Raw genomic sequence first — 227,440 nt, forward strand, 5'->3', positions numbered from 1 at the left:
AAATGGTTCGGTTATAAAATGTTGTAATACGGTTAAATAAAGGGGGCTGCTATGGCCAACTTTTACCAACAAGAATGGTGTGTGTATTTTTTTTGTTGGGGTACCGAAAGGGTAAAGGAAAAAATTGGTCAAGTTATATAGCAGCTATGGATTCATCTGAAGTACCCTAGTCATGATAATAGCTTTCTTGATTATTATTTTATGAAGTCAATAGCTAATTTAGCCAATGTATGGGTTTAGCAGAAAGACATATGCTCAGCTTATAAAACATAAAGATAAATCACAACCATGTTATTTGAAAATAAAAAGTTTTGTCAAATAAAACCCAATCCAAAAGTAAACCAGGTACTTATTTACCTAAGAATAGAATTAATCTGCTTTGACTTGAGTAAAAACCTAGGACACAAAATGTGCCCATCATAGCTAACAAAACAGTAATGTCAATAAAATTTCAATGAATAAATAAATTCATGGTATGTTGTGTTTAAACCATTTATCTAAAAAGAAGTTTAAAAATAAAACCACATGTTCTCAGTCTGTATATTTGTTTTCTCTATTATAGGTTATATATTTTGTACTTTTGAAATGTATTTAAATGATCTTTTATACATTGTTATTGCCAACCCTGGTCAAATGTCACCACGTTAAGTGTGTAAGGCTTAGTCTACACGGACTGTTTCCCCAGCGTTTAACCTGAGGCTTTTAAAGCCCTTGTTTGAAGTCCCCATGCATTCCAATGGGCTAATCTACACCAGGACGTTTCCTTCAGGCATGTTTTTGAGCTTTATTTTAAACGTTGCTTGCAACGTTTAAAAAATTAAAACGCTGGTAAATCGCGGGAAATCGCGGGAAAACGCGGGAAATCGCGGGAAAACGCGTCCATTGATTTTAATGGGAGCGTTTTCCTGCGTTTATGCATGCTAGAAATTGTCAATAAAAAAGCTTCCATTGATTTCAATGGAGGCTTTTACAAACATTTTAACAATAGCCTGTGTCCTGTGTCACTATTCTATGTGTCATGCATGAATAATTACATGTACTATGCTGTTAAAAATTAACACCTATGCCTGGCACGTGTGAAATTGTCTGCCATTGTGTTTGCTTTTGGTGCTTTTCACACTTGCAAATGATGTCATTCGTTATCACTTGTGTGTAGTCATTGTCTTTAATTGTGCTTCACTTTGCACTCTTTTCAGTCTATTCTGTGTATACTGTTACATTTATCACTGTACTGTTGCATGATCACATTATCACATGTATGCAGGGATGTATGTACTTCCTGTACTTGCAGAAATCACTGCCCAGGGTTACAGTTTGCATTTCTACCAAGTGCTAAAACGCTTGTAGAATCGCGGTAAAACGCGGATAAACGCGGCATAGACGTTTTTCAGCTTTTTCCAGCATTTTTAAAAAAGTTTTAAAACGTTAGAATAAGTGCATAAAAACGCTTATAAACGCAGTAGGAACGTTTACATGCCTTTTTACAAAACGTCCATGTAGACCCAGCCTAACAAACTCTTTAATATGAATGGCAAACGTTTGTTACACATGTTATATGAGGACACAGCACCATCTTCTGGTGTGAGAATATACCAAGATTTTTTTTAGGTAGCTAAAAGATAGTTGGGGAAGTAGTATCAAAATATACAAGCATATTAGGAGACAATTTAACAAGAATGGTGGGGGAAATGGCCAAAGACTGAACCTAGGGGTAATCTAACAAAGTGTCGTTAGAAATGCATGGCAAGAATCCACTGAAGTAGACCTTATAGAACTGCTCCTATAGGTTTGACGAAAACAAAAAAAAGACTAGATTTCAAAATACTAGCTAGAGAAAAATGAAGGGTTCTCCACTTACAGCAGACACATGTTGGATACGTGTCACTTCCTTAGTCAGGTACTCACATGCCTCTGAGACTTCTGTGCCAGACAGGTTAGGGTACTTAGGTTATTGTACCTAGGTTTATTGATTTTAAGAGATGCGAAAGGTTAACTTAGAACCCAGGGTTCAAGCATAAACTTACTAAAGATACTATAGAGACTCCTGACAGTCAGGAGTCATGTCAGGAGCAGGTAAGGTCCTGCAGGTAGAGTTTTTATTAGGTCAGGAGAAGTGGGATCAGTAACTAGGTCAAGAAAACAGCAGAGTCACTCCAATGGCAGGTTAATATTAGTTTGTATTTATATAACACTTACCTATTACACAGCATTTTACAAAGTTCATATTCATGTCACTAGCTGTCTGTCAGAGGGGCTCATAATCTATTCTCCTTACAATAATCCTATATGCTAGCCACTGAGCCATTGTGCCAATGACAGCAGGACACAAGTGAACCAGCATATGCAATAGCAGATAAAGTAGCAGGAAAGACCATGCCATAGTTGAACACCAACCTAAAAAACCCACTGCAGATAAATCTGCAGTACAAAGTGTGGAGGTAAGATCAGTGGCACTTTACTAGGCAAAGCTGACTGCACGTAATCCACAAAGCGTGCTATGTGTTGTCAGCCTACAATAGTGCTTTGGAACTGAGTGCATTTTTGGCAGACCAACAGGTACTTTTCTGCAGGTTTTTTAAAGTCATAAAATACAGGGGAAATTTGCATGTATTTAGGAGATGTACTGCATATGTTTGTTTTTTTCTGGCCTATCCTTCATTTAAAGTTATCTGAAATCTATATCAATGGACAGAAAGTATCTTATCGTAGTGTATTTATGACGATGTCTAAACACAGTTCAGAAGCATACAGAAGAAGTAAGGGTCATTAAAAAAATAAAGGAGGATTAGAAGATGGTATCTTCCAAATATAATGCAAATATTTGTGTACAGCTGAGACACAAAGTAGATTGGGGAGTGATCTTAAATTGACAAAAGCCGGGAATGAATTATTGGGAAGACTGATGTGAATTTATTGAATTAAATGTATTAACTCCTATTACTATTAATATAATTTACATTTCTGCCTGTGCGTGTAATTCCAGTACAATCACAACTTATAGTATAAGGAAAGCACAAACATAAAAGACAAAAGACATAAAAATAATATCCTACAGTAACACACAGTGAAACAAAAGCAGAGAAATTGCCAAAATCTAAAGCAGACTATTTTCTTCGTTTTTTTTTTAAACCCGTTTTTTTTTTAAACCGTTGAAAAACCTTTCAGGTCTTCGGGGAATACCTGCTATAATTACTATATCCACAGCTCACAGTACTTTAGTGTGGTGGTCAGTGGGAAAAATGCCTCTTACATTGGGAAGAATGTCACCCTTACAGATAGCCACAAAGATCATTGGTAGCACTTACTGACCTGAGAGGAACAATTTGCTCATTGCTCAAGGAACCCCTAGCATGGAACTTTGGATGAGAAACACTGATATAAAGTTAGAAGTGTGAAAGGCTCCTTGTTCTTGTTACACATAACCATTTATTACCTAATACACATTTTATATTAAATATTATAATAATTGTTTTAATTAGATTCTATTAAACAATAAAAAATGTATGTATTGATAAAGGAACATTGCTAAAAGCAATGGTGACTAAAGATTAAAATAAAATGTGGTTAGATACCATGTTATTGTAACTTTGCAATGATGCACAGTTAATGGGAACCCAAGGACTCTGCTAATATCCTTTTTTAATTGTACTGCAGGGGATGAAAGTGAGCTTAACAAAAAAAAAATGTGTTCACTTGCCAAGGATTTTTCAATATATTTAGTGTTATTCAGGTCTGCTGAATCCAGAAATGACATCAGTTTCATTAAATTGGCTCTAGATCTTGTGATACAGAAATTGGAATAGACAATTTTACTAACAACAAATGTTAACACAGCATATTATTATCAATCTTTATTTACACCGATTTTATATATTAAATGTAGCATTATTTTCATGAAACTTTCATTTGCCTTCTTTTTATTCATATATTTTCTTTTTTTACAGAAATATGAGTTCTTCAAGAAGTTATTTAAATTACCCTAATGTATTTGACTACATTTGTGGTTAATATTTTCAGCAAAAGCAGAGAGGAAACATTACAGAATTTGTGAAACAAGCATATCTTGCATATTTTGGTATTAAACTGGGGGATTAGGATAAGTATTGGGCTTCCCATATGGTATGCAAAACTTGTGTAGCGTGTCTACGTCAGTGCAAAAATGGAACACTGAAAAGATTGAAATTTGGTGTACCTATGGTATGGCGAGAGCCCAAAAGCATCATAATGATTGTTATTTTTGTGCTGTGAATGTAAAAGGTTTCAATAGTTACAAGAAAAACAAGTGGGAGTACCCTGATTTGGATTTAGCAAGATGACCTGTTAGCATGTGAATATGAAGGAAGTGTTTCATCAGTGTTTCATCAGAACCAGCAGTTCTCCCAAGAAGAGCTCAATGATTTAATATGTGACCTGTCATACCAAGTCTGTCATACCAAGCATCTGCACTTTTAGCATCCAGGCTAAAAGAAAAAGAACTGCCTGAGACCAGTAGGTAAAATAACGGTTTATAGGACAAGAAAGGTGACACTCCTACCATATTTCAGTGAATATGGAGACTTTGTAGCCCTGGACTACTAGCCCATATGTGAGTACCAGAATACCGAGCAGAAGACTGGCGGCTTTTCATAGACAGTTCCACTCGAAGTTTGAAATCTGTTTTACTGCATAATGGCTACTGCTATGCATCAATTCCAATCGGTCACTCAACAAAACTTAAAGAATATCCAAATGGCCTTACAAAAGCTTTGCTATCATGAACACCAGTGGTCCATACGAAAAGTTGCAGCGAACATCATTAACGAGTTGACAAAGAAAAAATCATTCTTCCTCCACTATACAAAGTTGGGATTATTGAAGCAATTTGTTAGAGCTCTGAACAAGGATGGTGATTACTTCAAATACATTTGTAGATTCTTCCCTGGATTGAGTACTGAAAAATTAAAAGCAGGAATCTTTGATGGACCCTAGATTCGGAAACATATAAATAAATATGTTGATATCATGATAAATGATTCAAATTTCAAAGGTTACATGACTGATACTAAAGCTTCTGCCTGGCAGAGCTATGTCATGGTTGTCAAATACTTCTAGGGTAACCATAAATCACAAAGTTATAAAGAATTACTTTAATTTGTTTGGAAAGAAAATGTTTGTTGACCAGTGTTATAGAGTGATCCAATCCAAGTGAGACCATCCAAGCAAGTTCCAAATTGCATAAAAATGTTGCTAAATGAATTTTATTTATTTCCCTTTTTCTTTATTTCTAAAATACTATGCGCCCGATTTATTAAAGCTCTCCAAGCCTGGAGAAGATACACATTCATCAGTGAATCTGTTTGAATCAGCAAAGGATTTCTTCAAAGGCATTTGCTATTTTCCAGCAAATGTTTTGAATCCTGGATCAGATCCATTCCAATTGTTCACTGACGAAATTGATAAATAAGGCCCTATGTGTCTTTAGCCATTTGAGGTCTCTTACATTAGACATTTGACGTCTCTTACTAGTTTACACTCCTCTTCCTCCCTCGCCAACCAACTTATACTTACCTTCCCTAAGCTTCTGTATCTCGGTAGTAAAACCGTGTGTAAGCTCAGCTGCTGCCGGGCTTGATGGTTCACTCCAGTGATTCATCCTGGGTGGTGGTCACATGCTCCATATACTAAGATGCACTGGTACAAAGCATTGGAGTGCATGGAATGCAAATGTTCTTTACAGAAACATAAAGTGAAAAAAAAAAAGACGTTGAGATCTTTAGTAGTGAAATGTGGTGGAAACCTATAGTGGATGAAATGACCACATCCCTACAACTTGTCCCACTAATGGTTGTAGAGAACTGCATATTGGTGCCTATTTGGAACCTGAAAACATCCTTTAATGACAGGGCCACCAAATATTCGATCCTTGGCCCAGAGAAATATATACGTAAGTACAATACAGTCCAGTACGTGTATGTTTACATTGTAGAATCTGTAGAATGAATGTAGAATCTGTCAATTACTTATCTCTTATCTTATTTAGGAAATCATGAATCAGTGATAAGTCATCAATACCCTTTCCATGCACTTAGCGATCCAGTAACAAATTCTCAAATGTAAAAATTTGGACACAGCAAATTAGGTTCAGCGGTTGGGGCTTGATTGACATGGATCTACAAAACAAGACTATGTGATTTAAAATACATTTACATGCGAGGATAACATTAGTTATGTTTTCTGTAAATCAGTAAGTAAGTGTTGTGTTTTTATTCAAATATTCTCTGTATCTGTGTCATTATTTTTAGGTATTTTTAACAATTTTTTAGGAATAGGCAAGGGGCACTATGTATCCATACTTACCCAAAAGAAAGAGGCAACTAACTGGGTTCCCCTTAATAAAGAGGGTTTCTAGATTCTAAATGAGCCCCCAGCTGTAGACCCATTGAAAAACATTCCTAGGCTTTACCAGAAGCATAAGGGTTGTACATTTGGGGCATCTTACATGTGTTTGCGTTTTATTGGGCTACATTGGTATGTATAAAGCAAATCATTGGTAAAAATATAGCAAACTAAATAAGATGATTATTTAGTTTGCACACAATAGATAAATGAGTAATATTTCTGTTTGCTTGCTTAACATTCATCAAAGCTATCTTATTTGTACTGGAATGCATCCTACATAGTTAGCACTGCTCTATGTACCTGCTGTGCTTACCGAGTACTGCATTCAGTGATCCTCAAAGCAAACAAAGACACAAGTCTGCCAAAGACCCTTGTCAGGTGTCACTGCTAGCCTAAGATAAGACCTCATTATTTGATAATGTTATGTGACTAAAATATAAAACAGAAAAAGGCATAGCAATTGTAAATATGTAGCATCATTTTCTTTCTAAATAAAAATGTATAATAAGGACAGTACATTGTTCAAGACTAGACATCAACCCTCCCCATGCAAAAATCTTTAAACATGCTAGAGCTGTCCCTACTAGTTGTATAAAGGAACAAGGTGGAACAAGATAATCAGCATCACAATCCTTTTCCAGTCAGCCACACAATTATTTACCTATATATCTTACACAGTTCACTTGCTTCTTAGATCCCTGAGGTGACTCAGATTTATCCGACTTTCATTCCTCATTAATGTTGGGATTCTGTGGGTTTTCATGATGTTCTGGCTGCATGCTCTGCTTCTAGGTGTTTGTAAAGTCCAATGAGCACTTCGCCTGTTCCCTGCCTTAGCATCACTCATGGAGTTGTCATTTTTTATGGCATCCTGTAGCTCATTATGTTGTATGCGGAAAGGAAGCAGAATTTTTCAGAAGGCATGAAAGTCAAAAGGAACAAATTGTAAAAGTTTTGCTGAACATTTTCCTTTGTAAAACTTTGAAAAATTGCAGCATTGACAGTATTGTGTGACATGGGCAGACTAGTTTGAATATAAAGGGGCTAAAAGATACTTGATCCCCTATTTTCTTCATGCAGCAAGGAAAGATCAGAATAAAGACATTAGCAGGGCACAGTAAAATATTTTAGCAAGACACTGGATATAATCTTAGAAAAGGAAAACGAAATTCAGAAAAATGTCTTACAAAAAGATATTAGAAAGGTTTTTAACCAAAAAGGTGGACTTCTTTAAAAATATATATTTGTGGATTCATTTCAACAACTTTTTCAAGCTGATTAACAGCTGGGAACGATTGGGGCATCATCATGTATATAATTAGTTCTAAGAACTAGAAATAGCAGGCCACTGAATAAATGTGAGGAAGATAAACTAGTACAACGACAGTAACATTGGGGTACTGCCATGTTTAAAGTGTAATTATCCATTGTGCTATCTAAAAGTTGTCACAATCACCTCCTCCTCCTCATTAAAGCACAGACACCTCTCTCCCGCGCATGTGGGCAGTTTTGACGCAGGGCGTGCCTCTGTTTCTAAGCTTTATCAATTCCGTCCAATCTGATGGCCAATCAGAAAATAGCCTCTTTATCATCCCTGGCTATTTAGCTAGCTCACACACTGCACTCAGTGTTCGTGCAACGTGTCTCCATTGTGCCGAGCCCCTAGTTCTGTTGAGCTAGTTCCTGTTCACCTGGTGCTTAATTCAGTGTTTCCTGTGTCCAGCTCCTGCGTTAACCCCTCGTTGTCCAGTCTGTTGGTTCGCAGCCAACTTCCTGTGCTGTTCCAATGTTCCTGTCAGTCTGTGGATATCCCTGTGTCTCCTGCTGTTTACAGTGTCCCCTGTTATCCCTGTGCCCGCAGTGGCCCCTGTGTCACTGGTGTCTGTCTCCTGGATCCCTGGCGTGTGACTTGACCTCTCTTGCTTGTTGCCTAACTCGTCCCCGGCTTTCTTTGACAATCCTTCTGCTTTGTGATTTGGTACCGTGTTTTGCACATCTTGGTGTGCCTAAGGACCGCAACCTGGCAGTAACCAGCGGCACTGGAAAACCTGGTTACTGCCCAGACTCTGCGTCTTGGCCCTTCTCATGGCTCACACCACCTCCGTGCAAGCCATAGCACCCCCTAGTGGGCCTGTCAAAAGTCACTGCAGTCATGTATATCGTCTTTTCCCAAAAGTCATCCAACCGAGATGAAAAATTCATCATTCGAATAGAGGCACTGGGCCTGATTTATTTAACTAAACGTAAACTGATGTATATGATGCATAATGTAAAAAGTTATATGGATAAATATGTTTGTCAGAAAATTAACTACCAATTTCCTATACTACCTCTTTCTAGGTTTGGATGTCCAATTCACTTCAGTTACAAGCAAAACTATCCTTATAACAACAAAAAATAAACAAAATAACACTCTGAACTTTACTTTCACAGAGTCCCCAATCCCTCCGGAGCTTTCCTCGCTGTCTTTAAATCCTCCTTTGTTCTAGCGCGAAGGAAGTGCCGGGTGCTGCAATCTTCGTTTGTCTTCTTTTTTCTTCTGGCTTTGTCACCCAAGCTCGCACTTTTCAGGCGCTAGATGGGGTGATGTAGCCTGCTGTAAATGGGAAAGGGGAGGGGCTTTGTCCTTTTTAAAAAAAAAATGTTTTAAAGAAAAAAAAAAATTACTTTATATAAAAGAATTTTCCATCCTTTTATGTAAAGTAAAAAGTTTGGTGATAGATCCGCTTTAAGAGTTTAACTGAAGAAGGATATGCTCTTCTTGTCCTTTAAAATAGAAATAGGGGAGTGTCTATTTGATCTCTGTCATTCTTGAAGAAGTAGCCATTTTGCTGCGAAATGCATCAAATGAAGTTTCCTTCTCCCTTCTTTGTAGAAAATAGCCCTTTAAAGTCAATATCCAGAGCAGAGTTATCTACCTTTAAATAGTACTGTACTATAGTGTTTGTGTTCAAATTTGGGATGTCCGTATATTCGACCCGAATATGGCTGTTCGAATATAGATAGACCCGAACCGAAAAACAAGGGATTCAACGGCGCAAATTCATGTGTTAAAAAATGTGTTAAAAAAATGAATGTTAAAGTAATTTATTGAATGTGTGTGATTTGTTTAACTAACTTTTATTTTTTTACAGGTTATCCCACAATGACAGGATAACTGTGCAGCCCTGGGAATCCTCCTGTCAGTGTGGGATCCCCGGGCACTAGAGGGTAAATGGGGACAAGTCTCCCCATTCATCACCTCTAGTGCCCTGTGATTGGTTGAGGAAAGGTAAACCCTGATGACAGCTCAAGCGTCATCAGGATTTTCCTTTCCCCAGCCAATCACAGAGCACTAGAGGTGAATAAATGGGGAGACCTGTCCCCATTTAACCTCTAGGGCCGGGGGTCTTCTCAATGAGAACAGTGTGCGATCCACGGCCCTAGAGGTTAATTAACATCTAGTGCCGGGGATCTTCCCTGAACATTCACCAGTTTGCAGGTAATACAACCATCTAAAAAAATATGGACATCCCATTGAACTTTTAACTTCTTCAAAATATTCAAACAGGGATCCAACATATATTCATTAAATTATTATATCTATTCAGATAAAAGTGAAATACTTGAGTAAAAGCACAAGGGAAATTTGCCTTTTTATATCAATGGATTTAATATTGCACTGTGGAAAAGTTATCCATCAACTTCTCAATAATGCTTGACATTGCTGACATTTTTGTCCACATATATCATTTCTTCATTAATGGAAGTTTCTGAGTTTCCATGAGCAGCCTATTTCACATGCCCTAAACATTTCAATGGGATTTAATTCAGAGCTTTGAATAGGTCAATCCAAAGCCCTCTATTTTCTGTTTTTGAGCCATTCCTTGATGGATTTGCTAATGTCCTTCAGATCCTGATTATGTTAAAAGATTTTTTATCTTGATCTTTTATCTTTAACAGATGACTTCACTTTCTCATCAACTTTCGTTGAAGTAATGTAGAATTCATGGGTGACTCAAAGACTGCAAACTGTCAAACACTGAAGCAGCAAAGAAACCCCAAAAAATAATATATACATTACAATACTTCAACATTGGTGTGGAGGTTTTTAATTCCTACTGTTACTGTTGTCCAACAAATTTATCGGTCCACAGTACATTGTTGCAAAGGGCTTTGACTTTGCAAAGGTGAGATGTACTTGCTTTGACCAGTAAAGTTTCAAGGGTTATTGATCATGCAGGGAATTTTTGGAGACTTTGGTTTGCATCAAACATTCAGCTATTGACCCAGACTGAGGATTCAACGGCCCATAATGCTCCCCTTTCTCAAAGGCATTGGTCTTATGTTCAATTTGCAGCTAGGTGAAAAAAGGGTTTAGGAAGAGACTATGGCACCCATTAACACAAAAAGCAGTTGGGCTGTTCTTGTAGCATCCTGACCCTACCTACAAATAGTAAAAAAAACAGTTATGATTTGGTTTTAAAATTAAGAATGTGGAGGTACAAATGGTTTACCTAACCTAGGACACCAATATAGTCTAAAATTGTCCATCTAGATCCTCACCTGTTTTAAATACTGATAAAAAATATTCCATTCCATGGGCAGCAAGTTGTGTAAGGAAGTTAAACAAGGAAAAAATTCAATTATGGCTTTACAGGCAAGAACACATTTGTTCCCCATCTAAAGCAAACCTAAAAATTGCTTTAGTCAGTAGTTTCTCTGCCATTCAGAATAAAGAGCTGAACTTTGTGCACTTATGTCTTTTTCCAACCTCAGTAACTTGATAGTTCAAATGCACAGCAATTCTTCTCTTTCAGCCTTTTAAGTCTATTTTAGATTTCAAACAACACAGGATGTGGTAACCTAATGTGCCAGAGAAAATGCAGTTCTATAGACATAGAAAAATATCAAAAAGGTAATTGAATTATTATGGCAGGTAATTTGGAAAACTAGTGCAAGTTCAGTAATTTAGTCAAATAAAATACCTGTGAAATGATAACAGCAGGCCTAAGAGGTAGATGAATCCAGCTGCTTTTAACTTAATCTGCCCAGTGGAGTAATAAATTAGAGGTAATACAGATGGATCCTTACTCCTAGAAATTAGGTAGAACCTAAGTTTCTACCATTAACACCACTGTATTGAGCGATGGTTGTCAGTTTAATTCATTGAGGGTATTTTGTGTGTGTGGCCTGATTTCACCAAAGGGCCGTTCAATATGCCTAGTGAATGTAGTGCTACACTAGTACTCATAATTTGAAAGTCTAAAAAGTCTCTTAAGCAAATAATAAACTTTCTTGATCAGATTATTGTTATGAGCACTATTCAAATTAAAAAAGTTATTGCGCTCACCAGAGTAAAGTCTCACTTCAACGAATGGTCCCTATGAGCTGGATTGGAGGCACGTTTGCACCACTGTCATCCACTGGCATTTAACCTCTCTGGCAGTATGATTATTTTAGTACTTTTAAAAGTCAAAGCAGCATCTGCATCCCTTGGCCTCACGTCCCCAATGTTCACACTCCAAGGATGTGAGGCCAGGGAACGCAGATGCCGGGCATCTCCATCCCCGTAGGACAACCCGCCGACTGCTTTGAGCCGATGTCTCCGGGAGACATGGTCTGCAGCTTTGGCCGGTAAACCCCCCCAGACTCCGCTGGACTATAAAAAAAAAGCAACTAAAAACAAATCTATGGAGTTATTTACCTTTATTAGCCTGAGTAAGAACCAAAAAAAGAACTGGGTGCAGGGACCCTAAATAGCTGCACAGTAAGGACCAAATTTAGTGTGTGCTAGTGCTGAATTTGTCCAAATGTTGGAATTGCTCCACAAAGAACTACACTTTTTCTTTATAGCACTTTATTTGATGGTATTAAAGACTTAAAAGAACACTGGGAAAATAATGGATTTTGGAACCCTATAACTTCTGGTAAAGGTTTAATTACTGAAACCTGTGTGTACATAGCATGCCTCGGCTGCCTGAATACATGGAATTTCAGCATGGATACACTTGCTCCAATCACAGTACATATGTGCCTGTAATCTGGAAGAACATTCCCTACTCCACACTTTTCAACATTTTTCATCTATGAACTATGCTCTCTATGAACCATGCCTGTCACCTAACATTCTGTTGTGGTCTCACAGTATTCCCTGAAGAAGCACTCCGGCCAAACGCCCTGGGATTGGGACATATTGCTTTGCTCACAGTTACTATTGAGCCGTCTAGTTGACAGGAAGCTTCCCCAGTGTTGATGGGGTCGTCTTTTATATGTATGTTGATTTGATTATCACAAAGTTGTTAAACTGTGATTTATATACTATGAATGAAGTAAAATTTCATATACAATTTACCTTTTGCCCTTAAAAAAAAACCTATTTTCTTATTCTTTTTAATAACTGAATTACTTAAAAGAACACATCATATCTGGCCTGGTTTTAACCCTACCACTCAAGTTACTGGTGAATTCAGGAGCCTAAAGCTTGACAGGAGCCTCCTGGTGACAGTGAGCCAATATTTCTAAACCCAATCAGAAATCCTACTATTTACTGATCCACCTCCCAATAAAATCACATTTCATAAATCATGGCTTGATTTCAACAGTCAAGCCATGTAAACATAAACATATTAAAAATAAAAGAAAACTTTCAAAAGCTATAAGTTTCCATAAACAAAATCTTGCTTGTCAACTCCTTCCAATCCACTTTATGGGAGTCGGACTATTTAGCTATTTAGGAGACTTTGAATGTTTGTCAAAGACATGTTTTGCATGGCCAGTCATAAAACTGTATCATGAAAGACTAAAATAGTTTTCTAATTAACAAACAGCAAGTCCCAGCTATTATTTTAATCTTTTCCAGCCAAACCCTGTTATTTTGTAATTATAACTGTTATTTCATTGCATGAGTAAGTGTTAAAAACTCTACATTTAAATAACTGATACTGCTGGGAAACATTAATATTCCAACAGCTCACATTTTATTTCTGTTCCACTAATTATATTATTAATAATAAAAATACAAGTATGTCACTTGTTTTTGTGCTAGAGGTCGATTGCAAAAGATTAAATGACTTATTTTCTTCTTTGATTCTTACATGTATAACAGCCTGAAAAACAAAACTGTCACTTCCATGGGACTGTTAGAACATCCAAACCAAATCTGAGCCTTTTTAAAAATCAAGAATGAACCCTTTAAATAACTTACATCTGTCATTGTGTCTCTTCATCTAAGTATTATATGTACAGATCATGGGGATATTATCATGGACCGTTGTTACACCCAGAGCTGCTCTATACAACAATACTTTTTTATGTAATAGTAAAAGGGTTTAACAAATGAATAAATGGCTAGAATTTATAAAACAGTGATGCTGACATTACCTTAAACGTTGGTAATCAAATACTGCAATTGAAATACATCAACCTGAAAGATTTCCACCAGGGAATATTTTAGGAAATGTCTGATTCCCTGTTTAATATATAGAGCCCATAGTGTTACCTGACATTGGTAGTAAATGGAAATGTGGTGGTCACTATAGTTCCTATTTACACTGGAGTCAGAAAAAAATATACATTGCTCTTGGAACCCCTTGAAAATCCAAAATAAACCCTAGATTTCTACAGAACTATTTTGCAACTCTGGTTGCAAAAAGCTAATGTACACAAACAGAAATCAGGGTACAGTGACAGGTACTCCTGATAGGGCACTGCCCTACCCCCTATACTTTTGCTGCAGGGGGTGTAAACACAGTGCCCCTGATTCATCAATGAAATCCGCGCTCGCTGGAAGCGCGAAAGTACGCGCGGCCATCGATCGCGGATTACCAGATCGCCAGTAAAAAGCTGTCGGATAAGCGCGGCTCCGTGCGCGAGCTTTTTCAGTTGCTGAATAGCGCGACCGCGTACGATTCCGGATCGCTAATACGAATGCGCGAGCGATAATCCAATTCTGCTTGATGAATCAGGGGCAGTGTAATCTTCATTGCTCTCTATGTCCAGGCTTATGCAGTTTGGACTTTAATATACGGTAGTAATCAAACTATATGGGTACTCTGAAGGCCGAGTATATGCGTGACTGGTGACCCAGCTCTATAACTTTCATATATTTTAAAAAAGAAATAACACAATCTTTACTTTAACTTCGATTTCAGAGAACAGATAATTGCTTTTAGAACTCTAATCTCCAGGACACTTTTAATAAAACCGTAGTCCAAACAAGAAGTTACCATTTTGTAGAGGTTACTAGGTTGTACTTCTAAGAAGTGTTAAATAGTCATTTTGTGTAGGGTTCTAGTAAAAATCACTTTAACTTTTCATTCCTTTGTTGTAGGTTGTGGCCCTTGGTGTCCTTATTTACAATGCAGGAGTAATGGTCCTGCATTGTAGTTATGTTGCTATTCTGGTGATGGATAGGCACAACTTATTAAAGAAAAGTCTTTGGGAAAAACGGTCACACAGAAGGAGGAAGCCTAAGGAAGTGATAGATAAAGTAAATAAAAGTTCTTTTTATGGGTACCCTAGGCTAATATTAAGCATTTACCCTCGTGGTGAGGCAGTGTCCCACCACAGGGGTAGTTTTATTATGTACCAGGACTTTGTTTAAGGTATTTAAACTCCTAACATATATTAAACCTAAATTCAAATAATTAAAAAGGCAAATCCCGACTCTTTTGTTCAATGAAAGCTGTTTATGTGGCACCGAAATTCCTTAGTGTTATTGTCTTTTCTTCCAGAATAGGATGTTCTGTTAAAGACCCATCTGTTCAGGCCATAAACACAAACAAATCTTTATCAGTACTGCCATTTTGAACCAGTGAGAAAGAGTGAGTCATAATTTACCATCTGCTTGTGAGGAAATAAACAAACTGAATAATATACTTGCGCTTCAAAATTAAAAAGAGTTCATTTCTTGTAGCAAATATGAGTCAATAGGTCCTTTATTTAAGGTCTCCCAATCAGATCTATGATCCTACTTCTACTTATGGTCCCCCCATGCCATGGCATTTGGAGAACACATTTGCATAATTTTAAATTTTAAAAAGTATGGAATAGTCTACTGGAAAAAGGCAAGCTAATTTAATGTAGCATGATAGTTGGTATTCAATGCCAAAGTCAGTTAGGTAGGTCCAAAAATGATAGTCATGGAACATAGTTATATAATTTTAACAGGGCTATTCCTGAAAATGTTGGGCCTGACTTCATAAAGCTTCCCAAGACTGGAGAATATGGACTATCATGAAAAAACCTGGATGATCCGGCAAACCTGAAATACCGTATTTTTCGGACCATAAGACGCACTTTTTTCCCCCCAGAAGTGGGGGGGGAAAGTCCCTGCGTCTTATGGTCCAAATGTAGCCTAAACATGTTTCCTTCTTACCTCTCATCTGTTCCTCTGTGCCCGGGCCATCTTCTCCACAGTTTCCTCCTCTGCTTGAGCATGGGTATCCTCCCCAGGTGCTGTCCCGTCCCCCCTGTATAGCCCCCCCCTCCGCCTTTTCTCCTGTCTCCTGTTCAGCGCGGCCAGAGTGACTGTGACTCCTGTCACTCTTGTATCTTGCTCCCGGCGTCCTCCCACTCTCAGCATGATTGGCTGACAAAGTCATGCTGGTTCTAAATGCTGCTGTTTACTTTACAGGGTTTATTACATGTGTTTATGACTGTGCTGTTGGTTTTTAATGCACATAAAATATTTTAGGACACTATTTGTTTCAGAATCTTGTTTTTCTTCATTTCCCTTCTCTAAAAACTGGTGCGTCTTATAGTCCAGTGCGTCTTATGGTCCGAAAAATGCGGTAGATCTGGTCCAGTATTGAAAATACTTCTCCAGTCTTGGAGACCTTTATTAGGTTTTCTAACACAATGGACAACAGAAGCTAGAACTTTAACTTACACTTTCTGGTCTCCAATCACTTCCTGGTAATGGTAAAAAAAACCTTAGATTTCAATACAAAGGTATGAATAATAAATACAATTTTTTTCCATAAAAATTAGGTTGAATTAAGAAGCAACTCAGAACGAGATGCTTAAATGAAAGTGAAAACTCAGAAGCACCTGGAAGCAGACTGCATGTATTTTTTAAAGTTTATGCCAGTTTGTGTAAGCCTTTTTAGTGATGTAGAAGCTGTAGTAATAGGTAGTAGTAGTTAGACTTATTAATTAATATGCTGTATTCTTCTATGTTTGTAATGAGGTCTAATAGCAGATGATTTCAAGATAAACATTGCAAATGAATGAACTGAAATGAAGGCTCTGTAATCACTAATACGTCATTACTTGTATTGTTAGCATGCTATTTATACAGACATAGGTGCAACAACTAATCTTACATATTATACTGAGATTCTGCCACTGGGGGATAGTGGTATGTTGAGTACTTGTATCATGTATTATTCTTTCTAGTGTAAATAAATGGTTATGATCCAATTTTTCTCTATGTTCCTGATGCTTCCCAATCCCACAAGTGTGCTTTAAATGATGCTGGCTATTAGAATTGGAATATTTAGCAAAATAGAATAGGAAATCTCTGGATTGAAGGAGCAAAGACTGGTTTAGTAATATGATATTTTAATGTCCTGTTTTGGTGGATATAAGTTGTTTTTTTAGCTCAACTGTCAGCCTTGCCATTTATTTAAATAGATGTGTATTTTTTCAGTTCGACCTACTGAGTTTGGTAATTACCAATAGGTGATCAAAATCTTGATTTTCCATATCTCTGCTGAAGGACTTGAAATTGAAATAGTATATGTTTATATGTATTTTTATTTTTACTTACAAATGTTGTTTAAAACATTTTGTTTCAGTCCTAACCCTTAAACATTCTCTTTAAAAATAGTAAAATGTACATTTACCATAAATAAACGTTCCTTGTGCGCAATTTAGGTTGTCTCATTGAACCAGAAAATATGCGAAGTATGTAGCTACGTGGAAATATTTCATATGGAAGAAAAATATATTAAATGGTGTTGTGCACAGCAATTATATAGCTCCCCAGTCCAGAGCAGCAGCATACCAATTACAAGTAAAATCCAATTATATTTTAAAGTTCACATATGAAAATGCAATACCGTGTCACATCCTCACAGCACAAGCCAGGAAACGATAATCAGAAAACATAAGGTACATCCAGAAATGAATAAGCTCTTGTTATAGGGGCCATGCAAAACAAATCTGAAGTCAGATAGTCCAATATATGTACTGTAAGGTAAGTGAAAGAAATAAAAATGCTTACTGATAATTTTATATATAATCTTTTCTCTTTCATTGGAGAAATCCAAAGCAATCTCAACAGAAATATATCTCATCAAAGTTATTTTATGTGGACATGTATCTAAACCAAATCACTTAAACTAAACATGTTGTTGTACATATTCTTGTAATGCCAAATGTCATTTGCTTTGACTTGGACTAAGCTTGGTTGCTTGCTGCCTGCCCTAACCTGTGCCTGGACCCCAACTATGATTGACTTCATCTGTTCATGCCACCTGCCTGCTGGACTTGGACTACGCTTGTGTGCCGTATGCCCTGATTCCCCTGGTGCCACATAGACTCCATGCCTCAGGTGTTCCTGTGCTATCTGCCTGTGGAGAATCTGACTCCCTCACAGCAAGGGCTGGACCAGCAGCAATAAGTGATGATAAATGGCTGGGACATGAGGTGGACGTGGATGTTGGGATGGGCAGGGCAAGGGTGTGGACAGCAAGCATGCTCCACATCAGTTCTGCACAGCGGCCCACTTTTGGCTGCGTCCACCACTGCCTTTACCCTTTGTGACAGAGTGTCCCTAAAAAGTCAGGAAAGTGTATAAAGGCTGCAGGGAAAGAGTGTGTTTGGATAGGTTTTTGGAAGAAAACAGGTTCTTTAGGGCCCTGGAGCCGGCCAAGGGAGTGAAAGGGTGGGTTCCTTGGCCCAACCCAATCCTGATTTATATGCACCTTCACTAAGGTGCAAGGAGAGAGGGAATTGATCAGCAAGAGGCTAAGGGAAGTGATCAGCAAGAGGCTGAGAGATGTGATCAGCCAGAGGGTTCCAGGCTAAGAGAGAGAGCCAGAGGGTTCCAGGCTGAGAGAACCAGAGGGTTCCAGGCTGTGACAGAGCCAGAGGGTTCCAGGCTGGGAGAGAGCCAGAGTGTTCCAGGCTGAAGAGAGAGCCAGAGTGTTCCAGGCTGAACAGAGAGCCAGAGTGTTCCAGGCTGAGAGAGAGACAGAGTCTTCCAGGCTGAGAGAGAGCCAGAGTGTTCCAGGCTGAGAGAGAGCCAGGGGATTCCAGGAAAACCAGCGGCCAAAAAGTACTACAAAGTTGTGAGTTAACAGTACTGATATAGTGTGTGTTAGTAAGAGAGGGCACCTAAGTGAGGTAGCCAGATGACCAGCTGGGCTACTGTTTATTGTTTTGTTGTGAAGTGCTGGAGTGTGTGCGTAACACTTGCCTAAACAAAATAAAATTGCTGTTATTTTGGACTGCTGCCTCCAATCTGCCCTGTAAGCATCCCGTTATCATGAGCAACCCTCTGTGAGAACACCTTCCATACTTCCATCTAAAACCAAAAAAAAAATAAAGCTATGCTTTTTCCTAAATTTTAAAGCATATCTAAATTCAAAAAAAAATATGTATTAAATTGCAGCTTGTAAGTACTTGGATGTGGTGACCTTATTATTTTACGTCCTGCATTTGACAGAGCTGACCTACTGGACTGTATTAATAGAAGTCATTCTGTTCTCCTGTAAACTTCTCTCTTTCTACCCATTTAGGGAGGGAGGATGGATTTTCTAGTTCAACGAGGATAGCTGTAAAGACCAATAACATTGCTTAAGATACCATTCAGTGAACAGAAAGGTACAAGGACACTAGAACAACAATATAAAAACATATAGGAGGAACATGGGAATTTTTTGGCAGTATTCAATAGAAAATGAAACATAAATGTATTTTTTAAAATTTTATTTAAAAAAACAGTTTTAAGTATAAAACCATATCACAATATTAGGTGTTAAACTTGTTTGAAGTTTGGGGAAAAGTTGGGGAAAACCAGTCCGCTTCCTCAGGAGTCAAGAGAACCCATACTTTACATTTGAATAAATATCTAATGTTTTTCCATTCAGTATTCCAATTTTCAAACACTGTACATATTCAATTGATGACGTATTATTATACACTTACATTTTACCTGTAGCTCTCCCCCCTCTACATGTAATGAGACATACCCACAATGTTTTAGTGGCCACAAGGCAGAGTGAAAAAAAAATGTGGATTCAATCACCTTTGCTTATCAAGTTCGGCAATCATTTTTTCCCCATAATTGTAATGCCAATTTAAATTATTACCAAATCTATAAACAAAATTTCAATTCAAACAAATTAACCACCATACATTTATTCAGTTCATTCCAGAACAATTCTATCCTCATTTTAGTTGTTTGAATCCACATTTCTTACCTTTGCCTAGATTTCCTGAGGAAGCAGACTGTTTTCCTCGAAACGCGTAGAAAATGTTTCAGATAGAGTCCCCAACTTGTTTGGAATTTCACACCTAACATGGGGATATGGTTTTATACTGTGATTTTGAAAGGAACTAAGAAAATAAATGTCATGGTCTTATAAATGTTTGTTTTAATAGAATTTCAAATAGTACATTTATGTTTCATTTTTTATTGAATACTGCCAAAAAAGTCCCATGTTCCTCCTATATGATTGTATATTGTCTTATGAGGACACAAAGGTCAAGTTGGATTTTTCTTTATCTGTGCATTTAAATTATTTTGTTTGCTTTATGTTGTGATGCACCTGAATTATAATTATAAAGATTTGTAAAGTTACTGAAAAAAGAGGGCAATTTAAGATCAAAAAAGCCCTTATGTGTTTGTGGACAAAGGTACTGTCAGATGTACAAACCCTCCTGGTATTTGTTAGATGGCTTATTGTATAGTAATTTTACCAGCCAGATATAGTGAGATCATTTTACCATCCAGATAGAATGAAAAACTTTGCTTGATGACGATGATCATTATGATGCCTGGTTGGTAAGGTACACTACTGCTTATCATTTTGCAGAATTCTCATCCTACCATTTCCTGTCACAATTAGTTAAGGCTATGTACCACTAACCCAACCTATCTACAGTTTTCTGGTGTAGAAAACGTGCTACTTCAGTGTATTTTGGCGAACTGGATAAAGCTATTGCTATAAGATTTATTAGGTTTTGTTTGCCATTAACTTCTTTGCACCTCTCTGGTTTGATGCATTTCATGCTGCATGCTTCCAGCTTCTTTGAAGATTATATTGCCCTTTGCAGATTGCCAAAAACAATACATAACATCTTAAAAGCACTTCTGGAAGTGACCTTTGTTGATTCAAGCTGCTGGTGCTGTCGTCAGCATTGCATAATTTGGTCTAGACATTTTCTCCCATCGCTTTCAATCTCATTAGTCTATATTTCTGTATGGGTAAGCATAGGAATAGATTAAATGGATTCACTTTGAATCTTCAGAATATTATATCACTAAAAAACATGCTAGAAAATGCTACTAAATATTAGTCGAAAAATAACATTGAAAAAACTCTGTAGCCTAACTGCATAATAATATTAAAATGACAAACATTGTACAATGTAAATCAATGATCGAAAATTTGATTGGAAAAAACTAAGTTCTTTTCTTCTACATTTATTTAATTAGACCCATTCATTACTTGCATTAAACCATTAGAAGTATTCTGAATATCCAAAAGAAAATCCATGTTTTACCTATGCAGAGCAAAGCAACAAATTGTCACGGTCCCTCCCGTGACTGAGGTTAGAAGATCTGAGAGACTGGCTACACGTGAGGTTATCTGACAGTCCCTTTGTTTTCACTTGTTTCTGTGTTGTTGTTTGTAATGACCACACCTCTTGTCCCAGCTTCAGCTTGTGGTCATTACTCCTCCTCTATTTAGTCTGGCCTCACACTTTATGCTATGCGATTTATACTCTCCGCTTGGATGTGGAAGAGCTGGTGTGTAGTCTTCTCCTGAGTTTTTGCTCATCTATTTTCTATTGAAGATAAGTTGTACTGCTCTTGGTATTTTGTTGTTCACTTGTGCTCATGGTTACTGGGCCTCAGGGATATGCTAGTTCGTTCATCTGGAAATGAACCAGTAGTCTCAAACCCTGCCACTACTCCTAGGGCAATTCAGGGCAACTAGGGCCTAGTTTCCGTTGTATGAGTATTCCCACTTTCAGGGTCTATTCAAACTGACAGGAGTCAGGGCTAGGTTTAGGGTTTTCGTAGGTGGTGACTGTTTCCCTCTCCCTTCCCTTTGAAGCCTAGTTCCTTGTCTTCATTCCTCTATTTTTATTCAGGTGTTCCTCTTACCTCCACACATCGTGACACAAATTCACATAATTGTCACTCCCCCCAGTTGTATATATTCACCTACCTCTAACCTCCCTATTCTATTTGGCTGTTGGAAGAGCAGAAAGAAAGCCAACTATATTCTATGCAACTTGGGGTTTACACTAGACTAAAGATGAAGATATCTTGATTTTGTAATTTATAAATATATATTTTTTCCAGAATTGTAAAATTCAGGTTAAACTTTATGCCCCAAAAGTTTTGTTAATATTGGACAGAGTGGGTAGGGAAACTGTCCTTCTGGTCAGAGTATGTAAATACTGTTCAGAAGTATTCAGAGATACAAAGTAACATTATAGCTTTTTGTATTAATTCTGCTTCATTTATCTGCATATCAGAGAGGTGAACTTCAAATCTGATGTCCGGTGAAGCAACCTCACAAGTGGAAAGAAAATTATTCTGTATTTATTAGTATTTGTTTCCATATACAGGTAGTCCCTGGGCTACATAGGAGATAGGGACTGTAGGTTGGTTCTTAAGTTTGTAAGATGTAAGATGTTTGTCTCAACATATTATTGGACAGAAAGGTGTCAGTTACTGTAAAAAATCCTCACTGTAAATGATTCAAAAACAAAGCAAAAAAAAAAAACTTCATGGAGCCTAGACATTTATTAACGTTTGGAGCAAGCTGTGCTTTTATATGCAAAAAGAAACAACTGCAGACTTTGTCTTGGTCATTAAAGAGTTACAAGAGGTTGAAAAAACAGCAAAAGACTTCTGCAAGTCATGCGATCCGACCCCTCTCCCATGAAGCCTTCGTCCTACACACAAGAGAGCAGGGAATCTCCATTCGTATCTAGGAGTCTTTGATATGTTGGATGTCCTGAACTCGGGGACTACCTTTATATCTCTTTTTGTTTAATAATTTTGTTCATTATTATTTTTCAGTGTCACATTTAAAAAGGCACAAAAATAAATAAAAGACCCTAATTAATTTGCAAACATCTTTGCAATGCTTTGTACCAGAAACATTTTATAGCCATTATAGACAGAATGAATTAGGGAATACAAAATAACATTTTTATCTATACAAAAAACTCCTTTTATTTCAACAGAGAACAAAGACAGTAAATATGTATTTTATACCATGTTTTCTTTTATACATAAAAAGGCCCTTGGCTGAAATGTAAAAATTGTGATGGTTTATACAAGGCATGGAGGTGTGGGGGCTGAAATGGTTGAAATAAAAAATCGATAATGGAAAAACATATGTAGGCTGCCATTTCCAATCTCTCCTCCTTAGAATGTGGTGTCTTTAGCTTTAATATTTTATAGGAATTTGGACTGTATTTTTACTGGATGCATGCTTGTGACAGGTTATTGGCTCACAAATAACTACAGCTAGATATTTCCCTTTATCAATACCATCCATTTGTCTATCTATACAGGCTCCAAGTTGTCCATAACAGCAAGCTATAACCCAAATGAATGATCAAAAAATACCTGACAAGCAATACTGAATAATTAGGGAACATTTATTATTAAGTTCCAAATTACACTCCTAATTAGAATAGATGACAGCAACACCAAGTCACCTTTTTTAATTTTTTTACAAGCTGTTTTGAATAAAGAAAACCTGCTGTCCCCATGCATTCTCTAGTCATTGAAAGACTACACAAAAATGGATGGATCTTTTTCCAGGCTCATGATGGGCGTTCTTTTATCGTCAAAGAAAGTTTGGGATTTCTATGACATAACCAGGGATCAGGGAAGGTATATGTAATAGGTAATTCCCTTCTGCATATATAATTACATGCAATGATGGAAAACAAAATTTAAAATATTAACTCATGACAAATGTATTTACAATACCCTATCTGAATATCTGAATTAATCTTTGAATTTTGCTTATTTTGGACAGAATGATGTGTTCTCTTGATAATCCACACTCCCTTCCTGGTAATACATTTTTCAAGCTCCTGTTCACCTGCCACAGACTTGATTACAAAATCATGTGTAGTCTCGGTTGGAGATTACACAGGATTCTAATCACCTTCCCCTGCCCCAAGGTAACAGTATTTGTGCTTGGTGCTAAGCATTAAAGGAAGAAGGTTATTCCCACGTTCTCTGACAGGCAGAAGCAGCAATGGTTGTACAGCGGACGTGTCACCAGGTGGGTGTGGGGTCATGTATATATATAAATACAGTTCAGAATTAAAGTAAACCTAAACTGAAAAAACAAAAAAACATGAGATGGTAATAATAAATGACAAAAGAGACATGCAAAGTCTCTTTTGCCAAAAAACAAACTCCCTGGCTCCTGGTGGCTTTTTGTTTTAGCTCTAAACTTGATGGTGCATTCACTGTGTAGTACAGAGCTCAGCCCTATATGGGGGTTGCAACAAACAGGCCCTGATTTATGAAAACTCTCCAAGGCTGGAGAAGATACACTTTCTTTAGTGAACCTGGGTGATCCAGCAAACCTGGAAAGTCATATGCTATTTGTTAGAAAAAGTCTTCAGTCCTGGACCAGATTTATTCCAGGTTTACTGGATCACCCAGGTTCACTGATGTAAGTCTATCCTCTCCAGCCGTGGAGAGCTTTAATAAATCTGGCCCACGGAGTCAGCCACCAGAGATGCGCAGGGGTTAGGGCCACGGCACAGGGTTAGTATGTGCCATAATCAGCAAGTACGCTGTGCATATTTGATGATTATGGCAGAAGCTCCACACCCACCAATGACTTTAGTTCCCTTTTAGGAAGGCTGCTACTGAAACAGTTTAGGAACGTTATATTTAAACAGTAAACAAAAATCTTTATTATATAACATAAATAATTTTATAAACCAGATTTTATAGTCTGTTGAAGTCCTTTGTTTTTTGATAATTTAATCAATGATGCCTACATAATACAGATTTACTGTATGCCTCTATTAGGAAAAGTAAGAAACTGCATAAAAAATATCATCTTACTGTAACACAACACTGGTTTTTATTGTAACCCAGCTCTTGCATACTGATTTTTCAGCCTACTTTCTGTGAATATATCTATTTAAGGAGAAACTATATCATTGTTGTAAATGTATTTATCATTCTTAAGAGAGTAGCCTCCTTCCCTAATATGGTCATAAAATTCCTAATGACCGATAATAATCCTTAGCGTTTATTTAAGGGCGCTGAGTATTCTGTATATCATGTATACTCTCTGACAATGGTTATATGAACAAAAATCATAAAACACCTGTACTTTACACAGCTATGCAAGAAGTTGTAAAAAACACTTCTGTAGAATGTTCAGCAACATTAACCACACTCTGGGATGGGAAGTCTGTCTTTAATTACTAGGATTTCTACATTTTATGGCTTGCATGATTTAATACTAATATACTCCACTTTACATCTAAGAAAAACACCACAACAAATAACATGACTGTAACAGTAAAAAATGCAATTATTGTTTGACATTCATGGAGAAATAGAAACAAGCACACACTTTATCATAACATAGCTGTAGGAAGCCTTAGCTTGTGATATATTGCCTTATCTGCACAGATTATTGTGGTGAACCCTATAGTAAGATAAATGTGATGAGCCTACATTCTGAGAGGTGTGAAAAAAAAATCCTCAGCACCCAATGCAGCCCAGCAGATTGAACACATATATTTAGGAAAATGTAATATTAGTAACTGATACAGCTAATAGAATAAATGTTTCACTTTGTTTGACCACATATCCTGGCATAACCTTGTTTCAGTTTATGAGCAAATTTTAATGTGTGTAACGTGTGTGGATGTAAAATACAATGGTACCTTGTTATAAGTCCTTAATCTGTTCCAGATCCCTGGATTTATACTAAACAGGACTTAAACCAAACAAATTGTTCCCATAAGAAATAAAAGGAAAATGATTAATCTGTTCCCATGAAAAAAAAATCCTATTGTTATTGGCATAATATACATTGATGGGGTTGTATAAAATAATTGAAACACTGCTTAATAGTAAAAAACATAAATACAAAAGCAATTAGATGAAATAAATGAAAGAGAGAAGAGAGAGGAGTTGAGTGCCTATTAGGATGGTACTGAGAAGGGAGGAGGAGGAGATGTTATGTAATTCACAGAGAGTTATAGCGCTGGTTGTTCACTGAAAGGTAGCAACTGGCGTACTGACACTCGTGGGCAGTCGTGGCTTTGTCTCGAGACAAGTAAATAAGGGTAGTGCATGGTGGTATGACTCATTTTGACCCATACAAGTTCTAGCACAAAGGGTGTATACCAAGCAAAGGTTGTATAGCAAGCAAAATTTTTCGTGTTCAAACAGGACTATTACCAAGTTGGACTTATTCTAAAGCGAAATTATACCAAGGTACCACTGTATTTTACATCCACACACATTACACACATTCAAATTTGCTCATAAACTGAAACAAGGTTATGCCAGGATTTGTGGTCGAACAAAGTGAAACATTTATTCAAATTTACAAATTTATTAGTAGAAAAAAAAAAGTATACATACCATATGTATTTGAATATAAACTTGAAGTCTGAATATAAACTGAGATAACTATTTACCTGAATACTGAAACACTACTTTGACTTAAAGCGCACCTAAACTCAGAAATTTCACTTTACATAAAAGGGTAGACAACCCTTTTATGTAAAGTAAAAATTCTTTGTTTTTTTTTTTTGAATGAATGAGAGCGCAAAGCCTCCTGGGAGACCTACGTCAGGCATCCCAGGAGGCTCTTGGGTGCTCCGTCTGTGCATGCTCGAGCCTTTTCACTCAAGCCTTTTCGCTTTGCAGAGTGAGATTGGCAATTTTTTTTTCCTACGTCATCCTACGTCACCCGATCTCACGCCTGGGTGACATAGTATGAAGAACCAGAAAGAAGTGCAGAAAATGACGGCATCTGAAGTGCCGGCTCCAGGACGAATGCTTTCCAATTAAGTCAAATTTCTATTTTAGCACTGCTTTTGGTTTGTATATAAAGGAGGGTTGGGACACTCATTAAAATGAAGCTGACAGCATCAATGTAAATGGTTTGATGGTTAAATATAGTGTATTTAGTTGTAGCGTAGTATAATCAATTACAGCCATAACCCTGCAGGAATCATCTATCACAGCAGCGGGATTCTCTGCTTCCTCCATGTGATCTTACAATATACCGTTCTATGAATTCCTGACTGAGCTCACTGTGCTGTGCTAGGTCTGCTTTAATTTACTCTGTTTAAGTTGAATTCTTTGAAGATTTCCTATTTGTCATGAGTGTAAATGTATTAAAAACTGCACACTGTGGGGGTGGGCATATTTAATAAAATCTTTTTTAAGTGGGATAGTGATAAACTTTCAAAATGTTAATTCTGATGTAGTAGAAAAATTGTCAGGATTCATGTATATAAAAAAGATGTGTTATGTATATATATAAATCAGCCAAAACATTAAAACCACTTTCTTAAAATTGCATAAGCCCCCCTTGAGCTACCAAAACTGCTCTGACCCATCAAGGCATTGACTTCATATGACTTCTGAAGGCATCTCAATAGAATAGAGTGCTATGTAGCACATAAATACATGGCGAGTTTGGACCTGGCTATAATGAGAGCATTTTTTTTGGTATCTAACAATGAGTTGGAGATACTAATAAATTTTGTAAAGAGATTAAGTTTGCACTTTGGATCCATGCTGGTATACATTAGCATCAATCAATTCTTGAAAACACATTGATTGACAATAACCAAAAAAATTCAAAAAACTTTTACATATATATTTTTACCATATATCCCAGATACATTAATTTATTCCAGGTATGTTTATTTTAATGTACTTTTTTTCTCCTATTAATATCATAATGTAAAATGACACCAATTATCTGACCAACTGGATGATCATTGTGGCAATTTATGTCAATATAAATTATGTGTGTACCATTTCCTTCAGTTATAAAAATCCTATACAACCGGTTAACTAACAATTTTTACTAACTAGGAATGAAATTAGCTTGGAGCTTGGTAATATTTTACCAGTGGCATTCCTCGAAAAGGAATACTCGATTATTCGGATCAAGTTATAAAATAAATCAGCGCACGATGAGTGGAAAGTCTCATAATTCTTAGATTGATTGTCCTAAGAATCAGTTTACCTGCAGTCAAACATGAAGTAGATTGATTGATGTAGAAAACAGGTTAAGGGTTAATGACTTTTGGGCTTTGGAATGGGAGAAGCCATGATATAAGCACTGATTGAATATAGATGGCTTTTCATTGAAGTGCAGGCAATGCACGTTCTTATGAACAGTGGACATATGGTCGTATAATATCTATTTCAAACACAAAGAGGCCCTCTGCATGCAAGGATATTGTAAGGACATAGCTGCTCCATTTACAGGGATTACAGTGGTGTGATATAATTTCACTATAGTCCTTAAAAATAAACTTTTTACGTCTTGAGCTATTTTTCTCCTTTTTTTTACATGAATACTAAAATTTTTACATGGAAGTGCCCCTACAACCCCAACACAAAATATTATCTAAATGCAGAAACGTTGTGCATTGAAATGGTGGTAGTTTAGACATATTTTTATGTCACACACTATTAGCTCTAAAAAAAAAATCTATATTTGTAGCAACAATTAATTTAAATTATTTTTACTGTACACATACACAATATATTTCTTTTTTGGTTAAATATAAAAGAAGCAGTTCCATCAGGTTAACAAATTGCTTAAGCTTCGAAATTGCACGCATCCATGAAATGGTGAAAAAACGAGATGTCATTGATCAATGGGCATGCTTTGAAATCATTGTTTCATGTGTACACATGATACATACATTTTCATTTATTTGTGCATGTATGTGGGGCTGTTAGAATTGTTTTCTTTTGTTTTACTTTAATTTTCCTAAAATGTTTTTCTTTTTTTAACCTATGGAAATAACATTGAGGGCTGACAAGCAGTACGTGTCCATTTACAATACATGTAGACGTGATATGATGGCTTTATAGGTGTCTAAATCAAAATCTTAAGCCAATCCCAACCACTAAACTCTCAAATTACAGCGTATTTTCAAAATTCTTTCTTAGCTACTCTAAATCTGCAGATTTACTTTTAATTTGATCTGGTGATCCTACCTTGAGGTCCGTTCTGGGTACTTCCAATAATACTCCTCCTCTTTACATAAAGCCCTGCCACATGTATTTGCTACGGAGACTACAAATCGCCACTTCAATACACAATGGGTCTGATTTGTTAAAGCTTTCCAAGACTAGAGAAGATACACTTTCATCAGTTAAGCTGAATGGATCGGGTCAAGGACTGAAATCATTTACTAACAAAAAGCAATTATCAGGCCCATTGTGTAGGCATAGTCATCATTAGAAAACCCATTCTAAGAAAAACAAATAATTCAACTCTGTAATGCTTAAATGTAGACAGTCAGGGGCCGATTTATGTTTTGGCCATATAGGCCATGGCTATAGCAACATGGCCAATAAGTGCAACACCTCCAACTTCTGTATTGTTATTGGTCTGTTAACACATAGAGACAATTCTCCACCACCATTCTTACACTGCTGTTTCCTTATTGGTGATCTGCTGTATAGTGAGAAATGGGAGATATATTACGTGTAAAATTATTTTTGTTTTTGTCTAACCAGCCCTGAGATTTACGCTCTTAAAGTTAGAGCTCCACCAGACAGGAGATTGGCCTATCTTTCCCAGTCTGTTATTACAAGAGAGGTTGATACCAAGATAAAAACCGGATCCTATATTAGTTGTACCTAAACATACACCCAATAATTTTCAAATGAACACATATCTCCAACAACCAGTTTTTATATGCACTGTGAATTAAGCTTTACATAACAATAATTAAGAAATGTAGGAATAGGAAATGATAGGTATATCTAAGTAATAACATTTTCTGTTTTAGGAAGACGTATAATTCTTTGAAGTGCTTTAACGGAAAAAGATTGGTTCATTTCACCATACCCTGACTAGCTATTCAAGTTGGATACTAGTTATGTCTTAAACTTAAACCATCAAATCCTGAAGTTGAGCTGGTCGAATGGCACATATTGTTTTTAATCTGGAAGCGATAACATGTTTTTTTTGTTGCTTCAGATGAATGCTTTTGGGTTCCTTTTTTTCTTTATGTATGAGATATTGACGATGGCCTTTTTGGTTTCTCTTGGCAGCCCCTTAGGCAATATTGCTCTGGATCACAGAGCTTGTACAGGCTTGCAGTATTCAGACAGACCACAGGAGATGGTAAATGACCAATTCACAGTAAAAGAAGCTACAGACAAGAAGAACACCTACCAGGGATGAACTTGGGCCCTGGTTGATGAAGGAATGGTCCACCATGGTTCGACAGATTGCATTATTTGGGATACACAAATAAAATAAGCAACTTTGTTTGTGAGCAAAATTTGTCTGCTGGTCACCTATATTTTACAAGTGGTAGATCTGGGCCCATGCTAGGGCATGAGATCGTAGAGGTGTCTGCTATACTGGGTTAGAATCATCTGGGTGACACCTCCCAGCCTAAATTTGCCACACAAGCATTATTTAATAAAATAAATTTAAATACCAGGAGTTCCCATTTCTTTGAATTTGGTAGATTTGAAATTTCTATTACTCAGCCTTTTTTTTAAATTCTTTTACAACAATACATATTTTTCCATTATCAATAAACTTCCACAGTGCAGAATTAGTTACTATACTTGATCTGGCATTTAATTGATTTATGGTGTAGCATGGCAGTTTTACAGTAAACAGCTGCAACATACAATTTCCAGTTTTACTCTGGAAGAAATGAAACACCCCCACATTTCTGCTTGCTATTCAGTCCATTAATCTTCTGTATGTGTACGATCCTTCAAGTACATTAACTATTTATTGTTTACTGCAGAAAAATAAATTATTACAGATAAATTGATTGTAAACTGTGCATGAAACAAATGTAAAATATTGCTTTGAAATAAATATAAATAAAGAAAGTAGGAAAACACTTTCTTATGGTTCAAATGAAAATGCAATCTAAATCCAAAAATAAAAATGTAATATATTACAACTTCCTGGTCATTTGATGTGATGAGAACAGTAGTTTTCTTTTCTCAGACCTTTCTTTCTTTATTAACACACTTCCTAACCTAACTCATCCACTGTATCTATAGATTTATTGTCACCCTGGGCTGTTTTCTTGATTCAGATTGCAAACTGTAGGGCTGTAGTCCAGCATCAATGTTTACTAGATGCCAACCCCACCAATCTAAAGCCGTACTGTTCACTTATATCCAAGGTACCACTCAGAGACTACTTGTACCATCCCAAGACTTGTTTTACCCCAGGACCTTTGTACACAGGGGATGGCGTCTGCCGAACAAGGATCGATGGAGAACTAGAAGCCCAGGTGGGGCCAAGGGATAACCAACATCAACTAAAACAGAAATCATACATGATCAGAGCCAAAGGTCATACAATACAAAGGTAGAGGAGAATAAGGGTCATGGGTCAGGCAGGGTCAGCCAAGGCGGTAAGCAAGAAGAGGTCAGATAGGTCAGGGCAAGTAACATTGAAACAAGTAGTAAGTATATCCCACAAATATTAGCAGAACATTAAAAAAATATATAAACACACAAAAAAAAAAAATCCTCCCAAAAATATTTTATTGCATTTTGGGTAGAACATGGAAGGGTTTGAGTCAGTTTTTCATAGGATACATGCTATGTCGTTAGTACACCAGCTTGCTTGTCTAAAGCAATTTTAATGATCACTAATCTATATGCTCACATGTGGTCTTTAAAATTGCTTCAGACAAGCAACCTGATGTGCTGATGACCTACCACATTCTCAAGATTTCTATTGATGGTGCAATCCATCATAGTTATTCCAGCACCCTCTCCTGTGGTGATCCAATTGCTGTACGGGGAATGCATATGAAATTCTATTATTTAAAGGGCTTTAAAGAAGCCAAATCTTTACCACTTTGCCAAATTCTGAAATGGAGCACAATTTGCTATTCTCTGTACATACATTGTGCTACATCACTTTCTTCTTCACAATTCTAAACACATTTATTGATTTCCACACCTGTAGTATGTGCTGCTTATCTTTAATGACATACTTTTTTTTAAATGTCTATATCTCTTTTCCAAAATTGTAATAACTAGAAAGCAGTGATCTTCTGTAGAATCTTGGCAGATTCTTTCCCACTGCTTGTAGTGCTCTATTATTGACGAACTAATGAATTTTCTGTTTTTACAATGTTTTTTCAAAAGTCAACTCTAACATATCTTCTGTAATATATGGCCATGTTTAGAAGATATCACTTGCTTATTGCTGTTTTAATCAATATGAATTTCTTTTAAAAAACGAATTCTATATTTCCATGATATATTTCTTTAGCAGTAAGCTTTAAGCTGTCGTTTGCATGACATAAATAAAAATTGCCTTTTAAAGCTACTTTATTCAATTTGGTCTGTGTAAGTGCAGAAATGTCATTATGATTCTGATTAGGAACAAATCCTAACAAAACATAAAGTCAGGCAGCTGACAGGATAACACTGGACAGACTCCATGTAACCTCTGACACATCTCACAGTTAAGATATTTGATTAGGCACAGTAAGAAGTTATAATTACAGGGCAAAAATGTTAACCTTTCCTATTAAAAGTTTACATAATATATAATAATTTATATTTTATAGTAATAATTTAGGCATGAATATTGAGATTGTTATTTAAAATTAACCTGCAGGTCCAATGGAAATAGAAACAAAATTAAAAGCTGGAAAATCGAATTTGAAAAAGGCTTTAAAAAGGGGAAACAAATTCTCCTTAGCAAAACCGATGCAAATGTATTGCATGACTGTCCGGGTCTGAAGCTTTTCCTAACACAGGATTTGAAATTTCTACACAATGTAAGATTAAGTATACTTTCTATTTTAGTTTTGGATAAAGAGGGGAAGGATTGGATCTTCTGTCATTTTACATACTGTCTGTGTTCTTCCTGGGGGGATTTGCCTTCTCTATTTGTCCTCATATCTATTGTCACAAACAGACCAGGGAAATTAAAACATTTGTCAATTTTGAAATTAATAAAAAGTTATCACCAAAGCAAGAGGTATGGGAAAATGTCCAATACAGATACCAGTTGTATTCCTATTACAGGAAGTAATGAGAAAAGCCCAGGATACAGACAGCAAAATCTAACCTGACGGGGTTTTACCCATTCCATACTCTATCCAAAATAATATGTCAGTATATTTATATTAACAAAGCAGGTAATGTGTAAATATGGCTATTGAAAATTTACCCTCTCCATAATCAATACTCCACAAAATTATATTTTTATTTAATTACAAGTTAAATTTCTAAGTATAAGACAGTGTAAATTAAGACTTGACTATGCTTGTTCGAAACATTGCACCATTGATGGATTAAGGGCAAAGAAGGCCCTAGCCAAGGAGATCCATAGCCCAATCCATTTGACAGACATAATAAAATAAGATTAGCAAATAAGATTTGCTCAGAGGCGCCATATCAAATTGAAACATTTTTTTTTGCATTGCCTATAACTGGCATAGCCTGCCCAATCTGACAACTGGATCTTTTCTTGTGAAATACAGCTTTAACCAAATGCAATATCCATCTGGTCTACTGTAGGGGCATAAAGGTGTATGATCCGAATCTGCATTGCTCACTTTTAGGACTTGTGTTAAACCCATGGGTCATTTTTTGTTGGATAGATGCCAGCATCTCCCCGATTTTTATTAGATACAATACTGCATTGTCACACTTTACATTATATATATGATATGGAAAAAGCAACGGTTGGTTGTGTTCCTATTGTGGATAAACTTTGTCTAGCTGTATGCATAACAGCTAGGCAAATAGCACTTTCAAGGGGCACCAAATGCAATCCCTATATTTCATTACCTCTAAATGTTTTTTCATTAATGGGTATACTTTAATGTGAACCTGTGTCCAGACTATGGGCATTAAACTATTTGCAGATCCCTGTGCATATTGCATATTCAGTGCTTGTGGTGTAAACATTGACAACTAATTTCCACATCACAGTTATTGATAAAAAGATGAATGGGAGCTTTTTTTGAGTTCTTTACTGCTTGTTTAGAAAATATAAATGACTAGCTCTGCATGATCTGGATGAAGGTTCGCTCTAAACTATATATGACATTTAGAATAGCACATGTGTAATAAACTAAAAAAAACCCTGGTCACTAATTTTTTGGATTCTGTCAGCCAGTATAAGCAAAGTTTTTGACTTTCTATTGCTTTAAAGAAAACAACAGAAGTAAATAAGCACATTGGACCCTCTAAAACAATATTAAAGAACATCTGCATTTTCAGTTCAGATGATTTAATAGTCACTCTCCCTGAAGCTTGTGCAAAAAGTAAATGGGAGTCTGTATCTTATTTGAAGAGATGAATGTGTTCTCTCCTGTGGTCTGCAGGCCCGGAGTTCTGTATATATCCAGCTATGCTGTGGAAGAAGCAGCTCCAAAAAAGTGCTCTAGGCAAAACTAGAGACAGGCTGCCAAATTAACTTAATGCAGAGTGCATCTTTTATCTTCCCCAGAGCTTATTCTAATAATGTTTTCATTGTGGAGGAGGCTTTTCATGTCCCCATAGCTATACTGCAATCTTTCATGACATGGCAACACATTCCAAATACAAAAACTCCTGCACACTAATTGCTACTAGCACCTTTTCATTATTTACTATACAGATATGCAATGGGCACTTCCAAAACCTGTATGAACAGGATATTGATTTATTTCTACTAACAAATCATAAAATTTTATATTATTAAATCTGATACAAATAGTAAAGTTTTACTTTAAGGCATGTGTGTATTCACATTTGAATATGTGTATATTCCTATACTTTCTCATGGCCTCAATACTAGCTCTACAACTTTTGTCCTGTGAATATTTTAAAAATTCCTTTTTCTATTTATTATTTTTTTTTTTTACATTACTTACATGTTCCTCGGTGACCAGTGCAGCTTCTGCTTTGTCTGCTGCAGTCGATTACTTGTTGTCTGTGTCATTCACACCACCCTTATTCACAGTGAAGTCTGAACTGAAATCTGTAATGTCCACTGACATGCACAATAAAGCCATTTTAGAATCTATTGATGTGTACAATTGGAGCATAGCAGAGTGTATTGTCATGGACAGAGGTATACAAAAGGGTCATATTAGAATTTACTGATGAATGTACAATCAGGCCATAGCTACGGGTAACTGACATAAAATGATAGGTAATTTCAGTACCTACAAACGTACAATAAGGCATATAAGAATTCACTAACATGTACTATCAGGCAGTTGCAGAATCCACACAGGTCTATATTAAGTTTACTCATTTTGAGATCCAAAACTAAAACAGAGTCACTGTTTAGTAATTTCAGAGAAAGTTGCTATTGCTTTATATTCATTTGATTTTTATTAACACCTCCAATTTCTTATAAAAGATGAGCTGTAAATACTTTCTGAGTGTATTTTTATTGTGAACTTACAAAAATAATAACTGAAAAGTGCAATCTTTAATATATACTCAATCTTCATATATTTTATATGAACACTATGGACATGTGTGTTATTTCATGGCCCTTGATGCAAAATTCTATCACCCCAAGTTTACCAGGATGTAATGCATACTATTAATGTGTGAGATGGAATTTAAACATATAAAAGCATACAAAAAGCAAAACACAGAGAAAACCTTGACCACTGCAAATCATCTTCAGTTAAGTGTCCTTAATTGATTTCAGTGGCAGATATTTCAACAAAGCAAAAAATGTTATTGAGTGTTGTTGGAAAAAAATGACTGACTACAAAGTCATGTGAAATAGATTTGCAGGTTAACTCTCACCAGGTGATCAATACTGATAGTTTGGTGCAGAGATTTTCATGCTCTTACCCAGTGGTGCTATTTTCAAGGCTAACCCCAAAATTAGCTGAACATTTCAAAGGATGCCATGTATGTAGTAATCACATTTATCAAGACAATTTGTTATTTTTACACATAAATACATTTTTTTCCCAGAATCCCTTCTTTCTTTGTCACAAAAATTATTGATGTTTTTAAAACTCATTAGATGTATATACAGGAGAGAATTCTAGAGTCCTGGTATTACTGGGTCGGTATACAAGAGAAAGAGGGGTTTTGTGGCAAAGCAACATCAATGTATTCATACAATTGTACCCATGTACGGCTACCTCAGGGAAGATTATATTTGGAGACACATCACAAAGGAAGTTCACATTGATGGTTCTCAGAAGTGCTCAGACTTACAAACATTTTTTGCAGAGATGGGCTGTGTTGGGTGAAGACAAGCAGCCTTGGAAGGGATGAGTAATAGAGTTGATTGAGTTAAAAAGCTGTTGTTATAAGATTTGGATTGGTTAGCCTGCCTGCTTGCATTCATGTGAGGGCAGCGTCAGAACGCTTCACTATTGTCCTTTATCCAATCAGCAAGAAGGAACTAGGAAATAATGTCTAGATTCTAAGGGTGGCATTGCACTATGCACTCCAAACATCTATGTTGACCCCTTGTTTCAGTACACTGTTTTACAGAGCTAAAAGTTAAGTGCATTTGGGAAAGTTGGTGAGATGATGGGTGAAGAATGTATGTCAGTTGTAGTGGTGAAAACAAAAATGGGGGTGAGAAATGGGCACACTTCCCGGGTAAAGAGCTGAGCCAAATACTAGAACCAATCTCCACCTCCATTACTGCTAAAAACCCTTTCAATACGGCAGCCATTTTTTCAACATCCAAATCTAGTCTTTATTTTTTTTTTATTTAGTTTCATTTTTGTTTTGTTTTTTGAACTATAACAGAAATGTTTATCTCTCTTTTCTTCTAAAATATTGAACAATCTATATTAATATTTGTAACATGTAATCTTTACACTCACAGTAGCAACTCAATGCATTTAGGCATATAGACATTGTTAAAATGACCCACTAAAGTGCTGAAAAAAGGTAATTTAAGTGACTTTGAACAAAGCATGGTTGTTGCCAGGCAGGCTGGTCTGAGTATTTCAGAAACTAGCGATCTGCTGGGATTTTCTTGCACAACCAGAGGACAGAGGAAAATGACCAGACAGGCTTGAGCTTATAGAAAGGCAACACTAACTCAAATATCAGGCCTACAGAAGAGCATCTCTGAATGCACAATACATCGAACCTTGAAGCAAAACCAGAAGGAGACCTCTCCGAGTGACGCTATTATCAGTTGAGAACACACCGGAGACTACAATTCATAGGCACTCACTAAAATGGGAAAAGAGAAGATTGGAAAAACATTGCCTGGTCAGATGAGTTTTCGTTTCTGCTGCAAAATTTGGATGATTGGGTCAGAACTTGGCATCAACCACATGAAAGAAAGAATGGTTATCAATGGTTCAGGCTGATGGTGGTGAAGTAATCGTGTGAAGGATATTTTCTTTGTGTGCTTTGGGCTCCTTTGTACAAATTAGGCATCTTTTAAATGTCTACTTTAGCATTGTTGCCAGCCATGTCCATACCTTGATCGCAGTGTACTGATATTATGATGGCCACTTCCAGCAGGATAACATGCCTAGTCACTAAGCTCAAATCATCTCAAACTGGTTTCTTGAACATGACAATCAGTTATCTGTATTCAAATGGCCCCAACCGTCAGCAGAGAGAATAAGTGGATAACTGCAGCCTTTTGATTTCAGCTGGTAACGCCTTTCTCTATATGAAACAATCTCATGTAATTGCCATGATCAGCTGTCATGGTGATCACATGATTGGAAATCACATGAATTGTTGAAGGCATTGTCAAGATGAGTATGGTGATCTATGTGAGATGTAACGAATATCAATAAATGTTACTCACATTACTTAGCATGCATTCATTTAACATGAAATAATAATTCTGATGCTAGGTCCGCTTTAACATATAATGTACTAGAATAATAAATATTTACCCTAATATTGTACATTTGTTCATTATAAAGCTATTCCCTACTTAGTTCACATTTTAGGCTAAAATATTCTATACTTCTTTTATTGCAAGATAAAATAATTTTCTTATGCATTCTGATTACCATGCTGTTCTCCCTGGATCTGAACAATTTCTTCACAAACATTACAAGGAAAGGATAATGTTAAGGTGGCCAGAAAATGAGGAACCAGAGTAGTAAATGAGACTCCTACCTCCTTGGGAGCTATCAGATAATACATTGTCACTTGATTGGTGAACAGTAGCAGTGTATATTATGTTTTACAATATTTTCAGCCTTTTTTTTTTTTTTTTTTTAGAAACGGGTAAGGTTGCAGGAGGTGCATGTTGTTCAAGATGATTTTGTGCATTTTTTTCCTTAATAAATCCCTGCATTGCCTATTTCTGATATGATATTCTTGTGCTGTCTATCTGTGGGCTTCTGCTCTGCTGCCAGTTCATCCCCAGACACCATCCTTTGCGCAGTAAGTCCTGGGGGCAACCGAGTGCTGGGAGATGTAACCTGTCTCCCGTACCTGGGGGCTTACTAAAGGTTAAGACTAGTTTTAGATTGGGGGACTGGTGCTGACCAGGGCCTTACAAAACCACTATTTATTATATGATACCCCCTTTGAGATATACAGGTAGTCCCCAGGTTACATACAAGATAGGGACTGTGGATTTGTTCTTAAGTTGAATTTGTATGTAAGTCAGAACAGGTACTTTATTTTAAAAAATGCAATTAGGACAGATGTTTGTCTCAACAGATTATTAGGCAGTGTGGTGTCAGTTTCTGTATAAAATTCTCACTGTGAGTTAATCACAAATGAAGCAAAATAAAAAAAAAAAAATAACTTTAAGGAGCCTAGACATTCATTAACTTCTGAAGCAAGCTGTGCTTTGATATGCAAAAATAAACAACTGCAGAGTTTGTCTTGGTCAATAAAGAGTTACAAGAGGTTGCAGAAGAGCTCAGTCCTTAAGATCACCCACAACATCAGCTGTGTTTAGCAAAATATTTCTTCTGCAAGTCATGTAAACCTTAACCCCTATTGATTTCTTAACTATAGGTTCCATAGATTTGCCATGCTATTATAGCTTCTAGTAATAAAATACATTTATCATTTTTTTTCAATTTTTCATTGAAGCTGAGCCAGCAATTATCATGTACAAGATGTTTATTGAACCTTACTATAACAAAAATATTCCTTAGATGTAGAGAGAGAACAGTTAGGAGACTTTTAATTGCATGCTATGTTGGGGCTGTATTTTTGCTTTAAATTATATCTAAACCCACACAAAATATGTAATATAGTTTACCTTTCCAGCCTATGGATGGGGTACTTTTCAACTTTTATTTTCACCCAGTGTTCCTGCTACTAACACACTTTTTGCCCCAGCATGACAAACTTCTTGCAATGTTTATATATAGGAACAGTGTGATTCGACCCTAGAATGCTATCTAGGTAAGAAAGTAAACACCTTCAAAGTACTTGCAGTGTACTGAAAATAAAAAAGTGCATATCTAAGGACTATTAAGCTGATATAAAAGCTTAGAACATTTTTTAGATATATTCAGTTCTGGCACTTTATTTTTGCACCCATTTTTATTAATAAACTCTCTTTAGTACAGGTTATGTACATCTGGTTTCTTTTCCTAGTCATTTTAACATTGACTTTACATCCAGGGATTTTCTTGTAGACTTACGTACTTCTGGATTGTGTGCACAAGGATTCTTTTTACTATTTTCAGTAGCAGAAGTAAAAATATGTATCCACTGAAATAATATTACAACTTCCCTTTCACTATACAAATATTGTATTACCCCTATTTTTCAGACTATGTTAAATTAGCTTTGTGAGAAGACATTCTTTGTTATGAGGGGTGTCTAGATGACTGGTTGCATTGCTGAACACAGCAACAATGCATTGATGCAACTGCTTGTCCAAGTTACAATAGACATATGCTTGAATGAATAAATGAGTAAGCTGGAGATTTACTGGCATACATTTGCATGTTGCTTATGATTAATTCTGTTGGAAATCAATGAAAAAATATTCTTACACTATGACTAACATAATACCAACTGACAAGCTATAATTAGATTTTCAAAAAAGGTTCAGATAAGCCCTTTCTCTAAGGCTCTTTTTTAAATGAAGCGGTAATGGACCAGTAAGTACAATCCATTTATAGCAGTAGTTTAGGTATACAGCAGCAGTCCGCCCTACAAAGAATGGCATCTTGATGCATTATAGATGCAGCGTAAAAAGTTGGCTTTGGTGGAAATTAAATATTTTACATGTATTATCCTTTTGTTAGTGTATATGATTTATACTGCTCAGCACATATAATCTGAACAGCTCAGTCTGACATATGCAATCTTGCTTTGTCAAAGCTCTATTGAGAGAATGAAGTATAATGTGTTACATTGATTCTGGGACACAATAGATTGGTATTATGGGAAGAATTTACTTGTAGCCACAATGAGTGGCTTCATCTTTATCTTTTTCTTTTGGAAAGGCTTATTAGTTTTTCAAAACATGCAGATTTCATTGACTGTATTCATTACAGAATAATAGCTACTTATTGTTCACCATATACCTTGACAGATTGTCCATCTGCCCAAAGCAAACACACTCTATAAAGATTTGCCTGGCCATTGTGAAAGCAGGGACAAGCCATTGAACACAAAAGTAGCTCATCTGATAATGACAGAGATAGAGATGAAAAGTAACTCTAGTACAGACGCCTTTGTGAGATCGGAATGAATAATTGTACCTTTAATGATAACATGAGGTCTGGTGGCGCACAGAATGAGAACTTTAAAGGTATGAATAATACTGTTAAACAGTGAAAATGAACACCTCTCTAATCATAGTTTGCAATAATTCAGAAGTCTTATTTTAGCTGAAAAGTAAGACATCATTTTATAAAGCATATTGGCTTAAAAGAATTGCAATCAGGCAGGTAAGTTTATTTTTTGCATTACCTGTCCATTCTGTGATAAAAGACCCATCTATTTGGACTTTTTAAAAATTTTAACTTTAGTTCCACTTAAAAAACATTTAGACTCATTTTTGCTAAAATTGCTAATTATATGTTTAAACATCCATATATACCTGTCCTGTCTGCCAAAGAAATAAAAATTTTGGATGGGTAGTTTTATCATTTATACATCTCAGGGAGCTAAGCCGGGTTGGTGAGTAGATTTTTCTCTACTGAAGTAAGAACAATACAGATAAGCCACCTCCTTGCTAGGGACAAGTGAGTGAAAGTTTTAATTTTGATTTTGCGGCGAATTGGGCCTTTCTCGCTTACAGAACATGTAAGCGAGAACGGCCTTGTGATTCGCCATGAGGCCTTGTGATTCGCCATTCTCGAAGAACTCAGATGATCTATCAATGGAGAAACTCCATTGAGAGTTCATCTGAAGTTCGCCTGCAGTCGCAGCTGATTGGAAGTACTCGCTTGCCTCCAATCAGCTGTGACCGTAGGTTCCCACGGTCACTGGGCTGTACTTATTAATGGTACATCCTGATGACCGTGGGAACTGAATTTAGATGAACTCTCAATAGGATTATCTCCTTATATGGTATCTACCTTATATGTTGACATAACTTTATATATATATATATATATATATATATATATAAATATATATGATTTAAACCACTTTAAAAATATGCATTCAAAAAGACTTTCTATGCCATGACAAGAAACATGATCCTATTAACATAACCCTATCATGATGGGCTTAGCTCAGCAGTCAAGTGTCCGTGAATATAGTTTTAAATATTGACATCTATGTCTTTGGTGCTCATGATCTTTTTTTGAGTGATCACACCAAAGCTGATGGGCAGCCATATATCACGGTTATCTGTGGGACACACAGAGCTTTCACTGAATAGATCTAGGGATGCATAAAGCTATGAAGATAACCCTTTTTTAATCTTTTCATACTGTTCAAGGTTAACTTTATTTTTTATTTTAATGATTGTCTAGTATGCTAGTATGGTCTTTTAAATGCAACTTTAAATAGCAGCCTATGATACTTTCTGGTTTAAATGATATTCTTCATAGCCTTAGATAACATTGATGAATTTATACAGCAGTGAGCTCATGGTCTTTCCGATCATTTCTTATTTCACTGAGTTTTATGGTTATTCCTGTTCTGTGTACTGAAGTGTAGAGCCAGCAATAACTTATCCAGACACACAGTCATAATACTTTTTTTGTTATTGAACATCTATAAAGTCCTGCTCTGCAGCTAATGGGAAAGTGGACAAATGAATAAATTCTAATTGGTGACTGGTTGAGGGGTGTTTGTAAAGAACACAAGCAAAATGTTTGTTCTTTTCTATTTTTTTAATAAACTATGAGAAACAAATAGTAAAGTGATATGGTGATGCATTTAATGTACAGACATAGAATAGGAATACATAGGAATGAATGCTAAATGTAAATTAGATAATAAAGTGAATTAAAGACAAATCTATATTGCAGAAAGAGACAGCTGATATCTTTTGTGCAATAAAACACATCTACCTGCTTGTTCACTGTGTCAGGAGCGCATGAATTCCTGTGCGCATGTGCGCATATGTACTCAATCAGGCCAAAGATCAGTACAGCTATGACAGTGAATTTATTTAAAAAATTGTGAATGAGCAGGTAATTTATTGAGGAAGGGATTGTCTGTACCTTATGCAATACAGGTGTATAATTTGTATGTAAACCCTAACAATAGACTTCTCCTCTTTTTTTTTAATAATTTAATATAGGCTGAAAACTTAGCATTGTGGTGGCTACTCTGTAATGTTTTTGACATTGCAGCTTAAGGATGGCAGTGCTGATCTGTGGTCTAAAAAATGTATTTTTGCAATAAAGAGAGGCCCGTAGCTGTAAGAAATTAGGCGCAGGGCCTACATGACAGGGTGTGAGGCCTAGCCCAGGATTCTTAAGGGTTTATAAAAGGAAGTAACGTTAAGAGAGGCTGTCCTAGTGTGGAGTAGAAGGAGATTGGGCATAGGACGAGTTAAAAGAGGAAGACGGAATTGAGAAGCCGTCTTTTGAAAGAAAAAGTTGGAGTTTGATAAAATTATGGATATTGTCATTATGGTTAGGTATTAGTAAAAGGGGGGAATTAGGTTGTTGATTAATTAGGTTATATTCAATGTAATATGTTGGTGTTATATAATCCTGATTTAATAATATAAATATTAATAATAATAATATTAATAATATTAGAGTGTTACGCTATCTTATGTTAATGTATGCTTGCATATCAAATTGTAAAATGTATTTATTTATTTGTCATTTATTTATTATTGGATATTTTTTGTTATTTACTTTAATGGGTACTTTATTTAATGGTGGTTAAATAAACGGCTGCTTGCCAGCTAATTTAAATCCGAGATTGGTGTTTGGGTATTTAAAGGTGGGGGAGTGGTTGGTAAGCAGGTGGGGGGTCGGGAGGCAGAGGTTTTGATTGGGTTATAAAGAATGGGCTAGAAGGTCCAAGCTACCCTGGTCAAGCCTTCAGCCTGCATGCAATCATTTGTCATATCATGGTTGACACAGATATAGAGATCATATCACATAATATGATTGTTGTCAATGTTTCCAAAGATCCAGTGACAGTCAATATTGACAGCCAGCAGCCACACAAAGTGTTGGATGCTAGCTCTTCATGAGATAGAATTTATTCATATTAATAAAGCAATGGGAAGTGGGAACGTTGTAACCTGTTGTATATTTAAAGGTGTTTACATGTCCCTGCACGTGTGTTCAGCAGTATCTAGTATCCTTGCTTTTGCAGTCAGAAGCCAGGCCATGCTGACCTGCAAAGTTTTGACAGCTTCAGGTAACGTCAAAAGTAACTTGCTCCCCCAACTCTGCCTCACTGGCAACTAGGAATGTGCAGGATGGGCCGGGAGGGCCTTGTATGCTTTAGTAAAATTTTATAAAAATGGCAAAAAATAGGGTATTAAGCCAACTTCAGGTATACTTTATTCCTGCAGAATTTTTTATTGCTAAAGAGAACCAGTGTTGTGCATGTGCAATACAGGTAGTCCCTGTGTTAAAAGAAAACTCCTAGAAACAGGGCATCCCTGCTTGTTCGTGTGCAGGATGGAGGCTTGGTGAGGGGAGGGGGCGGTTTGAATGACTTGCAGAATAAAACTTTTGCTAAACACAGCTGAGGTTGTGGGTGATCTTAAGGGCTGGGCTGTTCTGCAGCCTCTTGTAACTCTTTAATGACCAAGACAAATTCTGCAGTTGTTTCTTTTTGCATATCAAAGCACGGCTTGCTCCAGAAGTTAATAAATATCTAGGCCCCATAAGGTTTTTTTTTTGCTTTATTATTAACTTACAGTGAGGATTTTTTCCAAAAACTGACACCATGAAGACTAATAATGTTGAGACAAACATTTCTCCTAATTGCATTTAATAAAAGAATGTACCTGTTACGACTTACATACAAATTCAACTTAAGAACAAACCTACAGTCCCTATCTCGTATGTAACCCGGGGACTACCTGTTAGTGATGTAAAACAGGAGTTCTACTAAGACAGAACCTTATGTTTTAGCTTTAGCATTAAAAATTGGCTAAAACCAGTGTCAGGTTTGGTACCTGTCTGTAAAATGGAAGTACCCCTTTAGACAATTGTCCTTGGAACTAATGTCCTCATCAAAGGATGTCCCCTCTATTCCTTTTCTGGTGACCAGTGTAACAATTGGATTTACTATCACGACACACAGTTGTATTCCAAATAAAAAAAAATGCTTCTGATATACTGAAGCATTTTTTGTTCTTTCTACTACTGGACCTCACCCTGTTCCCTGGTTCTGTGTGTAACAATATTCAATAAGAGAGCCCTGGTGTTATTTAGATTCCTTTAAACACTAGGTGACGTTATTCAGACGTGTATTGTGTTCTAGCCGTCAGATGTTACCATACTATGTATTGCTACTAACAGTTTCAACTGTCAAAAAAAGATCTTTGCCCTCTCTTTTATAGTGAGCACAAGCAGTACAATAAATAGAATTTGCATTTCAAATCTGTTTGCTTTTTTATATGTTTACATCCACTACAGCTGGAGCTATCAGTTGGGATCCAGCAAGTAGTATATTATTTTTTATTTGTCAGCTTTAGTTCCTAGCTGTCATGCATAGTCCTATGGACCATTAATCCTTTGGATTGGTGCATGGCGATGTTGCTGCTGAGTGAAATGTTGTCAGACTTTGTTTCCATGCCAGTGTCTAAAATCCTACATTGCATGGTTCATCTAAAGAAAGACCCACTAGCGACAGCAGAATATCCATCAGATAGATTTTAGTATTGCCAGGTTGGTATTAGGCTGAACTCTATTTGAATGCAATAATATATGAATGCATTATATTAATTCATTAATACATCATTAAATGTATTTTTAATTCAGCAATATAAATACCTAGGTTTGACCTGGCATTAGTTTTTTTTTAGTTTCCCTACAGTCGGACTAGAATGTGAAAGGAAGAAACAGTGACAAGAAGCATTCTGTTTGGAAAAGAAAGCATGATTCCTTTATTTTTCATAACAATTGAGTTGTCTAGGTTGTTTTATTATACTTTTATTACTATACTTTTAGAAATTTTATTAGTTTTATTCTACATGGGCCTATCAAAGCAGTCTCCAGGACGAAACAAAGATAAAGTTAAACAATGGATGTCCCACTCTATGTATAGGGTCCTTAAAAAGTCTTTATTATGGTTTGGCAAAAAAGCCATGGCTTGGGGGGCAGGCACAGCCCTATTTTTGTTTGTAGAGCGTTATATACCATATGGCAAATTTCAGGATCTTGCTACAATAGTGTGGAGGAAACATTAATCAGGAATCTGGGCTGCAGAGTCCTTCAGAGCTATAATGGAATGTAGGAAGGCATTGAGGTGTGAGCCTTACATCACTACATACCGTTAAACCAGGGAATGTAAAAATCTGGCCCCCAACGCCCTTTTTTGGCCCCCAAAGGAATCCTAAATATGAACTGCAGCTGCCCTGCCGCTGCATTGAAATAGCGCAGCTACTACAATTCCAGGCATCACTCATGTCTATAGACCAGCGGGCTCTCTGCCTATGCGTGGCCCTGCATTGGACTGTTTTATAGACGCAAGTAATGCCAGAAATTTTAGTAGCGGCGCTATTTCAATGAAGAGGGAGTTTCAGCAGCAGGACACTCAAAAGATTTAGCCCCGCTTTGGCCAAGTCTGGCATTTTTAGCACTCCATCTCAGCTGTACTTTTCTTTGCTACTCCACGGCATGGACATAAATAGTTGGATTTCATAGAGGCAAATTGTAATAATATTGTTACCCTGTGCAAAAAAGGTTACCATTGAACTTTAACTCAGAAGGCTACAAACAGAGAAAGAGGCATAAGATTTTTTCCTAAATAAAATTAATAAAAAATCTCTTAGGCCTCTTTTTCTATTGGCTTGTTCACGTCAAGCAAAACCTCTTTTTTTCCATATGAAAAGGTTTTATATCTAATGAGAAGGAAAAACTTCCTCAATGTTTTAAATAAATTTCAAGGTTGGCCCGCCACTTTGTCTAGGTGTTTAATTTTGGCCCACTGTGTATTTTAGTTTGACACCCCTGCGTTAAAGGAAGAAGTGTCAAACGGCTCTAATAAAGAATCCACAATCTATTGTCCAACAGCAACAAATACAGGTAATGTGTTTCGGGGCCAAAAGAACTCACTCTTATGATTATGCTTAGTTATAGAGGTACACCAATGTAGTTGTTGTTGGACAATAACATGGTGCTCATTTTTATATTTGTTGGAGTTTAGCCTGGGAATTTAAGTTAGGTTTCTCATGACATGAGCCACTTCACCAAAGGTAATAGTGCAAGGGTTGGTGGAAGTAACCATAGAATGCAGTAGGAAACCAGGGACGTTGGTGTATGTTTCTGAAGAAACCTCAGCATTTCTTTGAGTGTGTTTTGTCTATCAAATTGTTTTTAGGGACTGTTTGTCATTTAGGGTAAAAGTTTCTATGTTTTCAATTTCAATCAGATCAATTTCAATTTTTATAGATAACCCCAGTTCTCCCATGGTAAGTTTTGGAGAACTTGATCAAATCTGGCTCATTGTCTGTGATCCTTTAATTCATCCACAAATGACAATTATAACTCTACAATACGAAGGTGAAGCTATATATAAACATGATCCAGGAAGACTACTGTCTTCTGTTGCCTAATCTCAAAATAGACTGAGGAGAAGTGAAAAACTGTTCAGTCTGACGATGAACCAAAATGTTATCTTAAACATTGGATTCCATGTCCTCTGGGCCAGCAGTCGCAAACCAGTGGTCCGTGAAAAAATTTTGGTGGTCCACAGAAAAACACAGTTTTTATATTTTAATTTTATATTTAATATTAGTAAAACAAAAATAATAATCTAATAAATTCTTATATTCTGAATGACAATTTTCAGCTTTATATTGCACTAAATTCATGAACTGTGCAAGAGACGGAAAAACAAGGGTGGTGCAGCGTGATGTCTGTGTAATATTAAGTTGTATGAGCAAACCGCTGCCAAGCCATATACTTCAGTATTGTTTCCACCATTACAACAATCACCCCGCTCCGCAAATACCGATTCTCATCTGATTGTTTTATTTTATTTGTTTATTTCCCAGATGCTCTTTTAGGTAAGAATGACCTTAACTATGTATTTTCTTTAACTAAATTTATGGGCATCAAATAGTTTGACTTTGTTAACCTTCATTTCTTCAAAAGAAATAAACCCATAATGAGTGAAAAAAGCAAACAAATATTTTGAATTTCTTTAGTAATACCAAAGATATTGCCACAAGATGAATAAATCTAAAAACAAGATGATGCCACAAAGTGGTAAACATGCCTGTGTGCCAAATTATTCAGTTTTAACATTTGTTATGTTATTTTTGTACTTTTTCAATTAAATAAAAGGTATAAATGATATACAAATTACATTTTGTTTTTTGTTTACATTTTTCATAGTATTCCAACTTTTGTACAGACTGGGTTGTGGGTGAGGACTGTACTTTTAACTGAATAGCTCAATGAATTTATTTTCAGTTTAGTTCCTCTTTAAGAGGGGCATTGTGGAGATTTCTTACTTCCTGTATCACCAAGGTAAAAAGGAAATCCTGCCAAAAATCTCTTGAGCAGCCCTGTCTATTTAGCAATGTTATCAAAAGCAGTATTCTCAGCCTTGGCTAGTCACCTTTGCCTCTGTAATATAGATGAAGGGTTGAGGAGGAGGTCTATAGTCTTAACCTCCTGGGCGGTTCATTTCTGTCCGGTTTTATATGTCTAAAAGTGGTACATCATGAAAGTTTATTTTACAGAGTAGTATATTGGTATGAGTATAATAAAGTTTTGAAACACAAAATCATGTCTAAACCTTAAATTAAATAAGTTAAATAAGTTTAAAAATAAATAATATACTCATACTATTATATTATACTTTAAAATAAATGTTCATGAGAAACTGCTTTTATACATGAAAATCCACTGTATTGCATTCAATACAGTTATTTTTTATTGAATGCAATACAAATAGATTTGAATTTCCTCCCCCGCCCTGAACTGAAAGTCTGCAGAACTCCCCGGTGACTCATCGGGTACAGAGAACGCCAGACAGAGGAAGAAAGAAGACACAAAGGATGATGGAGGTGCCAGCGGATCGGGTAAACACTTAATTTACTATTATTTATCATAGGTTTACCTACCCCGAGTCACACTGGGGGTTACTGCTGGGGGGAGGTTAATAAACCTTGACCCAGGTAATTATGATGGAATATGTACTCCACAGATATAGTACAGTGAGTGAGGGATGTCACCCTGGGACAAGTAATGTATTACTGGCGGGACAATCAGAAGGACAAAAAAACAAAAAAAAAAAAAAAAAAAAAAAAAACGAAAGCAGCCTCCATATCTGGTATATACTGGTAAGGATTACATAAATATTTTAGTGTGCATGATATGGTTACAGGATCATTTTAAAGTCCACACACAGGCAAACCTATATTTTTAGTAATCTGTTGGTTGTGTTACTGATCCATATTGGCCAGATTTACCCTCATTTGCTGTCTCCATCATTAGCGCTAGACTTGAAATGAAGTCTTTGCATTACGATTAGAGTTATAGATAAAGAAAACACAGTTCTAAGAGAATGTATGTGTAGATAACCACAGTCCTTTATGGACCAACAATATCAAAAAGACTACAATTTCCCTTTAAGACTGCAAAAAAATATATATTTTTCAAGCAAATGTATCTCTGGATATGGCATGGAGCTTCACTGTAGACGAAACATATAAAAGAAAGTTCACATTTAGTCTGTTCTGCAAACAGAAATAGTGCAGATTTATTAGATAAATCTCAGTAATATCTTTTCTAAACAGAACTGTTCTGGAAAATAAAATACCTGAACTTCCCTTCAGTACACACACGGGAAATCTATTCTGTTTGTACTAATCTTTTATGTCCTCAATACAACATGTCAGATCTGTTAGAACATCTGTAATATTACAAATGTAAGTAGAAACAATACAATTACAAGTAAGATATTATCATGTGTATAGCAGGAAAAGTAAGGTATAATCTGAAAAGAGTTGTGATAGGTAACCTTTTGTCATTTCATGTTCCTCTTTCATGAAAAGGTTTTTATGTGTTTTTTTTACATTCTTTTTTTCTTTTTTTTACATTTTTTAAAAGTCATTTACTATTTGTTAGCAAATGTTTTGGATCCTGGACCAGGTCCATTGCAGGTTTGCTGGTTTACCCAGGTTCACTGATGAAAGTGTATCTTCTCCAGTCTTGGAGAGCTTTTATAAATCAGGCCCATTGTTCCAGATGGTTTCTGTCTATTCCCAAAATGGGAGCAAATGGAATAAAGCCTGGTAGGGGGCTACACTGGAGTAATAGAGATTGTATTAAATATACTTTTACTGCCAGGGAAGTATATGGTATTATATATTCTCACTATATCAGTGGTCGCCAAACTTTTGGAACTCACGGACCACTAAGTTTACAGACTCCAGATCACGCATGCGCGTGGAGCCGTGTGTCACTCAAGTGGAAGAAACTTCCCCTTTAGTGGCGTCATGATGCCAGAACCCACCCACTCTCCCAGACAAGTCTGCTTGTCTATTTGAAATAATTATCACACTTTTTTTGTAGTTCAATGATTTTTTTGGGGTTTTCCAGAAAGAGAATAGGCAGGATGAAATTTACAGGAATACAAAAATTACAAAATAAAAGGCACAACGAACAATGGGGTTAATAATCTGAATACTTGCAAACATATCATTAACCAGGGGCAGAAAGCCCATCTTTGGTAAAGTGAAATATTTTTATTTATTTTCAAAAGCAGCACGTCAACATATATAGCAGAACCTAGACTCTCTCATTTCTGCAAGTCTAACAGGTACCTGCCAGACCTTACATAAGAAGTATTTCCCACAAATTTAGGAGATGTGGTCTAGAAATAGAAAAAAAAACTACCTGGTAGTAATTTTAGCTTTCATTATTATGGCAGGTGCCTTACAGCAAACAATGCTTGCAGATGCAAAGATAATTGAGGACTTGTTTTAAAGAGGAATTTACTTTTATAGAACAGAATCCTGTTTCTGAAAAACCTGTCTTAGTTTTTCTTAGCTCTGCAGTATTTGCCAACAGGAAATGCACATCACCTAGATCTCCCTGAAGATATTTTTTATTTACAGATAGATGAAATTAAGTTTGGTATACAAATCAGAAAGCTTTTATGACAGCTGAACTAAAATAGGCAGCCATTTTTTTCTGACATGTTCACCTCCCTTCGAACAGGATATGACCTAGTTCTGCCTAATAATTTATACCAGCACCAACTTTACTGTGAAATCAGATAAATCGTGTTTTTATAAATATGTCATTAGTATGTGTATACACCCGCCTCACTACCAGCCGGATTCCAGCCTTCACAATAGGGAGCGCGAATCTGCCAATTAAGGCGATTAGATTTCAGCTGCGCGATCAGTTGTTGAATAGCGCGATCGCGCACGATTCCGGATCGCTAATACGAATGCGCGACCGATAATCCGATTTTGCTTGATGAATCAGGGGCTTTGTGTCAAATACAGATAGGAGAACTATATGGGGACTATGTAGTAGACATATATAAGACATTTTTTCTACCATTTTGCTTTTTATTCTTTGTATCTCTTATTCAGTAGTCCAAGATACAATCAAGGAGGATAATTAGACTTCTTGAAATAACAAGAATGAATTATGGCTGTGACTTTCCTTTAGTTTTTTATCCTGATTGAGAACCTAGCATTGAAAAAGAAAACATATGCTTTATACATGTATACCAAATACCATAGCATCTGAATTTTAAATTATTCTGCCAACTCATAATAAAATAAAATAGTATTAAAAAAAAAGTTTATCTACCCATGTGTGATCTGTGTAATAACCAATTCCCTACCATCCACTTTTACAGAGCCATAATGTTAGTCATCAGTGCATCATTATTTTAATAGCACTATAAAATGGCTTAGCAAAATATAATGATGTAATTGGGCAAAGGAAATAATTGTGCCTCCTAGAGAAATATACACTAGTATTTCTGACGGCAGAGGATTTTCAGTTTGCCCCTCTCTCTTTGGATGCATCATTTTGATCATTTCATTTGCGTATAAATCAAAGATAAAGAGCAGACATATTTTCCTGTTATTCCTTGCTTTTTTCATTTTGTCATTTGGCATTGAGGTGTTCTCTATTGCCATTTAGAAATGATATAGTTGTGTTGATACGTGGCAGATACATTTTACCCTGTGGTTAAAAAAAATTGAAATTTCTTGATTTTCTATCTCTAGATTTTTTTTAAGAGAACCAACAACGCTTTGTAATCCAATACAATGGCTGTGCTTCTTAGGAATGTTACTTGTCATGCATAATGGGCACCTGCAATCTGTGGTTTACTTAGATTACTCTGTGCAGCAAAATTGACATTTCATCTTAAAAATAGAAATCTATTCTGGAAGGAAAAGATAAAAGCACAAGATTCTCAAAGACAAGGAAAAATGTTGTAGCATCCCTGTGAGTTATTTTACATATACTGCAGAGATACGTGCCACACAAACAATATACAGTCCATATTAAGAACAAATGCGGATTTCCTTTTGTTTCCAGTTGCAATACATGACTCTTTTTCATCTCATTTTTTTTTTTTAATAATTTCAAACAGTGGTGGAACTATAAAAAGCAGTATGTACAGATGTGGCCAGGGTATAGTATGTGTATTTGAGGGTCTGGACACCTTTATTTTGGGTGATGAGGTCTAATATGAGCAGAGGTCATTAGAAGCTTCTCTATAAATGGGGGCATTGGGGAAAGGATCCCAAAAAGGGTCAAAACTTACAATAATATATTGTGTGGTATATCAGGGCAAATGAAAGCCAAAATCCCTTTTTACACAGCTTAGATGACCATAGGTAATATTTGGAAATGGATTTAAATCCAATTCAAATTATAATCAAACATCGTCAAGCTAAACTTTATGCAGCTATATAAAAAGTCATGTTATACAGGTATGCATTAAAAAAAAAAACATCATCAAATGTTTTTTTTTAAATCACTTAGTGTAAGTATCTAAACTACAGAGGCAAAATGACCTAATAAGATGTTGAAATACTGAAATGGAACAAACATAGGAGAGAGCATAGGGATGAGCTTTGCGAGAATCAAGCACACTGGGCGAAGAAATAAAATATAGCTAAATTACTTAAGTAGAATAAAGTGGGATGCCACTTGGGCTCCATAAATCTCAGAAATGAATACACAGAAATCAGAAACACAAAGTTAATATGTATATAAATAAATATATATATATATATATATATAAATATAAAGCACATAGTATAAAAAGCATAGTTTTTTTGTAAAGTCGATAAAACAATTTTTATTTTCATTTTTTTATTCACATGCAACTTGTTCCTATATCCCCCCTGAAGCTCCAGCAATTTTGGTGACCATATTATGATTATAACTGCGCAGATAACAAAATTTGCAGTTAACAGTTGCAAAGTTGCAAAATTTTACTTTCATTTATACCTTTTTCTTTTTTTCACTTGTAGCAAATTCCTACTCTGACCCTGATCACCCTCCAGCAAACTTGGTGAAAATATTATCTTCAGGGGTAATAATTTTTCAATTCTTGAAAAGTTGGCATGTGCCTTTAAAATCTGTTTACAGATTATTTAAAGAAAAAAACAGAAAACCAACATTTAAAAAAAAATCATTGCATTTGGGGCAAGTTCCTACCATTCTGACTAATTGAATGATTTAAAAAAGTTGCCCAAAACAGTTGCCTTTCTGTCCTACATGTGCTCAGTTGTACATCAGGGGTTCATGTTGGCTCCCCTGCTTTTTTGCCACTGGATGGGAGCACCACTACACTGGCAGCAGATTGATCAGATGATGCATCTGATGGTCACAAAGGACAGAGGTGCCTGGTGGTTATACAGCCATTTTTACCGATTTTAGCACAGCCACCGCTGGTCCTTCTAGCTGGTCTCAGAGAATTGTCTTCCACTGGTTCACTGTAACTGACTCACTGCTCTATGATATGGAAGGTGATGAGGCTTTAGCAACAGAACATACAGTATACCTATGCCAAAAACTGCAACCTAGATAATCTGAATTCAAACCTAGCTAAAAAAAAGGATAATTGTGAAATTAAATAAAAAAACTTTTCAAACTCTCTATGCGTGTGTTTCTTGCAGGTGAGCAGAGTCATCTTTCTCTCTATTTAGTGTCATTAAAAGTTCCTAATACAAGTATTTAATCAAGTAATAATCTAATTTATCCTTACAGAGTTGCAGAAGTAATGGTATGTATTAATACAAGATGAGGAGTTAGCTTTAGGGTAAACTATGCATTGCCTATTAGAAATTAAAGATTTACACTGTTACCCTAGTAAAACATCATGTACTGCATAGACTAAAAAATGTGAAAGGTTATCCGTTATTACTTTTCAGTTAAATAGTCAAGAAAGAAAAAGAGAAGGTAAAAATTGCACTTTTTTAATGTTTCTGTTGGAAATTTTCCTTTACTTACTGTCTCTTAAAATGGTTTTCTCCAAGACAGTACATGCAGATCTCAAGCAAATCCTTGGATCGCCAACAACAGAGGTTCTAATCTCTCCCCACTCAGCCTAAAACAGAAAAAAATGGTAATAGGTTAATTTAAAAGAAAAGGAATTGCTGAGTTTATATCTTAGTTATAGTCAATTGGACTACTGAAGGCAGAAGCTGGAACCCTGAGGAAAATGGCCAAACTGGTTCAAGCTTAATGAAAGACAACAGTAGTTCAAAAAACTAATCATCACAGCCGAGGTAAGCAGAAGAGCATCTCTGAATCCACAACACACTGAACCTTGAAGCAGATGGGCTACAGCGGGAGAAAGCCACACCATGTGCTACCTCTGTCAGCTAATAACAGGCACCTGAGGCAACAATTGCCATTGGCCTTTCCCAAACTAGACAAGAATTATGCGAATTATTGCATGAGTCTTGATTTTTGCTGCACTGTTTGGATGATGGGGTCTGAATTTGCCATTAACAGCATAAAAGCATGATTCTTGTATCTTGTATCAAAAGTTCACAATGGTGGTGATAGTTCAATGGTGTGGGGTATTTTCTTGGCACACTTTAGACTAGCAAATGCCAACTGGTGGCCTGGGGACCACTGGTGGTCTGTGAGAAAATTTTAATGATCCACAGCTCTGGCCAGTGCCCCACCCCGAGCAGGGTCAGGAGAAGGACCCCGTTTTGGGGGGCGCACGGGTTATGGATTTGGCAGGTTTCTCCCACTTTAAATGACACCCAGCTTCCCGCGCGGTCTGGAGCCGGTAATTGTAGAGGTCCGCGGGACTGAAAAGGTTTGCAACCACTGCTTTAGACCACTTAGTACCAGCTGAGAACCCTTCAAATGTTGCAGCTGACCTTAGTATTGTTGCAGACAGTTTTCTTTTGTTTCTTTGTTATGTCCAAAAGTCATGAGATAGATTATGAGACTAAATGGCCCTAGACACAGAAGTAGGTTTTTCATAACCACACACCCCAATCCACTTGATTGACTTTAATGAGGGTTGCAATAGGCACAGCAAAGCCTCCCCATTTCTATGGTCTATACTGGCATGGCCCATCAGGAACAAACTGCCTACAAGTAAATCTTACTGTGTGAATTGACAGACAGGTACCTGCTCCCTGATATCATTGCCTGACGTTCCATAAAGTTTATAATTATAGTTGTTACTCATGCCCCTTACTGTTTTCATTTGTAGGCTGTGCTTCCTGTACTTTATTCTTTCATTCTTCTGTGTCTTCTAAAGCCAGTCTGTCTAAATAGGTGGCAAACAGTGGACTTTTATTGTAGCTAATGGATTTTCAATTCAAGATGAAACACAAACCTACCCACATTTACTGTGTGTGGTTTGTTTAACTAAAAAAAAGATTCATTATAAGGAAGGCAGAACTTTGATGTTCTCACTGAACCCAGGATGGAGTGATTCTGTGTTATATCTATGGCAGAATTTGTTGTACTACCATATAGATTAGTTGCTACAACCCTATCAATTTTAATGTGTCATCGTACATTTGTTAAATGTGCTTAAATGAGAAAAAAAGAAAATTGCTTCCTACGTGCTATGAATTATGGGTCCATTGCCACTTTTTAATTGCTTTTGGTATGTAAATCTATTCACCTGACACTTTTCACATTCATAGATGAAAAGTATCAGTTTTAAAACACATTGCAAATGGATCAATAGCTAATTCGGTCTGAAGAAAAGCAGCTTTATTGCTCTGTAATGGGTTGATTTAGAAGTTAGGGTGTCATAAATTACCATCACATGCCATAAATTACCAAAACACATTGTGGTAGAAGTACTTAAATAAAAGCTTTTAATAAAATGTAACATTCATTGCATGGAATGAAGATATAACAGAATGACACATGGAAGGAAATTAGGTTAATGCAGTGTGAGTTTTGCTTTGCATGTCGTCTCTCTGAGAAATATTGCTGTAAAAAGTTGTATGGTAGCGGTAAAGAGCCATGGTGGACTGTAGGCATAGCCTATCAATAATGAAAAGCAAAAAGTTTAAAAGTAATACAGATCTAATAAAGAAACAATGTAATAAAACATGGCATAGAAGAAAAATGGAGAATAAACAGAATGAATACATGGAATGGAATGTTTTTGCCCGAAATACAATTTCCTGTTTTATTGTATTACATCTCCTATGCTTCCATGGTGTCTGCCCCTTTTCCTCCTGTCTACCCAATGTACCCAAAAACCCAATGTCCAGAAGTAACTTTACAGTACAGTATATCCGTAATACTATGACTTTAAATGGCAAATATGTCGGTCAACTATAAAAACTAATAAAAGTACAACAAGCATAGAACACATTTTGTGAATACTATGCAGCATCAGATTAAATTCTACTTATTTTTACCTGATACATATTGTAGAAAGTGAAGTTTAAATGTCTATTTAAACTCTATACAAAATGTCCTGTTAACATTGTCAATAATAGTCATCAGTCATAATGTTCATTGGATTTGACAACTTGTAACAGAGACGGAGAACATTGCCCATTACCATATTGCATTTTTGGTGGTAATCAACAACTAAACTGATAATGCCTATTAAAAACTCTCATTAGAGGTGTTGAGATCAATTTCTAGTTAGGATATATTAATGGTTTTTCCTGGCAATGTGCAGTGATGTAGTCTATAATGTGAAAACCCCAAAACACACATCAGGAGCTGGAACATTATCAGTATACAAGTTGATATTGGGATTAACTATTTCTAAATGCACTACAGCTGGTGTGCAAACAACATACATTAAAATAAGGAGTATTTTATATACAATAAGCGTAGTTTATTTATTCAATAAAACTCCTTGTTTATTTGTTCTTTGCAGAATTTAGGCTAATGTACTTGAAAGGTAACTAGATGGGAGAATGTACTTTGTATTTTAAGGCATTAAGGTATGAGGTAGACTTGAGCAGATGTAATTGATAGCAGCCAATATACAAAGTATTATGTGTTGTAATGTGCTTGAACATTTGTACTTTTTGTCTTTGTACATATATATAATATATATATATATATATATATATATATATATTCTCTCTCTCTCTCTCTCTCTCTCTATATATATATATATATATATATATATATATAAATATATATTATATATTAGGAAACAGTTACTTTATTCTTGCCAGTTTAAAATCTAAAACCATGTTTAGCATTGTTCTAAAAAAAGCAGTATCCGGAATCTTTTTGATATTTTGTTTATATTAGTACACTTGAGGCGTGACAAATTACCACCATATCTTAATTTTTGCTGTTAGACACATGCATCAGAAAGTCTGTTGGATTCATTTCACGGTCTAGTTGATCAGCTGTAGTTGCTGAGCTGAGTGAATAAACTGCTAATGCTTAGGGTGTGATGCATGCTCAGTTTGATGCAATGCTAAGAGTTTCATTATGTGACTTTGATAAAGCACACTAGTCATTTCATGCAGAACACAGCTTTGCTTCTGACGAGATTAGACAGCTCAGTCCATTGAAATACATGCTGCCAAATCCATCTTATACCAGAGTCAGTCACCAAACAGCTCACTTTCTGCAGCCAATAATCTGCAGCCTACCGTATATAACTAATAAAATTACCATTTACAGGGAAAAGGAGTCAGCGGATATATTTTGTTTTAAATAGACCTGGCATTTAAGTTGGGTATAAATTTGCTTATGTAGGAGACGATAGAGGTTGACGTAATGCACAGCACATTATTTTCATTTACATGAGTTTTGAACAGAAATCCTTTTATCTTGGTTTCTCAGATATATTTACATGGTGGGTGTACAAAAAAGAAAATGCTCTTCTAGTCTCAGTCGTAGCAGCCCTATAGCTACTTCTGGACTTCAGATTATACAGTTCATGGGGCAAACATCTACAGCAGGGGTTCCCAACCCTGCTGTAGAGCACGAAGCACAAGAGCACGGAAACCAGTGGTGGTCCACAGCTCTAGCCAGTGTACCCCCCAGTGGGATCAGAAAAAGGACCCCACTTGGGGGGAGGCGCACCGTCCAGAGCCACTGACTATGTCTTCTTTACGGATTGCAGGCTCTGGGCGGTCGGCAGGTCTCTGGACACTATGGCATCATGGCGTCAGGCGGAAATTTCCTGGCCTTTGACTGACACACGGCACCCCATGCATGTGCTGTCCGGAGTCCATAGAATTAGTGGTCCACAAGCTCCTAAAGGTTGGGGACCACTGATCTACAATATATGAAATATAGATGATGAGAACCCTGCAAACATTCCAGAACTGCACCATTTTAAGGGAAAACAATGATAATTATTAAGATAAACAGGCCAACCCCAGAAGATGTTCTTTTGCTTTGGTGTGTGTCCCTATGAGTGAAGCTTAGGGCGTATATTTTAACTCTCCTGATCAGCAATGCCACTGGGGCTAAAAGTAAGGTGACTTTCCACTAGAACAATATTAGAGAATAAATCTTCCAATGAGGGAGTTGTGCCTAAGACAAATGATCACCTAGGTGATCAAAAATGAATAGGAGCCAAGAGCCTCCGGGGATACCTACATCACGCTTCCTGGGAGGCTTTTGGCTGCTCCTTCTGTGTATCCCCGTGTATCTTGCGCATGCACAGAAGGAGCCCTTTCATCAATAGAAAAAAAATTGCGCAATGAGATTGTCAAGTTTTTCCCAATCTATGTCATCCGATCTCATTCCTGCGCAGTGCGAGATCGGGTGAAGCAGGAATAAGAACCCAGAAGAAGAGAGAAGATATTTGTGCCTGGCACTCCCTCTTCGCCGGGCTGAAGACACCAGGACAACGCGGGACCCGATGGAAGAAACTTTTGGACAGATAGACTGATCTGTGGGATTAAAGGTAAGTGTGATTTTTTTTGTTTTGGGTTTACTTCCGCTTTAAAGAAAATACACTTTTTTCAACTTGACATCATTACGATAATGTTTTCATTAGGCATTCATGTTTTTAGATTTTCCTGGATCTGAAAATTTGGCCCCTGTAGAAGCTGGGAATGGTATGGCACCCTTTAAATTGAGGGATCACTAATGCCCGGTGGGTTATTTTGAGCTTAGTTGGTCAACCCTAACATGGTGCTGCTAACGTCGTGTGCTGTAGCAGCATAGGTATCCCACAATATGGTACCATTACTGTCTATAGTCAGTGGGCAGTGTTCTCTGAAGGAACAAAGAGTGCTGTCCACTGATAAAAAAGCATTACTACAATTACCACATGTATCTGTATGACTTTTGAGAATATATATTGCATATATTGCATGTGCACAGTAGAAGCTTGGGAAGTAAAGAAAATTACACCGAAGAAGAGCCGTACTGGAACAGGAAAGGTCTTACCCAATATACCCTTATAGGGTAAAGATTGAACAACGTTCTAAAATACATTTGTATGCTACCTGTACTGCTACCTGGAGACGTGCACACATCTTATAACGTTCGTTCATTTAGATGCATACAGTTTATTGTTTCCACTTACTAAGTGCAATTACTGAGAAAAAAATAATAAAAAATATAAAATGAATGATATTAGTTGGAGCGTTTCAGAGCTTCTCAGATTAATGCCTTTTATTTTTAGTTTGGTGAATGATTATGTTGTGTTCAAACACAGTTCAGCATATGGGACCTTCTGACAAGGAGTATTGTTCAGATTTGTCACTCAGCTTTGTTTGACCTCAATATTGTATGAAATGAGATGTGTCCACAGTAGAAGAGGGTTGTTTTGAACAAAAATGCTTTCATATGGGATTAAGCACCATGCTAATTAAAAGCAATTATTACAGCACTTTGAAGTAGCAATTTCTTTTTTCTTTTTTTTTTGTGGAAGTCATTGTTTTTTTCCCCAATGTGTAAACATAATTAAGAATGTGAATAAATATTTCATATGCAATTTTATAATTAAAATAAAAAGTCTGAAAACATGAATAAAAATAATTGAAGAAGAAATGCAAATTTTGTTAAAGGTGCATACTCTTAGATTGTAAGCTCTTTTGGACAGAGTCCTCTCCTCCTCCTGTGTCACTGTCTGTATCTGTCTGTCACTTGCAACCCCTATTTATTGTACAGCACTGCATAATATGTTGGTGCTATATAAATACTGTATAATAATAATAATAATAATAATAATAAACAATCTACATGACCATATTAGAAATATGTAGGAATATAGTAAAATGTTTGTACTATGACATCATTGTTCTGGAGTGTAGAAATGTAGTTTTTGTATTACTCAGATCTGCCTTCAGAGAAGGAAAATGTAGAAACACATTATTGTCAGCCTGACTCTGAAAACCTTGTGAAACTTAGGGTTTTCTAAAGCTTTGTGGTGCATGAGCACACACAAAACTATAACACAAAGATTAAAAAAAGTGAGCACAAAAAAAAAGTGATAACAAAAAGGGTGTTATCATATTTTCCCATCTCCCAAGTAGATAAGAGCCCTTTGTCCTGAACCCCTGGGGCACGACACGGGACAAGGACACTGAATTGGTCCAACCAGCGGAAACTACATGGACCCCATTCTTCAGGGAACTGCCTGGAATCAGGTCTATGTAGGTGTTAGGGGGTCATCAAACTTTTTGGGCCACTAGGCCATTTTAGGGGTGGGCAGGAGCACACTAGGCCGGACTCTCTCGATTCCCAACCTAATGGCCCCGCCCCCACCAGGAACACCCCCTAAAGGGAAATCCCTATTAACCCCGGCCGGCGTTAACACGCCGCCAGGGTAAATAGGGAACATTCCCTCTCCTCCGTATGCATTGCGGAGGAGAGGGAATTCCCTTCAGGTAGCCACAGCAAGAGGAGGCTCAAGAGCTGCATGTGGCTCCGGTAGATTGTTCTGGCCTAATCCCGGACGGCATTAGGCCGGATGGGCCAGGGGGCATTAGGCCGAAACAAAAGGCCAGAGTTTGGGGACCTCTGATGTAGATCATGTTACACAGGCAATAAAAATAGAATGATATATATATATACATATATATATATATATATTCTTAAATCAAAAGCTAAGCTCATGAAATAAAAATTGAAGAACAAACAAAACATTGTCTTTATTACAACACATAACATACACTAAATGTACAATACATACAGATGCTAGGTATCCAATAACAGATACCACAGAATAAATTAACATTATATTACATGGGTTTCTTGAATTTGGTGAAACAGCTAAAGGAGGAGTCTTGTCATTTTGCATTACAATGGTCCACATTTACTTGAAACTGAAAATAAAAATTGCACATAAAAAGTGACATAGTGAGAAAAAAATGAGAAAAAATACAAATTGGCCTATTAAATTGTATGTTTGGCACATGAAAAAGGTTAAAGAACAGATAATATATTAAAGTAATGAAATTTTTTCTAGTTCTATATTTACATTGTTTGTTTCTTTCTTTACAAGTACTTATATCAAACACATTGTTGTTGAATTTTGTATGTAGAAAAAAACTTTTGCCATCTGTTTACAGTACTTGTACTTGGCATAGTAAATGAACAAATCTGATTGCACAAGTGACCATCAATTTAATAAATATATCAAAAGAGAGTTTCCAGTTTCCATTCTAAATGAAGGAAATTCTATTCAATCCATTAGGGGCAGGTTCTTCCTAACCTTGGCAAGGCTCAGCATAAATGAAGACCCCAGCAAAAACAAAGGGGCTCCACTGTCTAAATACACTTTAATGGCAGTACATGGCTCTGTAAAAGAAGGCAAATCTTTTTGGACCTACTTTAAATATCTTGAGTATAAACTGAGATTTTTTGCCCTCAAAATGCCATTAGAAAAAGAATCTCAGTTTATACTCAGGTGACACCAAGTGGCATGTCCTAGAACTGCATCTTCTATGGTTAGATCAGAATTGTCGAAGACAAATTGTAACATTACATGAGGACACTAGATTGTCTAGTTGCAAACAATAATGCAAAAAATAATTTAAGACCAAATGATTCATTATAACCAACTCAAAAATACAAAATACTTTACCCTGTAAAAAGAGAGAAACAAATATACAGGATAAATCCATATGTTTTTTTATTTTAACTCTTTTATATCAATGTTTAAAAATAACACACCATGAATGTATTTAATCCAAAATGTTTTATTGGCAGTTTTATTAATTACTGATTGTTAGCAGTGATGGCCATGTTTTGTGTCCTAGGTTTATTCTCGAGTCAAAGTATTTTACCTGGTTTTTTCATGTAAAAGAAGGTACTTTGGTTTATATTCAGATTGGCTTATATTCACGCATACCTGAAAATTACTCTCTTTTTTGAAAATAAGTATCTTTATCCCAATGAGTTAGCTAAGTGTTTTGAGCCAAAATATTTAAAATAGCATAATATATATTTCTACATATTTTATGAAATATATATTGGAACCAGTCATCTGGATGGACACTGCAGGATGTTTGTGTGTAATATTGAGCCCTTTAGCCACTCAGAGATGCCACATGTGTTTTTATTGCCCAAGGATAGCCTACATAGCTTACCAATTTACACCCTTTGTTTCTGAATGATAAATGGATATGATAGCACCAGCAGCCTTCAAGGAAAATTTCATGTTAACTACAACAATAAACGTATAATCACTACACCATTTTCAGTTTATTATTGTAAAAAAATATTTTTCCATTTTATTCTGCATCCACTATGTAGATGTTTTCTTGTGATATGGCAACTTGAGTGTAGTGTGTACATTTTATGCAGAATCTAATTTCCTGCTCATCTGACTAGCTCACAGCTTTTTCCAAAAGCCAGCATAGAGATTGAAGTTAAATTAGTGGCAGCTGCAATAGGATCATAAAGGAAACCTAAACTGAGAAAAAATATGGTGACAGAAATAAATGCCATTGCTCATGTTCTTTTTTACTTTAGCACCAAGACTGCTTGGATAGTGGTATCAAACACGCAGAAATTCCAGGATATAGTAATTCATCAGAAGAATCCACAATACAATATGCTAAAATGCTTGCAATATTCATTACAAAGCTATAACATATTCTGTAATAAGGACAGGGAAGGATTCCCTTTCAGTGAGCAGTGCGCCAGATTCTTGTAAGCTACCTGCTACACTCAGCTCTGAAACAGATATTTGACTGACACAGTGTTCTCCCCAGCCCCTTTTAGCAGGGCGCACCACCCAGCACTTTTCAGCAACCACCCGGCTGTTTTTGGGTGGTTACTGAAAAGTGACCCACCTACAGCTTCTTACCACCCAGCTTAAAAAAAATCCCGGGAGAACACTACTGACAGCTGGTAAAAGCTATACAATGCATAATTAATGATTTGATAGGCAGTGGGAGGGAATCTGATATCTACATACTAGTTTTGCATTATTGTAGCAAGGGATTGTATCCAGAAAGAAAATAGGGGAGCAAATGTAGGGATAATGCATAATTAATGATTGATAGGCAGTGGGAGGGAATCTGATATCTACATACTAGTTTTGCATTATTGTAGCAAGGGATTGTATCCAGAAAGAAAATAGGGGAGCAAATGTAGGGATGGTAATAATCCCCTGAACTACTTCTTTTAAGGGGGTGTGGGGTAGTGGGTCTTGAGTCTTGGGCAATAGCTTGGTTTGACCCATCAACATGAAGCTGGCTGTGTATTTTATGGCTAATTATATTTCGTATCATGAGCGAGTGGAAATTATTTAAGGGCATCTAATGTCAAAACCAGCACTGTAGGATTTAATAAAGGGTACTTGATCTTGATTCTCCTCCTAGTATTGTTACTTTTTGGAATAAATACTTGTGATGAACCTGTTGGAACCACTTATGATCAATGTCAGAATGTTCTGAAAGAGCTGATTTGTCAACCTTGACAAAGCCAATAGACATTTTTCCGCCAAAATGACTGGTTCGAAGGACAAATAATATATTTGTTATTATTAGTTTATAATACAAATAATAGATGAATGCTTAGAAAGCAAAATCCATTGCTTCATTTGCGCAATAAAACAAAACCAGGACCTGATCTGAACAGTTAAGTAAATAATAATGACTTATTAAATATGCCTTGTAATACAATGCTCTTGGAAATATGTTTCTTTGACCATAGTAGGGTGTCCCAGTTCTGCTTCTGTAATATATTTTGAAAAGGCTGTGTAGCTAGTCATTTCTGTTTGACAAACAATCATTTTGTTAGTACATGTGTGATAAAACTATTTCTGGAAATTTTTGCAATACACTAAAACTCTGTTGCAAAAACTGCAGGTCCCTGCCTATGTATTTAATTTCAAAATATATAGTTTATAATATAGCACTGAAAAATTGTTTGCTTCTGAACATGCTCAATATCATTTCAACTCAATTAACAATCAAAGTCAACAGAGCTTATACAGTTGAGATTAAGTCAAAAAAGGCCAGAGTTTTTCATGCTGATTTACTGAATGAAAGGTTGCTTCATAACTTGCCCAGGGCCAGACGCTAATGGATTTCATCAGCCCATGAGAATGAATTATGAAGTCTAGTATTTATATATTGCTCTTTTTTTTTTTAAATTACAAGGCAAAAACGCTGGTTTACACAGAAATGCATGAAGTCATACTTGCAGTCATAGCCAAGAAGCGAGTCTACACTTTAATGGTTGTCATTTGACATTTTATAAGTAAAAAAAAAAAAAAAGTCTAGGCAATTTTTAAATTATTTGATTGCTTAGCATGATTGCAAGACATATGAAGAAGGAACAAAGAAAACTCATGATGAAAACAGAAAATACATCCAAACAGAAGGTACATCCAAGGAAACTTTGATTCCAGACTGTAGGACATCTTTCCTTGGTAGTCCAATACTAGGAGACTCCATGTCTTGACTGTATTGACTTTCTATGTCTAGTCTTGTGCCTTTCCATCATTTATACCTTGTTTTGTGAGTCATATGTTTTGATGTGTTCATAAATGGTTGTTTTTGGAAAGATAGGCTATAAGAGCTACAGCTACTCCAACATATATTCCTGTTCCTATAGTGATGGATAGTACCGCTAAGAAGAGTGCTCGTCGGGAGCTGGAACTTGCTTGATGAAAGTCACCTTTGGCTACTGCTTTGTTTGTCTGTAATTAAGAAAAAAAAAACAGAAAAAATATTAAAAAGTGCAGAATAGCAGAATAATAACATTTCCAAGCCAAGATTATTTTATTGTTGGCTACAAAATATTAGAAGATCATAAACAGGTTCTAACAAACATGAATATTCATCAGGACACATCACAGAGAATATACAGTCCATAGCAATAATGTTCACAATATATGTAAGCCTAACGTAAAAACAATCAACTTCGGTGCATGGAAAGGATTTATTGTGTCCGTCAGGTATATCAAGTATGAAAACCTCGGAATTAAAGCGGTTCATTCTGAGGTCTTCCTGTCTGTTGAGTTTAATCTTACTTGATTTAGGGTGATGGGTACACAGAATCCTTTCTATGCATGGAAGTGGATGTTTGTTTTAGTGGCGCATATATTGTGAACAAGGATATTACATGGTGTAATAGTTCATTATTCAGAGGATGTATTGAAAAACTAATTGAAGAATATCGAATATATACTAGAAAGGAAGTGTCAACATGGCCAAGATAGTAGAATGAAAAGTAAAGTACATCAATACCAAAGACATTGGCAGTATTACTCTTTGATGAACCATTAATTAAAAATAAAACTGCTAACTGAGCAATTTCTCAGAGCCTTTAAGTATAAACATCAAAAAAGATATTTTCTTGCCATCCCTAGACAAATCAGCATCATTTGAAAAAAAATGAGAATGAATTAATGACCAAGATCACATTCTGATATCTGAATTTAGAAACAAGAAACTTTTTATGTGTAATAGTACCAATATTCATTTGATAAAATGTTTAGGTAAATAAAAAGTTTAATTATTAGGATCTATATACTAGACCTGTTGCACTGTACCATCAAAAGGGAATCAGAAGGAGCTACTGCATGTAAACATATATGATATAAATCTGGCAAATAGTAAGACCCTTTTTAATGTAATGATAATGAAACAAGTGACTTCAGTTCCAAAAAATATCAGTGCCTAGGGAATGCTTGACCCTTCTGAACTTTGAGAACTTCAAGGATATATCTTCCGCTCTCCTCCCATTAGTGTCTTGTCTTCTATCTACACTGCCTCTCTACCTGTATAATCATATTGGTCAGACAAGTTTATCATGCATAGTGAATATTAACGTAATTTACATTACTTATTAAATGTACAGATTCCCAACAACTTATATTAAAATCGTATTCCTTCCAAGAAAGGCTGCCTTTTTCTGTCCTCCTCACCTATTGCTAAAGCCTATTTCTATGTTGACTACATCAAACACTACATCTATATTTTTGCAAAATTACATATCCTTAAACATGTGAAAGGTGACTGGCTTGGGTAGTGATGTTAATAAAAAAACTCTATGCCCAAACAGTTTTTCTAAACAAGGCATTCAATTCTACATGATTGGGAAGTAAAAAAGAGGGTCTGCCATGCTAACAAACAACAAAATGGCCTTATGTTTTGTAAAACTGCTGGTGTAGTCTGCAATTTAGACATGAATGCCAACAAAACACCTAATCAATATTTATTAAATGGGCATGGACTAGTACTTATCTCCCATAAGGTGAATTTTTGTCTCTCTTAACAACTCTAAGTGTAGATAAGTATAACTATTAACATTTTTGATTCACCTTAGGCACCCATGCCTCATACTACCAAAATGATAATCTAAAGCATTGAATAGATAATATGGGCACCCATAAACCCCAGTACCTAGAACGATACTACTACTCCTCTCCAATTGATCCCACCTTACTTTTCTGACTAATAAATACTCATACCAATTAGCAGTCATATAAATAGCACCCCTCCACTTGTGAATACCAATGTCTGTTTTTGTCATTAAATAGCAACCACGACTTTCTCCTTCACACTAAATACCTCTTTCAGTGTTGGGCAATCCCAAGGATGTCACATCAGTATCAATAATACACTGGAGGTTATGATCCCTAATTTTTTCAATTACCAGTCATATGCCCCTACCTGGTTATACAGTATACCTTTTGTATGTTTTAAATACATTCTAATACATCATTTTTTTCCCACCCACACTTACTCTCCACTTTTATCATTTAACTATAAAGCGCATTTTTATTAGTTTACTATAAGACTTTGAATTTCTTTATTTTTAAGATACCCAGGAAAGAAAAAAATAAGCTTCCTAGTCCTTTGTGATATTATATTATAATGTTATTAATTATTAACATATCTTAATAATGTAACATTATATACTATGGAATCTGGAAACATTGCATTTTCTTCCTCTTCACTAGCATAAAACAACAAATTAAAGGAAAACATGCACCTTTCATAAATAATTTAGAATTTTTTAGTCTAAGTTAGAGGTAAAACATATAAATGAGGAACGCACAAAATATCACATCAGGCATCACAGCATGAACTATGCAAAATCCTAGGAGTCATGTAGATGTCAAAGGCAATTTGTGTTATAAAATATATTCTGCGTAACAGGTAGCTTTTATAAATAATGTAGCAGAATGACACAATGTGATTAGAATGATGGTATTATAAATAAATGTACTCTCCTAGTCCCCAGACCTATTTCTTTCAGCAGTACTAGCAGTAGTAGGGGGCAACCTACCTCATATTTGCCCACCCTGAACAATAACCCAGCACATTTGCTTGGGTAACCACTCTCATCAATAGGAAAGGCTGCCTCTAGCACAGTTAAAAGGTAGCATTTTGCTGAATAAGAACAAAGGTTGACTATTGTTGAATGCGGACATCACAACATACTCAACCAAACAATTTCTAAGGATGCGCCCACTAGATCACAAACATCTGCATTTATTTTCAGTCCTAGAAAACAGATCCCATCATAACATTGTTCCAGGCATTCCAGGGTCTATTTATAAACCAGTGAATCTGACATTCAGAAATTTTTTTCTGCAGGTGAATCTTCCAAGTGCATGTGTTTTGTGTATGTGTTTGTACAGAGATTGATTTCCCATCAGAGAATATCTGGTAAAAATCACATTCAGTGCTTTAAAAATAGACCCCTTAGTATACATTTAGTGAAAAGACATCTACACATCGGAAGTCATGTGTAATTTAAACTATAGTTAACAAGTGGGATTCTAAACAAACAGCTAATACACAACTGAAATACCACCTCGGGAAGGAAAATAAATTTTGACATCCTAAAAAAAATCACACACCACCACCGTGTGACTTACAGGGCTCCCATACCAAAGATGGGTTCAACCAGACCAACCAGAACCCCAAAACACTGCTTTTGAGGACCCCAAACTACAAACCCAAAAAAAACCCCTATCCCTTTACAACATATTGGAATGGTGGGCAGGTAACGTTCCTTCTCCCTGTCCTGGTAAGAAGGACAATCTATTTCCTATTTCCTTACTTTCCTCTCTCTTCACTCCACCCCCCCCCCCAATTTTCAACCCCCAACTTCCTTTTTTACCTGCTCCCCAGAATACTTTACCCTTTTTATATGTAGTCATGCAGGCCCTCTGCCTACATTCAACTATTTCCATTCCATAAACTAAATTTAGGTGGGAAGTTAGGGAATACCCAGCTTATAGATTTAGCGCCATCTGATTTCCACCTTTTTGGACTGCTCAAAGAAGCTTGAAGGGGAACATTTTCATGTGACAATGTATAAGCAGCCCTGCATCAGTGGCTATGCTCTCAACCAAAACCTTTTTTTGCTGATGACATCAAAAAGTTGGCACGATGCTGGGAAACAAGCATTGCAAAAGTAGGTGGCTGTAGAAAAGGGATGTAATTTGCTTTTGAAATTCTAAACGGTAAAAAAGTACTTTTTAAAATATAACTGTTTTGGCAAATGTGTTTTAGAGCTTGTGCTGATGAGTTTTTTTGCAACTTGCAGCTACCATCAATTTAGGGTGCTTCTAGGATGTTCAAAAATTTATTCCACAGGGACTGGTCACTGTGTGTGCATTTGACTGGGTTTAGGTTGCTTGTGCATTCCAGTGGACATGTATGGGGAGGAAGGAGTTTCTAAAGGAAACAAAAGTCTACCACGTTGGCCTTTTTTTCTAAACTCCTGAATCCACAGTTCTTTCTTTGATCTGGACAACTATTATTAGAAGTCTGGGGTCTTTTCTCACCAACTGATTAATTACATAAACTCTTGGCTAAGAATAATCATTAACTGATAATCTGGGATCCTCACCCATACTCAAATGCCTAATTATCAAAGCCGTGCAATTAGGTGTGACATGTATTGGGCCACTTTGGGCTAAAAACTCTTAGCAAAGGCTGCTTAATATTTTTTGGTGGATTTTTCTTTGCAGACAACCAGCTTCCTTGGCTTACTGAACCGTTAGAAAGTAATTTTCAGGTCAATCTTTTCTTCAATTTAGTAATTTTCACATACACCCAGGGATGTTCTTAGATTAGATTAGAATTGGAGTAAACTATATAAACTGCATGTCCCCTCCGCATGTTTATGCAATCAGTTGAGACTTGTTTTTCACAAAAATGTTAGATACAGGTATTAAAAAGGTCTTGTTTGTCAGCTGCCTGGTCTGAATAATTTAGAATTGTTTATTGAAATATGTGTCTTTATATTTATCGTCAGCAAGCAGTATAAAGAATTATTCTTAAACAAAAAAATCACAAGTCTTTGATTTATTCTACCATTAAAACAGTTTGTATTTAGATATCCACAACAGTACTAAGAACTTCTAAGGAAGATCATGAATAAGATTAGGTCCTGGCAGAGCTCCACACTCTGGACTAAGTCCAACTTTCCATATTTGTTTCATATCCAATCTGGGTTAGTTTGTATCGTCTGGTGGAAAAACACCCTTTATAAGTAGTGGGCTAGTAAGCAAAGAGGACATTTTAGCAAATACATACATATATATAAGATATGTATATATAATATACAGTTAGGTCCATAAATATTTGGACAGAGACAACTTTTTTCTAATTTTGGTTCTGTACATTACCACAATTAATTTTAAATGAAACAACTCAGATGCAGTTGAACTGCAGACTTTCAGCTTTAATTCAGTGGGTTGAACAAAAAGGATTGCATAAAAATGTGAGGAACTAAAGCCTTTTGTTACATAATTACTTCATTTCAGGGGCTCAAAAGTAATTGAACAAATAAAAAAGCTGAAAATAAAATGTTCATTTCTAATACTTGGTTGAAAACCCTTTGCTGGCAATGACAGCCTGTAGTCTTGAACTCATGGACATCACCAGATGCTGGGTTTCCTCCTTTTTAATGCTCTGCCAGGCCTTTACTGCAGTGGCTTTCAGTTGCTGTTTGTGGGCCTTTCTGTCCGAAGTTTAGTCTTCAACAAGTGAAATGCAAATTGAATTGGGTTCAGATCAGGTGACTGCCTTGGCCATTCAAGAATATTTCACTTCTTTGCTTTCATAAACTCCTGGGTTGCTTTGGCTGTATGTTTTGGGTCACTGTCCATCTGTATTATGAAAGGCCTCCCAATCAATGTGACTGCATTTAGCTGGATTTGAGCAGACAGTATGTCTCTGAACACCTCAGAATTTATTCGGCTGCTTCTGTCCTGTGTCACATCATGGATAAACACTATTGTCCCAGTGCCACTGGCAGCCATGCACGCCCAAGCCATCACACTGCCTCCGCCATGTTTTACAGATGATGTGGTATGCTTTGGATCATGAGCTGTTCCGCACATTCTCCATACTTTTTTCTTGCCATCCTTCTGGTAAAGGTTGATCTTGGTTTCATCTGTCCAAAGAATGTTTTTCCAGAACTGTGCTGGCTTTTTTAGATGTTTTTTTAGAAAATTCAATCTAGCCTTTCTATTCTTGAGGCTTATGAGTGGCTTGCACCTTGCAGTGCACCCTCTGTATTTACTTTCATGCAGTCTTCTCTTTATGGTAGACTTGGATATCGATACGCCTACTTCCTGGAGAGTGTTGTTCACTTGGTTGGCTGTTGTGAAGGGGTTTCTCTTCACCATGGAAATGAGTGGACGTCCAGGTCTTTTGGAGTTGCTGAGTTCACCAGTGCTTTGTTTCTTTCTCATGATGTACCAAACTGTAGATTTTGCCACTCCTAATATTGTAGCAATTTCTCGGATGGGTTTTTTTTGTTTTTGCAGCTTAAGGTTGGCTTGTTTCACCTGCATGGAGAGTTCCTTTGACCGCATGTTGTCTGTTCACAGCAAAATCTTCCACATACAAGCAGCCCCCTTCAAATCAACTCCAGGCCTTTGATCTGCTTAATTGATAATGACATACCAAAGGAATTGCCCACACCAGCCCATGAAATAGCCTTTGAGTCAAATGTCCAATTACTTTTGATCCCTGAAATGAAGTGATTGTGTAAAAAAAAGGCTATAGTTCCTCACATTTTTATGCAATCTTTTTGTTCAACCCACTGAAAGAAAGCTGAAAGTCTGAAGCTCAACTGAGTGGTAATGTACAGAACCAAAATTAGAAAAAAAAGTTGTCTCTGTCCAATTTATGGACCTAACTATATATACATATATATTAGTTCAAGGCACAAGGTTTGCTGCTTGGCTTGAGTTGTCTGTCAACTTACAACTTATCTCGGGGTAGAAAAAAGTTGCTAAAACTGGTAACCCCAAGTCACACTCAGGGTTGGAAGGTTAGTAAAGAGAGCGCTTACCTGATCCGCTGGGGTCCCGCGCCCTCCAGCGCCGCGATCTCCGTCTTCTTTCTTCTGCCTGCTTCTGTATCAGATGAGTCACCGGGGGAGTTCCCGGTGACGTTGGTGCATGTGCAGGTCCTGGCCGGGCGGGGCGGGAAATTCAAAATCCATTTGTATTGCATGCAATACAAAATAACTGTATTGAATGCAATACATTAGATTTTTATGTGTAAAAGCAGTACATTGTTTTCAAGAACATTTATTTTACAGTATATATATATTATTATGAGTATATTATGTATATATTTTTTTAAATATATAGATTTTTTAATTTATTTAAACTTTTCAAACTTTATTTCAAGTTTTACAGAACTTACTTCAAACTTTATTATACTCATACTATTATATTATACTGTAAAATAAATTTTCATGAAAAACAATGTACTGCTTTTAGACATATAAACCCGGAAAGAAATGAACTGCTAGGGAGGTTAACTGAAGAAGCAGGTTAGCTACGGTAAGGATATATATTGTTGAAATGTGAAAACATATCTTTTTTTATTTATTATTATTATTATTTGTATTAGGTATAGAGATTATAGAGTTCTTTAAAAGGCTTTCTTACAATGCATTCCAAAACTACGTGGCCTATTGTGTCAAAGCACATTACACTTGCACATGATAAATGTGTGCAATAATATACTGTTTTTTATACTTAGCACCAACATTACATACATCTTGTGTACATATGACTTTTTTTATTACTAATTAGTGTATAAAGTGCTGCATATACTGTATACTGTTAGTGTATAGTGTGGTGTTAGTGTGGTGTCAGTTAAACTGAACTGACAGGCACGAATTGCTCATTGCTCAAAAAACCCCTAGCAAACTCTGGATGAACCCTTGTTGAAAAACACTGGTGTACATTATAGGACTAGGTATATAATACTAGTGTACATATGTTGTGTGTATAGTCTTAGCAAGTAATAAATACACATTTTTGGTTAACAATTACAGAAAATATGCATTTTTTCAGTTTTACTGCAAGATAACTATAGGGTAGAAAACAAAGCCCTATTTGTCCTGACAAAATGTGTTGGTTAGACTAAAAATGAATAAGTTATTTTTAGTTACAGGTTACAGTAATACGATAGAGGTTTGGTAACTAGTTGGGTAATAAGTGGTAAAAATGCATGTAAAAACATAAGATCACAGATCTAACAATATATTTGCTTGAACTCCCAACTGCAATAATTATTTCACTTCAATATTTCTTCTAGAGATTGAAAATTAGGAGGGCTTATCTCAACATGTTTTTCAGCCCATGAGTCTACTTCCCCTGATGGATATTAGATACAAAATATATACATTTATCATATTAACACATCATATAGTTTTATTTATATTGCCAATTATTTTCAGTAATCTAATATTCCCATCCTGGAAGAACTCATATGCTGGAAAATGTGTTGAGATAAGCTCTCTTAATTTAACTCCTCTGGAAGAAATATTAAATTAGATCTTAGCGCAAATAATAAACTCCCTACGGCCTCACTCTAAATTATAGCTGGTATAAAAGAAAAACTAAAACCTAAATCTCTGGTTATGATTCTTCTTTCTTCCTCTGTTTACAGGCAGAAGGGTTCTTGTAACAGCTAGGTTCTCCCGTAATCCAGAAAAGGACACAGTGATATCCAGGAAATAAACCGCAGTGATATCTGTGCAAAGGGACTGTAGGGGAACCACCAGCATGGGCACATTTGCAGTGTATGATACTTAGGTATTTCTTGCTTTCCAAGGTACAGAATAACACAAAAAGCAGAAGGTAATATGGGGGGGGGTATCATAAAAATTAAAATAAATAAAATATGGTCACCAACAGCTATAAAAACCTGACAGAGTTTGTAACTGTTCCACCTCTTTTTAAAGTACTGGCTGAAGTTGGACTTTTAAATTTTACTAACAAGCATAATTTACTTTTTTCTCATTTGCCATCATGTAGCAAACATTATGTTATACATTGGCACATGCAGTGAACCATCATGTGTTTTTGCCAATCGTCTTGATTTTAATTATCTTTCACCAAGCTATAAAGATTCCTACAACGTATAAACTCCCACATAACATATACAACAGTTTAGCTTTAATCGCCAGTCTCCATGGACTATTTAGCGGTAGACTGAATGACTTTGTATTACTCTACATAAACTGGAATTGTAGCTCAAGGTAAATCCTCACAAGTGACATTCCCAAGCTTTTAAAAAACAGATTATACTTATTCAAGCACAGTAGTATCTTTGCACATTTAATTATATTATGGGAATACAAATTCTATTTTTTAAAGCTTAGCTTATGCCTTTTATTTTACCAGTTTATGTGTAACATCAGTTTAAACCCAACACCAGTTAAAACCTTTTTTTATTATAAAAATATTTTTTACATATAACGGGAGAGGTTTTATCCAGTTATAGGTCCATCTTTGAAAGCCCCATGGCCTTGACCACTCACCAAATTATTCAACTGTTAAATACCAGAGCTTCTGTTGGAGAACTTGATGCTTGCTTATTTGACAGTATTAAGTTGCCCATGGCATGGGGCTTAACCCCAACTTTGATACCCAAATAAACCTTTCTACAGATAAGCACATATATTTTCATCACTACAAGGTTTTCCAAATATCCATAGTGTTAAGGATCTATTTGAATAAATTGCACTATGGTAACTAGTGGTACAACTGCAGTACCACAAAACAATTTAACAAATACTCATATACAACATTACAAAGCACAATGTTTGTTATGGTTGTTGGGAAAATTAAGTAAGTAATATTTTCTTCACTGGATTCTATTTAAAATGAAAGGACAAAGGTATTGCAGTGCATGATAACATAATTTGAAGCACAAGCATTACTGCAGTCCAGTATACCATGAATGAGCATTGTTGCCACAGTCCATGCATGCAGCCCTTAGTAATTGAAATGCTAGTAGGATGATATTGTTAGGTTTTAAGATTAAATGGCAATTTAAAGGAAGGCCAGAGTTCTGATTGCACAGAATTGTGCCTTTCCGATTTTACTGGCCCATACATTTTAAGTGAAACTCCAGCTTAGATGGAAAGGAGAAGGGTTGAATCCCACTATCAGGTTTTTATTGTGTCCACTAGGGGAGATTTCTCCTTATTGTTGTCCATCTGAGACAACAGGAAAAGTAAAAGTCTGAGGAAATTCCAGTTATTGGAACCAATGTCCAAACTGGAAAGCTTATTTTACTTCTTGTTCTAGTAACAACTTTTTTAATGTATTAACTTTTTTTCTATCATTTTGTTCCTTGTAACAGAGATCACCTGGAAGACCACTTACATGTGAGCATTGACAGCAATTCCTACAGAGCCTAGATTGTAAGCTCTTAGGGGCAGGGTTCTCTCCCCATCCTGTGTCACTGTCTGTACCTATCAACCTTTGCAACCCCTATGTATTGTAAAGCGCTGTGTAACAAGTTGGCGCTAAATAAATCATTTTTATTATTAATAATAATAATTATAATGTTTATTATTAATAAAGAGCATACATTTTGGTTTTGTATATATTCTTTGTTGTGGTTTTGTTGGATTTACAACAGTTAAATTGGAAATTGAACATGAATATTTAATATCCTAAAACTGAGGCTTCAGGTGGATCTTTTCAACTTTTTAGATTCTCTTTTAGAATTTTGAAAAATCCTTTTGTTTAAATAGCTCAGTAGCTCAAGGTGAAATTTGCACACACAAGTTAAAGAGTAAAACATTGATCCCCCTTTCCTCAATCCCTTTCCCTTTCATTCTTTATGTATAGCTCCCTCTCAGACTTACAGAATGACTGAAAGGAGATTAATACAGTCGTGCTCAATTTTTAGAACCTCCTATATTGTATTAAATGTTTATTTTGACACCAATAAAAAATATCAGTTTAAAAAATATAAGCTGAAGTTGATTAAAAACCTTTTAGTTTTAATACGTTGCCTTTATTGTTAAAGGGCTGAATTGCCAGCAAGCCTTCCATTGTGCACTTGTATGGTGAAATATAACCCTGACACAATGATAGATTATTATCTCTTTCTACGCCTCACAACTTCATGCTCAAATACGTCATCTTCCTTTTAACACAGAAGAATGCTATATATGTGTCTATTAAACGGGAACTATGAAATATTATTTATTCATCTGGGCAGACTATATTTATAAACTAGCACTGTATTATTAATCTTGTACCCTCAACATCGTCTTAAGATTCCTCACATTTTGCTATCATATGTTCTGGATTCAGTGTCAGAAATGTGTTAAGATGTTTTATTTATCAACTGTGGAAATCTCTTTGAATGTATGAAAACACTGTGATCATCCTTAGCTGAAGTAAAAGGTTTAAATAGACTTGACAGAGATCAGAAAATGTATAGACAGACAACATTTTCCAAGTAAGTTTTAGTTGCCAAGTAGAGTCTTGAATCTTAGTTTCTGTAAGTTCAAAGGTAAACCACAAAGGTATTGCTTTAATTACATTTATTTTTTATGTTTTTAGAACATTTAAAAAAAAGAAATAAAAAATGAACACAAGGTGGACCCATGCCGTGGGATTTACTTTCAGGTCTTCGGGAACCCCTTCAATAATTACTATAGGCACAGCTCACCGTACAATAGCTTGATGGTCAATTGGAAGATTGCCTCTTACAGATTGCTGGCCAGTGGGAAGACTGCCAACCTTACAGAAGGTCAAAAGTGATCACTGGTGTCAAAAATAATAATTGCGATGAACAAAATGCTTATTACCTAAGGAAACCCCTAACATCTTCTGGAGGAACCGGAGGCTTCCATGAAACCCTGGTTTAAGAATACTGCTCTAGACAGCTCCCTCTGAAAACTGTAGGGTAGTTACCAGAAGAGTGGGGTGGCAAATAGGCAGGAGTTTATTTTTCAGCAGAGCAAATAACAATAAAGGTGAAATGAATAGAAAAGTTGGTTTGAATCTTGATAGACTGAATTCAGAAATTCCGAGTTGGAAATGGTATTTTTCTAATATACCATACTATATCTGTCATACACAGGTACATATTGGATCTGAGTTCTGATCTGAAGTTGGAATAGCTCCAATCCATGTCAGAATCCACTTTGATTGGAACTATATGATATAAAAAATGAACCTAGGGCTTTTTCTTCTGTTTAAAATGGAAATATATAACAATGATATGCATTTTTTTTAATATCAATATTATAATTATTAATAATTAACAGTATTTATATAGTACCAACATAATATAGAGTGCTGTACATTAAATAGGGGTTGCAACAGATACAGACAGGGAGGAGAGGACCCTGCCCAGAAGAGCTTACAATCTAAAAGGTGGGGGAAGTAGCAGACAGTAGAATAATATCTACCTATGTAAACTAAAATCATGTTTTAAAGTCCTGAATATAATACATGAAGAAAGACAATATAAACAAAACATTCCTTTCAAAGTAAACTTGCAATGAACACTAAGCATGTAATTACAACATGTATAAATTAAGGTAATTTTCAATGTAAACTGTATGTTAAAACCATAAACTGTGCTTATACATGAAGCTGAAGCGTAGTACAGATCGTGACTTTTTTTTTACCTAAGAAACTGCAGATTCAGCTAAAAGGGGCAAACATGTTGTCAACAGATGCAAATATACAATGCAAACAAAAATAGTTGTATTTTCTAAGTTCTCATTATGCAAGTAATTTTACATGACCAGCTCAAACATTCTAGCAGTAGATTGCAGAGAAAAGTGTAGCCATACAAAAAAGTATAGATTTTTTTTAATTTTTAAATTTTGATGCCTCAAGAACAAACAGTGTTTAAAGTATCCAGTTTTATCTAAAAAGTAGCTCCAGCCTGAGTAGGAAAGACTATCACCTGCCAGGATGCTGAAATGAAGGAACTTGTTAATGTGAGCAATGACTTGTTAAAAAGTCAGGCAAAGCCAAATTTTTTTTTTGTTAAGTAAATCCGTGACACTCCTACCGTATGGGTTATCCTGCTTTAACAACCCCCCCCCCCACAAACACACCATACACACACTATTAAAAAAAATATTGCAGTCTACCAAACCTTAGCCAAAGTAGCTGTATTAGGTAAATTCTTACAGGCTCTTCTCCCTTTATTTACACGTAAACCTCATAATACTGGAACATACATATGCCTACCTTTGTCCATTTCCAATACCTGGGGTAAGGAGTTTATCAGTAGTTTACAGAAAAGAGATAACATTGTTTTTGCTTTTTCTTCATATCATAGGAACTGACAATGACACTGAGCTGCTGGGTAGATCAACAGGTATTTTCTATAGCTGCCAAAAATTGTTCTTAGCCTCTAAATGAAAACAGATGCAGCCACCACATCAAATGCGTAGTAATCTGCAATATAAACCAATTTTGTTTTTGGATATACATATGTTTATACATACATTTACATGATACATAAGGTAACCAGTAGCAGCAATGACCAATAGGGAGACATAGGAGACATAAGTCGGTAGGTCTGACTTTTACAAAAAAAGTTACAATCTGAATGTAATGTCAGCTAACTTTATCTCTGAATCTTCTAAACATTTTTCAATAAAGGTAATCTTTGCTTTGCTAAACTCAGTCTCAGGTTTGTGACTGTCTGATTTTGTATGACTTAAAAAAAGATTTTGGTAGTAAAGATTCCAATACTATTTAGGAATCAATATCAGTTCCCAGCAAAAAGTCCTAAATACAAGGCAGATTCTATCATGCATATCAATAAACAAGTGCAGATTAATATGCTTTACACAGGGTGGGATTGGTAATGAAAAAGACAGCTCTTGATGCAGTTTTCTTGTTGAATTATATTATAAATAAATAAACCTGAATGTCGCATAGGAAAATATGTAGTGCTGAGGTGACTAAGACACTCCAAAGAGCACATAAAATATTCCATTAACGTTCTAACGCACAGAACATTTCATATTGCTTCTCAGCTGGATTATTATTGTAATAAAATTCTAGATCACAAAGGCCACTGGAGACAATTAGGTCATTTCAGCTGCCGTTTTCTGAAAAATAATACATTGCAGATTTGGTAAAAATCAAAGTATAACTTTTGTAATAATATTTCAAACAATAACTATACCCCCTTGTATTAGGGGGGTCTTGTATATGTCAGTTTGATTTTTTATATCTTAGTTGTCCTCTTGTTGCATTTAACTTTTTTTAAGCCCCTCACTCAGTATCTTCCATATCAGCCAGAAAAGCTTTTGCTGTGTCAATGAGAAAATAGTTATTTGTGAAATATGAAATTGTGAAATCTTCTCATCTACACAAAAACACGTGTCTAGCCTTTACAATTCAATATTGCTCCTCCATGGCCATCAGTGTATATTTTCTATGGCCTCACAGTGATATTTTCCAAAATCCTGGTACAAAACTCAACTATTCAAAGTGCGAATACATTAAAGCCTAAATACCGCCAAGCATAACCAAAATTTCCTGTGAAAAAAACAACACCGGCCAGCACAAGGGCACCTGTACAAAGAAGATAACTGCTAAAACATGGCTTCAAAAACGTAACTTTTTGGTGCCCCATTATATAAAAATGGCCACTATTACAATTCACATACTTCCAGATGTGTGAATTCCCCCAACACTTGCTGTAGATTCTTCCACCAGCTTGTACATCAGGGCAGGATGTACCAGCCAGCAGAAGAAACCGGGGTGAGTGATGAGGCAGCAGGTAGCCAACCCATCTGACCAGAGAAATGGCTTCAGCTGTTTTTATTGGAAAATGTGTTATTGTTCATTGGAAAGATAAGTACATGACAGTTTTTTAAGTAGGTGTTTCCTGTATGAAAGTACTAGTAGGTTTTCTTTATTGGTACAAATGTACATTAGGGCTCATTTATATAACAGTATTGGTTGTACTACAAAAAAATAATCTACACGTTTACAAAGCCCAGCAAGATGCTTTATATATGTGCTTTGCTCTGCACCAGCTCGGAACTCCAATCAGGTAATAGTGCATTCCATCATTGAATGACTGATGAAAAAATGTCACATATAATAATCAGCTTTGTGATTGAAAGGGGGCAGGTTATATAGGGGTTTTGCTCGATACACACCACAATCCATGCCATTTAAAAAAATGGTAAACCTTACAAAAAATTCTGACCCTTCACCACTAAAAAAGGCAAATCTACCCAACAAATGTTTGAAATTTTAAAAAAGATTTATTATTTACCTGTTTTAATATGTCAAATATATGAAAAAATCACCAATGTCTATGAGGTGAAGCAGAGAGTGCCATAGGCACTTAACATTCCCTATAGGCATATCTTCCTGGTGCACAGTGATTGATTTACTGCTTTAGAAAAATGCTCCCAAGATTATAGGGAAACCAAGCAAATAGTGTGTGTGTGTGTGTGTGTGTGTGTGGGGGGGGGGGTGTAAATAAATGAAACTGAGTAGATACAAAAGTAACAATGTTACTTTGTACTTCTAATAGGCCTTGTCCAACTCATACCTCATAAACACTGTGCAGGTGGGTTTATTTCTTGCAAGCAACAGCTTGATTACTTGCTGTAGGTAAACTTTCAGCTGTCTACACACCCATATTCTACAACTGGCCAAATATTCATATACTACTGAAAATTTGCTCTTATATTTCTGTTTAATTTTGCATCTCCAATCAAATATACAGTATGTTATTTGATTTTATATTCTAGTACTAAATCCATCAAAAAAGATTATTTAATACTAAATATTCCTATTTATTATGCAAAGGCTTTACCAAGTTTTATCTAGTTGCATCCAAGTAATCCTTTCAGTCATTTTACAAGTCTACATTATTTCCTGACATATATATATAAAGCAACAGTACACATTTTCAAAAAAAACAGTACTCTCCTTGAGCTGCAAGCTATAGGAAGTACTTCCATAGTCTCTTTTACCCTCGTGGTAAGGCTGTAAAGTACATAGGAAGGTAGGAGATTGCAATAGTGGGTTGATCTGTATTATTCTTGTACATATGGCCCAGAATCTACTAAAATCTACTCAATGGCCCAGATTTATTAAAGCTCTCCAAGGCTGGAGAAGATACACTTTCAAGTGAAGCTGGGTAATCCAGCAAACTTGGAATGGATTTCCTAGTCATTAGCTATTTTTTAGCAAATGTTTTCAATCCAGGACCAGATCCATTGCAGATTTTGCTGGATCACCCAGCTTCACTGATGAAAGTGTATTCTCTCCAGCCTTCAATAGCTTTAGTAATTTAAGGCCAATAACACTAAGGTTTGATGGTGACCTTGACTAAGGTCTGTAAGGAAATGAAGGACTTGTTAGGAGGAATACAATGATCTCTTTGAAAGGTATTGAATACAGACAGATGTTACATTTAAACACTTTTAGCATGTATGTACATATCTTAACTGATGCTAGCTCCACTTTAAATCTTGTAATTAACAAGTTATTTCATTCATTATGTTTTAGCAGTATATTAACCTCCCTAGTGGTAACCCCGAGTGTGACTTGTGGTAGAAAAAAGTTGCTAAAAGCAGTAACCCCGAGTCAGACTCGGGGTATGTAAACCTATTGAGGTAATAGTAAATTGAGTCTTACCTGATCCGTCGGGGTCCTGCGCCGTCCATCGCCGAAATCTTTGGCTTCTCTCTTCCTCCGGCCGGCTTCTCAATCTGATGAGTTACCGGGGAGTTATCGGTGATGTCGGTGCGTGTGTACGTTGCCGCCGGTGCGGGAAATTCAAAATCTATTTGTATTGCATTCAATACAAGATAACTGTATTGAACGCAATGCACTGGATTTATATGTCTAAAAGCAGTACATTGTTTTCAAGAACATTTATTTTACAGTATATATATTAGTATGAGTATAATATGTATTTTAAAAAAAATTTTTAAAAATTAAAAAAACATTTTTTTTAAATATATATATTTTTAAATTTATTCAATTTATTTTTTTTACATGATTTTGTCTTTCATACTTTATTATACTATTATATTTTACTGTAAAATAAACTTTCATTAAAAACAATGTACTGCTTTTAGACATAAAACCGGAAAGAAATGAACCGCTAGGGAGGTTAAGTCTATACACGTGCACTTACAAGTAATAAAATATAGGCAACATATATCTGTAATTAAGTTATCTCACAAGGTTTGTTTTCGGCTCAGTATTTCAGCCCATGCGTGGTGACAAATGCAGTTTCATTTTTGGAAAGTGTAGACCATGCACTGACGTACAAATACCTAAGCATACAAGCAGTAATAAAAGGAAATGACACCAGATTGTGGATGACAACAGGTTTATTTATATTCTGTACAGTGTTTTACAATTTGACTCATCATTTACAGTTCTAAGCTTTAAGATGTTCAAGTAACATTTCATTTCAAGATTTTTTTTTATTACAATCATATTAGCGATAAATTTTCTAAACAGTTTTTAGGCTTACTTAAAGATTCGATCCATTGTATGTAAATAAATTAATTTAAAGACAGTTTGGCAAAATATGTTTAAAACAAAAATGGAATACAAGCTTATACTGTATGTAAAGCCTGCTGACATTAAAGTCATAATTAGTTTAGACAGTAAATTTAGAACCTAAATAGCTTTATAACAATAGACTTTATTAACCAATACTTTACTTCCCACCTAAACAAGACAAAAAGGACATATAAAAATATTTTTATATGCACGTCCACAAAATTACATTTATTTTCTTTACAAAAAATGCACATCTGCAATACTGTATATGTGGCATATTATGTTAACAACTCATATACCTATATAGAACTAAACAGGTTACATACTAATGTGTGCTTACAAAGACATTCATTCATTTTTGTCCTTGGTATCATAAAAGGGAAATTTAGAATTTATTGTTACCCTTATAATTTAATGAATATGCATAACTTTTGATACAAAGTTAAAGCATTGCGAACTAACCCAAGTGTGGATCTTAATTAATCTTTTATTTGTTTTAAACACATCTATATAAAATTGTGTTACTGTACTTTGCATGCTGTCAGCAATCTTTGCTTTAATAAACAGGCACATCAATGCAATACAACATACTTGATTCAGAAAGCGTGAAAAAAAATCATAAAATTGCAGATTGTCCAACATAAAGAAAAAGCAAAACAAATACCTTATGCTGTACTGCAACATTTTTTGGAATGTACGAGGATGCGTATCTGGCAAGAGGTGCTGTACAATCTGTAATCGTTATATTATATACTACATGATTTAGGATCACATCAGTGACATGCTGTCTCAGCTCACAGTGTCTTTAAAAGGTACATAAAAAGTCAAACTACTGAAGTTAGAAAAGCTAATAAAATCTCCATAAATTGTTAAGACAGTCTCAGGGTATACCAAACCAGGTCTGTCTCTGAGCTGTGCCTTTCCCTATAAATCTGCTATTTATTAAATTCCAATAACAAAACATTCTAATCTAGTGACTATTCCTACCTGTAATATTTACTAATTTTGTGAGTATCCACAGAAAATGATTAGATAATTAAAGTTAACTACTAAATTCAAACTTATCTGATTTTACTTCCTTTTTACAAATTATAATCATAATAAGGATCACTCTTTTAAGACCTGAAGACCTGCCTTGAAGACTAGATGTTTCTGATACCAATTTCGGCAAAGGAAATCTGACCCTTCCTAAAGCCAATTCATGTTATCACTATGCTTACATATGCATTTGGTACTCAATTACTTTATTTCACACATTGGGCCTGATTTATTAAAGCTCTCGAAGGTTGGAGAGAATACACTTACATCAGTGAAGCTGGGTAATCCAGTAAACCTGGAATGGATCTGGTCCTGGATACAAAACATTTGATATCAAATAGCAAATGACTTCCAAAAAATCCATCCAGGTTTGCTGGATCACCCAGCCTCACTGATGAAAGTGTATTCTCTCCAACCTTCGAGAGCTTTAATAAATCAGGCCCAGTGTTTAAAAAAATTGCTTGCGGTGCTCATATGTTAATATCAATCCAAAAATACGATGTAATAGTGCAAACTCAACTTTATGATATTATGACCTACCAGGTCATAGTATCATAAAATCAAATAATGCCCAATTTATACTTTGCACTATTAATACTGCTTCAGTAACGGATTGTTACAAACATTGAAATATGCCATAGGCTGGAAGATCAAGTCCGAAATCACATCATGATTTGATTGAAACAGGATTTGTGATGAGTTACTGCATGTTTCCCACTGCTCTTTGCACTGCCTTATTGGGTAATCCTTTCCAAGCATTTATTTTGTATTAGGAGGATAAAATAAAGAAATCCACCTAATGCTTTACTAGGAGAAGGGTCAGACATTTCAGAACATCTATGCTATCAGGTATTTTAAAATCAACAGAATCTAACACTGTAATGTTACTTGTACAATATTTTCAATGTGAGCCGAAGGCAATTTATTGTATACAGTATCTAGATGAAGATTCGTCCTCGTCCACAAAATTCAACAGTGATGTAATCTCTGATGGAATCCCATGATTTTGATCTGGGATTTAGTTTCCGATAGTGCCTGTCCACTTTTACAACACAAAGCAATCCAGTGGGATGAAAAAAACATGCACACATTAAGGTAATGAACAGAATCCCACCATGCAGTCCTAATGATCATGAACAGAGCTAGCTCTACACAATCAATAAGTTATTTTCTTTTTCTTGTTTCAGTAAAAGCATTTTTTCTGCCGATCCATCTTCTTTCTGTAAGAAAGAACAGAAAAAAAGAATGCATGTGGGAGTTTTATATTCAGTCATTATAACAATCTTTAATTTAGATTCAGCTGCTTTGCTAAATATGAGTTATCTAGTGCAATGTTTTACTTATCACGCTGTTAGAAGTACTTAATTGCATTTTAAATACAGTTGGAAAATTGATAAGCTTAAATTTCTGAAATAACAAGAATGATGAGAAAGCATATCTAAGTCAAGTAAAGGCATAGTGTAGCATTGAAACAATACCTTATTCCAACATATAGGTTTTTTAGGGGGCGGAGAATGGTTCAAGGATTAGGCCCAATAGGGCTGAACCTTTAATTGGACTTGAAAGTGTAAATTATAAAGTTGTAAAGTGTAATTTGTTTAAAAACTGCTATGTAAAGCAAGGCTTCATCCATGCCTGGTCTTCCCTGGTTTCTGACTCCTTCTCCCACCATTCTTAGACTGGATATTCCACACCCTCAGCCAATATTATGTGTGATGGGAAAGTGGGCGGGTTGTATCCAGAGACGGGAGATGTGTATGGGAGACATGGACTGCAGCTCTGGCTGGTGTGCCCCCCCAAGCGGGGTCCTTCTCCTGACCCTGGTGTGGGGTGCACAGGCCAGAACTGCGGAGCACCGCTGGTCTTCGTGCTCTCAAAGCCTACCTATCAGTCGGCCAAGGATTGTTTATCATAAAACATGCTGATATATCCTTCAGCATAATGCACACAAATTACCAAACTCCTGATGTAATAGTGGCCTTGATTGTTTCAGCAACTACACTTATATTCTAATATACTAAAATAAATTATGTATATATTTTAAGCAGTATCACGTTAATGTTTTAAGTAACTGTCTTTGCTCCTTGCCAAGTAATTATGGTTTGCATTACGCTTATACAATCGAAAACAGACCACTGTCTAGACAAATTTACACTCTGTTTTTATCCTACATTTTATAATTACAGCCAGGCTATCTAAACTGTGCACATTTATAAAGTGTTTTTTTCCCTCTTCCATAGTGATTGTGGGTATGAAATATGAATTAAAAAATTCATGGCTTTTATAAGTTGATTATTTATCTTGTTGATTTTTAGGGGTTAAAACATTTATTAGTTTAGTAGGCCTGCCATTATGAATCCACTACCTACAGTTATCTAAAACAAACTGATTTTTTGCTATGCTGTTGCAAATTGTCTTACCTTTATATCCTAACAGCACTTCCTGTTGCATGCTGACACCACTAAGCCATTGGTTTTCAATTATCATTTGTCAGTTGGAAGTTAGGCTGCCTATCTGGTTTATCAGATAAGTACCAGATGGCCAATGGAAGCTTGCAAGACAGGGTGAAAATGTTGCTGATATTGTAAAACAGTAACCTATCATTGTCAGATTGCTGTTACAGGATCTTCTGCTAAGACATTTTGCAACAGATACACAAAAAAGTTTCTAAAACTGTATACAGCAAGAAAAAAATGGCTAAAAGTAGTGAAATATTGATTTTTTTAGCATTTTTTTCTACAGTATGCTTCTTACTGAGCACAGTAAGGACAGATAAGACATGCCCGCGTTAAATGATCATTGCTCAGCCCTGAATAAAAGACCAGGACTGAGTATAATAAATGCGGCCTGTAAACATCTCAGTCAATGGGCCTGATTTATTAAAGCTTTCCAAGGCTGCGGAGGATATATTTTTATTAGTGAAGCTGATTGATCCAGCAAACCTGGAATAGATTTCTTCAAAGTCTATTTCTAGCAAATGTTAACTGCAAATGTTATCGGGCAGCACGGTGGCTCAGGGGTTAGCACTCTGGCCTTTGCAGCACTAGGTCCTAGGTTCAAATCCCAGCCAGGACACTATCTGCATGGAGGTGCATGGGTTTCCTCCGGGTACTCCGGTTTCCTCCCACATCCCAAAAACATGCAGTTAGGTTCATTGGCTTCCCCCTAAAATTGACCTAGACTACATTAATGACATATGACTATAGTAGGGACATTAGATTGTGAGCTCCTTTGAGGGACAGTTAGTGACACAACTATGGACTCTGTACAGCGCTGCGTAATATGATGGCGCTATATAAATACTGTATAATAATAATAAAATGTTTTGAATCCTGGACCAGATCCATTTCAGGTTTGCTGGATCACCACAGGTTTACTGATGAATAGTGAAATTTTGCATTCTGAATCTCTAAACCCAAAGCTGAACAAAAGGAAAGCAAAAACACCTTATATAGCATTATCTAATTGGCTCCAACAGGGCAGAAAAAACCCTAAATACCAAAAGCAATGGGGTAATCACTGGATTAATGTGTTAATGAACTAAATAAGAGAGCAATAAGGTCTTACCCCCTGCTAGAAAGGCCTGTGCTGAGTGCCATAACTGTGTAAATCTTAGGATTGGATGTACAGAAATGCAAATGCTTTGGCAGGTAAACCAGCTCCCCTTTGAGTATTAAATATTTGTATTTAGCAATTTTTTCTTTCTTTAGTGAACTTGGGTGATTCATAAAACCTGGAATGAATCTGGTCCAGGATGAAAAACATTTGCTAATAAATAGTAAATTAAATCTATTCCAGGTTTGCTGGTTCACCCAGCTTCACCATTTAAAGTATATCCCCTCCAGTCTAGGAGAGTTTTAAAATATCAGTCCCACGGTATCAATTACAAGCCTGTAGAGCACAGTCATGTATTGCTGGTTAGTAATAAAACAAAATCATTAAACAATCCATTTGTCTAAATATATTTATTGGCAATGATACTAGACTGGTGCAACAGAATTTATGAAACCACTTACCATTTTACAGAATTTTACAGAAAAAAACGTTTCTAGCCCATAAAACAATATCAATATCGGATATCCATTAAATTGCATTTCTAGAGAATGCCGACTCCTATGCCAGATCACGTGACGACACAGTAACACCTAAACGCTGCCCCAAGCTCCCCCTAGAAAAGTTTCCAGTTGGAAACATTTTTTACATGTTTTTATTGCTTGGATTCCTAATATAATGAAATAATAATGTTCCAAATTTGTAATACACTCCCCTAGTGTGTCCTAATTTTCAATTGTCTTTGTTTTATGCCTCAACTGTCTAGGGCCCCAACGTTTCAGTAGCCACCCCAAAACAGCTGAATGTTTAATGTAGAGTGCTGAATGGAGGGCTGGAGAGGTAACTGCAGTCAACAGGAAAATGCTATTTGCTTTTGTTGCCAGTGGGAAGGATGCCCTTATACATTAGTAATCACAATGCCACCTTTCAGACAGCTGAAAAGGTCCTTGGTTTCATGCAACTGTTTCCGCCAACTGGTTTTGTTCATGGCATTATCGAGCCACAGCCTAAAAATCCCCTGGACACTTCTGGAGTAACCCTGGTTAAGTATGACTATTCTGGAAGTACCACTATCCTAGGATCACCACAATATTTAAAGTGATTCCCCTCACAAAACTGTACTATTATATTCTCTTTAGGATTTGTACGGTAATGGTGGTATCCAATCAAACCCAACTGCATTAGCTTGTTACATGGTCACATTTTACATATGGCACATATTCTATTGCAACCTTTACATTGAAGTATAAGTTCACTCATGAGATTGAATAATATGTTAAATTATATTCAATAGCCATTTATTCTGCATCCTTTACTAAACTGTTGACATATGGATCCTCAATGTCAACAAACACAAACAGCTCCTGGAATAAACCTAACCTGACTGTAACTGCAAGTCAGACCAATACTATAAAGGCTCCATCGAAAAGACAGTGGGGAAGTTTTGGATTTGTTTTATTTATTTGACATTTTACCATCGGCAAACAGCCTAATACACAGTTTGAAAAGATATGTGTTTACTGTTTCACCTGCCAAAATGTTTGTATTATGTAAATTTTTATTTCACCTGCCAAATATTTGTAATTTGGTCCAACCAATGATACATACGACTCTCAATCTGGTTCGACAATATAACTTCCTATGTGAAGCTAATACATTGTACAGGAATCAACATTATCACCAATGTCAAGGATATTTCCAGCTGTTTATTGAGGCAGATTTTTACTTGGTATTTACCTTGACAGGTTTGCAATTTAAATCCACTCTCATTATAATGAAAACAAAGAAATGTTAAAGAACCTAAATGTTAAAGAACCTGCCTCCCATAGGAGGAAGTCTCACATGGTGTTCTTAGAAAGAAAATCTGTCCTATGTGAATCACTGAATTAAAGTCTTTTTAGTGACTTCTGAGCTAAGCCCTGTCCTCCTGCCTGCACTCTAATAAGTGTGCCTATATAGTTTACTTATCTAATTGGACAGAGGGTGATGTGTAAAGAGCTTACTTTTGACAGGTTCACTTTATTGAGGTTATATCAATGCATATCACATTTTAAAAAACAACTAGCAATGGTAAAATATATATATATATATTTTTCTGTACCTCGTGGATAAATTAGATCATGCAGGTAGTCCATTATCCTCCTTCTTTCTTGCATGCTCTTCTTTCAGCTTCCTTGTATCTTCAGGCGCAATAAAAAGCCTCCAGCCTGCACCAGGTATATGCAGGGATTGATAAGAATCAAAAAGGATCTGCAGTGCAGAGACACTTGCACCAGGAATATTCCCATCTTGCCTGCACTGTCATTTCACTTGCTTGTAGAACAGTAACAGCAATGCTCTTCTTGCAAGCTCAATGTGATGGAACCGTATATATTTAGAAATTTTATCATGGTTATTAAGTATATAAAATATAATTGTGTATGTTTTAGTAAAAGTTCAATTGTTTTATTTCAAGCCCTATTAAAAATAGATACACTGAGGATGTGATAAAAAAATCAGCTCCTATCAGCCCCAAATAGCTTACTATTAGGATCTTATATAAGACTGGAGAGAAAACCATAGCTATGAGAGTAACAGTCTATATATATGTAATTTCATGCACTGCAATTTACTGACATAGAATTTAATGCTGGACCCAAAAAACAAAAATGAAATTGTCCTTTTTGCTCTATCCATCATTTACTAAGACACAAACATATATTAGTAGCCACTACAACATATTTGCCATTTTTATTCTCACTGCCAACTGTCTCTCTGCCAAGAGCAGAGATAGCATTTAATTCAGCCAGTTATTGACAGACAAAAGAGACTAAATGTAAACACGGGGTATCCAAAGTCATCAAATGGGCACTACTACACCTAATACATTGGGATTTATTAAAGCTGACAGCTAAACAGTTATCAGAGAATATATAATCTTTGATTTTCAAATAAACATTTAATATGAATATTATGACAAAGTATTCCCAAAGCATGATGAATTAGCAGCTTGCTTTGCAACTCCCTTTGTCTGATACAAACTCAGCATTCAGGGGCAAGTTTCCACTATTTTGACTTATTTATTGCTACAATGCTGTACATGTGAAAAGGAAACCACTGATTTAAAGTCAAGGATGAGAAATGGTATATTGAAATTTCAAATTGAAAACAGTTGCAGTGATACAAAAAGGAAACAAATGTGAAATATCATTCATATGATGTCAAAACTAGCTAAAGAAAACCGTATCTTTAAATAATACTTCTGGAAAAAATCTGGTTTATACTATATAAGAACTTGCAAAACTTTAATTAAAACCTAAATTTGTAAAAGCTGAATTCTGGATACTCACTACAAGAGTACAACATTTTTTTGCCCGCAGTTTTGCTTTACTGTTGTTAATGTACAGCTAAATAGCGAAATTGTAAGCTGCACACTACCAGATGAATTTGCACACTTTGTTTTTTACTAAGGATTTTCTACGAAACAATTGAAAGTGTTCTTACCCACAAATTGCCCCCTTTAAACTGTATGATCTTTGGCAAGCTGTCATACAGAACACCTGGTAAGGGTAGGTTTTGATGAGTTTAGTGGATTGTAGTCTTCTGTCCAGTGTTAGTAAATAGAGGTAGGCAGATCGTTCTGATTGATTGTGACTCTAATTTTAACTAATTCAACCTTGGGTCAGAAAGTGGAATTTCACAATCCAAGCTCAATTCTGAGTTTTGGATATCTTGTGCATATATCTGTCATTAAAAAGTACAGCGTAAGGCTCATTCAGTGAATGCTGACAGCTGTCAACAGTTGCTGGCTGGATAGGAAATGTGGTATAGTGTATGTTCACCCAGCCTATCCAGACAGCGGACTTTAACAGTTGTCAATATTCACCTAGACTGGCTGAAAAGACTGTCATTGCAAAGTAAAAGTTTTTCTTTTGTTTTTTTTTATTGTATTATATTAAAATCAGACCCTTTTATATCTTTGGAACTTTCCTGGATAACAGTTGTGGAATCTAGAAGACCCCTTTAAATGGTAATGGTAATGAGTACAAATGTGCATAGCTTTTACCTATTACAAGAAAGGATAAAGGACCTAGTAATAATCACACAACACTATAGAAAAAATACATTATTCTTTTTGAACTAATATTTATCTAATGCAGGGTCCAGCAATACCCAGATATGAGATCCCACCAAGATCCATTTAGTGCCAGTGGCTGATTGCTGGACATCCAGTCCTGCCTGCTCCCATCAAGCGCTGACCAGCTGGGCTTCTGTCATTATTTACTAATCCAGCCAGCAGTAATAGCTGCGCTGGATGAGCCTATGCTATACACATTAATGACAGGTAAAAGGCTCACCCAAACAAGCCAGTTATAATTGACAGGACATAATCCCCCCTTATCTGCCCCATTTTTTGGATCAATTCCTGGGATGGGGTAGAACAGTCCAAAAATATATGAGGACAGGTGGCAATGCATTTTGAATATGTCCCCATGATATCTTTTTTTGTCTAATCATCCATGACATACCAGCTTCACCTTGGTTTAACATGGTGAACTCTAGACAAGTACTAAAAATGCAAAATAAATCATAAATAGTTAGCACTCCTATTGTCTATTTTTTTTACCCTGGTCAAACAAAACAAAAAGGCCTAGGATCTTTCTGAGGACTAAAATGCAGTTTGGCAAACCCTAGTCCAAGACACCCCAAGCCTTTAATTGGACATCGAACAAACAGTAGCACACTGATGAGTCCCTTTATCTATCAGTAATGGTAAATAGGTGCTGGGGATTACAGAATGCTAATAACAACACGATTATAAGTACTTACTTTAAAGTAAAAAAATATGCAATGAATTGTAAAGATTGCATAGGCAAATTATGTGGTGTTTTCTATATCTGCCTTCAACTTGGTGAAGGTTGTGAGAAAAATTTTAAATAGTAATAGCATATGCATGGGGGTTGATGTAGCTGCTCATTCCTACATCAACAAAGCTGACCTTATAATAATTTCTTCTTCAGTAAACATGTGATACTTGAATATGTATGTATGTAAAAAAAGAAAAAAAGACCTGATTCACCTTTGTATGTTGTTGATTTCTTTTGTGCACAACTATGCATATGTTTGGAGTATGATTTTGTTTATATTTTTTCTTATGCCTCCACTTGAGCCATTAGAGCCCCCCTTTTTCTTCTCTTCTTTCGGGCTCTCTTTGACTCCCCTGCTCTGTCATCCCCCGACCCCCCGCCCTGTCCCATGGGTTACCCACTTCCACATGTTGCCCTATGCCTGTGACTACCCCTGGTTTGAGAGTTCCTACCCTGTACATTGATGGCTGTATCCATTCTCTCCCGAAATGTTCAGGGAATGAACTCCCCCATGAAACAGTCCCAAGCTTTCCGTCACTTCCATTCGAAGAGAATAGATGTCTTATGTCTTCAGGAAACGCAGTTTTCCTCTACCTCCTGCCCCAGGTACCTTCAAGGCTCCTACCCCCCGGTATATTTTTCCAATGCTTCAGTAAAACAAAAAGGGGTCCTTATTGGGTTTCGCAAATCTGTGACCTTCACTCTACACTAACAAATTGCAGACCCGGAGGGACTTTATCCTAGTGGGTGATCTTAATGATGCTAAGGTAACACTTGTCACTTACTATGTCCCAAATGCACGCCAGAGAAGTTTTGTGCAACTTCTCCAATTAATACAGAAACATAAGCAGGGAGGCTTGATTATGTGTGGAAACACTAACACCACCTAGATGGTGCAGTTTGACAAAAAGCACGTCTCAGACCCCTCTATTCAATTTAAGGAGATGGCAGCATCTTGTAAACTTTTAAATACATTTCGCTCTGAAATGTTGGAGGATTCATGGAGGGAGATACACCCGTCCAAATTATAATACACTCACCATTCACACCTGCACCAACAATTGCCCCAAAATGATCACATCTTTGTCTCTACTACACTCATCCCACTTACAACCCAGTGTGAGATTGTGGCCATCTCCTGGTCAGATGATGACGTGGTCATGGCGACTTTCTCCTCACTATTCCCCAAACCAAATTCCTTTCAGTGGTCCCTAAATGACTCTATTCTCAGCGACCCCATGGTGTGCAGGAAAATACACACTGTTCTCTCAGAATATTTCACGCTTAATCACACCCCCAAGGTTTGGAGCGAAACCCTCTGGGCTTCCCATAAGGCAGTGATCAGAGGCTGAGGGTATACAGATGGCCTCCCAGATCAGGAAACAAAGATTGGCGCAAATTGCGCAGCTTGAGAGCGAGTACGACCCCCTCTTCAACCCCTATCGTCTCAAAATACATGGGACAGGCAACATTAGCAACCCTGCCCTTATTCTCCATGAATTCCATAGTCATCTCAGGGAGTTGTACAAATCGCCTACCCCCACTGGTTCTGCAGTTATGCAAAGTTTCCTTGAAACCACCCAATTGCCTAATCTGCCGGGCTCTTTGATAGATTTATTAGAGTCCCCAATAAAACAAACGGAGATTAAGCACAGCGCCATCTGCTCTCGGGTGTTTATTACTCTTTAGACTCTTTATAGTCTAAAGAGTAATAAACACCCGAGAGCAGATGGCGCTGTACTATAAAAAAAATTCAGGGGTGCTGGTGCCCCACTTGGTGTGGTTATTTAATGACATCCTTCAAGGGGGAACGTTGGGTGCAAGCGCACTAGAGGCTGCTACATAAATGCTGCCCAAGCCAGATACTGTTTTAACCTCGTGGTCTAACTATCGCTCGATCTCTCTGCTTAACACAGATGTCAAGCTTCCGGCATCTGTTGCCCCATCTTAATCAGGGCATAGATAGAGTGATAGATCGGGACCAATTTGGCTTTATCCCTAAAAGGCAAGCAGGAGACAAAATTCACCGTGCACTTCATCTGGTGCACCATGCCAGCTCAAAGGGGGTACCCGCATTTTTTCTTAGTTTAGACATCAAAAAAGCCTTTGATTCTGTACAGTCACCATACCTCACCTATCTCTTCGGTCGGTGGGGCTTCAGTCCACATTTCCGTAACTGGGTGGCTGCGTTGTACAATCTCCCAGAGCGTTTATACAATATTATTATTATTACACAGTATTTATATAGCGCCATCATATTACGCAGTGCTCCACAAAGTCCATAGTTATGTCCTTCAAAGGGTCTCACAATCTAATGTCCTTACCATAGTCATATGTAATTATTGTAGTCCGAGGTCAATTTTTTTGGGGGGGGGAGCCAATAAACCCAACTGCATGTTTTTGGGATGTGGGAGAAAACCGTAGTACCTGAAGGAATCCCATGCAGACACAGGGAGAACCTGCAAACTCCATGCAGATGGTCGGTAGTCGAACCTCGGACCTAGCACTGCAAAGGCAGGAGTGCTAACCACTGAGCCACTGTGCTGCCGGGTGGGCAAATGGGACATAGGTCCTCCTTTTATCTTATAGGCAGGGGAACCAGACAAGGTTGTCGGCTGTTGCCGCTACTGTTTGCGCTGGCAATGGACCCTATTGCTCAAACGATAAGAGATCAGCCTTATAACTCAGGCGTTACTATTGGTCATAAAACACATAAACTACTCCCCTGGCACCTTTTTTTATATTTGGTGGACATGTCCCAGAATATGCAGATATTGGACTCTGGCATACCAAATGGCCTACACGGTTGTAGGTCGGTCCTTCCCAAAAAACCCTGCAGAGGCACTGCTCAACCTACAACCGGCAGTTTGCACAACCAACCAGTTTAGATTATTGACCCATCTATTTACGGTGGCAAAAATGGTTTTAGCGAAAGCCTGTTGGTCTGCTACTCGCACTGATGCTTAGGTCAAGCTAAAGATGTTGTGGTTCTTGGTCAACGAAAGAGAGAGCTATCCTCACGCACACCATGCCTCCCTTTTTAAAAGGTGTGGTCTCCTTGGATTGACTACTACATGCCAATGGGCTGGGACTGCACGAGTCTGACACTCTAGGGACCTATGCACTGAGTAGTCATTCAGGGTACTGGCTTCCTGCCTTTATGCACAGCGGTGACCCCCCCAATCTCCCCCTTTCCTACCCGTGACCCTCTATTTAATCTTGAGAGCATTACTCTTCTCTCTCTTTCCTCTTTTTCCATTTTGTTTTCCTGTCTTTATTCTCTTTTTCCTCTATGGTCGAGTCCACTACCAATTAGTCTGCATTTTTATCCGCGCTAAGGGGTCCCAGTTATGCTGGTCGCGAAGACTCTACCCCTGTCTGTGATGGACTCCTCTTTATGATACCCTAGTGGACTTTTTAGCCCACACTAAAGCCAAGAGACACATAAGGGTAAATCTTTTCGCATTGTTTAAAATGTTTTTCTTGTTCGATGTTTGTTTAACACTTTTTGTTCACCTTGTTCCCACCTTACTGCTGAAAAGTGTATTATTATTGGATTGCACTGGATTTGTACTTTTTCTTTAATAAAAAGTAATTGAAACAAAAAAAAAAAAAGGAAAAAGAAAGAATATATTTGCTATAAATGTAGGTGTTGGTGAACAGAATATATATTTTTTAAAAATGTTATATTCTTTTTTTAATTTTTAATGTTAAATATGCTGAACAAAAATAAACAAATAAACAAAAATAAAAATAAATAACAACATAAAGAAATACTTAATATAAAATAAACAATACATTTTAAAAGTTAAATACAGGTTGACATTCAAAAATCCGGCCATCGATAGTCTGGTTCCCTCAGATTTCTGGCATTGATTTCGGAGCGTATTTTTAAAATGACAATGTTTTCTGGAGGCGCAGTATATGTTTAAATGGCACTGTACTCCAGAATCAGCTGTTGGGTCTTGCTTGCGTGTGCTTTCCTGCTTATTCCTTCTCATTTATTTTTTTTGTAAATGCAAATTACAAATATATAAAACTTATAAACTGAAATATTTTACACATATAAACAAAGTGAGAAAAGTTTATTGTGTAATTCAAAGGTGTTCAGAGTAACTATTCTTGTGTTGCCTTAAAAAACCCTGGACTGATGCCAACTCCAAGCTCTCCAACTCAATAGAACTACAAACCCATTCAACAAATTCAAAGCTCACCCTACTTGCTTAACTGAAGTCTGGATGCAACCAAAGGCTGGTTTGAAGAAGTGGTGAAGGCCATCAACCCTGGAAGAGTCATGAGTTATTATCTATCTTGGATTTGTTGGGTGACCCAGAAAGTTGGAGCTTAATGGATATCAGTCTGGGTAGTTGAAAGGAGATACTATTACAGCAAGGGGTTGGGATAGTCACGGTATGTCAAGAAAGAGATCTATGTATGAACAGTTTACTCACATATTGCCAATATAATGTTTAGGGGAGCACTGCACAGTAAGTGAACAGTAAGAGAGCAGCACTGATAAGCTGCAAAACTTTAACTGTGAAATGTGTTCAGGAATGTGAAGATGTTGTCAAAGGATCTATGTATAAAGCAGTGATATTCTGATATTCCCTGAAACCTTACTTAGTGGAGAATCTTTCAAATGCATATGTTTCCATGTAGTAATCCAGTAGTAATTCAGTAATTGATTCTTCACCAGGGATAGTTTCAGTAAATGTCAGATACTAATTTATAAATAGACCCCTAAGTGTCTATTTTGAAGTGATTACATCAATATAAGAAAAAAAAGGAAACTACATTTTTTTTTAATGTTAAAAACACATATATTTTCAAAACATGGATAGGATGTTGTTCTATAGCTCTCAGAGTAGAATTTAACTGGGATAATGAAATTGCTTGATCCTCAAATCCTAGATTGTAAGCTCTATTGGGCAGGATCCTACTCTCCTTCTGTTTGTTCTTGTTTATTATGCCAGTTTGTCATCTGCAACCCCTATTTATTGTGTAGAACTGAGTAATATGTTGGCAATTTATAATATTAATAATACTGCAGAGTAAACTAGAATTTATAAGCTCACTGGATTTCTTTTGATACCATCTAATATTTTTTTGTTACATAAAAAAAAGTCTTTAGAAAAGCCTGCTTCAACTCATACAGGTAGTCCCCGGGTTACATACGAGATACAGACTTTAGGTTTGTTCTTAAGTTTAATTTGTATGTAAGTTGGACCCGGTACATTACCTGTTAACAATTCACAAACAAAACAAAAAAAGCAAAAAAAAAAAATTTCATTAATGAATAAATAAAATTTAAGTTTCCATGTAAAATCCCATGATTGAATCCTATTGAATTTGCTACTAAAGTCAACCTATATAAAAATTCACTAATTGTAATGTACTTCATACTTTAATTGATACTGTTAAATTAGGGGTTAAATAAAAACAATTAAAAAGGAAAAAAATGCACGTGCCACAAATACATGAATGTAAATTTAGCAACAGAAAACATTACCTTCTTACAATGCCATTTTTATGTAAAAACAGACAACAATTTGGTGGTTCTGCAGCACTAAATAGATGAACTCTAGACAGATTTATAATATTCATAAAAACGTCCAAAACACAAAAGCAGACTGAGTTATTAGGCATCTTTCTCCCCAGTGTCAGCTGCTTCCTTTCTTCAATTCAGGCAGTATGACTTGATAGCCTCTTCTGGCCTTTGTTGGTTTGCCAGTGGGATGGCGCATTTTACTGCTGTGAGGAATATATTTACACGCTGTAGGTACTCTTCCTCAAGCCTTTTACTGAAATGGCAATCTGTAAAATTCATTTTAGCTTATTCATGTTTGGACAAATGTGTGTGCCAAGAACGACAGATCCTGGAGCTGTCAGACGCAAATAAGTTCTTTAAAGGAAAGTTGCTGAAAACAAGTCAATAGTTAGGTCAAGTTGAGATATGTGAAGCGTAGCAGACATGCTTTGTGAATTTGTTTTTTGTTTTGAAAATGTTTACTGGTTTAGCTGTATTTTATAATAAAACTGTTCTCAGGGACAAATTGAAAAATCACAGTGTATTGGTCAGAATCTACAGTGTTCCTTCTTTGCTTCTGCAGCAATCAGTTTCTGATGGTTACATAGATATTAGCTGGCAAAGTAGTTGTTAGGACTACTGATAGCATTGTTTCCTGCACCCGGGCTGAGACAATGTTTTATTCTCCTGGTTAATCCATCCCCCTCTAGGTGTAGTTTCTATTGCTTGTATGTTACTGTAGGCATATTAGCACCAAGAGTAGCTCCCCTCCTTTTGTGTGTTACTTCCCCCACCTCCTAGATTGTAAGCTCTTTAGGGCAGGGTCCTCTCCTTCTGTGTCACTGTCTGTATTCATCTGTCATTTGCAACCTCTATTTAATGTACAACGCTGCATAATATGTTGGCACTATATAACTCCGCTTTAATAAAAATAATAATAATAATATTAATAATAAAAAGTCTTAAATAGAATATTTATAACTGGAGGCAGATTCACCCTTTTTGCCATGCCCATAGACCCACCCAGAGTAAGCTCACAACTACAATCTCAGTGCATGATGCGATATATGTAGCTTTATGTGGGACAAGCAAAGGTAACCTTACCCACCCATAAATCCCAAGGATAGTGCGGAATAAGACATGTGATGACATTGCAGGTAAGCATTTATTCCTTAGGTGAGTAAATGATGGCAAGGGCTGATATATTTAATGTTAAGCTGCGTACACACTTCCAATTTTTGTCGTTGGAAAGGATCTTTCACGATCCTTTCCAACGACAAGGGAGTGCACGATGCATGAACGGTGCTGTACATACAGCACCGTTCATGCTCTATGGAGAGGGGAGGGGGAGAGCGACGGAGCGGCACCCTGCTGCGCGCTCTCCCCTTCCCTTTCATTAGGATCGGCTGTCGTCCATCGTCCGTGGATCCGGCAGGTCGGTCGTGCGGACGATGGACGACACCGACTGTACACACGGCAGATTTTCGCCCGATAATTGGCCGATGCCGATTATCGGGCGATAAAAATCTGACATGTGTACGCAGCTTTAGCTTGGATATCAGCTTAAAAATCAGAATTTTAGTTGATTGTTTACAACATTTTCACATTCACAATATATGAAAAAAAACCACAAGAGCTTAATTTGCAAAATAATAATAATAATTGCAAAAATGTAGTGTGTAGTTTCAGATAAAATTGTGCGGTGTACTTGCTGTGGTTACAGTTCAGCACTAACAGTTTACAGTCTTTACAGTCATAGGGCTACAGGTTACAAACTTAATCTAAACACCTACATTTCCCCCCCAAACAAGTCCTGACAAATGTTCCTGTCTGAATGAAGCCTGAAAACCTAAAAGACATTTTAATAAAGACAAATTCTAATAATTTTATTGTTTACTTTCTTGTATTGCTTATATGAAAATGCTTTACAATAATAAAGCTCTGGCATTCTTGCTAGTGTTGTTTTTAATCAAAAATATTATCCCTCAGATAGCATGAATTTAGTCACATTTTCCTCATCTTTGTTTTTGCATCATTTTAAAGTATTTTTGTGCTATTTTTCCTTATTGTATATATAAAAAAAATCCAAAAATTATTTTGCATACTGTGACTCATAAAAATGAATAAAAACATTGTATTATCAATTTTTAAGTTATATTTTGAGCAAATTTTTACAATTGAAAACTTTTTATATCCCCCTCCCAAAACCATAAATGTGTATCTCACTGGCTTTAACAAAGGCCAATAAATAAAATTTGAATTTTTTGATGTCCAAAGGGTGATAAAACGATGATATAACTTATTTAATGTACAGCACTGCCTAATATGTTGGCGCTTTATAAATCCTGTTTATTATTAAAAAAAATGTAATAATAAAAAACTAAAGTGGCTTCTATACAGTGTGCATCCTGATTTATTGCTGCAAAAGATTTGTGACACTGGTATGCCCAAAAATACTCAGACAGGGTATTGTTTTAATAGATATAGCCAATCTCCCACGGTGTCTGTGAGACCTATTACCACTACCTTCTCCTAGATGTGATTTCAGTGCTGTTGGGAATGTTGAGTATGAATTTCATAGTACCTACAGCTAAAGAGCTTAGACTTTTCTTTAAGCTCATTTATTGTTTGTTATATTTATGTCACTTTCATATTACAGTTTGTTTTTGTAGAGTGTATCTTTACCTAACACTTACTCTTTTGTTTTGTAGTTTTGAATATAATTCAGAAAGGATGGAACCTTTGCTAGGTTTTACTGTTATCTGGAGCTCCATCAAAGAGATTTTCTCTCAGTTTCAGCTCTGGGGACAATGTTTAGCCAGACAGGAAGTGAGTAAAACAGGAAAGTGGTCAATAAATGCCTAAAGGTCTCTACAAATAAGCACATTCTGTTAAACTGAAAATCCCAGAAGTGGCTTCTTTTTGGTTTGCCCAGGATAATAAAGTCTTTATGCACACGGTTTCTTGGTTTGCCACCAAATCTGTTTAGCTTGGACTGATACAGTATATAAATTGGACAAGGGTGAGCCCCAATCTAACCTGAGCACATATCTTGCCTGGGGGAATGATCAGACATGGTGCTTCTGGTGAAGACAAGTTCCTTAAACAAAATTCTCTCAGTAATTCAAGCTGCAAAAAAACTCCCATCTAATTTTTACCCTGCCATCCATCATTATCTAGGAGACAGTTTTACACAACATGTAGGCACATAAAGAACACTGATATTTCCAGGAGGAATTTTAGTCAAGAGATAAATCACTGAGGGGGTTCTGCACTGAGCAGGAAGCATTCTGAGTTGTGCTACAAGTAGATGACATTGAAATTCTATATTTTGCATTAGGAGATGATCGCTTTGTTGGTTTATTGTTTGGCAGTCGAAAACACTTATTTTAGGCTTTAGGTTAAGTGTGGTGATGCTAAATTATACAATAGTTTAAAAGAAGCTGGATTTTAAACAAGAATATAAATAGGTAAAATAGTGCTTCTTCTATATAGTCTGCGGAGAGTAGTCAATCACAAGTGGTCGTACAAAATACTTTGACAGGTAAAACGGTCAATGCACACTATCTATGTATCTAATATCTAATATCTATGTCAAGTATATATATAGTTTCTGAAGATTAGAGTTTTCTTTAAAAAAACTGAAGTAGACTTGGAGAACATTTGCATCACATCTGCGTTGTTTTGATCAATGCTAAGCAAATCAATGTCAACAAAATTCTAATTAAAAGACAAAGAACAAGAGTATTTGTAGCTCATGTAAAAATCTCTAATTCAATGCCACACATGCATGCACATCTACACATATATTTTATGTTCATGATCTCATCTTCAGCGGTGCTAAATTTTTCTCTGTAGTGGGTTTTCTGGAGCATTAATGATTGTCCTCTGAAAAGCATTCTGAGCAAGCCAAATGTCAAGATAAGATGCAACTCAGTGAAGCACTGATATGCCATTTGTCATCATACTTCTATAAACATAGAAAACAACTGAGCTACTTCTCATACCATTTTTCTGATCATTAGGTTGCAGCAAATATAATGTCATCATAGCAGTACTCCGGGCTTGTTTTTGTCTAGGGAGTTAGAGGTATTATACCTGAAATGTTTAAATAAATATTCATGAGCCCTCTACATCCAAAAATCTACCTATCCATTCCTTTAATAAGCAAGAAGGATTAGGAGCTTACCTGCTTTATACCAGTTGAACAAGGGTCCTCTGGGTCTTGTATGGAAAAAATACACCCTCAATCCCCAAGCTTAATTTAGCGAGTAGAGTTTAGTTTAGTTTATTTATAAAATGGAGTCTTCAGAGATGTGGGAATTACCAAATATTTTTTTTTAAATTTTAGAAAGTGAAATTTTATAATCTCGCTTTATGAAATCATAACATTTCTAATACCATACAAGTCTGATTATGTCCATGAGTTACATAGGTTGGAAAAAGACATCCATCAAATCTATTCAAGTCCATCAAGTTTAACCACTAGGTAAATAAATATATTCCATATAAAACTCTATAGTTGATCCAGAGGAAGGAAAAAAAGCCTGGTTCAATTTGCTCCAACAAGGGAAAAACTCCTTCCTGATCCCATGAGACAATTGGATGTTCCCTGGATCAACAGTCCCTGTTGTCTTTACTTTAATACCAAAGTAAATTCTGTGCTTTAAGAAAAGTATCCAGCTTTTATCACATATTCTTTATTCTTCTTTGACCATGTCCTTGCTCAAAAATTCTATTCTGTTTGGTTGCTATGAGCACTGACTTACTGTTAAAGCTTTTCTTTTTGCATTGTTTCATTAGATATACCTGCTGGAGTTTAAATGTGATAGGTAATGCTTATGATGGTTGTAAGAATTTTGTCTGTGCAAATGACATGATCAAAGTCCAACAGTAAATATGTGTTTTTCCTCTATTTGGGTTTAAGAGGCTTTTGAAATGTTGTATTCCAGCTAATAGGTGTTATACACAAATGCACTTCTTCACCCCTGTAGGTACACCATAAATGCTCCTAATAAAAAGATGCAGACACTTTCTTCTGATAAGAAAATTACAGAGCAATTTCTGACACCACTACTCATTCCATAAACAAGGCTGTTGTGATGATTCATTTTTACATCATCTACTAAAGTCTGTAATAGAAAAACATGGAAATACTTTGTACTTATTTATATGAATTCTTTGAAGTTCTAAATGATACAATCATTCTAAGAGTCACAAAAAAAGCACATGATTGTGTTATTATTAGACTTTTGAAAAGGCAGATCAAGTAAACATTTTCTTCAAGTACAAATACACTTTTTATACCCTGCAAAGTTTTATAAATCAATGCTGTATTCAGCCTAGCAAATTTTAAAAAAAGTAAATATATATTTCAAAAAATGCTACACCCTACAGGTCCATTTATTGGTAGCCAGAAGAGCTGCTTATAGTTACTTCTCTGCCCCCACCCCAACATATTCTGTTTGCCCTGGGAAAAAGAGCCCCTGTATAAACATCAAGTTACATTGTGGTGCCTATAGAGGGCTGAGGATACTCTGCTTACCCCCCTGTCACATGTATAAGGAATGAGTTATGTTCCTCATATGTCACTTTGCAGAATGGAGCAATAGAAGTATGTTGTATGTATGTACAGTATATACTGCTGCAGGGCCTGTGTGGGCGCAGCAACAATTGATTTCAAAGTTTATGTGAACCATAACAGTTACTTACTCTTGGTCTGGAAAATATTTTTAAAGTATTATATCTTTAGTAAGTGCATAACATTTCTGCCATACAACTAGTGGATAAACTCCTGTGCCATCTGATTCTGTTGGTTTATCATATATATAAGGGAAATAGGAGAAACAGTGGCTTTTTTTGCCAACATGCATGATTTACTTGAAATAAATGTGAATTTTTAGACTATACACAGTTCAACTGAGATAATAATCAGCACAAGTAATAACATAATATACGTTATAAAGCAATGATGGTTTATATGATCATCTCAGAAGGTATCAAAACATAAGGTTGTCTCCGGTTTCGAACGCATTTCGCTGGCTCTCCAGCCCACAGGCATACCCTCTGACAGCATACCTCAGCATTCATTGTTCATTGCAACAGCACAGGATCATTATCATCAGAATTTTCTATTTCACTTTCTTTCTTCTCCCAGTTCTTACTTCATCTAATTATCCATACCTCATTTTCCAATGCACATACTGTCAACATCTTTAAATTAACCCCTATGTCTCAGAACTCTCAATCCAGTCTCAATCCTTCCTTGAGGAAGCCATACGCCAAAACGTGCCAGAAAACAGAGACAATCTTGTGTTTTGAATACCTTCTGAGATGATCATATAAATCATAATTACCTCATAACATAAATTATGTCATTTCTTCCTATGTGCTGAATATTATCTGTGTATAGCCTAAAATATCACATAAATCATACATATTGCCCAAAAAGCTGCTCTTTCTCTTCTTTTCCCTTAAAGATTTATAATACAGGCTTGTCAACCACTAAAGCAAATGGAACTTAGTTCCTTTTGGGGTATCATACTACTTTCTGTTGATTTATCTATTGCAATGTTCCTAGTCATCTGTGGGATACACAGGTGCTTCACCTGTATACTTTGCGGTAAAAGGTGTCAGTCTTCCTTATGTCAAAGCTGAGAAGTATGATACCGGAATGTGATGTCATTTTTCCCAGGTAATGTAGTGGAGGATGCTCTAAAAATATTTGTTAGGGGGGCCTAAAGCTCTGTATTCCAAATGTTGTGTCCAGTTTTTTTAGGCTTGTAATTAGTAAACGGTAAATTCCACTCTTCAGTAGTTTGGAAATGCTCACAGTAGTGTGAATGGCATTGTTTTCAAACATTAATGCTGCTTTAACTTACGTTAGCTTTTGCTCACAGCCATTTAGTTTACACTTTCCTGGAAGTCACTGACCTGAGTCAATAATCCGCAGAAACATGCTGTATATATTATAATCTTTATTTTAAAATATTATACTTCCATACAAAACCTATCACGACATTTTGCTCTGCAGACACAATGCCATCGGCTTTTACTAGAATTATAGATGAGGACAGCAAATCAAATGCATTGTAAAAACATACTTTGGTTCATAATGTTATTCAGTTTTTCTATATGTCTATTTATAATATTTTTAGTGGTTTCCTACAGATACTATTATATATGCTGGCCTGTGTTAATTTTTTAATCAAAATTTAATAGAAATCAAAATAAAAAATAGACTTTTGCCACCAAGGTGGTTTCCCTTATAAAAAAGCATTTTGCAAACAAGCAAAGTAATACATCCCTGCTGTCTGAACAGCAAAACACCATTTCAATTCTAAGTGATCCTCAGATGACGTTTCTTCAGGGACCAAAACTTCCATGAGTGCCTAGGTTCCTGCACCCCTCACTGTCTCTTTCTATTGATCTCTACTGGTCACAGGATAAAGCTAAGACATAAAGGTCGAGCAGGGGGAACCACAGGGTACTAAAGGGGACCCAGGAGACCCGCTCCGAAAGGTTGATCTCTGAGGAATTTTTATCTGATGATGACTTCAAAGTGGACCTTTCCTTTCCAGTTATAGAGCTTTTTAAAGAAATTGTTGGTAAACAACAGAGTAAGGTAAAAGCATTATGGGTGTATGTGTGTGGAGGTGATTTTTGTAAAGATTTTTTACCTGTGCCTCTACCCATAATGGTTATTTTTGAAACAGCCAGTAAAATCTGCTATTTCATTTCATAAAATAGGTAAAATAGGTATAGTGTTTTTTTTTATTTGTTATAGGTTTTTGTTAAAAATGGTATACATGCACAAAGGTTCAAATAAAAGGACTTTTTAGGCACTTATAGTATAAAAAAACTTTTCTTTTACCAATTAAAAAGCAGATTTAAAAAACTCAACTCAACAGCAACACTTTACTATTCAATAGCTGGGTCCTCTTCATAAGATATAAAAATTAGTGGTTGGCTCTTAATGATTAGGTGCAGTAGATTACAATACCACAGCTGTATATATAGTATTTTGCCCGAGAAGATCATAAACATTCATCTTGAGTGATGAAAATCTATTTTGTGTACGAGGCTTTCCTTTGATTCACTGCACACTGTGATGCTTCCCTCAACATGCATTAGAAGATACAGTACAGCCCCCTTGATTTTCTGGCAAATGGAATCCAGTATCATCAGTATGATCCAGTATCATTTTCTTCAACCTCTAGTTTTTACAATATTTGGTAAGCACCCAAATTGTACTTAATATCATCCTTCTGCAGTCATTTCATGGCAGAGCTAAAACTAGGAAAGGGAGAAGTAGTGTAAAGAGAAAGTCAGTTGTGCTGCATGTGCTAACAATGGGAACATCCAAAGAAGACAGCCAAGTGACAGAGAGATAAGATCATTGGTGTGCTGCTTCTCTTTTTATTGTCTGGTCACAGGCTGGGGCAGGCACAATAACAGTTGATGTTGCTAAACTGCAGCAGATAAAGAAATATTGCTCGGCAGAGGCTGTGCTGTCTGTGCTGAGTAAATCTCAGAAATACAAATCCTTTTGGCAGGTAAAATAGCTCTATTTTTCATTCACAGTTTAGACAGTATCTCAACAACTCCACAATAATTGTCTGAATCATCCTTAGGTCAATAAAAAACCTTCTTTCATAACAAGGCTAAACAGTTACAAGTACAATAGAATCAATTCACTACATCACAATGCACACACTAGTTTCCACAATCGGATTTCCAAGATAAAATACAACATTTAAATTCACAAACCTTTGAAGCTTTAGAGCAAAAATAGAAAAGTAAACCACATGAAGTTAGGAGAAAGTTACAGTTTACAACATTGTATAAGGAAAAAGTACCTTTTCTTGAGAACTATTCAAGGAAATAACAATTGTGATATTTAGGTGCATTAGTTGAACAATAACATGGAAATATGGGAATGTAAAGGAATGAAAACAACTCCAATACTCATACAGGTAAATACATTGATGTGCATAAAAGAAGCTCAACCAACAGCTGTAGGGTGAGGGCAAATACAGCGGCTGCCTAGGGTAGAACAAATGTCTATATGTATGCAGGGTCAGATTTCTCCAAAGCCAACATTGGTAGGGTTTAGGATGACCCAGGGAATGTCAATTATACAAATACTTGCATGTACAAATGTATTTGGAGCAACTGAGTTAATGAGACCTTATGAATTTACCTAAACTGCCTAAAGCTAACTACCTGTATGTTGCCCCCAAATATGAAATTTATTATTATTAAATGGAGGTTCCAGTTATTACACCTGGCATAGGCTGAGCCAGAGAAAGAAGCAAAGGGTCTTAGGTCATTTATAAGTAAGTTTATAAGTTCTTTAGAAGTTATTTATAAGTAACATTATAAGTTGCATAATAATAAATATATATAGAATAAATAAATGCAATAGAATAGAGACCTGCCAAAAACGGCACTGCCATAAAGTACATCATAGGAGAATAAAGAAATGATCACTACAGAAAGATAGGAATGCCAATTCAGATTAGCTGCTGGATAGGGAAAAGCAGTTCTTTATGTGCTATTATGCAGGTATTAAACTGGTGGACTACAAGATGGTAAGAAGGTTCTTCCAAATGCTTTATAAATGCTTGTGGGGTACACATATGTACAAACACCTAATGCTTGTGTGAACACAACCCTGCTGTGACCTTGACCAAGAAATAATGTATTTTGCTTGTTACAGCTAAACCCCTCCAGCAGCTTAGGATTTGACAGTTATTGATTCCCATTCACAGCTCTCTTGTTCTTTAGCTATTGTTAAGAAATAAACAATTTCAGTCATGTATGTGAGCATGTCAAGAAACGAAAATGCAGGTAATGATTAAAATGAGTAATAGAGGCTATTAGCTGTTCTGTACAAAGATGTCCAAAACTCTGGCTGGTAAAATATCTTAGTACAATTAAAGGCATAAAGCTTCATGCATGAATAATTTATCCTTGTGATAGAGCTGCCCTGCTGCTAAAAATGAACACACAATATTAATGTGTCGTAGCAAGTTGGAGGAATTCTGTGAGACATAGAGGGATTCATTATTTGCAGTATTTGACAGCTATGTTTTCAGAACTTTTACCAGACTCAAACTTACCTCGTGTGACAAATAAAAGGCAGCTATTCCCAGAGGCCAGAAGCAGCACAGCATGGAAAATACACTGAGGCCAAGGTGGTCCCTTGGTGGCATCATTAAGAAGTTATCTTCACTTTCTGTGTCACTTGAATAGTCACTCTGCATAGAGCACAAACAATAATTGTGTTATTGTGATGTGAGAAAGTAACATTCAAACATAATTAAGACAAAATGGAACAATAAATGCTACAAAGCTCAGAGCTTGTGACATAGAGGACTCAGTACCCTTTATTTTTTTGGAAAGAATGTTTTAAAACAAGTTCAAAATCTTTTGTGGCAAGATCTCTGTAATATATAAGCACTAATCTTAAAGTGATCTGGTGAAGTTAAAAAACTCCCAAAAGCAAGTCTTTGTAACAAAGGGTGCAGTATACTCACCTCTCCAAAATATAGTGTGTCCTTTCTTACCTCTAGTGACCTAACTATGGACTCTTCAGAATGGGACTTTTCAGGAAGTAGCAGATACTTGTGCCCCCTAAACAGATGCTTGTACCCCTAAATGGAGTAGTGAGATTAGAGTTTGGTATTGCATCACTTGGAAGGAGAGGATATAAGATATTTTGGTGCAAATCATCAGTGGGAATAGAGAACATATATTATATTTTGGTGCCAGTATTTATTAGAGAAGGTATATACATTGTTATAGGTATATGGAAGGTATATACGTTGTTCTAGGGCAAGTCATTACTGGTAAAAGAGAAGAAGTAAGATATTCCGATGCCAGTCATTGATGGAGAAGGTGAGGATATAAGATATTCTTCTGCCAGTCATACTGGAGAGGAAGAGTATACAAGATATTTGGATCCAGTCAAAACTGAGAAAGCAGAGAAAATTAGAGATACAGGTGTCAGCAAAATACTTAAGAGGGAACTTAAAATATTCTAGGCCAATCATCATCAGAGAACGAGAAGATTTTTTGCTTGCAGTCACCATTAATGCTCCCATTGGCTCATAGTTGTTAGGAAGCATTTCTGGCAGAGGTTTAAAGAAAAGTGTTTGGGTCAAGTAGTGTTATAATTCATTTATTTAGTCATGCTCTTATTGTCTAGTATAAGCTTTACACCTGGCATTATTAGCCTATACCCTGTTGGCCTTGTTCCAAGCAGTGGTACCATATAACACAACCATATGGACAAGAAGATTTGCTAGGTAAGATCAGACAATAGTGTGTGAGCTGGAGTTTCATCATATTACCTTCAGCCAGTTTTTTTCTGAATGTATATTTCTTTATAGACTTCAACAACATGAACGTGACCCCATGTAGAAATAACAGCAATAAATCTTTTATTCATCAGGCAAGTCTCCAAAAAGCTTCCAGATGTTTTACTGACAAATATTTTGTGATAAAATGGCACATTAAAATAGTGCACAAGTACCTTAAAAGAAAAATAAAGAACTTTATGAAAATTATCATCAGGCCTGTGTAAGAATAATACACAGACTGTAGCTTTAATGCTTTTTATTATTTGAGGATTTCTAGGTGAATATAAGGGAATAAGACAAGAAGTTTTTAATGAAAATAAGAGACGTGGCTGTTAATAAGTGACTTTTGCAAACCCTAGTCATTGCTCATTGCAAATGTACTTTTTGAATTATTATTATATAAAAAACGTTTTACAGAAATTTTCTGAAGAATTGCAAAGAACAGATAGAGGATTTTTTACTTGTGATATACAATGCAAACACTTATACTTTATAAATTCCCTGTGATAGCTTAGTATACACGTTTATATACAGGCAGTCCCCAGACATAAGGACAACTCCTAGATACAAATGGGGCTTCCCTGCTCGCTTGTGTGCAGGACGGAGGCATGATGGGGGGAGGGGGGTGGTTTACATGACTTGGTAGTAAATCTTTTCATAAACACAGCTGAGGTTGTTGGTGATCTTAAGGGCTGAGCTGTTCTGCAACCTCTTGTAATCCTTTATTGACCAAGACAAACTCTGCAGTTGTTTCTTTTTGCATATCAAAGCACAGCTTGCTCCAAAAGTTAATGGAAGCTAGGTTAAGGACAAACCTTTAGTTCCCATCTCGTATATAACCCAGGGACACCCTGTACCCAGTAGATGACACACCATTTATTTCTCTTGCACGCTATTTTACAGTACTTGCAACAAACTGTAAAAGCAGTTTGAAAATGACAAAATTGTAGCTGACATAACACATACATTCCCCATACACATAAGTTTAGCTGCAACACGAAGATTGAAATTATAGTAGGGAAGTTAGATTTTGAGCCTCATTGAGGGGCAGCTGGTGACATGACTATGGACTTTGTAAAGTAATATATCAGCGCTATAAAAATACTGGATAATAATAGGCATACTTTACTTGACACTCACAGCACACACATTGTAGGACAACAGTACCCTATGAACAACTGTAAGATAGGCTAAGGTTTGCACAGAAATCAAGAAGCACCTACCCCTTCAAGTTTATTTTCTTATACTACACAAAATCAAGGAATCTCTGCTTAGATGCTGGGACACACAGAAGTAAAAAGAAAAATAACATTTACCCTAACTATTATGGTTTTCCTTTAAACCACAGCCTAACTACTAAACTGTAGCACATAAAATTTGACAATAAACTTTCCTTATCTGCCCTCTTTCAGTGTGCTGAATATACCATTAAAAGCATGAATGCAAAGCAATGCCTGTTGATCATATCAGGAATTCCCAGCTGTTCTCTGCACACAATTAGCCTTCCTTATCTAGAGATACAGAATAATTATCGTTTATGTTGCAAAAAAAAAAAAAAAATGGTGTGGAAAATGTATTAAGATGGCAGATTTAAGTCTAAACATGTCGGTTTATTAACAAATTGTCATTCTTATTACTCCCACTAGGTGTTTGGTGGTTTTATTCACAATAAATTACATTTATATTCGCGGGTAACAAAAATGAACCCAGTGGACAAATTTAAAATGACCATAGCTGGTAAGCCAAAGGGCCTGATTTGTTAAATCTCTCCAAGGCTGGAGTGGATACACCTTCACCAGTGAAGATGATAGATCCAGTAAACCTGCAATGGATTTCTTCAAAATCATTTGCTATTTGCTAGTCAACATTAATCCTGAACCAGATCTATTCCAGGTTTGCTGGATCTTTCCGCTTCACTGATAAAAGTGTATCCTCTCCAGCCTTGGAGAGCTTTAGTAAATCAGGCTCAAAGTGTCTGTACCATTGCCCAAGTATAAATAATCTTCAAGAACAATACAGTACATTCTCCCATCTCTAGTTACTACGTGCATTCACCAATCTAAGTTTGAAATGAATGATAAAGCAGGCACGTTCTTTGAACAGATCCCTATTTGATTGTTTATAAATATATATTATTATAAATATATAATTATAAATATAATTTTGATGTGCTAGTAAAAGGATAAAAGAATGTGAGGTTGGAAGACATTCTGCCATATTATCTCCCATGGATAGACTTCTTCTGCCCATCCAGTCCTGGGATTTCTACAGATTTATATAGTTACGTCAGAGGCATATTAGTGACCTGACTTTTTTATGCTTTGGTTAAACAACATAGTCTGGTCATCTCCCTGCCTCCTGGTCTTTGATTGGACAATGAAGAGGAAACAGTAGACAAATGAGCTCATCGCATTTCACATTCTGCTTTTTTCTCCTATCAACCTGTTCCCTGTTAGCATTAATTCTGTTCCTCTCTCTTGCATTCTGAACAATTCTGTAATAAGGATTACGTGAGGCTGATACCAAGTCAAATTCAGGTACTTACACTAATTGCATTCAAAAATAAATGTAATCTTTTAATGAATACATAGCTGCAATAATTGCCATTTTTTATGTCCGTCTGCAGTTCAGCTTTAATGAAAAACTGGGAGATAGCAGGAAGGAGGGGTGTGTGTGCGGGTTCTCAAACTGTAAGGATAATTAGTTCTTAAAACAAGTATTTTTAAGCACCTTGGAAAAATGCAGCTGAAACAAAAAGATGCTTGAAGAAATGGAAGAGATAAGCATAATAGGACAAGAACAGAAAACAGAGATGAGTCAGGAGGCTGAAGTTGCAGGCTGTGGCTTAGCAATAGGAAAGCAATCATTGTAAGTGCCTATCAGTCAGCACTTTGACTTATGAAATTGTGCCACAGAGTGTCTGTCTCCTGTGATGCCAAGTATTGCAGAATAGAAGTTTTATAAGCAAGGGGTGATTGACAGATCTGCAACACACATTCTTTAGTGACTTCACTAAAACAATTCAGTATGCCACACTTAATGTGTCAATTGTCTCACGTCTCTGGATATACAGTTTTAAAGCCAAGTGTATTTAGTGTCCAGGGGCACAAACGTTTAATGCAGGTGCTTCATAAGATAGGATGTTCAACATAGAAAAATTTTATAGAGAATAGTTTTTGAAACTTATCAAAATGTTTTAAACGTTAAAAATATTTTTGGTAGTTTGCAATGGTATAGTTAGGTGGGGTTATTTGTTTGGTATATATAATATATGGTACTTTTTATATTTACTAGTGCTACGCAATGATTGTCCTTCACTTCTCCTTCTCAGAGCTCTGCATACCCAATGAAAACAACACACTCCTTGTGTGGCTGATATTTTATCTTAAGATTAGTTAGTGCAATGGCAAAATTATTGAAACACATTATTATAATTAATATTGGCATTAATATAAAATGTAACAATCACATAAAAAATACTGTAAGGCTTGACTCCAAAGTAATTTGACTGCTTCTTCAAATGATGATTCAGTTTCATTATTAACTCATTCACAGAATAGGAATGGATTATTCTTCTTTTCCCTTTTCAAATATAGAGCATAATATACCACAGAAGCCCTAAGGTGGTGGGATTCAATTCTAAATAACTATGCCACAATAATGTGATTTGTTCTTTATGGATTGTTTGAGTTGTTTATTTTATAGATTATAATGATAATATATGGTAAACTGTATCCTTTAATGGTTTTTATTTTCTGCACTGTCCTACACTTTCTACCCTTGTTTTTATCTCTTCTCTCCCCGCCACTTCCCTCTCCTTTCCCTGGGTTCCCTTTGTCTCTCTTTCTCTTCTCCCACTTTCTCGTTCCCCTAAAATGGAAATTTGTAAATGCATTTCTGACGTGTATACATGTCTATTTTGTTCTGCTCAATAAAAAGTTTTTTTTTTTTTAAATACTGTAAGTGCACTTTATGAGCATTATGATAAAATATATGTTTATTGAAAATATACTGCACATTTCAATGGTAATCGATAATATTGAGACAGAATAGCTGTATTTAGTTTGTCATCAAATGTAAATGTAAAACTAATTTTAAAGATCTTTCTCTAAACTTGAAGTGCAGCTAATACTCTCTATGCTACATCTCCCTTCTAAATCACCTATATTTATTGGCTCTTTTCAAGATAAGTGAATTGTATGGGAACACCCCCCTCCTCCCTTTGAAATAAGGATGACATTGCCATCATTCTCGGAAATTGCTTGTGAAACGAATTGGGCACAAATATGGAAGACAGGTTAGGATAAGTATAATTCTACAATTGGATTTTTAGGTACTTTTATCACCCATTAGGAGAGTGAATTTTGGGATTGGGTGGAGACTTTAAGAGTGTAAGTATTTGTGGACCTTCCATTTTTTTTCCACACGAGGGGTTTCCTTTTATTGAAGCTCTTTGGTTTATTGATTTATGGTCCTATGAGTTAGCAGGATGATAGAGTCTAACTCTAACATGTGTATGTTGATAGGGAGATGTCAGGAAACGTCTCACTTTACTGACTGATTGATATAGCACGGCAGATATCTCCCAAAAGAACAGCAGTTAAGGAGACATCATCCCATCCATGCACTCTATAAACATGATTACTAATACACTTGCCAAATTCTCATGGGATTAGTCTATTAAAGGAACTCATCATCAATGGAGTACAATGGAATTGTAAGATTTAAATCTAGAGTACTGTTTAGCCTTATTGAACTACTTATTATGGGTTTACAGAATATAAAGTACCCATACTGTTGGGGTCTAAAGATTTTAGACCTGGGTTTAGATCCTACATTAATAATGTTGCTGCATAATTGTCATTAGAAATTTACGATGATCAATTAGTCACTTTTTGACTAGCCATGTTATATCTACATAATGAAAAACATTAACGTATCGGACAGGATGCTATGCATCATTGGTTTGTATATAAAAGCTTGTAGGTTTGAACCTATGGCCTGAAATCATTGATGTTGTGGACAAATATGTTCCTATGGTGATGTATAAAGTAGACAGCTTAACCTACAGTAGATATTGCAATAATCCAGTAAGTATAATTTGAGAGTCATTATCATAACAGTGGATCATGTTGTTACCTGATCATTTGTTCTAGTTTACTTTCACATTTTAGCCATATTTACAAAGTAATTATCCTGAAAACGTTACTCCATCTATTCCATTTTTGTATTGTCAAAAGGAAAAGCAGAAAAACAACCAGCATTGCAAATTAGTACAAGAACCACTTAAAAGTTTAACAATGAGGGGCTACAGCCAATGAAGAAATAGGTAGCACTAATACTTCCTCAATGCCAAAAAACATTCTTTGGACGTCTGTACAAGCCAGTGTCCTAGGGTACTAAGGTTCCTCTTTTACAATATCACTCTTAATGAAAAACCCAAAGACTAAATGGCTTGTGGGGAGGTAAAATAATGACAGGGAGCCACATGGTCACGGCACCTTTGTCATATCAGTCTATATGCTTCTATAAACATCTTCAGTACATTAAATATTTATTTTTAGGTCACGTTCACAAAGTGCACACTGACTGCATTTACAGAATAGTGAAAGTCATGTGAGTGGCATGTATATGCAATTAGCAGTTGGCAAATGTTCAGCAAATGCGACGGATAAAGAGTCATTTATAAATAAAACATAAAATCGAATAAAAATAACAGAATAGTAGGCTTTATTAAAGATTAGAGCACTAAACACTCATTATCATTCAATAGCCTCTATATAAGCCAGCTAAACCACAGAATCGTGATCTTATAGGAACTGACTCTCTTACATTAATTGCATCGTTACTGAACCTGAGACATCTGTTTTTCAGAAGACTTGAAGTAAGAGACAGTAAAACAATGTTCTTGTAATATATTACTGCAGCTAGGGATGTATCTGCCTTGGCAAGAGCACTAGGCAGTCTGTAATTTCTATGCTGGTTCATGAGCCTGACACATTTTGAACATCAGGAGATTATACTTTGATCAACTTTACTTATGAACCATGCAATATGGGTTCAGAAACCACGAGTGTAAAGATCATACGGCATTTCAAAGTTGAAACCTTTGGGATGAGTCTCAAGAAAGTTCCATTAATCAAGCATGCTAGAGTGTTTCAGCTGGCTAATCCTTAGCTTTAATCCATAGCATAGGGACATCCCGATTCCTATGGGCCAAAGCAACACGATTTCCTTGCAAATAACAAAACCAAGCTTCATGTTGCCTTTTGAAGCTTTCAGTCAGGAAGCTTTGTCACCCTTTTTTCGTGTTGTCACTCTGACCCTTATATAAAGGATTTTACTTACAAATGTAAAATGCTACTTTGCAGTGATTGATGGTTTGGTGAACTGTTCCTGTCAAAAGCTGTTTCATCAACATTGGTGCAAGCTCTGGATGAGCCCACTGAGGTTTAGTAAATGCTAAACTTTGCATTTTCTGAAACCTTCTGACATCTTTCTGTCTCTATGGCCCTTACTGGAGCAGTAAAGAATCTACTGAAGCTGCAAAGCATGTAAACACTATGACAAAACCGAACAGGATAAAATATGAAATGGTGAACTATATCTGATAAACAATGGACATCTTTTTATTTCTTTCTAATGAATAGTGTGTAAATAAAAAGTTTGTAACTCATTGAAATTTATTTAGCATTGCATACATTTTTGCATGCATGCTTTGCATGTTTTTGAACTTCCTTAGCACTGAGCTATCAGTGTTCTAGATAATTGAAGTGGAGAACACCTAAAGGAAACCTAAAAGTACTATGAAGCTTCCCTGCTTTCACCATACCCGAAATTAAACTTGTTTACAAAGGCACTGTCACCACCTATACAATGATAGTGTCTGTGTACAGCAGTGATCCCCAACCCCTGCTGGTAAGCTGCAGCTGTCTGACAGGTGGGACTGGGCTTTGCCCGGTGAACCCCCACGCGGTGTCAGGAGAAGGACCCCACTGGGGGGGTTGCACTGGCCAGAGTCTTGTCCTGTCTCCCGTACGCATCGCAGGCTCAGGGCGGTGAACAGGTTGTGTCTCTGGACTCAGACCTGCGATGGGAGAGTGGGCAGGTTCTGGCATCATGGCGCCACTCTGGGAGGAAGTTTCTTCCTCTTTGAGTGGCACACAGCTCCCCGCACATGTGCAGTCGGGAGTCCGTGAGTTTAGTGGTCCGCGAACTGCAAAAGGTTGGGGACCACTGGTGTACAGGACAGCCCCCAACCACTTTAAATGGCTCCTTGGCCACTCCCCTTCTGTGGCCACCACTGTAGGAAAACTGGAGCTTTTTTAGGTATGATGGAGCATAAATTCTCTTCCTCTGATGCATTGTCATTGACAGAGGTGGTAATACCAAGGTACTGTGATATTAACTATTCTAATGGCTGCTGTACGAAAGGGGAAGCAATGAAGCACTGGAGAGATAAATATAAAATAATTAGAAGGTGGATTTTGCATGTTGCCCATTTAGGCAAGGTGAAATGATTCCTTTAAATAAGCCTTATAGAAAAAGCTATAAAAAAAGGCAGCTTTCCAGTCCTTGGATTTTGCGGCTGCATTACTTTTTTTTAGAATTTTGCTTTTATTTTCATCTTCCTTTCCTAGCACGATAATGCTCACCCACCATACTGTATCAATAGAGGAGCAGCCTTGCTCTAAAGCTTTCTACACAGACTAGAAAAATGTTGTGATTTGTGATGACAAATTGTATTGTTTTCAATAGTATACCTAACAGATGAAATTAAAGCAAATATTTTTGTTGGGGCCTTCATACACTTTAATCATTTCACTGGAAAAGACAAATTGTTCTTTAAAGTCATGAGAATAAAAATGTGTAAATGACTACACAACTTATATATCAATACATATATATAAAATATATATATCATCATACTATCATACTATCATATCATCTCATCTGGAGCGGCCAAAGACCGTTCCTATGAATAAGAAGAAAGGAAGATGGCGGCGCCTTGAGATGGAAAGCAGATTGGTGATAAGTAGCATGAATTAGTAATATAATAAATATTATAAAAGAAAAATATATTGTAGAGGACATGAACATTAAATTAAATGAAATTCTTTTAGAAAAATTTTTGATTCCCTTTTTCACTAAATGATATACCTAACAAAACTCCAAAGAACTGTACAGAGAAAATGCAATTATAATAAAAGTATCAGTAAAAGTTATCAGAAAGTTGAAAATTTTAAGTTTATTTCTCGTATTTGTGTTGTTTTCCTCCAGGCACTTCAGTTTTTCCCCTCCATCATAAATATGCAGTTAGGCTAATTGTGCTTGTTTTGTAAAATCCAATCGGTTATGCCAAATTTGGTGAGATTTTCTATAGTTGACTTTGGGTATCCACCTCTTTTTCCATGGACTAAAAATGATCTATGATGGAATCACAGGCAAGGGGAGGTGATATGTTCTAGTTTCCCTATCTGGGGATTATATTTTTAGCTGAATATAATAAGAAAGTCCTTAAATCGGTTGTAATTTTATAGGAAGAATGAAATGAAGAATTAAAAACAAAATAAATGTAATTACAGACATCATTAACAAACTATGTTAACGCTATGCCAGAAGTCCTCCTTATTAAATGTGGTAAAAAATAGTGGATCAGTTTTTTGCTTGCACATATTTAAATAGCTGAATTTAAATGAATCAGCTACACCAAATGTGTGTAAACCAGATTTAAAAATTGACCAGTGTGTATTAGATACTAAACTGTCAATTGGTTATGGTTGTGACTTGACAATCCTGAGATGACAACAGCCACACACTACACCGGGGGTGCCCAACAAGTGGATCGCGATCAACCGGTAGATCGGAAAGGCAGCGCGAATAGATCGCGGAGCCCTGTCTTTCAAAATAAACTTTACCAAGCACAGGAGTTAAGTCCAAGTTTTTATTGTTGGTAGATAATTTTGACTTGGTGGTTTTAAAAGTAGCTACACTGTCCAAGTTATTCTTCTTTTTCTACTTTAGCTATTTTATTTCTGTAGCAGTGTGATCTATATAAATCTAGTTTTTCAGCTCTCCCTTAAGACCTCATTTAAGTTTATCCTCTGCTGCCTCTGAAGACCTCTAAGGTTTATGTATCTAAACTGAATTTGGTTAATATAACTCTGATTATTTAATAAACAGAGTTTCGCAGTTCCAGCAGTCTCTTGTGGTTTGTATTATATTCTAGTTTACTATAATCCGTTATAGAATTTACAACACATATGCTAATTGGCTTTTGGTTTATTTTCTTGGCTAGTTCTTTAAAATGTTTTTCCGCTGACATTTTGTATAAAATATCTGTTATATGAGCAGATCTATTATAAATATTAATGTGGATGTCTATTATATACCAGATATAGCTCTAACATTTTAAATAAAAAAAACAAAAAAAGAAATGTTCTTCATTCTTCAGCTTTTCCATAAAGAAAATAATAAAAATGGCTATATACTAATCAAACACTAAATAGATAATGTTCATTTATCTAGTTACCGACTTGCACCCAGCGGACATTTAGCCGGGAGCGATCCCAAACTATCAGCCATTGGTAATGCTCCACAACATTTACACCAAATGACAAGGTAGTGAATATACATGGCAGGAAACACTGCCATTAGCTAGTGGTTCCTAGGGAGAGTTTCTGCCTAAATGTCTGCTTGCTACAAGGGGGTAACTACCGGTAGGTAAGAAAAACAAAATCATGCAGATCCTCCCAACTAGTGCATGGCCATACAAGGTACATAGAACAAACACAGGGAATGCTATCCTGGTTCTCATCAATGTTCAGCCAATGTGTCATTCCAATTTTTACTCAAAATGACTTTATTTTCAATAGATTTATTGTTTCTATCAAATCTTATATATAATCTATCAAAACAAAAAGTCGACCTAAAGTGACACTTTTTTTTTTGGAACTTACTTTAGATGTATTTGATTCACCTAATTTACTGCACAAGAGTACAGCCAAGTAACCACAATATTCTTGACCTCCTTCTATGTAATATGAAATATTCAGGTGGTTATTTTTGCTACTAATAGGATTAAAGGTTAATTCACTGCACTGCTACTCTTCCTTGACAACTTGTACCCTTACTGGTCCTTAATAGTATAATATGATGACAGCTCTCCTGCTATCTGTCCTTGATTTCGGCCTGATTTAGTTTAAGATCAATGACATTGTTCTCGCAGTTGACAGTGCCAGATGCCACAAAGACAGGATGCCAAGGAACCCCATCAAATTTTTGCAATGGAGCCCCATGATCTGTAGATAACGCCCTAATGGCTTATCCAATTACTTCCTGCTGGTGACATTCAAAAACACAGAGTAAATTAATGCTGAGCTCCCATAGCTACATTTTGTAATTGTGTATTCCCATCTTTACACACATAGATTATATAGCTTCATCATTAAGGGAAAACTAATCTAAGATCCAGAGATAGATCTGCAAATTAAGCTTGACTTTCTAATTATTTCGAAGAGATGATTCGTCAAATTGAACATTTTTTTTTTTTTTACAGGCACTAAATTTACTTAAAAATGAAATTAGAAGCTTAGAACAGATGTTTATAATACTGCCAGGAACATATGCTGCATAATGAAATCATTAGGTTGACATTTTGACTGGCATTCAGTCATTTTGACAATCCTATTATTTCAAACTTTCATTCTCAAGATTTTCTGAAGTGTTTTGTTAGCCTTCTTTTCAATAAATATCCTTAAGAGTTATTAATTTGATTTCTCACGAATCGAATACTGAACAAAGTGTACTGTGGGAGAATGCTTTAGTGAATGTTGTCAATTAAGTATCATAAAAATAATTATGCAGTCCTACCTACATGATCTGACTGTTCTCCAATCATTGTGCCCACTGCTTCTGTCACAAATGGTTGTTCATTCCCAAGCGTGCATCTTTAACAAAATGGAAAAAGTAGGAAGAACAATGTGGGCAGACAAATTTGGGTACTTTCTTTATCTCTCTGAGCTTTAGATGTTTTCATGGTACACTAGGAAACCTTTCCTGAAATAAACCGTTGCAGACTTTGCATATGCTACTTGCTCGACCATCATGTTGTCCTTTCTTAACAGACCCTGACGTCATCACATTTTTTTTTAACTTTTATTAAACATATGCTAAAAAGCATCATAAAATATAACTTCCATCACTAAGCTTCACCTATTATAAAGCCTGACACATAATATAATATTTTTTATCAAAATACCCTCATCAATACCCACTATCATTTTGTAAAAAACCTCCTTACCTCTCCTTTTTAGGATGGTTTGAACCCAGAACGTCTTACTTATCTGTACTTCTTCTCTGGTATAATACTCTGATCCAACAACGAATAGTAAGTAATACTTTTATTTTAATTTATTTCATCATATCCTTATTTACTACATACATACTCATTAACATCTTGATTTGAGTTTTAATTATCATTATTATATTAGCAGTTACCAATCATACAGATACCTAGTGAAACAGTCAAGTGTATATATGTTTTCACAGTAATACCTTGATGCTTTACCTATTTAAGCATAATAGTTTATATTGAAACCTGGTTTATTGGATGTATATCTATATCTCTTACACATATATTTACAGTAATGCCTTGATATCTCGTATTTAAACCAAATTGTCAACATATTAACAGTATACTATACATATGTATGTTTCTATGCACATCGATTTCATAACAATTGGGATATATCCCCTGCAGAAGCCCATTGGCGACCCGCGTCGGGATGAGAGGTGTTAGCCCATATTGTTTTTGGTATGTCTAAGCCAGGGATTTTACTGTATAGTTTATCGGTCTGACTATACCCATGATGATACAATCGGTAAAGACCACAATAAAGCTGTGTATATTCCAATAATTGTTGCATTTATGACAATTTATTACAATATACAGTGAGGGAAAGAAGTATTTCATTCCCTGCTGATTTTGTATGTTTACCGTCTGACAAAGAAATGACCAGTCTATAATTGTAATGGTAGGTTTATTGTAGCTGTGAGAGGCAGAATAACAACAAAAGAACCCTCAAAAACCCAGTGTTCAAAAGTCAGAGCGTGATGTTTTCAGCTTTTTAATTTGTCCAATTACTTTTGAGCCCCTGCTTTAAAAAAAGGCTTTAGTTCCTCACATTTTTATGCAATCCTTTTGTTCAACCCACTGAATTAAAGCTGAAAGTTTGCAGTTCTACTGCATTTGAGTTGTTCCATTTAAAATTAATTGTGGTAATGTACAGAACCGAAATTAGAAAAAAGTTGTCTCTGTCCAAATATTTATGGACTTTACTGTATATTACCAATAAATAAGGCAATCAATAGGTAAAGCATAACAAATATTTCTCTAGTCTGACTTACATGCCCCCCACCAGGTTTCCTTTTACCTTGATGAACCTTTTTTGTCCTTTTTGTCCTCATGTGCAAATTTACAAGCCACATAGCTGTCCTTGCATTTGAACTTTTATTGCAGAAAAAGTAGTGAATGAACAGTCAGATGATCACATAATGGAGATTTATAGGGCCATTGGTAACTACCCATGTGAAAAGTGATATATATAGCAGATTGATAAAGATAAGAACAGTTCTTCATTTACCATAAGGGATGGAACTTATGTAATGTATATAATTTTAAGGTTTTTGTAGAGTTAATTATTTGTAATTCTTCTGATTGATCCTTCTACAGCTAATACATCCCTAAGAGCAGACTGAAAAACATTTCATGTGTAGATAGCAATGATCTGTTGCATTTTCAGGGTTATTGTTATGAAATAGCTGAGTTACTAGAAGCAAACAAAGACTCAAACAAGTCACAGCTGTGAATCTTTTTTCAGTAATGGTGAACAGGAAAAACAATATACAGTGAATTCTTTATAACCTGTAGGTAGGTGTTGGGAAATGTTCATGTACTTCAGGGATTTGCTGCATATCATTTTCTTCTTTTGCACTGCTATAGACTTCAATATGACCTTGTGCCCCGATCATGCCCAAAAAATTATTTACATATTGTAAACAAAATGTCAATGCGTTGTGAATAAAATTGAAAAGGCATTTACAACAGGGTTACTGAAATGTTATATAGCAGTAAACTATTTTATTTAAACCTTCAAAATATGGCATTTTATATTCTAAAAAGTCTGTATCAAGAAAAATTTAGGGTGAAAAATAACATTTGTGGGTCTAACCAATCATATTCTTGTGTACTTAAGAGCATGGCAAGGGTCCGTGTTTTGATTACATACGTGGGCCTGATATATTAAAGTTCTCCAATAATGGAGAAAGTAGACTATCATGGGACAACCTGTTTCTTCTGCAAAAAATAGTCTGCCTGCTCACATAATTTTTTATTTTTTTACCTTTAGTTCTACTTTAATCCACAGACTCAGGGTGAGACAATGCCCCTGATTCATCAAGCAGAATCGGATTATCGGTCGCGCATTCGTATTAGCGATCCGGAATCGTACGCGGTCGCGCTATTCAGCAACGGAAAAAGCTTGCGCACGGAGCCGCGCTTATCCGACAGCTTTTTACTGGCGGGTGTATGCGCATACTCGAGTCCGGACCGCGGTAATCCGCGATCGCTGGCCGCGCGTACGTTCGCGCTTCCAGCGATCGCGGATTTCAATGATGAATCAGGGGCAATGACAGAAAGCTGTGTAAAAAAACTGTGTAAACCAATTATAATAATGAACTCTGAATAGCTTCTAAGTGGCCCGACCTGGTACAAATTATGCCCCCCCCCCCTATTTGTTTTCCAGATAAGCTACTGAGAAAGAATTCACATGCTTCTTTCTTTTAGACATTTTTTTGTTTATCCTTGACTTTACTTGCACTAAACTTGCAGTGTTCATTTTGATATAAATGGAAGTAGAAATTGTCCATAACACCTAGTGTATCATAAAAGTACACAGTTGTCCATTCTGTATTATAATGCACAGCTGGAATCTTGGGTGTGGGCAGCAGTGATATTTATTCAATGATGTAAGAAAGTCATACTCTCTCTCTATTTATATATATATATATATATATATATATATATCATACAAATATATAATATAATATAATAAATAAATATAATAAAGTTGCAGATACTAATGCCTGACATAAACCTACCAGCACAGGTTCCTGTTACAGCAGAGACCACTTCACATACATTCTGCCATGTCTCGTGCAAAATGATTAGCTTATATTCGGTCTGAAAGATCATTTTTCCCTCCATTTAACAGAGCTGCATACAACAGCAATAATTTTCAGGGAATTGCTTTCAGAAGCTCCGCAGCTTTTGTTAAGGATGAGAGCAGAAGGAGAAGCGCAATGTATTATTCTCCTAATAACATGTTTCAAGGAGGATGAATGAGAAACGGTTTGCTTAGGTTGTCAGGATTAGGTGTTATGCGCCCTTTCACTATCCCTGTGCAGATGACACATTAAATGGCTTTGCACACTGCAGTATCTAAAGGACAGCTCAGATAGCAACCTAAAGGATAAATACAGCTTAGTGGAGAAATTGTTTTGCCCTTCCTATTCTCTGCAGCAATAAAGCACATGAAAAGTGCCCACAATTTTGCCTAGGATCGGTTGCAGTGTATTCCTGATAAGAATCCTATATGTTTTTTTATGGCTAATTATGACATGGGCTGCATTGAGTGGGGATATGCAGACTGCTGGTATATATTACGGCTCCTACCAATTCTTATGTAAAATTTATTTCTAAACAATATTTACATTTATGCTTTATCCTTCGAAACAAAGCAGGAAGTGAACCCATTATAGTACATCACATTTTTCAGTAGGCTTCCTTAGAGTGGGTGCTACCTGGGAGCAGACTACAAGGTATATTAGCACAAAGTGGGGTGGGTAAGTAAGTAATTTGGGCATGACTTCAAAAAATGTTATCACAGACACTGTTTAAAAGGACAAACCGATGCTAAGCCTTCTTACATTACACACTACATCCAGGAACAACCAGGACTTTTTTAAAATATACTTGAACACCCTTCTAGCTGGGTGCACCACCTGGCACTTTTCAGCACCCACCTGGCTGTTTTTCGGTGGTTACTAAAGAGTTTGGTCACAATACAGGGGCTGCCACCCACCTACAATTTCTTCCCACCCGGATTAAAAAAATGTCTGGGTTGAGCACTGTGGAGGATTTTATACCTAACTAAAACATTGACAGTTATGGAAAAAAATATATCATACATCACGTGTGTTGATTTTTTTGGTAAGGAAATACTCTTTAGTTACCTTAAATATATTATTTTTTATTATATTATTGACATTCTTAAGGTGTGCTCACAAACAACTGGTATTTTTGCATACTACTGATGTGATACAGTACAGGGGGTACATAAATATTTCAAGCAGAACTATAATTCCACAAAGAAAATCTTCGATCAGACAACTTTTATTGCAGAGAGGACAGGTGATGTACCTTCTGCAAAAAAACGTACTACCATGCCTGTTCACTATCTGTTTTAGGCGGCACTTGAGATGGAACAAGGACAGTTAAATGTATTTATTTACCTTACATTTTAATATTTAATTTATTAATTAGCAGGTAAAGTTATTTTATTTTAGTACTGACATCACCCGCATAAAGCTTTACTCTCAACAGCATTGAAAAGCTAAGAATGAACTTGTTATAATTATCACTTGGAATGATGGTTGGTTAATGTTGCAGGTGACACTTTAGTAAGGCTGGCTGTATAATAATAATACAATAATAACACAATACAATTCTTAGTGGTTGGTCTTTAATAATTCTTCACTTTGCATATCTAATGACCTATTAGGACATTGAGGGAACCCTAGAAACACTCTAGATTTTCACTGGAAACAATCTTGAATGATAATGTGTACTGATCTTAATAGCGAGTAAGGTAACCTTTTGTTATTTAGTAATTCCTTTAAAAGCAGTGAAGCTGATTTACTAAGAAAGGTTGAAAATCTTCATGATAAATTGTGTAAATATTAACTTAAATTATCCAATCCTAAAAAAGTAAATCGTACACTCTTTGAACAGCCAGCCATGTTCAGATGCTTTTTTTATGTTTGGATGATTAAAGTGAATATTCAAACAATATTTGGGAGATTAATAACTTAGTAAATTTGTCCATGTGTGCTTGCACCTCAGGACACTCTATAATCAAAAATACATATTTGACTTATCCAGTCTTGATCCATATCGACAGTCAAATAATACTCATTGTGGACATGATTGTGGACTGTATTTCACATTTCAAGCAATGAGTGCATTGAGCAGGGGTTTAATACATTATCTTGAGCAGTCTTCATGCTGAGAGAAGATATTTAGCTAAGGGAATGCTGTGGGAAATGTGTCGGTCAGTGTGGGCATTTGTTTGCAAGAAAATGAATTTATATTCAGTAAAACTGCAGGGATCCCGCTGTACCATGGAAAAGAAATCATGTTTACTCAGGAGCTGAGGCTAATCGCTAATGCCCTCAAGAAAAGTTAAATTGATTTAGTTGATATTATATCCTAAAAATTACAGGGCTTGCACGCCAGGTCATTAACATTATGTGCTGTCAATTAAATTACAAGAACGTAAAACCTGCAAATGGTTTATTCTCACATAAGTAGGTATGGGAATTGTATTACTTAAGTTCTTGCTTTGTTTGGCATGCAGGAGTGGAGTAAAATAATTGTTTCTGGTTGGAATTCCAACATCACTTGAAAATAACTTGGGATTTCTTATTCTGAATAGCTCGCCGCACCTACAGCAGCATGGTGAGCAATGACAGAATGTTATGTCCCACACACTTGTCATACAAATAAACCCTTGAAGGCCTGAATGCAGCAGCAATTGAGCAAAGAGAAAGTAAGTATGTGTAGCTGGTACGGCTTTTATTACAAACGATTTAATAATTGAATATGTTGTTTTGAGGTGTAAAAGTTCACAAGTAAATCCCTGTTCAGAATATGCACATTCAAATATGTACTTATTGATAACAAGCAGTAAATGTGCTTTAGCACAAACCCTCACTGACCTCTGTAGCTGCAATGTGGAGAAATTATTCCTCAACTGTCGCAGCCTTCCAGCCCTCTAATTGCTCTAGGGGGTAAGGAATGGGATGACATGAATGAAAAACTCATCTACTGCTTGCTATCAATGTGGGAATGTGTGAATGTCTACAGACTGGCCACAAGAGAACATTACCATTTTGTTTGGGGGGGAGCAGTGTTTGAATTAGAAGTCATCCTTAATTCTGACCTTAAACATGTGATATGAAATATGACCACTTACTGTGGTCACATTTGTTGGGTTACCCCTATAATATGTTGGAAAGTTGTGAAAATGAGCCCAGAATTCCACCTTCAGGCTAAATTAAAGGCTACATGATACTTTTGCATTTTAGAAGATCACTTGAGAACCTGTAGAATAAATAGGTGGAATTTATTGATACAAAAATGTATTTTAATATGTACTGAACAGGAATATTTCCATGTCTTAAACATCAAGTGATAAATATACTAAATATGTGAAGCTATAAAATTGTGTGTCTGGTAAAAATCCAAAAAATACAATACGTAAAAATGTTTATAGCTGATGCTTTACACTAAGCACACCTAACAGAGTCTGGGTGAGACCTCTATTATTGTTCTGGTTCTGAAATTACTGCCTTGCTTGCTCAGGGTTATGACTGACTGTCCACTTTAAAATCTTTTCAGATCAACAGTTTAGAGATATACCTAAATATTGGCTGTAGAATAACTGACTGTATAAATTCTAATATCACTAGTCCTCACCTATAATACATACAGTAAGAATAAAAGATTACCATTTACTTCTTAACTGTCCAATTTTCCCTCATTTACTTAATTTCTTAGTACAAAAAAAATCAGTTTAAGTCCTTTGCAGATTAGTACTTTAGTCCTAGAAATGTACTTTGGATGATTATACCATACTGAGAAGAAAACTCAATGTCAAGCTTTTTCATTTTGCACCACAATAGAAAAGAGCTGCCTAAGGCTTCCCCTCCTGCAATGATTACTCATTTTAAAGAAGACATTTATCAGCACCACTGTGCAGTACATAGGCTTGGAAGCCAAAGGATAAAAGTCACACTTCAACAAATGACTATAGGAAAAAATGTGAATTGCTCTTTAATATCTGGCAGCAAAACAGAAGTCTAAGATCCCCTAAAGGGTTTTCTCACAATGGTTCATTTCTGGATTCAAAACAGAGAATATTGTGTGTGGTTTCTAATTTTATGTCTTAAGCTGCTTTTTTAACTCCAGAATAAATCCATTAAGATTTTACTAATCACAGTTGTAGTTTCTAACTCAATCTTGACATTTTGTATAGCCATTAGAATACATAGAATTTTAAAATATTGCAGAAATAATTTGCTAAATCAGGGAAAATCCGAACCTTACAAGCTTTCTATGGTTTCCGAAAAGGGAAAAGAAACAAAATATTTTATCAGTGAGCCCATCAAGATAACCTAGAAACTAAAGCAGGAAGAGAAGGAAAAAAATGGCGGTACCGGAGATGGAATTGTGACAGGGGAATGCACATAAATAAAAAAAAATTGCAATTAGGTAGGTCAGGTTATTTTATTGCAGATGGGACATCTCCTGTGCAAGGACCTGCCTGGTTACAATTGTTTTTCAGATTTGTGTTTCGTTCCTCTTTAGGCAAGTCATGGCAACTATTTTTTTTTTTAGATGTCAAAGATGTATAGCAACCAAGGTCATTTTTTAGATGTCAAAGATGTATAGCAACCAAGGCATTAACATTTCCCAGGGGCACAGAGCCTCAGTGGTTAGCACTCTGGCCATTGCAGCGCTAGGTCCCAGGTTCGCATCTCAGCCAGGACACTAACTGCGTGGAGTTTGCAGGTTCTCCCTGTTTTGTGCGGGTTTTCTCTGGGTACTCCAGTTTCCTCCCACATTCCAAAAAACATGCAGTAAGGTAATTGGCTTTCCCCCGAAATTGACCGTAGACTATTAAAGACAAATGATTATGATAGGGACAATAGATTGAGAGCTCCTTTGAGGGACAGCTAGTGACATGACTACGGACTTTGTAAAGTGCTGCGTAATATGTTGGTGCTATATAAATACTGTGTAATATTATATAAGGGAGGTAGTGTTTGTGCACAATTTATACAGGTCTCCTTCTTACATATCAAAGTCTATTATTACTTGGTATACAACCCACCAGCGGAGGTTCAACAGAAGACAGTGGTAGAAATAGAACCACTATTCAGATGGAAACATATTGAGAATTATAAGTGTTTTGAGTTATTATACTTGAGCAATACTTTAGGAAAGTTTGTGTATTACTGGCAGGATTACCAGACTAAATTAAAGTAAGTAAGTATAAAAAATAATAATAAACCATATTTGAGAACTTTGTAAGGTTTAATACAATATATATTTGTTTCTGAGTTTAGGCACAATTTAAATCATACCAGTTTATAAAAACAACAAAAATGTACATCCACAGAAGTTAATAGGCCTGCTTTTTTAAAACTCTCCAAGACTGGAGAAGATACATTTTCATCAGTGAACCTGGGTGATCCAGCAAATCTGCAATAGATATGGTCCAAGATTGAAAACATTTGCTAACAATTAGCAAATAAGGTTTAAAAAAAAATCTTTTCCAGGTTTTCTGGATCATCAAGGTTTACTGGTAAAATTGTATCTTCTCCAGCCCTGGAGAGCTTTAAAACATCAGGCCCAATGTGTAAATGAGTTTTGCATTGCCATACAAATCTATAGGAATGCAAAATGTTCTTAACCTCCCTGGTGTTCTAATTCTGTCCATATTTTCATGCAAAAGTATTTCGTTGTTCTGCATGGAAATTTTTTTTACATTGTAGGCCCATAATTCTTAGGCATAACTCACCGACATATGTCCAAAATTTAATAAACTTATTAATAAACTTTAAATAAAAAACACAAAAATCTGTTAAAAAAGGGTGCATAACAATAGTGAAACCTGTAATATAACTGTACAGTAGCATGTATTATATATATATGATATAAGGATTTATTTGTATTGGATTCAATACAGTTATTTTGTATTCCCGCCGTGCCTCCTGAAACAGCCAGGCCTAAAAACTGTCAATTCTGTGTAAGCTCCTCATAGAAGTTATATGGGGCCTAGAGTTTCAATCATGACCGGTAAATAGAACTACAGGGGAGGGAAAGGATAACGAGGATCAGTTTACCATAAATGGGTCTCTTGTTTATGGGTAATATACACATGATGGTCAGCACTTTAAAAGTTACTCTCGCTTCCCTGATTATTTTTTAATAAATATCGGTTATTGAAATTTCCCATACATTAGGTTGTATTTCAGAAAAGATATGGAAATACAAGCAGATTAATATATTCCCTTTTAGATTTCATTATATAATGTATGATTTTGGCAACCCAATTCAGAGAAAATATTCAATCAGTGATACACTGAGAGCAATGCTATGTAAAATGAAACCTAAAATAATCCAGATAAGAAGCAGCACAATGCATAATATCATTTCTAATTCTTTCAACATATTGTGAATTAAGTTCTTATACTGCTTCCAGCTTGCCTACTGAATTTTATATTGCCATTAATAGTGCTAGATCATAGAATCCTCAACATAAAGACTTTATTATCATTACCAAAAACTACAAACACATGTCTACAGGGAAATTGTAATAATAGGAAAAACATCTATTTACTTCCAAATCCTTTCCTCTTGCTAATTATATATTTGTGATCTATCCTGCTGATAGCATTATGCACCCAATGTAGTTACTTCACAGCTGCATACTTGTTGCACGTCATTGACTTCCGTCGCAGTGGAAGATCTTGTAAGAGAGCACAGAGAAGTATTTTAATGAAGTGGGGAAGGGGTGAGGCATTTGAAGATCTTAGAGATCTTAGACATGTTCCCTTGAAATATAACATGTTGTAATTACTAAGCGGCCTGTTTATAAAGCAGTGAATCTAATATTCATCAAACATTCTCTGATGAAGAATAATGTAGGTCCATGTGTGAATATCAGATTCACCATTTTATAAAAAGACCTGTTTCTTTTTTACAGGGACAGATCCACTCTCAGGTATAATGATGCATTTAACTGGTAACCAATTATTTATTATGGAAATACACACTATGCAAAAAGCTCCCTAAGCCTATTTGCAGTTCTGCACATTTTCCTCTTTTTTTACCACCACATATTATGCATACAAATTATTTTGAATTGATTTTTCTATACTTTCCCTTATATATTTATATTTTTTTAGAAATAATATCCCTTAGCTGAAGTTCTTTCTTCCCTTCTGCATTGGCCATAGCTCCCAAGTATCCTCGTGAAGACTGGCCAAGTTAAGGTTAGATTGGTAATACAAAGTCTATCTGCTTAAATATCTCTTTCTGTAATATTACTTTTTTTTCCTTCTGCAAACCTTGAGTATAACACACCACATACAGCTCCATGCAGGTTATCTTTTGGCAGCACAAAATAAGAACTTCTAATCCGAGCCCATGATCCAGTAGGTCATTGATTCTCAGTTGTAATCATCATCATCATCTCCAATCCCCACTGCACACTTGGTATTGTTTATGAAAAATTCTGTATGCAGAACAGATTCATGTCCATCAGATCGTAGTTCTACCCAGAAACTCTTAGGAAGTTCATGGTTCATGGAGTTACCTTTTCCACTTTGGCACTGTATATATACATATTTAAAATAAATCATAGGTTTATATATTTAAAAATATGTGCTAATATCCTGCTTAAAAAAAGCATTGGCAAATTGTTTTTTTTCCTTACAGCAGGTAAATTAATTTTAGCTAAACATAATTTTGTGTTTTTTGCTGAATATACTTGGTTGCTCACTTTGAACTGAATAATTGAATAATGCAGCCTGCAGTATTTTTCTTTGCTTTATTGGGAGAGAAACTAAAATCAGCATTTTAAACCAGTTTTGGCTCTACTGGTTTGTACAGAACTATTGCTCTAAAAGTCATCATGTTTATAGGAGTGGAGAAATTATAAGATTTTGGGTGTACTGTGACACCTTTTTTTGTTTAATATAAATGAATGAATGGGGGTGACCAAGCCGTCAATGGCCACACCCTGTCTGTGCTGCATGGGAGGTATGCCTGGATCTATCGACAGACTGGGCAGATTTGCAAATACTTAAGAAGGCTATAAATACACTAATATAGATTTTACTGTGTATTAGGTGCTTCGAATTTACCTTTATTTTTTACATTTTTCAAAAAAGCAGGGTATGTTTTGTATTTCTCTGATTATTTACTTGTCCTGTAACTGATACTGATGTCCCCTTACCTTCATATTCCTATATTCTTTCCCAAAATATATATACACTGTTCATTGCATTTAACAAAATAGTGTCACCATTCTCATTTTTTCCACCTGACAAATGTTGTTATACAGCTATGCTGACAATAACCACATCAATTTATAATCTGACTCCAAGAAAAGTGAGCTTTAATAAGCTAATAAACTAATGGTAATTGTAAAAGAGAACCATGATGTTCGGCATCTTTAAAAATATTAATTAAAATGCTTAGGGACTGGCCTTGGTTTACATCTCAGTGTCTAAATTAGGTTATAATTTTCCACAGTCCAACATCACTTGTCATAGAGAAACAACAATGATCGCTATGAGAAGTGGCAGATGATAAGTGACAAGTGATAAGTAATATTAGAAGTGACAACTCTTCAAATGTCAGCTCATCATTATATTTTTAAATTAAATTATGGGGGAACCATGTCACATTATCTTCTTGTGTCAATTATTTTCCTTAAAATATAAAGCAGTTATATATAAAACATAGTTAAATATAATATAAATATTGCAAAACAAATATGCAGGTTACACAGATTCACCGATAATGGTAATGGAAGGCAAGGACACTGTTACAGTATTGTTTGTTTGAAACAAAAATTTCTTGCAGGTATGAAATACTTTAATAAATGATGCTGTGCACATTGTGCTCAGTATATTTTCTCTAAAACATTGTTAGAAGAAATGTTTTTATTGCATTTGGCAGGCAATCATGGTTCAACTGTACTGCAGAGCAATCATGGTTCAACCATTCTGAACAAGCAGAAAGGGAGATATTTACAGCCCGAAGTTACAAAGATCAAAATTCCCATTAGGCAGACATTGCAGTTTATTTTTATAGTCCTAACTGAACTTTCTGTTTTAGCAGATGGGCAGCCAGTTTAATTGAATCTAATTGGCACCATGGTTTGACCACACTGTGTAGTGAATTTCAGAAACTCATACTTGGTCATTCATATTCCTGTATTCCTTGGTAGGTGTTCATGGGACTTGTACTTAGCAGTGTGTCTATTACTCTATTACAGTGTGCTCTAAAAGTACTGCTGGTTTGCAAAGGGAACTAAGTTTTTTGTAGGAGGAAGTCTCAATGTTTAATTAGGAAAAGGATAAAATGATTGTCTAGCCGAACATTTTGTTTAAGGTTGTAACTTTTAAGGCTTTTACTACTATCTGTGGCTCTGTTAGATTTTATGCTCACTTCTACTCCAGCAGTAGCACAGACAGAAGTAAGGTCTCTTTTCTTAGTGGAGTTGAGAAAAGCCTCCATCAGTTATTTATTGTCATTTGTGTATTTGTTGCAGATTTTCCCTCACTTCCTTTTTGGTATACCCAATGTCTACAGTTAACAAACAGCAAAAAAAGAATCTCTCTTATTGAACTCCTAGTAAGTGTAGTAAGCCAACCTGAATCTAAAATTCAAAGATGGTACAGATGTCAGTGGAAACAATCTTTCTGGATAATTTCCAGTGACAGATGAATGGACAAGATCTGTACACACAGCTCAGACCTGTTCCATAAAGACTGGAAGGGAGAGGAGTAGCGAGTGAGACCTTGCTTCGCTCTCTTCCATAGATGTGAACGATTGTTCCAGATTGGTTGTTCATTATTTTGCCACATGGTAGGACCATTCATCTTGGATGACGATCATCTGATTGTGTGTACACTTAGCAGAAACTCATCCACATAAAAGTCTTACACCCCCAGCTTTAATTGAGATTGCTCTTATTTATCACATTTTAACATTTATTAGACAAACCTCTAACTCTTGAAATTCCTCCTCCTCTTCCACATCGTAGGAAAGGGTGTGGATTTTGATGTCTTCAGAAGAAAGGTCAATAAACTTGGTATCTGGGTAATCAAGACTGTCTTTGGTTGGTGATCGGTCTTCAATAAATGTGGTTTCGCAGCATTCCGCGCTGACATTCTCTCCCCAAGAACGTAAGACATTCTCAGAATACAGAATAATGTTGGGGCGATAGTGGGACTCCACAGTCTGTTGCAACATGTTAGGATCCAGCAGCTGTTGAACTGGGTCATTTTTTATGTTGTCTATTGCAGTCTGTGTTGAGATAGTTCCAACAATGTGACTCTGGTATTGAGGGGTTGGATAAACGGACACCATCCCATCTTTATTTTCTGCCATTAAATTTCTTGTGTTGATTAAGCCATTCCTTTTCCCAGCCTCTGTGATTTTATTATGCATAAGCACACTGTTCTGTTCAATTAAACCATCCATATTTTGCGTATGTGTTACTTGTTTCTGTGGCTCCAGTTATAAAGGGAAATGCAGGTCACATTTGCCTAATGGCTTTGATTTTCCTGAAAGCAGTAAAAATAAATGATGTAAGAAAAACAGGAATGCAAGCCAGCGACATCTAAAAATGAATTATCAGACAAGTCAATATAATTTAGTCATTAAGCTTGATAACACATGTTGCATTTTAACCTCACCCCATAAGTCAGCAGTGTTGGATCCAACAACTACAGTCCATGCACTGTGACTCACAGATATTTAATGCACTATGTCAATAAAAGACTTCATTTGAAAAATTTCTACTACCTATATGAACATATGACATTAAAAAAGAGGCATTGCTGTGTAACTGTGCTGGCATACACAGGAAGTAATAAAAGTTATTAATTCATTTGATGAATTGCCTGGTTGTGTTTTACAGCACACAAAACTCAATTGAATCTAGTGCCAGATTTCATTATGCAAATTCTGCAACTGTCTTGATAATTGTCGATCCAAATTTAGGTCTATTTGCGAACAACTTACAAGCTTAAAAAAAACAACGCGAAAATGCCAAATTGGTAAGCCACTACCTAAGACAAGGTCATAATGAATCAGAACATTTTTTTGGATGACATACCACCAACATAACACAAACAACGAAGAGTCATTTTAATTCCAATGAAACACTTGGATAAAGTACATGTTTATTAAAGGTGAACACAAATAGGATCCATTGCCTTACAATCATATGTGTGTACTCCATTGTCATAACTACAAATTACTTATACATATTTAGTTTTACAGGCATACCAATGAGTATTGATTTAGTATATCTGCTCTGTTATTCCTTGAATTTCATGGATATTAACATTAAATAGTATAATAAAAACTCAGATAATTGTGAAGTACAATGCATTAAAAAGGCTAAAAGGGGAGTCATCAATGGCATCAGAGGACGGTAATATGGTAGGTATGAGTATACTGTAGGTGTGGGTGTGTATGTATGTGTATATAGGTATGTGGGTGTGTGTTTGAAATGTCACAGGGGGTATTGTTGTGCTATAAGCGAGTTATTGGAATAAATAGGGGTGTTGTTGACCATACCTCTGACACTTGCACAATGTTTGGTACTCCTGACCCTACACAAAGTATGTAACAAACCCCTGACCTTTGCACTTTAATAAGTTGCATATTACTTCTATCCCTGACTCCTACACTTGTGTATGGTACACATCTCTGACCCCCTACCCTAGCTGCTACTTGCACTGCAATCTATAAAAATTTGATAGCCTTTTACCTATTACCTTTTATATTCTTATTACTTTCTAAAAAAACAATGCTTCCTTAATTTTATTTAATTTTTTAGTAATATTGGCAGAATCATTCTTAACTTGTAAACAATCACCACCACAGTCATCACACTGGTTCTTAATCACATGCACATTGTTTGCCTACTACTGTTCTTCAGTTAAAAATTTAGAAGATTACGAAAATTGCTATCTATTCTAATCACAGCCACATCTCTTCTATGACCAAAATATCTTCTTAAAGATGATGTTCATTGAAAACCAAAACGAAAAACAGGACATGTCTACGTATCTCTGGCAGACAGGATGCCACAATCTGACATAACAAAAATATGCGCTTTAGTTTCGGTCCATCACCCTCTGGGTTATGAGCCCAGTGAGAGAATAAGAGCGCTGCAGTGGAAGTGTCCTAGGCTCAAAACCCAGTGGTCGATGAATCAAAAGCATCTTTGGCTAAGTCAGCTTCATAAATTCCATTCCCTGGCACCAATTCTTCCCCACAAATAAGTCAGCTTCATATTTAACTAAACTGAATTCTTACACTACAGTCATGTAACAATTCAATTTAAAGTCAAAGAGAAACTTTACTGCAGAGGTCAGCAAACTTTTTTGGCCACTAAGCTATTTCAGGGGTAGGCAGGAGCACACTAGGCTGGACTCTCCCTCGAGTTGTGCCCTAATGGCCCTGCCCCCACCAGGAACACCCCCTTAAGGGAAATCCCTCTCCCCTGCAATGCATACGGAGGAGAGGGAATGATCCCTATTTACCCCGGTGGCAGAAGTGTTAATTCCGGCCATGGTAAATAGGGAAGGGAGCCACAACACGGAGGCTCAAGAGCCGCATGCTCTAAAGATCTAAGAAGATGTAAATCTGTGTTGGGTAAATGAAGTATTTGCAATAAAAGCAGAGTTTAAGACCGGAGAGTCAATTACACACACCCCTTATATGTATATATTATCTTCGTGAGTTAATAAAGTGGTAATGTTTCTTCACTGTCAGACTGTCAGAGGACTAAATAAGGACATTACAAACATTTATCACATATTTTATTTATGAAATCTAAATAGTTTACTATAGAAATATAGTTCTTAGTTTCAGGTGTAGCTAAGCTCCTAAAAACAATATATTGCAGCTTACCAGTTAAGCAGTTATAAGGAGCATAGCCTGAAAAAAGAAAAAAAATGCAAACAGCATGTCTAAAAAAAATGTGATGTTGAATAGAATACTATATATATATATATATATATATATATATATAAATATATATATATACATAAAACACTGCCCTTACCTTAAGTCACAGTAAAAGTACCTTATTTGGAAGCAGAATATACAGTTTACCTTCAGCATTGAATGGTTGTACAGGCTCTTCTGTACTAAAATATCTTATTCTGATTTCACTGCACACTGATTTTCTGAGACTGTCCATTAAAAACTCTAGCAAAAATGATACAGCTTGCATTTTTTCTAGGCTGGAGCATGTTTGGCATCATCTAGACCAGGGGTGCCCACGATAGCGAAAACTAAACAAATTTAACTCCATCTTTCAATTACATTCACATCATGTCCAGCTATAGAAGCACACAAGCTATACATAAACAATTACTATTACCTAGGTCCCTTCCGTTTTAAGCTAAATGGCCATTCTCATTAAATAGCTAATGGAACTGGAATGGAGTCCCACTACAGGTGAACATCCTTAGCGGGTTACTGCATCAGTTAAAACAGAACTAAACTTATTTTGCTAAATTCAGGCAGGTACTTGCAATTTTGTAAATACACTCAACTATTTCTGTTCTGTTGTGGGCACTGCCCATCTTCTTCTCCCCTTTTGGGTTCCAATCTTCAGCCATCTGGATTGGCCAGGCCTGGGTGACGTAACCCCTGTGAATGGTAATTCAGTGCCAGCAACTCCGGCCTTATCGGAAGGCAGAGATCAAGCAGGTAAGTGTGATTTATTTCAGAAGGATCTTTTCTACAATAATGAACCTGCTTGATTGACACAAATTTTTTTGCAGAAATATATTTCCACTTTATGTATTTAAAGGCACAGATCCTCATAAACCTAAACCACCAAGGCTGCTCAATGAGAGGTTAACATTCTAAATATGAATATGAAACACCGGTGGATTCATGATACTACACAGGTACCTGAGTGGTTAGTAGGATGATCATTAATTACTGCCACATAATTTTGCCACACAGATTCCAACTTTAACAAAACACATAGCACAAGTTTATAAACCCTAACCTTTTAATAACTTTTAAATTATGACTTTGTTGTTTATTTGCAGTTAGGAGACATGATCGTCATCGTCATTATATCGATGAACGGCGTGATAAATGTGGATCTACCTCTGAAGACAAATAAACTGGAATGGACCAGATATCTCTTGAACCTCTTATTTAAGGTGACTTCCAGATTTCTCTATAAGCCCCTCATTAAGTAATTACTTCCTGTTTAGGGGATCGGATGTAGGGAAGATGCCTTGTCCCATTGGATCCTACAATGTTGAGAGAAGACAAAGGAAGGGAGCACCAAAGGCTTGGTGTTCCCTAATTTATTTACCCTTCATTTCAGGCTGCATGCCTGGATAAGGCTCTGGCTTAAATATAAAAAGGACCTCATACCCTCTTTTCATTTTTTTAAATGATACTGTAACTGTAATAAATAAAACGTTGGACCTGCATGTTACTCTATTTGGCAGGTGTGATGTGAAAGTGCTTTGGGTGCCAGTTCCAATGAACGGTGGTCCCATGCATATAACATGGGAAACACATGCCCTTTCTCAGCACATTGGTGAGAATGGAGAATTTATAAATTATTGGTGAATTTCTATTTTAAATGACTTTCTTTTTTCCCTTTTACTAATCCCTTTTTTACTAATAGGCCCTGAAAGAACAATAATTATTACAACTAGAGGATAATTTTATAGTAATTACCTAATAGTATGTTTGTAAAAGTATTACTGGAAAACAGCATTTTAACCTATTTTACACAATGAGATACTACATTCAATGTATATTTTTAACATACATTTGCATAGTAGTTGAGAATTAATGATATTAAATGCTATTTCCAAAATTAAAGATTAACACTGAGCTAACAGCAGGATATATGAAGAGTAAAGAAAAATCATTTGAAGATTAGCTGGTTTTTCTTAGAGAGGTTATCCTTTTACAAAGGATTACTCCTGATATCTCTAATTCCCTTTCAGTAAAGCTGTTCTGACAGAAACATTATAAGCTTTTGTTGTTTTCAAATACCTCATGCCAAGCTATGTACACAAAAGCAGATGACATATTCTATTTGTAACCAAGTACATTTTTTGTATATATTGAAAATAACATAGCTCTGCAGAAGTTTGTTCGGTCTTGCATTTAAAGTATTTTTAAAACGTCGGTAAACTAAAAAGCAATTTCTTTTGAAAAGATTTAAACACAACTATTTGAACCCTTAGGTTTGCAGTTAGTATTGCAGTAGGTAAAAAAAATACCGGGTAATCTTGCCAGTTACAGGAGTGTTCTCATTACTGGTGGCAACACTCAGGCTGATCTTCTCCCTGTAACGTTGGCACTTGTGTGTGCATGTTCCAGAATTGTCATATGAAAAGCCCCACTTACCCACATATTCCCCATACCCATATCAGCAGGAAGGCCTAGTGGTGCATGTGCAGCAATCCTCAATGACCCTTGCTGTCAAAAGGTGGACAGCCATGCCCAGGGCCGAAGATCTTATCTGAAAAAATAATATTCACATGACCAGAGTAACCTAAAGATATATATATATATATATATATATATATATATATATATATATAAATTTAAATAACTCATCCATTGATCAGAAGACAAGAAGCATAAGCATATATGGTTATGATCCATTGATGATTCATTGGACTATTGGAAGTCAAGATTATTTTATATCTATCTTGGGGCTTTGTTTGCGAATTTGGTTGCTCCCTTTGGTGATGGTTCTGCTGTCTTGCTGTGTAGGATAGGTATTCTCCTACACGAATTTTGATTTTATCTTTAAATGTTTTTAACTTACTTACATCTGATATGGCTCAAATTGCTCCCGACGAAGTGGACCGTTGTAGTCTGTGAAACGCGTTAAGTTTGCATGTTTGAAACATCCAATTGGTAGACCAGAAGAAACTGGGACTTGTTTGTATAATAATATTGTTTTCAAATAAAATGTGTGAAAGTTTTACCAAAGGACAATCGTTTGATATTCGATGCCAAAAAAAATTGATGCCTTTTTTTTCAATGCCAAAAAAATGTGATGCCTTTTTTTTTTTTTTTCCTTGTTTATAAAGCTATAATTGTGATGTGGCATCTTTAAATAAGTGTTACACATAAGAGCTCCTTTTTATATCACTTAAAAAGAGTGCAATTTTTACCTATCTTTTAAGTTTTTTTGGGAAATGGACACATAAGGGAGTGTGGACCTCCTTGCTATTTCACTGCACTATAGTGACATGGAGGACAGCTGAAGGAACTACAAAAGTACAGATGGGAACCAAAGAGATCAACACACAAAGTTTTAGTTTCCCAGCAGACTTCTGGAGAGGATTTCTTGTAAACAGAGCACAGTGTCTGCAGCCTGCGAGCAAAAAATATGTATACATTCCTCCTAGAAAGTTCTTTCTTTATAGCTTTTTTTTTTTAGATTTTTTTAATGACAGGGACAGCATATTCAGTATGTTGTCTCAAGGACAGGGGGTAATTTGCTTTTCTGAGAAGATCCTGTGTACCTGTCACGCTTGGGGAGTGGTGTGAGCCCTAAGAAGGGCCAAGGCGCAGAGTCTAAGCGGCAACCAGGTCTTCTCCACAGCCTCTAGTGGTGAGAATGTTGTGCTGCTGGCAACCGCCAGGTTGCGGTCCTTGGGCACACCAGGGTGGGCAGGAAGATACATGGTACCAAATCACAAGGCAGAAGTATTGTCAAGGAAGGCAGCAAACAAGAGAAGTCAGGTTACAAGCCAGGGGTCAAATACCAGGGATCCAGGAAACAGACACCAGTGACACAGGGGCCACTGCAGACACAGGAAACACAAAAGACACTGGAAGCAACAGGAGGCACAGGTGACACAAGAATATCTACAGACAGGGGGAAAAACTGGAACAGCACAGGGAAATAAGCTGGAAACAACAGACTGGGAAACGCGGGGTTAACACCAAAGCTGGAAAGGGGAAACACTGAATCCAGCAACAGGTGTACAGGAACTAGCTCAACAGAAATAGTGGCTCAGCACTAGTGGAGACACGTTGCACGGACGCGGAGTGCTGTGTCTGAGCTAGCTAAATAGCCAAGGGTGATTAGGAGGATGATTATTTGCTGACTTGCCAGTGGGTTGGGCAAAACTGATAAAACTTGGGAGAGCAGGCACACCCAGAGTCAGAACTTGCTGCATGCCCAGGAGAGAGATGCCTGCGCTTTAGTGAGGAAGAAGTAAGTGTGACAGTATATACACATAAAATGTTACATTTATAGCATTTTATATGTGGACAATTCTTCCCTAAAATCTAGGAGCCGGATCCAAAAAGTAAGGGACAAGCAACAAGGGGGCCATCTGTTGCTTCTCTAACTTGTCTTACATTTGGTAGCAGATACAATTTACTGTTTGTATGAAATAAATAATCAGTTGTAAATCTGCTGAATCAGTTGTAAATGATACAGCACGTGCATTAGATACCCAGACCCACGTTATCATCCCCTTTATATGGTTTCTGACCCAACCCACTGGTGATTTTATTATATTCCAGTAATCAGAAGAGTAGACATGTCTGGGTATTTAACAGTAGGGTTTCATGGAACGCTAGAGTTCCTTCAGAGTTTCTAGGGTTCCTTAGGCAATTTGTGACTTTCAGGTCAGTTTAAGCGACCCCAATGATCTTTCTGGCTATCTGTATGAGTGATATCCTTCCCAATGGCTAGTAATGTAAGAGGCATTCTCTGAAGCATTCTATATGCTGTAGATATAGTTATTATAGCAGGGGTTCCCTAAGCCACGAAACCTGTTTCAAGGGTTCACCTATGTTATGAGGGTTGAGAAACAATGGACTAGAAAAAAGGCGAGTACCCAGGAATATATTTATGTGAAATTCTCAGTTACTTTTAATAAGGAATTATTGTCAAGGTCATTTTTTATTAATTACTTTATGCATTAAATATGATAATTAATTCCCCTTGGAAAGCCACATTTAGATTCTAAGCTTACATCTGATACGAAGTCTAAAAACATGCTCCTCTGTTACTATTGTACAGTAACAAACAGAACGCATTCCAATATTGATAGCTCATCCTTTTATATTTGTCTTCAAGGTAAAAAAAATAAACAAAAAGTAACCAGATCTAAGAGGAAATGTGAAATGTACTTGTTATTATTTATCGAAGATGCGAGACAAAGGTGAGATAAACACCTGCCAATACTTGACAGCTCTGTCTAGGTGTATTTGCATCTGAGGATAAAGCATTAACGTTTGCCAGCACACTAGATTCTGCAGGCATGTGTTTTTTAGATAATAACTTATAACAGTGCATAATGTATAGCATGCCTCTAAAACTAATAGGTGATATTATAGGAGCGATTCACAAAAGATCTGAAAGGTTTTTTGGGGCACAATGAGACATTTTCCTAGCTTCCTGGGCATACTGAAAATACAGACAGGTGCTGAAGGTATTGGTAATGTGTGCATGTGCGGGAGTTATGTTATTACTTATTGTACCAATAATATGCAGCGGATACATTCCACTCTTATATCTTTTGTAATTTTGACATATTCCCAGGAATATACGCCCATTACTGCTCAGCTGATTTACATTGACAGTATCATTAGGGATCTGGTTATTGATGTTTTTAAGGTCTTGCTTTTTCATAAGAAATGTGCTTAAACCAAATTCTTCACCCTTTCCTAATGAACAATTACAATTCTTCTGATGTAAGTTTAAAATTTTGGGTTTGCTTTACTTTGTGTCTCAATGTCAGTGGTCAGCAGGACATATAGAAAGAGTGGATGTATCAGCAACACAGACCGCAATACTTGACAGGGGTTCCAATCCTTTCTCAGTCTATCAAAAAAAAAAAATATATATATTTTGGCTGGAGATACACTTTAACACAGCAAAAGATAGGTAGCTTTTTATCCCCTTATCGTTTGGTATTTATAATGTACTGGAAGTGTTCTAAATAAAAGTAGATGGAACATACACAGAACTCAGATAAATAGCCTATTTTGTGGATAATTTCAAAAACCGGTTTAAGTGATTAAGCCATATTTTCTCCAGATCCATATTATTTCCAGATCCAGATAAAACTGCAGCAAGCTCTCACATAATGTTATCTGAAAACTGATCAGCACTGCAAATAGTTTTAGAAATGGGCAATTCAAAATTCAGTAAACATATTGTTGATATTTTATAAACTCAAAGTGCTCATTTACACCTCAACATTTTTTATTTGCTGCAGTACTTTTTTTATATGGTAACAATAAATCAAGGAACAATGCGGCAAGCTGGATATTTTTTAAGTCATTACTAAAGTGCATAGGTGTGACCTCTGACAAGAATATGAATAGAGTAAAGCACTTAGGAAAATTAAAAAATCTAATTACAAATGCTGATGTTTTTAAATTCTCTGACATGTCAACAGAAGTCAGGGACTTGATGCTCTAATGGTGCAACAACAGGCTTTGCCTCTACATAACCAAAATGATTTTGCCCTGTAAAGCAGCACAGGGACATATAAAGGTGAAAAAAGCAGGATTAGATTACAGACCCTTAGAATTAGCCTTACATTTGTCCCAGCTATGCTATGCTATTGCAGTGTCACACAAGCCTGGAAACAAGAACATGATTTCAGATGCCACACAAAGCCAATGGCAATGATGGTGAAGCATTTGATTTTCAATTGCATTTGACTGTATCCAATTTTCATTGTTCAAAAAACAAAATGGGATAATAAATAAATCACACAGCTATGCATCTGTTACCAATGAAATATACAAAACTAACAGGCTTGCCAAAACCAAATGCTCATGTGTACCAACCAAAGACTGGATAATTTTAAATTATCCAATCTGACAAACTAAAAGGCCTGCCTGTTATAATGAGAACTAAATTCTTCAAATATTACACAAAGATCACATGGGGGCTAGGAAATGTAAAATTATTTAAAATATATATTTATATGGGCAGCAATGAATGCTCCAATTCAGTGATCTAATATGTCCTGCTTGCAGTATGGAAAGTCTAACCAAAAGGGAACCTTTGGTCAATGCCTCCTGACTATATTCATCAACCTTGTTCGTATTTCAAACAATAACCTGGTTAAAGACATTTTTTAAGCAATGGTACAGCCTGAATCTGTTCATTTGCTACTTTTTTACTTCACTTTCCTTTTTTGGGGTACAGTTCCAGCCCTTTTTATTTATAGCCACATCAGTGTGCTCCCCAGCCCCTTTCAGTTGGGCGCCCCACCTGACACTTTTCAGTAACTACCCGGCTGTTTTTGGGTGGGTAGTGAAGAGTTGGGTCACAATACAAGGGCTGCCACTGACCTACAATGTCTTCCGACTTGGCTTAAAAAAAAATTCTGGGTTGAACATTGTACACAGACAGGACGAGGATCAAGTCATAAAGCACAGACATACAGAACACAGTATATTATGTTTGGTTATTTTTAAATGCCAAACTCTCAAATTATACCAGGTAAAACTGAGGATGGCAGCACATACACAAGGAACAGCTATTAAAGACAACTTAATATTGGAATAGGTGAGCCTTACTATGTCTATCCAATGGAAACAAAACTAAGAACGGAAACAAAATCATTTTTTAACACAAGTATAGTAAATTCTGAAACTTTCCACATCCTAAACACAATACCCCACAACCAAAAACATGAAGTACAAAATGGAAGTTTTATGTTAGTTGCTCTGGTCTGTCTCTGCTGTATGTTGTTATTTGCTGAGCTAACCATTGATGCGTGACACTACTTGAAAGGTTACTGTGGAGTAAATTGCAGGAGATTGCAAAATGGATTAACCTAATGTCATTTTAATCTTTAAATTGTTCCAGTGTAAACATAAGACTGAACGATGAAAGTTGCATTATGACTCCATGCATATAATTATTGGATATTACTGTGACTGTATTTCTTTTATTATTCATCACAGATGTAATGTGGATCTCTCTTAGAATATCTGACCCATAAAGGAGTTTCATTTTTAAGATAATACAGAAGAACTTGTGATCAGCAGCCATGTCCAATATAATGCCCAAATAAAAGAGAGCCAGGGCCTCTTTAATGGATCATTGCTTTTATTCTGAGGAATAATGGAATTTGCTACCTGAAAACTGTTCTTTGCTTGATATTTCTCCCCTGCTATGGCATATGGTTCAGTAGCGAGTCACATTCTACAAGCCAAGCAACTTTCAACTACTAGCTTTAAAGAAATCATTTAAGCATTGAAATAAATGTTGCATAAATATGTTCAAAAAATATATGGATATCCTTGGTCTAACTCGTCTTTTTTGAAAAAAAAAGTCACAAGAAGAAATAAGAAAAAGCAATAATACCATCAGTATATTAATAATTCATTTTTTACCATTATTATTGAAAGAAGGAAATTTCAAACAATGATAATAAAATATATTTTTAGTGTATGTAATGGAAAACCGGAACACATATAGCAAAATAGATCATAAAAGGAAATTAACACAATAGCTTAGAGAAGTACACGACCCATGGTATCAACTTGAAAGTGTGTTTTTGCAGAGACAGTTGGTTATCGTGTAACCCTGATACAACCTCATACAGGATCATGTAGAATGAGGCACCAAAAGATGGTAGGTGTTGGCAACCTCCAATGTAGTAAAGGAGAATATACATTTTCAAGAATTGGGCTAATGGAGGAAAAATGCAGGACCATTAGGGATGTGTCTGTCAGTCACCTGCTGTATATTAGAACGTACCAGTACCCAGAAGTGCCTCAATCTTGGGCAATCCCAAAAGATATGAAGTAGAGAGCCCACTGCTGTCTGGCACCTCCAACACTTAGCAGGTACCGTTTGGGAAAACGTTTTTCAGAAGTGTGGTACCATCTCTAGACCAATTTAATTCTTTAAATAAATGTTGTTCCAATTCAAAACACTGTACAAAACTACGATTGCCTTGCACTGTTTTCATCAAGAATGTTCTCCTAGATAACTCTGGGATCTTGCTGTTTCGTAAAGGCAAATGATGTAGTTTTCTTTTATTTATTAAAGTAGAACCCTAGTTAACGCTCTCCCTTTCCTGATGTCTTCCCCTAACACTAAAACCCCTCAGGGAATTTGTACAAGGCAGCAAAAAAACAAGTCAGATGTTATTTTTCATTTAACCTTGAAGACAGGTGGAATTGGACCACAGAATGGTAAGTCTGCACAGGACAAAGGATATGTAGTAGTAGTAGTGTAAAAAAATCGTCATTTTCTAATTTTAAACATAGTGAGGCAGAAAATAAAAAAAGTAAAAGAGCCAAAGAAGAGTAAAAGTAAAAAAGGTTCATACTGGTTTACTATTTAAGTGAATAAGATTAGAAGGTAGAGGTATGGGAACAAGGTATACATGAAGACACAGGGTGCTTTATTAGATAATGATCCGATAAATATTGGTGGATCAGTGACTGAATTTTGGGCCGGGTTACATGCTTATCTGGAGAAAAAGATATAAAGATAGGTTTATAGTTCTGTAGACTTGAATGATCTAAACACCATTTTTCAAAAGCATGTTGGACATGAAAATGTCATTAGACAGGGGTATGTAAAAAGTAGTTTTATGTAGAGATCGAAGACAAGGCATTGTATAAATAGTATCAACTAGTGTACTATACTGGAGCATTAGATGTCTTCAGATGGCAAGACACAAAATAATGATGCATGGTGACTTCCGTTTTTTTGCAAGTAATAGTTGTTTCATCCTAGTTTTGCTAGGAATGTGTCAGCTCTTGGGGTCCTATGACAACTGCAGACCATGGAAAGCATTTGCAGTTACACAAATGAACAAACAAAAATGTAGAAGGACATTGTTTGCATTCATGTTTGTTTTGTTGTCCGTCTGTGCAATACATAGAAAAATGCATCTCTGTGAACACAATCCAATCCCCTTCGGCTCTTCAAGCATTACACACCGTTCATCAATGTTATCGAAAGCTGTGCCTGACATTAATAAAAACACTTCCTTCTTCTCTCCTGCCTGGAACAAAATCAATACAATGGCAACAGAATTCTATTCTCCTCTAGCAAGAAGATTACAGCATGCCAGGAGTATTTACAGACAGACTCACGCAGCATCCTTCTCTAAACACTGCAGTTTCCTTTGGCAATTACTCGGCCACGCTAGACGCAATATAAACTATATACATACTGTAAGAGATCAGTGTCACGGGGCAGATACAGAAGGATCAGCTTGAATGCACTCTGCCAGCATGAAAGTAAAGCCAGGTCTTCACCTGTACTTTATTTTGAGCAAGCCACAATTCCCTAATACTTCGGCTGCTTCAGGCTTGGGCAAATAGTTCAACAGAACTTCAGGCAAATAAAAAACCTTTTCCTTTGAGCTTTCCACATACAGTCAGTTCTCTGAACTAACCTTTAGCAAAATACCTGCAACAAATATCTTCCTATTGTTTCCATCAAAGCAACATAAACTAATTTCAAGATTAGACTTACAAAGCTTCCGATAGCAGAACTATTAATATTACCCTTGTAGTGGAGTAGGGGGGCCCATTACAAAGGCAAAAGACTTTTGCCCACAATTAAACTTTTAAAAAAAAATTATTATTTTTAACTACTATTTATATAGTACTGACATTTTATGCAAAACTTTACAAAGTCCATAGTCATGTCACTAACTGTCCCTGAAAGGGGCTCACAACCTAATGTCCCTACCATAGTCATATGTCATTACTACAGTCTAAGGTCAATTTTTGGGGGGGAAGCAAATCAACCTCACTGCATGTTTTTGGAATGTGGTAGGAAACCAAAGTACCTAGAGAAAATCCACGCAATAATGCAGATAGTGCCCAAAGATTCAAACTTGGCATCCACAGCTGCAAAGGCTAAAGTGCTAACCTCTGAGCCACCATTCCGCCCAGCATGATGCAATCTCATCTCGTCCTCAATTTATAACAGGTGGAGTCATTTTTTCGGTGTGTATGATACTGCTTGCATGATTGAAATACCTACTTTTGGTTATCTAGTGATGGGGACTGAACAATTCATGCACTTTTGCCTCACTGGATTAGCAGCCTCATACAACTGCCTTGACAATGGATTTGGGACTGAAAAAGTTTTGGTGGGTACATTATGATTTATAAGGTAAGGATAAAAAAAATGTGCAGGATGGCTTAAATGAGGTGAAATTTATGGGATTAAAACTGTAATTTACCTTTTTATAATCTTATTGTTTTACTGTATATAAAAAAATACCTGTCTAACCACTTCCTGAAAGTGAACAACATAAAATATGTTTACAACTGAATGATAGATTTATCTAAGAAATACCTAGAGAAAAAAATAATCACATTTCTAAGTTAGCAAAGTTTTGGAAAATCTAAGTTTTGCTAAACACAGTGGTGCATGAAATTGTAGGACACATAATTATTTCAAGTAACAAGTAGCCAAGGTCAAGGGTGCAAATATAATAGATTGTTAACACTCCTAATTATAAATCATAATGTGCTTTCCTAAACATATAGCAAGGGCTTGGATTGATAATCATGACAAAATGTATTTTGTACCATCTTCAAACTTTCATGCAAGAGTAGTTTTCTCTATTTTATTATTATTCAACTTGCTGACAGTCTGCTATATTGGAAACTTGGATAACTTACAGTGAATGTTATTTTTAATAAGTATTAATGTTGCATCATACTTCTGCATCTAAAATGCAGACATCCAATACTTAAGACCTTGAAGCAGCATGTACAGATTTACCCCATATTAATCAAAGCTGATACATATTTTGGTTTGAAACATCTTACCTTTGCCTAAAGCATTTGTTAAAATATTTAACTGTATAGTAGCTCCAAGGAATAAGTAAGTTATTGCCGGTGGAAAGCATCTACTGTATGTACTAGATACTACCAATGCTCTTTTGGTTGGGGATTAGAGTACTGTAAGACAAATATATGATACATCAAAGGATTGTGGAACACAGATAAATCTAGTTTGGCAATTTTATGATTAAAGCGACAGGGGGTGCCACAGGGATTAAAGAAATGGTGTCCCACCGAGATTGTAATGGTTTTCTGGTGTAATCGACCGAACATGAAGTTTACTTATAAGATATGAATTCCTAGACTTTGCCTTTAGGAAACAAATGTCATTTATTTCTGAGATATCCAAAGCAAATGCCTATACACATTTAGATTTTAAAACAGCAATGGTAAGTAGGGTTAAAGACACACATACTTGTCAGGTATACCACTTCATATAATGATTTGTATGTACAATACGTACTGCACCAACATTAACTATAACACATGACTAATATTCTGGGAGAAGTGCTGTTACCAGATTTAAATGTGGACAAAAGATTACATTTATTCCCTTGGAGGTCTGCTTGTGGGAAACCAAGCAATTTCATGGGGCAACATAATATATATATAACATATATATAAAACATAATAAAGATAAAACATTGCTTCTTTATCTGAAATGCTGTTACCATTATAAAATATTTCTGGGAATAATTACATCAGTAATTTTGCATTCTACTTATTTTCTTTCATATTAGGGTGTAGTAAATTACATTTTTATTTCTTCTTTGGCAGATGGAAACATGTTATCCTTTGTACACAATGCACAAGACCAAATATACTAACAGAGAGAATTAATATATTAAACCCTAACTTCAGGCAACCAGCTAAAGTCCTGGGATCAAATACATATATGAATGCTATTTTACCAGCCAAAGGATTTAGAGTTTGAGTTTTTGCAGTCCTGAGATTTACAGTTCTTTCACACAATACAGCCCTGTCTGGCAGAGAATGGAACCTGTTTTATCCCTAAAGCAGACTGATGCTTACTTTCAGGTTTCCTCCAGATCTTCAGCTTGTGAATGAACAGTAAGGTAGCACAACAATCAACTTTCTGGACATATTAACAAGCTCCTTGCATTGCTACACACCTGTCAGGCTCATTATGCTACTTATCTCCTACCCTGTGTAAGCTCCTCTGTACAGAGATCGCAAAATTCCGAAACAAGCCAAATTAAGGTTCTCACACTGCTAGCACATACAAAATTAGGGCTATAATGAGTTAATGGCTACAGAGCTACCGTGTTTCCCCGAAAATAAGACACTGTCTTATATTTTTTTGGGCTTCCAAAAACACACTAGGTCTTATTTTCAGGGTAGGTCTTATATACTTTTTTTAATGAAAAAAAACACTTACCATATTCCCAAATTCCCAAACACACGCAGGATCGCGTATCAGGTGAGTATATTATTTTAATTTTTTTTTTTAACACATTTTTAAGGGCTCACTAGAACTAGCCTGGTTACATGCACTTCAGCTTCTGACAGGCGAAGTGCATGTAATATCACTCCGCCTGTGACAGGAGCCGGAACTACAAGGAAAGCATCGGCTTGTGCGGCTGTGTGTTAGCCCGCTGTGTGTACGCCCGCTGTCTCCCGCTCGGTGAGTACTGTTTTAATTTATGTTTGCTTTTATTTTTTTTTATTTTTTTTTTATTTTTCTACTAGGTCTTATTTTCGGGGTAGGTCTTATATTAGGGCAGGTTGGGGGAAAAGTGCTAGGTCTTATTTTCGGGGTAGGTCTTCATTTTTTTGGCTTTGATATCTGCCTGGACATCAGAATTTACATGGGGTTGCTCATTTGGTCCATGACAGCCTCAAGTAGGTTCAATCTGAAAGTGGAAATTAAGTATTTGGCGTAGGTGAGCTTTTGCCATATTTCTCAATAATTTTCTTAGTGCCTTCCAGCAGTGATAAGTCCAGGAACTATCACTGTTACATCCCTAGACCCCCCCATCATTTTGGCCAACACTTCTGGGTCCACCCACATCCTCTTTGTGCATTGGGTAGCCATCAATGATGTAACTCCTGTGCCTGTGCAAGAGCAACATTTTCTCTGTAGATCTATTATCATTGATGCCAAGAACAAAGCTGGGCTTCACATGCATGTACAGTGTGAGCATAGAATAAAAAACACCCAGAAGCCGGGGTAAAGTTTTTTTTGAAAATCAGACTTTTGCACGTCTCTTCTGCCAAAAACCTCTACCTATTGGTGACTTTGGTACCAGCAAGTTTTTTTCTACTTTAAGCTTTCAGTTAATTTAGATATATAGCCTTTTCAAGTTCATGTGTGTATAATTCACATTTAGACTAGTGACTTCAGAATCAGACTATCTTCATGATGGCTCTGGGGTTTATTCTTTGTTACATGTCTATTCATGTTACAAGGCCTAGAAAACAGTTTTTTAGCAGCTCTTATGTATTGTAATCAAAATACTTGATTGACTTTTTTGTCACCAACATCATGCTAATAAAAAACAATCTTTTAATGTGAAAGCCTTGCCATATTTCATATGCCACAATATTGCCACACAATTTCAGATGGTAGTGACCTTGGGAAATACAGAATGAAAATGGATAGTATATATATTCAATACATGATCTAATGTAAGACATTGCTTGTGCCCTTGAAACAGATTCTGGCTGAATGATTCTCATTATTAATACACCAGTGAACATTTGACTAAAATGATTTCTATGTTGATTTAATCAAATTTATTAAATCTGCCAAGTTTTTGGGGATAGCCAAGTTCTGCTAATCACCCTCACTTTATGACTAAATTCACCTTGACATATCATTCTGCATTCATCTTAGTTTTTGAAAGAACAACCATTTAACCATATAACTTAACTTTCACTCTGCCAAGCAAAGACCCCATGGTTTGCAGATGATTGATGATAAGGATCATCATCATCCTTGTATGTATGTGTGTGTATGTGTGTATATTTTTAAACAGAGGGAGAAATGCATTATAAAGCAGAACTTCACCCAAAATGATGCCAAGAAAATAACTATTAGGCCAATATTCACTTTCCTTTCAGAATTTCCAAGCCTCTTTCAGAATAATTCAGTCCTCAACCACTGAGCCTAGATTGTCCCAGATATGCCTATGCCATTACTGATCAATAAAAGGTGGAGCAGCACAGTGAAAATTTATCTCTCTTTTTTTGTCAGCACATCAGATAATTGGCGTCTTGCCCTACTTCTTCATCTTACAACAAAATCCTGCTGTACAGAGATTGAGAGTGGCTGATGCCATTCAAATTCAGGTACACAGTGGGTGCAACGTAAATGACAGCAGTGTACTGGTCCTGTAACGTCTTATATTGAGATTGGAGTGGTTGTTGAATATACTGTTTGGTCTAAATTAAGGGCTTGCTTTTTCTTTGTAGAGGAGACATCAAATAACTAATTGGTAATTTGTTGGTGTGGGTCTGTATTGGATTTTTTTTCAGTAAAGTTTCAGTTAACACCCTGCTAGGAGCATTATCTAGGAAATACCCAGACAACCTTAAAAAAGAAATCATTACAGGTAGATTCTTTTTAGTAGGAACAGGAGATGACTCTTCTGCAATAAAATTACTTACCTGTCTGTTCACTTAATTGACCATGCTGAAATGATGGAAGCAACCACAACATTAAAGAACACTGCAGATTTTTTTTTAAGGTGTAGATAGACCTACAAATGGGATGCCAGAATTTCTATCTGCTTTGTAAAGCTGCATCTCTGGAACAGATAACAATGCATAGTTTTCGTTCACTGTGCAGTGTACTGTAATATAAGTATACAGTTCAGCAAACATTACAAGGCTGTCCAGTGCACTCCATTTCGGACTAGGGCAGATACGCCCCCTCTTTTCTTTCACATTACAAGTCCGTGTAAGGAAACTACTTAGCTATGCCAGCATAGACCACTGAAACTTATTTCTAATTATAGAACTAGGTATTAGGAATATACATCAATTAGGAATCGAAACATACAGTAGTACAGAGCAAAAAAGGTGTGGAACTAGATTGCAAATTCCTTCACCTTACCAAATTTTTTCCCATGCCTATATATAAACCAGCTCAGCTGTTGAAACTGTTTACAGTATATATGGCAGTATTATATAGAGTAATTTATTATGCATTTTGTAATATTTTGCCATGTCTTGCTTATGTATTGTTTTGTTGTAGTTTCTTTTATTGTGTTAACATGTGCAAACACAAAAAAAATGGATTGAGAAAGATGTAGCAAAACCTATTTAATTCAGCACTAAATAAATTTGGTATGTTGGCTTTATTTAAGATCACTGTGATGCATATAACCCAATGTCTAATGTAATATAAGTCTTAATCAAACTAAATGTTTTCTAACAAAACTGGCTTTCCTAAAAGAAGATTTTTTCCCCCAGGATTGCAGTCGTTGTTATTCTGATGAGAAGCACAGTGATTTCAAATCTTGTAGCTGAAGAATAGTTCAACCATTAAATCAATACCACTCCTCTTTAGTCAACGTCTTCTGTTTCCATTCAAATTATCCTGAATTGCTAAAATAATGAGAAAGTGAAAGGAGGTAAAAGCATCAGTAGGATACCGAATTTTCAGATTAAGCCGCTGCGGAAAAGACACAGTAATTACCCACGGCAAAGAACCTTAACTAGATTCATGTTTAGCTCTGCATATCTGAAGTGACCAGCACACATAATACAGATTCTTTTTTTTTATTCCAGTATGATAATTTTAGCATTGACTATGTCTATGTTGGATATGTCCTGGTATGTCTATGATCAGTAAGACACCAATGGGCTAAATAGTAATGGAACTAATATAAGTACTGTAAACCTTTTCCTTTCATGATCCCCCTGACAAGTAATGGAAAAACTCAAGAAATATACTGTTGGGTCTAAAAAACACGTGAGGGATGTGAAGGTCCATTTTAGCCAATTTATTAATTTTTTGGGGTTCTATGTACCCTGAACCAATACCAGTGGTGCTCTTGTTTCCACTCCCGAACTTTATCCTGGTATGTCATCCTCACCAACCATTACAAATACATTTTTTTACATATTCTGTCATTTCCCCCTTCTTTTTTACTACTCATATTATTTATCTTCATATACATTTTTTGTACACCTTTGTAGAATTTCATCTCTCTTCTGTGTTCTTTGTCTTCCCCCAAATTTTTGCTGAACTGGAGAAAACTTCTCTTTCACTATTTATTCATACCTATTTTTTCCTGTTATGATGTTGAATATGTTTTATTCTCTTATATATTAGTCATTGAAAGGGTTCTAATTATTCCCTGAAGAAGCCCAGAGGGCAAAACGCGTAAGATCCTGAGACCTATCATGATAACGTGTTCTATCTTCTTCCCCTCCTCTCCTGGAGTTATGGGTTTTGTTATTTTGCTAGGAAACTACAGATACTATGTCTAGTACCCAATTACCCACTAAGAGTTGATGTTTGGATCATATTTTTACAATATATTTGGTGTTTTTGTTATAAACATCCCATTATTGTGAAATTGTTTGTACCTAAAAAACGTTTTGATATGAGACCATTTCTGTTGGCAAACCCCCATCTTTTTTTTCAGTCTTGTTCTTCTACAAAAACAGTTTGTGCAAAAAAAAAAAAAATCCAGTTAAATAAATAATCCTGTGACCTGAAAATAAACACATGGTGGCTAACACTTAAATGGTACATATGCTATTACTACATTCTAAGGCCAATTTTATGGGGGAAGCCAATTCACCTAACTGCATGTTTTAAGGATGTGGGTGCTTTGGAGATTGTCCTAGTGCTTTCACATGCAGGCGAAGAGGGAATGTGGATGTGCAGCCCTGTAAATGGAGTAGTTTACACAGGGCCGTGACTGGAGTGGGGGAGGACTTAAGCAAAGTTAATGATACACAGGTATTTTATAAGATGATATAGATATATATACATGAAATAAATGTATAATACAAAGTAAAATTCCAAAAATGTAAATTACCATACTGTATATACAGACAGTAAAATAAATTCCACTCCAGGTATGTCATTTTACATTCATTTTTTTTAAAGGCTAGCAATTAGAATGAAGGTCATGTCCAAAATGAGATGAAGAGGCTGACAGATGGCTGATACAAACTGTCCAAAACCAACACTCCTCGACTTAAATGCAGATGGTCGCTTGGCAATAAACTGACTCCAATCTGGAAAGACATAAGGATTCTATATATCAAGCATAGGAAAATCTAACAGCACTAAGAACATGTAGCTTCCAATCTGTTGCACATATTGATAACCTCTTTTACTTGTAATTTATTGTAACCTCCAATGTAAAAACAAATAGTTTTCTAGTAGCGGAAATTGTCTTTAAATTGACTTCTGTTTTAGATTGTTCTCTAGGGAGATGCACATTAGACATAATTTGCATGATTTATGATTGTTTTCTTTTGAGTTTATAAACAGTAATTTTCAGTAGAACGACTGTGAAACGGTGTAAACCCAAAAATCCCAGAAAATATAAATTTGGTAATCTGTCTCTCGTTTACAGATCAATAAATTAAAGACCAGTTTATGCATCTGGTATATATACAGCTTTCTCCTGTAATATATTCATAGAAAGAAATAGTGAGGTTTATAAACAGTAATTTTCACTAGAACGACTGTGAAACGGTGTAAACCCCAAAAAAACAGAAATTACAAGTTTGGTAATCTGTCTCTCCTTTACAGCTCAATAAATTAAAGACTAGTTATGCATCTGGTATATATACAGCTTTTCTCTTGTAATATATTCATAGAAAGAAATAGTGAGGTTTATAAACAGTAATTTTCACTAGAACGACTGTGAAACGGTGTAAACCCCAAAAAAACCCCAGAAATTACAAGTTTGGTAATCTGTCTCTCCTTTACAGCTGAATAAATTAAAGACTAGTTTATGCATCTGGTATATATACAGCTTTTCTCTTGCAATATATTCATAGAAAGAAATAGTGGGGTCTTCTCTTTCCCTAGTATTGCTGAGCTTTTTTTTTTCTTGACACAGTAAAAAACTATCTTAGAATGTCCCTCAGTCATTGAACATTGAAAGAAGTACAAAGTTTGTTAATATAGAAATTTATTACCAATGCTTTATCAAGAACTTTTCAGAGTGTGTCTAACATGAGGGAGACTAGAAGCCAAATTAGAACACCTTGGAAAATCATACATGATATATGATCCGGCTCCACCAGTGTAAAAGGATGGTTTAAAAATCAAGGGGGCCTTCACCTGTATGTTTTCTGGACATTATTCCTGGTTTCATTTTACATTAATGACTATAATGAAAAACAATGTTCTCATGTAAAACATGTAAGCTCCAAAAACTTCTTGTATACCCAGAACCTACTTCCTTTATGCTGACAACAGTTTAACCAGACAAGACGTAAATAAATACCTGCAACAGTGTTTACTAATTTGAATAAAAATCTGATGTGTTGAAACTTTTACCTACTTTTCTTTACTGTTACCTAAATCATTTCTTAGGAGAGTTTGGTGCTATTGGAAAGTTACTGCCACTTCCTGTCTGGTAAAACTTTGTTGGAAGGATGGGAAGTGAGGGGAAATCTCAACAGTGTCCCAAATTAAAGTAAAAAAACAGAGTTCTAATCATTCTAACGTTATCGAAATGCCTTGGCTCGACTTGCACAATAAGTTTTTAAGACAACCTCTGTGCCAATACGGAAGATACCCAGGTTAGATAAGCATGTCCATCAATTCACCATAATACAAATATAAATACATGAAAAACCTCTATCCTATAACTTCAAAATGAAACTTGATCCAGAGGAAGGCAAATTACCCTAAATTATGATGTTATATGCTTTAACAAAGTAATAAATCTTTCAGATACTTTAAGGTAGCCTTCCTGACCTTTTTACATTGGAGAACCTTTAACCTTTTTTTAAAGTTTTAGGGAACCGCTGCTAAATTTACTATGTCCACAACTCAAAGTACATTATTTTGGTGGCCAATGGAAAGAATATTACACTTACAGACAAAAGATCATTGGTGTAACGCTATTCTACAGTCAACAGTAATTTATATGAAACTCGCCATAAAGCAATCAAAAATCATAATTTCCAGTCCCACACTTATTCCAAACTGAAAACAATCCTTTACCATTTTAGATGGCAGGCCAGTCCAGGTAATTTAATTTGGTGTTTACCTTGGAATAAATTCTGTAATGTAAATTATTTCAGGTATTTAGAGATACTAAAAACATCCACGTCACATCAAATGACATGATTAGAGCTGCATTGTCCAAACAGGATCTTTGTGTTATTCTATGCAAAATTGTGAACAAAGCCAAGAAATACAAACATCAAGGTAAAAATGGCTGCTGGCCACCAGGAATATTGAACTAGTTCTCCTGTGATATCACCCGCTAGACTACTAAGTATTAATGGCCTGGAACCTGAATAAATTATGTTTTACTTCATTTTTCAGTCTACATGCAATTACAGAATAGGCTTGTGCTGTAGCAAAAATGTAAAACAGCAAAGTAATTATTAACCAAGCATATCTTGAAAGTGAACTTGCTCAAATTATCACTATATGGTCAACTAAGTATGGCAATCATTTTCTTTACTTTAGCAAAGTTTAGCAAATAAGATATGTAATAAACTGAAATTAATTTCAATAAAAAAGTTCATCTCTATGGCCAACTAATTATATCTATAATGCTTTACAAATAAGTAGTATTAATATAATATATTGTATTATATTTACATTTATCATTAAATTAAAAGTTTTTCTTACTGGGTGGCAAAATCAAATGACATATCTCGGTAACAAAAACAGAATGTCTACAGAGTACATATATATGTATGTACTCACAGAAACAGAATGTATACTAGTCGGTACAGGTAGTTCCCGGGTTACATACGAGATAGGGATTGTAGGTTTGATCTTAAGTTGAATTTGTATGCAAGATAGAATAGGTACATTATTTTAATAAATGCAATTAGGACATATGTTTGTTTCAACATATTATTAGGGTGCATAGTGTCAGTTACTGTAAGAGTTTAGGTTAGGTTGTAAACCCTGAATACTTCCCAGAAATCTGAGAATGTTGGGTATATGTTTATTTGCTGTGTACTCTCTGATAAAGTCATGATAGGAGAAAATGTAATCTGCCCCATGCTCAAATGTTATCACAGTAATACAGATGTCCATACACAAAACAATCCATACCAATTTGACGGTGACAGTTAGACAATTGTATATACACATTAATACTTGAATATACACATTTTCAAATTTGCTTGGTCACAAGTTGGCCAAATTTGGATTTCCACAATAACTGCATTTAACATTGGTGTCCTCTTTCATACACACTTTTTAGTACAATATTGACACAGTCAGATAAAGATCAGATGGGAAACAATCACTACCATACCAACACAACCATTATTTATCAACAGAAACACAATCAGAAAACAATACTTATGCAGCCAGAAACATGTCAGCAGAGACACAATCAGTGCCGTAAAAATGCAGATAAACTGCAGAAACAAATAATATTGTGTGCCAATTGTAAAACAGATGTCTTGAGAGGCAAATTGCTTTTAGCAGCCATAGTCTCCTGGACTGCAGCTTTGTCTTAAATTCATCAATGTCTCTAGGTATTCCTAATACAGTTTTTCTGTTTAAATTTAGTTTGATTACTTGGTGGTGACAGGGCCTCTTTAAATTAAAAGCTAGGAGTAAGTCAGTAAAGCAAGATTAACTGAACAATAATAACTAACTGACCATAATGGGCACATTGCGTCTTACACTCTTTGTCAAACAAGACTGTCTTCACTTTACAGAACAGTATTCCATATAATAAGGTCTGAGCCACCAGATCTGAATGTTTTTCTAATTTAAGAAGATAATACAACGATCTGATCCATTACTGCAGTCATTGTTAACAAGAAAAACTTTGTCTTCAAAGCTAATGAACAGCAACTAACCATACCCATTTACCAGTCATTACATTTAAATGAGAGATGAGGCTGTGGAGGTGGAGAATAAAACAGAATCTGATGATCTTTTTAAGCAAGCGTTAAAGAAGTTGTTTGACATATATAATTTCTAAGTAGATTGTAAAGCTGAGAATGATGCACGCTGCAGTAAATCCAGACTGCTGTATATTGCTGCAACATCTTCATTTATCAATTTTATTACCCTCCTGCAGCACTATCTGCAGACAGATGCAAAGAATTGAAATATACTTCTCTTCAGTCACAGTCCAGTAAGAACCAATCACACCGAGTTTAGTGACACACGAAATTATTGAAAATCTATTACTGAATGAATAATAAAAATGTATGTGGGAAGTTCACCTATTCCCCTTTCTGAGGGCTTTATTACTGCCTTACTAAAGTGTACTTAAAAGTTCTATACCCCATGTATAAGTAACATCTATTTTGATAATAGTGGTTGGCATATATGTTCCTAAATCTAATATTATTCATTATGTATATCTTGGTACACAATCATTTACAGTGTCACATTAAGAAGGTCAGATGAAAGAAGCAGTTTACCTGAACTGCCAGTCCTTTGGATTGGTTTCCCCAATCTCTGACCCCAAATGCTTATACCTTTCAATCACCGATGACTGCGTGGTAGTTGCCAAAGCTGCGGCCCTATGTATTGGTATGGAGAAGGGTTATGGGAGCTGGCAGGAAGAGAACAGCAGCAATGATTGGAAGAAACAGAGCCAGCCATTGGTTTTTAGAGTGGGTATCCCTGTCCTGATTACTCTGAATAGGAAAAAAATGGTGCACATATCACTGGTGCAGCAACAAATTCAATCATACATTGACCACAATTAATAAAATTAAAAAAGATCATACACTACAGACAAGACAATATAGTGTACAGTTCATATTGATTTCCTGAGCATGTCTTACTCCAACTCCAGGACACGAGCTCAACCTCATACATACTGTATGTCCAGTATTGTTATGCTGCCAATCTTTGAGTGTGAACAAACTATTAGGGGTCATAATTGTACCTAGGATGCAAGGGTCACCTTAAAAAAAACTCCCCACTAATCCAGATCCTGACAGGGGCTGACCCGTTTCAGGACATTCAACTTCAACTTGACCATGTCCCCAAACTTCGCAGTGATATACTAACCCTCCTTCACCACCATTACCACCACCTAAAATTTGGTTTTCTTCCAAAGTTCCCAAGTATGGCAGTTTGGTTGAAGATGTAGAGATTCGGTGGCAATGAAAAACAATACTTCACAAACTATGCAAAGACAGCAGGAACATGGATAAATATATGTGCAGGAAAGGCATAATTTAGGAACTTTTTATTATACATAGGAACATTGGATCCTAACAGCTAAGGGGATGTCTGTGTGTTACGTCTGAAGCTTTAAGTCAATATCTAGGTTTAGAAGAAGATATCTAGTCAGATGGAAGAAGATGGAGCAAGATGGTCCTGCGCCAACATGATGCAGGACCCAAATGGCATGGGACCCAATCAAGGATATCCCCGACAGAATTGAGGGATCTACGAAATTAGAAGTGGGATTTTTCTATGTTTAGCTCCACTTTAAGGGGCAGTAGAGGTTAAATTTACTTGCAAAATATATAATATCCTGGAATTTCTGGCAGAATTGTGGATGTATTGGGAGTTGGTGTGCCAGGAAAAAGCATTTTGAGCCACTAAATGTGATAGGCACTTCTGAAAGCCCTGTCCTAGAGAGCCAGAAATGCTTTGAATTGTGATGTCACTCTTGTAGGTAAAAAACCTAAAATGGTAAGGCATTTTTTCTAGTGTTTTTGCTGAAGAAAAATAGAAATTTTTGTGCTGAAAAAGGCCCTTCTGTTGCCTGCTGAAACACAGTACCTTTTTTGAAAACATAAATACCTGTTATTATATGGTGGTGATCTCTGACTCCCCTGAAATCTTGACTTACTACAAAGTTGCAGTAGAGAAGATTGAATAAATGCTTCCTCCTTTATGCAGCAGACTGATGACATCATCTCAGCCTAGGCAAAGTCATTTATCTTAAGCACAATGACAGAATAAAAAGATCAAACATTGCTATATTTTTGAAGAATTTACTTCTGCAGACTTGAAAAAGCCTGAAATGCCCATTAGGAATAAATAGTTTTACCAACTTTATTTAAAAGTTGCTTTTTAGGATGCAAAATTATACACACAATCGGATCAAAAGAATATAAATGAACTGCATTGCACTGAAAAATGTTCTAGAGATATTTGCTGAACAGCTACTTAGTAGGTATATTTTTGTAGCATTACAATTTGCATTTTTACTTTACTGCTCATAAAAGGTGAACATTCGGTCTTTCATGCTCTGTTGGATACTGAAGTGTACACTGTGCAATTGTTGCGTGTGAGGTCACCTACCCCAGAGCTTTGTTCCAAAATATATGGTGCTTGGGATAGAGAGCTATAAAAATATTTGTAACACAAAATGAACTGTACAAAACTGTATTTTCAAAGCTTCTTTGATATTGCTAATCTCTATACTTGGAAGCATACATTTTACCATCACAAAACCTGGCTGTAAAGTTTATGTAAACCCTAAGATTTAAAGCTAAGCTTTTCCTGGTTCCCCATCGCCACAATTTAGTTTTTTTTGTTTATTTTTGACCCAATTACATAATTACTCTTTGTGCTTCTCTCGGGCATGCTACAAGATCATGGCTGGTGAAATGGCCACCAGGGTGCTGTAGATAGCTTCCTGAATAGATTACATGACTGTGCCGCAAGCAGAAAGCCCTGGACAATGCTTGAGTTATTACAAACAAAAACATCTACAATTTTTGCCATAATCTTGTGAGTTGATAACTTCCCATACTCTGTGTGTGTGCACAAGAAATAGTTTTGGAGATGAAGCTGTAGGACTAGAAAAGGGGTCGGCAAGCCGCGGCTCCGAAGCTGCATGCGCCTCTTCAGCCTCCTTGTTGTGGCTCCCTTCGGCCGCCAACGGGAGATCCTTGATGGGGTATGCCCTTCCTCCCGTAGACACTTTGGAGAAGGGGGATTTCCCTTCCGGTGTTCTACTGAAAAAATCTACCCTTGAAATAAACCTACTGGGGGCGTATACAATGACATCATCGTATGCAGCATGTCATGTTCTGCAGCCTTACATCTCTCCCAGTACAAACCTTCATAGCTCCTGAACAGTATGTCATATCGACCTGAAATTTTCAGGGTACACAGGGGACCCTCATAGCTAGCAGTACATTTTATCTACCCACCTTTAACAACTTTTAAAATATGGGGAACATAATTATAAAAAAAATAGTGAAAATTGAACATCAGAGATGCTGTTTTAAAAGTGTGTCTAGAAGCCCGAAATTAAACATACAAATTATGAACCCCCAGGGGGACTAACATAGCAAGGAGATGCGAACCCAAAATTTATACCTACCTGTCACAAAACTAGAAATGTCATACTTCACTACCCTGTCCCCTGCCCTACTCTGAACCCCAGTTTCTCTGGAACTGGGAGATAAACAAAACCAAAATGTAGGTGCAAGTGGGGGACACCTGTGACTAACACCTCCTAAAATTTCATTGTTGGGCCATCGTCAGAACATAAAGAACTCCACCCATCAAAACTATCTACCTTGTTCAAATGTAAGTTTCTTATAATTTATCATTTATAATTTATTCCTAGAGTGCAATATTTGATATACATAATAGTGTGTAAATATTTGAATTAGATGATTATGTAAGATATATATTAATTTATTTACGTAACTTTATATATTTATTATTACATATATTTAATTACCTATTAATCTATTTATCAATTACCAAAAAAATTACCTATTAATTTTGGGAAAACAAATTATGATTGCTGGACATTAAAATATAAAAGTATATACAAGAAAGGGCTGATTACTTTAATCATGAGTATATTAAATCTAGTGAAATACAATTATTATTGCACAAATGTAAAAAATAAATCATGATACTAGAGGCATAGTTAAGTGTTTAATTTACTTCAAAGTAGGCCTACACTAGCACACTGCACTTCTATTGTTGTATTCTATTGTTGTACCAGGTAAAATTAAAAAAATTCAAACTTTTAAAAGTTGGTAAGGTGTGTTATGTTTTGCGGCTTCAGACTATTTTTCCTTAGTGGAAGAGGAGGCAAAATGGCTCTTTTGATAGTAAAGGTTGCTGACCCCTGGACTAGAACTAGTGAAGTCTGTTTTCTTTATAATTCAACAGAAACTAAAAAGGCAGGACTGACACCCAGTACTTTAAAATTCAGAGCTGAATATACATTAAGATACATTATTCAAACAAATTAGTGGCCCATTGGTTAGATCCAAATCTTAGAAAAGTCTGAGACATTTAGGAAAGTATTTGAGACCAGTGTATCTGAATTCCTGGGCTGCAAACTGTGAGGGATTTAATAATGAATAAGCACAGACACATAAAAACAAATGGCCGGGGCCAGGTTTATTTGGGGTGTGACTTTAGTGGCATAAGGAGGAATTTATGTCTCAAGTGATAGCCTTGTAATAGATCTGTTGTACTATCTGTCTCACTGCTCTTGTGTAGCACTGTCTTGCTGTGCAACACAATTGATTAATGCACCCCACTGTGTTGTCAAGTCAGAGAAAGGTAGGAGCACACTATATTTCTGGCACATCAACTTGTATGTTTCTGTATTTGCAGTGTGTTTAAAAGGATTAAATAACCCTAAAAATATGCATGTATTGCAGAGATGTAAAAACGATGTTTTAGAAAATAGGTTTTATTATATATATATATGTTTGCTTTTAAATACATTTTACATGTTTTAGTGCCATCTGCAATATTTTTCTTTTGCAGACTGAAGAGTTGGTTTCTAACATCAAAAAAAAAAAAGGAAAGCCTAAAGTAGAGAGGGCAAAATAATGATGTCCTTAGGTTCCCAAATGAAAGTTAGGGTGTTTCAAACACTAAAGAAATCAGGATAATCCTGCTGTCCTATCGGGTCTTCATCGCCAATTTCTAATATTTCAAGGTATTCATTCTTTCTCTCCCCGCACAAGACGGTATTTTATCAGTTACCCACTGATAATTTTTTTATCCTGCAATACCAAAAAACCTAGCAGCAGATAAACTTCATTCTGCCACTCCCATTTGATGCAGCCAAACCTCTGGGGCAGAAGTATAGGAGCCATGAAATGGGGTCCCCATTATTTTTACGTTTTTTGTTTTAGCAAACCATATATAAAATAATTCTCATGGAAACATATTGCATACATTTTCAGATACATGTCTTACAGTATGTTTTTGGATATAATTAGCACAATAAATATTCCGGGCAGTAAGCTGCAGCTCTACAATTTCAAGACAAAGCAGTCATGTGTCTGAATACAGGAACATTCAGTGGGTAAAGTGAAGAATTTTTTGTTCCTGATGGGTATGTAGGACAGACACCATTATTATTATTAGTAATAAACAATATTTATATAGTTTAGGAGACTGAAGTGCTGTTGTACCCAGGGAGATAAGGTAACATTAGGGTTACCAAGCCTAGAGTGTGTGCTCTAAATGCCACTCTTTATTTCCTCTCTTTATCTATTATTTATATAGCAATGTTTATATTGGTATATTTATATGTTATATATGTTATATTTATATGCAATGCTGTACATTAAATAGGGGTTGCAAATGACAGTGATACAAACAATGACACAGGAGGAGGAGAGGACTCCACCAAGAAGAGCTTAAATGCAGTTATACATTTAGATTAGGGCCATTCAAAGAAACATGTATATAGATCTGAATTTGACTTGGCATCATTTCATATTTGTGGAGTGCAGATTCATATTTTTATGTTATAAATGTTCCCCACCCATGCTAATCCAATTTAAAAAAAATACACATTCAGCATAATGATATAACACACCATATTAAAATCTCCAAATCTATAGAGACAGAAAAAGTGTTAACGCAAACATAAAAATGAAATGTAACAACATATGCTACAATAAAATCTCATCTTCATTTCAAAATAACTGAAGCTCTAGGCTTAATCATTTATGACTTAAAACCACAACATGCTCTACAACATTTATAAAAATGCACCACTTGTACTCCCACTACAGTGATATATGATGGAATCCCACATTACAAGAATCCTTAACATAGATCTGTGGAGGGGTAAGATAATAGAGAACGTGTGTCTGATCAGATCTGTGATATTGAGTGTATTGGGCATTGGTGTATATTGGTCATATATAGACACACTGCACAACTGCTATAAAAGATATATTAAGAGTGCAACTATGAAATTAGTAGTTACAACAATATGTCTATATTAAATAAATAAAGTGAAGAAGGTAAGAGCCTCCTGGGATGCGTGACGTAGGTATCCCGAGAGGCTCTGAGCTCCCAATCCAGGGTTCTCCCCAAGAGATGAGGCGCACCACTTTTAGCTGGGCGCACTTTTAGCTGGGCGCACCACCCAGCACTTTTCAGCACCCACCCGGCTGTTTTTGGGTGGTTACCAAAGAGTTTGGTCACAATACAGGGGCTACCACCCACCTAAAATTTCTTCCCACCCGGCTTAAAAAAACTTGAGCACTGCAGTCTATCTTGAAAACCGTGGCAATCAAGACAGAAAGGGGAAGTGCTGGACTTTTTTTTTTGTTTTTTTGTTTTTTGCTTTTACTTTATTTAAGTTAGGTCTACAGATCTTTCCATTGGCTCTAAGGGTAATTAGTTTTTTCTTCATCACTCTATTAGACTATACAGTTTATTATATTCTGGGTCTACGTGTCTGGTAGTTCCAGCAGGAACTTTCTAAATACCATTACTTTTCAACAAAATAGAATATCCATTGGTATTTGTCCAGAGAATGTATCAAACCTATGCATACATATATCACACTTGTAAACTTAGTATCAGGTAGGTGTGTCAGGTGTGCTGCAATGTAAGAAGTATTGTTAGTGTGGGCGCATGCAGAATGACAGCACGGTCCTCATTTTTTCATTGTCTAGTCATGTGGGGATAGGGAAGGGGGCTGCGGAAATTAAACTGTGTCACTACAATATTACACAGTTACTGCTGTCAGTTAGAAAAATATTAAAGAAAAAGTATAGATCTTGAGTCCTGAGGAATAGAGTTGCAGAGCAACAGCAAGGAAAAAGTGCTAAGATGTAGACTGCATCTATTCTTTATCACAATCAATATCTCAGGCAATATCACTTAAGCTCATACAGGATCTTTACGTTGATGGACAGCAGCACCATGTACATATACAAGGTATAGCTAAAATTTTTAAAACAATAATAGATTTTTTTTTTTAATTAGTCAATAATGTTTTTTATATGACCAGGTAAATGGATGTGTGCAAAAATCTATCCCATGCATTAATATGATTGGGTAATACAGTATTAGAGGTAGGTATGTATACTCATGTACAAAATCATTCAGCACTCAGATTGTGTCTTATGTCTATGGTCTGATTATTTATTTTAGTGCTGCGTAATGTAGTGGTGCTTCATAAATAAAAGTTAGAAAAAAAAGGCAATGTTTTAGTTTCAACCTTTTTTTACAGCTGTGAGATATTCCATATTCATTCCATGCCATTATGATGATCAAACCACTTGGAACAAAAATTGGGAGACTGTTTCCAAAGCAACAAGCAAAAAACATATATTTGCATCAATAACTTGGCTATGATATCACTTTTTTGTTGCAGCCAATGAAAATAACACTCATAATAACTTTCATATAAAGGGCAGAACTTTGTAAGCTCCTGCTGCAGCAGATTGATACTGAGTGCAGCTTAAAATATATCTGTATTTTTATGTATTATTTTATAAATGCAAATTGTTACATATTCAGCACAGTTGTTAGTACACTATGCTCACTTCGTTATACACAGTATGACATTTTGTTCTGTTGCATCAAACAAGAACCTGTAGGGAAGGAGAAGATGAATGTTAGCCATAAGATTTGAGGTATACAGTGGGGTTGATTTACTAAAGGAATATAGTCTGTTCAATTTGCAATGTAAATTCTTACTCTGCAAGGGATAATTCACTTAACTTAGTTAATGGGCTGAAGACATGCTAAGCTCATTCATCCAATCAAGTGCATGCAACAATTACATTTTATGTATTCTTTGCCTAATGATTTTTTTACCGCATTTACTAAGCAAAGTGAAACTCCCACTGCATACCGATCATTTGTTTTGCTATATTAACAGCCTTTATTTTCTTAGTAAATCAATCTCAGTGACCCTTTTTATAAATTCTTCTCTCCCTTTCTTTTACTTCTACTGCAGGATTTGAATACATGACTGTCTTGAGAATCAAACAGTAAATCTTATATTGCAGAATGCTCTTAACCTGCTGTTGCCATAGGCACTGATACACAAATGGATTATATTAAACATGGCCCGGACAAAATGATATTCGTCTTTAATCCTAAAGCAATAAATGTTATTCTACTCTGTACTAACATCTCCTGTACATTTTGATTGTGCTTGTGGGAATGAATTCTGTAAACCAGTCTTGGTCCAAAAACATTCTGATACATAATTTGTTTATCTTATGAACTCGTGCCTATTTTTGTGTAATCTTGGGGTTCCTCAAGAATTGTTCAGCGGGTCTCTGAGCTTTGGTTGATTGTGCTATCTGATTGTGCCTGCATATTTCGGGGTCCAAAGTCACTGAGTAGAACCACCAGAATGCCACTATTGATATTTTAAGCTGCCTGTAAGGGTGGCATCCTGAACATGACTGTTGGGGCATTTTTCCCACCAAACCCCAATTAATAAATTTTAGGAAGGATTTCCTAGAATGCAAACATTTTTTAAGGGTTTCTTTAGGGTAAAAATGTTCAGAATGCCTATGTCCAGCGTTTCCAAACCAGGCTTCCTCCAGAACTTGTTGGGGGTTCATTGAACAATAAGCAATTAGCACCTCTCAGGTTAGTTACCACTGACAGCAATCATCTTTTTGGCTATCTGTAAAAGTGACACTGACCAGCACCTAACGTATTGTAAGCTGTGGTTTTTTTAATTTATTGTTCAGTGTTCCATAAGTCCTGAAAGTTATTTCTAGGGTTCCCCCCATGTTAAAAAGTTTGGGAAAGGCTGCCTTAATCTATAATATAGTGGCATGCTGTTCTGTGGTCCCCAAAACACAATCTGGTCTGGAATCAATTTCCTAAAAGTCATTTGCTATTTTTTAGCAAATGTTTTCAGTTCTGGACCAGATCCATTTCAGGTTTCTAGATCAGCTTCACTGATGAAGTGTATGCTCTCCAGCTTTGGAGAGCTATAATAAACCAGATACAAACCAATGATACAAAGCTGCATAGGAAAAGAGTAAATTAGGTTATCAGTTCACCTGAATTATTCAAATAGCAGACTTTCAAAGGTATACTTAACAGACACAAAGTGGTCAAACAAGAGAAGTTCTTTGGTTGGGTTTACATGCACTTTAATATGCTAGTAACAAACTGCATCATATATACCTTTATTTATTTATTTTTTTTTGCATTGCCATACTTTAACCACCTTGCCGTTAAGCCCGACCTTCGTTCGGGCACAAAAAAATTGCAAGGATGGTTAACCCCGAGATTTTTCCCATCCATACTTACCTGGTCCCCCTGTGTTTTATATTCCTAATATCTACTAGAACCCCTGTTCGGACATATTTCTGTAAGTTACAGGTCTACAATTTAAAAAAAAAAATTTCATGAAAAACAGTGGATCACTTTTGGTACAGAAATCTAGACCTCAGTGTAACGCTCAGGAGGTTAAGAAAGCAATGCAACAGTTAAAGAAGTTTAGGTACAATAAAATCCTACCTGATTTTTAGCTACCTTATTTTCATATGCTAATTACTGAATGCTTGGTGGTTTTTCTCTATACCATGTTCTTATTTTGTGGTTTCCTACCTATATTCTTTTATGTAAAGGTGCCAAAATAATTTGTATCAGATGTCAATCTCCCTCTGTTTGGACTGATTATTTAGGAAAATGTATTCCTAAAAGTTTTATCACCAACAGCGACTGGTAATCAGCCAACTTAGTTCAATTTATAAAACCACTTAGTTAATGTTTTCATAGAGGTAATTTTGTAAATATCTACCATGCTGATTCTTTTTTATCCCAGCAGCCTACATTTTTTTCCTCTGTTCTCAAACAATGGATAGCAGTATTAAATTATTAAAGAATGAATCATACATTTTCTACGAGAAGGCTAGAATTTTCAATGCGTCTTTCAATAGTAATTTAATTTGTCCTGATTTTCTTGTACTCTACCATTTGTAGATTGGTAAAGAAAATGCTGAGAATATAAATATACATAGTAGTTTTGTGGAAAAATAAATTATCTTTGATATAAAAAGCACAGAAAAGAATGTGAAAATACATAATAAAGAATAAATGTGCACTCAGATGTTCTTTTCTAGTTCATCAGACATCTGTAAGGACAGCAATATTAGATCATACTGTTCATTCAAACTCCTTACAGCGTGTTCAGATTGGTTAAGCAGCGTCTTCACTGAGAGCTGTAACTCAAAAATCAAATGCGACAGCTAAAGGTTCAGTTTGGGCATAAATTAATTAAAAAAAAAGTACAGCCTAAAAGTAAAAAATGCAGCTCAAGATAGTGTACTCCGCTAAATATCTTTTTACTGGAGCCTCACTTGGTCACCTACACCCTACCATGGACCCAGGAGCATACAGCAGCGAATGGAACCAACTGAATATATTGCATTCCTGTCCGCATTTAGCATCTGCCCACCACTGGAAGAGGAAGAGGGCAAATAGGACTTGAGATGTCACCAACCAAAATGATAATTTAAGCTACCAGTATGGTTTTGGTAATTGGGTAAAACTGTGGCAAAAAATGGTACTAAACACTAGATCTGAAACCGCGATCACTAAGCTGCCCAATACAAGTATACTAACTGAGATAATTTTTCTAACCTAAACCATAGAGATGATTTCTTTTTTATAAGAACATAAGAGGGGAGTGGGCATGGGAGAGGCTGGGATTAAATATGTGGCCTATTCCTAGAAATACCCTCCTAGCAAACCAAGCTTATTTGCATTTTAAAAAAAAAAAAAGTAAAAAAATGTTAACCAGACTTAACAAGACGAGAGTTTCTGCATATAGTATACATATATTGAAATTTTCTGTTCATTTCAAGGGTATTAAAAAATGCCGCAGAGCTAAAGTAGGGTAAACAGCAACCATAAAAGAAAGTAACTGTCAGTCCTCCTTGATTGGCATGACCTGCTAAATTTCAGCAAAGAGTGAAGAAATCAAATTGTTCTTCTCCTCCTACCTTTCATGTTTCCCTTTTTTAAGTATTTTTCTTTTCCTAGCACAAGCATGTCTTACTTTTCTTATGACCTGTCACATCTTTCTCGCCTCTTCAAATAACACAGCTGTCATCTTTACAGACTATATATGAACTCAAACTTTTCTTCCTTTTTATAATGCCATAGCTGACAATTTTGATGATTAATTACGTACTCAGTTTTCCTTTGTGGTGTAAGGCTTTTTGATTCATATTTGTTATAAAGCTTGCAGTTTGTGGAACATAAAACTTTTCATGTTAGGTCATATCATGTTAGCTTCCTATCCCAAAGGTCCTAAACCTGTTTAAAACTTGTCACAAGAGATATATGGGACCACCATTGCTGACCTCCTTTAGCAAGTGCTGATTGTCTTTCTGGTATACTGACTCTCTGATGTCATTACTTTTTGAAATATTGACCCAGAACAAAAGTCTGTAATGCATAGACATTAGAGCCAAGTTACTAGTATTTAAAGAGATGAGACTGGCACTGGCAACAATCCCAATGTTCCTCATTAAAGGTTTGCATTAGAGCATGTATATATGGACATTAGATCATGCTAGTGATATTATATAGTAGTAGATCAGAAAGAGCTCAGAAGCATCTCACTAACATAAAATGCAAAGTTAATGTTCCTGAAAGAATTATGCAGTTGCCCCTCTCAAAAAAAAGGGAGTTTCCCCTCTTAATCAGCTGACACCAGAAAAGGTTCCCGTGGCATTTCCATCAGCCTTGTGCACTGAACTTTAAAATTTGGGCTTTGCCCTCATATGTGCTGTCAATGACATTGGACATAGGTACCGAAAGAAAGAGTGATTCTTCAGCAGGGACATAGTAATAAAGCTAGACATATCAAGAAAAAATGCACATTTTTTATGTAAGGAATGTTTATATTGGTAGGTTAAATAGGCAAAATGAGTAAACTGAGTAAACTAAATGAATACATTAAAGATTTGATATAACCTACTGTATATCATCGCTTTACAAGCCTCTGGAAATTAGGAATATTCTGACAAAAGGATTTTAAGTTACATTTACCATATATTTACAAAACATTTTTCAAACATCACCCAAAATTTATGGTGAATATCTATGTTTATAAACACAGTGTCATGTACACACCAGGCCTGGTGAAAAATACATTCACTGATTTAGTTAAACATCTTTCCTGATATTGCAAAATATGGCTACAATTGCAAGTTGAATAAAGGCATTTACAAATAAAATTCCCTGGGGTTGGATCAGATTGCCTATGGGCAGTGCCAAACTTGCGCTTTCAACATGTTCAGCATTTCAAAGTTTATTTTTTAATTTAACATATAAAAAAAATGTAACTCCCATTTTAATTAACTAGTGAAGGAACTGATTTGTAGAAAATTGTATTCACAGGTATTTTGAAATATGTGCAACAATTAACTTGAATTTGTTACATGTTTTGTTTTAATATATTGTACTTTTGATCAATGGGGAAATGGTTGATGTTTAGGTAGATGAAGAGCAGGATTATTGCATTGGTTGCTGCATCAGTAGAGAGAGGAGGAAACACTATAAAAGAAAATTTGCCTAAATGCACACAAATGGACACCCATGCCATAGTCTAAACTTTTTAAATTTTTTACAAAGGTTTCAACTAGAGAAGTGTATTTTAACCCCTTGTGGCCTTTGGAAATATATATATATATATATATATATATATATATATATATATATATATATTCAGTAAGATATGAAGATAACCCAAAGATATTCAATAGGATATGTAGATAACCCAAAACTCACAGAATAGAGAAAGTTTTTTTAATGATAACTCAATGTGAGTCGTGATATAATTTGTCTTCTTTGGCATAATATCCACTCCAATAGCACTGGTATTGTTGTATGCAAATGAAAGCAGAACAATAACCAAATGGAATTCACGTATGAACAGTAAATCAGATGATAAAGTGCACGTCTCAGTTACCATAGCAGTCTTTGCAGCACTCAAGACAGAAAGTGGGCTTTGAATATTTATCAGAATGTTCTTTTCTTTTTACATTTGCATTAGCAGTGGCATACTTTAAAAGAGCATACATTACACAGTGGTATCAACAGACATTACATATTATAAAGTGCATTAAAACGTGCTGGAATGTTAAAAAAAAATGCAATTTATACAACAGTTAAACAAGCTGTTTGTAAAAAGTAATCTTTTTATTTTATGACATGAGTGAGTAGAGTACTGAGCAGGAAATTCCCAATATTATTTTGTATAGAAACTTTTCTGTTTTTGGTGTCATGTGGGTGTGGTGTGACATAAAATATCTTTTCTGGTTTTCCTGCATCCCCTATTTTTTTGAGGTCACTAATAGCTGTAGTGTACATGGCTTGCATTTTTTGAGTCTGGAATGAACTTCGCAATCATTTTATTCTGTACACAGTGTCACACTTACCCCTTCCCTGGGTGTGCCTGCTCTTCCAAGTTTTATTAGTTTTGCCCATCCCGCTGGCCAATCAGAAAACAGCCCCATAATCATCCCTGGCTATAAAGCTAACTCATACACAGCACTCAGTGTTCGTGCAACGTGTTTTCACTAGCCCTCTAGCTGTGCTAAGCATTTCCTCAACACCTGTTGGAAAATTCAGTGCTTCCCCTGTCCAGCTCCTGTGTAAACCCCTTGTTGCCCAGTCTGTTGTTTCCCAGCCAATTCTTTTGTGTTGTTCCAGTGTTACTCTCTGTCTGTGGTTATCCCTGTGTCACCTGTGCCTCCTGTTGCTTCCTATGTGTCCTGTGTTCCCGGTGTCTGCGGTTGTTCCTGTGTCACTGGTGTTGATTTCCTGGATCTCTGGTATTTGACCCTTGGCTTGTGACCTGACCTCTCCTGCTTGCTGCCTGCTTCGACCCCAGCCTTCCTTGACAATTCGTCTGCCTGATTTGGTACTGTGCCCAGCCTGGTGTGCCCAAGGACCGAAACCTGGCAGTAACCAGTTTATAACTACTACTTGATAACTAGTGTTATAATATATATATATATATATATATATATATATATATATATATATATATAGAGTAGTAAGTATCAATCACATTACCATACCCAAAAAAAATCCAAATAAGTATTTGGGGTTCAAACACACAATAATAAAACTAAGGAAAAAAAATATGAAAGACTTAGGAGTGCATGAAGAATTTCAGAAATATTTTAATGTGTCTGCTGTCTGGAATTTTTATAGAACAAATGCAATTCGGTGTTTCTATCATTAATTAACAGCTGTTAAAGTGATATATGAAGGAGTATTTGTAGTTAGCAGTTCCATAAAACCTACAAGAACCTCAGATGTCCAAGAGACAGAAGTCTAACCAGGGCATTTGTAGACATCTGTAGAACAGGTGTGGTACATTGTAGAATAATGTGGGCACATTTTACCTATTTATCTGAAGCTGTGCAGTGCATACCTAATACGTGAATTAACTAATTACAAAGTTTTCTAAATTGCACAACAGGTAGCAATTATATTTTTTGATGAAAATATATTGCTCACTTTAAACTGTAATTTTGTTTTCTTTATTCACTGCAAACAACTAATGTTAGATGCACCAGTCATCTACAAAAATAGAAGATGAAAGCAATGCTAGTAATAAATGTGGCTGTGGAAAATATAAATTTACATATACATTTTAAACAATGTAGTATAAAAAAAGACAGAACAGCCAGAGCACATATGGATAAAAAAATTGTTTTAATCAGGTAAATTATATATATATATATATATATATATATATATATGTGTGTGTGTGTGTGTGGTTATGAGCTCTTGTTTAGGATTTAGAAAGAGGTTTGGAAATTGTCAGAAAAGCTGGCAGGGAAATCTGGGGGAGGTGGTTGGGGGCTTTGAGCTAAATACCTTTTGTGAATAAAGCAATATAGCAGTAGGATTACTTTATTTTAATTTTCCTTCTTGCGAAAGAAAAGGAAAGTCCTGTATCAGTACTTTCTTTCCAGGGATAGTACTGATACAGGATTACATATTGCAGAATTATGGACAGTTAAAACAGACCTAAACTAAATTCTTCACCTTACAATACAGGGTAGTAACATTACCTTACATTACCTTTTTTTTGTAGGAAGGGAATTGGGAAGGCTTACCCTTCTGTCTTGATCATTGCAAGATCAGGCATGCGCAGAAGGAGCTTTTTCTTCAATAGGGAAAATTTTTCAATAGGGAAAATTTTTTCCCATCTAGGCCAACTAATCTTGCACCTCTGCAGTGCTATATCAGATGATGTAGGCAGAAGACAGAAAAAGGGCAAAGAAGATGGCCGCTCCCGGTGACCAATAGTTAAATAACTGGTTGCAGCAGCTGCATCATTACGCCACTTCTGTGGTGTGAGCTATTGCCAGAGAAAAGTACACAATTTTGTGTCACATTCAGAACCTGGAGAGCTGTAATGCAAAAGATAAAAGAAGTAAAACCAGGCCAAACAAAACTGGAGTTTTACTTAAAAATATTTATTTGTCTCTGTGATGACTTTTTGCATTGCTGCAATTTATATGAAGGTTAGCTGGAGACAGAGTAATTAATGCAAAAAGCATGTGGTGTTGATGCATCTCCAGTAAACTCCAAGACTCCAGAATCTCTGCTCCACCATTTTTACCATGTGTCAACAGATTGGCTCTGCATGATGTTAGCAGATGGACTGCACAGAAGAAACCATGATCTAGGAGTGCTTATGCCATAGGAATGAGGAATCAGATTTTTTTTTCATCCTTGTCCGGGGCTTTGCTTTAAATAGAACTGTGGAATATGTACTCCAGAAAAGGCAAGCACATTACAAAAGACTAATTATCTCTGTTACCTATAGGCTCATTTCAGGCAAATCTTTATCTCAATATTGACTAATAAAGCCTTCTTACAACTGTGGCTGTAAAGCCCTGGTCAGCACCAGTATTCACTGGACTACAGTCCCCCAATCTAACGCCGTGGTCTTCACCTATAGAAGCCCCCCTCGGTAGACTGGTTGCACAGAGGATGGTGTCTGGGGATGGGCCAGCAGCTGACCAGGAGCCTACAGATAAACAGTACAAGAATTACCAGGTAATCCAGAAAACAAGTAGAAATCAAACACTGGAGATCAGTCCACTAAATGAGGTACAAGGGAGTGGGCACAAGCAGGGTCGGAGTCACAGGCAGAGGTCAGTCCAGGCTGAGTACAAGCGAAATGACAGGGAACAGGTAATGGTCAGCAACAAAAAAATTCATAAGCTCTCCAGCACAGAGTAGCCCAGCTAACGCTATAACAGGCACTGGGGACTGGAAACAGAGAGGCAGCCAATGACTGCATGGGATTGCTCAGGAACCACTCTGCTAATCAACTGCAGCACAGCTCCAAATCCTCCTCAGCTGTACAGTCTCAGACTAAGGGAGACAAGGATGCTGCAACTGCAGACACTGAATCCTAGAACTCCTTTGCTGCTGCGAGCGCCGCCACGGCAAGGAATATTGGGATTGTTGGTCCAAAGAGCGTCTCCTAAGAGTGGCCCTGTGGGGAGATAGCCATCTTGGTTAAGTGGAGAGGAACATTTTCTCTCAAGTCAGAGCTGATCTTCCCCCATGAATGGTGTCCTGAAGTAAAAGAAGCAGCAGGAGTTGTGGAAAAAACACAATTCCACAACATGAATAAATCAAGCAGATGCAGGGAGATCCTTCCACTACAAATCCTCAGATACACTTTCATCTCCAGCAAAGGCAATAGAGAATAACAGTATCTGCATTACAAGATCTCACTACAAATCTCATAGGACTAGAAGTCACAGGCAGCAGCGCCTTACGCACAGGGTAACTGAACACATGAAGTGCACTGCTATTTGTAAAGACCGAAAGATGATTTTTTGGAGGGTACTGCTGACACAATTAACATTTAAAGATTCTTTAACATAGCAAACATTACCATTTGGATTTAGGTGACACATTGACACAGGAAATTGACCTAAAATTCAGACATGCATCCACAGGCATGTATTTTTTTTGTCACTTCTCACAGACCAAGAGTTTGAAAATGGAACTATAGGGATAGACACTCAGTTTTTGCATTCAGATGTACTGACACTTACTGACATCTTCCATGAGGCTGTAAGCATATACTGACTACAGAAAAGTGAATAATATTTTCTTATGTATCACAGGTTTGCATTCTGTATACTCAGACTACATACATTATATTACAGTATAAAAATGCTGTATGTTGCTGGCATTATATCATATGCTTCCACTATGTTTGCAATGTAGAAGAATTTGGCATTGCACATTTATTGGCACTTGTTCTCTCAATACCTTCTTGCTGATTCGAGAAGATTAGCATTACATTTTTACAGACATCAGAGACTGGCTTTATACTTTTACTGACATCAGGGCTGGCAATAGGTTTTTTTTACAGAGTCAGCCGCTGGCATTATCATTTCTCTGACACCACAGGATGGAAACACACAGTGAAATAAACAATGCATTTTGGTTCCACCTTTCATATTTGCTGCAGACATCACTTCTCACTGAGATAGCCCTAAGTATAAACAGAATATATACTTAGTTTACTTTTACATACTATATACATCATATCTGTTTATCAATAAGTAGGTAACACTGACCAGTAATTGAACGCCCACAGACAGGTGGATTTTGTGGATAATGAAAAATTTTGAGACTATTTTATTCGACTCTACTTAAAGTATACATACACCAAATCCTTTAAATCTAATACATTGCAAGCTTTACTAAATTCAATTGCAAAGTGCTTTATAACCTTTTAAATCTGCAGTTTTCATTAAGTACGAGGGGTCTTCTGCACTTTAACTAAATATTGGACATTTCAAGAAAAAATTACATCACTTTTCTACAGTCACCTTTCCTTTTTTCCCCAACGTCATACCAACTTTTTAATGCCATGAGCATAGCTGTAGCCAATGATATACCTGTATGAAAATCTTCTTCCAAATAAAGTTTTTTGAGCAATGTGAAAATCAGAAGGAGCTAAATACGAACTACAAGCTGGGTGTTCCCTCCTAATTTTTAAGTAAACTTTTACTGAAACTCTTTACCTTCTGGGCGGTTCATTTCTGTCTGGATTTATATGTCTAAAAGTGGTAAATTGTCTTTCATGAAAATTTATTTTACAGTATAATATAATAGTAGGAGTATTACAAAGTTTGAAATACAAAATGGAAAAAAAAAATTATAATAAATTCAATATTAAACTTTGACATGATTCTGTGTTTCAAACTTTATTATACTCATACTATTAAATTATACTGTAATTTTCAATGTACCGCTTTTAGAAATATAAATCCAGTGTGTTGCATTGTCACCAGGAACTCCCGAGGAATGACAGCGCACTCGCCAGGGGACAGATCGACGAAGAGCACGCGGCCAGGGGATGGCAGGACACTGAAGGATGCGGATGGGACCAGGTAAGGCTTTATCTTTTATTTTTTTAGCTACCCCAAGTGTGGCTCGGGGTAACCGCTTTCAGCAGGTTTTTTTACCCTGAGCCACACTTGGGCTTACCGCTCAGGAGGTTAAAGCATGGCCTAAATTGCTCCAACTGGGAAAAAATGCCTTTCCTTTGAACAATCAGATATTGCCTGATTGTTTATGATCAAAGACTATCCTGTTCATCTAGAAATGCATCGAGCTCCAACATTCTCCTAAAACTATTCCTAATAGGGCTTAGTTCACATTTTCACAGTCCTTACATCAAGAGGTGGCTCTGTGGTTGTTCTGTTTCAGGAGACAACTTTAAAAACAGTTTCCAGAACATAAGCAAGTTGTTTTTCAGCAACCATCAAAAGTAGCTGAGGTGGATAGGATGGCTACCACTGTATGCAATAAAGATTCTAGAAAATTTGCCATTAATTGAATAAAAATAGTCCCTATTCATATTGATGACTGAGCATGAAAATGTTGCAAATAAAAACAGCACAATGTATTACAATGTATCGTAGTGTATTTTAGGAAAATCAAGTATAATGCCAAAAAATGCATATGACTCTAATGCACTGCAAAGAATTCATTTGAAGACTCCTGGAAAGAACTCTGGTTCTTGTATATTTTTATCAACATGAACATTGGTCATTTCACAAAAGTAAATAAAGCCTAACAACGCTGTAGTCACTGACAGGTATAATGGTCGGCCCAGGAAATCTAGGCAGCACCCATGACCGCTGTCATTGTCTGCCAAGTGGATTGGTTCAAACGTACCTATCCACTCACCAGAGTGGTTCAACAAACCAGAGAACAAGTTTTTACTACAACATATATTCTGATCCAGCAATATTAAAGCAATGCACCTGTAAAGTTACTGTCTGTTTTGTTTGATAAATAGCCCCCACCCCGATACATAGATACTCATTTTTTTCATATATTAATGTATTGATTCATTTTTTATAACAATATTATTTTGACAAGGTGTCCCATATAGTCAATTTAGACACAAAAATAAACTGTAAGCAAAGTTTGAAAGGGGGGGGGGAGGTGGCAACTTAGTCGACAACATCTATCAATGACCACTGGCTAGATTACACAGTGAATAGTATTTATTTCCAGAACCTTAACCTATTAACCTAAAATCTATTTCCCCCTAGCCAAACAGTGGGGGATCCCATTGAATGCTTAAATTTACCCCAAGCTCAGAATTGGGCTTTAAAACAATTTACATATATACATGACTTGTTAAAAACTGAAAGTCTTAATAAATCTTATTGAAAGGCAAATTGCACTTAAATTAGCAAGACACATTCCAGGTGCATCAAATCAACAGGTGTTCAAAGTTTTGCAGTTCACTTCGTCTCTTTGCAGAGGGCTGCAATAAGCAAAACTTACGCTTAGAAAAGATAAGGTTGGACCTCTGCAGAGAGATTGCTGTGTTTATGTCTACATCATGCTGCTGGTTGATAGCCATGGTAGGCTACTAAGGACGGGGCTACTTTTTATAGAAAACAAAATGGTATAACTTTAAACACCATTTGTTTTGATGCCCTTGTAATGTAGCTGGTATATACAAAATAATTATTGGGGCTGTAAGGTATATTATATAATATTAACTCAAAATATGTGAAAACACAGTATTTTTTTTGCAAACACTAAAGGCAAGAGGTGGTAAAGTAAAGTAGCATGCAATGCAGAATACAAGTTGTGCTAAAATGTATAGTAGTAAATGTCTTCCATAATATAGTACGGAGGTATAAATACTCTTACTGCAAGCTACAAGAAACTTTAATTATGATTAAGTATATCTACTACATTGCATACAATTACATTTCCAGTTAACCACCATACAGTGTAATAAAATTCATCTGAGCTTTACAGGAAGAAGAAAAAAAACCTGAAGCCTGCAGTCATTATTCTTCAGAATCTTCACTATGTGTTTTTCCTTTCATGCATGGGTCAAGTGTTGCCTAGTTATTCATAAAGAAATATGATTATTGCATTGCTGGAGACACGATGCAGGGAAAATGTTGCAGAAAGTATTTGATATAGAGAGGATAGCCTAAAGCATTAGCAGCAAATGGCATCCTAACATCAGAAACATGGAGATGTCAGAGGTCTGTTAGCTTTGATTTTCAACTTCATTTTAAAAAAGGCACTAGAAGTTATCAGCACTTTCTGAAATGAAGACATTGAATTCATGGACTTTTCATAAAATAATAAAGGAGACAATGATCTGTTTTCCTATCTTGAGTTGTCCTGAGTATTTGCTATGATTTTGTTTACCGCTCCATTGGTTTTGGATAAAGCATGATATGGTTAGGATAAGTCTCAGACATATATTGATGTTTATATGCACATGAGGGAGGCTAATCTTTTCTTTTTGTCTGGCGACCATTGTCACCAGAACATTAAAAGTTTTACAGATGTCACCAAATCATCAGAACTTTCCAAAGTTTCCCTGCATCTAATGTTATCTACAGGGCAGGAAGTGAAATGGGACACTGACAGTAAAAATGGTGGAGGATCCAACCATCTAAAATTAAAATTAATGTTTCAGATCTAGATGCCTTTTAAAAATTAAGTCCATACAAAAGTGATCACTTGCTTGCCACCAATTGATGTTTATATTTGGGGATACTCAAGCAGAGAAATGTAGTCAACTGATCCTTTCCTGGCCAGCAGTCTTTAATCTAGATCAAGATGCTAATCAAGTGAGATATTCCTCCTGCTCTACCTAATTTTTAAATACATTAAAATGCTAAATTATACTCATAGATATAATGACGCAATCCAAAAATGATCATATAACATAATTATTATTATTTTTAATAATAATAATTTGCGAGATTAAGCTAACATTTGGAGTTAAAAAAGTTAGGGTTCACGGGTAGATTTTTATATAGTTTAATGGTAATACAGAAAATGCTAATAAAGCTTGGTTTTGTAAGTTTATTATTTATGTGATGCAGTGTACTTTGGGATGAGCCACTATTTGTAGGGTTCTAGAAGAACCTGCAACTAGATGTTCAAATCTGAGAAGACAAAGTTTATTACTGATAAACATAAGAAAACCAAGAAAATTCATTATAGAGGACTAAGGGCATTTAATAATCCTGTGCTGCTCCCGGTGTGCACCTTGCCAGCCTCTTGGTCACCCACACCACGGTGTTCTTAAAGAAGCAGTGTCTGCACAACTGACAGCTAGCAGCGGTAAGCGGTATTAATATCGCTCACTGTCACACCAATTCATTCTGAATGGGACTGTCACCGGAAAAAGCTTTGTAGCATCTCCCAAGAAGGAGCAGTCCCCTGGCATGAGAAAATGGTAAATGCACAACAATCTTACGGTCAGTGTAATCCCAGCCTAACTATTTAGGTAGCAAAAAGTGACAGGAAAATTGTCATAAACAAATATAAAATACATTTTAAGTATAATTTTACAACTAAACTAAAAATTCTTTATCAGCAGAAAGACCAACTTATCCCTTTATGTACAGATCAAAGGAAAAAATTCACCCAACTGTAAAGCATGTGCTGATTGCCATAGAATAGTTAAGGCCCCTTTGCGAAAGAAGAAGAAATCATTATAGCAAAAAAACAGTTATATTAGGTTAGTAAATTGAACCTTTTACCCTCTGTTTTTAGGCTTTTATCATAAAAAAGTGAACTAAAAGTTTACTAAAAGTGAACTAAAAGTTTAAAAGGGGCAGGGGGGAGGGGGGCAGCACGGTGGCTCAGAGGTAGCACTCCTGCCATTGCAGCGCTAGGTCCCAGGCTCGAATCTCGGCCAGGACACTATCTGCATGGAGTTTGCAGATTCTCCCCATGTCCCCTCCTCCAGGCACCCCGGCTTCCTCCCACATCCCAAAAACATGCAGTAAGGTTAATTGGCTTCCCCTCAAAATTGTCTTTAGACTACATTAATGACATATGACTATAGTAGGGACATGAGATTGCACATGCAATTAATTGCCTCTCCCTCTTCCCAGGCTGTGGTGCCAGTGTGGTCTGAGAATGGCTCCTGGTGCAGCTTTATTTGCCAGCTTTAACCTACACTTAGGTATAATGTGGAAGAGCCCTTTCAGAGGAGCTGTTAGCATGGGATGTATGACTTGGCTCATAGTGCCTTACACTGTAAATACAAGCAATCCCGAGGTATGTCAGTGCATGAAGAAGAACATGGCAGGAACAGTAATCTCCTCAGGAAAGCTTAGTAAAGCACTGTGGTTATGCAGGATGGCTACAGAGTGCAACTGTAGAGAGAGCCCAGCATCTGCAAGGCATCCATAATGTAACCTAACTGACAATAACAACAAAAAGTGACAAAAAAATGGCACCTTTTAGTGATCTGAGTCTGCTTTCTGATGGACCCCAGGAGACACTAAAAAGAATTATTGGAATTATCAAGCATAAATAATCTAAAGGTTTTATGTTGTAGGAGATCAGCTTCAAATGCACTCCCGGCAGAGAGGTATTTCAGATGATTTTCCAATTTAAGGGCGTTTTGCCCACTTTTATTCCCAAAAAGCAACACCAAAACCCAGAGAAACAGAAAAATCCAGCCTTTTCCCTTACAGGAGAGTGAGGTCATCACAGCATTAGTTGCAAATGAACACAAAGTTTAGCCTCCTGGCTCTGGTCTATTGGACCTAACTGCGCAAGACCTACTCTAAGCTTACACGCTGCACACAGCTTTTGCAGCTGGTGCTTCCTAACCATACTATTTTTCTGGCCTGGAAAAGGAGGAGTGCCTGTCCCACCCATTCCTTCCAGGACACCCTGGGTCTGGGTTCTATATAAAGGGCTGCAATTCCACAGCAATACAATTAATTATGGCCCTATCCAGACCCTATAATCCCTTTTTCAGGGTCAGATGATGCCAAATACCCTGAAAATTTGACATAATTTATCTTCTTACAATATAAAAAACAACACAATCTATTTATGATACATGAAACTTAAAATAAAGGGGGTAATGCCCCTTAACTGCCTACCCATACCTGCTGCAGCTCCGATTCCCTTCTGTTATGGCCAAATACTGGGCTGTTAGGAATGAACAAACTCCAGCATTTTATGGCAATTACAGAGCTGGCTCATCCACTCCACATATGCCTAATGGCCAACGAGGCAACAAGCCAAAAAGAGTGAGGGAGAGGGTTAGAGCTTTGCCTGTTCAGAAAGGCCCAGCATGTAGACAGCAAAGGTAAATGCTGCAGGTATATGTAGCTACCTGTAGAAGTTTCCACTTTAAACCTGTTCTTTAAGAGTTCTATTTGTAATAAAGTGAAAGCCTTTCTTAAAATTTTTAACCAAAGAGGTATTATTTCTATTTATATTGAAATGCCATATCAGTCATCCACTCATCAATGCCATCCCTGGTGAGGACATTTTGCTTAGCTCGATTAGCAGAAGCCAATTACCATAATACATGAAATGTTGCTTTTCTATATATCATGACAGATGTCTCCTATGCGAAAGCACAAATTAAGCTTTACTTAAACAATATGTTTTTTTCCTTATTCAATATGCTAATATGCCTATTCCATATTCTAAATGCTAATGAACTAAAGCAAATACACTGGCAGAGTTTATGTTATATACAACCTCAAATTTACAAATGGTTTACCAGAATAGTATACTAATACCCAGCATTAGTATATAGTGGAACCCTTAATGCATCAGGGTTTTCTTACTATACTAAAGGTGTCTAAAAAACGGTTATGAGAAAAACCTTTAAATAACCTTTGATTTAGGTGTGCAAAAGGGGCACTTAGGTGGCTTTTCTTTACAATGCTCACATTTGGAGGGATGTGGGGGGGTTGCTTAGAAATCAGCTTGAATGTATAAAGTATACTTGGGCCTCGCAATAGTTGCATCCTGTATAAGGACTTCATAATGAAATACATCTTTTTGAAAGAAAAAACAATAGACAAAATCTAAACACTGCAAAGATTGGTACAATGGCTTTGATGAAATGGCACAGCTGTGTAAGATAGTTAGAATTAGATAAGATAAGGAAGATGTTGCAAAACTCAGCTTTGTAAATTAAATGAAATTCATTTTCAAGTTATCCATATTGTAGTTTTTCATGTAAGAGCTTACCTCTACCTCTTCTGCTGACTCATTCAGTTTTTAGCAATGCCAGGCTGTCAACTTTAGTGTAAACCTAGCTTCAGTAGTCAGCTGTTGTAGCTTATTATTTTCTATAAGAGATTTCTAAAGTTAAGTTTGTGGAACTTTAGGGCTCCTACAGAGGTTGTCTTCAGCAAAACTTTGAGCAGACTGGTTTCTCAACTTATGATGCCTGTACAATTATACAGGAATGTCACTTGTTATAGTCAGTAACATTGAACCAATGTAGCCTCACCTTTTTTTCCTCTGGTAAGTTGTCACTGACACCAATGTTTTGAGGGGTTTTTCTCCCACTGTTAATCAACCCATGAGGGTATTTCTCCCACTAAGCACTAATTTACCAAAGAATTGGTTCCAATGATCATCAATGTCAGAAAAAACCACCAACCTAGAGGGGTTGTTCTCTTAATGGCCAATAATATAAAGGGTCCCTCTCTCAATGACCAACAAAGTAGGGTGGTGCTTCTTTTCCCATTACCAAGCACTCATTCTCTAACCATTCTTAGACATTATAATGGTCCAGCAAACTATTAAAACAGAGGCTACATTTTGACTGTAATTCTGCCCAAACATACCAAGCTGTTCAGTAAAACTGACAGCCAGAGCATTGAGATAAAGTATTTATTACTGACAGGGGTAATTACAATGGTAAAAACATTATCCAAAAGTGTTAGCTAGAGTTAGGTCTTTATTTTGTCCATCTAATGATTTGTTCAAAGAAACAGCCAACGTAAATGGCGCCACAGCTATTCACTAGTTTGTAAATGAATAAGTGGTTAGAAACATTATTTTCACAAGTATTTATCAGGTAAGGGTTTTCTTACCACACTGAGATTCTCCATTCAATGTCTCAAGTCAGTCTCTTTCTGAATTACTTACTTAGATATGTAAGATAAAGTATATTGAAGTTTTGCTTAAATGCTTATTTATCTTTCTCAGATAAGAACTCACCGATCAAACTAATTATACATGTCGGCAAGGTTTAGTGCTTGTTCACACAAATGGCAAAGTTGCAAAAAGATTACCACTTTCTTAACACCCTAACCATGCCCAATGTCAAGACACTATTTGTATCGCATTTGGGAGGTTCATCACTGGGAATCGAAGACCATCTAAAGATCTCAAATGCTTGTTCATGTTGAAGCATCTAAGGGCTACTAGTTACCCAGTGTCACCCAGCAAACACTCTTCCTAACTGCAGAGGGGACTTCCTCTTCCTAAGGTCAGAATATTGGGCAAGGCTGTTGTAGACATAATATGGCACCCCACATTACAATTATCAAAGGGCACTATCAATACTAGTATGTTGTTATTATATTGTTTATATTTACAGATAATGCTCTGCAATTTTTTTTTTAATTTACAGCCTCCTGCTAAGTCTTGCATATGCTAATATGAGTGTAAACTGAATACATGCTACATTTTCTAAATGTTGTCTATGTTCTAAAAATATATTTTTTTCATTCAAGTAGCCTTTTCTAATGTAGTGTAACAATAATAAATATGAGGCATTATGTTCGAGGTAATAGTATTTACCACACAGGCCAATAGGTTACAGAATAAAGGTTGCAAATTCCACTTTAGTACAATTCTGAACTCAACCTCTAAACTTACAAATGCCCCTTAAAAATGCAGGCCTATGAAATACAATCACACGTTCCATATTTTGTACCAATCTACATCCTTTAGGTCAGGGGTCCCTAACCCCCGGTTCGCGACCTACAGCCATCTGACAGCTGGGCAATGGGAGCACCAAGACCAGGGGTCCCCAACTTGTGGTCCGCTGACCCCACTTGGGGTAGCGCACCAGCCAGAGCCCCGGACCATGTGCCCCGTATGTATTTTAGTGGTTTAGTGGTCTGTAGGTCTGAAAAGGTTGGGGACCACTGCTTTAGGTGAAAGAAAATCAGGTCTCTACTGGCAACACAGAGCAGGTGAGAGACAATTCAATACAAATTTAAAAATGTGGATTCTGTTCACTTGAAATACATTTTACAGAAACAAAAATGCAGCAATACATTTCCTTTTTTAAAAAAGGCATCAGTGGCTGCCTTTACAATACCTTAATAAATATATTTGTCTAGCTCATGGAAAGATGAAAAATGTCAGTGAAATTGCAAATGTAGAAATCCAACATTAACCTTCCATATGAATAAAATATTAAACTGAACATCATAGCTTATTTCTTTCTGCAGGTTTGCAGAGCCCAGAAGCATATCATATACTTATTATAAAAAACTGCATTGTCAAAGGTTATGTCCAACATACATACAAGCAAATCATTCTCAGCCATAAATTCAGGTTTACGTTGAGGATTAAAATGTATTATGTGTACATAGGAATATAGATGATATCCCAGCATTTGCTTCATAAAAAAATGGTGCTTTGATTGATGCTACTTCCAATCTGATGACTGCTTTCATTTTCTAATCTGCAGAATGTTAGGACAATGCCAGGAAGAATCTAAGTGATTATTATGGACAAACTTAATTATTCTCTTGACTAATCTTAAATCTAGGAAGCCCATTATCTTGTCAACATTCATAGAGATAGCATTTGCATAGTTTAACAGTTTCATGTTTACTGATAAAACTACTCTATATTTTCAATCATTTTAAATACCTATGAAATGGGGTTTTGAAACATAATATAATAGGCCATTTCATGCCACAGAATGGGGGTACATCACTTTCAAAACACCGGCCAAGACATTTTATCGGTATCATTTGCAAACTGTGCTCTATATTAAATAAGTAGCATTGCATTGCTTATTGCTTCACGTAATCTTATTCATGGAAGAATGGCATACAGACATTAGAATTTTCCATAGCCAACCACAGAAGACTATAGATACAAAAATTTAGACAAGTGGAATTATGCTTAGACAGTATACACTTTGTTATATTTTCCCAAATACCCTTGGCATATGCAGGACCACTATCAGACATTTCTGGGCCCCATACTGGGTAAACTTTCTGAGCAGAATACATATTTTGGGAATGATGGCAGGTAGGCTTTAATTGTGGAAGATATTCTGTATGTTTCTCTACAAAAGAATCTTCTCTTCTGCCTGGCAACAAAGTTTCCTCTCAATGTGCACTGAGCTCACATGGACAGCTCTATGTACAATATCAGCATGCCTTAGGTGCATGGAAAAATTACCCTAATGGTATTCTAATTAAAAAAATAAATGCTAATTCACAGAATCCACTTCTGGGTGGCCAATCAAGATGGCCAAACACTTGTAAGATTGAAATATGTCAAAGAAAGTTATGAGGGTCAATTTGTTGGAGGTCAAACAAGCACAAACAAGAACGCTGTGCTGGGAGAAAATAAGTAGATTTCCAGTGCTGACTTTTTTCTTGGAAAAATGCTGGTTTTGTTGCGGTCAAACTGATCCAAAGGGGTCGATGCGTTCTTTCCGAGTATGAAGCATTAACTAATACAGCCATGAGACTTAAATATCCTTGTACATGTTGGTCCTAAGTCACATTCTCTGAAATGGTCAAAACAGGACATCCAGAAAAATGCCCCCAGCCACTGACCGCTTTGTTGTCTTCACTCCACAAACTATTGGTGTATGCGCAGAGCCATTCTCTGCTGACAGAAGTCATACTGACTTCCTCTGACATTTTTGCCCTATGCTCCAAAATTTGGCCCATGCAGGGGAAGAACTGCATAATAGGAAGGTGAAGAATCTTCCCCATCTTTCCCCATAAAGTCTATTGAGAAGGCACAGGTTTGTGCAGCCTTATTAATTTGCTCTGCACACAAAAACACAATCCAACTAGCATTTTCAGGAGACCATCTGTGTTTCTCATATTAAATGTTTTCCTTGAATATGTCAGACAATGCAACTGCATGACATTAGAGCTGGCCAAGTCTTCATACAGCAGTTAGAATTATGTGATATTACAGCAATTATTTTTAATTGACTAATTTATATTAAATGTTTTCAAACCTTTCAAGACCTTACCAAATATTGTGTTTAATGTGATGTCTTTTTTACAAGAAAGGGAAAAAGGGAAAATGAAGATGGTTTATAAGCAGGTATATCATTGGAGCCCAATACAATCTATGGCCTGGATTTATCATGACCTATGTAACTCACAAGGTTCATACTGAAACGCCCATCTCTGTGAGAATGAAGGATGACTACTTTTTGGCTTTCTTATTTCCATGGCAACCACATACTTCCAAGAAAACACTGTTTTAGACGGTTTGGATAAATTGTGGAAGCATATTAGTTACATTTATACTGACTTTTGATGGGCTGGTATTTTAACTCTTAAAGCTTTGCAGTCAAAAAATTTGTGCTTGCATTAAGCTGCCTTTTATTCCCTCAATATAGATTCAAGAATCAGAATCAAGAAATCAAGACATATCAATAAAATAAATGACGAAATGTGAGAAACTCTGTTGTAGAACATATTTCAAGAAAAAAGAAAAATTGTAAAGTAAGAAAAATGTGTTTAGTAGGCAGTATAAAGTGTCTGCTTTTAACTCAAATAATGAACACCACTAGCACAAAATGCATGCTATCCAATCTGCCACCAAAGCACCATCAAAAGTCGGGGACATGTGGGAACTGGCCAATCTTACTCTTCCCTCTGCCCCCACATTACAAGAAGTGGTAATAATACAGTCAATCACTGAACCAAATTGCTATTGTACGGAGCAAGGAGGACTGAATGTGGCAAGCCATATGCAATTATCAATTATTATGTCTCTTACAATAGAACCGAAGGAATAGTGACAACAGACCTGTGACCTGGCACCAACAACAGTAAGGAAGTGACCTGGCACAAGCTTATGGTGCTTGCTATGTACCTCTAATCAAACAAAAGCACCAGGGGGGTGCACAAAAGGGAATCACAAAAAGCACAAGGGCCTAGGGCATCCTTACCTAAACCCTCTTCTCTCAGGGCGTAATTCTCCTGTCAGGCGTCAAGCGTCAGGCGTCAAGCTTCCATACTTAGCCACCCTGGCCTGGGTGACTACATGTACTTTGGAGGACCAACTAAAATTGTGCCAGGCTCTTCACAGCAACTAGAAGGAGCTCTACCAAAAAGAGGCCACCAATACATATATGTATCCCCAGTACAGATACAAGGGTAATAAGGCACCTCTGGGCTACCCAAACTAGGGATGCAGACACCGCAGACCTCTCCCTCCCTCTTGGACCCTATGCCAGACCAGGAAGCACCCGTCCCCATCAGCAGACTAAAATGGGAGCACTTCCCGTGCTCCAACCTTTTAATTCAAAATGTACTAGCCACTTAACACCCTCTGAAGACACCAGGGTGTTCCTACCTCTGGAAATAACTGTAAAATGTGATATAGTGTCCTGCTCTTCTGAGTCTCCTAACATAACAGTCTAACTGTAGGTAGTCCACCTTTTCTAACAAGAGAGGACAGTCTCTAGCTACATGATACTCTCCAGGTGACAATTCAGTACTGCATTTCTGGTGTATGTGAGGAGTATATAGCATACAATGTAAAAATACAACTGCCTGCAAGCTTTACACCGTATAATCCTTAGCTTATACCCCATCAATAATCACAGTCAATCATACACTAGTTTTTAACACCACAAAATTTTTATTATTATTATTATTATTAAATTATTATTCTCACAAGACTTGTTTCAAGTGGCTAACCCAATGCCTACCATGCCTACCTTCATTATTATCCATTAGGGAATCTAAAAGGAACAGCTTGTCCCACATCAGAGGAAACCCTCACTTAGGGTTCCTAATCACCATATCACAATCAACAATGGATGATGTTCTTGCATAAAAAGACATTATAAAGACAGTAGCCTATTTTTATTAGCTACCTAGTATTTTCAGCCCCAGTATATCATCAGTATTATTTAGGCCCCAATCAAAAGCACAAAGCTATCCCAATTACTTGTAACACCCATTCCTTGGACTGCAGAGATGAAGATTTTGCAGCGTTAGGAGAATATAGAAGGTGATAGGATCTGTGTTTGCCAGGCTTTTAGCAACCCTATGACTTCTTGTGTGATTCAGCTCCCAGCCAATCCATATAAAGTCATTTAGTAAAAGTCAGTTAATCAATTAAAGTTTCTTGACATGTTTACAGTGCATTGATATTAGCTGTATCTATAAGTCCTTGTTGAAATAAAAATATGTTGTTGCTCGGTAAATGTTTTATGCTGAAAAGAGAACTTATTATATACTGGATATGTCTTTTCTTTGCATACCTCTTCTCATATTAAAATCCAGCAATTTCATCTGAACTGGTGTCGCCTAGCTAATGTATAAGATACATTTTCATATCTGTTTAATTGTGGTAAAAAAAATTAAATCTATGTTTAGAATGAGGGCTTAGAAAGATACTCTTAGTAGCTTATTATAATCTTCTATTAGAAAACATGTGATAAACTCTTTGTAATTTTATACATTAAAGAAAGGCTTAACCTCAATAAAATTCTAAGATAATGGGACTCTATAAATGTTCATCTAAACAGGGATCATTTACAAAACCTGAATTGTGGTAATGCATTTATTTCAAGGGTACCCCAACACTCATCCAGAATGGACCTAAAGGGCACTGCGCCACAGATTAACAGAAAACATGTCTTAAAGTTCATTACAAACCAAGTAATTTCTATTAACAGCCCCTTAGAAATAGGGTAAACCAAAAATTATGAATATTACACCAGGAGAATAAGTCTCTAAATTACTGCAGTGATCCATTTTGGTATTTTGACATCTTACCATATGGACCAACATTTCAGGTAACTTTCTTAAATCTAAATTATGATTCTTTAAAGCTCAACCAATATTTCCAAAATCCACTGAAACCTGGCTATATCTGGAAAAATCAAAATTATTTGTGGACCTATACGTAAATCTGAAGTTTGGCTTTAACTGGGAATCATTTGCACAGGTATATGTGGCAAAAAAAAAAAATTAGTTAAAATGCATTCTAAGCATTAAGCTCTTAATTAGAAACACCAGAGAACTTCTTCTACGTGGCAGTGTGTACAAAGCTCACGTTCTTCTGCCTATATGTATGTACATATATCAGGACATAGGATACGGAGAACATCTGCCTAAAGATAGTTTTCTCCTCCATCTATATGGAGGCTGTGTCACATCCACAAAGGGAAATGGGTAATAAATTGGTTATCTGAAAAATACCAGCAGCAGTAGGTCTACTGTATGTACAATATCATTCACAGCTAGCTCACACTGTTTGAAGGGTAACATTGTCTAAGCCTAATAGTAACTGAAATTCAGGCCAATCACAGGTTCTTTAAGGGTGAAGATTTTTATTAAGGTTTTAATTAGGAACATAAGAACGTAGGAAATTAAAAATTTTGTGAGCTTTTGGCAATAAATAATTTAGATCCAGAGGGGTTCATTATGAATATTTTATAACTGGTGATGAATCATGGTTTTATCATCACACACCAAAAACCAAATAACAGTTAATGCAATGGAAGCAAGAAGGAAGCACAGTCATCTGCATCTGGAAAGCAAATGAGCAGAATGTTCTGGCATAACAAAGGCATAGGTATAGTGGATCGATTTCAACAACTACCCGCACTTTGATTACCTATAAAATTGCAAAGAATTGCAAATGGAATCAGTTTTGAAATGTCCAACTGTGCTTGGTGTCATGATTGGGGAGACAGGGTCATTAGGGGGCACTACAGCTTGCACAGAAGTGGTGTGAGCCCTGAGAAGGGTCAGGGCACAGAGTCTAAGCAGTAACCAGGTCTTCTCTAGAGCCTCTAGTGGTGAGGATGTTGCGCTGCTGGTTACTGCCAGGTTGCGGTCCTTGGGCACACCAGGGTGGGCAGGAAGATACACGGTACCAAATCCCTAGGCAGAAGAATTGACAAGGTAGGCCAGGGTCCAGGCAGGCAGCAAACGAGAGGTCAGGACACAAACCAGGAGTCAAATACCAGGGATCCAGGAAATAGACACCGGTGACCCAGGAGCCACCGCAGACACAGAAACACAAAGACACTGGAAGCAACAGGAGACACACATGACACAGGGATAATCACAGACACAGAGGAACACTGGAACAGCACAAGGGAACTGGCTGGGAAACAACAGACTGGGCAACAAAGGGTTACACAGGAGCTGAACAGGAAAAGCACTGAATTAACCAACAGGTGTGCTGGAAATGCTCAGCAGAGCTAGGGGGCTCGGCATTAGTGGAGACGTGTTGCACGAACACTGAGTGGTGTGTCTGAGCTAGCTAAATGGCCAGGGATAATAAGGAGGCTATTTCCTGATTGGCCGGTGGGATGGACGAAACTGATAAAACTTGGAAGAGCAGGAACTGCCAGGGTCAGAACATCCCTCATGAGAGAGGCACCTGCGCTTTAGCAAGGAAGAGGTAAGTGTGACAATTGGCCACACATTAACAGCAAAACTAAAAAGGGACCGATGTCACTGTGAATCACTGTATTGCCTCAACCTCTTAAACCCTAGATCATGAATCCAGAAACCATTTCATCTTCAACATTATGCCCTTGCATGGGCAGTGATTTCCATACAACAATGCCCAACAAGTAGCTGTTAAGGAGCTGACACAATGCACCCCAAAGATTGGTTGCAACAGATTATAAATGGCTAATGGAAAATGTACATCCTGAAATCACAGAAGTGAGCAGGACACTTTGGGCATTCAGCAGGCCAGAGGGTTTGCTAATTTGACATGGTGTGGTATTAAGCTGCTAATGATTATGAACTGTCAACCCTGCAATGTATGTCAATAAAAAGAAAAAAAAGACGGTGGCAGTCATCAGTAAGCCCATTAAAATTCAATTGGAACTGCTGCTGTAAACGTAAAAGCTCTTTCCTTTTTGTTTACTAAAAGTGATCTGGAGGTCAGCAATGGAAAAGAAGTAGCAAGAGCCTACATGACGAGACACACGACTCTCTGAAGCTCTATTACTGGCTTTGGATTACTTTTACAGACAATGAGAACCTCTCTAAAAAAAAAAGCATGAGTATGAAGGATTAAACTGGTTGTTTGCCATCAAGCCACCAGTGTAAAGCCCGTGGCTTTTTTTAATTAAAAATGAATTTAAAGTATGTGGAAAAATCATGGGTCACTGATGTTGGCAAAATAGTACAGCCTACACAAAAAGGTATCACTATCAAAATGTCAATTGCGCATTTCAGCTGGCATTTGTAATCAGGTGGCTACATTTTCTGGAATACCTTACTGCAACAGAAAATCTATTTTATTCTATTAACATTCTTGTACTGGGGGAAATGCTACATTATATGCTGCCATTATTATACTCTGAAAATTCTAGCTCACTGACTGTTATATTGGCCAAAAACCCAAAGCAAGTATTTGACCACACTCCAGAATCTTAGGGCTCCATTTATGAAACAGAAAATCTGACATTCCCTTAAATAATACCTGGTGGGTTACTGCCATTGAAACACATGGACCTGGAAGAATCCCACCAGGGAATGTTTGAGAGAATGTCTGATTCCCTGTTTTATAAATAGAGCCCTTAAAGTGCATAGAAAAGAACACTGAACATTGAAATCTCCTTTGGAAGCCTGTGTAACAACACAGAAACACAGTCTGAAGCCAGGGACATACTGTTCCTGCCCAATAGAAAAACTGCCAGATCATCACATACAGTAATATAATGAAAGCTTAAACATTAAAAATGGATGTTATAAATAGCTCATAAAACTATGTTACATTTTTAAGCCTAAAGAAGATTTTAGTGATCAGTTTATATTTATTATAACTTGCAGATGATTTTATAATATTCCCCCCCCCCAAAAAAAAAAAAAATCATGGAGCATAATATTAGTATCAAGATGAAGAAAATGAAAGGACACGCACTGCATCCACTAAAAACTTTCTTTATGGTAAATAAGCAAAAGATATAATTCAGACACATTTCATGCTGTATGCTAGTTTATCAAAAGACAAAGCACTGAATACAGCAGGAAATGTGACAGGTTATGTGTCAGTTCTGTTGGAATGGCAAGGTATAGACCAAACTAGAGAAGGTGTTAAATCATATACAAGGCATATTGAGCAATGGGCCTTTAAACTCAAACTTACTGCAACATACACAGTATTCCCCCCAGAAACTTGCTTATGCTGGTTGTAAAGTAGCTGTAGGCGAGTAGAGGCGACCCCTGTATTGTGACCAAACTTTTCAGTAACCACTCAAAAACAGCCAGGTGGTTACTGAAAAAGTGCAGAGCGGTGCACTCAACTAAACGGGGCTGGGGAGAACATAGATACATACTGATAGAGTCCAACAGCACCAACTTCAATCCTACAATTTAGACCTGTAAACCTTAGTAAATTTTTAGGGTATTTTTTAAAGGATCTCTAAACCCAAGAACATAAATTAAATACGTTGTAGCTTGAATGTCAGGTCCTTGAATGTCAGGGCTGCTTTGTTTTTCTTTTTTCAGGTTAAGCACATTCACTGCCAGTACAGCAATATATCTCCTAATCTTGCCAAAATTTCTGTGCCCATGTAATTTTCTGTGTTTCGAATCCAAATCAGGAGAGTAGCCTACGGGGACAATTTTCTTCTGCTTTTTGGCTTTGGATTTAATCTAAGGTAGATCCATATTTCAGTTGTTCCAAACTATACGTTTTTTAAACTTGCTCGCATATGAGGAGGCTGGGAATTGTACACATCAAAGTAATCATTGTCACAGCATCAGTGGGTAAATGCCATGGCAAGTAACCTGCTTACCTGCAGCTATTACTAGAAATAGAAACACTGACATAGAGGTCTCTCGTTATAAATAATAAACCATGTCCATATCAATGACATCATAACTGAGAATCTCAGGGGACAGCATTATAGGATTCTCATAGCTCTATACACACAGAGGCAAGTTTGCATTTCTCCTAAGTGAAGAAGTGAATAGATTTTGTTCTTGTGATTTCCCCTGAGAAGTTGGAAAATTGTCGATGCACTCCAGGAAAAAAAGGAGCATCAAACAAGTAATTATATTAAGTGCAGAAAAAAAAAGAGCAATTATAATGAATGTTTTTTACTTCAACGTCTATGCATTACAGAAACACAAAATTGGCAACACATGCTCTAATGGCATAAACAAAATAATGATTTTGGAAAACAACAAATTCTATGGCTGCTACCTAACACACTTTGGATGTAGACATGGACAAGAGGCTTGGATGCTACTTAAAGCATTCCTGTAATTTCCTAATTCAAGGCAAAGACACAAGTTTGCTTGACAGTTCAAGAGGTGGGAGGAGTGGTGGGATAATCATATATCTATATCATCTTGAATATATTTGCATATATTTGAATATAAAAGTACAATAGGCTTCCCATGGAACAAAAGATGTATAGTCCATAAATCAATAGTAGTCTCAATCCCCAAACATTTCACAAAAGGGCTTCTTTAGGGGAGACAGAACCATCAGTTGAGGTGGTAACATCATTAATGACGTAAAGGATATTCTTGACTCCTTTTTGCCACTTAGATTGAGGTCTGCGTCCCATGAAGAAACCCTTTGGCGAAACACGTGGGGTCCTTTTCTCCAAAGTTTGAGAGTCCAACCACTGTTTCTCTGGTACTTACCCTGTTCAAACTACTTTAACTCCTGTGTTTCCACAATTTTAATCCATTGTAATCCATTCCCTTTTATCTATGATGCAGTCCTAGCATCTCTGCTTTTTGTCAGAATCAAGCTTTCTCACTTGGAAACAAAGAAAATTTTCCTTAGCACTCCAAGTTCAAGTATAACTTCCCTAAAAGTTAAAATCTTTTATGGAGATGCTGAAGCAGATGACTAGGTGCTGAAAGTGGTGGCTACAGCACCTCTACAGCTATTTATAGTCATTTTCAAGCAATACATTGCTGATGTTTACATAAAAAGCATGGGGCAACAGTTTTTTAGTTATAAAACCACATTGGTTATAAAAGCCATCAGAGGGGAACATCCAAATTGTTTTAAGCTGCTCCACTGCTTCTTGAAGATAAAGTACAACAATGGCTTGAGGAAAGGCCTTAAAGAGAACAGGCTTCAAAACCAGAGGGCCATGCTGTGTTCCACTTTTATCAGCTAAGAAAAATAACACAATGCTACAATGGCTCTAGGAAAAACAAAAAGAAACTGAATGTTCAGTCTAATGAAACTCAGTTGCAGATGTAAGGTCATTGATCCATGAACCTATTACATCTCCTAAAAAATTCAGGAATGATAGGGTAATATAATGAGAAAAGCTATCAGGTCACCATAGAACAAGATCCCTAAGGAATATCCGAACCACCTTCCAAACGTCTTGAAGTAAAAATCCAACCTACCCTAAAATGTATTTCTACCTGTACTAGATAAAAGTACCTATTAAAACACATATTCTCAGCCAGGGTTCATTGGAACCTTGGGGTTCCTCCGGAGGTTGCTAGGGGGTTCCTCTAACTGTGGCAGATTGACCTCACATTTAAAGATGCCTGCATAATTCTGGTACCAAAGTCATGTGAAGAGGCCAGCTGCATGATACTAATGATCTATTCAGTTATCTTTACAAGCGGCATTCTAATTCCAAATGGGGGGAGGGTTCTTTTCACTGGCCAACAATAGTGACCCACAGGACCAAAACATAATATCAAGGGTTCGTCAGGGGTAAGAAAGTTGAGAAAGATAATAATAAAATAACCAATTTATGCGCATTTATCAAACTGGCGAAAATGAAGCCTCTATAATTTTCGACAAACCAATTACCCAATTTTTATTTTGAAAGCAACTAATCACATCAAAACAGTCTTAATTAATAAAGCACAGTGCAGTGTGTTGGTCTATTCCAGCCAATGTATACAGATAAATGATTCAACCCTTATAAATAAGACCTTAAAAATGCTCATTTGACAAAACAAACAAAATCAATTTGGCTGATTTTGATTGGATTTTCTGCCAGGACTAATCGTTCTTTTTCCATAAACAATTGTTTAACGATCTTATCTCATTACAAATGATCTTTGTAGCAAGTGTCATATTGAGAGATCAGATAGTTGGGTCTATGGCCAGCATATGTAATAGGCAGTAACACATAACATCAAACCCAAACTGCATCGCTTATATGAGAGATGATTTCTGATTTAGTTTTTTATTATAACTAATAGTATATATTGAATTTAGGAAAACTGGTGTTTGATATGGTGACAGCAAGCACCTACATACAAATGTATACAACTTTACTAGCAATTAAAATACATCACAGAAAAAGTCACTTTACATGCTGCACTTCTAGTAAAGTTTTATAATGGCTAAAGCAAACATTTCATAAATTTTACAATAATTCAAAAATCAGAAGTGCACATTCTAAGTTATGCCCTCAGGTGACAGAGCTGTGGCTTGGTAATTGACCATTCAGACCCTGGGTGCAACATTTGGAACAGTTAGGGAAAGGTTGAGGTGCTTCCACAAACCTAAAAGGATAAGGATTTTGACCTGAAAAAACAGGGATTTATACAAGTAACTGCTTTTTGCCCTGAGTGCAGACTACCTGGTAAAATACTTTCGTTTCCATTCCATCAATCTTTGCTCTGTGACCCTGCCTGCGGCTACACAGCTATTGCAAAAAAAATGCCTCGACCTGGTCATCCTCCTACTGTGCATGTGCGCTACGGTCTCATTCATTCCCATGGGAAAGCTGTATTTATGGCAGCCTCCGGCCACCCAGTAAGAGTACAGCTCACCTATAGGAATGAATACTGGAATGACACACAAGCACATGAGGAAGAGAACCTGGCCGGGATGTTTTGCTTGCAAAGGCCATGCAGGGAACAGGAAGAAAGATAAGTATTTTACCTGGGCGATGCACTTCAAGGGTGGTTACCTAAAGGTTTATAATGCTTTGTGGGTCCAAAAATCGTTAATAATGTCAGTACTGTTAGAACCAAACAAATAATGGAAAGCCACTAACCATTGTGCACATCAAGACCCCCAGTGCTTGTAAATAATATGACCACTGACAAACATTAGCTAGAAACACTAACAGCTGCCTACCTTGACTACAGGCCCTATGTTCATAATTAAAAGTGGCTGTAACATTGTTGATAATGTACACAGCCGACAGGGGCTTCTTGTTGTGCATGGGTAATCGGCCTAAAGTTAATTATCCTGTCAACCACTGAAACCCTAGTTTAGATGAACAGACCTCCAACAACATTCAAGCAAAGCTAATTGAGGTTAATGGAACCTAAACCCCTTACTCAAGCATCATGGTGGCAGTCACTAGTGGTGCAGAATGGTTGTATTCAAGCTTATGGGAAGTTACCAAGATGTCCAGCACCAGTGAAGATTCAAAAACAAGAATGTAAACACTGGAGAAGGACATCACCAACATGGTGACATACATAAACACCTATTGGGGGTTGGGTTCTAAGTTAAAGGGGCTGTTTTTTTCAATCTGTAAGTTTCAACAGAGGAGGTTAGCATGGAATGGCAGGGGGTTGGGTTAAGCCAATTTGGGCAACACTAGTTAAACCAATGAAAAATTGCACAGGTGAGAAAAGCCATTTTGCTACTATAAATTTAATTTCTGCACCACAGTTTTGTGCATTCTTAAAAACAAAAATCTTGGGTTATTTGTTACAGCAAAGTGTAATTATTAATATTATTATTATTATTATTACTAATATTATAAAACAGTATTTATAAAGTGCCAACATATTATGCAGCGCTGTACAATAAATAGGGGTTAAAATGACAGACAGATACAGACAGTGACACAGAATAAGGAGAGGCCCCTGCCCAGAAGAGCTTACAATCTAAGAAAATCCCAACAGGCAATCAGAACTGATCCATCAAACCCTGCAATCCCCCAAAAAACTAAAATGTGATAATTAAGTATTATAGACTGTTGTGCTTATCCATTGCATTAGAGTTTGCCCTTTTTTCAAAAACAGTACAAAAAATCCCAATGAACAATCAGAACTGGTCCATCAAACTATCTGATTAAAAAAAAATAAACTGAGTAAATAAATAAATAAATGATAATCGAGTAATATAGAGTGCTGACCTTACCCATTGCAATACATATTGCTTTATTTCCTGTAATCATCAGAACCAATCAATCAAGTGGTCCTATTTATCAAACAAGGAACCGGACATTTCCTCAAACATTCCTTTGTTGGAATCTTCCAGGTCCATAAGTTTCAACGGCAGTATTTGATTCCCAACAGGGGATGTTTGTGGGAATGTCAGATTCACGGTTTTATAAATAGAGCCCAAACTCTCTGATCTGAACAAACTAACATGATAATGAAGGTGCTACAGACTGCTGAGCTTATCCTTTGCATCACAATTCACATTATTTCTCATAATAACACAAAGTGCAATAAATCCCAACAAGCAATCAGAACCGAACCATCAAACTCTCTGATACAAAGAAATTAAACTATGATAATCAAGTGATAAAGACTGCTGCACTTAGCTGTTGCATTACAGTTTGAATTTATTCCTGTGATCATGCAAAGTGGATTATTCCCAACAAGCAATCAGAACAAATCCATCCAACTATTTAATGTGAAGAAGCTAAAATGTGATAATCAATGTGATATAGACTACTGACCTTATCCATTGCATTACAGTTTGCAGTATTTCCTATAATCAGCTAAGCTAGCATACAATAAAGTTCTTCCAAGCAATAACCAAACAACCAAATAAACTTCTGAAGGCAAAATCGACATTTTAAAAAAATCGGATTATCAAATCAAATCATTAAGTACATTTGATAACTGCAACAGCTACAATAAGCCCCAACCCATGCAATAGTACCAGCTTAGTGATGATGTAGCGGGCAGGGGGGAATCCTGGCTGCTCACACTGACATCGATCCAGCAAGTACTGAGCTATTTGTAAGCCTTGCATTCCCCTGCACACTCAATGAATACCCCATCAGCAATGTACCTCCATCCTATCATCAACAACAACAGATCTGCTGCATGATCACTTGCATAGATGTTGCATGGATGTCGGATGCACAGGATGCAGCATTCACACTTCAGGCTGGATCCCTCCTCATCAATAATATTGTGTTTGTATGTACACTTGCATTGGTCAGTGATCTTGTGCATCCCCATACATAATACATATGATGACCTGTAGGTGGAAGTCCACTGATCAGCCCCCAGGGAGAGCTGAACAAGGCACAGTTCCGATATATCACAATGGCAGGAGGATGCAGTGGTACCCAGGCAGGGACCTTACCTTGACAAGGTGAAAGAGCTGAGAGAAGGGACAAAACTTGTGCTAATTGCGGCCACACTTCTGCCACCGATCCATGCAGGCAATGCCGGGCTAGGTGTCAGTCTGAGACTTGTCAGATCCCAAGGAGAGCTGTCCGGGATGATAGCACTGCTGGGAAGGAGCGGAGGATGTTCCCTGTCAGTCCATAGGCAGCGTAATGTATACTCTGCAGCCTCCGCTTCAATCTGCAGTGGGATAGAGGAGGATGGCAACCGGGCCAACTTTTCTCTGCAGCCTGCTTGGCTCATAGGATGGAGAGGGAGGGATGGGGAGAGGCTGGGGGAGACAAAAATGATAGGTAAATGAATGGGATCTAGTGTAAGGGAGGTATCACACTATATGAATGTAAGTAAAACATTATTGTATCATAGAAGGAAAGGAAAGATTAAAAATATTATAGTGCATACATTTCATTTATCATATCATTTATACATATCATATGTATATATTTATATGTATATATATATATATATATATATATATAGATATGTGTATGTATCATATATTATATCATATGTAGCATATGTAACATATGTATATCATATCATACATATCATATGTATACATCCTATTGTGTGTTAATTCCCCCACCTACTAGATTGTAAGCTTTTGGGGGTAGGGTCCTCTCCTCCTGTGTCACTGTCTGTATTTGTTATTTGCTACCCCTAATTACTGTACAGTGCAGCATAATATGTTCCTGTTTATTATTATTCCTGTTTATTATTATTAATAATAACAATAATTTATACAAATAATATATATCATCTATCAGATAGAACATTATAAATTAGCAATATAAGTTTGCAATGAGAGGTTATTTTGTTGGAATTTATTAGAATTCAATGCTGAGATTAAAGTGTGTAGAAAAAAGGGAATATGAAGATATTTTGGAAGAGGTAGGAGTGCTTACCAAGCTTGCTGTCCTAGGTAAGGGTTAAAGCTGAGAGAGTTGAGGGTTAACCAGCCAGCCAGACAGATAGGGATTCCAGCTTTGCTGCACGCTCACTGCCCGCTTTAAATGAGCGTGGCACTAGTGTGTGTGATATGGAATACTGCGCATGTGCCGAGGTGCAATGGGCGGGCTTGTGCCTATCATCTCCACCCTTCTATTCCTTCATCAAGTCCCGGTGACAGATCTGTACTGCGCATGTGCGGGTCTGTCACGGGCGATTGCGGCTCACAATCAGAGAACGGAGCAGTACGGGGACAAGTGTTTACAAGGGAGTGTACATAATTCCATTGTATTGCTGGAATGCCTCATTTCAGGCTAGAATGTGGTGCTTTGACCCCTGCAGGGTGATAGGAGGGGGAGGGAGGTGAAGGGATGTATTTGTGAATAGGAGATGCTGTTTTGTTAGTGAGAAATGGAGGAGGAATGCTGAGGGGAGGAAGAGTTATGTGTAATACATAGGGATGTGTAAATAAGTGAATGGGTGTTGCAGTAGTGATTAAATGAATGAATTGTATGAGAGAGTGAATAGATGTTGTAGCGAACCTCATATCAAATGAATACATCAGTGAATAAGTGAAATAATCCCACTTAACAAATTTACCAATGAATGCACCATTTAGAGGAACTGAAAAGTGCCTAAAACCAAAAAAATCCATTATCTTGATTGCCGCAGGGCAGTCCGATCCATCTGGGGGTGTCTTCCATCAGGTCCCACGTCATCACGTTATACGTCTCCGAGCTGGTGCGCCTGTTTTTCTTTCTACATCACCCGACCCAGGCGTGAGATCGGGTGATGTAGGTTGGAAAAGAAATGTTCCGATCTCAGTGTGCATGTGTGAGATCTACACATTTTTCTCCTTTCACGAAAAGGCTCCTTCTGGGCATGCCCAAGATGCTCAGGCATGCGTAGAAGGAGGAGCCAAGAGCCTCCCGGGATGCGTGACATAGGTATTCCGAGAGGCTTTGCTCTCACATTCATTCTAAAACGCCTAGGCGATTAAAGAAAAAGGGTGTTGAACTTAAACAAATCTAAACAAACAGAATTTTGACCTTACATAAAGTGGTTGTTTTATGTAAAGGGATACATTTCTGAGTTTAGGTACACTTTTTCAAATATAACAATGCACCAATAAAAGTTACAGTGTTCATTATAAAAGCTACGCAGTTAACATCTCAATATAACCAAATAAGATTTGATAGATATGATTGATGGTGAATTTGTTTTTAAAAAAAGGTTAGCATAGTTTATATAGTCATATTCATCCACATCAGATTAATGGACATCAAAGGAAGAGTACCGTTGTGCCATATTTATATTATGGGTAGAACAATAGATACAATAATACAGTAGAAAGTACAGGAAGCTTATATCACAAGCAAAGTATGATTAAGAAAGTAAATAACAACAAAATAGTTATTGTTTTAATGGTGCTTACATATCATTTTAATGATAAAGATAAAACAAGTATAGCTGCCCCCTTTCCTTTTGAAAATCATACGTTGAAGAAAGAGAAAGTAGGGTTTTTTTGCGGCAAACACTATTAAATTTGACTAGAAACGGACAATAACAATTTATACAAAAGAAACTCTTTCCTGAGTGATGTCTTTTCCCATTCACATCATGGCAAACAAGATGCTCCAACTAGACAAAGGAAACCCTAAATGATTACAAATATGATGTCTCCCATCCAGACGCGTTTCCCCAACTGGCTTCTTCAGGGGTTGTGTGGAGGCCATTTACCTAACTATGTCAAAAGTAATACAACAGTGCTGTTCAGAACATAATATAGGTAGTACACATGATAAATCAAATACATATGGAACTAATTCACACATAAGTAATACAATTGCAAATGTTAAGACTGAATTGCTTCTGATTAAACGTTGCGATTTTACACATGTAGTAATGGTCAGTGAATCTCATCAAGCTTATACAATTTGTTAGATTGAATATAAAATATTGTAATTATTCTGTGGGAATAAAAAATGCACTGAACTGATATATGATATTAATGTCGACAATGTAACAGGTAACTTTTTAATGATGCCAAATCGCATATATCAATATACAGAATATTGGGTTTGGAATGTAAATTGGGACTTTGAAGGCATCCTAAAGTTAATAACATCACAATTATTTAAAATGCTATCAAGCATTATTAATTACATAATCAAAAACTATATAAAAATATCAAAATTACACATAACAAACACAGATCACATGATCCCAGCGTAATTCTGACCCTACGTGTTTCGCAGAGAAACAAACTGCTTCATCAGGGGTCTATCTGTGAGAATGTATGATCAGGCAATTACATTATATATGTAAAAACAATCGATTATTCATTCACATGGATGTAGTTTTACAAAAAAATCCTTGCTTTACCTATAGTAATCAATTCCAGAAATCTTTGCTGCCCGGTCTCATCCCAGGCGAGACAACAAGAACAGAAAACATCCCACACTAGGAAAGGAAGACCATCATCCAATGTAATTGGTTGGTTATACATTCTTAAAGATCCCAGATAGATCCTTGATAAAGCAGTTTGTTTTTCTGTGAAACGTATCGGGTCAGAATTACACTGAGACCATATGTGATCTGTGTTTGTTATGTGTAATTTTGATATTTGAAACTATTTTTTGAGCATGTAATTAACAAAGTTTGCTGGCATTTAAAATTATAATTGTGATGTAATTAACTTCAGGATGCCTTTAAAGTCCCAATTTACATTCCAAACCCAATATTGTGTTTAAAGTAATTAACCAGACAATATATATACGGTATAATGCATAACATTGGAAATCATAGAAGACAGTTTTGATATACCAGGAGTAATCATTTATGCAAAGCTTTACAATATCAAAGTTAGTTGTTGTAACTAAAAACATAATTTAATCCAGGATATTTGGTTGCATTAGTAATAGCAATCCATTTGTTTCTAATTGTAACAATTTATTGTCAAGGTCCACTCCATGGGGAGTTGGGGATGTGCAATGCAAAGAATTTGCTACGAACATGGTAGCTCATGGGTGTAGTTATTCTCCCATTCACTATCGAATACACATGTTCATATATATGCCTTTTGAATGCTCTTACCAATATAGAAAGATCCACATATAATGAGGTGGATAACCCCTGTATTAGAGCAATCAATGTAATACTGTAGCATTTGGTCTTCATAAACCCAATGGCACTGTGTACAATGGCTGCACTTTAAAGTTATTTGCAACTCTTGTCTAGATAGAGAGGTTAAGTTACCCACATAATGGCTCCAAACTAAGAAGTCTTTCAATGAAGGTGTTTTGCAATACATGATCTGTGGTAGTTTTCCAATATGTTTCCTTATTTAAGCATCAGATAGTAAAATATTCCAATGTTTGGAACAAATATTCAGGTTTATCATGTGGTAGAATAAAATTGGCGATGATCTTAGTGGTATTAGGCTTAGTTTTCTCTAAGTTTTTAAAGAGGAGAATTTTTAATGTCAAGGGCTTGTACCTGTTAATTTGTTCTCTTTAAAAGATTTTAGGAATAACCTTTTTGGCATAATCTTTTAATAACTTTGCTTCTTTCCTAAAATCATCATCTGTTGTAGTTTCTTTTTAGTCTTAAATACTGACTGTATGGAATACTTTGTACTAAGGGATTAGGGTAAGCGCTTGTAAAGCCTGTCAAATTGTGTTTCCAGCAGTCTCTTTCTTATATAAAGTCGTTGAGACTGTATTCTCTCCATCAATCGAAGCATAGAGATCCAAAACAAGAATTCTAGATCTGTCCTAGTTCATTGTAAGTTTTAAATTAAAATTGTTTTGTTGAATCCAATTAAAAATATATGTAACAAATCAAATGTACCTGCCCAGAACAGTAGGATGTCATCAATATATCTCCATTACGTAGTAATATGGTGGTGAAATCTCTAAATTTCATTGTTGGAAAACAGCTCTCCCTTACATTTCCCGAGATATAAATTAGTGTAGGATGGGGTGCATTTGGCTCCCATCGCCAGGACCAGTGTTTGTAAATAGATGGTTTCATCGAAAGTAAACACATTCTGGGTTAAGATGTATTTTCAATGATAGAATAAATGTGGTAAAATTATTAGGGAGATGAAGTTGTCTTCCTAGCACAGCTGAGATGGCATGCATGCCTTTGTTGTGTGGAATACTGCTGTAGAGTGCATCACTGTCAATGGCCACCAAGATAGTGTTTTGGGGAACCTTCATAAATCAATAGTATCTTTCAATTAGGATGCTAAGGTTGTTCCAAAAGGTCTCAAGTAACAAGTCCGAGTACACAAGTTCACTACCACTGAAGAAAAAAGATCCAAGCCTGACACAATTTGATGGCCTCTGAGGACCGAGTTGCTCCTACCGTATGCACATTAGGTAGTGCATAAAATGTAGGGAGTATCCAGTGTTTGACAGGTAAATAATCATTTGTGTGGCCATCTATGGTGCCTAGCAAGGGGACTTCTTGGATTAGCATAATGCTCATTGTAGAAATGTTAGGAGGAATGGGTGAATACCATTCCCTGTTTTCTAAGATTTTTAAGCATATTGATTTGTAATGGGTCGTACCTAGAACCACCACATTTACACCTTTACCGGAAGGTTTTATTGTGATGTTAGGGTTGTCTTAGAGGCTTTTAACTGCTTGTGATTTGGTTTTGGTAAAGATAGTGGAGGAATGAGAACTGTCTGTGTTTAATTTGACCTGATTTAATTTTAATGTTTTCCGTTAAATATTCACAAATGTATGTATGTGAGGGCTCACAGAAAGAGAGGGTAAAAGGAGGGCCTTGATTTTCTTGCAGATGGATGATGTATATCTGAGGGGATTTGTTCCATAGATTTATTAGTTGTATGTACTAAGTGCAGGAGTCAGGTGAATGTATTTTTTATAGTGTAGAGCAGTATTCGCTTAAGAAAATTGAACAGAAGCTGTAGGCAGGTGGTGGCTCCTCAACATTTCAGTAATCACCACAAAACAGCCGTGTGGTTACTGAAAAGTGCTGGGTAGAATACCTGGCTAAAAGGGTCTGGGGAGAATACTCTAGAGCATGGGTGCCCAAAACGTTGATGGCGATATACTGGTCGATCGCAAAGGCAAGGCGAGTCGATAGGTATGCTGGGGATGTCTTTCAGTGTGTGAGAAGGCGCGTGTAACAGTGGGGAGTGGGGAGGGAGGCAGAGAGGGCGGGAGGGCAGTCTGAGGTGAGCAGTGTTGGGCGGCCAGGTCAGTTCAGGCTCGGTGTCAGGGTTCAATTATCGAGATACCTTTGTACAGATTTGCAGTTCATTTTCTTGTGCAGCACGTCATTCTCTTATGACAGGTGAACTGGAGCTTTCCTGTCACTAAAGTCTTGTAGTGCAATGTCTGTGCAATGCTTTGTCATTCAATGTCTCATTAGCTTCAGTCACTTCCGTGTCAAACTCGGTATATATATAAATAAATAAATGGTTAACATTTATTGTTGGTAGATCATTTTGACTTGGTCATTTTAAAAGTAGCTCACAAGCCAAGTGTGGGTACCCCTGATCTAGAGGTCAAGTGTGTGTTATGTACTTAGTGCAGGGGTCAGGTGTAAACAACAGGGGAGTACAGGGACCAGATGTATGAATGCAGGAGTCAGGCTTGGATAGAGAAACTCTATCCAAGAACACATACAAATAGTAAAGGGCTGCAAGAGCAATCAGAGGAGCGGAGCCCTCTGCCCTTTCTCTAGATTACAGAACACCTCCACCTCTATATTACAGAGAATAAGAGAGAGGGATGTTCTGTAGTAGCATCGCCATTTCTCTATTGATGCCATACTGTGAGAGTTGTCACCCTGGGACAGGATTTGTGTTACTGGCAGGGTCACCAAAAAGAAAATAAATGCAGCCACCTCATCTAAGGACTGGTAAGCTGCAATATATCACATTTGACAATACAGGGAAAGTGGACGGGTCAGGTCTCTAGTGAATGAAAGGAATCAAGGGAGATTTGTACATCATGCACGGTGACAGGATTTAGAGGGGTAAATAGTAACTGACTTCCTGAATTTTCTTTGACGTGGCTATATTATGTCAGGGTGACTTGTACTGCAGCTGTCATTTCTTCAGCACACTCTTCTGCTTTAAGCATATTAGCAGGCACCTAAAATAGTTGTCACTGTTCTTATCTGGGCTGCGATAATGTCTTTGACTGCACATTGCCAGCTCTCTTATCACGGAATTGAAAATTCTCTTCGTAAAGTGGGCACAGTGCCATGAGGATGAATATACCATTGATGCATATTGGCACTAAACTTGGAAGTGTATCTGATTTGCTCTTTCTTGTCTCTGGGGGTCACTACCAACTGCTGTGCGGTGACATTAATCTAATTGTCTGTTGAGTAATTGCAGTGGGTGCTGTTCAGACTTCTGCAGGTTGAATGAGAGGTACTTAATTAGCATAAAACAAGAATTTGCCACCAATATAGTATAGTTGCAGGGAGGGCATAACTATAGATCATGGGGCCACATCACAAAGTTACCAACTTAAAAATATGTTTGCAATATTATTAGGTAGTTTTTGTATCAAACAGATATAACAAAACAATTTTAACAATATGTTTACAGACCAAAAAGGCCCAAATAAAAGATCCTAGTTAGGGTTTACACAGCCATTAACTCTAGACCGGTGAAGTGAGTACAGTGTATGCAAGTATATGGACACCCAGTCTCATTTTAAATAAATATTTAATAAATGTATACTTACTAATAATGTACTTTTTTCAAATTTGTATTATATTAGTAGGCAATAACATTTGATGATCTTCTATATATTTATGCACCAAAATACTACAACGCTATAACAGGTCTTCCATTTCAAGTATATTCAAGAGAACAATAATAGAATCCTTTCCAGGAGGTACAGAGACCCCCTCACACCGTATTTATACAATTGTGTCTCATAGGTTTTGGCGATATGAAGAGCAGGTTAGTATTTACCTTCATATCTAGTGGAGTTGTCCATTAATTCAACCTTATTGGTCTGAAAAGTTTTCTATTTGTTCTAAGTTGTATGGTGTTCCTTTGCACCCCTGCCCTCCTTTTGTGGCCCTTTTGTCTATTCTCTTAAGGTCAAAAATCTAACCCACTCCCACACTATGGGTCTGATTTAATAATGCTCTCCAAGACTGGAGAATTTGCGCTTTCATCATTGAAACTGGGTGATTCAGCACACCTAAAATGGATCTGGTCCAGGATTGAAAACATTTGCTAACAAATAGAAATCCATTCCAGGTTTGCTGGATCACCCAGAATCACTGATAAAAGTATATCCTTTTCTAGTCTTGGAGAGCTTTAATAAATCAGCTAACTAATTAGCTAACTAATTAGACAAAGCTAACTAATTAGATGAAGATGAATATGATGTCTTTATATCTTGCTGGACAATATAGCTACTTTTTCTAGTTCATCATCATTGTATAATAGACCTAATTTTTAAAATGTAATGTTGTAGTTATTTATGGGTATATTGCATGTCTGGGTTTCATATTTGGTTGAGGTTAGTGCATTCCCCTATACCCTTCCCTTCCTACTCTTCCCTGATATACTCATTTAGCCTTTTATGTTTTAGTTTTATTTGTTTTATGGTACTGTGCTTGTTATTAACATATGTGTTCAAGGAAGATGTTGATTGTCTTTCTCAAATACATTGTATTGTTTCATCTGATTGTTTAAATTCCTTATTGCTCTTGTAAAATTATGTATTATATTATTTATACAAACTCGAAAAAACAGATTTAACCAGAAAATACTATTGTACACAATGCTTTTTTGGACTAGGGACCATGAAGGTTACCTGTGGTAAGCTCAACAGCCGCTTAGGCACTGAGCAGTTTAGCGTTTCTAACCAACCTGGCAATAATAAACGCTTTGAAATATATATCATCTTCAACATAACAAGCCAGATGAAGTCAAAGCAAATCCACTAGTGACACAGCTGACAATATATCTTCATAGCTGAGATTATTAACAGATGGTTTTATTCCTTGGCTATCTCACACCAGCATTAGGTCTTGTAGATGGGCTGTCTGTCTGTGGTTTACATTTGTCAAAATGGCATTTACCCAGACTTCTATTATATTGATAGTAGAAAAGACAGCCCAAAAGCAAGAACATTACTATTAGCGGGTTAGTGTTGTATTTGAGCAAAAGAAGAAGAGAAGCAAACTGTACAATTCCATGGCAGGAACCAGAAATTATTTCTACACTGCACTGCACTTATGTAATCACTGAATAAAAAGATCACAATCTACTAGAAGCTGGCAATCCCCTGCATTTAACTACCTCTCAACATCTTCATTATCCCATGTAATTCAGGACAGCCAAGTGTGGATTGCAGACTATATATCAAGAGAATTTTCTGATGTTCTCTGTAATTATCCTTGTTCTTAATTTTTTTCCCTCAAAGTAATGCAGTGCAGACTGGAAAGGACTAAATGTAACCAAACGATATACCTGCCTGGGTCCAGGATGGCAGTTTTCATTGCATGTAAAAAAGGAAAGGAGAGTTAAACGGTAATATCTAGGTAAATCCTGTACCTGGTTATATTAAAATCATCTAAGGTGTTTTAATTCTAATTACATACAATTATTCTCTGCACAAACTTTTCAGTATTCTGATTTTTCCCAACTGCTTGCTAAAATAACTACATGTGCTGCCTCAGCTTTGTGTGACAGGGCTGCTGTCTTTTCAAATACCTTATTCATTTATCTGAGTTGGATAGGGCGGTAAAGCTGCTGGTCCAGTGAGAAAGACAAACTCCTAAAATATATGTGCTGGCCTCGACCTACAGAAATAAACAACTTCCTTTTTATTACATTCTCCAGCTGCCTGGAAAGGCAGTCAGCTTGAGAATCTAATGTCTGTCAACACAAAGCAGATCATTTAAAATGCAGTAATATTGCTGCACTGCAACCATATTTTTGCTTAAGAAAAAAAATGCACTGCTTTTTACAGTACCAGCTTCATATTTACAAAATTGCTACACCATTATAACTTCCAAGAACAGTACCATTGCAAAAACTAGAACGTGAAAGGGTTCATCTCAGTTTCATTATCCCAGGAGGGTGAACAAGCAGTAGTAAGCCTCTAATTGCAGTGCAAACAAACTAGGAAGACTGCAGTGACAGATGAAATGACAATACGAACAGAATGCTTTATTAATAATATGTGCAGCTTTCTCTCTGTACAGGATATGACCTGACCTTGCAATATGGCTGCTTTAAGCACTATTGTTGAAAGTATTGATATTAATATACAGTATTTATGTAGCACTGACATATTACACAGTACTTTACAGAGTCCATATTCATGTCACTGGCTGTCCCGCAAAGGGCCCTACCATATTTATATGTCTTATTATAGTCTAAGTTTTTTGGGTGAAAGCCAATTAACCCAACTGCATTTTTAAGGGAGGGAGTTTTTTTTTTTTAACACAGATAACATTATTTTGGGGCTGATCATATAGGATATGGAGAGTTGTGTGATTTGTAACCTATTTTATTATGTACTAACCCTTTTATGAACATTTTTCAAGGCTATATTGAAACTGTTTTAAACACAAAATTCAACAAGATATTAAAACACCAGAAATGCATATGGTATATTTTATTTATATTTATAAAAGGACATTTTATTGGAATTGATGGAAGTACCCCAATCTGTATTAAGCTCAATTGCTTTACTATAGCACTGATATTGGGAGAGGGTAGCTGACAACTAGTAGCCATTCAGACTGTTGCTTTCACATATTCTGACATCATGCTGATGAAGGGCTGAGTCGAAGCGGTGCAGTTACCGCTTTCTGGTGCCAGTGAACTGCTGCTTCGAGGAAGACTGTACATTTAGCTACTCATTGCAGCAGGCCCATAGCGAATGACTGGGGTTGGCAGGCAGTAGTACCAATACTGCTCACTGCCATCAGCTGTGAAATGTGCAGACTCTGGTCCTCAAAGAACCAGTGTTGTGGTGTGAGTGACTGAGCGGCTGGCAAGGTGTAACTGGTCGGGAGTCACACAAGATCGCTTAATCCCAAGGTAGATCTGAACCTGACCTTATTGACTAATTCAATGATGGGACAGTGAGAAGACCAACCTGTGTTAATTGATTGCTAGGGAAATTGAGGTTATAAAATGTGGCTGCACTGTTTTCCTTGGTTCCATATATGTATGTATTTCATTTATATATTTGTTTACCAAGAAGCTATAAACATTATCAAGGGGATTGATGGAAAAAAATTGCACCTTGTATTTGTTATTGCCTAAAAATCTCAAACAAAAGATCAAGATGGATACAAATAAAAAGTGTCCACCATTTTATTTATTATCTCACGAAAACCACATCTGTTGATTGTACTTGCACAGATGTGCAGGACCAGGGGTGCCGCTGTCTGTCACCCACCTTGCATTCCTCTGCAGCCAGCAGTAGCAGCTCTTCTTCTTGAGACTTCTTGATCTCAATCGTGATCCTCGCCTGATTTACTCCAGAGAAGCAGAGTATTTGGCAGAAGCTCTCCCTCTGCTGGCAAAAATGATGACACCTATACCACCAGGTTTTTACAAAAATTTTACACCTTTACTGACAAAACACTTAGTGCCCTAGATTGTAAAAAAATATTAGACACGTTCAAATACTCTACATAGTATTTTCCTAAAGGTTGGGCCATATCATGTTCAGGGAAAGAGCTGTGCATGTGAAAAAAAAAACATTTTGTTGCTCACTGTCAATTCATTTGACTTCCTAGTTTGTTTACTTACCAATTAGAAGCTTTCTCCTGCTCTCAGTAGATCAACGATCTCAGTGGGGGGTTGAGTGGGGCACACTTCTCATTAGGGCAGGGTCCAAAAAAAAGTGAAAGTTAAGCATTTCAGATACCTATGTGTAAAAAAATATTTTGTTCATATTCATTTCTCTCTTGAACAAGTCCCGTGTATTATATACAACACAAAAACATTCGTTCAATTTTGCATATCAATTCATAGTAATGCAAATTTTAAAATGGGGTGAGGAAAAAAGTGCTTCGGCCTAAATGCAACCCTCTTGCTGTACAGGGATTAAAGTGATGTATTTTTTAATATCAATTTATTACCAGATAAAAAACTGCTTAAAATTCATCATTTCATATTTGGTGAACAGCAAAAGCCGTCTTAAATCTTTACCCATATATGCACACATAGATATAAGAGTATACAGATATAACCACTGAGCTTGGGACTGGAGGTAATGGAATGTATTTGGTAAAGATTGGAGATTTTTTTTCTGGTACTGGGATTATATGGTAAACCTAGATATGTTTGCTTTATTTTCCTATGACTGGAACAATTATGATTATATTTTGTTACATTCCACAGCAAGCATACATGCATAACATGCAAAATTATAATTACTTTCCAGGAATAAGAGTAAATTCCTACACCCAGGTTCCATTAGATATGAAATGATATTATCTTGGTAATAAAAGAATAATATACATTATACACCCTTTGGGTTGTAATTTTCTGCAAATATGTAATTAAATCCTCCACATAATTTCCCTAATGGTCCTCAGCAAGACACATGGATGCACAGTTAATACCAAAATTTTATTGTGAATAAATATACTGATGCATAATATAGAGTTTGATGTTTACTAGAATCTGATTTGTAATGTTGACTTAACTCATTCATTTATGATATTTCAGGTACAGTACATAAACTAACAACTGTCTGAGCAAGCATATCATCCTGCTAAATTTGTGAAGAATATTTCTACACTGTGGGAACTGGAGAAAAAAAAGTGGGAAACAACTGGGGGAGTGGGAACTGGAGAAAAAAAAATCTGGGTCTGGCCAATCTTTATATTGAAAAATGGGAGATGGAATGTATTTGTGGTGGTGGCCAGAGTTGCACTTCTGGAAAAGATTTATTGATACATGGCATAGGTGTATGGAATCTCTGAATGTTTTTTGAGGATCATTATTATTATTAGTTATAGGACAACACTTTATGTACATTTTAATGTAAATCCACACTCAGAGAAGACAAATTCTTATAGTGGTCAGGCTAATAAGTGAGTATAGACAGCGTAGGCGGTGGACATAAATGTTTCATGGGCCAAGTATTTGTTTATAGTGGATTACAGATCATTTTTTCAAATCTCTGATTTCCGCCAGTAGGCATGTCAGTCAGTTGTGAAGGTGTGACAACCAACGCAAAAAAGACATTACATGTTTGACTATATTTCCCAGCATCCCTGCATTACAGTAGAAACCTACTGTAAGTACGAGCAAGTACTACGAGCAAGTACTACACAGGTAGTAAGCACACTATGTTAACAGGAAACTAAAATGTACTAAAGGTCTCACAATCGGTATTTGAATATTGAATATTGAGTTTGAAGAATTGCTTTGTTCAATATTGGGTTTTAGGATTTGAAATATACAGGATAAGGTAAATAAATACTTTGAGCTTCCACCATCTGATGGATGTGAATTATACCGGGGGGGCAGTTTATGAGAAAAAGGAAGAACTTTAACTTGGAAAATGACTGTAACATCCAGTCTAGGATTGTAATAAAATAGATTTGTGAGAAGAGGTATAGAGAGGTGCCGTTAGAAAAAAAAAGGTTTGGCAAGGTTCAAACATAAAAAAGAGAGCAGCGCTAATGTCATATAATGTCGGCATCACTCTAAAGATCAACCATCGCCACTGGCGGCAGAAGAAACAAGCACTTCTATTGAATATATGCAGAGTATTAAATAAAATACAGGTGCCATTTAAGTAGTGGGAAGGTGGGATTGGATTAAAAAAAACTGGAGAAGAATTTTTTGCAAAATATGGTGCTCCTTGTACATCAAAGACTCCGCTGTCCTTGCGCTAGCAGCCATATCTGCATGTTGATAATTAATCAGTGGCCTGGAATGTAGGTAGACACTGATGTGAGTGATTTGGTTACTGGGTTTTGGCAAGAATTTGAAATGTGAAAATCCATAAATGTATTATAATACCAATTGCCATCCATGTTTTGCAGAATAAAAAAACTGATAGAGCAGATTAAAAGGATACCACTCAGCTTAAATACATGAGAATGCGAGGGGAGAAGGCATTTTAACTGCTTAGATTGTAAGCTCTTTTGGCCACGGTTCACCCCTCCCCCTGTGTTACTGTCTGTGTCTGTGTCATTTGCAACCCCTATTTTATGTACAAAATGCTGCGTAATATGTTGGTGCTATATGAATACTGTTTAATAATATTATTATTATTATAAATATTATTATTATTATTATTAATAATAATAATAATAATAATAATAATAACTGCTGCTTTTGTTCTTTGTGTTAAATATGTTCACTGTAGTGAACCAAATGTTCTAAGCTGATTGAGAAATAGTAAATTGAGCCTGATTTATTAAAGCTCACCAAGACTGGAGAAGATATACTATCATAAGTAAACCTGGACGATCCAGGCAAATGTTTTCAGTCCTGGACCAGATCCATTCATGCCTCAACCATTACCTTCTTCAGTCTTGAAGAGCTTTAATAAATCAGGCCCAGTGTGTTGTCGTTTTAGATGAGGGATAGGCTTAATTATAAGCTTAATACTACATTTTAGAGTTGGCTCCCAGGCTACAATCATTAATGTTTTTATCCATATTTTGTGACTAAATGGATAAAACCAAATCCAGATAAAAATAGCAGCAACATTTTATCTCAAACCACCTGTAAAACCAGATAGACAGAGGATCAGATCTGTAAACAGTTTGTTGTTCACAAAACGTTAAGATCCAAATTGACAAAACAATTACACCAAGGGCTAAGAAAGGTTAAAACAGAGCTATAACCTACTGACTATGAATAAATGCCCAAAGTGAGAAAATTTTTCTAAAATATCACCTTCATTCATATATCACCTAAAATATCAACTCAGACCCAGCAGCACAAAGGTATTGGTCATCAGGGAAAATACTGACCATATAGCCTGTACATTGCCATGGGCCCTTTGGTAATACAAAGAATAGGGCTTGACCTGAATTGAGTTCACTAGTCATCTGAGCATATACAGAGCCGATTCTGAAGGCTGTAAATATTTAGAAGTTATTATTTGTTTATCTGATCCTGTTTGCAGTGCCGATTAGATTGCATTCTGTAACCCCAGTGGTCCAGTCTCGTACCTGCACAGTGTGAGATTAAATGACGTAGCAAGAAGACCGGAAAAGTAGCGCCAAGATGGCGGCACGCGACTCTTCTTCTGCACCAGGACAAAAGAGAATTCCAGGACGGCGCAGAACTGCTTTGAGGAAAGGTCTAGCACCATTGAGGGATCTGCAGGATTAAAGGTAAATGTGATTTGTTTTAGCACTTTAATCTGCTTTAAGCTTGTAAAACTTTGATACAGTCATTTGAATGAGTTAGATGAGGACTACAGCCTGAGTAAAGAAGTGAATCATGACACTCTGAAAAAAATGTGGCTAGGCAGTTTAAACAAAGCAAATACATAGTCAGCTCACCTCCAACCTTGGAGCTAATCCATAATTAGGAAAAGTGTAAAATCTAAAAAAAATACTCATCAAAGTTAGACCCCCACACTTGATTAATGGCTGAACTGTTTTTTAGAATACAATGGTTTTAATATGTGCTTGGAAATAGTGGATCTAAGTTTGATGGATAACAAGTCCGAACACCTCAATGCTTTGATTTGTAAATATACACTTATATATATACATCTATATATATTTAGCAGGGGGGATGTTCTTTAAACACAACGTGGACAACATTGAAAATACATGCAAAATGTGCAAATCCTTCAAATAAAATGTTTAGGGAGTTGCTGTTAACCTGTACATTGTGATATAAAACAGTATGATAGTGAGAGCATATATATTTGGCTGTAGAATTTTTTGGCTTACATACATCAGTAGCATCTAATCACTTTTAGTTTGAATAAAAGGTGTTTTTCTAGTAGCTTTACTGGTGATAAACCTGCTTTAATAATCAGACAGAAATTATTCTGTAGTTTGTTGTGGCTTTCCCTGTTCTTGCTGATGCAAAACTCTCCTGCCATTCACCAATTTCATTCAAGCTCCTATTAAGCCATATCTCAAAATATAAAACCCATATCTCAAAATACAAACCCATCTGTCACCCCCATCAAACTATGTGCTGAAAGAAACATTTTTACTTCCCTAAAGCCATAATAATGTGACATTTCTGGTCCCTGACTTTTCTGGCTTCCCCCTTTCTATTTGTTTACAGAGCCAGGGTACCTTACTGCCTGTCTGCAGTGTGTGAACATATCCCATTGGTTGTCCAGCAGCAGGACCCATTAAGACAAAAAAGTAAGGGCTTGACATCATCTCAAATGGCATGCCAGAGTTTGGGCTGTCGACAAGTCATTCTGTTGCACTGGATCATTGCCCCCCACCCCTTGCAGTGAAAACAGCATTGGCAGCATTGTGAAGTATGAGCTGTTTTTTGTAATTTTGTCTGGAAATGAGCTTTAGGAATTAGGTGACTGTAGCTATGGGTATGTAAAATAGATCAGCAGATCAGCAGTGAAAGGGTAATGTAATGTGTTTTACTACAAGAATTAGGTGAGTTCAGATGACACAGCATTGTAAAATTGGCTAACCGTGGGACAAATTTAGGTAGAGAGATGAGACTCTAATTTACTAAATACAAACAGCACAGCCTGGTGCTTCAATAGAAAAAATAAGATACTGCAGGGGATACAGAAATATAAAATAGGTCAGTAGCAGGTTAGTTTTAATATGTCTAATTTTTAATTTATGTATGCAGATAATGTAGGGGCAGCTAACAAGTGGATACTCCAGGTTAAACATCAGAACTAAAATGGCCCTAGTAACAAAAAAAAAAAAAAAAACAAAAACAAAGAAAGGAACCTCCCTAAACCCCACAATAATTACAACAAAACGACAGCATTGGAGTTTATTGCCCAAAGAGCTAGCAATCAAAATTAAAATACAGTTTACAAACTGTCCTCATCTCTCCCTAAGCAATTTGTTAGGTTTTCTAAACTGTTGAGTACAGACACTTCTAATTAACTAGCACTATTGCTGTTTTACCACCCACCTATAGTAGTTGTTTAACCAAAAAGCTACATATTGGCTCATGTAATCCTGCTGTAGTTCTAAGGTCATGCAGTGAATTATGGTTTTTAAAAACTCTTCATTTTTTAAACGGCACATACAATAAATTTACTGTGACTACATTTGAAATCCACAGTAGTTTCATCCCTGTTCTGTGAGTGTACATGGAAAACAAACTATTGCTGCACACTTACCTGTGTACAGACACTAGAAAATATTGCATGCTTAGTAAACATTCTAAACAAACTTTCCATCAATGGCAGCAGCCTATTTGCTTTTGTAACCAATTCAACCCCATACACTACCCAGGTGTAATCTGAACCAGTCGAAATAATTTACTGGGGCATGTCCTTTAGCAATGCACCTATTGCTCTTTATACTAAGTGCACTTTAATTCAAGCATGTGCCTTAGCCATTGTCTTCCTGCCACCTGTTTGCCTAAAATTAGGCTGAAAATGTTGTGAACATTGTATTATACAATTATTTGTTGTGACAAAACCACCCACTGAGCCTGACTTTTGCCTTGCAGTACTTTTATGATTAAACAGAGCTATTATTATACTTATGGCTCTATCATTACACTGACTTCCAAGTCATAATCAGCAGTGTAATTTTGAGTCAGCATTTGTGGAATAAACAAGCCGTGAAATGCATACCTTCGCTCCTCATTACAGAACCACTGAAAGAGAATGGTAATCAATAAAATACTGGTTCCTGCTATGTTTTTGCAATGACCCTCCAGCAATCAGCGAACTGTGCTTGGCTAATGAGTTCTGGAGACATTTGTGAAATTTCTTTTTAATTATTTATATATAAAGAAGACCGTACAAAAACTATACACTTCCACTGTTTGAGTGTAACCTACAGAACAACAAACAATAACAATTTTAGATATCAGGGATGTCCTTTAATGATTTCATCCTGCTTTTTAATAATACATTCTAAGGTGCTGTCTTAGCTCTCTATATATAAAAATATAAATATAACACATAAATATACTTTGTGCCGTCGCATGTACACTCATACACTTTAGCATGTGTAATATTCATGTATCAGCTAAGGTTTGCAAAATTGAAGTGCATAGATAGGTAGATGTATACAGGTAGTCCCCGGATTTAGGACATCAGACATACGAACGCTTCCTGAATACGAACAGGGCTTCCCTGCTCGCTCAGTGCAGGACGGAGGTTTGCATGACTTGCAGAAGAAGTCTTTTGCTAAACACAGCTGAGGTTGTGGGTGATCTTAAGGGCTTAGCTTTTCTGCAACCTCTTGTAACTCCTTAATGACTAAGACAAACTCTGCAGCTGTTTCTTTTTGCATATCAAAGCACAGCTTGCTCAAGTTAATGAATGTCTAGGCTCCATAAAGATTTTTTTTGCTTTGTGTGTGAGGATTTTATACAGTAACTGACACCATGCTGCCTAATAATAGCTTGAGACAAACATCTGTCCTAATTGCATTTTTAAAAAAAAAAACCTGTTCCGACTTACATACAAATTCAACTTAAGAACAAACCTAAAGTCCCTATCCCATACCTAACACAGGGACTACCTGTATTAATTCCTGTAGTTGCCAATATTTGATATTAAGAAAAATTCAGTACTAAACTCACTGATCGCCGAGCTGTGAAATGGGGCCAAAAAGTGGGAGTTGCTTAACAGCAAATGGTTTGCAGTGTTACGCCTTTTCTCTTATGCTTTAGGCATAATATATACATTTTATATTAATAAAATCATACAAGTTTTAAAATTTATAAATGCACAGCATACAAGGTGCACGTGTCTGGTGCAATTAACATAGCCATGACATTGCTGTTCCATGGTAGTGAAAAGTTAAGAAAGCCCAACCATTTCACGACTGAAGATGTTCCAAGTAAAGAATAATCTTGGAAATGTACTTAGTAGCAGATTTTCTTGGAATACAAAGATTAGAGATGGTATCAGCCAGTATTTTTGCACTGATGGAAAATGATAACAAAAGGCTTTTGATGGTAAAGCTCTAAACATTTCACAATATGAAAATATTCTAATGTAAAGTATATGTTAGCAGTTAACATTGATTGAGGTCACACGGGGCTGTAATGCTTTCTTCACATGGATAAATATGTTAGAAAAAGGACAAAGCCTTTCACGTGACTCACTTTTTAATTTCTATATCTCCTGGAGAATTCTAATATTTTCTGTATCTGAGATACCGTACATTGTGAAATTGTATTGATTGATTTGTATTATATTGCTGTGTTTCAATTTTTCTATTTATGAATACAGCAGTCTAATCAATACAGACCTTATTCTTTAAAAATGTATTAGAAACCCATTTAGCTACCACTTTGTTGCTTTCTTTTGCACAATTCTACATGATATGTTGTAGTCAAGGACCTAACGGCAGCTATACCAGCCAATGCATGTGCATTGTGGGGGATATACAGTATCTAAATAGCAACCCTTGTACAAAATATATAGAATTTATTTGGATAGCCTAATTTTAAATTTACAAAGCTCGTTTAACTCTGTGCCTTTGATAATGTTTTGACAAAGAATTACAGTAGGTTCTGATAGATGTCTAATTTGTCTTGCCATTTTTGGTGGGATACTCTCTAATGGTACTTCTACAGGGATGCAAACATTTGTCATTATAACAATGATTACACCACATAGGTATAGTGCAGGTAGACCTCTATTCAGAACATTGTTCTTTAATATTGTAAAATTTAAAATGTTGAATTGTATACTTTATATAATAAATATAAATATTGTAATGTTGTTGTTTTTTTAAGCAGCATTACACTAAAAAGATAAAGTTTAAGCTGCTAAATCCTTGTTGCTTTTCCTTGTTTTTCCTCCACCCCAATCCCCATTTCTTCTCATCAAAATGCTAATAAAATTACAAAATAAAACCCTTCTATTTTATTTACATACTTGATTTTTAGATCCAGGGACACAAGTCTGTGGAAAACATGTAAATTGTGGCTGGTCGCATGGGCCATTGTGTTTTGCATAAAGCTTTGTGGCCGTGGTGATGTCCACATGTATCTCTTTACCTCGACTATTAGAAGAACTGAAGTCCAATAAATGACAGGGGTAGACAAGGAATAGTAAAGGCTTAGGTAGAAAAGGTTTGATAATGTTTAAAGTCTATCATTCAGGAAATAAGGGAACTGTTATACAAGAACAACTTTACAAGACTATAGGTAAGGCTGGAGTTTAGCTTTAAGTACATTGGTCTGGTGTTGATTGGTATACTAGCAGACCTTCTACACAAAAAAAAAAAAAAAAAAATATATATATATATATATATATATATATATATATATAGTCAGCCTGCAGCATATCTAAATCAGGATCCACATGACTCTTGAATGCCGGTTGCAGCTTTTTTTGAGTAGAGTCACATAGTTAGCATGTTTGAACACCATATGAACTCCATATGTACAGTTTAAGAAACTCTGCAATGGAAATTTGAGGACCATAAGAGGACAGTTTGATGTAAAGACATTTTTATACTTTTTATACTTTATTCACTGATTAAACAAGGTGACCAACACTGAGCAACCCAACCATATAGGTTAATCTATGTTTGCCATAGTGTATGTGTTTCTTTATATTTTTTTGATCCAAGCCTTTTCCCTGGATTGTGGTGTCTGGATGTTAACTGCCATATACCATGGGATAAACAAAATATACCTTTTATCCACTATGGGATAAATGAAGTAGGCAGGCATGGTCCATGGACCTATCATCACATTCACTATGCAGTAAATTTTGGGGGCTCAGAAGTAGTTTTAAAGAAAGTAGATGAACTGGAACAAACCCAGATCATGGTAAGAAAAAGTCAGAGACTGGCCTAAAATCGATATGTATTGTGTACACATGCACATGTTGAGGGTTCAGAAATCTGACAGAGGCCCTTAACAGATTGTGAGAATTTTTCAACACATAACCAATACAGGAAAGCCAGGGCACTGACCTAGTAGCATTATACATGCTGTTGCCAAAATATTTAGGCTCCTGATAAAATGCTCTTTCTTTACCACAAACTAGTATAATATACAGTCAGAAACCCTATTTTTACTCGACTAAATCTGCTGTATGTAGATGCACCAATGCCGTTTCTTCACTGTTTATTTTTACATTTGGCTGGGTCCTTTTCCAGATGTGGACACCATTGCAGCAGTGTGCCTGCTAATACCTGCAGAGGAATTAGAGCTTGCAAGGGCCTGGGGTGGATTTAGATAAGTATATCTGCATTTACAAGATAAAAACGTGAGGTCCTTTGGGGTGGGTTGGCTGGGAAAAGTTTAGGTTTTGTCCTGAAATGGGCTTTAAATGTTTTTATGCTTTTAGACTTTTCCCCAACATTCTAACATGGGTCTGCTAAAATGATGTTTGCTGTACCATGACAAATGCATTCCAAGCAGTAAGAAGGTTAAAAAAACATAGGTTACTTTTTATAATCTATGCAGTTTGAGAACAAGTGAAATGAGTGATCTCATTAGCATTACTTCAGTGGTTTTTGCTAATAAACTTCACAAGATTGCGGAACTGCACGTAGAGAAGATTGATGAGAAGATGCACTGTTTATGACACTTAAATCTGAGTTGTTTCATTTGTACTTTGCCTCCAAATGCATACCTATAAATTGTATCTCAAACTACACACCATAAAGAAAGATTATTGAAAATCCTCTACCAAAATATAAAAATTAGGGGGCTGTTAGCTGAACAAAAAAAGAAAGAAAATAAAACCTAAGCTAGGGTTGTTGCCTGTCGAATTTCTTACTTCTTATTATTTCCTTCAAATAAATATAATAAAATTTGATTGGTTATATCAGTTAACTGATGGAGACATTTAGGAAGGTTTGTTTTCATGTTTTTTACATAAAATCAACCTGTGCTTTGCCCATGCAGGTTTACTATAATGTCCTTTGATTACCCCCAACCTTAATAGTTTATACCTTTTCTTACGTTTACTGCTGGGTAATGTTGGCTTGGTCCAAGTATGAAGAAGAATGTGACTCACTCCATATTTAGTCCAGAGCTGTAACATTGCTGGGGCAAAAATTACATAGCCCAGTGTAGAAAAATAAAGGAAAGGTAAATGTAGCCAGACAATATAGTGTATGACAAAGTTCTCTTATTGCTCAATTTGGTATGTTAAATATATATAATTGGAAGTGCTATATCTGTTTGCTATATCCAGAACTAACATGATGATCTTGACATCAATCTGTAGATCCCTGGTCAGTACCACTATTCTCCAGACACCAGTCCCCCAATCTAACGCCGCAGTCTTCACCTATAGCAGCCCCCGCTCAGCCTTGGATGTAACTGATAATTTCAGGTGAATGTACAATAACTTATGATCTGAGAAAATGTTATTTTGGAGAGTGATTTTCCCTGGAATGATAGAGCGATGGCAAAAACAAAAGTCGATGCGAGACTTATTTATATTGCTGGACCATGTATAACCAGGATCATTTGGATGTAACTTTTTCCAGACCTCCTGCAACTCGAGATCAGCCATCATATTTTTCAGCTGTTCAGATGTATAAACGTGCCTCCTTGTTCTACAGCTGGCTTGCGTTTCACCTGGTAATACGCAGGTAAAATCACCACGAACAATTGCAGGGGAGGAACCTGGAAAGAAGAACTGTATGGTATTAAGAAATTCAGCTCACTCATTTTTCTCCGGGGAGCAGTAGATATTAAACACCCTGAGTTCCTTCCCCCTAAAATTCACAGTAGTCATCATAGCTCTCCCAGGTACTATCTCAATAAAAGACGAAAAGGTGACTTTGTTCCCATTTGCAAGGATTCTAATACCTGTAGCTGAATTTCCATTGTCCCCGACCATACTGAAGGGTCGTGAGTCCAGGATTGTCTAAGGTGTTCATAATTTGGGTGGTAGTTTATTTTTCACTCCTGAAGACAAAAAAAATCCCAGTTAATGCTACTTAAATAGCTAAATATTGCTGCCCTCTGTACAGAGCTTTTTAGACCCCTATAGGACTCTATACAGACACTGGGTGCTGGACTGAAGGGTTCCTTGTCTGAGCTGGTCAAAGGTGGAATTGCCGCAGATGGTGGAACCTGTTGACTCAGTATGGTCAACTCCTCAATGAGACCTGTGCCAATACGCCAACTGCAGAAGATATTTTCACTGCAGCTGTGCTTGACTGTTTCTTCCTCGTTAGAACTGGACCGAGACCCACGCCTGGTCCTCCTTTGTCCAGGTGTCGGGGGATCAGTCCCTGCAGACTCCTCCACTGGTCTGGCTTCGCCATCTGGAACAACTTCAGGACTGCTTGGCAAGGCTTCCAACTCCTCCTCCTCATCCACTAGCTCCGACTGAGATGGTGCTGTAGGGGCTTTAGACATTGGGTCACCCTGAAGGTGTGCAGCTACCTCCACCATATGAGCAGAGATAGCACCCACACCCCCTGAGTGCAGATCTTTGGCTGCTGGTGCAGCGGAGGCTACATCCGCCCATGACCTCTTACTCCAATGTGGACACTTTTTAAACAGATGAGCCGAACTTCTTGACAGGTCACACACCGGTTTCACAGGACAGTTTTTAGTTTTGTGACCGGTTTTGTTGCATCTTTTGCAGAGAGAAAATTCTGAGGTGCATTATCTTTCTGTATGTGAAAAAGGCCCACACATTCTGCAAAAAACTGGCATCCCATGATAGAACAGTGAACCTCGATCCCGCCCCAGGGCAAAAGAGGAGAGAGGGTGTTTCAAGCCTCCAATCCCCCCAGGGTCAGACATGGACTTGACTCTATACTGAGTTTTGCCATTCCATATATAACACACATTCTAAACTTTCTTATGCTCAGATACAGAGGAACAGTATTTATGGAGGATGGAGGTTCTGATGTCAGCTTTTTTTACAAATAGATTATAAATGTGGGTTGTTTATAACACTTTCTCCTGTGAGTACAAACCCACAAACTTCCAGCCATCAAAGTCCTCATTTTCCAGCTGTTTTTTGAGATTATTGTGCAGATTATTGCAAGCACCCATTCCAATAAGTTACAGAATAAAATGACCTGACCTTTTTCGTTCGTTTTGAGTTTTTCCACTAGGTATTGGTCCAAAAGTTTTTGCAAGGGGAACGTTCTTCTTTCATTCTTTGGTACTAGAATTCTGAAGGACTGAAGAACTTTCCCATCCTTACCATTTGCATATGAGATAATAAGGCCTCTCCTCTCTCCTCTCCTCCATGATGCAAAATGAGCTGAAAAAGATAAACTACACAGAAAAAAATCCTGGTAGCAATCACACCTGACAAATTTTCAAATAGCCTGTCCCAATAGCCGCATGGGGGGCTTGATGTATTCCCCAAGGCCAAGACAGGCTAATCCCCTGCTGATCCTCCAGCCCAGATAAGCCCAGTTTAACGCTATAACAGGTACTGGTGACTGAGAGCAGAGAGGCTTTGAAGTCCCCGCAGCCAATAGAAGTGCAGGGCTGAGTAAGGAGCTGATCAGCCTCCAGAATTCCCCTTCAGCTATCCACAGCCTATAAATGGATGCTGGGGATGCCATAAATCCATCAGACTGCACAGCTAAAGGGAAGCAGGGGCTTTATATTGGGATGGCACACAGCACAGAGTCGTCGGCCAGATGCTCTCCTAACATTACCCCCGTCCTGAGGAGGGGCCCCCAGACCCTCCACCCGCTGTTTTTGAGTATTACCACTTTTCATCCTAGTCTGACGCCCGGACGACCTTCTTTAATTTCTGTGGAACTCGAGACTGGGGTTTTTCAGGAGTGGGCAGTGGCTGGAGGGTTTTAGCTGGAGCTATGCAAGGAGATTTACTAGAGTGGTAAGAATCAGAACAAGGTCTAGCTTCAGGGAGGCTAAGAGGTGGGGTATCTGCTTTGAAATTCTCACTGACACTAGCAACAAGTTTGCCAAACATTTCTCGCCACATGCATTAGCCCATCTGACAATCTGCCCAGATTCCCAATCAATTACAGGATTATGCCTATACAACCATGTCAGTCCTAAAATTACAGGGGGTGAAGGAATGTCTAGCAGAATAAATGATAACATTTCTGAGTGGGCAGCACCTACCTTATCGAAAACCTCAGGAGTTGTGGATGTTGGTTTTCCCTGCTGCAAATGAGAATCATCTCATCACCATATCATCACCAATAGCAGTGCAGGGCTGAGTCAGGAGCTGATCAGCCTCTAGAATCCCCTTCAGCTGTGCACAGCCTAACAAGGGATGCTGGGGATGCCATAAATCCATCTGCAAATCTAAAGGGAAGCAGGGGCCGCTGCTATTTTAGTCCTCCATGCTGCTGCAAATGACATCTCCGGACAGAACAAACACTGTTTTCTATTGCGATGGCACACAGCACATAGTCATCGGCCAGATGCTCTCCTAACACAATCCCATTGTGAAACTTCAAAGAACCCCAAAAATATACTGTAGAGAAGACAGAGAAAAATATTTTGAAGAAAGACTTCTAGGAGCACATTTTTGATAGTAGCAACGTGTGTTTCTAACACACAGTTTGTCAAGTCCAAGTCTTTTTACTGTAAGTCTAAGGGAGTACAGGGAATCAATGCTCCTGTCATTGTGGCCCACCAAACAAGCTCTGCAATACATTAATATAGAGATTTGTGTCAGGCCTTGGCAAGTTCATGACATTAGGACCACAGATTGTATGTGCATGCAAAGAATCATTACATTGCTTTTTCCATTTTTCTAGTGACTCCATCATTGTCATGTTTAATGAAACTCTGCCGTACCTATGGCATTTATTGATGTAGGCACTGGATGTGGATACACTTCATTGATGACAAATTTCACTTGTGTGACACTACAAAACTAGCTTAGGCAGAAACATAGCTTAATTGACATTTTTATTGGTTAAGTATTGTTATTCATAAAATCCAATGCATTTTCTTTATGATGAAACAGTGTCCTTAGAGGATATTGATCACAAATTGTTCATCAATTTCCCAGCCCTACTAATTGGTTTATATATAATCTCATATAGCTACTTTACATACTACAGAATTCATTAAGTATAAGGATTAGGGAAATTTAAATTTGTTCAATATAAATCTTTTCTTTTTTTTTAAATAGCTGTACCAGGTGTTATAGCTCCAAAACCCTTTTGTATATCCTACCCACTTCACTGTGTACAACATGTATATTAGTTATTGCTTTTTAAATTTTACAAAAGGCTCTGATCAGTTTTAAAAAGTAATATATTATCCTATTTCTTTTAGTAAGTATATTGAGTTACCAGTAAAGTGACCTTATACAGAATATTTATATTTTTTTTGTTTAATATTTTTGTGATTGTTTTATATATGTAGAATTTAGAATGTAGAGTGTAACTCTTAAGTTAAGCGCCCCAAGGAACCATCAATTTCTTTTACAGAATAAAAGTCCAACCTCTTGCCCTGGGTAATATGCCACCACATAAGCTATGCTCCATGTGTGAATAAATTAGTAATGGTCTGGCCCAGATGATGCTCATCTTGGTAACACTACCAGAGATAGAAGTTAGGAGGAATAAGTATGGTGACATCAGGCATTTTTTTGCATGCTATTCCGACCTGTTCCATCTTATTGCACACACATGGCCATGCATTATTTTTCATGATATTGTGCAACTGGCTGTGCACATGGCTTTATGTTCAGATGTGCAGCAGTACAGGTCCAGCGGCAACTTCTGTATTTGTATGTAAAGTAAAGTGCACTACATTGCCGAAATGCAGAAGTATACACTTTAGAAAGGCATGCATGCTTTGGAAGAAAAAAATTAAAAACCATTCATATAGCAGCACTATGATTTTGTGGTCGCTTAAACAGCTATTTGACGTGTTTTATAGCACTTTATGCTTGCTCAGATTATGAGTTTACCCTGAAATATGGTAAAGACAAGCTTGTGGGTACAAATAAGTGAAAATGTGCACCTGTGGCAGAATCTGCACTAGAAATCTTTGAGCACAATAGCAACATACAGTGTTTAACATAAATGTTTGGTACGCAGAACAACAGTGCACATAAAGGCAAATTGCTGAAACAAATCAAGAAAAAGGTAATTTTTTTACAAATTAACAAAGAAAGATGTTGGGTATAGTTTTATCTAACACCAAAAATGTTTCACCAACAATATTGTTATACCAATATACAGATAAGCCTTGTTATCATATACATCTTTCATAAAGTCATCCTAGGTTTGTTGGATCACCCAGGTTCACTGATGAAAGTGTTTATTCTGCAGCTTTGGATAGCTTTAATAAATCAGGCCCATTGCCTCCATGTTTTGGCAAGGCTAGGTCTGACCCAAGTTTACTTAGTGTTAGACAGCTTAAAAACAAACTGGACACTGTCTGTATGTTTGAAAGAACTCTAGACACTCCTTTTCATACTGGAGGAACCCTTAAAATATTGTCCAGGGCTCGGTAAACATCTGCTAATATAACTTCATTACAAAAATGCCCCTTGTATTGATGGCAAATGTGAAGAATATCCTCCTTACCTTGGTTATTATTATTAATAATAATTATTTATATTATTATTAAACAGGATTATTATAGCGCCAACATATTATGCAGCGCTGTACAGTAAATAGGGGTTGCAAATGACAGTCTAATACAGACAGTGACACAGGAGGAGAGCACCCTGCCCCGAACAGCTTACAATCCAGTGGTTGTGGCAATAAATCTTCATTAACTGGTAAAAATCATTGGCATCATGACTGTGACCCTGCTAAATGGTGCTTGATCTGTAACTATGCAGATACCATCAGATGGAAGGACGGCACCCACAGCTCTATGAACACCTGGAAACCTCTGGAGGAACCTTAGACTTCCATGGGATCTTGGTTGAGAATGGCTGCTCTTGATCCTCCTCAGTAAACTGGCTGGTGATCTCATACAGACCATCCCCAGGTGCAATATTGTACAACACAATGCACAGAACTTCCTTACACATATACCTAATTTATTGGTTTTTGCATCTTGATATTACATCCTACAACTTATTAAAATAAGATCAGATCAGTTAAAATAGTCTTTACATTTACTGAAATACATTATTTCAGGAAAAATTGCAGGTAGCCTTAACAGTTCATATTGTTGGTATATTATGAGCAAACATATAAAAGGCCCCATACAACCTGTTAGATAGAATATTGCTTTTGTAATAAGTTATGCAGTAAATATAACATGCTGAAATAGTACAAGCGCTAGATGCAGTTCTAAAACTGATTAAAACAATATAATATCCTGCAAGGTGCTGTCTTGTTTATTATAGCAGCTGTGCCTTGCTGCCTTGTTGATTTGATTGCACTTTCTGATATAGCATTGGTTTTGTAGCAGCACATAAAAGAACAAGTATATGCAGTGGCTTACTAAGAGCTTGTAAAGAACAACTGTCACATGATGAGTGTGTGCATGTTATTAAAACATATATAGTTTGATTTGTGAACTTCTCTCTGATATACTTGATCTGGCCATGGAAGGGAGCGCTTGGTGTAATCTGCGGGGGATCTGCTGTCAATTTGTCAGCCAGGTCTGCTCTGCAGGTGTAGAAAATGATCAGAGAAAGGATAGCTTAGTTGGAAGCAAATGAAAATAATAAAAAAGAGGAAAGCATGAAAAAAAAACAGAATTAAAGAGCAGAATGTATTTGCCATGAAAAAATTGGAGCTAGGGAGTGGGGTTTAGCTGGGATAAATAGAGACATACCCTGTTTCCCCGATTATAAGGCACTCTCTTATATTTTTTGAAATGCCAAAATATGCCCTAGGTCTTATTTTCAGGGGATGTCTTATTTTTCCATGAAGAAGACTAC

General features: G+C 36.5%; 1 protein-coding gene across 3 annotated transcripts; it reads right to left on the reverse strand.

Annotated features, from left to right (window-relative positions):
• Positions 1-60,865: 60,865 nt before the first annotated feature.
• On the reverse strand, positions 60,866-199,550 carry SYNDIG1 (synapse differentiation inducing 1). Of its 3 annotated transcripts, none has more exons than XM_072409405.1 (5): positions 199,450-199,550; positions 198,501-198,815; positions 132,488-133,050; positions 107,101-107,238; positions 60,866-64,888 (listed from the first exon to the last, which is right to left on the reverse strand). In XM_072409405.1, the coding sequence occupies exons 3-5, from the start codon at positions 132,965-132,967 to the stop codon at positions 64,730-64,732; spliced, it is 777 nt and encodes a 258-aa protein (XP_072265506.1). In that variant the 5' UTR covers positions 132,968-133,050; positions 198,501-198,815; positions 199,450-199,550; the 3' UTR covers positions 60,866-64,729. The 3 variants fall into 3 exon arrangements, with proteins under 3 accessions (XP_072265506.1, XP_072265507.1, XP_072265508.1); XM_072409407.1 differs by lacking the exon at positions 60,866-64,888 and adding an exon at positions 81,817-84,270; XM_072409406.1 differs by lacking the exons at positions 198,501-198,815; positions 199,450-199,550 and adding an exon at positions 198,069-198,166.
• Between the last annotated feature and the right edge of the window lie 27,890 nt (positions 199,551-227,440).

This window comes from Pyxicephalus adspersus, chromosome 4, assembly GCF_032062135.1.
Source record: "Pyxicephalus adspersus chromosome 4, UCB_Pads_2.0, whole genome shotgun sequence".
In the NCBI taxonomy this organism is placed as follows: Eukaryota; Metazoa; Chordata; class Amphibia; order Anura; family Pyxicephalidae; genus Pyxicephalus; species Pyxicephalus adspersus.

Coding starts and splice junctions, on each gene's coding strand:
- SYNDIG1 (XM_072409405.1), bottom strand. CDS start 132,967: ATGGATGGTTTAATTGAACAGAACAGTGTGCTTATGCATAATAAAATC. Junction 107,239..132,487: donor AGGAATTTCAAGAGTTAGAG/GTTTGTCTAATA, acceptor TGCTCTATGCAG/AGTGACTATTCAAGTGACAC. Junction 64,889..107,100: donor CCTTTTATTTGTCACACGAG/GTAAGTTTGAGT, acceptor TCTTAATTACAG/ACAAACAAAGCAGTAGCCAA.